This window comes from Podarcis raffonei, chromosome 1 (assembly GCF_027172205.1).
Source record: "Podarcis raffonei isolate rPodRaf1 chromosome 1, rPodRaf1.pri, whole genome shotgun sequence".
Lineage (NCBI taxonomy): Eukaryota > Metazoa > Chordata > Lepidosauria > Squamata > Lacertidae > Podarcis > Podarcis raffonei.
In genome coordinates this window covers 5,474,229-5,739,044 of record NC_070602.1, presented here as the reverse complement: position 1 = coordinate 5,739,044, position 264,816 = coordinate 5,474,229, and the positions used below count along the sequence as shown (strand labels likewise).

The 264,816-nt window shown below is 47.4% G+C and overlaps 5 protein-coding genes across 14 annotated transcripts; 2 read left to right on the top strand and 3 right to left on the bottom strand.

Moving 5' to 3' along the window:
- Window positions 1–32,672: 32,672 nt before the first annotated feature.
- SAMD4A (sterile alpha motif domain containing 4A) lies at window positions 32,673–162,248 on the bottom strand. 3 transcript variants are annotated; one of them, XM_053388293.1, is made up of 13 exons: window positions 162,124–162,248; window positions 159,542–160,328; window positions 87,731–88,252; window positions 69,752–70,015; window positions 61,491–61,600; window positions 59,910–59,996; window positions 55,358–55,652; window positions 52,519–52,604; window positions 48,705–48,823; window positions 45,657–45,858; window positions 41,112–41,238; window positions 39,685–39,768; window positions 32,673–34,687 (listed from the first exon to the last, which is right to left on the bottom strand). In XM_053388293.1, the coding sequence occupies exons 2-13, from the start codon at window positions 159,735–159,737 to the stop codon at window positions 34,659–34,661; spliced, it is 2,121 nt and encodes a 706-aa protein (XP_053244268.1). In that variant the 5' UTR covers window positions 159,738–160,328; window positions 162,124–162,248; the 3' UTR covers window positions 32,673–34,658. The 3 variants fall into 3 exon arrangements, with proteins under 3 accessions (XP_053244268.1, XP_053244348.1, XP_053244426.1); XM_053388373.1 differs by lacking the exon at window positions 69,752–70,015; XM_053388451.1 differs by lacking the exons at window positions 159,542–160,328; window positions 162,124–162,248 and adding an exon at window positions 155,332–155,380.
- Window positions 162,249–174,369: 12,121 nt separating this feature from the next.
- CGRRF1 (cell growth regulator with ring finger domain 1) lies at window positions 174,370–185,830 on the bottom strand. Its single transcript, XM_053388567.1, has 6 exons — window positions 185,585–185,830; window positions 183,887–184,026; window positions 182,311–182,488; window positions 179,855–180,002; window positions 178,674–178,781; window positions 174,370–175,796 (listed from the first exon to the last, which is right to left on the bottom strand). The coding sequence occupies exons 1-6, from the start codon at window positions 185,686–185,688 to the stop codon at window positions 175,503–175,505; spliced, it is 972 nt and encodes a 323-aa protein (XP_053244542.1). The 5' UTR covers window positions 185,689–185,830; the 3' UTR covers window positions 174,370–175,502.
- A 3,452-nt stretch (window positions 185,831–189,282) lies between these two features.
- On the top strand, window positions 189,283–212,861 carry GMFB (glia maturation factor beta). 2 transcript variants are annotated; one of them, XM_053389485.1, is made up of 7 exons: window positions 189,283–189,486; window positions 195,798–195,894; window positions 199,668–199,717; window positions 202,731–202,780; window positions 204,559–204,641; window positions 206,116–206,189; window positions 211,997–212,861. In XM_053389485.1, the coding sequence occupies exons 1-7, from the start codon at window positions 189,484–189,486 to the stop codon at window positions 212,066–212,068; spliced, it is 429 nt and encodes a 142-aa protein (XP_053245460.1). In that variant the 5' UTR covers window positions 189,283–189,483; the 3' UTR covers window positions 212,069–212,861. The 2 variants fall into 2 exon arrangements, with proteins under 2 accessions (XP_053245460.1, XP_053245548.1); XM_053389573.1 differs by having other exon boundaries at window positions 189,483–189,563.
- Window positions 212,862–220,885: 8,024 nt separating this feature from the next.
- On the top strand, window positions 220,886–231,512 carry CNIH1 (cornichon family AMPA receptor auxiliary protein 1). Of its 2 annotated transcripts, XM_053389269.1 has the most exons (6): window positions 220,886–221,085; window positions 223,534–223,602; window positions 223,845–223,892; window positions 227,154–227,266; window positions 229,243–229,386; window positions 230,569–231,512. In XM_053389269.1, exons 1-6 carry the CDS (start codon window positions 221,005–221,007, stop codon window positions 230,594–230,596), a joined length of 483 nt encoding a protein of 160 aa, XP_053245244.1. In that variant the 5' UTR covers window positions 220,886–221,004; the 3' UTR covers window positions 230,597–231,512. The 2 variants fall into 2 exon arrangements, with proteins under 2 accessions (XP_053245244.1, XP_053245329.1); XM_053389354.1 differs by lacking the exon at window positions 223,845–223,892 and having other exon boundaries at window positions 220,891–221,085.
- Window positions 231,513–234,320: 2,808 nt separating this feature from the next.
- On the bottom strand, window positions 234,321–250,811 carry CDKN3 (cyclin dependent kinase inhibitor 3). Of its 6 annotated transcripts, none has more exons than XM_053389126.1 (8): window positions 250,691–250,811; window positions 247,460–247,507; window positions 240,269–240,321; window positions 239,979–240,023; window positions 239,042–239,264; window positions 237,347–237,378; window positions 235,990–236,093; window positions 234,321–234,741 (listed from the first exon to the last, which is right to left on the bottom strand). In XM_053389126.1, exons 2-8 carry the CDS (start codon window positions 247,483–247,485, stop codon window positions 234,655–234,657), a joined length of 570 nt encoding a protein of 189 aa, XP_053245101.1. In that variant the 5' UTR covers window positions 247,486–247,507; window positions 250,691–250,811; the 3' UTR covers window positions 234,321–234,654. The 6 variants fall into 6 exon arrangements, with proteins under 6 accessions (XP_053245101.1, XP_053244847.1, XP_053244666.1 ...); XM_053388872.1 differs by having other exon boundaries at window positions 247,440–247,507; window positions 250,691–250,776; XM_053388691.1 differs by lacking the exon at window positions 250,691–250,811 and adding an exon at window positions 247,611–247,779 and having other exon boundaries at window positions 247,440–247,507.
- Window positions 250,812–264,816: the final 14,005 nt, after the last annotated feature.

Genomic DNA, 264,816 nt, shown 5'->3' with positions numbered 1-264,816 from the left:
GCCAACCGCCCAAGGGGCCGCACGCCAGCTGTGATCCCTGCATTGCCAGGGGTTGGACTAGATGACCCCTGGGGTCCCTTTCAATAATTCTGCGATCCTATGAAGGCCTTCTCCCCAGACTGAGAACTCCTCCCTGGTTTCCAACACATGGCCAGCCACGGTCCTTTCATGGGAACGTTTTTCCGTGCATGTCAAAGAGTCCCGCCCCCTTCCTCTTAGGTAACCAAAATGCCACCATCGTCAGAAGTGGCTTGCTGCAGTCTACACGGAAAATTTATGGAAGGGATGTTTTGTAAACCCTCTTTTAATTAAGGAAAGATGGTGCAGTAACTGGAAGCAAGTGTTGAGCAGACTCTAAGCCTCCCCTTCCCTAAGCCTGTCTGATCCACTTACTCAAATCTATCATTTGCCAGAGCTTGGATCGGTAAGTCAGCAAACCGAGGACCCCTGGGCCTCTAGAAGTCATTGGGCTCCAACTCCAACAGCATTTGCGTGTCGAGGTCCCCAAGCCACCCCCTCAAATAACTCACAACTCACACGTAATTTTTGTTTGGGTTTTTTGGCATAATTTTGGCCACAACTTTTACAAATTTTATGAGTGGTTGCTTAGGCATTGGTTAAGATTATCTGTCCCCCCCCCCCCCGTCTGGGGACAGAACTGACATCCAAACTCCATCGGATGCCAGGGAAGGGAAAATATTGGGGAGCAATGGAGCTGAGTCACAGGCCCTCAGCGCTCACCCGCATGCTCCCCAGGGCTTGCCGGCCCTAGCCCCTCTCCAGGGATTTGGACGAAATCGTGGCAAGCCCCTGGATTCCTTTAACAGAATTCCCTTCCGCAGCAGCATTGGAGGGGCAGGCACAGCCAGTCCTTACCCCTCCTCCAACCAATTGATAACCAATGCCTAACCACCAACCTTACAAGTTGTGACGATTTGCTATGTAGGCAAAACCCAAATGGCACCAGCCAATCAGCCAGGTGGACAAAATTCCTACCAGGCCCCTGCCCCAACGGCAGATGACCCCATGACAAGCATAGGAAGGTCAAGTAAAACCTTCCAAACTCAGGGCGGGTGGGCGGCTGATTCGGCTCACGCAGCGAAAGAGAAAGCCTCAAGCTGCGTGCTCTGAATTTAAACAGTTCGGTCCCTCCCACCAAATTTGTAAATTCCCCCAGCAACACAGCCATCCAATTAAATGCCAGGGTAATATTTATAACCCTACCTGGCAACAGAGGGGTGACTCAGTGGACCCCACCGCAACACGTGCTCTCATTTAGGGAGAACAAGCTTTGGGACTAAACTGAAAAAGCGAGTGAGGCGTAGTTAACTATGGAACTCATTGCCACAAGAGACAGCGTTTGAAAAAGGATTAGACAAATTTGTGGAGGAGAGGGCTGTGGGCGGACGCTCGCCATGGTGGCTTTTCTTTGCTCATGACTGTTGGAGGAGAGGGGAGAGAGCAGAAAGCCCGTCTGGATTTTCAACAGACGCTCCCTTTTAAGGAAGTGTGCGAAGCCAAAATGGCAACCTGGCCTTTTCCAACCTGTTGTTGCCCTTGGAAATCCCATCAGCGCCAGCCAGTACACCCAGTGGTCAGGGCCGATGGGCCTTGGCGGTCCAACAAGATCTGAGATAAGGTTACCAGATTATTTTCAATGAATCTGGGGACACTTTTCAACTTCAATGGATTCTGCCTGGGGACTGATTTGTAAATCTGGGGACTGTCCCCGGGAAACAGGGACGTCTGGTAACCTTAATCTGGGGAGCCCTGGGATGAGGAAACTGGTGACACTCAGCCTTGTGCAATGAGGGAAGAGACAGGACCAGAGCGGCCTCACTTTTCCCTTGGGGACAGAGCCGGCGTCGTCCCTGTCCAAACTCTGCTTTTTCGTTTCGCCACAGAGTGCTTCCAACATACCTCTTAACTGGACTTTTGGAAAACTTCTCTGCTGTCTCCATAAAGGCGAACCGGTGCAAGGGAGCGATTTATTCCTTCTCCCCCCGTACCATGAGCAAAAGGAAGTGGCTCGCACCCTTTGTGGCCTTAGAATTTGTTGACCTTACAGCTTGGCGAATTTGTTATTTATGGGAAACTTTGCTCCCCTTGGCCTCATCCAGATGTTTGGGACTACAGTCTGGGGCGGATGGGAGTCGTAGTCCCTAAACAGCTGGATGACGGCAGGGCGAAGAGGAAGGCTTGCTTATGCCTCTTATTTGTGGGGGGAAAGTGACCCTTAGCCAGCGTTTTCCGTGCCCAGTCTGTACATAAATAAACGTAAGCCATGCGCAGTCCGTCGTTGTGTTTCCCCCTTCTGTCAAGCTCTATTCTATTTAAAAATATTAAAAGAGAAATACAGCCTTGGTCATTTTTGGGAGACTCTCCGCTGTGTGATTTGTGAGTTCAGCACTGGCAGCCTGCAACTTCACACACTGCAACCCAGGGGTTAGACTGCTTGAGAATTGCATGCATATCTGTGATTGGTACCTGTGCTTTTGGGAGACATGGGCCAGGGTGCTGCCGCTACCATGTGCATCTGTGGCAGAGCTTTCCAAACTGTGTGTTGCGGCATGTTAGTGTGTTGATTGCAGAGTGTTGGTGTGTTGTGCGAACACTGGAAAAGGGGTCAGTTTAACCTTTGCTAGTGAAACTGAATGACTGTGTTACGAAATTATGCAGGCAGGTCTGAAAAGTGGGTCACCAGCACGAATAGTCAGGGAAGCTCTGGTCTTTGGGGTAGAAAGTTGTGTAGCAGCCTCCAGGTGTGAGATGAAGTGGGTGCGCCATCTCAATATGGACTTGGAGAAGGTTCACAAAAGGGGATGGAGCGACTCAAAGGTTGTAGCATTTGGATCTTTTCTCTGAGAAAAGGCCCTGAAGAGGCATCAGGTGAGGAGTCGATAGAACTGGCTGGCAAAGTGGCTAGAGAAAAGCTTTTCTGCTGATAACAGGGCATCCCAGGAAACTGAATGTTGGAAGTTTCAGGACAGATTTGATAATAATAATAATAATAATAATAATAATAATAATAATAATAATAATACGAGAGCCAGTGTGGTGTAGTGATTAAGAGCGGTGGACTCGTAATCTGGTGAACCGGGTTCGCTTCCTCGCTCCTCCACATGCAGCTGCTGGGTGACCTTGGGCCAGTCACACTTCTCTGAAGTCTCTCAGCCCCACTCACCTCACAGAGTGTTTGTTGTGGGGAGGAAGGGAAAGGAGAATGTTAGCTGCTTTGAGACTCCTTAAGGGGAATGAAAGGCGGGATATCAAATCCAAACTCCTCCTCCTCCTCCTCCTCCTCCTCCTCCTCTTCTCCTTCTTCTTCTTCTTCTTCTTCTTCTTCTTCTTCTTCTTCTTCTTCTTCTTCTGTGAAGTGAGTGAGGCTGAGAGACTTCAGAGAAGTGTGACTGGCCCAAGGTCACCCAGCAGCTGCAGGTGGAGGAGCGGAGATGCGAACCCGGTTCACCAGATTACGAGTCTACAGCTCTTAATCACTACACCACACTGGCTCTCGTATTATTATTACTATTACTATTTATTTATTTATTTATTTATTTATTTATTTATTCATACCCCACCCATCTGGCTGGGTTCCCCCACTCACTCTGGGCGGCTTCCAACAGAATATTAAAATACAATAGTCCTTCAGGTATTTATTAAAAGCTTCCCTAAACAGGGCTGCCTTCAGATGTCTACTAAAAATCTGGTAGTTGTTTATCTCTTTGACATCTGATGGGAGGACGTTCCACAGGGCGGGGGTCACCACCGAGAAGGCCCTCTGCCTGGTTCCCTGTAACTGCTTCTCGGAGGGAGGGAACCGCCAGAAGGCCCTCGGCGCTGGACCTCAGCGTCTGGGCTGAACGATGGAGGTGGAGACGCTCCTTCAGGTATACTGGACCGAGGCCGTTTAGGGCTTTCAAGGTCAGCACCAACACTCTGAATTGTGCTTGGAAATGTACTGGGAGCCAACGTAGGTCTTTCAAGACTGGTGTTATGTGGTCTCGGCGGCCGCTCCCAGTCACCCGTGTAGCTTGTTCACACGGTACATGGTTGAACTATGGAACTCCCTGCCACAGGAAGTGGTGACAGCTGACCAATTAGATGGCTTAAAAGGGGGTTAGATAAATTAATGGAGGGGAGGGCTATTGATGGCTACTAGCCAGGATGGCTGTGGTCTTTCTCCACAGCTGGAGGCAGCGATGGCTCCTGAATACCATTTTCTGGAAGCCACAGGAGGGGAGAATGGCTCTTGTGCTTGGATCCTGCTTGTAGGTTTCCCAAGGGCATCTGGGTGGCCTCTGAGATGTTGTAAACAAAATCTGCCCTTTTCCAAGAGCCCGTATAGAGTCCTTCCATAGGTTCCCTATTGGTAAGAGAAAATAACAGAGGCCAACCAGAGAATATTGAGAATCAAAGCAGCTAGTAAGCCTGATCTTTATTGATCTGTTGCAACAGGGTGCTCCCCTCACCCGCAGGAAAGGAGGAGGAAGCCAGAACAATGGCGCGCAAGGCCTTATATAGACATTTTAAATTCCCTGCCCTGGAGCTCAAGACAACCCCTCCATACATCACACATACATCACAGAAGGGGTGTAGCTCAAGACCACCCCCAACAAACATTATACTTACATCACAGAAAAGGTGGTCTACAACAGAAATCTGAGTGACTTGTTTATCTCGTCTGACAGGTTACCTGTTTAATGGTCACTTGATTGGATTGCCTGCTTACTTGATTGGATACCCTGGGGTGCCAGGCCAATCTTTTGTAATGATAAATACTTCTTGTTGTTTAGTCGTGTCCGACTCTTCGTGACCCCCTGGACCAGAGCACGCCAGGCACTCCTGTCTTCCACTGCCTCCCGCAGTTTGGTCAAACTCATGCTGGTAGCTTCGAGAACACTGCCCCACCATCTCGTCCTCTGTCGTCCACTTCTCCTTGTGCCCTCCATCTTTCCCAATATCAGGGTCTTTTCCAGGGAGTCTTCTCTTCTCATGAGGTGGCCAAAGTATTGGAGCCTCAGCTTCAGGCTCTGTCCTTCCAGTGAGCACTCAGGGCTGATTTCCTTCAGAGTGGAGAGGTTTGGTCTTCTTGCAGTCCATGGGACTCTCCAGAGTCTCCTCCAGCACCAGATAAATACTTAGTAATGATAAATACTTAGTTCCTGAGTCAGGTCACACGCTCACCCTATTCAAATGCAGACATACCCTTAAGACAAGATTTGTGAAGGAAAAGACAATGGGAGGCTTTTCCATTTTCCTTTGACCTTGCAAAGAAAACATTTGCTCAGTCTGGGAATCAAAATGGTTTCAGGTCGGTCTTCCTGTGCTGATCTATGTACGTGCTTGGTTGGTACACTTACGAACATTTAACATATATCTAAGACCTCAAAATTCCTATCACAGAGAACAGGATGCTGGGCGAGATGGGCGACTGGTCTGATCCGGCAAGCTCTTATGTTCTTAAAGGACAGACTTGATGCATAGGCCAGGATATGACCTGATGTTTATCCCCAGCCTTTTGACTTTTGTAGGAGAGCCCGCTGCCGTTTCTGAAGACTTCTTAATATCTATTTCTTGAGTGCATGTAAACCTGCCCCAGAAAGCATGCTCATTTTCTCCCCACCCCCAACACTATACACTTCTTCCAGTTCATTGGGTTATTTTCTCTCTGTTTGAATCTTTTCCCAAAACCAGACCACCATCTTTTTAATTTCGTTTGAAGCGAAGAAGCACCCCCAGAGGCAGGAAATGGTTCGTTTTGTTCATCCAGGAAGAACGGACACAACTGCTTCAGAAAGCCGCAAAGTAACAGAGGTTTAAAAACATAAAAAGCAGTGTCAACATTAGGTTACTCAAACACCGCTGTTTGGCCTAGCCGAGGCATCTAATACTCTTGAAATTAACCTCTACCTCCTTGCTTTTGTTCTTTGTTCAGATTTCTTGAATCCACAAATGCTGACCTTTAATCCCCTGAAGAGCCTGGATTTTGTAGCAGGTGTTTCTCGTGAGCAAAGGAAAAGCAAAACTTTACACTCCCACCCCCTGACACACACACATGCATCTTGCCTTTCAGTCCACAATTTGCCCATATTTACTGTGGGTGGCGCTGTGGGTTAACCACTGAGCGTAGGACTTGCCGATCAGAAGGTCGGCGGTTCGAATCCCCGTGACGGGCTGAGCTCCCGTTGCTCGGTCCCTGCTCCTGCCAACCTAGCAGTTCGAAAGCACACCTGTGCAAGTAGATAAATAGGTACCGCTCCGGCGGGAAGGTAAACGGCATTTCCGTGCGCTGCTCTGGTTCGCCAGAAGCAGCTTAGTCATGCTGGCCACATGACCCGGAAGCTGTACGCCGGCTCCCTCGGCCAATAAAGCAAGATGAGCGCCGCAACCGCAGAGTTGGTCACGATTGGACCTAATGGTCAGGGGTCCCTTTACCTTCACACCAACCCTGCAAGGAAGGCTAGGAGGAGGGGCATTTGGTGCTCCAGATGTGGCGAAACTCTAGTTCCCCAATGTCATAGAATCAAGGAGTTGGAAGGGACCCCCAAACCTCTGCATTGCCAGAATCTCAACTAAAGCACCCACGACAGCAGTCCCAGGGAAGATTGGAGCTGTACTCCAACACCATCTATAGGTTTCCCCATCCCTTGTATACGATGGAAGAGCGATGGACCCAATTTTACTTCCTGGCTGGGTTCTGACCCCAGGTGTCTCTCTGGTCCAAACTTAGCATGTCAAAGGATTTATGGATCATTTCAGGCACAGCCCAAGGCCATTCAATGCAGTTAAATGCTGGGACATTGCAAGACTGAAGAAAGGAAGTACAGTGGTACCTCGGGTTAAGAACTTAATTCATTCTGGAGGTCCGTTCTTAACCTGAAACCATTCTTAACCTGAGGTACCACTTTAGCTAATGGGGCCTCCTGCTGCCGCCGCGTGATATCTGTTCTCATCCTGAAGCAAAGTTCTTAACCCGAGGTACTATTTCTGGGTTAGCGGAGTCTGTAACCTGAAGCGTCTGTAACCCGAGGTACCACTGTACAGTTTGCTCTCAGAAGAGGTAGTGATGCCCTTCAGTTTAAAAGAAGACCAGGAAAATTAATGGCGGACAGGGATGCTGAAGGCTGCCAGCCATGATTGCTATACTCTGCCTCCACAATTAGAAGCAGCAATGCTTCTGGATCCCAGTTTCTGGAAACCACAGACAGCGAGAGATGCTCTTGTGTTCGAATCCTGCTTGTGGGTTTCCCCCATAGGCATCTGGTCAGCCACTGAGAGAACAGGATGCTGGACTCAGTGGCGTAGCTGTGTGTTCCGGCACCCGGAGTGGCAGACATGCTGTGCACCTGGGGGCGGGGACGATCCGCCCACGGGGCCAATCTGCACGGCTGTGGGGCCCTCCCCGGGGGCCGATCTCGGCGCAGGGGGGCGGGCGCTGAATGTCACCCCCTTCAGGATGACACTCGCACCCCGCTTCCCGCACCCCCCTTCCTACCAGGCAGAGGGCCTTCTTGGTGTTGGCGCCCGCCCTGTGGAACACCCTCCCACCAGATGTCAAAGAGAAAAACAACTACCAGATTTTTAGAAGACATCTGAAGGCAGCCCTGTTTAGGGAAGCTTTTAATGTTTAACAGACTACTGTATTTTAATACTTTGTTGGAAGCCGCCCAGAGTGGCTGGGGAAACCCAGCCAGATGGGCTGGGCATAAATAATGAATTCTATTCTATTCTATTCCTACGCCCCCGGCTCGGCTAGATGGGCCATTGGCTTGATCCAGGAAACTCTTCTTATGATCTTATTGGCTATCACCCGTTAACCCTCAAAGCAACCCCACTGCAAGGGAACGCAGTAATTTTTTATCCACATATTACAGATTTGGGGAACGGGAGAGGAATAGCAGCTTCCCGAAGGCCACCCAGTGAGTAAATGGCTGAAGCTCAGACATGTCACGGCATCACTGACACCGGCCAGGAATCAAGCCGCTGTGCATTGTTTTGCGATTTCTTGGCTGCTGGGAGACGTGCAGGAAGTGACATGTTTTCAGTGCTGTTATTAGCATCAGACATGAGAGACCGTTCCTCCGGCAGCCTCTTACACCTGGGGTAGCTATGCCAGTGGCCCCATCAGGGCAGGACTTCAAGGCAGAAAGGCCCTACCTTGGAAAGTAGGACTCGAACCCACGGCTTCAAGTTACAAGGAGATTCTGACTCAACATCAGGAAAAACCTTCTGACAGTAAAGAGCTGTTTGACAGTGGAACAGTCTCCCTCGGGAGCTGGCGGACTCTCCTTCTTTGGAGGCTTTTAAGCAGAGCTTGGATGGCCATCTGTCATGGATGCTTTAGCTGAGATTCCTGGATTGCAGAGGGTTGGTCTGGATGACCCCATGGGGTCCCATTCCAGCTCTACAAGTCTATGATTCAAACTGTGCAGGAGGGCTCTCAATCCCAGCATGGCTGGTTTGTTTAACTTGCAGGATTTATGCTGGTTGTCGAATCCAGCTTTCCCGGGTGCTGAAACGATTAAGAAAAACAAATTTTGGTCCAAAATAGAGCCTTCAAAGGACAGGTGTGTGTGTATGTGTTTTCCTTTTTCGCTTCTCAAACCCTAGCGCTGTCCTGGTAGGTAAAGGTAAAAGGACCCCTGACCATTTAGGTCCAGTCGTGGCCGACTCTGGAGTTGCGGCGCTCATCTCGCTTTACTGGCCGAGGGAGCCGGCGTACAGCTTCCGGGTCACGTGGCCAGCAGGACTAAGCCGCTTCTGGCGAAACAGAGCAGCGCATGGAAACGCCCTTTACCTTCCCGCTGGAGTGGTACCTATTGATCTACTTGCACTTTGACGTGCTTTTGAACTGCTAGGTTGGCAGGAGCAGGGACCGAGCAACGGGAGCTCACCCCGTCACGGGGATTTGAACCGCCGACCTTCTGATCGGCAAGCCCTAGGCTCCGTGGTTTAACCCACAGCGCCACCCGCGTCCCACTAAGAAAAACAAATCATGGTCCAAAATAGAGCCTTCCAGAGGTGTGTGTGTGTTTTTCATTTTCGCTTCTCAAACCCTAGCGCTGCCCTGGTACGAAGCAGTTAATTATTATCAGTAAAGCTATTGATGAGCTGTTGTTCTTCTGGACAATGATGTAACTCTGGAAAGATGTACTTTCAGCCGGCAGCACAGGAGGCAGAAAGAGGGTCAATTTTTTGTCACTGGCTCTGTCATTCGTTGGGTGGGCTGGTTCAGCCCCTTGCTCTGCATATTTGCTACTGGGCTGTGCGACTCCCCCCCCATCCATTTGCCCTTTTGCGAAAGCTTTTGACGTTATGAGGACATAGCGAGGAGCTATTTCGAAAGCTTCGTGCCCTTATTCAAACACTAGGAACTTTCTGCCCTCACCAGTTAAAACTGCTTGTAAGTTTCCACTGAGTGCAAACCGAAAGGATGGCACAGCCATTTGCATGTAGTGGTTTGCTTGGGAAGACCTGGGTAACATAGTGCAATCAGCTTATTAAATTTATTAATCACATCTCACAAGAAACAGGTCCCAAAGCAATTCGTTTAGGCTGTTGCACAATTTGCTACCCTTCTTCCTTCTCCATGTGTGTAATCAAGTTAAACAGGTTAATTAGGGTTGTCATATTCCCAAAAGTGAAAATCCGGACAAAATTATTGGGGTTTTTTTTGGATTTGTAAAGCATTTTTTTTTAATCGCCCTACTTGCTCTATGTCTGGGTTTTCCTGGACATTTTGCTGATTCAGCGAAAATCAACCCGGAAGCCGTTTTGACAGCCCGATTCCCAGACGTATGGCAGTCCCTTGGTTAATGCGGCAGCTAGACTGGTGACTGGGAGCGGCTGCCAAGACCACATATCACCGGTCCTGAGAGATCTGCACTGGCTCCCAGTACGTTTCTGAGCACAATTCAAAGTGTTGGTGCTAACCTTTAAAGCTCTAAACGGCCTTGGCCCAGTATACCTGAAGGAGCATCTCCACCCCCATCATTCAGCCCGGACACTGAGGTCCAGCGCCGAGGGCCTTCTGGTGGTTCCCTCGCTGCGAGAAGCAAAGCTACAGGGAATCAGGCAGAGGGCCTTCTTGGTAGTGGCACCCACCTTGTGGAACGCCCTCCCATCAGATGTCAAAGAGATAAACAACTACCAGATTTTAAGAAGACATCTGAAGGCAGCCCTGTTTAGGGAAGTTTTTAATATTTAATGCTGTATTGTTTTTAACACTCGATTGGGAGCTGCCCAGAGTGGCTGGGGAAACTCAGCCAGATGGGCGGGGTATGTATAAACAAACAAACAAACAAACAAACAAATAAATAAATTTTCCCAAGTCCGTTTGGATGCCATGTAGATGACTGCATACAAAACTCAACATCTGCACACACATTTGTCCTGGAAGACAACCTATCACCAAAAAAATGACAAAGCAGGACCCGGATGTGCATAAACATTGCTTATGTTTGTTTTGTGGTGGTGGTTGTTGTTAACAAGAAGAGGAGGAAGAAAATTTATATACTGCCCTTCACCATAACCTCTCAGGGCAGTTCACAGACTAAAATACAGGATAAAAACAAGTAGATAATTGAAACAAAACAGGAAAAGAATAAACCCCTCCTTCCTGCAGACACATATAAAAGGCCATAGAATATTAATCGGCCAAAGGCCTGTTGCCTAAAATATATATAATGAAGGTGCCATGTGAACCTCCCTGGGCAGAGCATTCCACAAACGGGGAGCCACTACAGAGAAAGCCCCGTTCTCATGTTGCCATCCTCTGGACCTCACATGGGGGAGGCACATGAAGAAGGGCCTCAAATGACTATTGCAGGGTCCCTTAGGGCAGTGTTACCCAACCTTGGGCCTCCAGCTGTTTTTGGACTACAATTCCCATCATCCTTGACCACTGGTCTTGCTAGCGAGGGATGATGGGAGTTGTAGTCAAAAAACAGCTGGAGGCCCAAGGTTGGGGAACACTGCCTTAGAGAACTAGTTCCCAGGATTCTTTGGGGGGAACCCAGAACTGTTTAAAGTGACGTGATACTGCTTTAAATGCACAGTGCAGATGGGGCCCAAGACAGACGACTGGTCAGTACTGTCAAATCCTGTAACAGAATCATAGCATTGAAGGGGAACCAAAGTGTCCTCTTGTCTACTTGGACTACTGCAACGTGCTCTCCATGGGGCTACCTTTGAAGGTGACTTGGAAACTGCAACTAATCCAGAATGTGGCAGCTAGACGGGAGACTGGGAGTAGCCGCCGGGGCCACATAACACCGGTCTTGAAAGACCTACACTGGCTCCCAGTACATTTCCGAGCACAATTCAAAGTGTTGGTGCTAACCTTTAAAGCCCTAAACGGCCTTGGTCCTGTATACCTGAAGGAGCGTCTCCACCTCCATCGTTCAGCCCAGACACTGAGATCCAGCGCCGAGGGCCTTCTGGCAGTTCCCTCACTGCGAGAAGCCAAGTTACAGGGAGAGGCAGAGGGCCTTCTCGGTAGTGGCACCCGCCCTGTGGAACGCCCTCCCATCAGATATCAAAGAGAAAAATGACTACCAAACTTTTAGAAGACATCTGAAGGCAGCCCTGTTTAGGGAAGCTTTTAATGTTTAATAGACTATTGTATTTTAATATTTTGTTGGAAGCCACCCAGAGTGGGTGGGGAAACCCAGCCAGATGGACGGGGTATAAATAATAAATTATTATTATATTATTATTTCAGTTCAATCCCCTACAATCAGATCTGAGTGACCCATGTGCAACATAAAATCCCTAAGCCTGAATGTTGGAAGACTCAGGACCGACAAAGGAAAGGACTGCCTCACTTTGGAACTCCCTGCCACAGAAGCCTGTGTTGGTCATCAACTTAGTTGGCTTTTTTTACAAAAAGGGTTAGACAAATTCATGGATGAGAAGGCTACATATTTTTGCTAGCCACAATGGCTATAATCTCCCTCCACTGTTGGAGCCAGTAAATTAGGGTTACCAGACATCCCCGGTTCCCGGGGACAGCCCCCAGATTTGCAAATCTGTCCCGGGACAAATTCCGTCTCCAGAATGTCCCCAGATTTGCAAATCTGTCCCGGGAAACGTGGCAGCGGCAGCCTCGGCAGCCCGGAGCCAGCCTGGTAGCACAGTTGGCTCTGGCTGGCTTCATTTTTTTTTTAAAAAAAAAATATATTTATTAAAGTTTTCAATTTTTTATACAAACAAAAAACAAACAAAAAGATTTTTAAAAAACCATATAGTTCATAAACCATACTTTTCAATAACAAATTTCTCAGACCTCCTCGTACTTCTCCTCCTCGTATTCCAATTAAAATATTTGTTCAGCAAATCCTTCACTTAAAGCATTACAGCTTATAATATTACCTTATTTTCCAGACCCTTTCCCCCCCATCTATGTTCCTTTATATCATTACAGCTAGAAACCACTTAGTTTCAATCCAACACCATTTAACTTTCCTTAATTTTACAATATTTCTGTAAATAGTCCTTAAATTTTTTCCAATCTTCTTCTGCCGACTCTTCTCCCTGGTCACGGATCCTGCTCGTCATTTCTGCCAATCCCATACAGTCAATCAGTTTCATCTGCCATTCTTCCAGAGTGGGTAGATCTTGCGTCTTCCAATACTTTGTGATTAGTATTCTTGCTGCTGTTGTAGCATAGGCTCTGGCTGGCTTCAGGAGCTGCTCGCTGCCGCGGCGCCCCCCATTTATCCTCGCCGGACGTCCCCATATGATGTGTTTTCTGCGTGTAGGATGTGTATTGTGCAATCTCCTGCCCCTTTCCCTCTTTGTTTTGACTGATCGGGGGAGGCTTGGGAGTCGTGGGCAGGTGGCCATTGCCCAGTTTTTAAAAAACTCTGTGCATTTGTGCTTCACAGGGTGTGAAAGAAGGGCTTTGCACCTTTATACAATATGCATGTGTTCTTGGGCCCAGGGTCTTTTGCCTCACCATCCCCACTACCGACTCCCTGTTGCTACTCAGCAAAAAAAAAAAGTGTCCCCAGATTCATTGAATACATCTGGTAACCATATAGTAAACGCCTCTGAATACCAGTTGCTGGAAACAGCAGGAGCAGCGAGTGCTGCCGTCCTTCGGCTGAGCTGTCATAAATGAGTCTGCATCGCCATCTGCAGGCGGAAGCACCATCGTCAGCAAAGGGAGGCGTTATTTTTCCAGCGACAAATGCCCCAAAGTCTCCTGTGAGGCCACACCACCATAGCTGTCAACTTACAGATTTGAAAATAAGGGACCAGCAGCCTTGAAAATAAGGGACCAGCAGCCAAAATAAGGGACCAGCAGCCTCACCTCTTCCAGGCACTCCAGTCTTCCTGTCCTCCTGCAGTCTGGTCAAACTCATGCTGGTAGCTTCAAGAACACTGTCCAACCAACTTTGTAACCAGAGGTTCAACTGACTAGAATCTGAATCACATGCACCACAAGGCCTATGCAGCCTCAACTTAAGATGGCTCCCTGGCCTGGCTTTGCACTGCAAAGTTTGCAGCAGCACGTGCAACAAAATGGCGTCCAGCATTCAAAAACCCCCTCAGCTTGCATTAACTAGCCACACACAAGGCATGCAAGCTCCACCCCCCAGTCGTTATTAGACTTCTTATTGGGTGAGCAACACAGCCAAGCAACACAGTTGGAGCCTCCCTCCTCCCTGGCCGGCAGGGAGGGAGGGAGAGGAGCTGCTTCCTTTGAAATTTAAGGGACATCATTTAAGGGACATCCATCAATAAGGGACAGCAGTGGGACATGGCGCTGGAATAAGGGACTGTCCCTTCAAATAAGGGACACTTGACAGCTATGCACGCCACCTTCTGACAACCCTCTGGGTTGTGGCTAATGATTTATTATATGCATTCTGAACCAGGCCATTAGTGGGCATGGTTCTCTACAAAGGAGGTGAACAGGTCCCTGCCCTGAGGAGGTTGGCACAAATCCTGCTCTCCTGAAACGATGAGAATACAGGCCTGGCTTTCTCTCCAAATGTGACTGCAGCTATAAAAGCACAGTCTCTCTAAGAGCATCAGACAATAGGGCCTCCTGTCTTGCCTCAGCGGTCTGATATGGGGAAAGCGAGGCAGTCCCAGGGGGCAGCTATCGTTTGCAATATTCATTATCGTGATGAAGGGTGCTTGTTCTGTTCCCGCCTCCCTCCCACCCACAGTGTGCATCAAGGCTCCCGTTTGTAGCAGACATGCTTGCCCAGCCTCGAAGGCTGATAAGTCCTGCGATAAGGATCCTGCTTCCGGGAGAGACAGAGGAGATTTTAATAAAGATTTCGCTCGGTCCGGGAGAAGCTCGGCTGTTGTGTGTCATGTTGAGCTGTGATTTGATGGCGGGCGGGGGGAACGGGTTGCAGTTTGGCCACAAATAAGGCCCCAAAGGGAAGGGAAGAGCAGGGCCGGCTCTACTGTTAGGCAGAGGGAGACGCCCAGCTCAGGCGGATGATGCAGTCGGTGGGTGGGTGGGCAGGTGCCACACGGCCTGCCCAGCATCCTTTAAGATGGCTGGCCACGCTCAGGTATGGTGGAGGGAGCTGTTTGAACATGGGTGTGGAAATGAGATTCAGCTGCCCAGTCCTGCCTGCCATCTTAAAGGACATGGAAGGGTGTATGGGGAACCTGCCAAAAGAAAATCGGACATTATTTATGTATGCTACCCCTTCATGGATCACTGCCTTGCCGTGGCAAAGGGGCTTGAATAACTCAGAGAAGCTATGAGCTATGCCGTGCAGGGCCACCCAAGATGAACAGGTCATAGTGGAGAGTTTTGACCAAACGTGATCCACCTGGAGGAGGAACCGGCAAGCCACTCCAGTATCCCTGCCAAGAAAACTCCATGGACAAAGACAACAGGCATATAAAAGTTATGATGCTGGAAGACGAGCCCCTCAGGTCGGAAGGCGTCCAACATGCTACTGAGGAAGAGCAGGGGACAAGTACAAGTAGATCCAGAGCTGATGAAGCGGCTGGGCCAAAGCCGAAAGGTCGCTTAGTTGCGGATATGCCTGGAAGTGAAAGGAAAGTCCAATGCTGTAAAGAAAAATATTGCAGAGGAACCTGGAATGTAAGAACCATGAACCTGGGTAAGCTGGACCTGGTCAAAAATGAGATGGCAAGAATAAGGGGACGACAGAGGACAAGATGGTTGGACAGTGTTCTCGAAGCTACCAGCATGAGTTTGACAAACTGCGGGAGGCAATGGAAGACAGGAGTGCCTGGCGTGCTCTGGTCCAGGGGGTCACGAAGAGTCGGACACGACTAAAGAACAACAGCAGCAGCAGCAGCAGCAAGAATTTTAATAGCACAAACTTGGAAGACCGGAGAAATACCATCAAAAGAACAATGGCAAGAAAAGCTGATGAACTATGCAGAGTTAGCAAAGTTAATGGATAAACTGCGTGAAAAGGACAATAGTGACTTCGAAAAATAATGGGATCCTTTCGCAACTTATTTGCAGAAATAAAACAAAAAAACATGGACTCGTTTGCAGGATTTAAATAAACATTTACAAATTTATTTACAGAGAACAAGAAATGTAACAGGTGATAACGCAGTAGTATGTAAAAACAGCAGAATGTAACATTTGATGTAATAAACCAGAAATGGAAGTTGGGGGAAGTCAACAGGAAGGGGGGAAATTGGAAAATGAATGTTAAGTAATGATATTGGATATTTATTATGAGAAAAGAAAATAAATAAAAATAAAAAAGAAAAGAAAAAGAAGGGTGGGGGAACCCAACCCATCTTGTCCTTTGCTTCAGGCAGCAACAAGATTTGGGTCGGCCCTGGGAAAAAGCAGCCCTGCTAGAAGGGATGCAACTGAGCACATCTGATGGTCTTTCTGCTCAGAGAGGCCTTTGAAAACTAAGATGTAGGCAATGCTGGCTGCTGGGCCGCTCTCAGGACAAACTGGATTTTAAACTGTCAGTTTTAAAGGTGTCCAGATGTATTTTAATTATTGTTTTCATTGGGCTTTTTAAAAGAATGTTGTAAGCCGCCTTGAATCCGAGCGGGAGAAGGCAGAATAGGATTACATCAAGTAAACGAATAAGAACATCCTATCAGGGTCTGGCAGAGGCACTCTTGAGATCTTCCGCAAAATCTCTTGAGTCCCCACACCCTCAACTCATTGCCCACTTGGTCACAAAGTGATAAGGCTAGTTACCCTTTCCTCTCCTAAAATGTGCAGAGAGCTGGAGGAAATAGGATTACTCTCTTTCCAACTTCCCCTGTCATCTTGATGAGGTTCCCAAGGCTCAGATTGGATCTTTTACCCGAATCCCTTACAAATGTGAAGTGTGTGCGTGCGTGTGTGTGTTCTCTCGTTCTCTCTGGAGAGGAGGGCTGATTTGTGAGATGGCGAGGAGAGAAGAATGACCCGATGTTTGGTGAACACAGCAGTCCTTTCAAAATCCAAATGTGCTCACAGACCTAAAGGTAAGCAGTATTCCAGAAGACTCTCTGAAACAAGCAGGTGCCCAAAATCAAACAAAAGGTCTCCTCTGCCCGGGAACCGTAGTCCTCCTGTGTGGGAGGCTAGTTATCTCTCAACAGAGATGTATTGGCACCCTTGTCAAACTACACCTCCCACTTGGGGGAAGCTCAATAGTTATCCTGGCCTAAAACAGGCACAAACTCATAAGTCTTTATACATACAGTGGACGCTCGGGTCGCGAACGTGATCCGTGCAGGTGGCATGTTCGCAACTCGCAGCGGCACGTCTGCACACATACGGGTTGCGATTCGGCGCTTCTGCGCATGTGCGAGCACCAAAACCCAGAAGTAACCTGTTCCGGTACTTCCGGGTTTCGGCGCATCCGTAACCCGAAAACGCGCAACCTGAAGCGTCTGTAACCCGAGGTATGACTGTATTTCATCTTCCACTGCTCCTTTGTCAACATCTGAAGGGTCACATTGAATTTTTAATCTGAATTTTTATTGAAGTGTCACATTTACTGAATGTTCTGTTATTAGTCATTTGCAACTATTGTTCAAACTGGGCTTAAAAACTGATGTTTTTTAATGGCACATGTTCTTCCTAAATAGCCACTGCACAGCCAGGGGAGAAGTACTCTTACAACACCATTGATATGGAGGGATTTTTCTTTTCTTTTCTTTTTACTGCTGTTGAACAAGCACGCTGCAGTTTCTCATATATATATATATATATATATATACACACACACTATTTTTTTTATTAGTTTTTCCTAAAAAAATATACACACGGAAAAGAAAAAAACAGAAAGGAAAAAAATGTTCTTTCGAGCCTTTCAACTTCCCTCCATTCCTCCATTTCTAAAATTTGTTCCTGTATTTTTTACTGTAATCTATCTGTTATATTGGGACGCGGGTGGCGCTGTGGGTAAAACCTCAGCGCCTAGGACTTGCCGATCGCATGGTTGGCGGTTTGAATCCCCGTGGCGGGGTGAGCTCCCGTCGTGGTCCCAGCTCCTGCCCACCTAGCAGTTCGAAAGCACGTCAAGTGCAAGTAGATAAATAGGTACCGCTTTATAGTGGGAAGGTAAAGGCGTTTCCGTGTGCTGCTCTGGTGCCGGTTCGCCGGAGCAGCTTCGTCACGCTGGCCACGTGACCCGGAAGTGTCTCCGGACAGCGCTGGCTCCCGGCCTCTAGAGTGAGATGAGCGCACAACCCTAAAGTCTGTCAAGACTGGCCCGTACGGGCAGGGGTACCTTTACCTTTTTATCTGTTATATTGGGACGCGGGTGGCGATATGGGTTAAACCACAGAGCCTAGGACTTGCCGATCAGAAGGCCGGCGGTTCGAATCCCCGCAACGGGGTGAGCTCCCGTTGCTCAGTCCCTGCTCCTGCCAACCTAGCAGTTCAAAAGCACATCAAAGTGCAAGTAAATCAATAGGTACCACTCTGGTGGGAAGGTAAACGGCATTTCCGTGTGCTGCTCTGGTTCGCCAGAAGCGGCTTAGTCATGCTGACCACATGACTGTACGCCGGCTCCCTCGGCCAATAAAGCAAGATGAGCGTCGCAACCCCAGAGTTGGTCACGACTAGACCTAATGGTCAGGGGTCCCTTTACCTTTATCTGTTATACATCCATAGTGTCCAAAGTTCGTGTTACTTTACAAGTCTCGTCGTATTCCTGCCAATAAGCACACTGCAGTTTCCAGCATTAGCTCTGAGCGTGCATGTTTAGGGCCAGGCTTGCCTGGTTAATGGGAGATGCAGACATTTAGAAAAATACAGTACTTCCACTCCATTCTTAACTTTTGATTTGATTGGTATCTTATAATTGAAGTCAATTTTGCCAATTCTATCTACTCACTTTAATTTACAAAGTATTTTGGAGGAACTTCCGGGTTAGCGCCATCGGCTAATGGCGGATTCCCTCCGAGCTCCGGAGGGAATCGGCTCCACAGGATTAGGGTCTTACCGCTGCGGCGACCCTTAAAAATCACAGGCGGTGAAGCCTGTGAACCTGGTGACTCGGCGGGCACCATTTGCGCCCCCGCGACCTGTGAAGGAGCCTTTTTAAAGGCTTCGGAACGGGGGACGGGGTGAGCGGCGCGGTGCTGAGAGTCGACTGCTTCTCCTGCGGAGTGAAGCCGCGCTGCCATGGCCGGAGAGCGCTGACTTCTTCTTGTGATTTGGACTTTAAAATAACAACCTGTGAGTACTACGGAAATTGGATTTCTAAGGAAATTTTTCTTTTGTGAATTAGGCACGATCGGGGAAGGCGTAAACAGGAAGTCCGTCTCCCCGTCTTGTAAACAATCTAAAGCAAGGACCTGCTAACTAAGGTCGAGGGAATTCTTTCTTTTATTATTGGGTAAAAGACATTAATTTCACGATTTGGCACTAGAAGAAATTTTACTGGAGGATAAGAGCTAATTTTGGGAGCTGAAGTGCCACCCCCCCCCGGACCCGGGAGTGATCCGCGAGAGAGCCTGTTGAAAAGACATTGAAGAGTTTGACAGCTGTCAAATTAGCTGTCAAGACGGAAAAAGAGAACTTTGTTTCTGCTGCTTCTGCTGGCTATATTTGTTATAATTTGACTATACTTTGTTGAAAATAAGGAAGAACTGATACAAACTAATTTGACTTTCGGATTTGAACTGGAAGGAATACTAAGTAACCAAAATCCCTCTAGAGGGGATTTTGGGACATTACAAGAATGGCTAAAGGAGGGGAAATTCAGGCTGAATTGGACAGAGTGTTTCTTCTCTTGGGAAAGTTACAAGGCCAAATTGATGTTTTGGCTACAAATGTTGCAACTCTGGACTTAACAGTAAACAAATCCATTGAATTTGATAAGGAATTGACTCAGGAAGCCCATGCAGCTGGACAAGAAGAGAAACTTGAGAGTTCTGAGAGTGTGAAGAAAGAGATATATGTTGTTCCTGAGGAAAAGGAAGGAGGAGATGTAATGTTACAGAAAATAAAGGAGGGCCAAAGGCCTGACATGATGGTTACAAAGGAAAATAAGAACTTGATGGTGAAAATTTGGTCTGAATTGGAGACTGAAGAATGGAGAGATCTCCTTATGTGGAGATCGGAAGACCCAAGGATTACAAATTTGATTAAGGTGGAAGTTGGAGCTTTGGGGACATTTGGACTTGAAAGGAGTAAGAAACAAGATTCAGGCTCCACTTTTAAGTATGGAGGTCTGGCTGGAAGAAACATGGACCCTATTGGACTAGTGCTTCTCCGAGATTTGGTGCTTAATACCAAGGACTATCAAAAAAACCGGCAGAGAGGAACTGAGAGAGAATTAAGATCCTCGGACGTGAGATCTCCAGGCTGATAGTAGATTGATTGATGGACGTTTGTTGGGGATTGAAACCGGGAAAGGGGGGGTGGAGTTTAGGAATCCAAAGGGTGTATAATTATAATCTGTTTTGTTTTTACTTTTGTTATCTGTCTGAGAATTGAGGAAATCGTGGAAGGGAATTTAGGCCGACTTTAGAAAAAGGTTTTAAGAATAAGCACTGATGTATTAAAATGAACTAAATATAAAAAGGTTAAAAATTAGGGATAAGAACTTGTTGAACCAACAATTTGAATTGGAATACAAGAGGGGGAGGTGTGGGGAAGTCAGGGAAATATGTTATTGAAAATAAGGATTGTGAATTCTATGTGCTTTTAAACTTTTTTGTTTTTTGATTTTTTAATGTATTACAACGGAAAATTTTAATAAATATCTTTTTAAAAAAAATTTACAAAGTATTTTGAAGATTATATGTCAAAATATTGTTCTAAAAGTGACATGCTAAGAGGCTTGGAATAAGCAATAACAAAACCAAAAAAGAAAGAAGGAAAAATCAGAATTTAACAAAAATAATTTATTATAGAATGAAAGGGGGGGAAAGGTAGAAAGAAATATGAAGAAGTCGAATTGCTGTGGAGGGAAGAAGAGGGTGGGTGGTGGGTTTTATAATTAAGTGTATAATTATGCAGCTGCTGTAATTTAGATTTTATATTTTATGTGAGGGAATCACTGGGAATTTTGGTTATTATGTATATATGTTAAGTTTCAATAAGCATCTTTGGGGGGGGGGACAAAAAAAAAAGAAAAGAAAAAGAAAAATACAGTGACACAAAGGGTTGCTTGAAGAACAGGAAGTTACCTAATCACTCACATTAATCTATCCAATGTTTGCGGGGTTCTAGTTGTGGTTGGTGACATGGAAACACACTCCCCCTTCACAAGGGCCTCCATGTGCCATTTGGCGCATGCTTCCCCCAAATCTGGAACGCTTTACTCCAGTTTTCCACCAAGGTGGCATCAAAAAGGCATTTGAAATCCAAAGCGCAGGCCCACGTCCATGGAAAATCCCGACGTGCTGGAAGGGGCATTTTCTCCAGCTTTTGGAAGGCTGGTTGCATAGCGACTCTTGAAGCAAATGACCAACAGCGAATATTTACCTGCAGCAGCTGTCTCCAAGCTGGCGCCCTCCTGGTGTTTTTGACTACCGTTACAGGGCAGCTGGCATCAGGTTGGCAAAGGCAGCTCCAGAAGCTGAACCAACCTGGGAGTTTTGAGGTCCAAATCCAGCTGGCTTAGCTACTTGTACATGGTGGTGTAGCATGTGTGTGTGTGTGGGGGCACAGGGTGGTTGCCCCGGATGCAATATTTGTTAGGGGCGCAAGATATCAACACCCGGTGCTGCCTCAATACAGCAGTGTGCTTTTGTTGCTGGGCTCCATTGAAAACAGCTTCTCCATGCGAGCCAGGAAATAATAATAATAATAATAATAATAATAATAATAATAATAATAATAATAATAATAATTTATTATTTGTACCCCGCCCATCTGGCTGGGTTTCCCCAGCCACTCTGGGCGGCTTCCAACAAAGATGAAAGATACACTAAAATGTCACATATTAAAAACTTCCCTGAACAGGGCTGCCTTCAGATGTCTTCTGAATGTCAGGTAGTTGTTTATCGCTTTGACATCTGCTGGAAGGGCGTTCCACAGGGTGGGCGCCACTACCGAGAAGGCCCTCTGCCTGGTTCCCTGTAACTTGGCCTCTCGCAGCGAGGGAACCGCCAGAAGGCCCTCGGAGCTGGACCTCAGTGTCCGGGCAGAACGATGGGGGAGGAGACGCTCCTTCAGATATACTGGACCGAGGCCGTTTAGGGCTTTAAAGGGCAGCACCAACACTTTGAATTGTGCTCGGAAACGTACTGGGAGCCAATGTAGGTCTTTCAAGACCGGTGTTATATGGTCTCGGCGGCCGCTCCCAGTCACCAGTCTAGCTGCCGCATTCTGGATTAGTTGTAGTTTCCGGGTCACCTTCAAAGGTAGCCCCACGTAGAGCGCATTGCAGTAGTCCAAGCGGGAGATAACCAGAGCATGTACCACTCTGGCGAGACAGTCCGCAGGCAGGTAGGGTCTCAGCCTACGTACCAGATGGAGCTGGTAAACAGCTGCCCTGGATACAGATTTGACCTGTGCCTCCATGGACAGCTGTGAGTCCAAAACGACTCCCAGGCTGCGCACCTGGTCCTTCAGGGGCACAGTTACCCCATTCAGGACCAGGGAATCCTCCACACCTGCTCGCCTCCTGTCCCCCAAAAACAGTACTTCTGTCTTGTCAGGATTCAACCTCAATCTGTTAGCCGCCATCCATCCTCCAACCGCTTCCAGACACTCACACAGGACCTTCACCGCCTTCACTGGTTCTGATTTAAAAGAGAGGTAGAGCTGGGTATCATCCGCATACTGATCTGCATACAGAAGACTCATCTTATCTCTACGGCTGCGATCGCTTGGGTGACGTGGATGCCGTCAGGCAGCTGTTTGTGCATGCATACTCTGTCCATTTCCCTCCCGCACAGCCCCGGGCTCTGGCAACCCACGCTATGTCACTGCTTGGACAACCCAAGGGGCTGCTAAGGAAAAGCTGAGGGCACGCTTAGACTTTATGGGGTCTGTTGATACTGCTGGGCTGCTTTGCTTCCCTACCTATCCCCCAGTGGTTTCTAGTGAAGGTATGTGTGGCACAATAGGATGTGCCGAATTTTTCAAATTCCCCAAATGAGGGGTGCTAAAAAGTTGTTGCATGACTTAGGAATTCAAAAGCTATTCTGGTTCAATTGATATAATTCTGTTTGGCTTGGAAGGTAAAGTGTGAAGATTGCGTAGAAATACCGTATTTTTCGCTCCATAAGACGCACTTTTCCCCTCCTAAAAAGTAAGGGGAAATGTGTGTGCGTCTTATGGAGCGAATGCAGGTGAGAGGCTCTACTCAGCGCTCCCTTTAAAGAATATTTTTTTTCTTGCATTCCCCCTCTAAAAACTAGGTGCGTCTTATGGTCGGGTGCGTCTTACGGGGCGAAAAATACGGTAATTAAAAATCATTGCCAAATACTTTCAGTTAGATTATTCTGCTCACTTCCAGAGGGTTTGTGCAGGGGAAATGTACCAGCAGATAACGACGAGAAAGGATAATTTTCCTCCCCACTCTAAATCACAGCAAAACCAAGCGCCCACATAAACAGCCGACACTCGCCAGTGTTACAAAATCTTGTATTAATCATCTCCCTTCACTTCCAATATAACGTTGATATGAAACAAAGGCATGATTCCTAGTTACATGGGAGGAGGACGAATAATAAATATATATCGTAGCAAGTTGAAACCACGAGGGTGTTTCACCAGTAATAACAACAAATTGAAAACTGTACACTTGCAAAGAAATTACAGCATCCCCAAACGTTTATAGTGTGTTTTGTTTCCGCCCCCCTCTTCTTTTTCTTCTTCTTCTGTATAATCCGGAAGCTGAAACGTGTAAACAAACATGCTATTTCCATATATGACAAATTTCCTTTCTTAAAAAATATGCATTGCTGGGCAACATTAACTAGGCAAAAATATTTCTTTGTGCACTAATTTTATACAGGGGAAATACATCCTTCCCCACACCAAAGAAAATGAAAAGAAAAGGGCAAGACTAAAATGCATGCAAAACAACAGAAGGTGTGTTTCAGTGCCAAAAGCAGGCATGCAGCAGAACAGAAACCCAAGCTTTTTTCGTTTTCGTTTTCATTTGCTTACAGGAGGCATAAATACATAAGAGTTATATATTAATAAGGGAGGAAGTATTTTGCCTTTTTTTTCTTCTTCTTCTTCAACATTTATTAACATTCCCGTTTTCTTGCAATTCCTCCCAGAGGAATACACATTCACCATTTATTTTTATTTTTTTAAGTAAAGATTAAAGGAATACAAAAAATAAAACTCACTTTGCAAACTCTTGATGACTTGTATAAAATCAACTTTAGTGTTATCATAGCTGTGTGCAAATTATACTTTCTACAAGGTCTACTCTTTCCTTCCTGCTTCAAATCAGGCACATCCAGAAAAACTTCGAAAGACCGGGGAGTTTGGGGGCGGGAAGGGCAAAACGGGGGACGGCAAGAGGGCTTTGCGGACAGGCTTCGCCAGATGTTATGGGACATGGAGTTGCAGCTGTTCTGGGCGTATCTTCGCCCCCCCCTTCCCGCGAAGGTCCCTGCCAGTCTTTGCCAACCTGTTGCTTTCTGGCCGGCTGTGCCAGCTGGCGCTGATGGAAGCTAGAGACCAAAAGCAAGTGGGAAGGGCCAGGTTGGCAGAGACTGATCTGGGGGAAATACCACATGCCACACACTGCTTGCCTTCGGTGCAGAAAGAGAAGGGAGAAAGTAATACCCAGGTCAGCCCTGAGAAACCCAGAGAGAGAGAGGATGCTGATGAGGCGAAATAGCCACGTTCTGCCTTTAAACGTGGGAGGCTGGCGCCATACGCAGAGTGCCAATTCTGCAGCAATCTGAACTGCCTGCAGGTCTCTACATCTATCTTCATAAGCACTGGTTCGGGGAGCAGGCCTGTGAAACTCCCCTCTTCCCTCTGCGATCTTAGGACAACCAGGGGAAGATGCCTAGACTGCGTCGGAGGAAGCTGAACGAGAAGGGAGCATCGAATGACGCCTCAAAAGAAAGGCTGGGTTTCCTCAGCGTCATTCGTCCTTGGCCCCACCCGGGAAAAATAAAGGGGGGGGAGAGAAAAAAAGGCACTGCCGTGGCCCAGAATTTGGGGAGTCTAAGGAGGCTGCGGCGTGTGTGTCTCTCACTGCGGTAAAAGCAAACTGCTTGACAACAGCTGCGCAGGTGGTCATTCCGGACATCCAGGTGGAGTTGCAAGCGATTGCAAGACTTGTATTCAACAGACAAGCTTGCCATGGGGCAAGGGAAAGATGTATTTCTGAGCCCTGTTTTGCCAGGCACAGAGCGCTGGCCCAAACCTCGCTGAATCCAGGCCCCAAATCCAGGTAGGCCCCAAATCCTGGTAGGTAGGTTTGTTCTTCATGCAGCAAAGACCACCTTGTTTGGTGCCCATCCTTGGCTGAGGAACACGGCTCAAGGTCTGATGGGAGACTCCCCTTTCGCAAGTCTCCTGGGAACCAACGGAGACCTTGATGCGCAAGGTCACAGAGGCAACCCCGAACCGCTGCAAGCTTTGCGTCCCCTCGCAGCCGGGCTGTTTCCCTTCCAGATGATGGGCCTACGGAATGGGGCAGAGACCTGCGTCACCCGGCGGCCTGCACAGTTTGTTTCCGCAGCGCGGAACACAGCCAAGGGCACTTGGAGGTATACTAGGGTTGCTTCACGTTGCAGTATAGACGGTATCACAGTGCAGGAAGTAAAAGCGACGGCGCTCCCCCCCCCAAAAAAACGCCCCCGGTGCTTCGTTCTTCTTGGTTCCAACCCCTGCCAGCTACTGCCCACCAAATGAATTCTGCGGCAGGTGGGGGGACGGACCAGAAGCCCCTTCCCAGAAACCCCCGTGGCCGCAATCTGGATATGTGAAATCTCATTTGCATTTCCCTGTCCAACGATTAAGCCGCAAACCGCTAAAAGGAAAAGCAGCAATATAAATTTCATAGGTGATAAAATCACATAGTAACAAGTTGTCTCTGGCAGCTTAATACACTCTTGTAATGAGAGCAAGGAGAAGCGGGAGGACAAAATAATAATAATAATAATAATAATAATAACAATAACAGAACTCCACACATTTCTACATAGTGAAATATTTCGCAATTTCTGACGCTATCCTATAATTGCTTATTATAAAACGGTTGCATTTGGTGATAAATGAGTAAATAGAAAAATGAAAGGCACTGCCACTTTTTTTTGTTTTGTTTTAAAATACTAAACATCTGACTTCCATGGCCTTTTGCATGCAACTTCTCCACTTTTTTTATAAATAGATTTAATTTTTAGTTTAGATACTTATGGGGTGTCCCCACATCCCACCCCCTTTTTCCTGCAGTCAATACAGGAACTAAGAGGGAACCTGGGGGGGGGGCGCTTCTTGAAATGTATCTAAAGCCTCTTTTGATTAAACAAGAAACACACAAACACACACACACACACAAAACCTAAGACAATGTCTCAACACACTGCGAATGGAAAAGAAGCTCTCTTATTCCAAGCGAAAGAAAGAAAGAAAGAAAGAAAGAAAGAAAGAAAGAAAGAGCAAGCATATGGTTATTCTCAGAATTTCTATCATGGTTACCAGCCATAGCGAGTTATAATTCATATATTTATCCAAAATAATATCTCTTAATAATCAGATAACCTCTGTTTTCCTATATTCAGCAAATGAATAAATAAAAGGGTCCCCCCCCCAGATTTCTAAATACTTTTCAGGAACTTCTTCCTTTTCTACCCAACCCCCCATTTCCCTGCACAAGCAACGCCACTCAAGTTTTGTAGGACACCCCCCCAAAAAAACCCCTCTCTCCACACTCAGAACAGTCATTCTGTCCCCCTTTGGTGTCCAATCTGCTTCCCCCACTCTCTTCTGCGCCCCCTTCTTATCCCTCGCCCCTCGCAATTGATAACCTGAGCAAAACTGGTCAGGCCGCCCTCCAGAGAAACTCGCCCCCCGCGAGGGAGTGGACCCCACTTCCTGGGTGCCTTGAAACAAACCACTTTCCAAAACCTTCCCCTCCAGGACTGCGTTCCTTCTTTGCTGCGATCAAAACACAACACCCCCACACTGCCCTTCAGCATCACGTGTTCCCGCTAGAAACACAGAAACGAAAACTGTATTTTGGCACCTTTTGTTTTAAGGAGGAGGAAAACGAAAAACAACAACGCACGCCTTCAAAATATGGCATATCGAATGCATTTACATAGATCTCTCTGCCCGAAGGCTGAGGCACAGCTCTGCCCCTTCCTCTCCCCTCCGCTGACTGGAAAAGAAAGTCGCAGCAAGTGTTTGGCACTAAGTTAAACCTCCATCAGGTGGAGAAAGAAAACCGTTCTACCCGAATAGAACTGGGCCATGAGAGACTCTCTGGGCAAAAGGCAATTGACTCACACAGGATAGATGTGTCGGGATAGGGGCTTCCTGTAGCGCTTCTTGGGCTCAACTACATGCCAACCTTGAAACAAAATAAAAAAAAATCCTTCCAGCAGCACCTTAGAGACCAACTAAGTTTGTTATTGGTATGAGCTTTCATGTGCAAGGTATCTGAAGAAGTGTGCATGCACACGAAAGATGATAGCAAGAACTTAGTTGGTCTCTAAGGTGCCACTGGAAGGATTTTTTTTTATTTTTTTTTGACTACGGCAGACCAACACGGCTACCTACCTGTAACATGCCAACCTGTTTCATATTGGTGTAAACCAGGAGTAGGGAAACTCTGGCCCGCCAGATGTTGCTGAACTTCCACCTCCATCAGCTGCAGAAAGCAATGCCAGGGGCCAGGGATAATGAGAGTTTTAAGTTCAGCAACATCTGGAGGGCCAAAGGCAGTGCACACCTGGCTTAAACGAGGATGGCTTCCACCTGGGGGCCCTGCCAGCTGCAGTTCTGTGATGGAGCTGAGGATACGCAGCAGAGGACGCCCAGGATGTCCCCACAAGTCCAGAAAGGGGGGTTTAAGGGGGCCCCATCCACTTAAAACTGGTCTCAAGCCCATATAAACCTGCAGGATATACTCCATCGCAATGATTCCTGAGAGCACCCTCTCAAAACCACATTTCCCAAGGTGAGCTGGTAGGGCATTCCCTACATTGCAGGGGGTTGGAATGGATGACCACCTGGGTTCCCTTTCCAATCTGCAGTTCTAGGATTCTACGGTGGTTCTTCCAAGGGGAGCCGGGACGATGAAACTGGTTTCAAATCAATTTATGATTCGCAGTGTGGAGATGCCCGTTGCTTGGCACTGTGGCACACATCTGAGAACGAAAGAAGCGTCCTGGGGGGGGGGGAGAAGGGGCAGGGGTGTTTCCTCCCCCTGCCCTACTGAAGCCAGCGTGGCAGGAACAGGAGCGAGGAGGTGCAGAAACTGCACTCCTGCCGCCGCTGCTGCCAGCCCTGAGGGGTCGGCTAGTGCCAGCGTGGCTGAACAGGCTGCGCTCCTGCCCTGCTGCGCCCAGAAATGCTGAAATGATGCACCAATCTGCACTGTGCACAGACCCCCCCAAAGCAAGCGCTGACTTGGTGAGCCCTTAGAATCAGGTATTACGGAATATGCTGGTATGATGTGATGCACCAAAACGTGACGTATATTTCAGCTGCGAACACTTATTTATTTTTAAAGCTGTGTCTTCCTGCAGGTGGCAACAGCACGCCATTGCAAAGACAAGGGAGCAAGGATTGGGCGTTGGGGAGTCTACAAGTCACACTCCTTCTCCAGCAGCCAAGTTTTCTGGGGAGGAGGATGGCATGGAGAGGAACTCCGTGCTGCCCTTTTTCTGGGCCACAAGAAACGGGCAAATCACACTTGCAGACGGTGCGGCTCTTGTTTAGACAGAGCAAACCGTACCGATGCCACGCAAACCAAGTTTCCGAGGTGACCTCACATCTCTCGCAGGTTTGCACAGAGGCTGCCTTCAAAGGCTTCCTAGACCTGCTTGGATGAAATCTGGCCAGGTCTGAGATGGGCGCGTCAGTGGAAAAAGTGGGCGCATGAGCCTACTTGTTTGGAAAGCAGCACTCGGCCAGAGCTGTTTTCTTTTGAAGCCTTGTTTCCCCCTCGACCCATCCATGCACTGACCTCGCCTGCCTGTGCTCACGAGGGGAGACAGGCCTTGCCCTGCTTCCTTCCCCTCCTGGCCTGGCGCACGGATCCCCGTTTGCCAGGCTCGGAGAAAGGCGTCAGTGTCTGCCTTCCAGCACAAACACGCCGGGGAACAGATGCCCCATTTAGACGGGGAGACTGCTGCCTCCAGCCGCTCTGTTTACCCTTCCCTCCTGCGCAGATCTTCGGCACAGGAAAGGCACGTTCTCCTGAGAAGACACCTCGGCACCCTCTCCTCCGATTACCACACCGGCCGGGAAAAGAAAGTGGGATTGAATGAGCAGCACACCAGCCCCCAGACACGTCGGTGTGGACGTCAGGCCCTGCTGGTATTTCCAAGGGTCTTCGAAGGGTACCCAGATTGGAAGCAGGCTTACTTGGAAGTCAGGGCTACCTTCTAAAGTTATGTCAGGGGCAGGCAGGAACTCTGACGCCATGTGGGAGGCTGCCTATGCCATCCTTTGACAATCTGGGGTTCCCCAGATGTTTTGGGGGCCCCAACTCCTGCCAGCAGGGCAGTGCTGGCTGGGGCTGACAGGAACTGCCAGCCAAAACATCTGGGTTGGCAAAGGGCTACACCAACCGCTCCCTGCCACCAATGGAGGCTAGTCCATTTGGTGTCAAGGGGGCACTGCCTTGCCAGCCTCAGTCAGCCACCAGCTGCCTGCCTTCTTGCGTACAACCTATCCAGGGGGTGACATTGGCTGCCAACTCCCCCCCTTAGTGGAGAACTCTGCAGGGAGTAGATGGGGACATCTCAATCTCAGAATCACAGAATCACAGAATCATAGAGTTGGAAGAGACCACAAGGGCCATCGAGTCCAACCCCCTGCCAAGCAGGAAACACCATCAGAGCACTCCTGACATATGGTTGTCAAGCCTCTGCTTAAAGACCTCCAAAGAAGGAGACTCCACCACACTCCTTGGCAGCAAATTCCACTGTCGAACAGCTCTTACTGTCAGGAAGTTCTTCCTAATGTTTAGGTGGAATCTTCTTTCTTGTAGTTTGGATCCATTGCTCCGTGTCCGCTTCTCTGGAGCAGCAGAAAACAACCTTTCTCCCTCCTCTATGTGACATCCTTTTATATATTTGAACATGGCTATCATATCACCCCTTAACCTCCTCTTCTCCAGGCTAAACATGCCCAGCTCCCTTAGCCGTTCCTCATAAGGCATCGTTTCCAGGCCTTTGACCATTTTGGTTGCCCTCCTCTGGACACGTTCCAGTTTGTCAATGTCCTTCTTGAACTGTGGTGCCCAGAACTGGACACAGTACTCCAGGTGAGGTCTGACCAGAGCAGAATACAGTGGCACTATTACTTCCCTTGATCTAGATGCTATACTCCTATTGATGCAGCCCAGAATTGCATTGGCTTTTTTAGCTGCCGCGTCACACTGTTGGCTCATGTCAAGTTTGTGGTCAACCAAGACTCCTAGATCCTTTTCACATGTAGTGCTCTCAAGCCAGGTGTCACCCATCTTGTATTTGTGCCTCTCATTTTTTTTGCCCAAGTGCAATACTTTACATTTCTCCCTGTTAAAATTCATCTTGTTTGTTTTGGACCAGTTCTCTAATCTGTCAAGGTCGTTTTGAAGTGTGATCCTGTCCTCTGGGGTGTTAGCCACCCCTCCCAGTTTGGTGTCATCTGCAAATTTGATCAGGATGCCCTTAAGTCCATCATCCAAGTCGTTGATAAAGATGTTGAATAAGACCGGGCCCAAGACAGAACCCTGTGGCACCCCACTAGTCACTCTTCTCCAGGATGAAGAGGTACCATTGATGAGCACCCTTTGGGTTCGGTCAGTCAGCCAGTTACAAATCCACTGAGTGGTAGCATAGTCAAGACCGCATTTTACCAGCTTCTTTACAAGAATATCATGGGGCACCTTGTCAAATGCCTTGCTGAAATCAAGGTAGGCTACATCCACTGCGTTCCCTTCATCTACCAGGCTTGTAATTCTGTCAAAAAACGAGATCAGGTTAGTCTGACATGACTTATTTTTCAGAAATCCATGCTGACTATTGGTGATCACAGCATTCCTTTCTAGGTGCTCACAGACTGTTTGCTTAATGATCTGCTCCAGAATCTTCCCTGGTATTGATGTCAGACTGACTGGGCGGTAATTATTTGGGTCCTCTCTTTCCCCCTTTTTGAAAATAGGGACAACATTTGCCCTCCTCCAGTCTGCCGGGACTTCGCCTGTTCTCCAGGAATTCTCAAAGATGACTGCCAGTGGTTCTGAAATCACATCTGCCAGTTCTTTTAATACTCTTGGATGCAGTTCATCTGGCCCTGGAGACTTGAATACATCTAGACTAGCCAAGTATTCTTGTACTATCTCCTTAGTTATTCTGGGCTGTGTTTCCTCTGCTGAATCATTTGCTCCAAATTCTTCAGGTCGGGCATTGTTTTCTTTATCGGAGAAGACTGAGGCAAAGAAGGCATTGAGGAGTTCAGCCCTTTCTGTGTCCCCTGTTTGCATTTCACCATCTTCTCCTCTGAGTGACCCCACTGTTTCTTTGTTCTTCCTTTTGCTACGAACATACCCATAAAAGCCTTTTTTGTTGCTTTTAACCTCTCTAGCAAGCCTGAGTTCATTCTGTGCTTTAGCTTTTCTGACTTTGTGTCTACACGTGCTGGCTATTTGTTTGAATTCCTCTTTGGTGGTTTCCCCCCTTTTCCATTTTTTGTACACATCCTTTTTTAATCTTAACTCAGTTAAAAGTTCTTTAGATAGCCACCCTGGCTTCTTGAGGCACCTTCCATGTTTCCGTCTCATTGGTATTGTCTGAAGTTGTGCTTTTACTATCTCCCTCTTAACAAACTCCCAGCCATCATGAACTCCCTTTCCTTTTAGTATTACTGTCCATGGGATCTCACCAAGCACTTCCCTAAGTTTTATGAAGTCGGCTTTCTTAAAGTCGAGAAATTGAGTCCTAGTATGCTTGGCTGCTCCTTTCCGCTGTATAGTAAACTTCAGAAGAGCATGATCACTCGCGCCTAATGATCCTTCCACTTCTACCCCACTAACCAGGTCATCAACATTGGTTAGGACCAGATCTAAAATGGCTGTTCCTCTTGTTGCTTCTCCCACTTTCTGGACAATGAAGTTGTCTGCAAGGCCAGTGAGGAATCTGTTTGACCTTATGCTCTTGGCTGAGTTTGACATCCAACAAATATCCGGGTAATTGAAGTCCCCCATTACTACTATCTCCCTTCCTTTTGCATGCTTGGCCATCTGTTCCAGGAAGGCATCATCTATGTCCTCCGTTTGGCTTGGGGATCTATAGTAAACTCCCACAATGAGGTCACTGTTATTCTTCTCTCCCTTGATTTTGACCCAAATGCTCTCACTTTGGCTTTGAGGTTCTAAATCTTGGATCTCTTCACAGGTATACACATCCCTGACATATAACGCCACTCCTCCTCCTTTCTTGTCTGGTCTGTTTCTCTGAAATAGATTGTATCCCTCCATTATTACATTCCAATCGTGGGACTTATCCCACCAGGTTTCAGTGATTCCTATTATGTCATATTTAGTTTGCTGTACCAAGAGCTCAAGCTCATCTTGTTTATTTCCCATACTTTGCGCATTAGTGTACAGACATTGAAGTCCATTAATCATTCCCCCGTGTCTCTTATTTAAGGATTTTTTCCTCCCACCACTAGGTCTGCGTGCTGTTTGCTCCATTCGGTCTATGACATTTGGATGATCATCTTCATCAATTGATACGACTCCTACCTTCTGGAGCACTGTCTCCCTCCCCCACATTAGTCAGTTTAAAGCCCTCCTGATGAGGTTTCTGAGATTTTTTGCAAAAACATTCCTCCCAACCGTTGTGAGGTGCAGCCCATCGCTTGCCAGAAGTCCATCTTCAAGAAACTGCATTCCGTGATCTAAGAATCCAAACCGTTCCTGTTTACACCATTTGCGAAGCCAGTTGTTCACTTCCACTATTTTTCCCTCTCTCCCTGGGCCACGTCGTTCAACTGGGAGGACAGATGAGATGACAATTTGTGCATTTAATTGCTTCAGTTTCCTGCCCAGAGCCTCGTAATCTCTTTTGATCTTCTGGAGGCTCTTTTGATCTCTCACTGGCTCTGGCGCCACCTGCTGTTGGGCTCCATGATGCCCACCCTGTCATTCCCAACGGGCACCAGTCGCTAACGCAACAATGCAGGATTTGACCCAGGTCTCGGTAGGTCTTGCAGCTTGTTATATGGCTTCCTTGGGGAGAAATCTGATGTACTAGTGATTTCATGCATGGTATCCCCAACCTTTGGCCCTCCAGATATTTTGGACTACAATTCCCATCATCCCTGACCGCTGGTCCTGTTAGCTAGGGATCACGGGAGTTGTAGGCCAAAACATCTGGAGGGCCACAGGTTGGGGATGCCTGGTTTAGGCAACCTGACCCTTTCCCACCCCAACACTTCTGGTTCCCAACTGGACCCATCCACTTGAGTGGCAAGCAATGCCAAGCAGACAGGGCTTGGGCCCTAGAAATAGGGTGGTCCAAATGGACTCCTGGCTGCTGCCACCCAACCAGCAGCTTTCAGTCTGACACAAGACTGAAAAGACACAAGACTGCCTGTGTTGCTCAATGAGCCGAGTCCCATTGCCACCCTACACTTCAGGTACCAAGCCAAAAGCAAGATGAGTCTCTGAGTGGACGTGGTTCTCTCATTCTCCCAGAGAAACATCTCTGAGATGTTCTCTTCCTCCTAGGACGTGAGCTCACGAGTCCATATGCAACATCTTTTCTATTTTCTCTCTCTCACACATACATACAAATATATGCACACAGACGCAATCTAAGGAGCGGAGGCTTCTCTGCGGCACCTCCAGACACAGCTCCTCCTGCCTGCCCTGCGAGAAATCTCATTCCTTCCTTTGGCGCCCTGCTCCGCCCCCGGCTTGGAAAGTCAAGAAAAAAGCCCCGCAAGTGCCTCCCGCGGCCCCCTCTAGAGAAGCAATAGCTTGGCAGTTATTTTCAAAGGCAAACCTGCTGCTATAAGACACACACACACAAACACACACACGCGCACACAAAAATGCCATGCAAAAGATCCTTTACGTCAGCGAGACGAGTCCTTGCAGGCGGCGGCAAAATTATTCTGGCAAGACCAAAGGGCCTTGTTCTGCTCCCCTCTCTCGCTGTGCCTGCGGTTTCCCTGGTGGAAGCACCCTTGATCCTGGGGAGAACGTGGCAGGCGAGATTGGGGTGCTGGCAAGGGAGTCTGGGCCACGCGATACGTGCCCCCCCAAGTGGCAGGCCAGGGGGCTGGGACTGGCCCACCCCGCCGGCTCATCAACTTAACACTGCGAGAGGAGGAGGAAGAGGCGTTCGTGGGGGCGCGCTCTGCACACCTGCTGCGCTCTTTTCCGCCCGCCTTCGTGTAAACAATGCGCAGAACCCAAAGCCGCTCTTTCAGACGCCAACGGAGGGAAATTAGTTTGGCCTTTTTAATTTCCTTTCCGCCGCTGCTGCCGCCCCCCGGACAACAACTGCAGCTCACAACAGTGAATGTCGGTGAAACACAGCTCCTATTTACAGATGGCCGACGCGTCACTCTCTGCGTCGTCGTCTTCATGCTTCGGTGACGTTATTTCAGAAAGTCTCTTTCTTCGCGAGGAGCGGTTCCGTCTGCCACCCCCGCTGCCCGTTCCCAACGGATGCTCCGAGCGTATTATTTGGCTGCTAAGAGGCTTGCCCTTAGCCACGGTTGGGGAGGCCTGCTCCTCTGAGGAAGCCCTCCGACATCTTTCGCTCCCCACCCAATGTTATTTCTCTGTTTTGTGCATAATCATAAACCTGGCGGATCCCAGTCCTGTTTCTTGACGATGCATAACAGCAATATAAGTGACCCTTTTACAAAATGTAAACAGAGATGGAGAGAGGAGGAGACAAGAGACAGACAGACAGAGAGACAGAGAGAGAGGAAAATGGCAACGGAAAGGTTGCAAATTATCTCCAGGGATCCTTGACACGTCCGGGGACTCGCTGCCAACTTTGCCGCTGGTCCAGCAGCCCAATTTGCCGACGGCCAGCGTTCTCACTGCAGACACCTCCGTCTTCTAGATCGTCGAGGTTCTGTCGACACCATCTGAAAGGGTGAAGTTCACCGTTAAGAGGCTGCCAGACCAAGGGCTGCAGGCTGGCCGAGATGGAAAGCTTTTTCTATACAGGAGGATTTTCTTTATATATATATATATATATATATATATATATATATATATATATATATATATATGTCTGTGGTCTGTGTGTGTGTGTTAACATACCATTTTCAACAGTAATTAAACATACTTTAACATCTTATTCAGTTTTTTGACTTCCATCAGTCCTGCCTGAAAATTCCTATTACATTTAAAACTCATAAACAATATCTCTATTCTTTATCTACTTTGTAACACTTCATGTGGGATGCGGGTGGCGCTGTGGGTTAAACCACGGAGCCTAGGACTTGCTGAAGGTTGGCGGTTCGAATCCCCACGACGGGGTGAGCTCCCGTTGCTCGGTCCCTGCTCCTGCCAACCTAGCAGTTCGAAAGCATGCCAGTGCAAGTAGATAAATAGGTACCACTCTGGCGGGAAGGTAAACGGTGTTTCCATGCGCTGCTCTGGTTCGCCAGAAGCGGCTTAGTCATGCTGGCCACATACCCAGAAGCTGTACGCCGGCTCCCTTGGCCAATAAAGCGAGATGAGCGCCGCAACCCCAGAGTCGGTCACGACTGGACCTAATGGTCAGGGGTCCCTTTACCTTTTAACACTTCATATATTTCTCCTTACAAAACTTCTTGCAGTTCTACTAGCGTAATTTGTTGGTTACAATTGCTTTTCAAATAGTTCGTATACTTCTTCCAGTCTTCTGTAAATCTCTGGTCCCGCAGGTTTCAACTCCTTCCTGTCATTATATCCAATTCTGCATCTTATTCAGGAGGAATTTCAGTGGCAGGCGAGTGAAGGCAAACGATTCCTCTCCTCTCCCGCCCCAAGGAAACTGAGCAATTTAAGAGCACAAGACCCCTTTCCCCTCCTCTGCCAGGGCTGGTCCAGCAGCAGTTCAGCACAGAAACTCAGAGATGAGCAGTAAGCTTGATTTATTTTACATGTAGAGACAAATGAGAACTAAATGGGCAGGACTAGCCCCAGTGAGAGCTGAGGGTCTGAGCTCCCCACTTCCTCCTAAGGCTCCTCCTCGGCTGGCTGCCTTCCCAACGGTCACAAACACCTCCTCTGTGGGGCTCTCTATGTATACGTAATGCCCTCCTTGGGGACAGAGGAGGACAGGAGAAGGAAACAGGGGAGCTGGCAGGTAGCTGGGGATCTGTTGCAGCCTCAGACTGCTCCTCCTCCTCCTCCTCCTCTACTTCCGTCTCGCCTAAACCTGCTGCTTGCTCAGCCTCCAACCTGCCTGCAACCCCTTCATCCTCTGGTCTGCCTCCTGCATCCACCATCATTCTCCTGGCTCGGGGCTTTCCCCCTCTGATGCTGCGCATTCCTCCTCGTCTAGCCAGACCCTGACCTCCTGCGGTTGCCAGAGCACAGACATCATGTGCCATGCATATAATAATAATAATAATAATAATAATAATAATAATAATAGTACCCCGTCCATCTGACTGGGTTGCCCCAGCCACTCTGGGCAGCTTGCAAAATATACAAAAACATAACAATACAGCAAACAATAAAAACTCCCCTATACAGTACGTTTCAGAGCACAATTCAAAGTGTTGGCGCTGACCTTTAAAGCCCTAAGCGGCCTCGGTCCAGTATACCTGAAGGAGTGCCTCCACCCCCATTGTTCAGCCCGGACACAGAGGTCCAGCTCTGAAGGCCTTCTGGTGGTTCCCTCATTCCGAGAAGTGAGGTTACAGGGAACCAGGCAGAGGGCCTTCTTGGTGGTGGCGCCCGCCCTGTGGAACGCCCTCCCACCAGATGTCAAGGAAATACAGTGGTGCCTCGCAAGACGAATGCCTCGCAAGACGGAAAACTCGCAAGACGAACGGGTTTTTGGTTTTTTGATTTGCTTCGCAAGACGAATTTCCCTATGGGCTTGCTTCGCAAGACGGAAACGTCTTGCAAGTTTGTTTCCTTTTTCTTAAAACCGTTAATACACTTGCGAATTGACTTCGAGGAGCAACTCATAGCACGCGGTGTGGTAGCCTTTTTTGAGGTTTTTGAAGACTTTGGTGATTTTTGAAGCTTTTCCAAAACTTTTCTGAAACCGTGCTTCGCAAGACGAAAAAATCGCAAGACGAAAAAACTCGCGGAACTAATTAATTTCGTCTTGCGAGGCACCACTGTAAGCAACTTTTAGAAGACATCTGAAGGTGGCCCTGTTTAGGGAAGTTTTTAATGTTTGATGTTTTATTGTGCTTTTAATATTCTGTTGGGAGCAGCCCAGAGTGGATCTAAATAAATTATTATTATTACTTATTTTTATTACTTTTTATAATATTTTTATTATTATTACTTAATTATTATTACTTACACGACATGCTCAGTTTTTAATGTTTGATGTTTTATCGCTTTTTCGTTATTATTAAAATTCTGCTGGGAGCCGCCCAGAGTGGCTGGGGAAATAATAGTAGTCGTAGTCATAGTCGTAGTAGTAGTAGTAGTAGTAGTAGTAGTAGTAATAATAATAATAATAATAATAATAATAATAATAATAATAATATGTAGGTGTGTCTTCGGATGTCTTCTAAAGGTTGCAGAGTTACTTATCTCCTTGGCATCTGATGGGGGGGCGTGCCACAGGGCAGGCGCCACCACCGAGAAGGCCCTCTGCCTGGTTATACACTTCTGCCGCATCTCCTCTTACTTGATGTTTTCTCAGCTAAGACGTCTCACACAGGAGTTGCCGCATCCCTTCGGCTGCTTGGGTCGCCCTTTTGCGAACCTTTCGCAGCTCTGCAGTCTCCCTCTGCAAACGAGGCAAACCAGGAGGTAGGGCACAGGGAGATGGGGGGGGGAGGAAGGGCGAAGAGTCTGTCCTTTCAAACTTCAGCCCCCAAAGATGCTCTCCATTTAGCGCATGAGCCAGACGGAGGAAATGCTTCTTGGGACGGGGGCTGCGGCTTCAAAGTTACACGGGGGCACAGATGGGGGAAAGGAGGGAAACACATACACACACAGGCATGTTTTGTTCAGCGGCAACTCAGCCTACGGTCTACAGCCAACTATTGCAGCTCTCCCCGCTAAATAATTGTGGAAACTGCCCCAATGCTCAGATTCATCCCCCTGGGGGCTTTTCAGACTTATGGGGGGAGAAAGGAAAAAGATGAAAGAAGGGAGCTTGCTCAGGTCTCCTTTCAGAAAAGCAAACAAACAGCAAAACCACCTGAGCTCAAAACTCAACGACCCCTTTCTTTAAAACGTTATTTATAGCGCTGCTCGGAGGGCCGTCCTTGGTCTAGCATTGCTGAATGAAAACAACCAGCGAGGAACAAGATCCTGCCTTGGAATGTCTCGGCAAGATTCCTTTCAAAGCAGCTGCAGGAAAAAATAGGAATTCCTCCCCCCCCCCGCCTGCCCCCGTCCCTTACTAACGTAGCTGATCCACTTTCAGTACCCAGGAAGATCTCAGGCTTAAGTTGGTGAGTAATGAAAGTGGAAAACATGGCCTTTCCCCTTCCTCTTTCCCCTCTCAGCCAGAATTTTTATTTTATCCCAAGACCTGTGGGTATAGGATTGTAGACAAGCAAGCCAGTTTTTAAATTATTTTAGCAACTGCTGCATTCCACGACTAACAGTGCAATTGGTTTGTGGCAGGGGTTGGGAACTTCGGGGGCCGAAACCCAGCCAGGTGGGAGGGGTACAAATAAATAATAATAATAATAATAATGAGAATACTATGTGGCGTCTCTCATCTTCAGCCACAAACCCACAGATACACTACAGACCATGTGAATGAAGATTGTGAATCGGCGGTGGTCCATGGGCTACAGCTTGGGAACTCCAGAGTTGTTTATTAACACCAGAATTGTGTTATTCCGATTTTGCAGCTGAGCATCTACAGCTCATGGGATGCTGGTGGCACTGTGGGTTAAACCACAGAGCCTAGGACTTGCCGATCAGAAGGTCGGCAGTTCGAATCCCCGCGACGGGGTGAGCTCCCGTTGCTCGGTCCCTGCTCCTGCCATCCTAGCAGTTCGGAAGCACGTGCAAGTAGATAAATAGGTACCACTCCGGCGGGAAGGTAAACAGCGTTTCTGTGCGCTGCTCTGGCTCACCAGAAGCGGCTTAGTCATGCTGGCCACATGACCCGGAAGCTGTACGCCGGCTCCCTCAGCCAGTAAAGCGAGATGAGCACCACAACCCCAGAGTCGGCCACGACTGGACCTAATGGTCAGGGGTCCCTTTACCTTTACTTTATCTACAGCTCATAGCAGGGGTAGCCAGGATGGTGGGCCCCAGGTGTTCTTGGTGCACAACTCCAGTGGGGTCAAAGGTCAGGGAGTGATGGGAGATGTAGTCTAAGAGCATCTAGAGGGTCCCACTTTGGCTGGCTATTCTTGGTCCATCCTGACAAACCAAACTGACTCGTAATAATTCCCCCTGAACCAAGACGTAGGAACGGCCAAGAGGGAGACAACAGAGATGAAATTTAGCAAGACAACACATTTATCTTACAAGAGTTCCTAGAATCATACAAACTTCAGATATCTGAAGATGGCTATTCTATCGCTTCCCAGTCTTCTCTTGTCCAGGCTAAGCATACCCAACTCCTTCAACCGTTCCTCATAAGGCTTGGTTGACTTTCCCGACACAATTCATTATGGTAACTTCAATGGGTAGCAAAATGGTTTTAGCAGAAACCGAACTGTAGCTGAATGGAAACACTGTGCATTGCAATAAAAGCAGGACAGGACAGAAATTGCTTTCTCCTTGTATCCCAAGCTCTGACCCTTCCCCAAAGGGCTTCTGTCTCTCTCTGTGTGCCTTTCTCCCCCCCCAAAAAAAATCTCAATCCCTTAAACTGCAGCTTGAAATGGCTCAGTCCGTAATTCTACCGTCTTCTTGTGTGTCATGAGTGGATGGGATCTCAGGACATTCGTGACACAGATAAGAGGTTGGAGACAAGAAAAGCGCTTACCTCCAAGTGCATGTTCTGTCATACTGAGGCACAACGACTCCAGCCTATTATTGATGTCAGGTTCTGTCACTGGTACCTGGAACTCTGCAGAAAAAAACCAGAAAGTGTGTTTCCATGTGAATAGGAAATATCTGCAGCGTAGCTGGAGCCACTTCCTGCATGCGGAAGAAAATCCAGGCTGCAAATCTAGTTAAGACAAAAGTTTTTCCTTCTGGAGAATTATTATTATTATTATTATTCTCCATTCTGGGCCGAGTGGGGAACTAGCCCACCTCTTTTCGTCTGGGAGATTGCAGTCAAAGACAACTAGTTAGTACATGAAGGGGTAAAGGACCAGAGAGCTGTATTGCTAGATAGTCTCAGCCAGGCTACGCCATAGTCTACTCTGCAAAGGAAGTCAAGCCTTTCTACTTCCTTTCTCTCTCTCTGCAACCAAGGAGGACGTGTGTAAGTTTGCTCCTGAGCTCCCGAGCTTACAGCACATATTTGGAACTACATTCTGTATTCTCTACCCAATAGTATTGTGCCTGTATTATCCTTGCTGCTGCACGCAGCAATGCATGACTCAGACCTTGAATCTGTAAGTAAAGCATTTTAAACTTACTTAACAGTGTGTGGTCTGCTCATTTCAAGAGCGGTAGAAAGAGGTCACCTGCTGTGTGCAGCTGAAGGGATATAAAGGTTTAAGAACCTATATTCCTAACGCTTTACTGTTGCTTAACTTTTGCGAGTTTAATCTCTGCTACTGGGGCTCTCTCCGTACAGGAGCATGACGTTTTGAAACCAGGCACGCAGCTGTTTTCTTTCACTGCTCACCCACACACCTGGGTCCACAGGGATCCATATATTTAATCCCCCTCCTAACCTGACGGTTTAAAAGCACCACCTAAAAATAGTCTTAAAAGACTTTGGAGTGTGGTGGCACTGGTGAAGGGAGATTGCAAGCTTGCCAAATGTCCACTGTATCGCTTAGGCGGGCTGTGAGGATGCTCCCAAGGAAATGGGGGCAATTTGGCAGGCCCCAGCTAGCTCCAGCCCACCGGCTGGTAGCCGAGCAAGCTCCGGGCCTTGGCTCAGCATGAAACAGCAAGCGGCAGCTTCAGAAGCTGGAGCACGCTCTAATCAGCAGAGTTAATAACACGCAACAGAAGTGGCAGGAGACGGCTGTGAGAGCATATTTACAGGCAGTTTATTCGGCATACATCAGGACAAAGGAAAAACATGTCTTCTCCCTTTTGTGTCCAAGAGCAAGAAGCAAAAGCAAAAGCTATACACACAAACGGAAGTTCCCAGCAAGCTGTGCTGGAGTGTAAACAGACATGCGACATACAACTATCCACACATCTCTTTTAAGGTGGAACGGAATATTCTAACAGAGATAAGAAGAGGGTGAGGACTGGCAAAGGAGCAAGACGTCTTTGGCCTACCTGGCTGCTGAAACATAAGCATGGTTTGCGGAGAGGTGTGCACTGGCAGCGAGCGCGTCCTCTGCACAGAGCTGTGAGTCCGGCTGGGCATGCTGTTGCTCCCTCCAGGGTTTGCAAACCAAAGGTTCTGTAAGGGAGAAGAACATGCACCGTCAAGCTGCAAATGGAGAGGCCAATGGGAGACGAAGCTACAAGATGCCCTACCCACGTTGGCTGTCTACACTCTAGGACCTACAGGGATGCAGGTGGCGCTGTGGTCTAAATCACTGAGCCTCTTGAGCTTGCCGATCAGAAGGCTGGCAGTTCGAATCTCCGCAATGGAGTAATCTCCCGTTGCTCTGTCCCAACTCCTACCAACCTAGCAGTTCGAAAGCATGCCACTGCAAGTAGATAAATAGGTACTGCTCTGGTGGGAAGGTAAAAGGCGTTTCCATGCGCTATGGCTTCTGTCACAGTGTCCCGTTGCGCCAGAAGCGGTTTAGTCCTGCTGGCCACATGACCCGGAAAACTGTCCGTGGACAATCGCCTGCTCCCTTGGCCTGAAAGCGAGATGAGCGCCGCAACCCCATAGTCGCCTTTGACTGGACGTAACCATCCAGGGGTCCTTTACCTTTTACCTTACACCATGTGTAGGCAAACTAAGGCCCGGGAGCTGGATCCGGCCCAATCGCCTTCTAAATCCGGCCTACAGATGGTCCGGGAATCAGTGTGTTTTTACATGAGTAGAATGTGTGCTTTTATTTAAAATGCATCTCTGGGTTATTTGTGGGGCACAGGAATTCATTCATTTCCCACCCCACCCCCCAAAAAATATAGTCCGGCCCCCCACAAGGTCTGAAGGACAGTGGACCGGCCCCCTGCTGAAAAAGTTTGCTGACCCCTGCTTTCCACTCTAGGACCTATCGTGCTGCAGAAGCAGGAAGGCACAAGGGAAATGATCGCCACGGCCCGGCACACTGGGCAACGCTGGGAAGATTTTGAATGTGTTGCATACATTAGGTAAAGGTAAAGGGACCCCTGACCATTAGGTCCAGTCGTGGACGACTCTGGGGTTGCGGCGCTCATCTCGCTTTATTGGCCGAGAGAGTCGGCGTACAGCTTCCGGGTCATGTGGCAAGCATGACTAAGCCACTTCTGGTGAGCCAGAGCAGCGCATGGAAACGCTGTTTACCTTCCCGCCGGAGCGGTACCTATTTATCTACTTGCACTTTGACGTGCTTACGAACTGCTAGGTTGGCAGGAGCAGGGACCGAGCAACGGGAGCTCACCCCGTCGCGGGGATTCGAACCGCCAACCTTCTGATCGGCAAGTCCTAGGCTCTGTGGTTTAACCCAAGCAGCAAATCCAACTCCCGAGCCCTCGAGTTTTGTTAAATGGCCAGTCTCTCTCCAAAGCTGGCCTCATCGTGCAGAGCTGCCCACCAGATTCTTTTTGTAGCTGACTCACATGGTCTTGATCAAGTGGTGTAGGAGCGGATTAAGAACGTAAGAATAGCCGGCTGGATCAGGCCCATGGCCCATGACCCATCCAGTCCAGCACCCTGTTATCACAGAGGCCAGCCCTATGGGAAACCAGCACGCAGGATCCGAGCACAAGAGCCCTCTCCCCGGTCCTGCCGTTTCCAGCAACTGGTATTCCAGAAGCATTAGTCCAATTCTCTTTCAAAGCCACCCATCCCTGCCTCATGTGGCAATGAGTTCCGCAGTTTAACTACGCACCACGTGAAGAAAATATCTTTCCCCTCCCCTCTATCCTGACTCTCCCAGCATTCAGCCTCACTGGATCTGCAGGAGTTCTGGGGTTACAAGCGAGGGAGAAGAACTTCTCCCCGCCATGCTCAATTGCATAAATTTCTATCATGTTGCCCTCTCTCTCTCTCTCTCTCTCTCTCTCTCTCTCCTCTTCTCTAACCTAAACGGCTCCAGACCCTGCTCACAATCCCCTCTCACATCGCTGCTTACATCTTGTGCAAGGTTTTATTTAACTTTCTAAATGCCGCACTTGTTTTTATTTTAAGAAGGCGGCGTATACATGCGCCTGAATATGCAACTCCACCCCCCCAGTCCTTTCCTCAAAGCATTCCCTCCCTCCCCCCGCCTGATCTCCTCTTCCTCCCCCTTACAGAACCTCTTTTTGCAGCAAGGAAGAGAGTGGAAACAGGAAATGCCTACAGATCATTGTGGCTCCCTTTCTTTTCAATCAAAGACCTGGTTTCAGTCCAACGAAGGAAACTAGTGACAAAGCAACCTTTGGCAACTGAACAACTTGACTTCTCCTCCTGGTTTGGGGAGTGGACTATTGGGCTCGGAGAAGATATCTTTCCGGGTTAGGAATGCCACAACTGGCTTTTTGTGTGTTTGCGGGGAAGGGGAGACACCCTCCCCACCTCACCCCACCCCTCCAATTCCAGTTTAAATACTTGTTCGCAATAGCCCCTTTTCTCCCCATGGGCTTGTTAAAAATTTGTTTGTACGGATTGCCTTGTTGGTTCAGTTCATGGGTAGGCAAACGAAGGCCCAGGGGCCGGATCTGGCCCAGTCACCTTCTAAATCCGGTCTGCGGACGGTCCGGGAATCAGCATGTTTTTACATGAGTAGAATGTGTCCTTTTATGTAAAATGCATCTCTGGGTTATTTGTAGGGTCTGCCTGGTGTTTTCACATGAGTAGAATATGTGCTTTGATTTAAAATGCATCTCTGGGTTATTTGTGGGGCATAGGAATTCGTTCATTCCCACCCCCAATATAGTCCGCCCCCCCACAAGGTCTGAGGGACAGTGGACCGGCCCCCTGCTGAAAAAGCTTGCTGACCCCTGGTTCAGATCAAGACCCATCTGGTTTTTCAGCAACAGCCAGCAAGATGCTCCTGTGAGGCCATTTCTGCTGTCTGCGGGACAGCTTCTCCTGCAAATATCAAATTTCTCTGCTCTGCAGTACCTCAGACCAGGGCTTTTAGTGTGGCAGCTTCTGCCCTGTGGAATAGCATCCCTGTCGAGATGCGACAGGTGCCTGCTACCTGCACTTTCCGGAAACAGCTGAAGACGGTTTCATTCCTAGAGGTTTCTCTCAGCTGGCAAAAGGGGGTCTTTACCAAAGAGCGTCCACTCGTTAGGGTATCGGTCTTCTTTAAATGTATTTGTCGTTTCCGGGTTCTTAACTGCTTTTAATTATCTTTGGTATAAATCGCCTTGCGACATTGGTTTAGGAGGCAACTCATCCATCAAAGACGATCATGATAATAATAATAATAAACAATTTAAATGGTTCCTTCCTTATTTATTTATAACAGCTATCTCAGATAGTGTTTCAGTACTGTATTGTATCTTGGGCTCGTCCACCCGGGAGAAGGAAGGGATGAGGAGTAAACCCAATTCTGGAGTGGCGTCTCTGGGGTGGTTGGATGACGCCAGATGGGTGGGGTATGTATGTATAAATAAATAAATAACAACAACAACAACAACAATAATAATAATAATAATTGTACGCCTCCTTTCAACAACTCCTGTAGCCATGCTGAAGGAATGGGTTTCCCAAATCTGAAAACCTGACTGTGTAGTCAGTCTGGAACGGGCCCCAAAATCCGCATTTTTCCTTCTCCAAGGGAACATTTCTAAAATGCTTTAACTTGAGCTCTTGAGCCAAAACCCAGCTATATAAACAAGTGCTCAAAGCGCTCTCCTTTATCAGTCCGTGATGGCAATGGATGGCCTTGGCTGTTCCAGTAGAGCAGGGATGGCACGTCTGAGTCTTATCTTACATCCTGACCACACTCTGACACACAGACCTAGTCCGGGAACAGCGCCAGGAGAGTTGGTGACCTTCTTACCCCAAGATAAGAGTGCTGGAACAGGAATACCCTTATATGGTCAAGAGTACAGGAAGAGGAACACCCTTTTATGGTTAAGAGTACCGGAGCAGGAACATCTGTGTTGTCAACCTGCGTGTATAAGCTGACGTGGCTGGATTCCTGGGGAAGGGGGGAGAGGGTGCCTGGAGGATATATATACTGCATGAAATTTCTTTTTCTTTGGACTTGCTGTGGACTGACCACACAAGTTCCTTCTGCTATCCAGAGAGCAGAATAAACTCTTTCTTTGAATCAATCTTGGTGTCATTTGACTTCCTTCCTCCTGTCCGGGAGCAACGCAGACCCCACCAATTTAGACTGGTAAAGTCTAAGAAAGGCTACAATGCTACTGCCAAATGCATCATTCTGCTTACCAATGGACCACTCTCGACGCCAACAACCCACCCCGGGACCTCAATCATAACCATAATAGCAGAAATTGAGGGTTATTCCCTGCTGTTTGCTTGTGGAGCTCACGAGATAGACTGCCCTTGGGCGTGGAGGCTCCACTGAGCTAAGAAGCCACGGACAGGTTTCTGGTCCTTGTTCTGTTTGCACCTTTCTCTTCCGAAGACATCGAAACTGGTGGCTGTCCTTGGCATCAGGGTAATGCTGTTAGTTATCTAGATGGGACCTCGCCTGATCCAACAGGGTCCCCTTATGTTCTGAAGGAGCTGGCTGCCATGGGGCAGGTACCCACCTGTCTCCCTTGCTTCAGGATGGTGGGGTTGGTGGCTGTGCTGCGCTGGCTGGCTCCCAGAAGGCCGCTGGAGCCGAGGAGGCCCAGCCGCGTGGTAGGCAGGTTCCGGGAGGGGATCTGGAACTGGCGCGGGTTCCGGCGGCCCATTCCTGCACCTACAGATCCAGCTGTTGGCAGGGAGTTCGACTGGCCAAAACCTCGGCTGGAAAAGAACAAACACACCGGCTTACCTCTGCTACCCCAGGGGCGTTATTTGGAACCAAAGATTCAGCCGCCCGGTGCCGCTGCTTAAAACGAAGGATCATGCAAGCACCCCTTAATTCCAAATATAAATCGCAGTGGTTTTTTGGGTTAACGGCTTTACGTTTGCACTTTCTGTTCCTCATCAGACGGTGGTGTTTCCACCTGCCTTGCCCCACCTTGCCTTCCCCAGACTATGATTTGTATGTTTTGTGGTATTTATGGTTTTCCCAGTAGTGATGTATGGAAGTGAGAGCTGGACCGTAAAGAAGGCTGAAGAATTGATGCTTTTGAATTATGGTGCTGGAGGAGACTCTGGGGAGGCTCCAAGACTTTGGCCACCTCATGAGAAGAGAAGACTCCCTGGAAAAGACCCTGATGTTGGGAAAGATGGAGGGCACAAGGAGAAGGGGACGACAGAGGACAAGATGGTGGGACAGTGTTCTTGAAGCTAACAGCATGAGTTTGACCAAACTGCGGGAGGCAGTGGAAGACAGGAGTGCTCTGGTCCAGGGGGTCACGAAGAGTCGGACACGACTAAACAACAAGAAGTATTCATCATTACAAAAGATTGGCCTGGCACCCCAGGGTATCCAATCAAGTAAGCAGGCAATCCAATCAAGTGACCATTAAACAGGTAACCTGTCAGAGTGCCTGGCGTGCTCTGGTCCAGGGGGTCACCAAGAGTCGGACACGACAAAATGACTAAACAACAACAATGCATTGTGATTTGCTGTTACTTTTATTGATTATAGGTTGGTCATTCTTTATTGTGGCCAGTGATGGAGGAAGCCTCTCAGGCACCTGGGACGGCGTGCCCAGGGGCAGGGCAAATCACCCATGGGGCAGGGCACGGCCTGTCCCTATGAGCGCCGCGCCCCCTACCCCTATGGGTGCACAGCGCCCATTGCCGCGTGGGGAGCTCGGTGCCCATAGGGATAGGACGCACCGTGGAACCTCAGCCACCCTACAGCTGGGGGAGGCACTGGGAGGACAGCAAGGAGCCTGCGGGCGCCTAGATGCATGGTTCGTGTGCGCTGTAGGCCCCGTGGCGATTGCTTTCCGCCATTTTGTCACCCGCGTCAGGATGGCCCCTGGGGCAGATCGCACCCCCGCACCCCCTTCCTACACCCCGGATTGTGGTTGATCTGTTTAATTATTATTTGCTGGTGTTTTAATTTTACTGTTTACTATTAGATTCTGATGAATTGTTGAACGTTGCTTTGTTTGATATAAGTTGTGCATTTTAAAGTTACAATGGTACCTCTGGTTGCGAACAGGATCCGTTCCGGAGGCCCGTTATCAACATGAAAAGAGCGCAACCCACAGCGGCACATCAGCACACGGGCAGGTTGTGCTTCGCCGCTTCTGCGTATGTGTGTGACGTCCTTTTGCACGTCTCTGCATGTGCAAGCAGCAAAACCTGGAAGTAACCCTTTCCGGTTACTTCCTGGTTGAAAGAACGTAACATGAAGTGGACGTAACCAGAGGTACCACTGTATTGTGACTTTTACCGTATTTTTCGCTCTATAAGATGCACCAGACCACAACACGCACCTAGTTTTTGGAGGAGGAAAACAAGAAAAAAAATATTCTGAATCTCAGAAGCCAGAACAGCAAGAGGGATCGCTGCGCAGTGAAAGCAGCAATCCCTCTTGCTGTTCTGGCTTCTGGGATAGCTGCGCAGCCTGCATTCGCTCCATAAGACGCACACACATTTCCCCTTACTTTTTAGGAGGGAAAAAGTGAGAGCAAAAAATACGGTATATTGGATCAAAGTGTTACTATTAATGTTTGGTGTTTTATTATGTTTTTATGTCTTGGAAACTGCCCAGAGTGGCTTGGGCAACCCAGCTAGATGGGCGGGGTATAAATGAATTATTGTTGTTGTTGTTGTTATTCATTATTATTATTAATTATTATTATTATTATTAATATTAATGAGTGATGAAATAATTGCTAATTAAAAACCCATTTATGAATTGGCAAGCATTTGCATCGATATCAACTATGGCAGTGATGGCCAAACTCGGCCCTCCAGCAGTTTTGGGACTACAATTCCCACCATCCCTGACCACTGGTCCTGTTAGTTAGGGATGATGGGAGTTGTAGTCCCAAAACAGCTGGAGGGCCAAGCTTGGCCGTCACTGAACTATGGGGAAGGGGCGCAGCTCAGAGGCAGGGCATCTGCTTGGAATGCAGAACGTCCCAGGTTCTTCTTCTTTGGTGATCCCTCGTAGCCGAGTAAGATTGTCTCCCATAAACGCGGTTTTAACAGGTTCAATCCCCAGGGGGCTGGGAATGTCAAACGTTTTGGCTCCTGAACGCCGCAAACCCGGAAGTGAGTAGTGTTCCGGTTTGTGAATGTTCTTTGGAACCTGACCGTCCAACACGGATTCTGCGGCTTCTGATTGGCTGCAGCCAATCGGAAGCAGCGGCTTGGTTTCCGAACATTTTGGAAGTCGAACTTATTTGTTTGCATGGGCATTCCAAGGGTTTTGGTCTCGACTGCTCAACCTGCTCTGGGGAAGGATCGTTTCCCTGATATTTTTAATTGCTGCTGTATTCCCTGACCCCCCAAGGTGACTCCGCTCATTGGCTTCCCCCGAACCTAGTGGCCCCCTAAAGACTTCTGGGTCAGGCTGGCCTGGACTTTTTGCAGGGCGACACTCAAGCCTTGACCTCCTGCCCACATGCAGCGGTATCAAAACATCGGTGTGGCTCCCTGCGCCACAGAAGGGACATTGCCACGCACCCCAGCCACTCTCCCAGGCCCCGTATTAGGAAGAGAAAAGGCCCCAAACCTACGTTCTCTGCTGCCGGTACCCCGAGAGATCGAGGATGGATTTCCGAGGGAAAGCCCTGAAGAGTTTTTGCACCTGCTGTTTCCATGACAACAACCTTTTCTTCTGCGTCTCTGTGAACGCCTGCCCAAAAGAAAGGGGGGGGGGAGAAGAGAGGAGGCAACATCAGAAATCATCATCATCATCATCATAGGATGCACCCGAGTTGTTAATAAAAAAACGTCTTCGCAAATACGGAATTCTAAAATGGGAGAACCTTTGCCTGGGACCTGTTGGGGAAGGGCCGGTAATAAAAATATATAGTAATGAAGGGGGATCTTTACAATTTTAATACCTAATAGGCTTGACGCAACCTTTGGAGAAAGAGGGTTTGAGGCCTGGGCGCTTTGCTGAATGTGAGTTGTTTGGAGGGGACAACACAGAACAAAGTTTTTGAACAATATCCACTCTGAGCGTCTCCACCTCCATCGTTCTGCCCAGACACTGAGGTCCAGCGCCAAGGGCCTCCTGGCGGTTCCCTCGCTGCGAGAAGCCAAGTTACAGGGAACCAGGCAGAGGGCCTTCTTGGTAGTGGCACCCGCCCTGTGGAACGCCCTCCCACCAGATGTCAAAGAGAACAACAACTACCAGACTTTTAGAAGACATCTGAAGGCAGCCCTGTTTAGGGAAGCTTTTAATGTTGAATAGACTATTGTATTTTAATATTCTATTGGAAGCCGCCCAGAGTGGCTGGGGAAACCCAGCCAGATGGGTGGGGTATAAATAATAAATTATAATAATTATTATTATTAATAATACCTATGTACCGATGGGACTGCCACTCCTACTATGCCCTGCGGAGGACCTTAAGGTCCGCAAATGACAACATTTTGGAGGTCCCAGGTCGCAAGGTGGTTAGATTGGTCTCAACTAGGGCCAGGGCCTTTTCAGTACTGGCCCCGACTTGGTGGAACACTCTGTCCCAAGAGACCAGGGCCCTGCGGGACTTAACATCTTTCCGCAGGGCCTGCAAGACAGAGCTGTTCCGCCTGGCCTTTGGTTTGGACTCAGTCTGACCCTTATGTTTTCCCTCCCCTTATGGTTTTGATCTATGGGCTAGTTTTAAAACGAGGCTGCATTTTAAATTGCGGGGTATAAATAAATGATGATGATATTGTGGCCCTGATGACACTCTCTTGGGGGGTGTTGGGTCGAAGCAGCCTTCCCGGAGATCCTGAACCAATGACCGCTCCTTCAACATTCAACTGGCTAGGCAGCAGCAGTCTTCCCTGCTCCTCTTGCGGAGAAGAATGTAAATTTCATGGCGAGTGGTAAAACTTGTCAACATCCAATGGTCTTCCAATGAACATGTGTGGGATTGACATGGGAGGACAGTGCCCAGTTCGGTGGGGAAGTCCGACGAGGGGCTCTAACCATGTCCATTTGAATGTAGAATCATAGAATCATAGAATCATAGAGTTGGAAGAGACCACAAGGGCCATCGAGTCCAACCCCCTGCCAAGCAGGAAACACCATCAGAGCACTCCTGACATATGGTTGTCAAGCCTCTGCTTAAAGACCTCCAAAGAAGGAGACTCCACCACACTCCTTGGCAGCAAATTCCACTGTCAAACAGCTCTTACTGTCAGGAAGTTCTTCCTAATGTTTAGGTGGAATCTTCTTTCTTGTAGTTTGGATCCATTGCTCCGTGTCCGCTTCTCTGGAGCAGCAGAAAACAACCTTTCTCCCTCCTCTATGTGACATCCTTTTATATATTTGAACATGGCTATCATATCACCCCTTAGCCTCCTCTTCTCCAGGCTAAACATGCCCAGCTCCCTTAGCCGTTCCTCATAAGGCATCGTTTCCAGGCCTTTGACCATTTTGGTTGCCCTCCTCTGGACACGTTCCAGTTTGTCAGTGTCCTTCTTGAACTGTGGTGCACAGAACTGGACACAGTACTCCAGGTGAGGTCTGACCAGAGCAGAATACAGTGGCACTATTACTTCCCTTGATCTAGATGCTATACTCCTATTGATGCAGCCCAGAATTGCATTGGCTTTTTTAGCTGCCGCGTCACACTGTTGGCTCATGTCTTCATGTGGGAAGAATAATCTCCACAATCAGGAACCGTGTGAAATCTGTATTTGTTTATTTAGAGTATTTGTACCTGCCCCCCTTTGGTCGGAAAGGCTTACACGAAATCAAAAAACAAGGCATTCCCTACACACGGGCTTACATTCTAATGAAGAAATGAATAAAAATACAACAGTAAGGGCCAAGGACAGAAGAGATAAATAAAACACAGACACCAACCTGCACCAATCAGAAGCTGCGCCTTGGTTTTTGAACATTTCGGAAGTCAAACAGACTTCCGGAACGGACTAAATTTGGCGCTTTGTTTTTTGCTATTTATTTTGCGTTTTTGCTTTTGAGGCTTTTTCAGTTAATTTGTTTTTGTGACTATGTGGAACCCAGTTCAGCTACTGACTGATTGATTGTACAACTGCAGAAATGGATAAAAGCCCCCCATCCAAACAATGATTATCTTCAGTGCAGGTAAGAAAATGGTTTCATTTTAATTTTTATCATCTACAATACTATCTTATTTATTTTATAGTACGGTACATTGATTATCGCTTTCATTTTACGGATCAATGGTCTCGTCAGATAGCAAAAATTCGTGTTAAGATTGCTGTTTTGGGGGTTGTTTTTAAAAGTCTGGAACGGATGAATCCGTTTTGCATTCCTTTCTATGGGAAAACACGCCTTGGTTTTGGAACGGACTTCTGGAACGGATTAAGTTTGAAAAGCAAGGTACCACTGTACTGGATAGCCACTCAAAGGAGTAAACTTCTAGGGGCTGACGTCCCTTCAGTCTTCCCCCCTCTAAAATATTTGAGGGACAGGGTGCTCCTCAAAGTTGATGGACACAGTCATTCAAATGGTGGCTGTGCATCAAGCCATGTGATTGATTACAGTGGTACCTCTGGATGCGAACGGGATCCGTTCCGGAGCCCTGTTTGCATCCTGAAGCGAACGTAAGATGCGTCTGCGCCTGTGCGGGTTGTGTTTTGCCGCTTCCGCGCATGACATCATTTTGAGCGTCTGCGCATGCGCGAGTGGCGAAACCCGGAAGTAACGCGCTTCGTTACTTCCGGGTCGCCATGGAGCGCAACCTGAAAATATTCATCCCGAAGCTACTTCAACCCAAGGTATGACTGTATACGCGCGCCCCCCTATTTTATTCTAGTTGGCACCCATGTGACTGACTTCTGCTCATAGCTGTCAACTTACAGATTTGAAAATAAGGGACCAGCAGGGGTCAGCAGCCAAATAAGGGATCAACAATTACTTTGATAAAATACATATTTTGTTGCTTGCAAATGGCTTTAGATACCTGTTAGGTCCATAAATTACCATATAGCATATATTCAACACAAAAAAACAGCAACAATTTGTTGTTGACAAAGGACAGCTGGACATAGAAAGCGCCCCATTACTTTCAGTAGCTTATTTAAGGGACATCATCAATAAGGGACAGCAGTGGGACATGGCGCTGGGATAAGGGACTGTCCCGCCAAATAAGGGACGCTTGACAGCTATGCTTCTGCTCCTGCCATGAGCAGCATGAGGCCCCTGGGATATTCCCCATAGGACAGCGGAATCCCCTCGGGAAGAAAATGATTCCCCACCTCTGAAATACCAGGCGTCCTGGCCTACAACTCCCAGCAGCCCCAGGGAGTTGTAGTCCAAGACGCCTGAGCTGGTATTCAGCTGAATACCAGTTTTTCCCGTGTCCCTAGAGAAGAACAAAAGCTAAGAAGAGACCCACTCACCTCGTGAATTAGGCATTTGTCGATCAGCTGGAGATAGGAGCTGATATTCTCCTCATCCGGCCTGGAGACAAGGAGCTGGGTGCATACTGCAAAGCGATAAATATATATATATATTAATAATAATTATAATGTTAAAAAATTATTTATACCCCGCCCTTCCCGGTTCAGAAAACCAGGCTCAGGGCAGCTAACAACAAATTTAAAACACTTAATTGATGCAACAACAAAAAACAGCATAAAATACAGTATAAAACGTGAATAACAATAAATTCAGAATTCAAAAATCAAATTAGGGGGGAAATCCGTCCAATAAACGTTAGATGATCACCAGGGCTAGCTGGCTAAATTAGTCCTATTTGAGCCAGCGAGGAGACCAGGGGAGAATTAGCTGTGGGATCCCAGAGCGGGTAATCTTCATAAAAAGGGGAGGGGGAGGGAAGGAAGGGGAATAAAAGATCAGGCTAAGTTCAAATTGAAAGCCAGGCAGAATAGCTCTGTCTTACAGGCCTGATGGAAGGAAGTTAAATCCTGCAGGACCCTGGTCTCCTGGGACAGAGCATTCTACCAGGTCGGAGCCATCACTGAGAAGGCCCTGGCCCTGGTGGAAGGGAGGGAGAGAAGCGTGGGAAGAAGTCTATCCTTCGCTTGAGGAAGTTTGCACCTGCTTTAGACTTGTTTTCATGTTAAGGAAGGATTCGAACCAGCCTTGTTGCAGCGACCTGTGCGGAAGAGCAAAGAGCCCTCCACGAAGAATGTTCACACACACACAAGCCAGATTCCATTAATGCCTTTCTCCCTTTAGCTCCTTATTTTGCTCCTCGTTACTATGGCGTCAATCTGCAATTACTCCATTTAAGTCTATTTATAAAAAGGGAGAAGCAGCTGGGGTCCTCTGCCGGAATGGACAGGTCAGATGCAGAGCCTTCGAGGAGAAAAAGCTCTCACTAGCCACAAGGGGGCACAAACGGACATTCGGCAACGCAGGTGGATGTTTCTGAGTCGCTTTCGCAGCTCTGCACTCCCAGGTCCCCTCTAGACAGTTTGTGTTTAATGAGCAATCGCCCCAATTTGCTTGCACAAAGCTGGCGCAGGGGTTAGACGCTGGCTGTGTCCAGATGTCAGGGGTTGTTGTTAATTCTGCCGGTTATAATATTAGTGCTTCTGTTCTGATTTCTAACGCTTCTTTCAAACTGCAGCACCTGGTGCGTGGCTTTGGGGCCGATATACAGCCGTGGCACGCTAAATTTCAAACGGCAGAAAAGAACTGGATACCTCCCCAAATCTTGTCACCTGAAAGGGCAACGCAAAACTCTCATTTCTGAGTCAATGAGGTTGCACAAATAGGATGCTTTCTGGAAACAATTAGCACAGAATTGAGCGCTAAACTTTCACACGTTTCCAGAATAATAATAATAATAATAATAATAATAATAATAATAGTAATAATAATAATAATATAATATTTCTGAACTGTGCCTTCAGGTAAAGGTGGATAGAGGGATGTTCAGTTTTTCGCTTCCCTGCTGTCATTATTTTATTTTATTTTTAAATTAATATTTAATAATATTAATAATATTTAATAAAAAACATGGCCAGAGAGAACTGAGGAGGAAGAGAAACAGCAAAGCACAAATCTAAAAAGACACATAGACATGGGCACATGGAATATGCCTGAACGTTATACACAAGACAACCTTTTTCTTGAAAGTGGAGACATAAGATGTACTCCCCCCCCCCATTTATCTGTTTGTTTCATAGGACAAGAAAATCTCTAATAAAAACTAATTTTTAAAAAGGGTCCCACATTTCAGATTGCAGTGGAAGGTGCTGTCTGCACGTGAAAAGCCCTGGAGCCTAATTCTATTTTATTCTTGCCACCCATTTGTCCCCCGGACAAACGCTAACGCAAGCATAGGCAAACTCCAGCCCGCCAGATGTTTGGGACTACAGTTCCCATCATCCCTAGCTAACAGGACCAGTGGTCAGGGATGATGGGAACTGTAGTCCCAAACATCTGGAGGGCCGGAATTTGCCTGTGCCTGAGCTAACGGATCACTCTTTGTCCAGGTTAGACTGACTGACACACAGTGCTAACGACAACAACAACAGCAACAACAACAACATCGAGGCACTTTTACAACACCAGACGAGGCTGGAGAGCAACAACAAAGGAATGCAAACAGTTTTGTTGCCATGGGTCGTTTTCTATGCCACTTAAGGAGCCAAAGAGGTGAGCAGAACATTAATACAAAAGCGAAAGCACGATACAAGTGCAATCAATGAATGTAAAGGTAAAGGGACCCCTGACCATAAGGTCCAGTCATGGCTGACTCTGGGGTTGCAGCGCTCATCTCGCTTTATTGGCCGAGGGAACCGGCGTACAGCTTCCGGGTCATGTGGCCAGCAGGACTAAGCCACTTCTGGTGAACCAGAGCAGCGCACGGAAACGCCGTTTACCTTCCCGCCGGAGTGGTACCTATTGATCTACTTGCACTTTGATGTGCTTTCAAACTGCTAGGTTGGCAGGAGCAGGGACCGAGCAACGGGAGCTCACCCGGTCACGGGGATTCGAACCGCCGACCTTCTGATCGGGAAGTCCTAGGCTCTGTGGTTTAGCCCACAGCACCTCCCGTGTCCCTCCAATTAATGAATGAGAGCCACGTAAAATTGCACAATGGAGAAACCACATCCGTCCCACTGCTTCCGTGCAGTCACAGGGTCCCCAGCATCCCAGCCCTTACCTGGGAGCCAGGTGAGCTCCCGCCCCACCCCATCAGGGCCACCACCTGCTCCCATCTCTCCCTTGGGAGCAAGACCTTCCCCAATCACGGCTCCTTACCTTTGCCCATCACCTTAGTAAACTGCCCTGGGATGTCCCCTTCGGGCAAAGGAGCCCCTCCAGATTCCCCCTCGCAGCCTGGCAGGTGGTGGTGGGGTATCCCCCCTGCGGCGGAGTCCTTGCAGTCGGGCCCCTGGCCGTCGGAGCCAATCAGGGAAGCCGTGCGATGGGGCTCAGGATCCCGGCTGCGGTCGTCCGCCGTCAGGTTCCGAGAAGAGTAAGCTTTGATGGGGGTGAGGATCATTTGGTGAAGCTCCTGCAGGGGCACCCGCAGGTTGCCCCCTTCAAGGATGTCCTGTGGAAAACAACATCCCCTGGCCATTAATGCCTCGGCTTCTTAGCCTCACCTAAGCACCTGTGCTTAACCTATTGCTTTGGTTTAGCCAGACAGAATCGCAGAATTGGAAGGGACCACAAAATAAAAAAACACAGGAATCTCAACTAAGCATCCCTGAGAGATGGCCATCTAACCGCTGCTTAAAAACCTGCAAGGAAAGAGAGTTCACCACTTCCTGTGGGAGTCTGTTCCACGGTCAAATGGCTCTTAACTTCAGAAAGTTATTCCTAAGGCTCAGTCGCAATCTCCTTTCTTGCAACTTGAAGCCATGAGTTCGAGTCCTACCCCCCACCCCCCCAGAGCAGCAGAAAAGAAGCTTTCTCCATCTTCCATGTGACAGCCCTTGAGATATCTGAAGATGGCTATTCTATCTCCTCTCAGTCTCCTCTTTTCCATGCTAAACATACCCAGCTCCTTCAACCATTCCTCATAAGGCTCATTTTCCAGACCCCTGATCAATTTGGTCGCCCTTCTCTGCACACCTTCCAGCTTGTCAAACTCTGTCCTAAATTGTGGTGTCCAGAATTGGACACAGTATTCCAGGTGTGGTCTGACCAAGGCAGAATAGGGTGGCACTATGACTTCCTATGATGGGAACAAAATTTTAAAAATTCCTTTCAGTAGCACCTTAGAGACCAACTAAGTTAGTTATTGGTATGAGCTTTCGTGTGCATGCACACTTCTTCAGATACACTGAAACAGAAGTCACCAGACCCTTATATATAGTGAGAGGGTGGGGAGGGGTATTACTCAGAAGGGTGGTGGGAATGGGTGATTGGCTGATAGGTGTGGTAAACCTGTTGACGACTGTTAACGACTGCAATTGGTCTTACAGGGAAAAGCAAGAATCCAATGTCTCTATTCAGACCAGGTCTCTCCATGGTTTTAAGTTTGGTAAAGGTAAAGGGACCCCTGACCGTGACCAAGAGGGGGGGCGAAGAAAACGGAAGAACGAGAACGCTCATCTCGATACGCCAAGGCCAGGACTCTCTGCAGTCAGGAGGCTTCAAAGGCTGTAGCATTTTGTAGCTGCTGATTCTTATCTGGTTTCTGGATGAAAGAGAAATCGGCTTTCCCCGCAGCAAATGCACACATTCTGCGAATTAATTTCATGGCAGATTTCTCTACCAATAGCCTTGGTGTGTGCCCTAAAACTGGCTTTCTCTTTGTTCTCAAACACCAAAAACCCAGAAGTAAGTGTTCCTGTTTTCGAACAATTTTCAGAAGCCGAACGCCCGATACTGCTGTCGGCTATTGTTTCCAGAGCTCCTGCACTAATCAGAAGCTACGCCTTAGTTTTGGAACATTTTGGAAGTCAAACGGACTTCCGGAATGGACTAAATTTGGCACTTTGGTTTCTGCTATTTGTTTTTAAGGCTTTTTCGGTTAATTTGTTTTTTTGACTGTGTGGAACCCAGTTCAGCTACTGCTTGATTGTGTGACTGCACAAATGGATAAAAGCCCCCCAGCCAAACAATGACTATCATCAGTGCAGGTAAGAAAGAAAAAAAGCAATTTTAATTTTTATCATCTACAATGCCATCTTATTTATTTTATAGTACAGTACATTGATTATTGCTTTCGTTTTATGGATCAATGGTCTCGTTAGATAGTAAAATTCATGTCAAATTGCTGTTTTAGGGGTTGTTTTTAAAAGTCTGGAACGGATTAATCCATTTTGCAACACTTTCTATGGGAAAGCATGCCTTGGTTTTGGAACGCTTTGGTTTTGGAACGGACTTCCAGAACGGATTAAGTTTGAGAACCAAGGTACTACTGTAAAAGCAACTTGTTAACGGGCTATTCCCATCCTACTCTGAAAGTCTGCTTGCTCATGCCGCTTCCAGATGACCCTGTTTCTTGCTTTTTTTCGCGGGTAGTGGTTTGTTAGATGATACTGCATCAAGGGAGTGTTAACTTAAACTTTCCAGTTGATTTTCCTGTTGCTTTCCTTATCACCAAAAAGTCCTAAATTTCCCAGGTGGCATATGATTGAATCCCACTCAAAAGAGCAACAACGCCCTTACAATTGCAGGATCGACCCAATGCTTGTTTACCTATGACTCTCATTATGTTCCTTGGAGCTTGCCCACTAGTAAATACATTTCAGGATTGCAGCCTCAGTGGAAAAACGCCAACAACTACGCTTTGATTCATCGCCTTCTGTTTTACAGAGAACGTAGCAGCGAGACTGTGGTTGCGTTTGCGTATTCATGACAGCCAAATCAATATATCAATATTTCAGACTCAACAGGGGCAGGGAAGCAGCGGGGGGAAGAGACCATGAAACTGCTCAGAAATCACACATGAATCATGCATGCTTTCCCCCCCTCTCCTTGGCCTTTAAGAGCCAGTATTAACTGGGAGAGGGATCTATTACGGCTTCATTATCTTCTGCAGGAGTCCTAAATAAGTCGTGTACTATAAATGAGGGGAGCAGAGGCGTGAGCTAACCCAACGCAGACAGACACCCTGCCGAGCTAGTGAAAAGGCCCAAAGAGAGGTGTGTGGTGAGCTACCTATAGACCTATCAAACTCTTCAATATAATTTACTAGCAGCCTTGCTCCCGGCACTCCTAAGGAATTTCGAGAAACCAAACTATTAGTGCAGTTTTGAAACCAGTAGTTATAATCAAAGCAGTTTTGAAAGATATGGTCCGCCATCTTGATTCAAAATGGCACCCAAGTGTATCAAAACAGACAAAAGCCTTGATCGTGCAAAATTAGGTTACGGTATCTTAAGAGGTTGTTGATATTTCTTCCAGCAATCTTAACCTCAGATATGCAGATGACACAACCTTGATGGCAGAAAGTGAGGAGGAATGAAAGAACCTTTTAACGAGGGTGAAAGAGAAGAGTGGAAAATATGGTCTGAAACTCAACACCAAAAAAACGAAGATCATGGCCGCTGGTCCCATCACCTCCTGGCAAATAGGAGGGGAAGAAATGGAGGCAGTGAGAGATTTTACTTTCTTGGGCTCCACTGCAGATGGTGACAGCAGCCACGAAATTAAAAGACGACTGCTTCTTGGGAGAAAAGCAATGACAAACCTAGACAACATCTTAAAAAGCAGAGACATCACCTTGCCAACAAAGGTCCATATAGTTAAAGCCATGGTTTTCCCAGTAGTGACGTATGGAAGTGAGAACTGGACCATAAAGAAGGCTGATTGCCGAAGAATTGATGCTTTTGAATTATGGTGCTGGAGGAGACTCTTGAGAGTCCCATGGACTGCAAGAAGATCAAACCTATCCATTCTGAAGGAAATCAGCCCTGAGTGCTCACTGGAAGAACAGATGCTGAAGCTGAGACTCCAATACTTTGGCCACCTCATGAGAAGAGAAGACTCCCTGGAAAAGACCCCGATGTTGGGAAAGATGGAGGGCACAAGGAGAAGGGGACGACGGAGGACGAGATGGTTGGACAGTGTTCTCGAAGCTACAAACACGAGTTTGACCAAACTGAGGGAGGCAGTGGAAGACAGGAGTGCCTGGCGTGCTCTGGTCCAGGGGGTCACGAAGAGTCGGACACGACTAAACAACAACAACATCTTAAGAGGTGTCTGAATGCATAGTAAACAGGCAAGCTGAAAGCTTTACAAAATATATAACGAGATGGGATGCTTAATAAGACTTCTTAGAAAGACTTGCATTGCAATAATCTCTCCAATATTCTTTTTCATTTTCTGCTTCTTCCTTTACTCATGAGAACCATTCTCCCTTCTAGTCCTTGTTTACAGACACTGTTCTGTAGAGCATCCTTTGCTAGCCTGGTGCCCTCCACAACTTTTGGACTACAAGTCCCATCATGTGGCCTGAGGCTGCTGGGAGTCCCAAATTGGCAGAGTCCCAAATTGGCAAAACCCACAGCATCAGACCTCTTCCTCTTTCCTTCCTTGCCCAACCCCTCAGTTCTCAACTCTTCATTTTCTACTTGACTTCTGGCCCATCTCTCCGTATGTCCCCTTCTTCCCTGTGGAATTAGAACATACTGTGACATCAGAGCAGCTTAGCCAATTGCAACGCAGGTGGGCGGAGAGGAAGCAAAAATGCTTCAAGGCAGCTCATACAGGAAATTATTGTCACACAGGCCAGAGAGGAGACATATGTAGGAGCAAAAAACAAGAAGATTGAGAACCTTCATTACTGACACACTTAATTGATGTTAACGGCCGAAACCTCAGCAGTTTTGAGGGATAAACTGAGTCAACTCACCCTTTCCAGCGACTTGAGAAGGTTCTGCCTCTCTTTTAGCTTTTGGATGCTGATCACAATCTTGTGCCTTGCACCTTTGGTAACGTTCTGCAACAACAATGTAGATCTCTGTGTTAGTATATGCACACACATGGGGGCCACCAACTGCAGACAGGGGGCTACAACATATACCGTATTTTTTGCTCTATAAGACTCACTTTTTCCCTACTAAAAAGTAAGGGAAAATGTGTGTGCGTCTTATGGAGCAAATGCAGGCTGCGCAGCTATCCCAGAAGCCAGAACAGCAAGAGGGATCGCTGCTTTCACTGCGCAGCGATCCCTCTTGCTTTTCTGGCTTCTGAGATTCAGAATATTTTTTTTCTTGTTTTCCTCCTCCAAAAACTAGGTGCGTCTTGTGGTCTGGTGCGTCTTATAGAGTGAAAAAAAATACGGTAATTCAGGACGGTGCTCAGCAACATGCAGGAGTCCCCGAGAGAACTTGAAACCTTCAGTCCATTAATCAGATCAGTGGTTCCCCAGGTTTTTGGGGATACCGTTCCCTCAGTTCCGTAAAACTCATCCCCAGTAGCCCCCTACCCTATAAAAAAGCATTATTCCAAATAGCAGTTTGCACAACCCAGTAAGGAAGATATAAAAACTGAATAAAATTTGAAACAGTAACTATTGATTGTCTTCGTAATACAATTGAAACTATTTAATTTTAATTGTATGTTTCCGAACACAATTCAAAGTGTTGGTGCTGACCTTTAAAGCCCTAAACGGCCTCGGCCCAGTATACCTGAAAGAGCGTCTCCACCCCCATCGTTCAGCCCGGACACTGAGATCCAGCGCCGAGGGCCTTCTGGTGGTTCCCTCACTGTAGGAAGTGAGGTCACAGGGAACCAGGCAGAGGGCCTTCTCGGTGGTGGCGCCCACCCTGTGGAACGCCCTCCCATCAGATGTCAAGGAAATAAACAACTATTTGATTTTAGAAGACATCTGAAGGCGGCCCTGTTTAGGTAAGTTTTCAATGTTTGATGTTTTAGCTCATCATCATCATCATTATTAATAATAATATTCTGTTGGGAGCCGCCCAGAGTGGCTGGGGAAACCCAACCAGATGGGTGGGGTATGTATGTACAGTCATACCTCGGCTTACAGACGTTTCAGGTTGCGTTTTTTGGGTTACGGACCGCCGAAACCCAGAAGTACCGGAACGGGTTACTTCCAGGTTTCGGCGGTCGCACATGCGCAGAAGCGCTAAATCGCGCTTTGCACATGCGCAGATGTGCCAAATTGCAACCTGCACGTGCGTGCATCCCGCATACAGTGGTATCTTGGTTGAAGAACAGCTTAGTTTATGAACAACTTGGATTAAGAATGCTGCAGGTGCTTTGGTTTGTGAACTTTGCCTTGGAACAAGAACATGTTCTGCTTCTTGTTGAGTGTGTTCCATTTGTAAATTGAGTCCCCCGCTGCTATGGGAAAGCACGGCTTGTTTTAAGATCGCTTTGGTTTAAGAACAGACTTCCGGAACGGATTAAGTTTGTAAACCAAGGCTGTAAAACAGTTTTCATGAATTTGCTGGGTGACCTCACATACTTGTGCCTCCAGCTGACACTCGGTCAGTGACATCATGTCGTCATACGTCATCTGGGAGAAAAGGGCAGCGTACTTGTGGAGGCGGAGACTCTTCAGCCAGGCAGGAACATCTGCAAGTTGGAGACAGAGACCAATGCACATGTTAGATCTTATGGGGTTGCACAACAGAGCACCGAAAGCGGCAGTACAGAGGACTACATGTTCGAGACGTTACTTTTACCATATAAAGCCCTTAACAACTTTAATCTGGGGAAACCCAGCCAGTTGGGTAGGGCGGGGTATAAATAAATTATTATTATTCTGCGGGACTAGTTGCCTTGTAAGATTGTATGCCCTTCTCTACCACATTGGTCTGTGGAACTAGCACTGCTACGAGTGCCAAATCATAATACACGTTCTGCGGTTGTACGAAACCGGTCTTTTTAGTAATCTTTGGAACTCCCTGCCTATGGACGGCACTTCACTGCACGCTTTTCGGTGTCTGATAAAAGCATTTTTGGTGTTGTTGTTCAGACAAAATTCAGACATGTAGAATGTTGGTGTGCTTTCTGTTTTCAATTTATCGCTGATTTTAATCTTTTGACGGTTTCAGATAGTTGCTTTCAATGATAAATTCGTTGTTTTATTCTTTTCGTAAACCGTTTTGAGGGTGTTTTTTTAAAAAACAGTCAAGCAGTGTACAGTCATACCTTGGGTTGAATATGCTTCATGTTGAGCGCATTTGAGTTGCGCTCCGCGTCAACCCGTAAGTAACGGAGCGCGGTGTTTCCGGGTTTCGCCGCTCACGCATGCGCTCAAAATCACGTCACACGCATGCACAGAAGTGGCGAAAAGCGACGCATGCGTGTGCAGACGTGCCGTTACTAGGTACGTTTGCTTCTGGATGTGAATGGGGCTCTGGGACGGATCCCGTTCGCATCCCGAGGTACCACTGTATTCTGTAAGAACTCGATTACTTCGTGTGGCGGTAACACTTTGGAACTCCCCGCTTATTGAAATCAGACAGGCGCCTTCACTGCAACTCTTTTCGGCGTCTGCTGAAGACATTCTTATTTAGACAAGTCTACCCAGATGTTTAGAAGTTTGTATGAGTTTTAATTAGCTTTGGTCTATTCTGTTGTGGTTTTAACGTTCTGCACGTTTTAAGTTAGGGTTGCGAATTTTTCAGCGGTAATTTTTTCTTTCTGTAAACAGCTCGGAGAGTTTTCTTTTCTACAATTCAGTGGTGCTCAAAGTTTATACAAATAAAGAAAGAAATACAAATATTACGAAATGAATGAATAACTAAATGATCACAAAATGAATAAATATGACTGTTAGGAAACAAATGAATGAACAGAATGTTTTAGCTGATTTAAGTTCTGGATTTCGGATTGTTTTCAACCCATCCTGGGATCTGTGGGAGGGTGGGTGGATAATAAATTTAATACTGTTCCTATTGCTGCTACTTAGCATTGCTTGTTGAACACCCAGTGTGCAGGCGGAGGCTTTCTGTCCTCATCCAATCGGAACCCAAATACAATTTTTCCTTGGACGCCAAACGGAATCCGTTCCGGAAGTCCATTCAACTTCCAAAACGTTCAGAAACCAAAGCATGGCTTCTGATTGGTTGCAGGAAGCTCCTGTAGCCAATCGGAAGCTGCGGAAGCCCCGTCAGATGTTCAGCTTCCAAAGAACGTTCGCAAACCAGAACACTCACTTCCGGGTTTGTGGCGTTCAGGAGCCAAAATGTCCAAGTACAAAGGCGTTTGGGACAGCCACTTCCGCCCTTCAGAGGAGGTGGGGTTGTGGGCTTCACGGCCCCACTACGCGCGCGGGGGCTGGAGCCCAGGCCCCGCACGATTGGGGGGCTTCCCAGTCGCGTCACCCCCTGGCGAGCCAATCGGCTGCCTCTGGGGGTGTGGCCTGCCCTATTTAAATCAGGAAGTGGCTGGGGATCTCCCTCTTTGCCACTCCTCAGCTGTTTGGTTTTCCCACTCTCCCGCCCTGTAAGGTTTTGCCTTTGACCTTGCTATGGACCTTGGTTGGTCGCCATTGAGGGGCCTGGTAGGATTTTTTCCACTTGGCAAATTGGCAAAAGCCACTTGGTTTTCGCCTAAAGTAAAGGTAAAGGGACCCCTGACCATTAGGTCCAGTCGTGGCCGATTCTGGGGTTGCGGTGCTCATCTCGCTTTATTAGCCGAGGGAGCCGGCGTACAGCTTCCAGGTCATGTGGCCAGCATGACGAAGCCGCTTCTGGCGAACCAGAGCAGCGCACAGAAACGCCGTTTACCTTCCTGCCGGAGTGGTACCTATTTATCTACTTGCACTTTGACGTGCTTTCAAACTGCTAGGTTGGCAGGAGCAGGGACCGAGGAATGGGAGCTCACCCTGTCGCAGGGATTCGAACCGCCGACCTTCTGATCGGCAAGTCCTAGGCTCTGTGGTTTAACCCACAGTGCCACCTGCATCCTGGTTTTCACCTACCTCATAGCAAATCGTCACAACTTTCTGGGTTCTGGCGGTTAGGCAATGGTATATTTCTGTAGTTGGAAGAGGGGAGATAACGCCATCACCTACCCCAGATATTGAAGGATCCTGGGGGGCGTTGCCCTGTCCAAAACCTATGGAGGTGTGGGCCTAAGGCACGCCCCCTATCGGTGACCCCGGGGGAGTTCCTAGTTGATGTGCATCAGCAGGACTCCCCCTACTGGTGGTTAACCCTTCCCGGACTTCCAGCGGACGGGATGAAGTCGGACATAGTGGGTTAGGACCAATGCCTAAGCCAATACCGCTCATCACCTGTAACCAATAAAGTTGTGGCCTTTTTCAGCCCATTAACCTTAATAATTGTGTCATGTGTCTTTATTTCCACTGGGGGGGTGGGAACTCGCCACGCAACCAAGGTATGTCTGTATGGGCAGAGGTCAGCCACCAGGGGACAGCAAGGAAGAAGAACCTAGGGGGGAAGAATAATAGATCTGTAGAGTTGGAAGGGAACCCAGGGGTCATCTAGTCCGACCTCCTGCAATGCAGGAATCTCAACTAAAGCATCCATGTCAGATGGGCATCCAAACACTGCTTAAAAACCTCCAAGCCGCAACCTCCTGAGAAAGACCGTTCCACTGTTGAACAGCTCTTGCTGTCAGAAAGTTCTTTCTGGTGTTTAGTCAGAATCTCCTTCTGGTAACTTGAAGTCATGAGTTCGAGTCCTACCCTCCAGAGCAGGAGCAAACAAGCTTTCTCCATCTTCCATGTGACAGCCCTTGAGATATCTGAAGATGGCTCTCATCTCTCCTCTCACTCTCCTCTTTTCCAGGCTAAACATTGGCAGCTCCCTCGACCGTTCCTCATAAGGCTTGGTTTCTAGACCCTTCATCATCTTGGTCACCTTCCACTTCCCACCTTCCACCTTGTCAATATCCTTCTTAATTGTAGTGCCCAGATCTGGACACAGAACTCCAAGTGGGGTTCTCACACCAAAGGAGAATAGTATGGGACTTTTACGTTCCTTGATCTGGACACTATACTTCTCTTGATGCAGCCTAGAATAACATTAGATATTTTTGCTGCTGTGTCACACTGTGGCCTCATGTTCAGATTGCATTCCCCCAAGATCCATATAAGCCAGGTGTCCCCCATCTTATATGGGTGCAGCTGGTTCTCCCTGCCTAAGTGCAGAACCTTACATTTGTCACTACTGAAATTCATTTTGTTAGTCCTGATTCTGCGGCGTTAGCTCCCCCTCCCAGTTTGGTGTCGTCTGCAAATTTGATGAGCATCCCCTCAATTCATCCATCCAAGTCACTTATAAAGATGCTGAACAAAAATGGGCCCAGAACCAGTGGGGCACCCCACTTGTCACTTTTTTCCAGGATGCTGTAAAGGTAAAGGGACCCCTGACCATTAGGTCCAGTTGTGGCCGACTCTGGGGTTGCGGCACTCATCTCGCTTTACTGGCCGAGGGAGCTAGCGTACTGCTTCCGGGTCATGTGGCCAGCATGACTAAGCCGCTTCTGGCAAACCAGAGCAGCACACGGAAACGCCGTTTACCTTCCCGCCGGAGTGGTACCTATTTATCTACTTGCACTTTGACATGCTTTCGAACTGCTAGGTTGGCAGGAGCAGGGACCGAGCAACGGGAGCTCACCCTGTCGCGGGGATTCAAACCGCTGACCTTCTGATTGGCAAGTCCTAGGCTCTGTGGTTTAACCCACAACTGTTAATTAGTCTTTGGGTTCAGTCAGTCAACCAGCTGCACATCCAACTAACGGTTACCTTGTTCAGCCCGGATCTTACCAGCTTCTTCGCAAGAATATCACGAGGGACTTTGTCAAAAGCCTTATTGAAATCAAGATACACTATGTCCACTGCATTCCCCTGATCCACCAAGAGGGTTTCATTGCACCTGGTGATATCTAGGCACTGCAGGACCCAGGACAGCTCCCAGGAACAACAGGAGATGCTATGGAGCAGCCTTTCTCAACCTGTGAGTCCCCAGATGTTGTTGAACTACAACTCCCATCACCCCTAGCTAGCAAGACCAGAGCTCAGGGATGATGGGAGTTGTAGTCCAACATCTGGGGACCCACAGGTTGAGAACCGCTGCACCAAAGGGCTCCAGAAGAGCATTTGTACTGTGTTGACCTTCCTACTGCCTCTGGTCTCTCCCTGCTGGTAAACAGCAGCGACCCAGATGTTGGGAGAGCAGTTGAGCACTGCCATCACCACCGTTGGCAACCAGACTCTTTGAGCTACTCTCAAAACATGGATACCGTATTTTTCGCTCTATAAGGCGCACCAGACCACAAGACGCACCTAGTTTTTGGGGGAAGAAAACAAGAAAAAAAAATTCTGAATCTCAGAAGCCAGAACAGCAAGGGGGATCACTGCGCAGTGAAAGCAGCAATCCCTCTTGCTGTTCTGGCTTCTGTGATAGCTGCGCAGCCTGCATTTGCTCCATAAGACGCACACACATTCCCCCTTACTTTTTAGGAGGGAAAAAGTGAGTCTTATAGAGCAAAAAATACGGTAATTAAAATGTAAAGGTAGCAGTGTGACTGACTGACTGACAGACAGGAAGAAGGCAGAAAGGTTCGAGAGAAGCTAAAGATGTCTGCTTTGTGCTGTAAGAACCACTGCTTGAATTTGTGAGAATTTGACCCCAAACTACGGGAAAGACACACTCTGGGTGAGATGAATTCCAGCTCAGCCACAATGCTAACTACATGCCCCAGAGCCAGTCACTCTCGCAGCAGCCTAGCTCCCCTCATATGGTTTCCAGGAAGATTAAAGGGTGGGGTAAATAAAATAAAATAAATGAATGAATGAATAAATAAAACAATTTAACTAGTTAATAACAGTTGGCCCTGCTCCTTCTTAGTCGCTGTAGGGACCCTCATGGGCACACGGCATCCTGAGATACAGCCCACAAACACTTACTCGGTGGCATCAACTTTGCTAATTATAACATGCAAATGAGCAGCTGTCCACTGATTGGTTTATGAGGCCTGCTGTGTCATCTTCGGTACTGAACATCGCCTTTCTGGTGCCTTTCTCGAAAAGAATCTCTGGTCCACGCTGGCATTGCTTAGTTGATATTAAAAAGAGAATAGCCACACGCAGCTAGCTTCCTAGGGGAATTAATTTAATCCACTTTTAAACGACGCCAGGAGGAAAAAAGCGCAAGTCCAAAAAAGGCCGCTTCTCTCGTGAAAACACAAAACAACAAAAGGGAGAGTGTCCGTTTCAAGCTAGGCTGGTGACAAGAGGCAGCAGATGGTTAAAACATCCACGGAGCGTGCCATTGAGGCAGCACAGATTGATGAACACATGGAAGGCCGTTAAGAAAGCCTGTAAGTATTTGTAACAGAGGGTGGCCTATTCATATGCATATGCCAAGAGGGAAAAAAATCTGCACCCTTGCAAGTTATGCAGACAAATCACATGAGGGAGGCTTGCTGGACCAGACCAAAGGTCCAGATGTTCATCATCCTGTCGCGGCCAATCAGATGCCTTCATGAAACCTAGAAGCAGGGGAAGGAGGCAACATCGGTCCTGAAAGACCTACATTGGCTCCCGGTACGTTTCCGAGTACAATTGAAACTGTTGGTGCTGACCTTTAAAGCCCTAATCGGCCTCTGTCCAGTATACCTGAAGGAGTGTCTCCATCCCCATTGTTCTGCCTGGACACGGAGGTCCAGCCTTGAGGGCCTTCTGGCGGTTCCCTCCCTGCGAGAAGGGAGGTTACAGGGAACCAGGCAGAGGGCCTTCTCGGTGGTGGCGCCCTCCCATCAGATGTCAAGGAAATAAACAACTATCTGATGTTTAGAAGACAGCCCTGTTCAGGGAAGTTTTTGATGGTTGATACTTTATTGTGTTTTTAATATTCTATTGGAAGCTACCCAGAGTGGCTGGGGAAACCCAGCCGGATGGGCAGGATATGTATGTATGCAATAATAATAATAATAATAATAATAATAATTATTATTATTATTATTATTATTATTATTATTATTATTATTAACATTCTCCATACTGGGATTTCTCAAACTGGGGTCCCCAGCTATTTCTGGACTACAATACCCATCATCTGGCTGTTAGGCAACCCTAACATAAAGAAAGATTAACTTGCAAACCACCCTGTCTATAGAAAAGCAGCATGCAAATTAAAAGCGAAACGAAGTGAAACCGGAGTTTTAAAACTCTCAGCTCTCCTGCTGACTTTCTTTTTTGGTGATTCCACTTTAACGAAATTTTGTTGTCGAAGGCTATGCATGGCCACAAGCCTTGATGGCCGTGCCCTGCCTCCACCGTTGGTGGAAGCAAATGACTGTCATAATTTTTATTATTTATACCCAGCCCACCTGGCTGTGTTCTGAATACCAGTTTCTGGAAACCGCAGGAGGGGAGAGCAAGAGAGCGCTGGAGTCCTGGTCCATGGGCCTCTGGCCTCTGGCCTGATCCAGGACGCTCTGCTTTATGTTGTTATACAATATACGATATCTTTATTGTCATTGTCCCATGCAGAACAATGAAATTGAAAAACTACATAAAACCCCCTAAAAACTCTGAAACCTCATTTTAAAATACACTATACAATAGAGACCCCTTATGCTGCGTTTAGAACCAAAATCGCATTTGGGTAGAAACTGTTTCTCAGGCGGCTAGTCCTAGTCTTTATAAACCTGTACCTTCTTCCAGAAGGCAGAAGCTGAAAGAGATCATTTCCGGGGTGCGTACTATCCTGCGCTATCTCTGCTGCTTTCTTATGGCACCTGACAGCATAGATTTGGTCTAAGGTGGGAAGAGTGCACCCAATTATTCTCTCTGCAGTCTTTACAACCCTGGACAGCATTGTTGTTTCCCTGACCGTGCAGCTCCCAAACCACACACACAGAGCATAAGTTAATACGCTCTCCACAGTGCAACGTTAAAATGCCATCAACAGGTCCTTTGAGAGATTGTTTTTCTGGAGGATTCTCAGAAAATATAACCTCTGCTGTGCTCTCTTCATCAGGTCTCTGTTGTTTTCTCCCCAGGTTAGGTCGTCTCTCAACTCCATTCCCAGAAATTGAAACACCGAGACCTGTTCCACCATAGCTGTCAAGTGTCCCTTATTTGAAGGGACAGTCCCTTATTCCAGCGCCATGTCCCGCTGCTGTCCTTTTATTGATAGATGTCCCTTAAATGATGTCCCTTAAATTTCAAAGGAAGCAGCTCCTCTCCCTCCCTCCCTGCCGGCCAGGGAGGAGGGAGGCTCCAACTGTGTTGCTTGGCTGTGTTGCTCACCCAATAAGAAGGCTAAGAACGACTGGGGGGTGGAGCTTGCATGCTTTGTCTGTGGCTAGTTAATGCAAGCTGAGGAGGTTTTTGAATGCTGGACGTCATTTTGTTGCACGTGCTGCTGCAAATTTTGCAGTGCAAAGCCAGGCCGGGGAGCCATCTTAAGTTGAGGCTGCATAGGCCTTGTGGTGCAAGTGATTCAGATTCTATTCAGCTGAACCTCTGGTTACAAAGTTGGTTGGACAGTGTTCTCGCAGCTACCCAGCATGAGTTTGACCAGACTGCAGGAGGACAGGAAGACTGGAGTGCCTGGAAGAGGTGAGGCTGCAGGTCCCTTATTTTGGCTGCTGATCCCTTATTTTCAAGGCTGCTGGTCCCTTATTTTCAAATCTGTAACATGACAGCTATGTGTTCCACGCACTTCCCTTCAATAATAAGTGGCTGAATATTACGCGAACGGGAGGAGGACGGGGGAACCTGGTTTTCTCGCCACTCACCTTTCATACCACTCCCTTCTTCCTGGAATGTGTTACGCGCAGAGTTCTGATCTTCTAAGTGTTCGCTCCCACCACTTCCCGAAGAGGCTACACTGCTTTGAGGAGACAGGGGGGCGTGATCGGAAGGGATGCCTTGCGGTCCTCTAGCTCGCAAGTCCTCATGTGACAGCCACCCGTGTCCTAGGGGCTGGTTGGGGACGGTCATGGGCGGGGTAAGGGACACAGACCGTTTCAAAGGGCTGTGGTGGGTCTGGCTCGAGAGAACTGAAACAAACAAAAAGCAGGGAACAGAAAATTAAAACAAGGTATTTGCTCACCACAGCCACCCCCTCCGCCCCAGATGGTCGCTCTGCCAGACCCAGAGGCGCAAGATGGAGCAACGGGTGGACCGCTGCGGCTTCGCCCAATGAATTCTGGGAATTGTAGTTTGAGGTGTTAGGAGACGCCCGCTGGAGCTACAATTCCCAGAGCGGTTCAGAATAAGGGCCACTAACTGACGGCTGATTCAGGAATTTACGATATACGATATGCGATATCTTTATTGTCATTGTCCCATGCAGAACAATGAAATTGAAACACTACATAAAACATTCAAAACCCCCTAAAAACTCTGAAACCCCATTTTTAAAATACACTATACTATAGGGACCCCTTATGCTGCGTATAGAACGAGAATTGCATTTGTGTAGAAACTGTTTCTCAGGCGGCTAGTCCTGGCCTTTATAACCCTATACCATCTTCCAGAAGGCAGAAGCTGAAAGAGATCATTTCCGGGGTGCGTACTATCAAATTGTGCTCTAATCTCAAATTTCCTTTTCTGCGTATACCGTAATGTTTTACTGTTGCTATAGCCATTGGCTAATGCGAATAAAGTTTTATCTTATCCCAGAGTGGTTTAACAACCAGCGCCTCTTCCAAGGGAACTGCAGCTCTCTGAGGGGAACAGGGGTCTCCTAGCAACTCTCCGCAACCTTAAGGGACTCCTATTCCTTTGCCCTCACAGACTTACGATGCCCAAAGTGGTCTAACAAGCAACCCCTTTTCCCAGGGAACTCTGGGAATTGTAGCTTTCTCCTAACGAGTCTTGGCACCTTCAGCAAACCACAGTTGCCAGGATTCTTGTGCGGGTGGGAGAAGAGCCATTGCCGTTGAAAACAGAATTAATAGGGCTTTCGGTGTCTGGTGTGGAATTTGTCTCTGGACTAAAAGGAAAAATGGGCCCTAAAATTTGCTTACTCAATTCCTCTTGGTGCTCCAAATACTAATTTTGTCTGAGGAGTTCCGTTAAACTCAAAAGCTTGCTGCACTGATAGGCAATTTGAAGAGGAGATAGAAATATAACCTGTAGATGAGCAGGTGACTGAGTGGGCCCACTCCGCTCCCCTTGCCCTTGTCCCTGGTTTCCTCCACCACCTGCTTTCTTGGGGTCTTCGCCTCAGTCCCCGACCCCATCTTGCCTCGGCCCATCCCTGTCTGTAAGAACCTCGCGCAATCCTTATGAGGAATGGTTGAAGGAGACGACGAAAGAGAAGACTGAGAGGCGATATGAGAGTCATCTTCAAGTATCTAAAGCAGGCACCCCCAAACTCGGCCCTCCAGATGTTTTGAGACTACAATTCCCATCATCCTTGACCACTGCTCCTGTTAGCTAGGGATCATGGGAGTTGTAGTCCCAAAACATCTGGGGGACCGGGTTTGCCTATGCCTGATCTAAAGGGCTGGGAGATGGAGCAAACTGCTACAGAGTCCAGGACCCGAAACGATGGATTCAAATTACAAGGAAGGAGATTCCGACTCAACATCAGGAAGAACTTTCTGGCGGTAAGAGCTGTTCCGGCAGTGCAACTCTTTCCACGGAAGACGTAAAGCTCCCAGAGTACAGACAGATGGCCAGTGCCACAGCAGTTGCTAAAATAAAACGACGGGGAATAATAGAAAAGAGCAATCATGCGGATGCAAAAATCTGCCACTCGTTAAGTTTCCCCTGCAACTGAGATCAACAAGGCCTAGTGGTAAGGTTCTTGTGTACTGAGGACAGGGATGGGGACCCTCTGGTTCAGGGGTCCAATGTGGCCCTCGAAGCCTCTCTCTATGGCCCTGGGGTCTCTGCCCACGCCATGCCCTTGTCCTGGCCACCCAACTCTGCCTGGCCCCAATCCACATTTTCCTCAAGTGCTTTTCCCTGCCCGGAACATGTCTTTGGGTTGCGAGAATGCCTCTTGCTTTTGGCTGGAACACCGCCTACAGTGCAAAAGTCAGGATTATCTTTGGGGAAGCATGGAAGCGCCTCTCAGGCTATTTAAGGGAATGTTATAGTATGGTGAAGTCGCAAGCAGGATTCGAAATATGAGCAACAGAAGGAATTAGAGAATACAGTCTTGATGTGGTGGCATAAAAGGGTTGAAATATACTCGGAGTCGAGAGTGGATTTCATGCTCTTTATTCAGCTCATAGTGGTGAGGAGGAATGGAAGTTCCCCCAAAGTATCTGCTTTATATACATTATTTACACAATGGGCTGTACATGATTGGCTAATTCCGGGATTTTCCTGTAGGCCAATCAGGTTGCGGATTCCCTTCCACCTGGAACTGGACTGGGTGGCTCCTGTGGACCAATCATATTGCTGCATTGTTCTAGGACCAATCAGACTGCTGCATTCTGAATCCTATTGTTCTAGGACCAATCAGACTGCTGCATTTTGGAAGTCTTTAGGAGGCCACTAGGTACGGGGGGGGGGGAGCAGCCAATGAGCGGAGTCACCTTGGAGGAGGCAGGGAGTACAGCAGCAATTAAAAATATCAGGCAAATAATAATAATACTAATAATATTTTATTATTTATACCCCGCCCATCTGGCTGGGCTTCCCCAGCCACTCTGGGCGGCTTCCAAAAAAATATTAAAATACTGTAATACATCAAACATTAAAAGCTTCCCTAAACAGGGCTGCCTTCAGATGTCTTCTAAAAGTCTGGTAGCTGTTCTCTTTGACATATGGTGGGTGGGTGTTCCACAGGGAGGTCACCACCACCGAAAAGGCCCTCTGCCTGGTTCCCTGTAACTTAGCTTCTCACAGTGAGGGAACTGCCAGAAGGCCCTCAGTGCTGGACCTCAGTGTCCGGGTAGAACGATGGGGGTGGAGACGCTCCTTCAGGTATACTGGACCGAGGGCCGTTTAGGGCTTTAAAGGTCAGCACCAACACTTTGAATTGTGCTCGGAAACGTACTGGGAGCCAATGTAGGTCTTTCAAGACCGGTGTTATATGGTCTTGGCAGCCGCTCCCAGTCACCAGTCTAGCTGCCACATCCTGGATTAGTTGTAGTTTCCGGGTCACCTTCAAAGGTAGCCCCACATAGAGCGCATTGCAGTAGTCCGAGCGAGAGATAACTCTGGCGAGACAGTCTGCGGGCAGGGAGTGTCTCAGCCTGCGTACCAGATGGAGCTGATAAACAGCTGCCCTGGACACAGAATTGACCTGTGCCTCCGTGGACAGCTGCAAGTCCGAAATGACTCCCAGGCTGCACATCTGGTTCTTCAGAGGCACAGAAACCCCATTCAGGACCAGGGAGTCCTCCACACTCGCCTGTCTCTTGTCCCCCCAAAACAGTACTTCTGTCTTGTCAGGATTCAACCTCAATTTATTAGCCGCCATCCATCCTCCAACCGCCTCCAGGCACTCACACAGGACCTTCACTGGTTCTGATTTAAAAGAGAGGTAGAGCTGGGTATCATCCGCATACTGATGAACACCCAGCCCAAACCCCCTGATGATCTCTCCCAGTGGCTGCATGTAGAGGTTGAAAAGCATGGGGGAGAGGACAGAACCCTGAGGCACCCCACAAGTGAGAGCCCAGGGGTGTGAACACTCATCCCCCACCACCACTTTCTGAACACGGCCCAGGAGGAAGGAGCGGAACCACTGTATGACAGTGCCCCCAGCTCCCAGCCCCTCTACACAGTCCAGAAGGATGTTATGGTCGATGGTGTCAAAGCTGCTGAGAGATCCAGCAGAACTAGGAAACAGCTCTCACCTTTGTCCCTAGCTTGCCGGAGATCATCGACCAGTGCGACCAAGGCAGTTTCAGTCCCATGGTGAGGCCTGAATCCCGACTGGAAGGGATCCAAAAGGTCTGCTTCTTCCAGGTGTGCCTGGAGTTGTTCAGCAACCACTCACTCAATCACCTTGCCCAAGAATGGAAGATTTGAGACTGGGCGATAGTTGGCCATCGTGGCCGCATCTAAAGATGGTTTTTTAAGAAGCGGTTTGATAACTGCCTCTTTCAGCGGGTCTGGGAAGGCTCCCTCATGGAGGGAAGCATTCACCACCTCACAAAACTGGGAAACTGGGGTGTGTGAGTGTGCACAACACTGGCTCTGCGGCAGCCCCTCTGAACAAGCCCCCCGACCACACGCAAGTGGGGCTCACCTGTCCCTCCCTGTTGGCAACCTTGAAACTACCAGGCTGGCAAACCTCTTGTCTCTTCCTGTCCTGCTCTTTAAACCCCTTTAAACCCCTGTTTTGGCTGATACATTATTCCAGCAGAATCAAATATGCAAATTCCAACCTCTCCAAAATATACATGCCAACTGTACGAAATGTATGAATGTGTGTGTATTTGGGGGGTGGGGGGGGAGCGGTTCCTCAGTTAAAATTATCATTCTGCAGCTGTGTACTCTAAAAAGGGAAAACAAATAAAACCAAAAGGACAATATTGCTTTTGAACTGAGTAATTGGGGAGGAAATGCCGGTTGCCAAGAAAACGCAGCAGGCAATTTTAGAAACCGATGTTTTAATACACAACGGGTTTTATGCATGGATTTGTTGTGATGCCGCCAGTTACGGTGGAGGTACGGCAGTAGGTTTCACAAACCACAGGTTGTCCTACAAACTGCGACTTGTGTTTTCCAGTTGCTCTTGCCTTTGTAGCCTGCCGAGCATCTAGGTTGGGGTGGCCAAACAAACCATAGTTTTAAGGAAGGCGGCTAGGTTCCCACGGAACGCCAAGCCATAGTTGAAACAAACCAAGGTTTGTAAGCAAACAACGTATCGTAGGTTCACACATAACCCTAAGCCATGCTTTAATAAACCATGGTTTGTCGATATGTGCAAACCAGGCAGTGAGAATCCGCTGCCAGATTTGGATTTCTGAGTACCTGTGGCCTGATTCTGGTCCTTGCTGCTATCTAGGTATCTGAAAAAAATCTTCAAAAGGCTGCAGTATTTTGGGGTGGGGCTTCTGGCCGTGCCATTCATTCCCCTGTAATCTGAAGCCACCCTTCCAGGTGGAGAAGGCACGCTGAAATCAGTGCTAATTTCTGGTGAGATCTTGCTGAAATCTTGTGAAATCTCACCAGACGCTGTGGCAAAGCGAGACGCACCATTTCTGCATATTTGACTACCACCCATTGCCTACCAAGACTTATCTCCCCTGACCATCACATCATTCCCGAAAGGGAAATTGGTTAGTGGTGTGTTGCAGAAAATATAGCTAACTCTTCAGGAGTAATTGGCTTACTGTAGCAGGAGCTGTTGTGAGAACCAGACCACTTTCAGAAGTCATAGAGCACCGTTGCTTTGGGTGCAGAAAGCTGAGGTTTCTGGGGGGAAATTTGGCTCATTTGCCAGAAATCCCAGGTCATCTGCAATTTAATTTTTTAAAAAAATAATAGTAGCTCAGCCTTTCTCAAACCTCCAGCATTCCCACCTACAATGGGTTTCCCAATTGTGGGGGAGCCTTAAAAAATGATTCTCTCTCAACAGGAAGTTGGTGTGCATATTAGCGTTGCAAGAAATAAATCTGGGTGGTTGTTGTTAGATTTTATATACCGCCCTATACTCGGAGGTCTTAAAGATCACAGCAGAACCTAGAGATGAAGTTTAACCAATTTGGAAATGTTCTTACTGCCATGGCTTATTCCTGCAAAACAAGAGAGTTGTAGTTTTGAATATTGCATGCTAGAGCTGCCTTTTAGATGTTTTAGACTACAACTCCCATGAGCACCAGCCAGCCAGCATCCCTTGCCCCTCACAGAGCTAAAATTCCCAGAGTTCCCTGGGAAGAGGGATCAGTTGTTAACCCATTCTGGGAACTGTAGCTCCATGAGGGGAACAGGAGTCTGTTAAGATTGCTGAGAGCTAGCTGTTAGGAGATGCCTATTGCCCCCAGAGAACTACAATTCCCAGAATTCCCAGGGAAGAGCGATTAGCTGTTAATCAAATCCGGGAACTCTAGCTCTGGGAGGGGAATGGAGGATCTCTTCAGCGCCTGTAACAAACTACAGTTCCCAGAATCCTTCGGGGGGAAGCCCTGACTGTCAAAATGATGTGATAGTGCTTTAAACGCATGGTGCGAATGTGGCCTTGGTTTCATCACCAACCTCTCCGTAGCACAAAATAAGAGAATGACGTTTCCGCAAAACGCTCTCCAACTGCTGGCTAGCCATTGTGTTTGCTTGCGAACGAACGACTGAAGCATCTGACAGAACTAGGCAAAGGAAAAACAACAGCAGTCCCGTAACCCAGCCCAAATGCTCCCTTCACTGCGATCGTAACGGCATCGCCGCTGCCAATTTCTGAATGCTCAGTTACTGCTCCATATGCATACCCAACAGCTCTCTCTCTCCTTTGGACACGATTTGAGAACAGCAGCTTACAGCATGTGAGGAAAAAGGCTGCTTTCATGGCAATCTGCTTATCGCTCTCCGCAGGAGATAAATGGATATCAGAATCGGGTTGGCAAGGCGGCTTCCTGTGGGACTGGTAAAATCTTAAATGGAAAGGGCAAAACGCTAGGAAACCCAAGAAATTCCTTTTGAAAGCCAGGTGGGCTGGAAGTTGGCAGGAGGGCGCCGAATCTTCAGCTAGGGTAGGAAACAGCAAGCTGATGATTCTCGTTTTAATTACTCTGATTGCTTTGTCAATGCAATTATTATGTACACAGCTCCAAGAGCTCGTTGATGAAGTGGTTCACAAATGGTTCTAAATTGACAATTTCCAAGGCTGCTCTTCTGCCATTCTTAAAATTATAATGCTGCTCTTACGCCATTCTTAACTCGTTCTATTTTCCAAGTGCTACATTATACAGCATCTCAGGGACTGTCTCTCCCCATATGAACCGGCCCAGACCCTGTGATCATTATTCCAGCTCTGGGAGGTGGCAACACAAGAACAGGCCTTTTCTGCAGTGGCACCCCACTTGTGAAATGTGCTCCCTGGTGTGACTCGCCTGGCACCACTGTTACATATCTTTAGGTTCCCAGCAAAACATGCAGGAGCTGAGCATAATTGTGCCTCTTCCTATTTTGGATTCCCAGTTCCAGCATTTACTGCCTACAACAGTAAAGAGGTAGAAAACAGCTAAAGTCACACCTCAGGTTACAGACGCTTCAGGTTGCATTTTTTCAGGTTACCGGAATGGGTTACTTCCGGGTTTCGGCAGTCGTACATGCGCAGAAGTGCTAAATCGTGCTTTGCGCATGCGCAGAAGTGCCAAATCGCAACCCACGAGTGAGCAGATGTGGGTTGCGAATGCTGCGGGTTGCGGACATGCATCCTGCACGGATCACGTCCGCAACCTGAGCGTCGACTGTATTGTGGCTAGTAGCCTTATCCTGCAAGAACTTACCTAATGCGAGAGACGTATTTATGAAAATCAAGGAATCCAAAGTTACCGTATTTTTTGCTCTATAAGACTCACTTTCTCCCTCCTAAAAAGTAAGGGGAAGTGTGTGTGCGTCTTATGGAGCGAATGCAGGCTGCAAAGCTATCCCAGAAGACAGAACAGCAAGAGGGATTGCTGTTCTGGCTTCTGAGATTCAGAATATTTTTTTTCTTGTTTTCCTCCTCCAAAAACTAGGTGCGTCTTGTGGTCTGGTGCGTCTTATAGAGCGAAAAATACGGTGCATTTTTGCTCCAGTGCAAACAGGCTTAACGGAGAGGTTCCCTGCTGTTTGCTATTCCTTTTAAATGGGGCTTTCATAACCAACTCTGCCTTTCAGCCAAGCTCAATCCAGCGAGATGTACAATAAGGAAACAACCTTTTGGCTTGCCTGACCTCTTTAAGTTTCCTTTTTATTAATGCCTACTCCGAGCGGACAGGAGCGGGCAGCTCGACTTGGAAGGCGGATGGGAACCCTCGCTGAGAAAGGGGTGCACTCAGAAGTCTCAGTCTGGTCTGAGATTCCTGGGGGATTCGTTTTAAGTTGAGCTTTTTGACAAGATGCCAGCTCTGATTTTACAAGATCCCTGGAGAAGAACCACACCTTCCAGCGAGGAGCTGATTGTTACTACATCTTCACTTGACAACTGAAGATGTAGTAATGATCCCAGGAGCAACAAGATATATTTCGAAGAGAACCATTTATATATGGAACGGAGGAGACTGAGAGAGAGAGAGAGAATATGAATATATAATAAACTGGTGGTCTGAAATGTTTTGCTTCCTTCTCTCCTCTGCTGTGCGGCAGATCACAACAGGAAGTGCCAAAGATTTATGCTGGCTTTATTGCAATTCAGTTTCAAAAATACTCTCTCTCTCTCATCCCACTGCCTCGCGCTAGGCGAAATACTGAAATGATGTATTAATAGCTTCGAAAGAAACTGTGTTCCTGCAGGCAGAGAGAGAGAGAAGAGGTGGCCTTTGTGAAAGTAGGAAGCCACAGTCAAAACATACTAAATATGTCTGGTTCTAAGCTGGAGCACGTCAGGGATACTTCCTGTGAAAGGCTTTTCTGTGTGCTGCTCTGGGGACAAGTTGGCAAATCCTGCGTTTTGCCACCAGGTTTCCACCACTAAGTTAACCCAGTGAAGTTGAATGTTGGGAGATTCAGGCCAGATATATACACATAAAAGTACATATTCACCAGCCTAAGGTAAAGGTAAAGGACCCCTGACAGTTAAGTCCAATCGCAGATGACACAGGGGCTGCGGCGCTCATCTCGCTTTACAGGCCGAGGGAGATGGCATTTGTCCACAGACAGCTTCCGGGTCACGTGGCGAGCATGGCTAAGCCGCATCTGGCGCAACAGAACATCGACACCAGAGCAACGTGCGGAAACGCTGTTTACCTTCCTGCCGGAGCGGTACCTATTTATCTACTTGAACTGGTGTGCTTTCGAACTGCTAGGTGGGCTGGAGCTGGGACTGAACAATGGGAGCTCATCCCATTGTGCGGATTCGAACCGCCAACCTTCTGATCGGCAAGCCCAAGAAGCTCAGTGGTTTCGACCACAGCACCAACCACGTCCCTAGCCACCAACCTAGGTGGCGTCAAATGAGAACGAGACACGTCCATAGAGGAGATGGCTATCAATGTCTACTAGCTATGCTGACTATCTTCTGCCTTTCCTTCTTGGAGACAGTCTCTCTGTAAATGTTCCTTTATAACCAGGCCTTTGGCCGATTAAACATTCTATACATACGCTTCACGTTACAGACGCTTGAGGTTACACACTCTGCTAACCCAGAAATAGTACCTCGGGTTAAGAACTTTGCTTCAGGATGAGAACAGAAATCATGCTCTGGTGGCGCGGCAGCAGCGGGAGGCCCCATTAGCTAAAGTGGTGCTTCAGGTTAAGAACAGTTTCAGGTTAAGAACGGAACTCCAGAACAAATTAAGTTCTTAACCCGAGGTACCACTCTACTAATACTAATACAGGCAACTCCTGTTTCAGGTGTGATCGCACACAGGTATGCAGCACTGAACTCGAAAATGACTCGGAAATGTCATAAAGATGTCACTGAAAGGTCACTTAAAGGGCAGAACGGGGTGTTTGCAGGCTTTTTTGATTGGTGTCTGACTTCATGCGATTTCAAGCTAGTGCACCAGGACCTGGAACAACACAGCCCCCATGAAAACCGGGAGTTGCTTGCTTGCTTCTGAACACCCTTGAGGGAATCGCAGGCAGGTGGGGCGAGCGCTGCTCCCCTCAGTTCCTGCTTGAAACAGACCCCATGGCCATCTGTTTGGCATCTGCGAGAACAGAGCGCTGGACTAGTTGGGTCTTTGGGTCCGATCCGGCAGAGCTCTTCTGGTGCTCCCCTTGGCGCCGCTTGCACGTTTCCATCACTTGGAAGTAAACAAAAGCTCATGATTCTAAAATTTTGTCTAAAATGTATAAATTGCTGCTTGAATGGCATTTGAAGGACGAGGAGGTTAAGTTGGTTATGATTCACTGGGCCAAAGATTTTGGGTATAATATACAGCTGAGTGATTGGGTAAAATTATGGAAAGAAGGTTTAAAATTTACTGCATGCAATGCCCTAAAAGAAAATGTAATGAAAATGATGTATAGATGGTATATTACACCTGTCAAGTTAGCGAAAATGTATAAAGTCAGTAATAAATGTTGGAAATGTAAAGAAAAAGAGGGAACATTCTATCACATGTGGTGGGAATGTAAAAAGATGAAATGCTTCTGGGAGATGATATATAATGAGATGAAAAAAATGTTGAAATATACATTTATAAAGGAATATAAGCTCTTTTTATATGCAATAACGGCAGCAAGAATATTACTGGCCCAAAAATGGAAGCAAGAAGAACTACCGACGATTGAAGAAGGGAGGATGAAGTTAATGGACTAGACAAACTAACAGGAAGGATTCGAAACCGGCGGGACCAGAAATTCATGGAAGACTGGAGTAAATTTACGGACTATTTGAAAAGTATTTGTGAAGATCAGACGACATTTGTAGGGTTGCAAGAAGTTTTGTGAGGAATATTATTGGAAGTATTGCAAAAATGGAGAAGGGGGAGGATGATTTGTTAAGAGATATAAAGGCAATATAAAGTTAAGAAATGCATAAGAAGTGGTTAAAACGGGGGATCATCAGAGGTGCTGATGGAAGTCTAAAAAGATTGTATAAGTGATAAGTTTTGTGGTACATTTTATAATTTATACGTTAAAATCAATAAAAATTATATATATATATATATATAAATAAAAGTAAAGGTAAAGGTACCCCTGACCATTAGGTCCAGTCGTGACCGACTTTGGGGTTGCGGCGCTCATCTCGCTTTACTGGCCGAGGGAGCCGGCGTACAGCTTCCGGGTCATGTGGCCAGCATGACTAAGCCTCTTCTGGCGAACCAGAGCAGCGCACAGAAACGCTGTTTACCTTCCCGCTGAAGCGGTACCTATTTATCTACTTGCACTTTGACCTGCTTTCGAAGTGCTAGGTTGGCAGGAGCTGGGACTGAGAAACAGGAGCTCACCCTGTCACAGGGATTCGAACCGCCGACCTTCTGATCAGCAAGTCCTAGGCTCTGTGGTTTAACCCACAGCGCCACCTGCGTCCATATATATATATATATACCGTATTTTTTGCACCATAACACTCACTTTTTTCCTCCTAGAAAGTAAGGGGAAATGTCTGTGCGTGTTATGGAGCGAATGCCTGCGGGTGGCGGGGGGATATGCTGCAGTCGTGAGCAGAGGATCCATGGTTCCCCTTCCTTCCCTCCTCTGTGGTTACAAAGCATGGATCCACATGGATCCTCAGGATTTTTGCATTGGGCTACTCCAAACTCACTGTCAGATCACATGTCTGTGGCCACAGCATGAACCACAAAAATTATATATCCACTATTTCGTTTAGAATATTTTTTTTCTTGTTTTCCTCCTCTAAAAACTACGTGCGTGTTATGGTCTGGTGCGTGTTATAGAGCGAAAAATACGGTATATATATATATATATATATATATATATATATATGAAAAAGGAAGTAAACAAAAGCTCAGTAAGATCCAGCGAAGGAGCCTTGCCTTGTGTAAGGCACGAGCCAAGAGTGCAGAAAAACTCCCTTTTCCGGAGCGGCTTCCTTAACCACACGCTTCGTGCCACAAAACCCTGCTCAGAAAGAGGGAGACTCTGCAAACCCCTCGGTGGAACTGAGAGCTGCATGCTGGCCCGAGTGAACCGGGCCAGGAGCAGAACGCCCTCATTGTACGGAGCCAGGAAGTGCCTTGGGGCTGGGATAAGGGCTGTTTGTGCAGGGGAGGCAGCCTAGGGAGAACACGGAGCGAAAGAGGAAAGCCTCACACAGCAAGCTCCTTTGGTGGGAAAGGCTGCCCCGTGCCAGGAGAGAGGCGAAACAGAAGGACGTCTGTGCAGAGGGGGCGGGGGGGCGGGAGGCAGGCTCAGATGGAGCAGGGGGCACCCGAAAGGAACCCGGATGATAATGGTGAACTTTATGACCTGCCCTTTGCCAGCAGGTCCCAGGGCGGACTGTGAACGTTTGAATTTCGGAACAAAAAAACTGTCCAGAACATCTTTAAACAGCCATGGCTTCCCCCATAGAATCCAGTTTGCAAAGGGTACTAAGAGATGTAAAACTCCTGAGAGTTTTAGGTTGCTAATATTGTAAGAATGTGTAAATATATAATATGAAAATCAATAAAAATAATTGCAAAAAAAGTGGATAGGCCAGTTTGAAACAAAAAAAGTTGTTGATATTATTATTATTATTATTATTGAATTTATATATCACCCTATACCCAGAGGTCTCAGGGTGGTTCACAGAAAAGATCACAATATATAAAATAAAAACAATAACACTCCCCCCAAAAGGAGCCACATTCTAAAAGGGCATAGGATGTTGATCAGGCCAAGCAAAGGGCTGGTTAAAAAGGAATGTTTTTGCCTGGTGCCTAAAGGTGTATAATGAAGGCACCTGTGGAACTTCCCTGGAGAGAGCACCCCACAGATGGGGAGCCACTGCAGAAAAGGCCCCGTTCTCATGTTGCCACCCTCCGGACCTCTCGAAGAGGGGGCACGCGAAGAAGGGCCTCAGAAGATGATCTCAGGGTCCGGGTAGGTTTATATGGAAAGAGGTGGTCCTTGAGGTTTTGGGGCCCTCTCGAAGAGGGGGCACACGAAGAAGGGCCTCAGAAGATGATCTCAGGGTCCAGGTAGGTTTATATGGAAAGAGGTGGTCCTTGAGGTCCATTTAAGGCTTCATAGGTCAAAACCAGCACTTTGAATTGGGCCTGGAAACAAATTGGTAGCCAGTGCAGTCGAACCAGGATCGGTGTAACCATCTTGCTCTGGTGAGCAACCTGACCACTGAATTCGACAGACAGTGCCTCTCCCCAGGGATTCTGGGAACTGTAGCTGCGTCAGGGGTGCAGATGGCACCCTAGGGTTCCCACAACACCTCCCTTCGCCCTGACAGATCCACCTGGCAGAAAACACGCCTGATTTTCCAAGCGCCTCTGCTGCACTTCTCCTGAAGTCGGCCAAGCTAAGGACAGGGTTTTTTCTAATTCATGTGCCCTTTAAAATTTCAGTCGTCTGTGGAGCAGCTTGGGTGCGGTGCCCTAGGATTTTAATTCAAAATAAAAACCCAGAAGGGAATTCGAACCCTGGTCCGACTTGGGAATTTGGGTCAATGCACTACATGAGCACTTTGAACCCATTACAGCTTCAAAGGTACTCTTAAAGAGCCCCTTTAAAAAGATATTGGCACCCACACTTGATCACTACCCCAGGCCAGATTGGAGACAGGTTGCTTTGGGGGGGGGAGGGGAAAGAGAAAATCCAGATTGGAAAATAGCTTTAGATAGAAGGGGAAGAAATAGAGGCAGTGAGAGATTTTACTTTCTTGGGCTCCATGGTCACTGCAGATGGTGACAGCAGCCACGAAATTAAAAGACGCCTGCTCCTTGGGAGAAAGGCGATGGCAAACATAGACAGCATCTTAAAAAGCAGAGACACCACCTTGCCAACAAAGGTCCATATAGTTAAAGCCATGGTTTTCCCAGTAGTGATGTATGGAAGTGAGAGCTGGACCATAAAGAAGGCTGATCGCTGAAGAATTGATGCTTTTGAATTATGGTGCTGGAGGAGACTCTTGAGAGTCCCATGGACTGCAAGAAGATCAAAGCGATCCATTCTGAAGGAAATCAGCCCTGAGTGCTCACTGGAAGGACAGATCCTGAAGCTGAGGCTCCAATACCTTTTCCACCTCATGTGAAGAGAAGACTTCCTGGAAAAGACCCTGATGCTGGGAAAGATTGAGGGCACAAGGAGAAGGGGACGACAGAGGATGAGATGGTGGGACAGTGTTCTGGAAGCTACAAACATGAGTCTGACCAAACTGCGGGAGGCAGTGGAAGACAGGAGTGCCTGGCGTGCTCTGGTCCAGGGGGTCACGAAGAGTCGGACACGACTAAACGACTAAACAACAACAAGTTTTCAGGTCCCCTCGACCCAAAGCACCATCTCAACTTCCTACTCACTTTAATTGCCAGCAATATTAATTATCGTTATTGTTAATTACTGTCATGAAGCGGGTGGTAGTTCTCGTAAGTGTCTGTCCTTATCAATTAGCTCGTCTTTAAGGTGTGCCACGACTCTTTTTTTTTCTTTTTCTTTTTGCAAAACAGGCTAAGGATGGGATCTTAAGCCCAATTACCTAGGAGTAAGCTCCATTTAATTCAATGGGAATTACTTCTTTTTTAAAAAAGATTTTTCATAATACATTGCAATAAAAGAACGAACTAATCTAAACAAAAAAAAAGAACCAAGAGAGAAGGGGGCGGGGAATATATAAAGTCTTCCTTCACTGGTAGATCTTAGCTTGCCCTACACACACACACACACACACACACACACACAGAGAGATGAACCCTACCAGCTCTCATTTGGCGGTTTTCCTTTCTTCTCCCACCCTGGGAGATCTAACGGGAATTACTTCTGAGTAGACATGGTTCTCTACCCAACCCCTGCCTACTTTGAGTATGGACTCAGCTATACAGCCTCAAATAAAACGTTTTAAATGTGTTGTAAAGTGCAACATACAAATGGGACACTAGATGGCGACAGTGAGCTATGCAAAAGTCAATGTATTTTTCAAAACTTTTTTTTAAAAAGAGCATTTTCACAGCGTTTTTTATATGTGTGTAGATTCCACCTGTGACTAAGGCGGATATCACCAAACAGCAAACCACCCAAGACTGCTTGGATCTTTTAAAAAAAGGAATTTAAAGTCTTCTGGGAGGTGGGATGCTCAAGCTTACCCAAAGGAGCACACCTTAAGGAAGCTTTGGAATGCGGGAGAAGGCAGAGAATGCTCTTCGCAAAATCACCGCAGGAGAAAATTCAGGAGTATAAGGGAACATGGGAGGGCTCAGAAGCCGGAAGCCGCTGCCAAGAGCAACTGCAATGTTCTCACGCCGTTTAACTGTGCGTTTCCCACATGTTGATATGGTGTGTGTGTGTGTCTCAGAGAGGGTCTCACCGCAAGGAAGGTTCCCCTCTGGCTTCGATGTGCTGCAGACGGTTGTAACTGCTGCACCTCCCTTTCTCCACGCATGAAATGGGCTCCCTTCTCTCCTCCCTCAATATGCGCCTTTTGCAACAGCCAAAGATGAAAACAAGCAGTGCAGGTACAGAGGTGAGTTTGTTTTAACAGGGAACACCCGTCGTGTGTGTGTTTTTGAGCTCTTTGCCGCGGGAAAACGCAGGGACATTGGATAAGCATTCTATCTTTGAATACATAATAGTGGGAAACCTGTTGGGGGTGCAAGAGTCATAGTAACTAACATCTGCAGGTGTTACAAGCTAGAGAAGGGGGGACAGGATTGTGCAGTCACCTGCATTGCACTGAGAGGGGTGGGTTGGGAATAGATGATCGCCAGGGGTCCCCTCAAACGAAAATCCTAAGATTCTAGATGAATGGTGACAGAAGGTAATGGAATATGCAGAAATAGCCAAACTAACAGGGAAAATTCGACAACATGGTGAGGAAACATTTCAGAAAGAATGGGAAAATTTTATGTCGTATATTGGAAAGATAAGAATAGTGAAACCAGTAGAATTGGAAATAAACCTCATAGCGGGAAAGATTAAGAAAAGTGATGGATAATGAAAATTATAAGAAGCAAAATGTATAAGGAAACTAATATAACTAAAAGTAGTTGTAAATGAATACAGACAGACAACAAGAATTGTATAAACATGAGGACTTATTTGTTTATGGATATACTAGGGACCAATATGGGAAATGAATAACAATATACAAAATGGAAGAAAATAATGTGATAAAATTATATGTGATATAAAAAGAACCAGAAGAAGGAAGGAGGGAAGTTCAGCTCTGAAGAGCAAGTATAAACGTAAAATGTAATACAATATGTGTGTGTGGAGTATCTAACTGAAAAACTAATAAAGATTATTTGGGGGGGAAAGAAATCCTACGATTCTATGAAATTTATTCATTCATTGTATGGTTTGATGGACATCTGTCATGGATGCTTTGGCTGAGATTCCTGCATGGCAGGGGCTTGGACTAGATGACCCTCGGGTCCCTTCCAACTCTATGATTCTATGATTATGCCATGCAAACAACAAAACAAAAAGCCACTGGATTGGAAATATACACTGCAATGAACTAGTGAAGCTACAATATTCCTTTGTTTTTGTTGCAGTCGCCAGACATGGCGACTCCTCTGGAAGCAGCACAAACAGTGCCAATTTAAATCAGGAGTGGGGCAGCTGTGGGTCTCTGATTATTGTCCAATACCAGCTCCCATGCCTAACCATTGGGTAGGTAAAAGGTAAAGGTAAAGGGCGGTTAAGTCAAGTCAAAGGCGACAATGGGGTTGCGGTGCTCATCTCGCTTTTCAGGCCGAGGGAGCCAGCGTTTGTCCACAGACTGCTTTCCGGGTCATGTGGCCAGCAGGACTAAGCCGCTTCTGGTGCAACAGAACACAGTGACAGAAGCCAGAGCGCACGGAAAGGCCGTTTATCTTCCCGCCGCAGTGGTACCTATTTATCTACTTGCGCTGGTGTGCTTTCGAACTGCTACATTGGCAGGAGATGGGACAGGGCAACGGCAGCTCACTCCACCATGGGGATTCGAACTGCCGACTTTCTGATAGGCAAGAAGCACAGCTTTCAACTTTTCCCTTTTTTTGAGAAGGAATCCTATTCGGAATAAGGGAATTTCCCTTTAAAAAAGGGAAACGTTGACAGCTATGGCAAGAAGCACTCTGAACACTCTAAAGTGTTATAGGTAAAGGTAAAGGGAACCCTGACCGTTAGGTCCAGTTAAACGCGACTATGGGGTGCAGCGCTCATCTCGCTTTCAGGCCAAGGGAGCCGGCGTTTGTCCACAGACAGCTTTCCAGGTCATGTGGCCAGCAGGACTAAACCGCTTCTGGCATAACGGGACACAGTGACGGAAACCAGAGCACACGGAAACGTTGTTTACCTTCCCGCCACCGCAGTACCTATTTATCTACTTGTACTGGAATGCTTTCAAACTGCTAGGTTGACAAGAGCTGGGCCAAAGCAACGGGGGATTTGAACTGCTGACCTTCTGATCGGCAAGCCCCAGAGACTCAGTGGTTTAGACCACACCGCCACCCGCATCCCCACTGAAATGAACGAGCACCCTGGAGTCCTCAGACAATTCTCACGTATTTCAACTAGGCTTCTCCTGGAGAAGTCGCAGCTGCGCTTAGATCTTTGCAGCAACTTGGTGCAACACAGGAGACCTACACAATTCCACTCCCTCCTTCCTTACTTGGAACCCTAATGGATGTCTGTTACCATGGCTGTCGCCACGTTCTGAAAACCTTCGAATAACAATATTTATTTAGGAATAGGAAGTGGGACGGGACATGCAAACCTGCCGGAAGGGCCACAGCAGGGATCATTCAGTTTGTAACTTAAAGGGTTAATACAACGCTAGGTAAGCCCACTTAGCCAAGGGATGGTGGTGGAGGGGTTGCTTGGCAACCAGGGATGCTTGACAGAGGCAACACGTGCTCTGATTGGCTGCGTAGCTGTGACATTCACCCGGCTGCCTAACTGAACCTGACCCTGTTCTCCACCAGCCCAGACCCTAATTTAGGCACGGCTTCTTTCCCCTCGAGTTATACGCTGTTTTGTTCAAGTTTGCTCAGTGCGGTGCTACTGGGGGGAAAGGAAAGAGCCCTCCCGCACGCCCCCCAAGACCGCCCCCCGCGACTTACTTGTGCCCGTGCCCGTTCCGATGGTGTTGATTGTCGCGGGGACGGAAGAGGAGGAATAGAGAGGGAGGTGGCCGTTCTCGCAGCCTAGGTTCTTATCCTGCCAGCTGGAGGCGCTGACGCAGATGCCAGAGTCCCGCGAACTCTGCCACCCGTTGAGCTTATCGTCCGAGTTCTGTCTTTGGTGATAGTAGTGCGACGGCCCGTAATCGACCGAGTCGGACCGGCCTCTGCCCTGGCTCCCGTAGGTGCCCAGCGATGTGCGGTCCTCCAGGTGGTTCAGCCACATGGCCAGGGCGCTCCTGTCCTCCAGGGACGTGGCAGGGTGGATCAGGGCGTAAGACAGGAGCTGCCTGCTCTCCTCTATGTGCTGGTTGTGTTCGATGGAGTGAGCCAGGATCTTGGGAAGGAGCTTCATGTACTCCACTTTCGCCTCGATGTTCCCCGGCTTCAGCAGAGGCAGGTGGGTCAGCAGGAGCGAAATCACCTTGTCCTTTGATTCCTGCTGCCACTGGTTAATGATTCCTGTTGCGCCAGGGAAGGAAAGGGGCAGGAGAAAGAGAGTTGTGAAATCAGCAAACCGCCCGAGTGAGAAAATAAGGAGATTCAGACGCACCGAGGCGGCTTTGCAAGGCCGATTCCCGCAGAACAAGCAGCGACGCAGTCTAGTTCTTTTTCCCTCCTCCCAGAAAGCGGAAGAAGAAAAGGGAGTGCAAAACCAAACCAAAGAGGTGACTTGATCTCTCTGCTGGGAGTGTGCAGACTTCTGAGTCACACAGAACGCCCAGGCGGGGAAAAGACGACATGCGCCGATTTTCTCAGCCTATTATTGCAATCAGGAAGATTAAAGAAATTTAATCGATGACATAAATTTTTAATAAATAGAGTAATGTGTTGGGGGAGGGGGGATTACAGTCATACCTCGGGTTACAGACGCTTCGGTTTGTGCACTGCGCCGAACTTGGAAGTACCAGAACAGGTTACTTCTGGGTTTGGGCACTTGCGCATGCGCAGAAGCACTGAATCATGCTTTGTGCAGAAGTGCCGAATTGTGACCTACGCATGCGCAGATGCAGCGCTGCGGGTTGCGAACATGCTTCCCGCACGGATCACGTTTGCAACCCAAGCGTCCACTGTATTGGATTGTTTTTGGTTTTTATTATGTATTCTGCATTTTTTATATTGCAGTTTTGTGTTGCGAACTGCCCTGAGATCTACGGGCATAGGACAGTATACAAAATTAATAAGTAAAAGAAGAATAACGAATAAAATAAAGAAATCACACCTGTGTCAGCTGCACTTTTGCCCCTGGCACAAGATACAGTCAGAAAAGATATGTGAGGGTCACTGATCCACACAGACCTGTACTGATCATTTGTGGACCAGGAGATGAAAATAACTACTTACCTGTTACACACCCTGATTATTTTATATTTGGGTTTTTTTTATGGTGGATATAACAAATTCAGAATTAACAAAGAATAGCAGTACTTTCCACACAGACCCAGTTCACATGCAACACAAACCCAAAATATATCTTACCATGAATTTCCAGAGAAGAGAGAGCAGTGACTGTAGCCAAGCATTTATCTGTGGCTTATTCATATTTATTTATTAGATTTACTACCCGTCATCAAAATAATAATAATAATAATATTATTATTATTATTCTGGGAGGCTCCCAATCGAATATTAAAAACACAATACAGCATTAAACATTAAAAACTTCCCTAAACAGGGCTGCCTTCAGATGTCTTTTAAAAGTAGAATAGTTGCTTATTTCAAAAGATCTCAGGGCCGTTCACAAGATAAAGATTCAAGATGAAAGCACAAATAAATAGTCAAAACAGAATCAATGAAACAGTATCACACTTGGTTTGCCTGGAGAAGGCAGACAAACTTCTTTTTGAATTCTGCTAGGCAAAATTTCCTACTGTCATTCACTGTTTTAATGGGCAAGGTTGCAATCCAATGTTTACTTACACAGGCACTAAGTCCCACTGAAATCAGAGGGCCTTGAGTAAACATATTTAGGATTGTACTGGTGTAACTTATTCACTTTGTTTAGAAAATATCTGAGGTAGAAACAGGAAGCTTGCGTTTAACGCAGTGATGATCTCTTTTGGTGACTTAAGCAAATCCAATTTTTTATTTATTATTTAATTAATCATTTTTTCGATACAAACATCAACTGCAAAAGACACATACAACAAAAACCATAATGACAATAATAACACAATTTGACAATTCAGATTTGAATACACTGATATACCTATGACCATACCTTTTTAAACAATATTTCCCCACCTCACTCTCCTCCCCCTACTTCCCCCTACTATCCGCCTTATCATTAAGTGAATCCATTCTGACATAAGCAAGGCTTCCTGTGCAACTTCCCCAGGTAAAGGTAAAGGGATCCCTGACCATTAGGTCCAATCGTGACCGACTCTGGGGTTGCGGCACTCATCTCGCTTTATTGGCCGAGGGAGCCGGCGTACAGCTTCCGGGTCATGTGGCCAGCATGACTAAGCCACTTCTGGCGAACCAGAGCAGCACATGGAAATGCTATTTATCTTCCCGCCGGAGTGGTACCTATTTATCTACTTGCACTTTGACGTGCTTTTGAACTGCTAGGTTGGCAGGAGCAGGGACCGAGCAACGGGAGCTCACCCCGTCGCGGGGATTCGAACCGCTGACCTGATCGGCAAGCCCTAGGCTCTGTGGTTTAACCCACAGCGCCACCCACGTCCCCAGAACCATTCATAATTCTCGTTGCCATTCTGGGTTGTCCAGGTTTACACCCACCATCGCTGCCCTTCTCCTAACATTGTGCAAATTCCACTTGGAAAGCCGACAGAGAGCCAAATGTCTCTGCATGGGGGTTATGGCAGGTTCACAGATAAAAGTGGGGGCAGAAAGGCAAGGAGCTGCTGCAGAAGGAAGGAAGGAAGCGGAAAGATGTGTAGGAGAAAAAGAATGGCAAGCATCTTGGTCCAGAGGCACATTTGTGCTTAAATCGCCCAAACCCACACAGCCCTATGGCGGTCATGCAACCGCCTCCAGCATCACACGAATGCCCCAGATACAAGGAGCTCTCTCCTCGTCTTTCTTGGCTGACAATGTATCCCACCCCTGGGCACAAAACACCGCCAGCTGAAAATCCAACTGGCCAGATCAGGGTAGCTTCTAATCAGATCTAAAACACACACAAACACACAGAGCCTTCAAGAAGTCTTTCAGACAGTGGTTCCTGAATTTCTTTCGGGGCACCGCTCCCTTGGTTCCGTAAACTCACACCAGTGCCCACCCCCCCTACAAAAAGCATTATTCATAAAGACAGTGGTACCTCGGGTTACATACGCTTCAGGTTACACACGCTTCAGGTTACAGACTCCGCTAACCCAGAAATAGTGCTTCAGGTTAAGAACTTTGCGTCAGGATGAGAACAGAAATTGTGCTCTGGCGGTGCAGCGGCAGCAGGAGGTCCCATTAGCTAAAGTGGTGCTTCAGGTTAAGAACAGTTTCAGGTTAAGTACAGACCTCCGGAACGAATTAAGTACTTAACCTGAGATACCACTGTAGCTGTTTGCACGGTCCACCCAGGAAGATATTAGCACAATTAACAGCAATGGTGTGCTTATTCAAAATCCAATTACCGTATTTTTCGCTCTATAAGACACACTTTTTCCCTCCTAAAAAGTAAGGGGAAATGTGTGTGCGTCTTATGGAGCGAATACAGGCTGCGCAGCTATCCCAGAAGCCAGAACAGCGAGAGGGGTCGCTGCGTAGCTCTCCCTCTCGCTGTTCTAGCTTCTGGCTTAGCCGCACTCTGTCCTTTCCCCCACCTCCCAGAAAAGCGCCCATGAGCCGCACTCCCTTTAAAGAGCCACGTGGAGCGTATGTGAGGCTCTTGGGGGCTTTTCCCCGAGGAGGGAGAAGGGCAACCCATCAGTGATGGGCTGTCCTTCTCCCTCCTCGGGGAAAAGCCCGCAAGCGCCGCACACACGCTCCTCGCAGCTCGTGAAAGGGGGAGCTGAGCAGAGCCTGGGATGCATAAAGGCTCTGCTCAGCGCTCCCTTTAAATAATTTTTTTTCTTGCATTCCCCCTCTAAAAACCAGGTGCGTCTTATGGAGCTAAAAATACGGCAAGGCTATGTAGTTTAATTAATTCAACAAAACTGATGAACTTGATGATCCAGTGGTACCAGCTTTTCAAGGTCTAATAGTCCTTTGCACCTCTTCCTGGAGCCTCCTTGCCTCTTAGCACCCCCCCAGGTGATCCCACTGCCCCCCAGGGGGTGGTACTGGTCACTTTGAGAAACACTGCTTTAGGACTTCCTTGATTTTTGAGACTCGAGCATAGTGCTTTCTAGATTGAAACTGGAGGCACACTTCAAAATGCAATGTTACCTGCATCCTCATCTCGAAGCAGCTGCGAGAGACCTTGGGGGTGCCAGCGCCTACCTTGGTCTCAGTATAGGGTGAGATCACTGGAGGCTGTGGTGCCTTTATGATATGCAGTTGTATTTACATTTATACATACAAGGAGATGCGGGTGGCGCTGTGGGTTAAACCACAGAGCCTAGGACTTGCCAATCAGAAGGTTGGCGATTTGAATCCCCGCGACGGGGTGAGCTCCCGTTGCTCGGTCCCTGCTCCTGCCAACCTAGCAGTTCAAAAGCACGTCAAAGTGCAAGTAGATCAATAGGTACCACTCCGGCGGGAAGGTAAACGGCGTTTCCGTGCGCTGCTCTGGTTCGCCAGAAGCGGCTTAGTCATGCTGGCCACATGACCCGGAAGCTGCACGCCGGCTCCCTCGGCCAATAAAGCGAGATGAGCGCCGCAACCCCAGAGTCGGCCACGACTGGACCCAATGGTCAGGGGTCCCTTTACCTTTACCTAAGGCTGGCTGCGCAGGTGCAGACTTTTGATGCGCCAGAGCCTCCCGCCAGTCTGTTGTTCCTACTCGGGAGTAAGCCGCCTTGAGTTCAGCAAGGTTAGACAAATTATCAGCATGCGCACAACAGCAAAAATCACATGAATTGTTCAAAAGCATGCCAAATGCAAGCTTTTGCCTTTCAATAAAAAGTTGTTTGCGTCGTTGAAAGCCCTGTTATTGTGTTTTTCTTTTAAGGCAGAAGATCTTAATGGACGAGTTGTTTTTTCTAAGCTAAAACCTCAGTATTCAGGTTAAATTGCTGCGTTGGCACTCTGCAATAAATAAGTGGGTTTTGGGTTGCAGTTTGGGCACTCGGTCTCTAAAAGGTTCGCCATCACTGCCCTAAGATGAGTGGCATCCAGCCAGCTATGGGAGAGGGAGGCTTTCCGCCTCCTTCAGAAGGCAATACAGTGGTACCTCGGGTTACATACGCTTCAGGTTACATACGCTTCAGTTTACACACTCCACTAACCCAGAAATAGTGCTTCAGGTTAAGAACTTTGCTTCAGGATAAGAACAGAAATCACGCTCCGGCAGTGTGGCAGCAGCAGGAGGCCCCATTAGCTAAAGTGGTGCTTCAGGTTAAGAACAGTTTCACGTTAAGTACGGACCTCCGGAACGAATTAAGTACTTAACCCGAGGTACCACTGTATTATTGAGTTGTTTCTAAGGCAACATGTCTGTACTTGACCAACCCTTTAAACATGTAAAAAGGATGCTTAACAAGTTTGTCTTGGGCAGGGGTCAGCAAACTTTTGCAGCCTTGGGCTGGTCTACCGTCCCTCAGACCTTGTGGGGGGCCGGACTATATATTTTTTTTGGGGGGGGGGAATGAACAAATTCCTATGCCCCACAAATAACCCATAGATATATTTTAAATAAAAGCACACATTCTACTCATGTAAAAACATGCTGATTCCCAGACCGTCCGCGGGCAGGATTGAGAAGGCGATTGGGCCAAATCTGGCCCCCGGGCCTCAGTTTGCCTATCCATGGTCTAGGGTCATTAAAGAAATTGCCTTGACCACTCCAGAAGTTCCTTCAACTGCATATAAAATGACAGGCTTGGATGTCACACAAAGACATCATCCACACCAAGCACCTCTTACAGTAATATATTCACTCATTTCTCAACACCTTTCTCTCACTTTGTCAAGGCTCAGGGATAGATCTTGGCTTTCAGGCCAATGGCAGCACTTCTGAAATTCCTCTCCACCAATCAGCTGCATCTCAGAAGCCTCAAATGTCCATTGATACTAACTTGAACTTTACCATTCATTGTAATCTTTCCCAACCAGGTGCCCAGCAGATGCTGATGGAGTCCAACTCCTGTCTCACCTAACCTTTGACCTTGCTTGGTGCAGGTGATAAACCTGAACGGCAGCAGGTTGGTCATTGTGCTTTTGGCAGTTTTGGTAGAAGCCCAGCAGAAATTTCCTCTCAATATAAAGGCAGTTCCTGTCAGCTGTGTATAATCGACACCTTTGGCTTTAACGTCTAAGCATCTCAACATGGTCAGCAAAATTCCAGAACTTAAGTGATCTACACAAATCACTTATAGGCAGGTTGGGTGCAGGTTATGGCAGAAGCTGATCGTTGTTTTCTGTAAGCATGGCTAGGAGTGTGTTCACAACCAGACACATTCACACTCAGGTGCAAAACACAAGCTGAAGCCCCCTGACCAAGGGAACCACAGTATAAAGTCACAACATCAGCTTGCTCCCTGACTAAGGCCGCATTCATACCACACATGAAACCACTTTAAACAGTCATGGCTTCTTTCCCCCAAGGTATTCTGGGAGCTGTAGTTTGCTAAGGGTGCAGAGAGCTGTTAGGACATCCCTGTTTCCCGTCACAGAGCTGTAACTCTCAGAGTTCCCGGTGAACTGGGACTGATTGTTGAACCACTGTGTGAAAGAGTAGCTTAGCAATATTATCTATCTATATCTATCTCTCTCTATATAAATTATTATTATTATTTAATTTATTAGTGTCAGAGGCTCAGGAGCAGAAGAGCAGGGGAGAGAGCAAATAGAGAGCGGAGGAGAGGAATCAGAGGGGAGCGTAGGGGAATATGTCAGTGACCCGAGAGATTCCATGAGCTTCTCCAGCGAATCAGAAGATTCCCAGAAGGGGGCGCCTATGGTAAGGGCAAGGGGGGTCCCAGGGAGGACGCTCCATAAACAAGGGACCAGAGGGGACTCCCAAGGGAGCAGCGGAGGATCAGGACCAGTTTCCCCACCAGAGCACAGTGGGGGGGAAGAGTCACATGAGTCAGGACCAGCCTCTCCTCCAGCGGGGAGAGAAGATGAGTCAGGGGTAACCACGCCCCCGTCGGGAAGTGGGGAAACGGAGGGACGGCCAGGTCCAGCTAGCCTCCCCGAAAGAGGGAGCAGTGACACAAGTGTAACGGTCAGAAGGAAAGTGGGAGGCTGCGCGCGCGCGCCAAGTTCAAATGCGGAGGAGCGCGGGACAGCAGAAAACCCGGATTCGGAGCCAGGTCCTAAAGCCCGAAGGAGGGAGGGAGAAGAGTCAGGGGACTCAGCGTCAGAGGAGTCTAGGAGGGCTGAGACTCCGACTAGCAGGAGGACCCAGAGAAGGAAGGAACAGAGGAAGAGGTGGAGTAAGGCTAGAATCTTAAACTGGTGTCAGGGGGGAGGAGATTCAGATGGAGTTTCGACGGTCTAAGGCATAGACGTAGCGTTGCGTGCTGCGCGTCTGGAAGTGAAACTGAACTTCAATAAAGACTTTTATACTAGAGAAAGAAGCAGCGTTGGTCTTGTGTGAGCTGGGACCTTGGGCAGTGCTGACAATTAGTTTTTAATTTATTTTTTTATTTTAATTTATTAGTTTTTTAGTTTTTTTAACATATCATTTCCAACAATCACATAACATAACTTCTTATCTTATACATTGTTTTAGACTTCTGTCAACACCTTTGATGATTTTCCGTCTTTTATCACTTATTCTGCATTTCTTAATACATCTACCACTCTTAATTGTCATCAACTAATAATTCTCCTCATAGTCTTTCTTGTAATATTTCATATAATTCTCCTTACAAAACTTATTGCAGTTCTACTAGCGTAATCTGTTCATTTCTATTCCTTTTCAAATAGTTCGTATGTTTACTCCAGTCTTCTAAGAATCTCTGATCCTGCATGTTTCGAATCCTTCCAGTTAATTTATCCAATTCTGCATAGTGGCTCAGCAATATTATCAGGCTCCCTCTCTCTTTGAATGCAGAACTAAAATCCAGGAAAGCGGATGTGCTCCAGGTACGGAACATTTGGGGAACACTGATCAAAAGACACCCCATACCGGTGCGACGATCTCTTGCGAGTCAGGTGCTCCAAAATAACCAAAACGCCGCCACCACTGCTTTGAGAGTTGGAAATTTCACAGGAAGGAGGCTGCCCTCAATAGACTTTTAGCTTTCGTAAGAATGTGAATGAGCAACTCAAAGAAATGTGGAAGGTGGGAGAATCAATGAGCGCGCACACAGAAATCCCCCCCAGTGATTTCTTCTTCTTTTTTTACCATTTGTAAACAAGACAGCAATTTATAACAAGGAGCCAGGAGTATAATTAAAGACCACGAGGATTATTTTGGTAAAAAAGAAGGAGGAAAACACAGTGCTAGGAATCCAAGAATAACACAGAAGCGGCAAATGAGGTCTTATTCCTACGCACCGTTACCAAGGCGCATCTAAGAGCTCTGCTTGTTCGCAGACAGGCCTTAAAATTGCTGTTTTACTATGCTCTTGTTTTCAGTTTCAGAGGTGTGGTCCCAACACATCTGGAAGGGCACGCTGTTGGGGAAGGCTGGAAGGTGATGGAAGTCGAAGAAGAGGCAGTTTAAGGGAGAAAAAGGAAAAATAACACACATACACTTTCTGGAAAACATAGCCCCAGCAAACTAAACCATCTTGGTTGCTCATCTTCAAATCCTGTTAAGAGAAGTCAACAAGATTGAAGAGGGAGTCAGACCGATGGTCCGTCTAGAAATAAATTGGCAGCATCGCTCCAGGATGCCTTTTTTAGCCGTCCTAACCTGAGGGTAGATTATGCAACATCTCAGGGCTAGTGGAGGGGATGCGAAGGCACCATCCTTGCTTTCCAGGGCACACAGAGAAGTTTTTATACTGAAGCTAAGAAAAATCTTGTAGACTTTTGACACAGCTCAATCTGAACGGGGTAACAGATAACAGCAGAGGGTTCTTATCGGCTTGTGCCTGTAATCACCATCACACAGTCAGGGAGGAAAGGGCGATTGGCAGATACTAGCCATGATGAGCAGATTTTGTGGGAGGAAAATAGGAATCCCTGTGACCCATGTGTGCATGTGTGTGGGGTAAATAACGAAGGAATTGGCTGGTTGCCTGGATTCAAAATGCGGGGCTTTGCACACTTTACAGCAGGAGAAAGCTCCCAAAACAGCAGTATAGCATTAGGAATTCTTGGGAGAAAAGCAATGACAAACCTAGACAGCATCTTAAAAAGCAGAGACATCACCTTGCCAACAAAGGTCCGTATAGTTAAAGCTATGGTTTTCCCAGTAGTGATGTATGGAAGTGAGAGCTGGACCATGAAGAAGGCTGATTGCAGAAGAATCAATGCTTTTGAATTATGGTGCTGGAGGAGACTCTTGAGAGTCCCATGGACTGCAAGAAGATCAAACGTATCCATTCTGAAGGAAATCAGCCCTGAGTGCTTAATGGAAGGACAGATCCTGAAGCTGAGGCTCCAAGACTTTGGCCACCTCAGGAGAAGAGAAGACTCCCTGGAAAAGACCCTGATGCTGGGAAAGATGGAGGGCACAAGGAGAAGGGGACGACGGAGGACGAGATGGTGGGACAGTGTTCTCGAAGCGACCAGCATGAGTCTGACCAAACTGCGGGAGGCAGTGGAAGACAGGAGTGCCTGGCGTGCTCTGGTCCATGAGGTCACGAAGAGTCGAACATGACTAAACGACTAAACAACAAGAACACTAGCACCAACAATCAGCTGGCAGTTGACACCCGGGGGGTGTGAGGTGCCGAAAGGAAGGAAACACTAAAGCAATGCATTGGTTTCGCTTTTTTGTCAAAGTAGGGCGCACAAACTATTTTAGTGCTCTCGACCAAACTGAAAACAAAACAGATTGTTCCTTGCGCAAGCCTCCTCTTCATGTGACACTGTCATGTGACCGCTGGTCTTCTCTCTCTCCCCCGCCCTTCCCCCAATTTTATTTTTGCAGCTTCCGCGTGTGACCGGCCACTCGGCTTGAGCTCCAAGCTGGCTCTCTTGTGACCTGTAATAACACCGGTCTAAAATTAGAGCGCACACGGTTCCACTCGGTTCCTGCCAAGCAGAACGAGAGTTTTCTGTCCCATGCTTGTCTATGCTGCAGGTGGCGCTCTGGACCAATGGCTTCCCAATACAGTGGTACCTTGGTTCTCAAACTTAATCCGTTCCGGAAGTCCGTTCCAAAACCAAAGCGTTCCAAAACCAAGGCGTGCTTTCCCATAGAAAGTAATGCAAAACGGACTAATCCGTTCCAGACTTTTAAATATATCCCCTAAAAGCAGTGGTGTCCAAACTTTTTTCAAAGAGGGCCAGATTTGATGAAGTGAAGGGCCGTGTGGGTCAACCAAAGTTGTTGAGCCTCTTTCAGGATTGAAGTTTTTAAGCTTTTTAAAGGATTTTACCCCAGGAAATAAACTGCCACAGGGGCCGGATTAAACCGACTGGCGGGTCGGATTTGGACATGCCTGCCCTAAAACAGGAATTTAACAGGAATTTTACTATCTAACGAGACCACTGATCTGTAAAATGAAAGCAATAAACAATGTACTGCAGTCACACAATCAATCAATCAACAGCTGAACTGGGTTCCACACAGTCACAAAAACAAAAAAGAGCCAGAAAAATACAAAAAAACAACAACCAAAAACAGACAGACCTCGGCGTAACACTCAAACGGAAGTGTGGCACTCAAATCGGAAGCGTAACACTCAAAAAGGAGCACGATCGGCTTCCGAAAAAAGTTCGCAAACCGGAACACTTACTTCCAGGTTTGCAGTGTTTGGGTTCCAAGTTGTTTGAGTACCAAGGTGTTTGAGAACCAAGGTACCACTGTGGTCAACTTTCAGAGTTTTCCATAGAAGCATCTGGGTGGCCACTGTGAGAACAGTTTGCTAGACTAGATGCACCAATGGCCTGATCCAGGAGACTTTTCTCATGTTCTTATGATTTAGCAATGACTGGAGATACACTCTGTTATTTCAGGTCCATCCAGCAAATTAGGGGGAGAAAAGCTGTCCTGATAGAATTCGCTTTGCAGATCTATTTATTTATTTGGTCTAGTTCCGATTCCAGGCAGAATTGGGTATTTTAACCCTCGAGCTTCTCTGTTTACTGAGCATTCACCCTGATTTGCTTGCAGAAAGTGGATGCGGAGGTTAGGTTGCATCAGGTCTTTATATTTAGCATTTGTTCTGATCTATTTAACGGTGGTGCTAATTTTATTATTTTCACCCTGCCCATCTGATTGGGTTGCCCCACTCTGGGCAGCTTGGAACAGATATAAAAACATAGTAAGCCACCAATAATTAAAAACCTTCCCTAAACAGGGCTGCCTTCAGATGTCTTCTAAAACTTATATAGTTATTTATCTCTGATGGGAGTGAGTTCCACAGGGCACAACAATGTACATTGTCCAGCATTCATCCTGATCTGCTTGTGGGGAGTTAATACGTCTTCCCGTTAAATCATTCATTCGTCCGTCAGAGGTTTCCAGAGTGGCACACAATTAACACCGATAAAAACTTAAAACAAAATAAACTGAACAGCATCTTACAAGATAAATAACTATCACAAATAAAACAGGCCGTAGAAGCTAAAATAAGGTGTCACCAAAGATTTCACCCCCCCCAAAAAAAAACCTGGGCAGAGGGGCTGCATCTGTACCTGAATGAAAACATTGTCACCTGAATGTATCACCTGGGGGCGGGGAGACTGTCAAAGCTTCCTGGATACCCTCCCCAACACACACACACCTCAAATATGGGTTTGTGTGAAGATGGTCCAACAATAAAAGTGCCTCTCCAATTAAAAGGATGGAAATGTAATTGATGGTGTGTGTGTGAAACTTTTAATCCTAATTAGGAAGATTTGAGGATTCCATTCTATCCACATTTTTCAGCAAACTGGCTTCATTTACCCTTTTCTTGGGCTAATGCACAGGTCACAGCGAGCCTTCTGCTTCACGCTGAATTTCGCCAGAGTTTTCAAACCCAAAAAGTGTACTTATATATATATGAGTATGTAAAATACAGTGGTACCTCGGGTTACATACGCTTCAGGTTACATACGCTTCAGGTTACACACTCCGCTAACCCAGAAATAGTGCTTCAGGTTAAGAACTTTGCTTCAGGATGAGAACAGAAATCACGCTCCGGCAGCGTGGCGGCAGCAGGAGGCCCCATTAGCTAAAGTGGTGCTTCAGGTTAAGAACAGTTTCAGGTTAAGAACGGACCTCCAGAATGAATTAAGTACTTAACCCGAGGTACCACTGTACGTAAAATGGTTTTTGACTGTGAAAAATATAAAGCAAATTTCCGTTTGTAAAATAAGTAAATAAATCACAGCGACTTGTGGGAATGGGACAAAACATACAAGCCTTCAGCAAGCTGGAATCCTCCAGATGTTTTGAACTATAACTCTTATACAGCCACGGCTGGCTCCCTGCGGACGTTTTGAACTACAACTCCCCTGCAGCCAAGGCTGGCACCCTCCAGGTGTTTTGAACTACAATTCCCCTACAGCCATGGCAACAGATTTATGAATGAACACATAAGGAACTGGCTCAGACCGGAAACAGTTTGATTCTCCCCATCCCTAACCCTAACCTGGATTTGCCTTTGGTCTCGGTTTTTTTCTCGGGACCAGAAGAGGAGAAGGACAGAAACCACACTAAGAGATAAACGGGCAAAGCAAAGAAGCATCATTGACACACACGAAAAAGTGGGGGGGAGAGAGAGAATAAAGCCAGAAGAAACAGAGCAGAGGTGGAAACGATCAAACACAAATTCCAAGCGAGTGACAGGGAAGCTGGACAAGCAACAATGACTCATGCAGGCCAATAAAAATGAGCCTGGATTCCCTGCCATATGACGCAAAGCGACGATGACTTCCACATTTAAGGAAGGGGTGAGGGGTGGGAGAAGAGGGTGAAATCATTGCAGCGCAAGAGCCAGACTGGAAAGGCGGCCAGCCAAATGGAACGCCACCGGCTGCGATCGCCATGGCCAACTGGAAATTTAAAAAGGAAAGGAAGGAGAGAGAGAGAGAGAGAGAGAGAGAGAGAGATGGACTCTTGGAAGGGAACACGGAAGCAAGGCTTCCTCTCGGCCTCTCCCCTGGGCTGCATCTCTCTCTGCCCCATTTTGAAGAGCCAGAAGTCTTCCTCGGCAGAAGGATGAAGGGCTTGCAGCATGCCAGAGATCAGCGCTGGCGTTTCCAGGTTGCTTGTTCAGGTGGGGAGCCAGTGTGGCGTTGTGGTTAGAGCAGAGCTAAGCATCCCATTGATGCTTTTGAATTCTGGTGCTGGAGGAGACTCTGGAGAGTCCCATGGACTGCAAGAAGATCAAACCTCTCCATTCTGAAGGAAATCAGCCCTGAGTGCTCACTGGAAGGACAGATCCTGAAGCTGAGGCTCCAAGACTCCAAGACAGCCACGAATCAGTAGCACATGCTAGAACAGCAAGTGCATTAACTCCCCATGCCTTCCCTGCTGCCCCACTGGTTCTGCTGCAAACAAGATTTGCAGCTCCAGAGGAAGAGAACTGAATGACTGGGCTTATTCTTTCCCTGCAGTCAAGAGAGAGAGAGAGAGAGAGAGATTTTGCCCACCAAAAGCCCTGTTTATTAAGAGTAGAAAACAAACAATTCAATAGGCCATTGCAACATTTGCATCTTAATTACTGTAGGCAAATATCATGACAATGTCCGGTGCCGGATTTACGTATACGCTAAACAAGCTATAGATTAGGGTCCCACTCTATTGTGCTGGAGTGTGTGTTCCCTGCCCTCCTGCACTGCATCCTCCCCTTTCCCAATTAACCTCCGTCTCCAAGGCCCAGCCTTGTAACATCACTAGGGGCTGCCCCAAGGTCTAAGGTTTGGGCCTTGACCTGGCAGCTCTGGTGGAGATCCCTTGGTGGCATAGTGGTTAGCAGTATTTACGTATAAGCAAAACAAGCTATAGCTTAGGTCCCCACTCTATTGGGGGCACCAAAAAAATTTAAAGGAATAACCGTGGAAGTACATTTCCAAAATATAAGATAAAAAGCAAATAAAATAAAACCTACATACAGCAAGTGTTTTGTGTTGTGTAGGCTCCTATGATGTAAGGCCTGCTAGCCTGCTCCCTAAAATATCACTGGTTTGCTCCTTTCTATATATAGGGTGCCTACATTCTGCATAGGGATGCGTGTGGCGTGTGGGTTAAGCCACAGAGCTTAGGACTTGCCAATCAGAAGGTCGGCGGTTCGAATCCCCGTGATGGGGTGAGCTCCCGTTGCTCAGTCCCTGCTCCTGCCAACCTAGCAGTTCGAAAGCACGTCAAAAGTGCAAGTAGATAAATAGGTGGGAAGGTAAACGGCGTTTCTGTGCGCTGCTCTGGTTCGCCAGAAGCGGCTTAGTCATGCTGGCCACATGACTTGGAAGCTGTACGCCGGCTCCCTCGGCCAATAAAGCGAGATGAGCGTCGCAACCCCAGAGTCGGCCACGACTGGACCTAATGGTCAGGGGTCCCTTTACCTTTACCTTACATTCTGAATGGACTGGTTGCATGGGCAAATGGCTTAAGATACCTATTAGGTCCATAAATGACCATATAGCATATATTCAACACAAAAAACAGCGACAATTTGTTGTTGACAAAGGACAGCTGGACATATCAAGGGCCCCATTACCTTCAGTAGCTTAGGGCCTCATCAAACCTAAATCCGGCCCTGACAATGTCTGAAGGCTCTGCTTGTGACAATAGCCCCAATCTTCAGCTGGCATTGGATGCAAATGCTCTCTTTCGCATGACTGTAGCTGATTCACACCAGCAGAAAGAGATGCTTTCAAAAGCCAAAATAAATGTTCTCCCTGTAGGGTGGAGACGGACGGGGTGTGAGTGGAGCGTCCCTCGTGACATTTGATCCCAATGTACTTTTTCACCTCTAGAATGAGCTCTGACAAAACCAGGTCTGCAACTCTGAAGGAAAAGCCATCTGTGGATGAGACCAATTGGCTAGTGCCTGGAACGCCGTCAAGAGACTCCTCCCTCTCCAATCCTTCGAGCAGATGTGCAAGACCTAAAATTGTGTTCACACTCCTTTTTTAAGAAGGCAAAGCATGAACAGAGAATGCAAATGTTTATATCCGGTGCTTTTCTTATTTAAAAAAGTGGGTGTTCAGACTACCGGACCTGCAGGGGAAGGGACAACACTCACATGCACAAGCGATGGCAAGGGTCCCTCTGCATTGCAGGCCAAGTTCCAAGAAACAACAGAGGTCTGGCTGTTTTAAAGAGCAGAGTGAAGCGATGGTGCAACTTGACAAAGCCACCAATCCAAAGGCAAGTGTAGGTTTCGAGCCTCTAATGCAGCCTTTCTCAACCTGCGGGTCCCCAGATGTTGTTGAACTACAACTCCCATCACCCCTAGCTAGCAAGGCCAGAGCTCAGGGATGATGGGAGTTGTAGACAAACAACATCTGGGAACCCACAGGTTGAGAACAACTGCTCTAATGCATCTATAGTTCCATATAGTTAAAGCTATGGTTTTCCCAGGAGTGATGTATGGAAGTGAGAGCTGGACCATAAAGAAGGCTGATAGCCAAAGAATTGATGCTTTTGAATTATGGTGCTGGAGGAGACTCTTGAGAGTCCCATGGACTGCAAGAAGAACAAACATCCATTCTGAAGGAAATCAGCCCTGAGGGCTCACTGGAAGGACAGATCCTGAAGCTGAGGCTCCAAGACTTTGGCCACCTCATGAGAAGAGAAGACTCCCTGGAAAAGACCCTGATGTTGGGAAAGATGGAGGGCACAAGGAGAAGGGGACGGCAGAGGACGAGATGGTGGGACAGTGTTCTCGAAGCTACCAGCATGAGTCTGACCAAACTGTGGGAGGCAGTGGAAGACAGGAGTGCCTGGCGTGCTCTGGTCCAGGGGGTCACGAAGAGTCGGACACGAGTAAACAACAATGCAGCTACAGTTTACATGCAAAGAAGATGAGTGAAGGCTGGCATCTGAGCTGCTTTTAGGTCACCTGGCCTGGATTTCTGGAAAGAGCTTTTCAAAACTCTGGGTCAAAAAGCGCAGGTGACCTACACAAGGCACAGTGCCTGAGCTATAACTGTTGCTCGCATAGCAATCGCCCAAAATGAGTAAGGTCATCCTGCAGGAGTACTCTTCTAGAGTAAACTCTGGGGGAAATGAATTCTTGCAGCCCTTGGCCGTTAATATGTGTTCTTATAGAATCAGAGAATTGTAGAGTTGTAAGGGAGACCCTGAAGATCATCTAGTCCAGGGGTAAGCAACCTAAGGCCTGTGGGCCAGATGCGGCCCAATTGCCTTCTAAATCCGGGTTGTGGACGGTCTGGGAATCAGCGTGTTTTTACATGAGTAGAATGTGTCCTTTTATTTAAAATGCATCTCTGGGTTATTTGTGAGGCATAGGAATTTGTTCACACCCCCAAAATATTATAATAATAATAATAATAATAATAATAATAATAATAATAATAATAATAATATATTATTTATACCCCGCCCAACTGGCTGAGTTTCCCCAGCCACTCTGGGCGGCTCCCAATCGAGTGTTTAAAACAATACAGCATTAAATATTTAAAACTTCCCTAAACAGGGCTGCCTTCAGATGTCTTTTAAAGATAAGATAGCTGCTTATTTCCCTCACATCTGATGGGAGGGCGTTCCACAGGGCGGGTGCCACCACCGAGAAGGCCCTCTGCCTGGTTCCCTACAACCTCACTTCTTGCAGCGAGGGAACCACCAGAAGACCCTCGGTGCTGGACCACAGTGTCCGGGCAGAATGATAGGGGTGGAGACGCTCCTTCAGGTATACAGGACCGAGGCCGTTTAGGGCTTTAAAGGTCAGCACCAACACTTTGAATTGTGCTCGGAAACGTACTAACCAGCTGAGTTAGCCAGGCACGTGTGGAATAGATATTACAGCGGTACCTCGGGTTACAGTTGCTTCAGGTTACAGATGCTTCAGGATACAGACTCTGCAAATCCAGAAATATTGCTTCAGGTTAAGAACTTTGCTTCAGGATGAGAACAGAAATCGTGCAGCGGTGGCGCAGCAGCAGCGGAGGCCCCATTAGCTAAAGTAGTGCTTCAGGTTAAGAACAGTTTCAGATTAAGAACGGACCTCCGGAACGAGTTAAGTATTTAACCCGAGGTACCGCTGTATGTGTATTATGTGGCACCTGTATTTTGGGAAAACGAGAAAGTGAGAAAAACTGAACTTAGTTCCTAGCTCGGATCTTCCCCAAACATACTAAGAGTACCCCTCTCACCTACTGATAATGCATCTGATACCATATGCGACTATCTCGCTTAAGCACCGCTAGGTGTGCATCTATGCTTCTGTGAACACATGGCAGGTTGACAGACAGTGAAATCTTAGCTCCCTGTCTGAGTTGGCTTTCGAAGCTGCAGCTCCTGCTTCTGGCAGTTTTAACAGCCTTCCTTTTCACACCATTTGCCATTTCAGAAGAGAGACTCAGCACTGCCTCCGCCACCAAACGGTCGCTTTTCGTTTCACGGCGGTGCCACCTGGCACGACGTCTAAAACGGCGCAGCAGACGGGCTAAACCCGGCAGTGACTCTTTGAACCCGAGGCGTTAGGAGTTGAATATAAAAATAGCCGCATGATGCATGCAGAAGCTCTAAGCTGCCAATCACATCGTGGAACGTCCAGGACTCCTTTGCAATTCCCAGGCTAATACAGTTGCCCCTCTGAGTTAACTTAAATACTCTGCATATAAGTCGAGGGTGGGATGGGCAAGTTCAAAGGAGGTGCAAAGGGATGTTTGGCTGTATATTTGCTTTTTCTCCACAGGGTATCCACTTCGTTTCCTACAAGGAGATCAGGGGCAGTTTACGGGGGGAGGGGGGAGGTTTGCCCCATTATTCACAACAATCCGGGAGAATCCGCAACCAGAAAGAAGAGGAGCACCGAGAAGACTGGAAGAAATTTAAAGACTATTTGAATAAATATTGTAATATTAAAGATATGTAACCACTTGAAAGAAACAATTAGGCCTAGGATTAAAATGGAATTAAATTTATAAATAAGAAAATGTACGATAAGGAAAGTTATGTAATATGATCAGGCCTGTGATATGGTTTTTTGAAACTTTGATATTGGAAACTGCTACATAGAATTACTAAGAAATTCGGATGGAAGAGATTTGAGGAAGTCAAATACTATGTTTATGAAGATGGATAGTACTTAATTTTAATTAATTACCGTATTTTTCGCCCTATAGGACGCACCGGCTCATAGGACGCACCTAGATTGGGGGGGGGGGAATAAAGGGGAAAAAAATTATTCCCCCCCAACAGGCGCGCGGCTGGGGAGGGGGAAGCCCGAGCTTCCCCAATCCCCAGCCCCCAGAACGGGTCGCAGAGCGATCCCGAAGCTGTGCGCAACCTCACCATCGCTTCCGGAGCTTGCCGGGCTGAGGGGATAGCTTCCTGAAGCCTGGAGAGCGAGAGGGGTTGGTGCGCACCGACCCCTCTCGCTCTCCAGGCTTCAGCGAAAGCCTGCATTCGCCCCATAGGACGCACACAGATTTCCCCTTCATTTTTGGAGGGGAAAAAGTGCGTCCTATAGGGCAAAAAATACGGTAAGTGGTAATACGTTGTATGTATCTTTTTTCTCCTATTCTTTGTTTGTCTTTATTATTGTTAATATTTTCTCCTTTTACTATGTTTATCTACTGAAAATAATATTATTTGAAAAATAAAAATAAAAAAATTCATTATTCACAACAATCCTGCAGTCACATGAGGGAGCCTGGTTGGACCAGACCAAAGGTCCAGCTGTCCATCATTGTGTAGCAGCCAATCAGATGCCTTCACGAAACCTAGAAGCAATGCAAGGAGCCCACCTTCTCTAACCCAGGGTTTCCCGAACAGGGGTCTCCAGCTGTTTTGGGACTACAATACCCATCATCCCTAACCACCGGTCCTGCTAGCTTGGGATGATGGGAGTTGTAGTCCAAAAACAGCTGGAGACCCAAGTTTAGGAAACACTGTTTCGGGGGAATGGTTATTTGCTTGTGCAATAGAGCAATAGATGTAGGTCTGGAAAACCCCCGTTTCTGAAGGAATAATGGCTAGCTAGCTGGACAAATTTTGGAGTTAATCAGCGGCACACAGTTCATGGGGCTAAAAGAACAAAACATGACTTTTGCTGCCTCAGCGTGATATTCCCAAGAAATAGATGCCTCTCCCCTGCCCCCACTTAAAAGCAGCCGGTAGAAATACAGTATAATTTAGAAACACTGCCCTTAAGAAGATGTAGCAAGACTTTTATTTTATTCTGCGCCTTATTCCCGGGCAAACGTTACAGAGCCATCTATCTGACGAGGGCATCTAGAGACTCCTGCGTAAGGCAGCTGTTTTTGGAATATGAGTTATTCTCAGGTGATTAATGAATGATTTTCCATCAGTGGGTGTGCAGCTACAATCTGTTTTATGGCTACACTTATTGACATGTTCTGCTTTGCAAGAGCCGACTGCTTTTCTGCAAAGGCTCTGTTCTCTGAAGGGAATGCAGCAGCCTTTGGGTTTTTAAATGGTTACCAGCCTCTCTCTTGCAAGATTTGTATGTGTGTGTGTTTTACCACTTATGAGGAGGAAAACTCCTCTCTCTCTCTCTCTCTCTCTCCAGTTAATCTTGTTCTGTTGAGCTTTTTTTGCTTTGTTTTTCACCCACGGAAACACGGAGGGGAGCTGGGAATTCTGCATCCGGTGGGAGACGGCGCAAGACAGAGAGCAAGGCAAGATGCAATATGAGTGGAAATGGCAAGGGCCAGATTCTCTTCCGGGCAACATTCCAGGGGCCACATGACCCTGACAAGCAGGGCCAGAGGCAAAGTGGACAAAGCAGTGAATGCGAATTTGACCTTTTGTACTATCCCTAGCCAGAATTAAGATTGCCGGAAGAAATATCAACAACCCCAGATATGCAGATGACACAACCTTGATGGCAGAAAGTGAGGAGGAATTAAAGAACCTTTTAATGAGGGTGAAAGAGGAGAGTGCAAAATATGGTCTGAAGCTCAACATCAAAAAAACGAAGATCATGGCCACTGGTCCCATCACCTCCTGGCAAATAGAAGGGGAAGAAATGGAGGCAGTGAGAGATTTTACTTTCTTGGGCTCCATGATCACTGCAGATGGTGACAGCAGTCACGAAATTAAAAGATGCCTGCTTCTTGGGAGAAAATCAATGACAAACCTAGACAGCATCTTAAAAAGCAGAGACATCACCTTGCCAACAAAGGTCCGTATAGTTAAAGCTATGGTTTTCCCAGTAGCAATGTATGGAAGTAAGAGCTGGACCATAAAGAAGGCTGATGGCTGAAGAATTGATGCTTTTGAATTATGGTGCTGGAGGAGACTCTTGAGAGTCCTATGGACTACAAGAAGATCAAACCGATCCATTCTGAAGGAAATCAGCCCTGAGTGCTCACTGGAAGGACAGATCCTGAATCTGAGGCTCCAATACTTTGGCCACCTCATGAGAAGAGAAGACTCCCTGGAAAAGACCCTGATGTTGGGAAAGATGGAGGGCACAAGGAGAAGGGGACAACAGAGGACAAGATGGTGGGACAGTGTTCTCCAAGCTACGAACATGAGTTTGACCAAACTGTGGGAGGCAGTGGAAGACAGGAGGGCCTGGTGTGCTCTGGTCTATGGGGTCACGAAGAGTCGGACAAGACTAAACGACTAAACAACAACAACAGTAGGCACACACTCACACCAAGTGTTAGAAATTCGCCAGGCGCATTTTGCGTTTGGAGCGACCACTTGGAGATCTCCCGAGGCCAGGTTGGCTACAGACGTCTCCATACGGCTGGCCTCTCCAGCTTTCTTAAGCAGAATAGCCTATTTAGTATCTCCCACCTTTTCCTCAGTTAATATCTACAACGACCCTGTGAGGTGGGCTAAGAGGTTGTGACTGACTCCAAGGTCACCCAAGAGCTTCAGGGATTCGAACCCTGATCTCCCAGTCACTAGTCCGGCTCTCTAACCACTACACCCCAGTGGCTTCTTAAGAGGGCTTCTGCTATGGGGCAGCCCTATGAATTATGTTGGTGAATAAATATAGGGAAAGCAAAATGTCACTTAGAAAAGGATCTGAGATATTTTCCTTGAAGCCTGAACCTGTTTTCTTCTGGTCTGTTTTATTTGATGTTTTCATGCATTTTAAACTGTTTTGAGATTCCCCCACCCCTTAAAATACAGTGGTACCTCGGGATGCGAACGGGGTCCGTTCCGGAGCCCCGTTCGCATCCCGAACAGAACATAAGACGCGACAGTGCGTCTGCTCGTGCACAGATCACGTTTTGCCGCTTCCGCGCGTCTTTTTGACCCTCTGTGCATGCGTGAGTGGTGAAACCTGGAAGTAATGTGCTCCGTTACTTCTGGGTCGTCGCGGAGTGCAACCTGAAAGCGCTCAACCTGAAGCATATTTATCTCGGGGTATGACTGTATAAAGCAGCGTAGAAATTAAATGAAAGCAGCAGCAGCAAAAAAATCACACCGGGGGGAAATGGTGTCTAGATGTTCCATTGTGGCGACCGCAGGGCCGTCTTTGCCTGGGGGTGCTATTGGTGCGGGACGCCCAATGTATTCTGGTAGGCGCCAAATGTGTACCTACCAGTCCCTCTCGATCGGCGGCAGTGAAAAGCAATGCAGCGAAAGTCCTCGTCCCCCCCCCTCACTCTCTTACTCCGTAGCATCAAATATTCCTGACGAGTCAGGAAACAAAAGCAGTTATTTCCACTGCATCGTTGTTACAGGTGAGCAAGTTTCCTTCCCAACAACTTTGAGTTCGCCCCCCCCCCATAAAATTTTGGGGCAGCTAAACTAAATTTGGGGGAGCTGGACAGATCTTTGCACCCCAGTGGCTCATATGCTAAAGACGGCCCTGGGCGACCGTAACCTTGGTTTAAGGTGCCATTTGGCGATTATAGCTTATATATCTGAGTTTCTAACACAGCTAATGCCCTTCCCTCTTTTCCACCCATACAAGCATCCATTGTAGCCAGGAAAAAACACTCGGGTGTGTGTTTGTGTGCATGCACAAAGCTTCTTCTTCTTCTTTGGAGATCACTTGTGGAGATCACTTTGGAGAGCCAGTGGTGTAGTGGTTAAGAGCAGTAGTCTTGTAATCTGGGGAACCGGGTTCAATTCCCCGCTCCTCCACCTGCAGCTGCTGGGTGACCTTGGGCCAGTCACACTTCTCTGAAGTCTCTCAGCCCCACTCACCTCACAGAGTGTTTGTTGTGGGGGAGGAAGGGAAAGGAGATTGTTAGCCGCTTTGAGACTCCTTAAAGGGAGTGAAAGGCGGGATATCAAATCCAAACTCTTCTTGTAGCCAAGTAAGATTGTCTTCCATGAACACGGTTTTAACAGTGAGTCCGTAAGTGACTGTGGAGGCCAGTTCTGGATCCAAACGTCCTTCCACGCTGGGAGGGGTGTGGGTTGGGAGGAGATAGGGAGGTGGACCTGAGATTCACCGTCCCTGGGTTAGATAGTGGAAAAGCCACTTCTATATTGGAGATTCTTAACTGGGTGGCTGGGGAAACCCAGCCAGATGGGCGGGGCATAAATAATAAAACGATGATGGCGATGGTGATGATGATTAACTAGAGGCTGGTCACCTTTCATTACGCAAGAGGTCATGTTGTTCAGATACCTGATTATCGTCTTCCAAAGCAACTACAGTGGTACCTTGGGATGCGAAAGGGATCCGTTCCAGAGCCCTGTTCGCATCCCGAATGGAACGAAAGACGCGACAGCGCATCTGCGCGTGCACAGGTCGTGTTTCGCCGCTTCCACGCATGTGTGTGATGTCATTTTGACCGTCTGCGCATGCGCGAGCAGCGAAACCTGGAAGTAATGCGCTCTGTTACTTCCGGGTTGCCATGGAGCGCAACCCGAAAGTGCTCAACCCGAAGCATATTTATCCCGAGGTATGACTGTACTCTATTCCAAACTTAAAAATGGAAAGCATAATGCTGGTGGTCAAAAAAAGCTGTTGAAAGACTCTCTCAAGGCAAATCTAAAAAAATGTAGTACAGTGGTGCCCCGCAAGACGAACGCCTCGCAAAACGAAAAACTCGCAAGACGAAAGAGTTTTCCGTTTTGGAGGTGCTTCGCAAAACGAATTTCCCTATGGGCTTGCTTCGCAAGAAGAAAGCCCATAGGGAAATCTCCGCCGGCCTTCAGAAGAGGTCCTGGACCTCTTCTGAAGGCTGGCGGGGGGCAAAAGTCTTTGCTCCCCCCCGCCTGCCTTCCCGGGATAGCGGAGAAGCGCAGCACGTTTCTCCGCTATCCCGATGGCTTTTGAAGGCAGGCGGGGGGGAGCAAAGACTTTGGCCCACCGCCGGCCTTCAGAAGAGGTCCTGGACCTCTTCTTTGCTCCCCCCGCCTGCGATCTGAAAATGCTGGCGGGCGGCAGTGAAGGCTGCGCTGCCGCCCGCCAGCATTTTAAAAGCCCCCGGACAGCGGAGACTTCTCCGCTGTCCCGGGGCGATCTGAAAATGCTGGCCGGATCGAAGCGTTCGCTGCCGCCCGCCAGCATTTTCAGATCGCCCCGGGACAGCGGAGAAGTCCTTGCCCCCCCCCCAGCCTTCAGAAGAGGTCGGGGGACAGACTGTCCCCGGACCTGGTCTGAAGGCGGTTTCCATAGGAACGCATTGATTGATTTTCAATGCATTCCTATGGGAAACCGTGCTTCGCAAGACGAAAAACTCGCAAGAAGAAAAAACTTGCGGAACGAATTAATTTCGTCTTGCGAGGCACCACTGTATAAACACCAACAACTGGGAAACACTGGCCTGCGAGTGCTCCAGTTGGAGAGCAGCCTTCACCAAAGGTGTCATGGGCTTTGAAGACACTTGAACTCAGGATGCAAGGGAGAAACATGCGAAGAGGAAGGCACGCTTGGCAAATCCACACCAGGATCATCCAGATGCCTCCAAGACCCTCCCCAACTCTTTGCAATGCCATAATTCAGTGCTGCATTCTGCGCCCAGGGCTCTGACTAATATCAAAGGGCTCTGTTCAGCAATGTACGAGCACAGTTCTACTCATGCAACAAGGCTTCCTCCCTGCAAATCTGCTCTGGGGTGTCCCCCAGCCCCTCTTGATCAAGAATGTGAAGGGGGGTCCAGGAAAGAGGAGGGGGAAGTTTCACTGAGCACGCAGAAGACTTTTACAAGAGCTGAAGAGCAGCGCAGGATACAACCCAATGTCTGAAAGTCAAGGCATCAATAGAACATCCTAGGTTTGGGGACTCCAAATGGATTCTGCAACCTGTAGTGGTTGCAGAATAGTTTACGAACAACCGGAAGGAAAACAACATCTTCTCCAGCTTTACAAGACATTTCAGTATATTGCGACCAGAAGGAAATTCCAATAGACGGTACCTTTGGTCAAAGGATGAGGACTTTGCACCTAATGAACATACAATTCTGGCCTCTGGGTGTGTTTGTGGACGGCCCTCCCAATAATGAGATTCACCTTTCTTTCTCAATATTACATTTCAGAAGGAATTTAAAATCAGCCATCAATGGCTGAAAGATACTGGTCCATGCAACCTTGAAATTATTAGCAGCGAGGTTATATAACAAGTTTTTAATGTTCTTAATGATGTAAAATGTTTTCAAATCATTGCACTTGCTTTCTTAAAGTTTATTTTTAATGGCATTGCCCTGGTGTTTCAGCCTTTGGTTCCCTGGGAGGGTTTGGGAAGAAGGGTGGGATAGAAATTCAAATCATAATCGTAGCAGCACTGTGTTAAATATTAACCGCAAGTGATGCGGCCGTTGCTGTTTTTAGCAGTTGGACGGTTCATCTTTTTTAATTGGCTCATTGAAGAAAACAGGGATGTCATATCCCTTTATGGGGCAGCCTCCAAGAACTGACGTTTTAAATACATTAGCAAAACGATCCGTAAGAACGGCTATCTAGTAAAGGAGGCCACAACCCTCTGGAGTAGATGGGGAGAAAAAGTACAGACACGCCAGATATAGCAAACATATGACTGCGTTTCTAAAAATACACTTGCGGTCTCACCAAGAGCCAGGAATAAACCGGGGCACACCGACTCCTTTGTAACAGGGCTGCTCTGTTCCTACCATTTAATATTTCACTAGTGCTTACCGGTGGCGTAGCGTGGGGGGTGCAGGGGGGGCCGGCCGCACCGGGCGCAACATCTAGGGGTTAGGGTTAGGGGGCGCAAATCCATGGGTTAGGGGGCGCAAATCCACGGGTTAGGGGACGCAAATTACTTGCCTTGCCCCGGGTGCTGACAACCCACGCTACGCCACTGGTGCTTACGATTCTCAGAAAGAAAGCTTACAACAACTGCACTGCTTGTGGCAGTAGAGCCCCTGGAAAAAACAGCCCAAACTGGGAGGGTGGCACAGAACATTCACAAACCTCCCACACTGGGAAGCGCAGCTGTCAGAATGTTTGCAGGCCAGATTCTGTGAGAGACAGGGAAATTGTCAGTTTGGCAGGGGGTGAAGCCTTTGCAGAAGACAACTCAAAACCTTTGTTTTGGGGAACCTGAAGGAGGAAGGCACCGTATTTTGTTTTAATTTTTGCTGGAGGCATATGAACCAGTTGCCAACCTGGTGTTCTCCTATTGGACTACAACTCAGTAGCGCCTCTCCTGGTATGTCCCACAGAGGAACTTACGGTCTTCAAACAAAAACATCCTGAAGGTCCCAGGCCACAGAGAGGTTAGGCTGGCCTCAATCAGAGCCAGGGCTTTTTTGGCTGTGGCCCCGATCTGGTGGAACGCTCTGCCACAAGAGACTAGGTAGCTGGGAACCTGCTTCCTGTCAAACACGAGTCTCTGATGGAGGCAAGCCCAAAGTCTTCCACGTTTACTGAAAGCTAACAGAAATAAATAATATAAATAATTTGGCAAGTGCCATCCAAAAGTTCTGTTAAAGGAAGCCTTCTACAGTCTTGATATTAGATACCTGCCACCGAAGACTAAATGAGCTGGAACCAGGAAACAGAAATGAACCACTGGGCATTTGCATAGGGCATTTGGGGTCTTGGCACGAGATCATAGCTGTCAACTTAGAGATTTGGAAATAAGGGACCAGCAGCCTCGAAAATAAGGGATCAGCATCCAAAATAAGGGATTTCAGTCAACCAGCTGAAATATGAAGTTAAAAGGGACCAGATAATTTTGGAGAGCAGCGTCGGTTTTTAGCCCTTCGTTTCCGGAGGTTGCTGCTCAAGACACCAGCCGATGAAACGCTGCAATTAAATAACTACAAGCAGCAACCACTTTTCGTGCAAAACGAAGTCCAAGCTATGAAGATGCTGCTGCAGTTCTGTATCTTTTCTCTTGTGCTCCATCTGCAGCTCTCAGTTCCATCAGGTGGGGCGGGAGGAGGGGGGGGGAAATAGCACCCGAAGTAAACCCACAGATCAGACCATCTATGCTAGTCTACCACTACAAATCTATGGGAGAAGCGCTTGCGGTCCTTCCCTTGTAGCCCTTGGAACACCTGCCTGCGCCTGCGCCTCCTCTCTCTGAACTGCTTTCTCTATGGTTGCCCTCGCTCTCCTCTCAAGGCTCCTCAGCAATTCATAGGGTGCGCCAGGCTGCCCATCTCATCCGGGTCCTTTGGTGGCGCAGCCACAGTACAGCCTAGCAGGAGCGGCGGCGGGCAGAGGGGAGGCCCCAGAGACGCTCAGTTCGGCGGCAGCGAGGAGGATGGAGGCAGAAGGGCCCGAGGCTCCTGTCAGTCCGGGCGGGGATGGGCTCCCGGGGGCCGAGGCTGGTGAGAGGAGGCCGGAGGGGGGCGGGCCGGGCAGCCAAGCAACACACTAGGAGCCTCCCTCCTCCCTGGCCGGCAGGGAGGGAGGGAGAGGAGCTGCTTCCTTTGAAACCTGGGAAATTTAAGGGACATCATCAATAAGGGACAGCAGCGGGACACGGTGCTGGGATAAGGAACTTTCCCACCAAATAAGGGACGGTTGACAGCTATGCACGAGATATGAACCGAAGATCTGAGAGCTCCTAGTAGGGCTACATTTGTCGGCATGCAGATGATAACAACAATTGTTTGAGCTTTGGGGGGGGGAGGGGGGTTATTTGCAGGTTTATAAATCACTTTACAACCAAAAGTTATTGGTGCAGTGTGCAGGTTAAAAATCTAAAAAAGTGAGGAAGAGAAATTCAAGCGTTCATGGGGTCTAGTGTGGGTCCTTAGGGACTAAGATAATGCTTTATAGGCCGATGATGCAATACTGTCCGTATCGCATCCTGAGAAATCTTATAAATTAGTTATAGGATTGTTATCTGGTTACGGCGAATTATTGAGCGACAAAAACAAATTACGATAAATCAGAATGGCTTGCTGTTAACGACATGGACAAAATGAAAAAAGATATTGTGCAGATTAACAGAAATAGCGTAGAGAAAATAACAAAGAATAAAGGTACTTAGGAATACGGGCTACAAGTAATATAGAGGTCATAATGAAGGTTAAAAAACACCTAGAGTAGTTCCTAAAACTGTGCAAATAACGAAAAACAAAAACAGGAAGTGGGGGGTGAGAGTTCTAAACAGAAAAGGGTATTACAGAATCAATGAATTGTAGCAACCTTTTTCAGCAGGGGGCCGGTCCACCGTCCCTCAGACCTTGTGGGGGGCCGGACTATATTTTTTGGGGGGAATGAATGAATTCCTATGCCCCACAAATAACCCAGAGATGCATTTTAAATAAAAGGACACATTCTACTCATGTAAAAACACGCTGATTCCCAGACTGTCCGCGGGCCGGATTGAGAAGGTGATTGGGCCAGATCTGGCCCCTGGGCCTTAGGTTGCCAACCCCTGGGTTAGATGGCCGCCAGGGATCCTTTAAGCTGCGAATCCTGCATTGCAAGGAGTGATCAACTCAATGACCTTGAGGATCCCCTCCCAGCGCTAAAATTCTACGGTTTTAAGGAGAGCAGCGGACAGGGAATCGATTCTGAGGGGGTGAGTGGAGAACCTAAACCCCACCAGGAGAAGAGAAGAGAGCTTGCTGCTGCTCTTTTTCTTCCTTATAAAGTCTAAAAATAAAGAGTGTCCCGGGAGCAAGGTTTTGAAGAGGGAGGGGGGAGAAAGAGGTCAGCAAGATAACGTTCTCCTCTAAAAATTAAAACAGGAGAATCTCCGCCTTCGTAAGGAGCTAAAAATGGTTCTGAAACTCTCTTGTGGAGAAAGAACAGAATTTAGAGGGTTTTCTTTTCCTTTTTAACTTAAAAAAACGAGGAAGAATCACATTCCCTCCCTCCGCCCCAGCGTGTCCAGATCCCATCGGCCACTTATTCCCTTCCACCTCACAGGAGTGGAATGTGCTGGCACACCACAAGCGAGCGCAAAGAATGTGGCGTTTCCGTAGCGCAGAGCTTCAGAGGATCCCAAATGACAGCAGTTAGCTGCATTCTTTTGCCCCGAGATCACTGATCCCCATTTAGAAAAGCACGACAGTGGAAACAAGGGATGGAGGAGGAGGGAGCGGAGGAAGAAGGATCTCAACATCTCCTGCCTTGAAAAGCCACACGGCAAGAAGAAGAAGAAGAGGAGGAGGAGGAGGAGGAGGAGGAGGAAGAAGAAGAAGAAGAAGAGGAGGAAGAAGAAGAAGAGGAAAAGGAGGAAGAAGAAGAAGAGGAAGAAGAGGAAGAAGAAGAGGAGGAGGAGGAAGAAGAAGAGGAAGAAGAAGAGGAGGAGGAAGAAGAGGAGGAAGAAGAAAAGGAAGAAGAAGAGGAGGAAGAGGAAGAAGAAGAAGGGGAAGAAGAAGAGGAAGAGGAAGAAGAAGAGGAAGAGGAAGAAGAAGAGGAGGAGGAAGAGGAAGAAAAAGAGGAGGAAGAAGAAGAGGAAGAGGAAGAAGAGGAGGAGGAGGAAGAAGAAAAGGAAGAAGAAGAAGAAGAAGGGGAAGAAGAAGAAGGGGAAGAAGAAGAGGAGGAGGAAGAAGAGGAAGATGAAGAGGAGGAGGAAGAAGAGGAAGAAGAAGGAGGAGGAAGAAGAGGAAGAAGAAGAAGAAGAGGAAGAAGAGGAGGAGGAGGGAAAAGGAAAGCAAGAAGAGGTGCAGCTGGGCAGGAAGGTGTGCAGAGGAGGAAGACCAAGATGATCCAGGCTCTGGAGACCAAGCCTGATGAAGAACGGTTGAAGGAGCTGGGGATGCTTAGCCTGGGAAAGAGGAGACTGAGAGGAGATAGGAGAGCCATCTTCAAATATCTCAAGGGCTGCCACATGGAAGAGGGAGAAAACTTGTTTTCTGGAGGGTAGGACTTGAACAAACGGCTTCAAATTACAAGAAAGATCTCGGAAAAACTTCCCGGCAGTAGGAGCTGTTCAACAGTGGAAGGGTCTCCCTCGGGAGCTGGCGGACTCTCCTTCCTTGCAGGTTTTTAAGCAGAGTTTGGATGGCCATCTGTCATGGATGCTTCAGCTGAGATTGCTGCATTGCAGGGGGTTGGACTAGATGACCCTTGGGGGTTCCTTCTAACTCTACGATTCTATGAAAGTGTAGGGCATATTATCCTCCCCATCGGACATTAATAATAATAAATTTTTATTCATACCCCGCCCTTCCTGGTTCAAAAACCGGGCTCAGGGCAGCTAACAACAAATTTAAAACACTTTAAAACACTTAATTATAAAATACAGTATAAAAACATGAATAAAAATCAAAAATCAAAAATCAATTAGATTATCCCCAGGGCTAGCTGGCTGAATTGGTCCTACTTGGGCCAGTGAGGAGCCCAGGGGAGAATTAACTGTGGGATCCCAGAGCGGGGAATCTTCATAAAAGTGGGAGGGGGAGGGGAGGGAAATAAAAAATCAGGCGGAATTCAGATTAAAGGCCAGGCGGAATAACTCTGTCTTACAGGCCTGATGGAAGGAGGTTAAATCCTGAAAGGCCCCGGTGGTTTCTATACCACCAGGTCAGAGCCATCACTGAGAAGGCCCTGGTGAAGGATGGTCTGACTTCCTTAGGGCCCAGGACCTCTAAACTATAGTTCTTCATGAACCTTAAGGTCCTCTGCAGGGCAGACCAGGAGAGGCGGTCCCGTAGGACAAATGCTAAAATATAATGCAATACAATAAAGAATAATAAAACGCAGGTGGTGGAAACCAGGTTGTTTGGGCCTGGACTGTGCAAACCAGCCTTCTTCTGGTGTACAAGCCCCTCTGCTGGTTGGGGCTGACAGGTAGCTCAAACAACTGGAGGGCACCACGTTGGGGAAGGCTGGTTTATACAGTCACCCCAAACATTTGCTTACGTGGGATTACAAAACTCAGCAAGGTGGTGCAGTGGTTAGAGTACTGGACTAGGACCTGGAGGAGACCGGGGTTCAAATCCTCACTCGGCCATGAAGCTCACTGGGGGACGTTGGGCCAGTCAGAGCCTCTCGGTCTTACCAAGAGTGGTGCATGCTCTAGTTATCTGCCGCTTGGACTACTGCAACGCGCTCTATGTGGGGCTACCTTTGAAGGTGACCCGGAAACTACAACTAATCCAGAATGTGGCAGCTAGACTGGTGACTGGGAGCGGCCGCCGGGACCACATAACACCGGTTCTGAGAGATCTGCATTGGCTCCCAGTACGTTTCCAAGCACAATTCAAAGTGTTGGTGCTGACCTTTAAAGCCCTAAACGGCCTCGGCCCAGTATACCTGAAGGAGCGTCTCCACCCCCATCGTTCAGCCCAGACACTGAGATCCAGCGCCGAGGGCCTTCTGGCAGTTCCCTCATTGTGAGAAGTGAGGTTACAGGGAACCAGGCAGAGGGCCTTCTCGGTGGTGGCACCCGCCCTGTGGAACGCCCTCCCTTCAGATGTGAAGGAAATAAGCAGCTATCCTATCTTTAAAAGACATCTGAAGGCAGCCCTGTTCAGGGAAGTTTTTAATATTTAACGCTGTACTGTTTTTAACACTTGATTGGAAGCCGCCCAGAGTGGCTGGGGAGACTCAGCCAGATGGGCGGGGTATAAATAATAATAATAATGTCCTTCCAGCAGATGTCAAAGAGATAAACAACTACCTGACATTCAGAAGACATCTTAAGGCAGCCCTGTTCAGGGAAGTTTTTAACGTGTGATATTTTACTGTATTTTTGGTTTTTATGGAAGCCGCCCAGAGTGGCTGGGGAGGCCCAGCCAGATGGGCGGGGTATAAATAATAAATAATAATAATAATAATAATAATAATAATAATAATAATACCTCACAGGGTTGTTGTAAGGATAAAAACAGAGGGGAGGAGAACCATGTATGCCCTCTTGAGCTCCTCAGAGGAAAGGCAGCATACAGATATAGCTCTACTCTTTTCAGCGCCTGCTAAAACCATTCTTGCTTAAGTAAGTCTACCCAGATGCTTAGAGAGTTGATGAGAGTTTTAATGTTTTTTAAATCTTTTTTCGTAAACCGCTTTGAGGCTGTTTTTGTTTTTGCAGTCATGTGGTGCACAAATTTTATGAAATAAAAATGAATAAATAGAATTAAGAAGGAGGGTTGACTCTTAAATGGCTCACCAGTCTCTCTCTCTCTCCTTCCTTTATGTCGATTTGCAACAGAAGCATGTCGACAGCAAACATATAAACTGGGCCCCAGTCTGATTAAATGCTTTTAAGAGAAGGACATTTTCAGTGCTCTGTGCTAAGGAATGCAAAAAAGGGAGGAAAGAAAGATCTCAAACCATACTGCATTTATTTATTTTTTAGAACGAAATTGAGCTGCACCCGTCATTCTAAAGGAACACACAGCTAGGATGCGCCACGGATGCTTTTGGAAGGAGCCCACAATGGAACCACAGAGTGGGGAATTAGAAAGGACTTCCTTCCTTTTATCATCTCTGCGTACAGATGTTACCATTTTCTGCTCTGGCAGCTGAAACCAAAACAGAGATGTCTCAACCAGCCCCATCCCAAACAACTCGTTGGAGAAGAAAGCCCATGGCAATCGTAGATGCCTTTTCTGGCAGCCTTGGCCACAAAGCCTAAGGGGGGGGGGGAATTGTGAAGCATTCCCTCCCCTCCCAAAAGAGGGTGCTATTTCTACAGCCAGTTCAGGCACTGGGAGGTGGAATTATCCAAGGTCCATATAGCAAAAGCTATGGTTTTCCCAGTAGTGGTGTATGGAAGTGAGAGCTGGACCATCAAGAAGGCTTATTGCCGAAGAATGGATGCTTTTGAATTCTGGTGCTGGAGGAGACTCTGGAGAGTCCCATGGACTGCAAGAAGATCAAACTTATCCATTCTGAAGGAAATCAGCCCTGAGTGCTCACTGGAAGGACAGATCCTGAAGCTGAGGCTCCAAGACTTTGGCCACCTCATGAGAAGAGAAGACTCCCTGGAAAAGACCCTGATGCTGGGAAAGATGGAGGGCACAAGGAGAAGGGGACGACGGAGGACGAGATGGTTGGACAGTGTTTTCGAAGGTATGAACATGAGTTTGACCAAACTGCGGGAGGCAGTGGAAGACAGGAGTGCCTGGCGTGCTCTGGTCCAGGGGGTCACGAAGAGTCGGACACGACTAAACAACAACATATTTAATGGGTGCGATTCGCCACTGCCACAAACCTGGCGACACACCAATGGAGTTGGTTGGTGGAGACTGATCTCCATTGTCAGGAAAAATGGGAATCGCCTTGCTCAATCACACCAAAAGGTCGGTCTTGTCCCAAACTTTTGGGGATCACTGCCCAGCGTTCGGAATTAGTCAGGCACCAAAATGCAACTGGCAACTGGCCTTTTGCGGCTGGATAGAGCTGTCCAGTTGTCTTCCTTGATGCCTAACATCTCCACCTGCCTGGCTGCAGTCAGCTGGCCTGCCGGGCACCGCGACAGCAAAAGGTGTGAGTCTTTTGCTGTCCCGCTGCCCCGCAAAACAACTGATTTGCCTGGCAGCGCAGCAGCAGAAGACATTGTGCTGGTCCCGAGGGTTAACCGTGCGGCGAGGTCCGAGTCCAGTCCAAGGTCGAGGGTGCGGTATGGAGGCTGTCCATCAAAGCTGTAGCTGGGTCCAAGGCAGGGAGTCGGGTGAGGTCAGGAACTCTGGCAGAAGAGCAGGACAGGGTGCCATCAGGAACAGGCTACCAACAATGTTTCTCTCGCAACCTAGGACTGGGGCTGGCTGGCTTTTATCTGCCCTGAGGCATAGGGCGGCCCCGATCCTCTGGTGACTCGCCTCTCCTGGCCTGGAGGCGAGCACTCCTCCTGCGGGAACGGAGTTCCCTCTGTCTCTCTGCCCTGAGCCTCTGCAGCTCAGGAGAGGCTGGAGGGTTACCGGACCCAGAGGCAACCTCAGCTTCCTCTGACGGGGCTGAGAGTGGCGCACCTGCAGGCAATGGGTCCTCCATCACCTCAGGAGCCAGAGCAGACTCAGCTGGTGCCTGCACCTGAGGATCCAGCACAGGTGAGGACCCTTCAGGCTCATGCCAGGCGGGGACTCCTGTGCAGGCTGGGATTCCTCGGGTTCAGCCTCCGAGTCTGAATCCCAGGCCATCACAGACATGTTTTTTTCTTTTTTTTTCTTTTGCTGCTGCTGCTGCTGTGCTGCCGGGTGAATCAGGTGTTCTGCGTGATAGCAAAAGACGTGTCTTTTGCTGCCGCACTCCCCTGCAGATCCCAATTCACCCAGCAGGAATGTTGTTGTTGTGTTCGGAGATTGCACCTAAAGCCAAAATACCATATAGTCAAAACACTTTGGGTTCAGTGGCGGGTGGGATGGCCAGTCTTTTTCCCCAGACAGAAACTTTTCGCCCCCTATTTAATTCTTTTAGGTTTTTCTGCCAAAAGTATAAAGCTGAAGGCATACAAGTTAAATGTGCGCAAACTGCGGGCTTGCCGTCCAACTGTTTAGTTTAGTAAATTCAACAAAACTGATGAACTTGATTCAGTGATGCCAGCTTTTCCATTTCTGATAGTAATTTACACCTCCAGTGCCCCTCACCGCCACCCCTTGCTTCTTAGTGCCCCCCTAGGTAATCCCTAGGGACGCGGGTGGCGCTGTGGTCTAAACCACTGAGCCTCTTGGGCTTGCCGGTCAGAAGGTCGGCGGTTTGAATCCCCGCGACAGGGTGAGCTCCCGTTGCTCGGTCCCAGCTCCTGCCAACCTAGCAGTTCAAAAGCACGCCAAAAAGTGCCAAATAGGTATCGCTCTGGTGGGAAGGTAAATGGCGTTTCCATGCGCTGCTCTGGTTTCAGTGTTCCATTGTGCCAGAAGCGGCTTAGTCCTGCTGGCCACATGACCCGGAAAAACGGTCTGTGGACAACGCTGACTCCCTTGGCCTGTAAAGCGAGGCGAGCGCTTGGAGGTTTTTAAGCAGAGGTTGGGTGGCCATCTGTCATGGATGCTTTAGCTGAGATTCCTGCACTGCTGGGGTTGGACTAGATGACCCTTAGGAATCCCTTAAAACTCTACGATTTTATGAAAACCTCCGGAGGATACCAGCCCAGGAAAAGCTGGTCTACTCTGACTGGCAGGAGAGCCTTAGATGTGTGTGTAGAAGATCTCTCTCCCTCTCTCCTTCCTTCCTTCCTTCCTCAGAAGAGCTCCTTCACTGAGACTTTGTCCTTTAATCACCCTACTGAAAGCTGGCCAAAGGTGAGAAAATATTGTAATTCCCTCCTCCCTCGGATTAGAAAACCCTCCCAATTCTATGATTCCACAAAAAAAGCAGGAATCCCTTAAAAGGCTTTAAAATTTATATCACTGCATGTTAACTACTGGAGCATTGTCACGGCTAACAACCTGTGGCTGAAACGGTTGTATCTGGAAAATATGACTCAGAAGCAGCATAAAACGTGAACTTTTCCGTCCTGCCGTATAAACAGTGGCTGTGTGTGGTGTTTCAAGGCCTTTGAGAGGGGTGGTCGGGGGGGGTAGGAAGAGAATTAGCTCTCGGAGCAACAGAAGCAACAGCAAAACCCAAAAACCTTGGCAAGCAAAATGAGTTTCCATTATTTAAATAGTGGGGGGTGATTTAAGCGTGGAAAACAGTAAGCGGAGCTAAGATGCAGCTGGAGATATTGTTGCCGCCACGACATTCAACCCCGTCCACCTTTGCCAAGTCGATGCCCTCCAGGGTTTTTGGACTACAATCCCATCAGCCTCAGCTGCCACTATCCCTGCACTCGCTAAGGCTTATGGGAGTTGTAGTCCAGAAGTCCTAGAGGGCACCAGGTTGGGGGAAAGCTGGATTGGACGGCGCGGTGCCATGGCCACAGGAATTGCATGCATAGGCTGGGGTCACCCGTGCACAGCTGTCGCTCGGTGGCGCACGACTGGCATGTGGCAAATGTGGCTCTGGTAGGCAATTCTATGAATGGGACTCCCGCATTCCACTATGAACACAGAACTTTCCCGTGGAGATCCATTCACATGTCAGCTGCGCATCATCTGGGGATGAGGGGAGAGACTCCATCAGGCAAGGCTTCCTTCCACCTGCCTTGCCCCACCCTCAAGTCTCTGCTTCTCAATGTGTATTGTATTGTTTTATGTACTGTGGCTTGCCGCTGTTTTATTGATTATGGTTTAGATATTATTGTAACTGTTGAGAGGATTTCTGTTTAACTTTTATATGTTGATATTATTTTATACTATTCTAATGATTGTTGAATGTTACTTTTTTGATGGAGGTTGCCTATTTTAAAGTCATGTTATATTATCACATTTTTGTATTGCACTGGATTGTTATAAGGTGTGCCGTATTTTTTGCTCTATAAGATGCACCAGACCACAAGATGCACCTAGTTTTTGGAGGAGGAAAACAAGAAAAAAAAACATTCTGAATCTCAGAAGCCAGAACAGCAGGAGGGATCGCTGCGCAGTGAAAGCAGCAATCCCTCTTGCTGTTCTGGCTTCTGGGACAGCTGCACAGCCATAAGACGCACACACATTTCCCCTTACTTTTTAGGAGGGAAAAAGTGAGTCGTATAGAGCAAACAATACGGTACCTTTTTTGTTTCTTCAGCTTGTAAACCGCCTTGAGTATTGTAAGAGAGAAAGGTGGTATACAAATTAAAGTGGTGGTGATGATGATCATCCAGAGATGAGCCACATGTTTGTGTCTTCAAAGAGCTAAGATTCACCTAAACCTGAAACATGCACCTAGGGCAGGGCAGACTCTTAAGGCACCCCCCCCCCGGGACCACAATGCCTGTTTAACTCACCTGCCCAACAGCTCACCTGGATGCCAGTGGCTGAGAAGTCACCCGCCATGTTAAAACATCTCACAGGGCCCATAAGCACTTGACGGAGCATTGGAGAACCCTTAATAAAATTTATTTTTTAAAAAAAGACAAACTACACTACCCAGAATTCTTTGAGGGATAGAATGCGCTTTAAAGGTGGCCCAGAAATGGAAGCAAGAAGAAATACCAACGAAAGAAGAACGGCAGACGAAATTAATGGACTACGCAGAATTGGATAAAATGACAGGAAGGATTCGAAACCTGCGGGACAAGAGATTCACAGAAGATTGGAGGAAATTTACAAATTATTTGAAGAGCAACTGTAATCAACAAATTACGTTAGTAGGACTACAAGAAGTTTTGTAAGGAGGAATATATGAAATATTGCAAAGAAGAGAAAGAAGAGAGCACACACATTTCAGGCCTTACATGCTGAAGGCAAATGCCCGAACTTCTGGAATACTGTGTACAGTTCTGGTAAAATATTGCAGAGTTGGAAAAGGTTCAGAAAACAGCAGGGGAAACCATAAAGGAGCTGCTAAACCTACCCAGTTCCTTCAACCGTTCCTCATAAAGCTTGGTTTCCAGAGCCTTGATCATCTTGGTTGCCCCCATGTTCCGGCTGGTCAATATCCTTCTTAAATTGTGGCACCCAGAGCTGGACACAAGACTCCAGGTGTGGTCTGACCAAGGCAGAAGAGAGTGGAGTATAAAGCAGGGTACCCTGATGCCAAGGTAAGAGGCAGGATGATTTGGAGGGGAGAGTTCTACTGTGTTCATGGGCTTTCTCCTGATTTAAGCGCAGAGTGTTTGAGGACCAGGACATTTGCCAGGAAACCAAAATGCTTGTTTACAAAGCTATTGCACTAACAACCTTACTGTATGCTTGTGAAACATGGACCACTTATAAACACTGTTATGTACTGAAGTTCTCACCCTGGGCCAGCAGGGGGATACTGTAGTTATGCAAATGAAGGATCGAAAGTGACGTTCAATGATTGGATAGTTTGTATGCAAATGAAGGCTAGAAAGTGACGTTCAGTGATTGGATAGTTTTAGAAAGTTGTTACAGTAACAAGGTACTGAAGCTCTATATAAGCAGGTTGACTGAACCCTTCAGTTCAGTTCTGTTCTGGCCTCTGAATAAAGAGCTGTTTGAAGAATTGCTGTGTCGTCTGATATGTTCACCCACAGCTTAACAAACGCCATCTCCAGCTCCTTGAAAGATATATCAACGGTGCCTCTGAAAAATGTTACACATCGCTTGGGAAGAAAGGCGAACTAATATCAGTGTACTGGCAGAAGCAAAGATCACCAGTGTTGAAGCAATGGTTCTTCAACATCAACTTCGTTGGACTGGTCATGTTGTGCGGATGCCTGATGATCATCTTCCAAAGCAACTACTCTACTCCGAACTTAAGAATGGAAAGTGTAATGTCGGTGGTCAACAAAAGAGGTTTAAAGACTATCTCAAGGCAAATCTTTAAAAATGTAGTATAGACACTGACAACTGGAAAACACTGGCCTGTGAGCGCTCCAATTGGAGAACAGCCTTGACCAAAGGTGTCATGGGCTTTGAAGACACTCAAACTCAGGACGCAAGGGAGAAACGTGCTAAGAGGAAGGCACGCTTGGAAAATCCACACCATGATCAACTCCCGCCCGGAAACTAATCTCCCCACTGTGGAAGGACGTGTGGATCCAGAATTGGCCTCCACAGTCACTTACAGACTCATTGTTAAAACCGTGTTTATGGAAGACAATCTTACTCGGCTATGAGTGATCGCCAAAAAAGAAGAAGCTCATGGGCTTTGGCCTGATCCTGCAGGGCTCGTCTTGAGTCCTTAAATGTTTTTTTAAGAATGCATCAGCCACACTGGGCCAACTACTTTGTCCCTCGCCAGCTGGACCACTGGAACGAATAGAGGGGAAGATTACAACATTCAAATCGGCTCCAAGCATCAAGCGAGCGAACACCCCCTCACACCGACATCATCGCTTTTTCCAACAATGTCCGACAAGCTGCTTCATTCTTTTGTTGGAACTCATTCCAGTTGCCTTGTTGGTTTTTAAAAAGATGCGCCTTGCACCAAGTCCCTCTTCTGACTCCCCTCAACATTAAAAAGGGTTTGATTCTCCACCAGAGAATCAGAGGGGGGAACATTCCTTCGGAACCGTGAGCCCTCGCTTTTGAAAGGGACGGTTTTGTCCCTGCCCAAAACACGCAAAGTGAAAAAGAGCAGAGACCCCCGGGAGGTTCAGGGGTGGCTATGGAAAGGAAGACAAACCCAGATCCATTATTATCTTTGGATGGGGAGAGAAGCGAGTGAGCGAGAAATAAGAGGCGCTTCACGCCTGCCAAGGCAAGCGATGCTTTTTCTTTGGGCCTCCAAACGGAGAAATTGAAACAGAAAACAGCACTTGAAACTCTGCATGGGGCTTTTTTAAAAATTCAAAGAGGCTGGGCTGGATTTATTATTGGCTCTCAGGAGCCAGCGCAGAGGTGTCCACCCTGCGATTATCTAGCTCAAGTGTTGCTATTTAAAAATCCAAACAGGAAATGTAAGAGCTGGAAAGCATGGGACTTCTTTGCCTGGAGGTCGCAGTGCCTTCAAAATAAGTCTCAACTGTCAAATATTCTCTGGACTCAAAAGACTCCCTCCCATTCTCCTTTTGCAATCTGGTTCTAGAGTCAAACCAAAGCAGAATGCTCACCAAGCACTGGCAGAAACAGGGAGAAAGGAGGGAACGGTGGTCTCTGAGGTCAATAATAATAATAATAATATGCTGCCCATCTGGCCTGGTTACCCCCAATGGCTGGCCTGGGAGCGTGTGCAGACATTAGGACTTATCAGCTGTTAACTGGTTTGTATATTGATGTATATTTGTACAGCTGAATACTGCTACAACAATATAAAAAGGTAAAGGACTCCTGGCAGTTAAGTCCAGTTGTGAACGACTCTGGGGTTGCGGCGCTCATCTTGCTTTACTGGCCAAGGGAGCCAACGTTTGTCTGCAGACAGTTTTTCCGGGTCATATGGCCAGCATGACTAAGCCACTTCTGGCAAAACCAGAGCAGCGCACGGAAACGCCGTTTGCCTTCCCGCCGGAGCGGCACCTATTTATCTACAGTCATACCTCATGTTACGTTTGCTTCAGGTTGAGCATTTTCAGGTTGCGTCCCGCAGTGACACGGAAGTAACGGAATGGGTTACTTCTGGGTTTCGCCGCTCGCGCATGCGCAGACGCACAAAATGACATCACATGCATGCGCAAAAGTGGCGAATCGCAACCCACGCACACGCAGACGCGGGTTGTGTTCTGTTCAAGTTGCGAACGGGCCTCCGGAACGGATCCCGTTCGCAACCAGAGGTACCGCTGTACTTGCACTTTGACGTGCTTTCGAACTGCTAGGTTGGCAGGAGCAGGGACCGAGCAACAGGAGCTCACCCCGAACCGCCGACCTTCTGATTGGCACACCCAAGAGGCTCAGTGGTTTAGACCACAGCGCCACCCGCGTCCCTACAACAATATAATATGCATTAAAAATACACAGGTAAAAGTGTCACGATTATCAACTATGTAAAACCATTCCAAATGGATCAGGACAGTAAAAATTCTGGAAGCTTTACCTTGTACATTTCTATGGAATTTCTGGCTGGTGGAGCAAGCTTGCCTCCTGAGCTCTACCCAGGGGCTTCTAGATGCAAAAAAAATTGCACCTGGAGAGTCAAAGTCATGAACTTTCTGGATCTCTGTGACCTTTGGTTCGTCCAGCTCTAAGAGACTCGGTTCCTTGGGCAGACAGAAGGTCGTAAGCATTTACTTGCACCTGTGATGGAAATCTGGGAGGCGGTTGCCGATAGAGCTCAGCCCTAACTAGAGGCAAGGTAATTGCTAAGGTCAAAAGATGGACATTCCGATTCTGTTCCAGAGCAAGGCCAGATAAGAGACAGCGGAGTGAGCTGCCTGCTGAATTCAAAACAGCTGAGACGCAGAAGCTTTGAAGCAGATGCCAGCAATCTCAACTTTAAACAAATGCCGGTGGAAGGAGTGGCTGAATCAAAACTCTTTCTCTTGTTTCTTTTCACAGCGGGGCGCAGGAAACACAGATGCAGAGCGACATTTGGACTACAGCTCCCATCAGGCCAAGCGCTTCCGACTGTGTTGGGCGGGGCTGATGGGAATTGTAGTCCAAAACATCTGGAGGGCACCTGGTTGGCTGAGCATAATGGAATCCACATGGCCTGTCACGCTTCCACCTACGGCACCTTTTTATCGCAGTACGGGGAAGGACACTCAGACGTTAAGAGAGTGTTATTGCTAAATAACTGCTTAGGAAGTGGTCGTGGGGCACTACCCAATGGCAGCAAAGTAAGATGGAAATGAGAGACAGGCCGCTGGCCCATTGCTTGCCTTCCACACAGGTGGTCCTAGTTCAAATCCTTGGCACCTGCACCTTAAGAAAAGGCGACGGTGTGATAGGAATTTTATGGTCTTAGATATATGGTAATGTCCATAAGTGTACCAACCAAGCACATACATAGATCAGCACAGGAAGGCTAACCTGGAGCCATTTTGATTCCTAAACTGAGCAAATGTTTTCTCTGCAAGGTCAAAGTGGAAAAGCCTCCCCATTGTCTTTTCCTTCACAAATCCTGTCTTAAGGGTATGTCTGTGTTTGAATAGGGTGTGAGCCTGTGACATGGCCCAGGAACTAAGTATTTATCATTACAAAAGACTGGCCAGGCTCCCCAGGCAATCCAGTCAAGTAACCTGCCAGACAGGAGATAAACAACAACAGGAGAAAAACAATATTCAAATTTCTGTTTTAGACCGCCTTTTCTGTGATGTAGGTGTGATGTATCTGAGGGGTGGTCTTAGGTTACACCCCTTCTGTGATGTATGTATGATGTTTCTGGGGGTGGTCTTAATCTACAGGGTGGCAATTTCAAAAGTCTTTATAAGGCCTTGCACGCCATTTTTCTGGGTCCCTCCTCTCTCCTGCGGGTGAGGGGAGCACCCTGTTGCAACAGATCAATAAAGGCCAAGCCTACAGGCTGCTGTTTTGCTCCAAGTTATCCAGGTTGGTGTCTTTGTTTTTGTCCAAGGGAGCCCTCGGATTTTTCCATTAACAGATGGGAACCACTCTTCTCTGCCTGAAACCTTGTGAGCGCCACTGCCAGTCAGTGTAGGCAACACCGGTCTAGATCAGGGATGCACATTTTCTTCTAAGGTAGCCTTTTGAGGGCCACTTTTGGTGGCGTGGCCAAAGGCAAAAGTGGGTGGAGCAACCTATTTAAATGATACCCTATTTAAATGATAGCTGGTTCAGAAAAGGGCAACCCAAGGTTGAAGCCATTGGGGAGTGTTTGGCCTAGAAAAGGAGAGTAAGAGGAGAAACGATAAAGGTGTATAAAATTATACATAGCAAAATTATACAGTGGTACCTCGGGTGGCGCTGTGGGTTAAACCACAGAGCCTAGGACTTGCCAATCAGAAGGTTGCAATTCGAATCCCCACGATAGTGAGCTTATGTTGCTCGGTCCCTGCTCCTGCCAACCTAGCAGTTCGAAAGCACGTCAAGTGCAAGTAGATAAATAGGAACCATTCCGGTGGGAAGGTAAACGGCTTTCCGTGCGCTGCTCTGGTTCGCCAGAAGCGGCTCACTCATGCTGGCCACATGACCCGGAAGCTGTACGCCGGCTCTCTTGGCCAATAAAGCGAGATGAGCGCCGCAACCTCAGAGTCGGCCACGACTGGACCTAATGGTCAGGGGTCCCTTTACCTTTAACTACCTTGGGTTAAGAACTTAATTTGTTCTGGAGGTCCGTACTTAACCTGAAGCTGTTCTTAACCTGAAGCACCACTTTAGCTAATGGGGCCTCCCGTTGCAGTCGGAGCACGATTTCTGTTCTCATCCAGAAGCAAAGTTCTTAACCCGAGGTACTATTTCTTGGTTAGCGTAGTCCGTACCTGAAGCGTCTGTAACCTGAAGTGTCTGTAACCCGAGGTACCACTGTACATCCCTTTTTCCTAACACTAGAACTTGTAGACACCAGGAAATGAAGCTGAATTTTAGAATGGCTTTGCTCTGCCTTCCCAGTTGGGACTGCAATGCTTCTGAGTCGAAGTTGCTGGAAAACACAGGAGGGGAGAGGGTCCCTGTGCTCGGATCCTGCTTCCAGGTTTCCCGCAGGCATCCGACCGGGCCCTGGGAGAAGAGGATGGTGGGCGGCTGCCCTGACCCAGCAGAGTCTCTTCTCATGGTCACGGCAGGACAGAAAGGACTGTGCTGGGACAGCTCTCCTGGTACCCATTGCCTGCTTTCACCCGCCAGCTTCCCACTGTCGTGACCTTTCTGCGAAGGGCAGGAGGGAAGGCAGGGAAACCCCAGCTGGGAGGCAGAGAAGCAGGATCAGAGACGGAGGGAGGAAACCTCCGCAGTTTGCCAGCCAATTACAGAAGGCTAAATGCGGAGCAGCGGCTTTCAGCTGCAGTTTGTGCACCATCTGAACGCTTCCAAGGAACTGCACGCTTTTAAAAGCAGCTTGAATGGGGTAACTGTGCCCCTGAAGGACCAGGTGCGCAGCCTGGGAGTCATTTTGGACTCACAGCTGTCCATGGAGGCGCAGGTCAATTCTGTATCCAGGGCAGCTGTCTACCAACTCCACCTGGTACGCAGGCTGAGACCCTTCCTGCCTGCAGACTGTCTCGCCAGAGTGGTGCATGCTCTGGTTATCTCCCGCTTGGACTACTGCAATGCGCTCTACGTGGGGCTACCTTTGAAGGTGACTCGGAAACTACAACTAATCCAGAATGCGGCAGCTAGACTGGTGACTGGGGGCGGCCGCCGAGACCACATAACACCGGTCTTGAAAGACCTACATTGGCTCCCAGTACGTTTCCGAGCACAATTCAAAGTGTTGGTGCTGAAGTTTAAAGCCTTAAACGGCCTCGGTCCTGTATACCTGAAGGAGCGTCTCCACCCCCATCGTTCTGCCCGGACACTTAGGTCCAGCGCCGAGGGCCTTCTGGCGGTTCCCTCATTGCGAGAAGCAAAGCTACAGGGAACCAGGCAGAGGGCCTTCTCGGTAGTGGCGCCTGCCCTGTGGAACGCCCTCCCATCAGATGTCAAAGCGATAAATAACTACCTGACATTCAGAAGACATCTTAAGGCAGCCCTGTTCAGGGAAGTTTTTAATCTGTGATATTTTAGTGTATTTTTGGTTTCTATGGAAGCCGGCCAGAGTGGCTGGGGAAACCCAGCCAGATGGGCGGGGTACAAATAATAAATAATAATAATAATAATAATAATAATAATAATAATTATTATTATTATTATTATTATTATTATTATCATTATTATTAATGCTTAAGCAACAAGTGTGCCTGCAGAGTTGCAGCTGCTGGAGCAGGCAGAGGTAACCTTCCGGTTTTCAAGTCTCCTCGTTTTGTTGGTTTGTCCGTCCCTCTGAAGGCAGACGGCATCCAGCAAACAGGGGCAAGTGTGGAATTGTTTCCATGGGGCCTGCATGCCTTCATCCAAAGGGAGAAGCCTCCACTGAAATAAAGGAGGGTTCAAAAATTTGTGGAAAAGTGGGATAGATATTGTGATAGGAATTTTGAGGTCTTAGATATATGGAAATGTACATAACCGCACGTACATAGAAAAGGAGGAGAAAGGAGTACATGGGAAAGGAGTACGGCAAGGCTGTATATTGTCTCCCTGCTTATTTAACTTATATGCAGAATTCATCATGCGAAAGGCTGGGCTGGATGAATCCCAAGCCGCAATTAAGATTGCCGGAAGAAATATCAACAACCTCAGATATGCAGATGACACAACCTTGATGGCAGAAAGTGAGGAGGAATTAAAGAACCTTTTAATGAGGGTGAAAGAGGAGAGCGCAAAATATGGTCTGAAGCTCAACATCAAAAAAACGAATTTCATGGCCACTGGTCCCATCACCTCCTGGCAAATAGAAGGGGAAGAAATGGAGGCAGTGAGAGATTTTACTTTCTTGGGCTCCATGATCACTGCAGATGGTGACAGCAGTCACGAAATTAAAAGACGCCTGCTCCTTGGGAGAAAGGCGATGGCAAACCTAGACAGCATCTTAAAAAGCAGAGACATCACCTTGCCAACAAAGATCTGTATAGTTAAAGCCATGGTTTTCCCCGCAGTGATGTATGGAAGTGAGAGCTGGACCATAAAGAAGGCTGATAGCCAAAGAATTGATGCTTTTGAATTATGGTGCTGGAGGAGACTCTTGAGAGTCCCATGGACTGCAAGAAGATCAAACGTATCCATTCTGAAGGAAATCAGCCCTGAGGGCTCACTGGAAGGACAGATTGTGAAGCTGAGGCTCCAGTACTTTGGCCACCTCATGAGAAGAGAAGACTCCCTGGAAAAGACCCTGATGTTGGGAATGATGGAGGGCACAAGGAGAAGGGGACGACAGAGGATGAGATGGTTGGATGGTGTTCTTGAAGCTACCAGCATGAGTTTGATCAAACTGCGGGAGGCAGTGGAGGACAGAAGTGCCTGGCGTGCTCTGGTCCAGGGGGTCACGAAGAGTCGGACACGACTAAACAACTAAACAACAACAACATAGATCAGCACAGGAAGACCGACCTGAAGCCATTTTTATTCCTAAACTGAGCAAATGTTTTCTCTGCATGGTCAAACTAGAAAAGCCTCCCCTTTGTCTTTTCCTTCACAAATCCTGTCTTAAGGGTATGTCTGTGTTTGAATAGGGTGTGAGCCTGTGACATGGCCCAGGAACTAAGTACTTATCATTACGAAAGACTGGCCAGGCTCCCCAGGCAATCCAGTCAAGTAACCTGCCAGACAGGAGATAAACAACAACAGGAGAAAAACAATATTCAAATTTCTGTTTTAGACCGCCTTTTCTGTGATGTAGGTGTGATGTATCTGAGGGGTGGTCTTAGGTTACACCCCTTCTGTGATGTATGTATGATGTTTCTGGGGGTGGTCTTAATCTACAGGGTGGCAATTTCAAAAGTCTTTATAAGGCCTTGCACGCCATTTTTCTGGGTCCCTCCTCTCTCCTGCGGGTGAGGGGAGCACCCTGTTGCAACAGATCAATAAAGGCCAAGCCTACCGGCTGCTGTTTTGCTGTTTTGCTCCAAATTATCCCGGTTGGTGTCTTTGTTTTTGTCCAAGGGAGCCCTCAGATTTCCCCCCCGTAAACAATATAAAACATATGTTCAAAAATACAGTAAAGGTTCACTATCTATGCTAGCATTTGATTGAGGTTGGAGTAAGACTGAGTTGAGAAAGAAGACTAAGAGCACATATTGATATAGGAATGTATTAGATAATATGTAAAGAAATATGCAATAAAAAGAGTACATTCATTTGTTAAAAAGGAATATACAGTGGGAAAGAGAGGCAGTCTAGTGTGTTGGTATGTATATGATTTGGGGGGGTGTAAATTTGTTTTTGTTCTTTATCTTTATTCCTTTTGTTTGTTTGTTTCATTTTCTTTCTAGGTATATAAAATTTGTATATAATTTTTGTTTACATGTTGGAAATTATATTATAGTAAGTCCTGTGATGTAATATGACAACGTTTACCAATGTAATATAAGAATGTTAACAAATAAATAAAATGCAAATTCAAAAAAAAGAAATAAATAAAGGAGGCTCCCCCTTTGGTGGTTTGGTTTGGGGCATTCTCCTTGGAGATACACTTGGTCAATGGCTCTCAGGTTTCACCTTATCTTGGCAAGCAGTGTTTGAACACAAAAGCGCTCTCCCCTTCTCGGTGCAAAATCTGGGTTACCCTGAAATATATTAGTATATAGGAGCATGGGTTTGGTGGGAGAAGATATTAAGAAGACAGACCAAAGATTATACCTGTATGCAACAACAGCAGCTAGAGTTTTGATAGCCCAAAAGTTACAGGAGATTCGACTGTAAGGGAATGGCAGATAAAGCTGGTTGAATACGCTGAAATGGCAAAATTGACTCGCAGAATTCGCAATCAGGAGGAGACGAAGTACCAAAAAGAATGGAGTAAATTGATGGTTTATATAAGTGAGAACCCCCTTCATGGATCATGGCCACTGGTCCCATCACCTCCTGGCAAATAGAAGGGGAAGAAATGGAGGCAGTGAGAGATTTTACTTTCTTGGGCTCCATGATCACTGCAGATGGTGACAGCAGTCACGAAATTAAAAGACGCCTGCTTCTTGGGAGAAGGGCAATGACAGGCCTAGACAGCATCTTGAGAAGTAGAGACATCACCTTGCCAACAAAGGTTCGTATAGTTAAAGCTATGGTTTTCCCAGTAGTGATGTATGGAAGTGAGAGCTGGACCATAAAGAAGGCTGATCGCTGAAGAATTGATGCTTTTGAATTCTGGTGCTGGAGGAGACTCTTGAGAGTCCCATGGGCTGCAAGAAGATCAAACCTCTCCATTCTGAAGGAAATCAGCCCTGAGTGCTCACTGGAAGGACAGATCCTGAAGCTGAGGCTCCAGTACTTTGGCCACCTCATGAGAAGAGAAGACTCCCTGGAGAAGACCCTGATGTTGGGAAAGATGGAGGGCACAAGGAGAAGGGGGCGACAGAGGACGAGATGGTTGGATAGTGTTTTCGAGGTTACCAGCATGAGTTTGACCAAACTGCGGGAGGCAGTGGAGGACAGAGGTGCCTGGCGTTCTCTGGTCCATGGGGTCACGAAGAGTTGGACACGACTAAACGACTAAACAACAACAACAACAACAATAAGTGAGAACTGTAGAAATATGAAAACGTTGGCAGGATTGAATTAAATCTTATGTCACGGTGTAATTCTTAAACAATGAAACTGTGAATTATAGATTGGAATAAGAAAACTTGCGGAAGGGAAGGATGGAAGTCAATGGCTCTATGGAGCATTAAGAAGGATATATGTATTTGATGTTTTTGTTGGTTGGTGTTGGTATTCTTAAATCTCAATAAAAAGCATTTGGGGGGGGGAGTATATAGGAGCATGGGCACAAACAGCTATAAACAAATGCAAAGAACCTTCAGCGGAATGTGCATATGTCACCTTAAGGTCAGAAAGGGTAAGTGCCACAGCTTGAGAAATAATCAAGTGTAGCCCTGCACGCTTGCATAGCGCAAGAGCCGCTGAACCATCACGTCTCATCAAAGTTTACAACCAGGAATATTTTCCAAGCACAGCTTTGGGCTTGTTTGTACTCTATAGATCAGGCATCCCGAACCTGTGGCCCTCCAGATGTTTTGGCCTACAACTCCCATGATCCCTAGCTAACAGGACCAGTGGTCAGGGATGATGGGAATTGTAGTCCAAAACATCTGGAGGGCCAAAGGTTGGGGATGCCTGCTCTAGATGTTCGCTTTATCAACCCTTCCTCCCTATACTCAATGTTTCTGTGCGTTTATAGCTCAGTCCGTAGAGTACGAGACTCTTAATCTTAGGGTTGTGGGTTTGAAACCCACACTGGCCAAAGATTTCTGCATCGCAGGAGGGTTGGACTAGATGACTCTCGCGGTCCCTTCCAACTCTACGATTCTGTGACTCTAAATACCGAATATTTTTGCTCTGTAAGACTCACTTTTTCCCTCCTAAAAAGTAACGGGAAATGTGTGTGCGTCTTATGGAGCGAATGCAGGCTGCGCAGCAATCCCAGAAGCCAGAACAGGAAGAGGGGTCGCTGCTTTCGCTGTGCAGCAATCCCTCTTGCTGTTCTGGCTTCTGAGATTCAGAATATATTTTTTTTCTTATTTTCCTCCTTCCTTATGGTCTGATGCATCTTATAGAGCGAAAAATACGGTACTTTTGGCTTTTGTTGTGCGGCAAGGGAGGAGGAGAGACCCCTTGGGGATTCAGGTATCAATCAATTGAAAGCCCCGAGGGGGAGGAATTTTCCAGACAGCCCACAGCCATGCACATCCACCTCTCGCTTCCTTTCCTCCGCGAGGAGAAAGTTCGTCATGGAGGTTTTCCTTGTTTCGTGGGTCTGCTCCCTCCTTGCTGTGCCGTCCTCCCAGCCCTACCTATTGCCAAGAGAGGAAAGCGAAGGAATGCACACATTCTTTTGGAGAGGCCCTGACTAGCCGCTGGAAAAGGAATTTTCCCCTCCAACGTCTCGCCCTATTGTTCATGGACATAAATAGATCTGTTTGCGGTACATGCCAGAATCTTTCTGTGTAACCGAGCGAAGGCACCCCCCAGCTCCCCCTCGGCCAGGAAAAGGGAAATTTTGCCTGCTCAAAATTAACCAGCTGACAAACCTAGGGTGGCACAGCCATTGCCATCTCTGAGAGGGGAAGGGGCAAGAAACATTCACCACCACTAAGGTAAAGGTAAAGGGACCCCTGACCATTAGGTCCAGTCGTGACCGACTCTGGGGTTGCGGCCCTCATCTCGCTTTATTGGCCGAGGGAGCCGGCATACAGATTCCGGGTCATGTGGCCAGCATGACTAAGCCGCTTCTGGCGAACCAGAGCAGCGCACGGAAACACCGTTTCCCGCCGGAGCGGTACCTACTTATCTACTTGCACTTTGACGTGCTTTTGAACTGCTAGGTGGGCAGGAGCAGGGACCGAGCAATGGGAGCTCACCCCGTCGCAGGGATTCAAACCGCCGACCTTCTGATCGGCAAGCCGTAGGCTCAGTGGTTTAACCCACAGCGCCACCCACTAGGGCTGCCATATTTAAAAAAGCAGGGATGCAGGTGGCGCTGTGGTCTAAACCATTGAGCCTCTTGGGCTTGCCAATCAGAAGGTCAGTAGTTCGAATCCCTGCGATGGAGTGAGCTCCCGTTGCACTGTTCCAGCTTCTGCCAACCTAGCAGTTTGAAAGCACACCAGTGCAAGTAGATATATAGGTACCACTGAGGTGGGAAGGTAAACGGTGTTTCCGTGCGCTCTGGTTTCCGTCACACAGTGTCCCGTTGCGCCAGAAGAGTTTTAGTCCTGCTGGCCACATGACCCGGAAAGCTGTCTGCGGACAAACTCCAGCTCCTTTGACCTAAAAGCGAGATGGTGGGACAAGCAGAAAACCGCTCGGACCCCTGGTTTGGGGAGCAAGTGGGGAAGGGGGATGAGCCCTTCTTGAGCCCCAAGGCAGGCCATCAGGGGAATCACTCAACATCCCTGGTTTTAGCAGGAGATCAGCGACCCTGCCAAGCACAGGGAGGACCCCGCCAAGTTAGGGGGAGGAAATGGATTTTGCTTGTATTTAAGGGCAAACACACCAACCCACACTTTTCGAAAACAGTACACGAATCGAAACGCCGGGATCCTCTGAAGACCATGGTTCTCTGAATTTCACAGCGCGGTTCTGCAGCCAAGTTAATGGATACAAAAGAGGCATTAAAATGTGAATAAAAATGCAAGTATTCGTAAGCACAACATACAAATAATGCATTGTATTACGGAAAGCTATTTGCAAAAAGAGGCATATATTAGACTGCATACATATCCATGTTGGAATGGTGTCACAGTCCGCAATCTGGGCTGGAACAATTTCTAACTGTTTCTATGTGTGGAATTGTTTTTAAATGTTTTGTTTTTGCTTTTATATAGGGAACTATTTTGGTTGGTCTGTATTTGGAATGGTTTTCCATTGTTTTTGCCCTTTTCTTTTTCAGTTGTAACAGATTCGTTTTGTCATTGTATACATCATTGTTGCAACCTGTCCTGGGATTTTACAGAAAAGGGGAATGCGGGGCTTGTGTATAAGAAAACTAACTATGTACATTGGGGGTGGGTTTGCATCAAAATGCTTAGTTTTCTTTTTTTGTTTGTTTTCATTTTGGGGTGTGTGTGTTATTGGGTTATTGTTTTAATTTTGATTTTATATTGCGATCTTTTCTGTGAACCGCCCAGAGACTTCTGGGTATAGGGCAGTATATACTGTAGTTTTCCGTGTAGAAGACGATGCTTTTTTAATTATAAAATAATGTTAAAAAATGTGGGTCTACTTATACCAGGATAGTGCAGAGGGGGGACGGGCGATTGGTTGCAGGTGCGAGCAGATTGTCAGCGGCGATTGGTGGCTGCGGCAAAGGCTGCTGTCGATTGGCTGCCACTGCGGCCATTGGTGGCTTCAGCGACACGTGTGATTGCCAGCATTGGTCAGGCGGGTGGGCGAATTTGGGAAATCTCCCCCCAAAAAAGCTTAACAACTCTGGGTGATCTCCCCCCATTTTCTTAATTTGGAGTCCCCCAAAATAGGGTCCGTCTTATACGGGTGGGGTGGGGCGTGTTATACCCGGAAAAATACAGTAAATTCAATAAATAAATAATAATAATAATGATTTTGTTTTTAAGGGAAATTCTCAAACTGATACAGAAATGCTGAGAACTGAACAAATAATAATAATAATAATAATAATAATAATAATAATAATAATAATAATTTCTTATTTATACCCCACCCATCTGGCTGGGTTTCCCCAGCCACTCTGGGCGGCTTCCACAGAGACCAAAAATACACTAAAATGTCACACATTAAAAACTTCCCTGAACAGGGCTGACTTAAGATGTCTTCTGAATGTCAGGTAGTTGTTTATCTCTTTGACATCTGGTGGGAGGGCGAAACCTTGGCAGGTTTTAACTGAGGGGCTGTACACTCTGCCGGTTTCTCCTATTGCCACAAGAGACCCCCTTCCAGTTGCCAACTGGGGCCATATAACTAGGCTTGGTGGTTTATTTTGGCCCGGGAATGAAGGGTTACCATCATGTCAGTAATTCAACCCCCCCCCCCCATGTAAGTAACTCAAAGGTAGATTTGTATGCAAGTCACCATACTGCTGTGGTTAGGATTTCACTGTCTTCTTAAAAACAGAACCTATAAATTACGCCTCTTTGCAGATGACCTAGTGGTCACAACACCAGACCCCAAAAACACAGCAAATCTCTAATCAAAGAACTCAACACATTTGCAATGGTGTTGGGCCTACAGGTAAATTTTGCAAAGTCGGAAGCGATGTGCTTCAACACGTTCTGTCCCCCCCCCCCCAAAAGAATTCGCTAACGTCACCAAGATAAAACTTTGCCGCACCAAGGTCAGATACCTAGGGGTACAAACAACCAGAAACCTCAACAAATTATACCTCCACAACTACAACCCCTTGTGGAGACAAATCAACAAAGACCTAAAGAGATGGAACAAGACAAAATTTCACTCTGTCGGACAAAATAGCCATGATCAAAATGATCGCCCTCCCAAAACTAACCTACCTATTCGAAACCCTCCCAATCTGGATTCCCCTAGCCCAACTCCGCAAATGGCAGAAAAAAAGCTACACTTATTTATCTTCTCACACAAAAAAACCAAAACCAAGAAAAATCTGCACCTCCCCTCCTCCGAGGGAGGATGGGGAATCCCCAACATAGAAGAATATTACATCGCCAACCAAGTACGCCACATAATCCCATATACAGTAGGTAAAGGTAAAGGAACCGCTCACCATTAGGTCCAGTCGCGGACAACTCTGGGGTTGTGCGCTCATCTCACTATAGGCCGAGGGAGCCGGTGTTTGTCCACAGACAGCTTCCGGGTCATGTGGCCAGCATGACTAAGCCGCTTCTGGCGAACCAGAGCAGCACACGGAAACGGCGTTTACCTTCCCGCCGGAGCGATACCTATTTATCTACTTGCACTTTGACGTGATTTTGAACTGCTAGGTTGGCAGGAGCTGGGACTGAGCAATGGGAGCTCACCCAATCGCGGGGATTCGAACTGCCAACCTCCCGATCAGCAAGCCCTAGGCTCTGTGATTTAGACCACACCGCCACCCGTGTCCCTATATATAGTAGAAGATGTGACAAAACAATTGGTACACCTGAAGAGGGACACAATTGAAATTACTGCACCACAGCATACCCATTCCGCCCAAGCAAACTAAGGAAAATTCCCACAATACTAAACAGGTACACACAGACCATGCTTAAAGCATGGAAAGCAGAAATAGGCAAACTGTCCCCAACCCCATCCCCACTAATTCCACTGGCACATCACCCATTATTCCTTCTGCACAAAACCTCCAGATAAACACCTGGCAAACCAAAGGCTTATATCGCCTAACAGACTTCTACAAATATAACAAACCCTTATCGATACAAGAAAAACATCAAGCTGATGTTGCATCAAGAAGAGCAAGTGACAGGTTCTTCTTCTCCTGATAGCTGGGCGCCTCTCTCCAGCTTTTGGAATGCGATACCCACCTGTGCTTGGAGAAGGAGAAGTGCCTTCAGCCAAGAGGACGAGAGAAACAGCTGTTGGGATTTTGAGCAGGGTGGCAGAGACGCAGCTGCGAGGTGGCTGACGTTTCCTGCGGGACGCAGTTGTTCGCTTTGGGGAACCGACGCTGGGTCAGTAGTTTGGCTCTCTGCTTGCGGGAGCGCATTGGCCTCTGCTATGCTCTGCTAGCACATTTGGCGAGGCAGGCGCAAGAAAAGACGCCGCGAATCCCTGGGTCAAAGGAGCTGCAAGCGTCACCCCCTACAACTTCCCACCACTGGCAACAATGGAACAAGTTTGCTTTTCAAGTTCTGAGGACTTCTGGAGTGGCTTTTGCCATTTAGCGCTTTTAAGAAGTTTATAAATATTCTTTTCAGCAGCTGGGGGCCTATTGAGAAAAATGGAGAAAGCACCATGCAGCTTAAGTAGCAATTAATTTTTCCATGGTGAAACTTGAGGTTTATTAAGCACTGCAGTATTGGAAAGCAAAAAATAACTTGTTGGATGCTATAAATAATAATAATAATAATAATAATAATAATAATAATAATAATAATATTAATAATATAAATAATATAAATAATAATGATGCAGTAAAACAGGCACACAGCCCTTGCAAACCACTGCCAGGAACCCTGAATCATCAGTTTTGAAATTCTGTATATTAGGATGCTCATTCATGCCCAATTTACACATGCTGTTCACTGCCTGCTGAGTTTAATGTGCTCTTTTAGGAAGTGGGAAGTAGCCGTGCTGTTTCCCCACAGAAAGAAACTACAGGTCCAGGTTTTTTGTATCCAGCAGACCAATCCCCTTAAATCCTCCATGACGGGGATGGGTTTTAATTCTTGCATTCGACATCCATGCAAGGAACTCGAACATCAGTTTCTTACAACGCAGAGTAGACACAGGTCTACTCTGAAGCAATCCCCATTGAGGGGATTGAGTTTAGGAATACAGAGGAGCAGCAACACGAGGTCCCTTTTCCAGATGTCCTTTTGGGCTGTGCATTCAGCATGATTTGTGCTCAAGATGCTATCAGGGAGGTTATATGAAATGTTAACAATATCATGCGAACCGGGCCACTGTAACCATGGTTATGGTTAAGCACCACGGCTTGGTAAACCATGGTTAAGCCTGGGGAAAGAAAGCAAGGATAGCAAGAAGGAGCTTCCACCAGACTACATCCCGTACTGCAATTATATCCAGAACATTTTACTTCTTCATAAATGTGCAATATTTACAAAAGAGCCGGTAATTAGCAGGAAGGTGCGTTGTCCCTCTACATTTATGGCGAAGATTTCATTCACTTCTCCCTCTCTATGTTTAATTTCAGATGCAGCAGAGAAAAGGTTAATCCAGTTCTCAAACCAAGCGCACAGCAGAGCGGAACAATGGCCCCTCTGTGATAAAATTCCATCGAGAAAGCCGGTTCCTTCAGCTGCTGTGCACTAGCCTCCCGCGGGAGACCACTAGGGATTTCTGTTGCCCCTCACCACACACAACACGGTCCTCCCGCGTGCTCCTCACTCCTTGGGGAAACCGGGGATAACCCGGTTGGAAGAGACAGGGGAAGGGAAGAAAGCAGCCTTTTAAAAGCACCAGGATCAGGCATTGTTTTCTTTCCGATTCCTCGCCTCCAAATGCTGCGTTGAAGCCTTCCGGGGAACAGCGCCCTGCCTCTTCCCCCTGGCCACCTGTTCCCGGGGCACAGAGCGGACTTTGAGAAGCTCCCGGACAGAGCAGCTCTTTAAGCTACCCTGCGCCCGTCCTCTGCGCAACCTACAACTGGCGAACTTGGTTAAGCCTCCCTGGCCGAGGGACGGATCCTTCACCACCCTCTCGCGGAATGAGGAGGCAACAAAGGGCGGCCTTTTAAAGTGCGACAGCTGCACGGCGCAGTTGGACCAGGGAACCAGCAGCAGATTTTTTTGTGGGGATGGAGAATTGTTTCCGTGCTTGGATGTGGTGTTAAAGCACATAATTATTTTTTTACAAGTACTTTTAGTTCTGGTTATATTAAGGTTTTTTTGTTTTTAACACACGCACAAGTGAAAACACAGGATGCAATTCCAGGGAAATCCACTATTCTGCTTCTTGAAGGTTGATTGGGTTAAAGGTAAAGGTAAAGGGACCCCTGACCATTAGGTCCAGTCATGGCAGACTCTGGGGTTGCGGCGCTCATCTCGCTTTATTGGCCGAGGGAGCCGGAGTACAGCTTCCGGGTCATGTGGCCAGCATGACTAAGCCGCTTCTGGAGAACCAGAGCAGCGCACGGAAACGTCATTTATCTTTCCACCGGAGCGGTACCTATTTATCTACTTGCACTTTGACGTGCTTTCGAACTGCTAGGTTGGCAGGAGCAGGGACCGAGCAACGGGAGCTCACCCCATCAAGGGGATTCGAACCGCCGACCTTCTGATCGGCAAGTCCTTCGCGGTTTAACCCACAGCGCCACCCGCGTCCCTTTTTATTGGGTTGTTTTTGTTTATATTTCATTATGTATTCTGTGTTTTTATATTGTGATTTTATGTTGTAACTGCCCTGAGACCTGAGGGTACAGGGCTGTGTACAGATTTCAACAACAACAACAAGAAGAACTAGAAAGCGCAAGACTCCTAAGGTATCTTACTTTCAAATAAAAAGGCAGAGAATCAGAGGAGGAGAACCAGGGTGCTGGACTAAATGAGCCAATGGCCAGATCCAGCCTGCTGATCATACGATCTTAAAGTGCAATCCTCAAGCTCATATAACGCACAGTAATTCTGAGAAGCCAAGCTCTTGTGACCTGCAATAATATACTGAGAACTCATTTCAGCCCACTAGGGTTATTTCTCAGGGGTCAACATACGAATCTTAATGGTGCCACCAAAGGTGAATCGTCTGATTGATCTGTGTGGATAACACTAACCGACCTCTCTTATCCATGGAATTCTTGTGCACATAGAAGTCTGGAGATATATAAGTGTCCGTGACTTGGCCATGTCCCCAAAATGGAAGATGGCTGGATCCCCAAGGACGTGCTCTGCAGGCAGCAACCCCGCCATGTGGGAATCCCTTGCAGGGGACCGCAGTTCCTGGAGACAGACAATCAGGTTGTGCATCCATAGCAATGACCAGAGAAAGAATGACCACTGGGAGGAGAGCAGAGAGACAAAACGCCATGGTGCATCTGCAGCAGCCCAACAGGACGCCTTCCTCTGCCCCAGCTGCATCAAAACATGTCTCTGCCGTATCGGTCTCTACAGCCACAGCAGGCGCCGTAATTCTCCAGCGATTTAACTTCACCTCCGAAGGCGCACTCCTCCATTGTCTCCCAAGACAGATGGATGCCAAGAACAGCAGCTTGTGTACATTTCTATAGAATTTCTGGTTGGTGGGGCAAGCTTGTTTCCTGAGCTCTACCCAGGGGCTTCTAGGTGCAAAAAATTGCACCTGGAGAGTCAAAGTCATGAACTTTCTGGATCTCTGTGACCTTTGGTTCGTCCAGCTTTCAGAGACTCGGTTCCTTGAGCAGTCGGAAGGCCACCTTACTCTGCCCCGGCTGCAACAAAACATGTCTCTCCTGCAGGAGAGAGCCACAGCAGGCGCCGCAATTCTCCAATGGTTTGAGCTTAACTTCACTCCTCCATTGTCTCCCAAGACAAACAGATGTGCCAACAACAATATAGGTGGGACAGGAAGGTTGTGTCTCTCTAGCACCTTTCTAGAGCTTTCTCCAGGTTCCCCGTTATCAAAGGCCAACCTTCCAACATTCAGCATGACTGGACCATCTCACTGGCTTGACTGCCTCAATCACGGTTTGCAAACTCACTTCAAAAATCTAGGAAAAACCCCTGATTAGCACCTTCACATGTGTAGCCAAAACCTCAGGAAGTCAACCCAGGCTGGTAAATTTGGGAACTTGTAACATTCTGCAGACAGCCTTCACCTATTGCCACATCATGGGCCCAGTTCTAATTAAAAGAATCGTGGAAGAAATTAAAAAGCCAAAAGACTTCAGCTCCGAAACATTTGGGCTCGCAACCACAAGAGTTTATATAAGTGTCCAGCGAATGCCTCCTCTCTTAAGAGTTCGCCATGTCAGAGCTCTGGAATTTGGCATCGGGGATATTCGGTGATCTAATCAATTATTACATAAAAAGGAAGCAGACGCAACTGCAGCTTCTTACTCCCCGTGAACCAGAAGATGCTTTTCTAGGTACTCTGACAAGATGAGGCTTGGAAATTGCCATTCTGTTGGGAGTCAGGGCAGGAAGGGTCAGAGAAAACCAAGTCAAAGGCCCTAATAAATGAATTGTGTTTAGTAGGACAGCAAATTTACATGAGTGGGGTTTTTGCCTCGAAAGGTACAGAGGGATCTCCTGGTAATCAAGCAACACTTTTTTAAAAGAAGTACGTTAACAGAATTACTTATTAAAAACTGCGGATGTCAGGCACCGTCAAAGCAATCTCCTGCCACTCACACAAATGCCTCTTCCGTAACACGGTCTGCTGCAACCCCTGCCTGCACTACCTAAAAATAAAAAGAGATTGCTATTTTTAACTTCGCTTTTTTTCACTCCTATGCAAATTCATGCAGAGATTTAATGTTATTAAAATCTAAGTTGATTAATCAAATCAATTTCAGTCTGGTGACAGTTCTAATATTTTGCTGTTTTTTTCACAGAGAGGGAGAGAGAGAACTATTCCCCAGTTTTCAAAGTGCTGTTGCAGATGGGGCACTGAGACGATGGTTATTATTAAGCTTAGTTTATATCGGTAGCTCCCAATTTTTTTCAGGCAACCTCCCCCTCGCTTCCATAAATTCCTCCCCTTTAGTGCCCCCTACCCCTATCCTATCCTGTTCTGTAGAAAGCATCCCTGCGACGGGGTGAGCTCCCGTTGCTCGGTCCCTGCTCCTGCCAACCTAGCTGTTCAAAAGCACATCAAAGTGCAAGTAGATAAATAGGTACCTCTCCGGCGGGAAGGTAAACGGCGTTTCCATGCGCTGCTCTGGTTGGCCAGAAGCAGCTTAGTCATGCTGGCCACATGACCCAGAAGCTGTCCGCCGGCTCCCTCGGCCAATAAAGCGAGATGAGCGCCGCAACCCCAGAGTCAGCCACGACTGGACCTAATGGTCAGGGGTCCCTTTACCTTTTAAGTAATTCCACCATCCACCCACTTTGGGAACCAAAGACTTATACTATGGCCTGCATTCAGTCTTCTCGGGCCAATAATAGTAATAGTAATAGTAATAAACAACAACAACAACAACAACAACAATTTATTCTTTATACCCCGCCCATCTGGCTGAGTTCCCCCAGCCACTCTGGGCGGCTCCCAATTGAGTTTTTAAAACAATACAGCATTAAATATTAAAAACTTCCCTAAACAGGGCTGCCTTCAGATGTCTTTTAAAGACAAGATAGCTGCTTATTTCCTTCACATCTGATGGGAGTGCGTTCCACAGGGTGGGTGCCACTACCGAGAAGGCCCTCTGGTTCTTGGTAACCTCACTTCTTGCAATGAGGGAACCGCCAGAAGGCTCTTGGCGCTGGACCTCAGTGTCTGGGCAGAACGATGGCGGTGGAGACACTCCTTCAGGTATACTGGACCAAGGCCGTTTAGGGCTTTCAAGGTCAGCACCAACACTTTGAATTGTACTTGGAAACATACTGGGAGCCAATGTAGGTCTTTCAGGACCGGTGTTATGTGATCTCGGTGGCCTCTCCCAGTCACCAGTCTAGCTGCCGCATTCTGGATTAATTGCAGTTTCCGGGTCACCTTCAAAGGTAGCCCCACGTAGAGCGCATTGCAGTAGTCCAAGCGGGAGATAACCAGAGCATGCACCACTCTGGCGAGACAGTCTGCGGGCAGGGAGGGTCTCAGCCTGCGTACCAGGTGGAGCTGGAAGACAGCTGCCCTGGACACAGATTTGACCTGCGCCTCCACGGACAGCTGTGAGTCCAAAATGACTCCCAGGCTACACACCAGGTCCTTCAGGGGCACAGATACCCCATTCAGGATCAGGGAGTCACTCACACCTGCCCACCCCTGTCCCCCAAAAACAGTACTTCTGTCTTGTCAGAATTCAACCTCAATCTCTAGGGCAAGAGCTGCTGTAAAGGTGAGAATAATGGCCACTCTGGAGCAGGAGAAAACAACTTGTTCCCTCTTCCATATGACAGCCCTTGAGATATCTGAAGATGGCTCTCCTATCTCCTCTCAGTCTCTTCTTTTCCAGGCTAAACCTACCCAGCTCCTTCAACCGTTCCTCATCAGGCTTGGTCTCCAGACCCTTGATCATCTTGGTCTCCCTCCTCTGCCCACGTTCCATTTGGTCAATATCCTGACCTCTCCTTGCCTTACCTTCATCCCACTTTAAGAACCCTGGGCTTGCTGATACCCTTGCTTGGGGCCACCACATTCCCTTGGTGATGAGCATGAACCAGGATACCTTCCCAGCTAGCCAACCCAGAAGGATATAATATACTGAAAGGTGCTCAGAAGCACAGGAGAATCATGTAGGTCACCTGCCAGCACAACCAAGAAAATCTTGGTCCCAAACTCAGTTCAGATGCGAGCCTTGAAGACATCTATACCAGTAGTTTCCCTCATGCCTTGGACCATCAGTGGATGATTCTATTGGCAGAGCAGGAGTCTCTTAATCTCAAAAGTCATGGGTTCGATTCCCACGTTGGGCAAAAGATTCTTGTATTGCAAGGGGTTGGACTATGTGACGCGCATGTCCCCTTCCAACTCTATGGTTTTCTTTGCCTGTTGCAGCAACTGCAATTCCGCAGAATTCAAACGCAGCACGAGGAATAAAAGCAGCAATAAAAACACAATTAAAAACTAGTACGGATATTCGGTGTGATGGAAGTGCCAGCTCCTTCCATCTTCAAATCCAGAGACAACCTGTGAGCCACATGAAAGCAAAAATGGCAAACCATGCAGGGATTTCAGAACCGCTGATCTACGCAATCGCTTTCGTCCAGGGGTTCTTGTAAGCAGCTTACGTTCAAGAGGTGTACAAATTTTGCTAAGGATATAAATAAAATAAATGCATCCAATGTGATCTGGAGTCAGCTTGTCAACAAGCAGTCAAAACACCTTGCCTCTTAACATGTAACATTTATGCAACTCACCGAACACCCGCTCCCCAAAGAGCGATCTCATGGCAGCCTCCTTTGTGAGCTGAATCCTCTTTCCTTAATGCAGCGGTTGTATTCTGCAAGACCCCCATCCCTTTGCCCCGATTTAAGGAGCCGGACGGGCCAAGACGCAAACGCAGGGAAGGATCTCACCCCTGCAGATATCTTGCCCGCATCCTCGGGTCACAAAACCTGGTGCATCCGTAAAACAACCGCAACCGACGACTGTAGCAGCCACCCAGGGCCGGTGCTTAAGGAACTACAGTGTCTGAATCAAAACAGGTAGCGGCTACAAGGTGAGATTGTGGCCCAGGTGAGACGTGAATTGGGGGATGCTCCGATTGCTGTGCAGGGCGATAAATGCCACCCCTTCGGAACAGAAGCGTTTCAGCTGGCAAGTGCGATTCGGGAGAAGCAAAAGCGCTGACTAACGTGGCCTAAAAATAGAGCAAAGCATTCAGACTAATTATTATTTCAGTTACTCAGGCTGATTGCAAGACGCAGTGCAATTCCTGGCGGGAAGCAAATGTCAAATTCACCTTGGAGGACCACGAAAGATAGCGGGGAGGGAGGTTGTGGAAGGCAGCAATAAATTTGGGTGTGGGATTAAGGCAGAGTTTGTAACCGGGAGGCAGGAAACGCAGTAGAAGTCCCAGCCAGTGGTCCAGCTAGTCCAAAACAGCCCACCTGGTCCAGAAACCCACAAACAGAACCTGAGCACAAGAGTCCACTGTGGTTTCCAGCAAAGAGCATTCAGATGCATTGTTGCCTCCAGCTGTGAAGGCACAGCATAGCCATTGGGGCTTGTAGCCAGGGTTAGAAACTCAGATATATAAGCCAGCCGCCAATGGCTCCTCAAACCAGCGTTACAGTGGCCAAAACACAACGCCTGCTTGCCATCTTTGGGCCAGGCGGCTCAGAAGTCATCTTTTTTTTCAATGCGACCTTTCGGTTCCTGAAATTCGCTCCAATTGCGCAGATAAAACATCGCAGGCAGAATTCCACATGGCATGTCGCTAGGACCCACGTACCTACGGGACCGCCTCTCCTGGTATGCCCCGCGGACGACCTTAAGGTCCACAAATGACAACATTTTGGAGGTCCCAAGTCGCAAGGTGGTTAGATTGCTTTCAACTAGGGCCAGGGCCTTTTCAGTACTGGCCCCGACTTGGTGGAACGCTCTGTGCCAAGAGACTAGGGTCCTGCAGGACTTGACATCTTTCCGCAGGGCCTGCAAAGCTGCTCCGCCTGGCCTTTGGTTTGGACTCAGTCTGACCCTTATGTTTCCCTCCCCTTATGGTCTTGATTTATCGGCTACTTTAAAATGAGGCTGAATTTTAAATTGCATTTTAACCTGTATTTTAAATTGGTTCCCCCCCTCTTTCCCCCCATTATGTTTTTACTGTGATTTCATTGGTGTTAGCCAATGGCCGGGGAGGGCGGGGTATAAATAAAATTTATTATTAAAGGTAAAGGGACCCCTGACTCTGGGGTTGCGGCGTTCATCTCGCTATACTGGCCGAGGGAGCCGGTGTACAGCATCCGGGTCATGTGGCCAGCATGACTAAGCCGCTTCTGGCGAACCAGAGCAGTGCACGGAAACGTTGTTTACCTTCCTGCCAGAGCGGTACCTATTTATCTACTTGCACTTTGACGTGCATTCGAACTGCTAGGTTGGCAGGAGCAGGGACCAAGCAACGGGAGCTCACCCCGTCGCAGGGATTCGTACTGCCATCCTTCTGATCGGCAAGTCCTAGGCTCTGTGGTTTAACCCACAGCGCCACCTGCGTCCCTAAAAACTGTCAAGATCCAAGGATCCCCAGGCATACAACTCCAGATGGTGGAGACGTCAGGAGCCAAGACTTGGGCATCTCCACTTGGTCGCAAGTGGCGGACAGCCAGGTGCAAAATGCGCCCGGCGCCTGGCTAATTTCGAACACAGCTAGTTGCCACTGATGGCTTTTAAAGTCATCCCATAGCTAGGTTCCAACCAGTGTTTAACTCCTGTTTAATTATTGATGTTTTTATTCTCTATGTTTTTAGCTGTTCCTATTCTATCTGTAAGCTGTCTGCCTGGGGGAAAGGCCAGGATACGGATGAATTTAATAATAAAGTAAGCATGCTAGCTTGCTGGTCATCACTGACGTCTGTGCACTTCATATAAAGAAGTTCTTCCTTCTATGTGTCCTGAATTTTCCAACAGCAGGTTCAAGCTGGGACAGAATACATCACTCCAGGGACCCTGGCTGGATGGCAGCTTTCTTCTGAAGGACATGTCAGCTCCCAGAGGGCGTAACTCAGAGCAAAACCAGGAAAGAGGAAACTTCACCAAGGAAAACTGCAGCATAGCCTTACACTTCAAAAGACAAGCAATTAATTGCAATGGAAGCTCTTGTGACCCAAAGCCCAAAATGAATGTGTTGGTGGATTTTTAAAGATATACATTCACCAGGCATCCCCAAACTTGGCCCTCCAGATTTTTTTGGGACTCCAACTCCCATCATCCCTAGCTAACAGGACCAGTGGTCAGGGATGATGAGAATTGTAGTCCAAAACATCTGGAGGGCCGAGTTTGGGGGTGTCTGATATTCACGATACACATGAATAGACAGACATAGTGAGGCTCAGCAAGGCAAGAGTAAATGACGCAAACCATTGCACTGCAGGTGAGGAATCTTTGGTCCTCCAGATGCTGCTGAACTACAACTCCCATCAGCCCCAGCAAGCAGGGCCAGTGGTGATGATGTAGTCCAACAACCATCAAGAGGCCTGGAAAGATTACCCACACTTGCATTGGCGTCTGGCACAGACATGGTCTGAGAAAATGCCACGGGAGCCAAGCCCAGAGTGCGCAATCCATCCCCAATATGGGACAGAACGGACAAATAAACAGGAAGATTGTGCACCTACACACAGACGAATGCTTTCCCCACAAAGCAAGCAAGTGCAATGCTATACAGTGCTACCTTGGGTTACAGACGCTTCAGGTTACAGACTCCGCTAACCCAGAAGTAGTACCTCGGGTTAAGAACTTTGCTTCAGGATGAGAACAGAAATCGTGCGGCGGCAGTGGGAGGCCCCATTAGCTAAAGTGGTGCTTCAGGTTAAGAACAGTTTCAGGTTAAGAAAAGACCTCCAGAATGAATTAAGCTCTTAACCAGAGGTACCACTGTCCAGTCGTACCTCGGCTCCTGAACACCTTGGGTGTTGAACGTTCCGGCTCCCAAACAACCAAAAACCGGAAGCGAGTGTTCCGGTTTTCGAATGTTCTTTTGGAAGCCAAATGTCCGATAGGGCTTCCGATTGGCTGCAGGAGCTTTGGAAGTCGAACGTTTCGGAATTCCAACAGACTTCCGGAACAGATTCTGTTTGACTTCAGAGGTATGACTGTACCTGCAAGTCTACCTCAGCAAAATGGGACTCACTCTCAGGCAGGCGCAAACTGGGTCACAGCCTCAGCCGGGACTCTACTGTCCAGGGCATGCCAGCAGCGGTCAGATGTTCAATTGATTGACAGGATATATATTCAACCCTTTGGAGTGAAGGAGCCCAGGGAGGCAAAGATGGCAAACAATTTATTTTGTTTTCTCTTTAAGAAAAAAGGCATTTTGAAATCAGTTAATAAGCATTATTTCATCCAGCGATCTCGGGGTTGCCAGGGTTGGGATTCTTCAGCCAAATGGGGAGATTTGCCCATGAGAAGACAGCCAACGGTCCCATGTGCCCAAACTCTTACCTGTGGTTAAAGATAGCTACCAGCTTTATTTGTGAAACAGCTAAGGCCACACCCACCCTATTAATTCAAACATATACTGAAAGCACATGGCTTTCCAAAACAAACAAGATGAACTTTAACAGGGAGAAATGTAAAGTATTGCACTTGGGCAAAAAAAATGAGAGGCACAAATACAAGATGGGGGACACCTGGCTTGAGAGCAGTACATGTGAAAAGGATCTAGGAGTCTTGAGCCAACAGTGTGACGCGGCAGCTAAAAAAGCCAATGCAATTCTGGGCTGCATCAATAGGAGTATAGCATCTAGATCAAGGGAAGTAATAGTGCCACTGTATTCTGCTCTGGTCAGACCTCACCTGGAGTACTGTGTCCAGTTCTGGGCGCCACAGTTCAAGAAGGACACTGACAAACTGGAACGTGTCCAGAGGAGGGCAACCAAAATGGTCAAAGGCCTGGAAACGATGCCTTATGAGGAACGGCTAAGGGAGCTGGGCATGTTTAGCCTGGAGAAGAGGAGGTTAAGGGGTGATATGATAGCCATGTTCAAATAAATATATAAAAGGATGTCATATAGAGGAGGGAGAAAGGTTGTTTTCTGCTGCTCCAGAGAAGCGGACACGGAGCAATGGATCCAAACTACAAGAAAGAAGATTCCACCTAAACATTAGGAAGAACTTCCTGACAGTAAGAGCTGTTTGACAGTGGAATTTGCTGCCAAGGAGTGTGGTGGAGTCTCCTTCTTTGGAGGTCTTTAAGCAGAGGCTTGACAACCATATGTCAGGAGTGCTCTGATGGTGTTTCCTGCTTGGCAGGGGGTTGGACTCGATGGCCCTTGTGGTCTCTTCCAACTCTATGATTCTATTCTATGATTCTCCCAGGGAATCCTGGGAAGTGTAGTTTACTCCCAGAGAGCTACAATTCCCAGCATCCTCAAACTACAGTTCTCAGGGTGATTTGGCGGCGGCGGGGAGAGAGACCATGTGCTTTAAATGTGCATGCAGTGTGCTTCATGACATGGCAAGAGGAGGCTTGCCTGGTGCTTGCAACCTGGGACGGGAGCCCATTCTGGAGAAGGGAAACTCTGGTCCTAAACCTTCACTGCCTTGCAAGACATCTTTGAGAGAACTAAAGGCTCAGGAGTAAACCCTACGCAGATCTGGAGCGGAGTCCCTAAGGCGGTTTGGTGGTGTCTTGTACGCCTCCTTCCGGCAACTCCTGCAGCCAAACTGGTGCCAAACATCTTGCTCTGCTTTCCTTTGGACCCCATCAGCGAGACTGAGAGGGCAGACCAGGACCTCCAGACACACTGCCCAGGCTTGCACCCTGAGGAGGTCACTTTGACGCAGTGGTTTGACTTCACTGCCTCTCAAGACCATGGGTCGGCAAACTAAGGCCCAGGGGCCAGATCTGGCCCAATTGCCTTCTGGATCTGGCCTGCGGACAGTCCGGGAATCACCGCGTGGATCGGTGTGGGGATTCTGATCGTTCAGGCTGTGCCATTTCCCGCCCCCCCCCTCACACATACACTGTGGCAGCGCCTCCTTCCTCCCTCCCTCCTCCTGGCTTCTCCCTGCCCTGCCTAGAGGAGGAAGGGGGCTGAGCTGGCTGAGTGCCAATTTAAGCAGCCCCTCTCCAGAGCCAGCCCTTTCGTGCCGCTCATCATCCCTCCACTGCCACTCGCAAGGCACAGGTAAGCAGCCACCAGGGCTTGTTCGGTGCTGTGGAGAAGGGAAGGGAGAGTCTGGGGGGGGGGATTTCACCCTCCCAAAAAATAGACTGTATTTTTCGCTCTATAAGACGCACCAGACCACAAGATGCAGCTAGTTTTTGGAGGAGGAAAACAAGAAAAAAAATATTCTGAATCTCAGAAGCCAGAACAGCAAGAGGGATCGCTGCGCAGTGAAAGCAGCAATCCCTCTTGCTGTTGTGGCTTCTGGGATAGCTGCGCAGCCTGCATTCACTCCATAAGACGCACACACATTTCCCCTTACTTTTTAGGAGGGAAAAAGTGAGTCTTATAGAGCCAAAAATACGGTAGTTCTGCCCCCCACAAGATCTGAAGGACAGTGGACTGACCCCCTGCGGAAAAAGTTTGCTGACTCCTGCTCAAGACAGACAGATGCCTGCCCCCCCCCCCGCCAAAAGGAAATGTACCCAGCCCCAGCCCCCCCCCACTGCTTCTCTGGGGTGGCCCACCAGATAGGTTTCGGAGACACAAACTTCAGCACAGCCTCTGAGCAGCCAACCGGCTGGAAGCTGCTCTCGGAGGGCAGGAGGGAACAGCTGCCAAAGGAACTTCGCAAGCTCCGTGTTCCAACGGGAACTGAAAGGACACGCCGAGTTCTTCCCTCTGAGTAAACACTGGGGGCTCTGTTCAGGATCCTGCTGCAGCTGGGCCTCCTGCGAAAGGACAGAAAGCAAGAGGCCTCCCCCAAAACGGGGACCGGCCCATGCATTTCCGCCCCCCAGCCACCCCCCCACGACAAGCAACGTGCAAACCGCAGGGTGCAAACATTTCATCCTCAGCCAGCATCAGTTCGGCTCCTTCTCCTTCAACAAACAGCAAAGGTAGGAAAAGAGCTGGGAAGAGAGGGTTCCCTTTCCTCCTGCAAAAAAGCCGAAACAGTTTGCAACCTCCCGTTGACAAGGAATTGTCCCAGGTGCAGGGGGCGACCCTCCTTCCAGAGAGTATTTTAAGCATAAACACATACCAGAAACAAAGCCCACCTCATTCATACGCCAGGGTTGGCATGCTGGCCAGCTGCCTGTCTATTGTTTGACTGCATTAAAATATTCTAAGAATACCACAGCATTGATGACGGCTTTAAAAAATAAACACCCCAATAGCGTCACCTGTGTGAACAAGGGCGGGAACGAGATTAGATTGCGCCACTCACCTGGCAGCAGTCAGGAGGGAACCAAGAAGCAGAGCTAAGTTTGCTCCCCTCAATACCTGCAAGAAATCTCCAAAGAGGAACAGGCAGCGGGTGCAACCCCCCAACCAGGCGCCCTCTAGATGTTTAGGACTACAACTCCCATCAGCCTCACGCAGCTGATAGAAACTGCAATGGTCTTTGACGGAACATCCATTTGTATTAGGGCTGTGCCTGAAAAGGCAGCCAGAATCCTGCAATATGAGTGCCTCTGAGTACATGCAGAGAGCCCTTGCCTCCAGTGCAAATAAACAGCCACACACTTAGAATTAATTCAGGGAGGAGAGCTGCCAGCCAGGCTCAAATCCTGACACTTCCCTGACCAAGTGGGCCCTGCAGTAAAATGTTGTTGTACTGTATAAAGGTAAAGGGACCCCTGACCATTAGGTCCAGTTGTGGCCGACTCTGGGTTGCGGCGCTCATCTCGCTTTACTGACCGAGGGAGCCGGCGTATAGCTTCCGGGTCATGTGGCCAGCATGACTAAGCCGCTTCTGGCGAACCAGAGCAGCGCACGGAGACGCCGTTTACCTTCCCGCCGGAGCGGTACCTATTTATCTACTTGCACTTTGACGTGCTTTCAAACTGCTAGGTTGGCAGGAGCAGGGACCAAGCAACGGGAGCTCACCCCGTCGCGGGGATTCGAACCACCGACCTTCTGATCGGCAAGTCCTAGGCTCTGTGGTTTAACTCACAGCACCACCTGTGTCCCATGTTGTACTGTATACAGTGCTTCTATTCAGTGGTCTTGCCAGCCAGCCTCTGGGACACTCTATTCCACCACCACTCCAATCCTCCCCTGATTTTCCATCCCCCGCACTCCGCTAAACAAATATTCGGCATTCTGCAGTCTCTGAGCATGGTCAGTCCTCCTTTGAGCTGTTTTCCACTTCTGCAAGCAGCTTCAGCCATCACCATGTACAGTAAGGCAGTATCACCACCCCGATGTTGCAGTGCATGACCATGTCATGATGTGAGCTGCATGCCACTTAGGGCCGAGCCAGCAAGTTTGTGGCGCAGATGTTTTGCAAACTGGGCACTTCCCAGTTTAATGTCGTGCACTGGCTCTTACTTCTGCACTAACCTCTGAGCATACGTGGAACGTCCTTACCTCGCAGGTCAGGAATTTGAAAGCAAGGATCAAATACACAAAGTTTGGTCGTTTTTAATCACCTGGCTCTTATATTGCGAGTGTTTTTTCCCTTTTTTAAAAAATAAAACACGCAGCAGCTTCTGACTGTAACTGCAGAATTTAAAAAAGGAATAGAAAATTGCTTATATATTGGACCGTTTGATGATCTATGTTCAAGGCAACTAAGATCAAAGCATTTCTTCCCCCATCCCTCAAGACATTTAATTTGCAACACAAGAATCTGAAGATGAACACACGCAAACACACACTCCAAAGCTGGATAGAGTTCAACCTAAGTACAGATCAATGAACAAAGAGCCTCTGAGCAGAAGCAGAGAGCGCCTTTCCCCAACAGCTCCACGCTTCTAATATTAGAAGGAAAACTTAGCAAGTGACATATACAAGAGCATCTCCAGCAAGACAGCTTGTCACTCATTTTCACCATTTGCTTCCAACTGACTGCTAGCCATGACTCCTTATATCTGGGAGAGGAGTTAAATCAACTGTGTGGATAGCTCAGTTGGTCAAGAGGACGGGAGTGGTAACACCAAGGTTGTGGGTTTGATCCCTACTTGGGACACCTACATATTCCTGCATTGCGGGGGGTTGGACTTAAGAGAGTCCTCAGAGTCTTTTACAACTCTACAATTCTGTGATTTGGCTCCAAAACCAAGACCAAGCATGCACAACAAGGGGTCCCTAGAAAAGCCAGAATGAATATCAATTCAAAATACATCTTTTTTCATAGACCTTTGGGGGTGGCTTAACTCAGGGGTCAGCAGCCTTTTTCATTCATGGGCCAGTCCACTGTCCCTCAGACCATGTGGGGGGCCAGACTATATTTTGAAGAGGGGGAAAAAAAGAATGAATTCTTATGCCCCACAAATAACCCAGAGATGCATTTTAAATAAAAGGACACGTTCTGCTCATGTAAAAACACCAGGCAGGCCCCACAAATAACCCAGAGGTGCATTTTAAATAAATGGACACATTCCACTCATGGAAAAACACCAGGCAGACCCCACAAATAACCCAGAGGTGCATTTTAAATAAAAGCACTCATTCTACTCATGTAAAAACACACTGATTCCCGGACTGTCCGGGGGCCGGATTGAGAAGGCGATTGGGCCGCATCCGGCCCCCGGGCCTTAGTTTGTCTACCCCTGGTTTAACTGGATGGAGATGTATGCAACCTGCCCTGAGATTGCAATGTGAAGGGTGGGCTATAAATGCCTATAAACAAACAAGCAAGCAAACAGAACAGTAAGTGGACCTGGGCTTGCATTTGCAAAACCAGCGCAGCGCCAAAGCAGAGAGCACAAGCCCACAAGCCCTTCTCCCCACTCAGAGACTCCTTTGCCTTTTGCATTCCTGTGACGTGACTACTCATGAGCAGCTGTTACGCACCATGTTCGGCTGCATTTTTTTTAAAGGGCTACTATGAGACATTCTTAAAACCAGCAGCTGCTGGTCCAAAGACGTGCTCTTTTCTAGTGGCTAATACCACTGAGCATTTATATAGAACGCTTTCCAGTGTTCAAAGCACCTTGCATACGCTATCTCCATACATTACAACAACCCAGTAAGGTAGGCCACTAGGCTGAGACTGGCTTGTCTAAGGTCATCTGATGAGTTCATGGCAGATACAGCATTTGAAGCAGACTGTTATTATGTTGATTATTTTACTACAGTGGTACCTTGGTTCTCAAACGCCTTGGTACTCAAACAACTTGGAACCCAAACACTGCAAACCCGGAAGTAAGTGTTCCAGTTTGCGAACTTTTATTGGAAGCCAAACATGCTCCATTTTGAGCACCACACTTCTGTTTTGAGTGTTGTGTTGAGGTCTGTCTGTATTTGCTATTCATTTTGTGTTTCTGTGGCTCTTTTTGTTTTGTTTTTGTGACTGTGTGGAACCCAGTTCAGCTCCTGATTGATTAATTGTGTGACTGCAGTACATTGTTTATTTCTTTCATTTTATGGATCAATCGTCTCGTTAGATAGTAAAATTCCTGCTAAATTCCTGTTTTAGGGGTTGTTTTTAAAAGTCTGGAACACATTAATCCGTTTTGCATTACTTTCTGTGGGTAAGCACACCTTGGTTTTGGAACGCTTTGGTTTTGGAACAGACTTCCGGAACAGATTAAGTTTGAGAACCAAGGTACCACTGTATTAAGCTGTCTGTCAGAATGCTTTCTACTATGTTTTTATCATTGATGTTTTGTAATGTGTTTCTAATGTTGTACACCGCTCTGAGATCTTTTGATAAAGGACAGTATAAATCATCATCACCATCTTTACTTTCTTGGGCTCCATGATCACTGCAGATGGTGACAGCAGTCACGAAATTAAAAGACGCCTGCTTCGTGGGAGAAAAGCAATGACAAACTTAGACAGCATCTTAAAAAGCAGAGACACCACCTTGCCAACAAAGGTCCATATAGTTAAAGCTACGGTTTTCCCAGTAGTGATGTATGGAAGTGAGAGCTGGACCATAAAGAAGGCTGATCGCCGAAGAATGGATGCTTTTGAATTCTGGTGCTGGAGGAGACTCTTGAGAGTCCCATGGACTGCAAGAAGATCAAACCTCTCCATTCTGAAGGAAATCAGCCCTGAGTGCTCACGGGAAGGACAGATCCTGAAGCTGAGGCTCCAAGACTTTGGCCACCTCATGAGAAGAGAAGACTCCCTGGAAAAGACCCTGATGTTGGGGAAGATGGAGGGCACAAGGAGAAGGGGACGACAGAGGACGAGATGGCTGGACAGTGTTCTTGAAGCTACCAGCATGAGTTTGACCAAACTGCGGGAGGCAGTGGAAGACAGGAGTACCTGGCGTGCTCTGGTCCAGGGGGTCACGAAGAGTTGGACACGACTAAATGACTAAACAACAACAATGTTGTTGTTACCGTGCAATCTGATGCCCTCTCAAAAGCTAGCCTTGCAACATCCGAAATTGTAACAAACACTGAGCATTTGTTAACTGCACTATCTTTTTTTCCACCAGAAGCATGTTGATCTTCAAACGAGAAACATGCAAAAAAGTCTCTATCTGCCAGCAGCAAACTCTCTGGCACCTGGCAGACCAGGTGTCTGGAATTTATCTTGCTCTAACCCAAGCAATGAGAAATATTTGCACTCATTTCCTTCATGCCACTGTCAGTTTACCACCAACACTGAGAGAGTTGCTACTATGCAGCACACAAGGGAGAATACAGTGGTACCTCGGGTTACATATGCTTCAGGTTACAGACTCTGCTAACCCAGAAATAGTGCCTCGGGTTAAGAACTTTGCTTCAGGATGAGAACAGAAATAGTGCAGCAGAGGGAGGCCCCATTAGCTAAAGTGGTACCTCGGGTTAAGAACAGTTTCAGGTTAAGAATGGACCTCTGGAACGAATTAAGTTCTTAACCTGATGTACCACTGTCCCAAAATTAAAACCAAGCCTGCCCATTTAACCACGCATCTAATTTTATGAAGCAAAACACAGCACTTTCCAACGAAATAACATATTTCCTCTCACTTTCTTGCGAAGTGGCACGAACTGCTAAAATTGACCTATATTAGGAATACTGCATATATGAAAACAGCAATTGCCATTAACACACACACACACACACACACACACACACACACACACACACATGAAATTAAGATATCTCTCACTGGCTCCCGGATCCTCCAAAATTGGAAGTGGGTGGGTGGGTTGGAGAATTATCTAGCAACCTGCACAAGGCCACCCTCGACTGCTTCTGCTTCTTCATGCTGCTGAAGAGGCAGAGCAAAGAAGCAACATTGCCCAAAAGGAGCCTAGGAAATCCAGACTCTACGTGACCTGAGTTACTTATGTGACAGGAAGTTCTGTGCGAGGGAGGGAGGAGGAGTATCAATCATTCATGCTACCGGAGTTACACCAAAGCTTTTTCTGCTTGCAGCAGAAGAGAGGATAGGAGGGGGGGGGGATAGAAAATCCCAGCAGTGCTTAAGTTTTTGCTGCCGCGCCTTGTGTGGAACCAGGGTGATTTCTACGGGGTGCCCTCCACAACTCCCTCCAAGCGTTGTGCACCAGCCTGTTCTGGCCGTCACTCAAGAGAACAATGTGGCATTCAAGACGGATTGGATGCACCAAGCGGCGAAGGGGAGGGCGGAGAGGGAGGGAGGGACAGAGAAAGAGAGAGAGAAGGATCTTACCAGGATTGTTGGCCTCGTTCTCAAGGATGTGGAGTTCGGTGCAGTCGGCCAGGGAATGCTCAAGGCAGAGCTGCAGGAAACGGGCTTGACTCCGGCTCACCCTCTTCAGCAGGGAGAGCAACGCAACAGTTTGCTCGCACTCGTTCCAGCCCTTGAACCAGCCTGCCAACACTCCGACCTGGTCTCGAAACATCATGGTTGGCGTGTTTGTGTGTGTGTGTGTGAATGCGCTTGTGTGCGTGGGGAAGGGGAAAATGTGTGCATATACAGGGGCGGAAAAACTGCAGGAAGAAAATCCTCCTTAGGAGTCTTTTCTGCTTCTTCTCTGCCCCCCACCCCCACCGAAGTCTACTTTACGATGGTGTTCTTATTGCAGAAATAAGACAGATGTTTGCGGACGGATCTTGACGTGCAATTGCTTTCCTGGTGCTCCCAGGCTCCCTCTTTCTCTCTCTCTCTCGCTCTCTCTTTCCAGGCCGAGATGCCGGTGGCTGCCTCTTAATTCTTCCCAAGACGACGACATGCAGCGCAGAAAGCCAAGGGGACTTCTATAGCTCTACTTCTCAACAAGGCACAGCAATGTGTGGAGATCATGCAGGTCCCTGCGTCGTACAGCCGCCACCCGTCACTCTCCCTTTCCCAGTCTGGTTATTTTAGCCCAGTCGTCGCTGGCTCCTGGCTCCTTCCACGGGAAAGCTTTCTGGACCATCCACAGCCGCAGCATTCCTTGCCGAGGAGGGGTAAAAAAAGAAAAAAGAAAAAAGAGGAGGAGGAGAAGCATTCACAACTGTTGGAGAGAGAGGGAGGGAGGGAGAGAAAGAAGAATTTTGCTGTGATGGTAACGATGACACACTTTGCAAGGCAGTGCTATGATTCAGCATGACAGAACCCTCGGCTCACTTCCTAATATGACAGAGGGAAAATTTGGGATCTGCGATAACCAGGAGGGAGGGGGAGCTCGCTCCTTCTTCGTTTTACGAGGGGAAGCGGCAGTGTGATGTTTTGCAAGGTTTTTTATTATTATTTTGAAAAAAAATCCTTCCCCTCCAAAAAAATAACAGGTCAGGCAATTGAGGGTGCAGGGAGAGACAGCAGACACTAAATATGGAGCCCACACACAGCGGCAGGTGTGGGTTTTGCATCCTCCAGAGGTTTAGAAGGAACCTCCCTCCCACACAGTGCGGAGGAGGCGGAGGAGAAAGGAGGGAGCTCCCCCTGTTGCTTCTATAGCCCATGAGCAGATTCTCCCAAGGTAGGAATGTTACCTGGATTGGGCCAGAGGGGGGAGAGGAGCAAGGGACTGCAATCCCATCACTCAAGGCAGGGAGGACAGAAGGACAGAAGAGGGGAAAGTGGAAAGGGGGGCGGGGAGGAAAGCACACACACTTTAACACTGCGGCTACAGAGAGCTGGTGCAAACCAGCCCCAAGCCCTGGTCCTCTGCTCTCCTCGCTCCTGGACCAGGAAGCAGTGGAAGAAGCACTGCAGTTCTCCCTACAAGATCCTAGCATCTCCTAAGCAGCTAGCCAGCCAGCCAGACCCTCCCCACTCCTGGATTTAGGCCCCACTGGCAGCTCCAGCAGGCAGGCAGGAGACAAAAATAAACTCTGCCAGTCAGTGTGCGCCCCCCTCCCCTTTCCCAAGACCACAGGCGCACACAGTTCAACAGAGGAGGAGGAGGCGCTCTGCCTGGATCCCTTTCCAGGCTGCTAAAATAAAATCCGAAAAAAAGCAGGCTCCAGTCGCCGTGCCGCCCCCCCTTTCCTTCTCCGATCAGCTGTTCGAGCCCACAGGGGGCCCCCCCTGCGTGTGCGTGCACAAGCGCAACTCGCACTTCGCACAAACTAAGGCGCGCACGCGAATATTGGGGGGTCCGCCTGCCCAAGCTCTCTCTCTCTCGCGGAAGCGTTCACAAGAAAACGAAACAGCCCACTTTGATTTTAGACGGGGGGGGGAGCCTTTAATTATCCAAGCAGCGTTTGTGGGTGCTGGGAAAGGGGAGAAAAAGTTTCCCAAAGGCAGGTGGGATTCCTGAACTGAACTCGGGATTAGGAAGGGGGCGAAGGGAGGGGAGAAGGGTTTTCTGTCCGGGGTTGGGCTCCCGACCCCCCAACCCCGTCGGAGAAACCGCAGCGGCGCGACGGGCTGCGCCCACCCGCCCCTCTGCGGCCAGGCGGTTGCTTGGGTGGGGGGCGCCTGGGAACCTGAGATGGGGATCCCAGCATAGGAGCCAGTTCCTAGGGGGCTGAGGACCTTTTGGGGGCCCCAGTAAAATATTTGAGGGCCCCCAAGTTGATGGGCAATGGCACTGAAATGGTGTCCCCCCCCACCCAAAAAAAAAATTCAAGTTGGCACCCTTGAATCCCACGAGGAGTCCCCCCTCCACTAGTTCCCACAACCCCCGCGCCCTCGGAAGGGTCCCGAGTCAGGGCTTGGACCCCCCAAAAAAGTCTCCCCACTTCAAGAGACCCTCTCCAAAGGAACTCCAGGGAAGCCGTCGGGCTACACTCTCAGGACACCCTCCGACGCCGCCCGCCCGCCCGTCGGAAGCGCCCGCGCCCCTCGCAGCACGGGATGCCCACCTGGCTGCCATCCGCTCTTGGCTCCCGCTGGACGGGAGGGGGCGCCGCTGCTGGTGGCGTCGGCGGCGCCTGGCGATGCCCGGGCTGGGCCATGGCGTGCAGCCCGCGCAGCGCCCCCGGCAGCGCCCCCCAGCCCACCCTCCCCGGCTCCGGCTCCGGCTGCTGCGCTGCGTCCCCTCGTGGCGCCCGCTTCGCCTCCTCGGCGCGACTGAGCCGCGCGCCCCGCGGAGCCCCCGATCCCCACCGGAGGGTCATTTGCATAGGCCATGACGTCATGGCCGCCGAGAGGCGCAACGCCCCCTCCCCCGAGGAGCGGCCGGGGGGGCGGCGCCTCCTGCTCGCCCTCCCCCTCGCATTCCTCCGCCGCTGACTCAGCCACAAGCGAGGCGCACGGCGCACGGGGCGCGCTGCAAAGATGCCTGCTTGCATGCATGCACTGGGTGGTTTTGGGGGGGGGGCTGGTGCAAAAATACAATAAAATAAGCCAGCAAGGCGGCCCCTTTGCAACGTCTCCAAAGGCATCTCCTCCCTGCCTGCGTGCCTACAGGTTGAGGGGTGTCAGAGCTGGGAACGGGTGGTGTGTTCCTTATTTTTTGGCAACCGACCTGGCCTTGCAAGCAGGCGCGACCTGGCGGCCGGAGTTTGCTGCGCGTCCGCGGAAATGCGCTGGAGGAGCCTTGCACGCGCGCACACACTCCCCGCCGCCCGTTTAACGCTGCTGCATTGCAGATCGAGGCTTCTCCTCGGCGGCGGCGGGTAGGTGGGAAGAATGGCGTTGCAACCGAGGCCCCCCAACCTACGCGCCCGGGAGAGCAAACGCCGTCCAGGTTTTTGGCACGGCGCGCCAGGGAAATGCCTGCGGCGGAGAGGCTCCCGCGGAGGGTCGTTCCCCACTTCTCCGAGCAAGGGGAACTTCGTGAGCAGCGGTAGGAGGGGAGGGAACGCCTCCCCTTTCTGTTGTTTAGTTGTGTCCGACTCTTCGTGACCCCCTGGACCAGGGCACGCCAGGCACTACTGTCTTCTACTGCCTCCCACTGTTTGGTCAAACTCATGCTGGTAGCTTCGAGAACACTGTCCAACCATCTCGTCCTCTGTCATCCCCTTCTCCTTGTGCCCTCCATCTTTCCCAACATCAGGGTCTTTTCCAGGGAGTCTTCTCTTCTCATGAGGGGGCCAAAGTCTTGGAGCCTCAGCTTCAGGATCTGTCCTTCCAGTGAGCACTCAGGGCTGATTTCCTTCAGAATGGAGAGGTTTGATCTTCTTGCAGTCCATGGGACTCTCCAGAGTCTCCTCCAGCACCATAATTCAAAAGCATCAATTCTTTGGCGATCAGCCTTCTTTATGGTCCGGCTCTCACTTCCATACATCACTACTCTCCCCTTTCTAACAGCTGTGAAAACCCAGATGGCTGCATCGTATGGCTCTACAGCACCCCAGGGTGCTTCCCCCTTCAGCCTAGCTTCTCAGGGTCTCTCCAAGTCCCCAGATGCAGACTCCCTGCAAACTTTTCCCTTTTTGCCCCTCCTACTAGCTTTGATGGGGGTCGCATTCCAAAGGCTGAGAGAGAGAGATTCCAGGCCATTAAGGGATGTTCTTTGCTCCAGCCATGGTGACCTCCAGATGTGGTTGGATGGCAACCATCAGCGTCAGCCTAGCCAGTGGTGAGGGACGGTGGGGGTTGGAATCCATCAACATCTGGAGGGCCACAGGGTTCTTCACCTCCTCTGATAGATGCCTTCAAATATCTGAAGGGCTGCCCATGGAAGATGGAGCAAGCTTGTTTTCTGCCTCTCCAGAGAGCAGGACCTGAACGAATGGACAATGGCGGACCTATGCAACACCCAAATTTGTTTGTTTCCTCCTCCCCAAAGATCTTTATTGAAACTTAACATATATACATAAGAACCAAAATTCCCAATATAAATAAATTCTCATATAAAATATAATATCTAAATTACAACAGCTGCATAATTATACACCTAATTATAAAACCCACCCACCCTTCTACTTCCTTCCACAGCAATTTGACTTCTTTATATTTCTTTCTACCTTTTCCCCCTTGCATCCTATAATAATTTTTTTTGTTAAATTCTGATTTTTCCTTCTTTCTTTACTGGTTTTGTTATTGCTTACTTTTTTTTATTCTAAGCCTATTAGCACGTCATTTTTAGAACAATATTTTGACATATAATCTTCGAAATACTTCCACTCCATTCTTAACTTTTGATTTGATTGATATCTTACAATTGAAGTTAATTTTGCCAATTCTATACACTCACTTAATTTACAAATCCACTCTTCCTTTGTTGGTTGTGTCCTGAGATTTCCCTTTAGTGGCAGTCACTGCCCTGGCAGCTATTGTTTATGCGATGCCAAAATTTGGTGCCACCCGCCTCTCGCCTTCCATTCATAGTTGCAGTGCCCCTGAGGCTCTTACCCAGTGCGACCAAACAGCTCATGCCCCTCTAAATCCGTATCTGCATTGGATTTAAATGACAAGAAATGAGATTCTGACCAAACACCAGGAAGAACTTTCTGACAGTAAGAGCTGTTCAGCAGTGGAATGGACTTCTTCCAAGACAACAAGGCCCATTTACACCACAAAGAACTCATAACCCACCTGCTCTCAGCAACCAGAAACACCATAACCAGACACTGGAGAGACCTGTCAGGAGTAAGCATGGACCAATGGTACCAAATAGTATGGGAAACAGCCCTACTAGAAAAATTAACCAATAAACTGAAACTGACACGGGGACAAATAGAAGAAGACGCCTTCACCCCGGTATGGCTCCCCTTTATCACATACACAGCCCAACAAGACAACGACAATAATCCACCAACAGCATACAATCAATATGGCTAACCTGATCCAAAACACCCACCGCACTCACACGTGAAAACAGCCACACGTGAAATCACCACAGCCAACCACAAATGAATAACCTCACCCTAGGCCAACCCCAACCTCTCTCACTACCAAAGGAACACGAGTGAACAGCAGAGAACCTGCACAAGTGACGCTGATGCCAAACCCTACATACATTAAGCAAAATAGAAACATCGCCACCCGACCCCACCCCCACCCCACCCATCTTCCCCCCCTCCACCCCTATGTCTCAACAAATGAAACTGATTTGTAAAAATGTTACATGGAAAAAATATGAGAGACATTACACATACTTCTGTAAAACAAGAAAATCTTTAATAATAATAATAAAACCTATACAATCAGAATTCAATTAAAACAAACAAACAAAAAAACCACAGTGGAACAGACTCCCTTGGAAGCTGGTGGGCTCTCCTTCCTTGGAGATTTCTAAGCAGAGCTTCTATGCCCGTTTACCAGGGATTATTTATCTGTGATTCCTACACTGTGAGAATAGTAGAGTTGGAAGGGACCTGAGGGTCATCTAGTCCAACCCTCTGCAATGCAGGAATCTTTTTGCCCATCGTGGGCTCAAACCCACGAACCTGAGATTAAGAGTCTCATGCTCTACCTACTGAGCCGTTGTTAACAATTAGCCTTTGGTTTTCTAATTTTTATCTTTCATTCCAAACTGTATTACAAAAGTGATATGGATTACAATTTAAATATATACATCAATTACTCCCTCCCCCATGAATTCAGAATGCCTTTCTTTAAAACACAATCTATTCTACAAGTAGGATTAAGAAACTTCTATTTAACCCAATATTTGATCTTCTATCATTTCCCACACCCCATTTATTTCCTTTACGGTTCCCATTGTTTTATATAACCGAACCAAAGTAGTAGTAAGAGTCCCACTCCATTCTGCCTTGGTTAGACCGCACTTGGAATACTGTGTCCAGTTCTGGGTGCCACAATTTAAGAAGGATGTTGACAAGCTGGAAGGTGTGCAGGCGAGGGTGACCAATAATAATAATAATAATAATAATAATAATAATAATAATAATAATTTATTATTTATACCCCGCCCATCTGGCTGGGTCCCCCAAGCCACTCTGGGCGGCTTCCAACAAAACACTAAAATACAATAATCTATTAAACATTAAAAGCTTCCCTAATCAGGGCTGCCTTTAGATGTCTTCTAAAAGTTTGGTAGTTATTTTTCTCTTTGACATCTGCTGGGAGGGCGTTCCACAGGGCGGGTGCCACTACCGAGAAGGCCCTCTGCCTGGTTCCCTGTAACTTGGCTTCTCGCAGGGAGGGAACTGCCAGAAGGCCCTCGGCGCTGGACCTCAGTGTCAGGGCAGAACGATGGAGGTGGAGACGCTCCTTCAGGTATACGGGACCAAGATGATCAAGGGTCTGGAAACCAAGCCTTATGAGGAGCGCATGAAGAAGCTGGGTGTGTTTAGCCTGGAAAAGAGGAGACTGAGAGGAGAGATGATAGCCATCTTCAAATATCTCAAGGGCTGTCACATGGAAGACGGAGAAAGCTTGTTTTCTCCTGCTCTGGAGGGTCAGACCCAAAACAATGGCCTCAAGTTACAAGAAAGGAGACTCCGACTAAACACCAGGAAGAACTTTCTGACAGCAAGACCTGTTTGACAGTGGAATGGTCTCCCCCAGGAGCTGGTGGACTCTCCTTCCTTGGAGGTTTTCAAGCAGAGGTTGGATGGCCACCTGCCATGGATGCTTGAGCTGAGTTTCCTGCATTGCAGGGGTTGGACTAGATGACCCCTGGGTCCCTTCCGACTCTATGATTCTGTGATTCCATGACTCCATTGATTTGCATGCTGAAGGCCCCAGGTTCAATTCACAGAATTTCCAGGGAGAGCTGGGAATGTCTCCCTTTGCCAGAAACCCTGGAGAGCTGCTGCCAGTCAGTGCAGACAGCGCTGAGCCAGATGGACCAATGGTTTGCATCCCTATGCAGCCTTCAGTTCCTTGAATGAGAGCTGCTGTTAAGTGTGACCCGATTGTAGCAGTTGCAGCAAAGCTGATTCTTCAAAAGCAGGCATCCTGCATGCTCAGTTCCAATGTCCAATACCAAGATGAAGGTCTACCAGGCTTGCACATTGAGAACGCTGCTTTATGGAAGTGACAGGTAGGTAGCTGTGTTGGTCTGTCATAGTCAAAACAAAATAAAAAATCCTTCCACTAGCACCTTAGAGACCAACTGAGTTTGTTATTGGTATAAGCTTTCGTGTGCATGTACACTTCTTCAGATACCACGCACACGAAAGCTCATACCAATAACTAACTTACTTGGTATCTAAGGTGCTACTGGAAGGATGTTTTTTATGGAAGTGAGTCGTGGTTTAGGGACGCGGGTGGTGCTGTGGGTTAAACCACAGAGCCTAGGACTTGCCGATCAGAAGGTTGGCGGTTCGAATCCCCGCGACGGGGTGAGCTCCCATTGCTCGGTCCCTGCTCCTGCCAACCTAGCAGTTCAAAAGCACGTCAAAGTGCAAGTAGATAAATAGGTACCGCTCTGGTGGGAAGGTAAATGGCGTTTCCGTGTGCTGCTCTGGTTCGCCAGAAGCGGCTTAGTCATGCTGGCCACACGACCCGGAAGCTGTACGCCGGCTCCCTCGGCCAATAAAGCGAGATGAGCGCCGCAACCCCAGAGTCGGCCACGACTGGACCTAATGGTCAGGGGGTCCCTTTACCTTTACTAAGGTGCTACTAGAAGGATTTTTTTTATGGAAGTGAGTTGTGGGCAACTCACAGCTGCCAGGTGCGACGCCTCAAGGCCTTCCATATGTTCTGCGTCAGGACAATTTGGGGCATCACATGGTGGGAGAGTCTCAAAAGATGTGCTCTTCGAAGCCCACATTCCCAGTTAGTTAGCACTTTTGTCTCAGTGATATCTGGATTGGTCGTGTCCACGGAATGGTAGATGGAAGATGGCAGGATTCCCAAGGATGTGCTCTGCAAGGAGCTGGCTTCAGGCACCAGGCCCACTGGCAGACCAACTTTAATAATAATAATAATAATAATAATAATGTTATTTTTATTTGTATCCTGCCCTCCCCGGCCAAAGCCAGGCTCAGAGCGGCTAACAGCAGGTAAAAGTAGCACAGTGTACATAAAATTGCACAGCCAATTAATTAAAATACATTCTAGAATCAATTCTCTAACTTAGTTACAAAGATGTCTGCAAACTTGACATGAACCCCACTGTGCTGGAATCCCTTGCAGATGACCGCAGTGCCTGGAGATGGACAGTCAGACCAGGGGAGGAATGACCGCTGGGAGGAGAGCACAGAGAATAAACTCCATAGTGCATCTGCAGCAGCCCAACAAGACGCCTTCATCTGCCCCGGCTGCAACAAAGCATGTCTCTCCCACACTGGTTTCTGCAGCCACAGCAGGCGCTGTAACTCTCCAACAGTTCGACTTCACCCCTAAAGGCTTCACCCTCCATCGTCTCCCGAGACAGGGGGATGCCAGCAACTAAATGGGGTTGTCTTAAATTGGGAGGTGGCTGCAAGACAGGGGAAAGCCTAGAGGAACCTCACAAGGCTAAGCAGACAGATCGAGCTCTTTTGAAACTTTGTGCCCTTTTGTTTGCAGATGTCAAGTGCAGCAGTAGATGAGCACCATTTGAAAAAAAAGTGCACATTTGAAACTATGGCCGCTCTCCTAAGAGGAAAGTGCCATCTAGTGGGCAACTATCAGAATCACAGTGCCGTATTTGAGAATTCCTGCAGGATACCTTAGGCTGCCAAATTCTATGGCCAAGTTGGGATTTGAACATGGGTCACTCTCTCTAATTTTATAAATATTTTTTTGACAAAACATCCATCTTACATATAATATACAAAGACATCTTGGCCCGAGCCTTCCCTCCTCCTCAACTAATGGTTTTCCCAATTATGCTCTGATATTGCATTTTGTTGTTATTATTATTATTACCCTTAAATCCAAATCTTAAATACAACATTTAAACATCATATTGATAATAACTGATATTTCCAACCTTAAAAAACTTCTTGTAGCCCTACTAACGATGTCAATTGTTGACAGTTGTCTCTCAAATGCAACGTAAATTTATTCCAGTCTTTCAAAATCCCGCTGGTTCCGAATTTTCCCGGTTAGTTTCGCCAAATTGGCATAATCCATTAACTTCAGCCGCCACTCTTCTTTTGCTGGGATATCTTCCCGTTTCCATTATTGGGCCAATAATATTCTTGCTGCAGTTGTTGCATACAAAAACAATGTTTTAACTTGCTTATGTATTTCTCTACCTGCAATACCCACAAGGAAGACTTCTGGTTTCTTGGACCTGGGTCACTCTTGGCCCTTGGCAGTTGAGATGGCAACTGGCTCAGTGGTAGCGCACATGGTTCCATCTCTGATATCTCCTGATAGGGCTGGGGTATCCCTAGTCTGTTTTTTTATATATATAAAATTTTTATTAGTTTTTCAACATATATTATAAGACATTACAAACAAACAATACACAAACAAACACATAAACATGTATAATTTCATAATTTTTTCTTATACCCAGTTTCAACGACTTCCCCATGCCTCCCTTTTCTGCATCCCTATTTTAAATTTTTTCAGCAACCCCTGATCTAAATTACTTATAATTCCCTTTCTTTAACCTTTTTTTTCACTTATCCAATCATTTATCGCTGCAAATCTGCTATGCTTTACCCATAACATTTTAACACTCACTAATTTTACAACAATTTTTAAGATAAAATTTAAATTTCTTCCAGTCTTCTTCCACCGTCTCTTTCCCTTGGTCACGGATTCTGCCCGTCATCTCCGCCAGTCCCATGTAGTCGATCACCTTCGTCTGCCACTCTTCCAGCGTGGGTAGTTCTTGTGTCTTCCAATACTTTGCTAAAAGAACTCTTGCTGCTGTTGGGGTATCCCTAGTCTGAAATCCTGGAGAGTGTAGACGGTAATGAGGTAACTGGACCAATTTCACGGTCCTGTCCCATTACCAGTTGCTGACCTGACTAAGGCCTTCGACACTGTAAATCACACTGCCCTCTGGACTGTCCTTCTGAAAATGGGCTGCCCAGATCCATTTGTGAACATCCTTCGGCTCCTCCATGATAATATGACAGCAACAATCGCAGAAAACAATGGCTCTCAAAGTGAACCATTCACACCGGGATCAGGTGTTAAACAGGGACGTGTTATCACCCCAACTCTATTATTTTCATCGCCATGATCCTACACTTTGTCGATGGGAAGCTCCCCACCGGAGTAGAAATCATATATCGAACAAATGGAAAGCTCTTTAATCAGTGTAAGTTGAAAGCAAAGAGTAAGGTTACTGTAAATGCTATCATAGAGCTTCAATATGCTGATGACAACGTAGTGTGCGCACACTCAGAGGATGACCTCCAAACCATCCTAAATATCTTTGCAGAAGCTTACAAAAATTCAACTCAATGGAGTAGCACTGGAAAGTGTTGATCACTTCTCCTACCTGGGCATTTATCTTGCCACAATGGGCGACATTGATGCTGAAATCCAGCATTGCCTGAGCTCTGTGAGTGCAGCTTTCTCCCGATTGAAGTGCTGAGTGTTTGAGGCCCATGAGATTTGCAGGGAAACAAAAATGCTTGTTTACAAAGCTATATTACTACCAACCTTACTGTATGCTTGTGAAACATGCACCACTTACAAACGCCATCTCCAACTCCTTGAAAGATTCCATCCATGGTGCCTCAAAAAAATGTTACATATCACTTGGGAAGACAGGTTTCTTGGGAGAAAAGCAATGACAAACCTAGACAGCATCTTAAAAAGCAGAGACATCACCTTGCCAACAAAGGTCCGTATAGTTAAAGCTATGGTTTTCCCAGTAGTGATGTATGGAAGCGAGAACTGGACCATAAAGACAACTGATCGCTGGAGAATTGATGCTTTTGAATTATGGTGCTGGAGGAGACTCTTGAGAGTCCCATGGACTGCAAGAAGATCAAACGTATCCATTCTTAAGGAAATCAGCCCTGAGTGCTCACTGGAAGGACAGATCCTGAAGCTGAGGCTCCAAGACATTGGCCACCTCATGAGAAGAGAAGACTCCCTGGAAAATACCCTGATGTTGGGAAAAATGGAGGGCATAAGGAGAAGGGGATGATAGAGGACGAGATAGTGGGACAGTGTTCTCGAAGCTACAGCATGAGTTTGACCAAACTGCAGGAGGCAGTGGAAGACAGGAGTGCCTGGCGTGCTCTGGTCAGGGGGTCATGAAGAGTCAGACATGACTAAACCACAAGAAGCGAGCTTTGGTGGCATATCCCAGAAAAAGAACTCCCCTGTGAATGCCTCCCTCTCTTAGAATGGCAATGGCGCCCACCTGAGAGGTGCTGGCAGTAGCTATCTAGGCATTCTTGCAGAAGTCTTCTGCTTCAACCTTTTAACTGGAGATCCGACAGTATACTGCACCTGGAAAGCATGTGCTCTGCTACTGAGCCATGTCCCCAAGTGCTGTCTTATTCCGAGGGGACGGCAAGGTGTCACTGGAACATCCTGAAGGTCCCAGGCCACAGAGGGGTTAGGCTGGCCTCAACTAGAGCCAGGGCTTTTTCGGCTGTGGCTCCAATCTGGTGGAGCGCTCTGTCACAAGAGACTAGGGCCCAGTGGGACTTGACATCTTTCCGCAGGGCCTTCAAGACAGAGCTGTTCCGCCAGGCCTTTGGTCAGGGCACAGCCTGACTCCTTCCTTTGGCAATCTTCACAGAACTTTAGCCTAATGGTTGCCATCAATTTGAATTGAATTAATTTTATAATGAACTGATTTTAGAATGTTGTACTATTTTATTGTTGTTAGCCGCCCTGAGCCCTGCTTCGGCTGGGGAGGGCGGGATATAAAGAAAAATTATTATTTATTATTATTGGAAGCCTATCATATAAACCTCCATGATGGGAGCGCGACTGACAACTTCTTGCCACCTTATTTCTTGAAGGCAGCCCTGTTTAGGGAAGTTTTTAATGACTGGTGTTTTAATGTATTTTTAATCTTTTGTTGGAAGCCGTCCAGAGTGGCTGGGGAAACCCAGCCAGATGGGCGGGGAATGAATGAATAAATAAATAATAATAATAATAATAATTCTTAGCCCTGTTGACATTTGTTTCAAGAGGAACTGGAAAGAAGCCGCATCTCCCCCAAACAAGTTTGCCTCTTAACTCCAAGAACCATGTGAAGGTCTCTTGCATGCAAACAGGCCTTCCCTTTCAATATGACATGCCACTAATTACGCAAACATGAAACCTTGCCTTGCCAACATGACGGGAGCCATCTGTTGGAGAAGCTGCAGATCATTCTCTCATGCCATGCTGCAAGCAAGGAGCCGTTTCCTGAGCCTAGACGTCGACAGCTCAGGTGCAGCCCCAAGAGGCTGCCGAAACAGCAGACGGATAGGGCTGTATCAGCAGCTGGCGACACCCGACATGTGGACATGCTACCAGGGGCAAGGAACTACAAGCCAAACACACACACAATGATGATGATTTCCACCTCACTGAGGAATCATAATAGCAGTTTTGCACGCCTTGCAGTCTTACGCAGTTCCTGTCCAATATGGTGATTGTCTCCCAATTCAGTCCCTGCTTTTGTCTTTAAAGCAGGTGTGGAGAGCCTTTTCTGCCAGATTTCCTCGTGGGCAATCTTCCAGCTACCACATACTGGGGAGGTGGGCAGTGGCACAATGCAAATAAATAAAAATAAAATTTTATTATTTATACCCTGCCCATCTGGCTGGGTTTCCCCAGCCACTCCGGGCAGCTCCCAAGCGAATGTTAAAAACACAATACAGCATTAAACATTAAAAACTTCCCTAAACAGGGCTGCCTTCAGATGCCTTTCAGAAGTAAGATAGTTGTTTATCTCCTTAACATCTGATGGGAGGGCGTTCCACAGGGTGGGTGCCACCACTGAGATGGCCCTCTGCCTGGTTCCCTGTAACCTCACATCTCACAGTGAGGGAACCGCCAGAAGGCCAACTCCTGACGCCAAGCTGGTGCCAAACGTCTTGCTCTGCTTTCCTTTGGACCACTTCAGCAAGGCCAGGAGGGGGATCTCGTTGTCTGGGCACCCCAGGACTTCCAGACCCACTGCCCAGGCTTGTGCCCCAAGGAGGTCACTTCAGTGCTACCACAGCTGTTTGACTTCACTCCCAGAGATACATTCCACCGTCTCTCGAGGCAGAAGAAGAGGAGGAGTTTGGATTTGATATCCCGCCTTTCACTCCCTTTAAGGAGTCTCAAAGCGGCTAACATTCTCCTTTCCCTTCCTCCCCCACAACAAATGAGGTGAGTGAGGCTGAGAGACTTCAAAGAAGTGTGACTGGCCCAAGGTCACCCAGCAGCTGCATGTGGAGGAGCGGAGACGCGAACCCAGTTCCCCAGATAACGAGACTACCGCTCTTAACCACTACACCATACTGGCTCTCAGTATGTGGGCAGACGGATGCCCACAACAGCATGGCTTAAAGTAGAAATAGAAGTCTTGGGTAAAGTGTAGAGCAAGGAGCCCTGGACTGAAGGTTACAAAAAGCCCCCGGAAGCACATCGTTTTAAGTCCTAAGGGATCTGGCAGTACGGTTAAAGGATGTTTTATAGGGTACTGATTTTATTACTTGAAAACAGAGGTGAAGAATTGCAAGCACGGGGAGTAAATGCGCCCCTATTTAGCCTTTGGGACTAAGGTCCCAGGGCAGCTTACAGCATTTTGAAATGCAACATAAAAAATGGTGGGCAGCCAAACTGCAAAAATGACGCTTGCAAGGAAGATGGAAAGGGGACACATGTTGGAAACTGCCATCTTCTTCATGGTTAGACCATAACCCACTATATACAAAGGCTGGAGTCACATCCATGGGGTTCTGCACATACTGGCATTGTGCCACTGCCCCCACCCCCAGTACGTGGTATCAAGAATATGGCCAACAAGGAAATATGGCCCTTTTGGGAAAGAAGTCTTCCACACCTACTTTAAAGACCTATGCAGGGACTGTGACTTGGGAAACAATAATCATATTGGATAGGAACTCCTAAGATCTTTAATCTTTAAAGCAGAACTGATCTGCAGTTGTCCAGGCAACCTAATGTTCCGTGCTCAAAAACAAACAAAAACGGGATCCCATCTTCAACCAATGTCATCTTTGTGTAATTACTGCCCTTTGGAGACTTTCGTTCACATTTGGCACTACGCATGCATTAACAAATCTCAGCACATGAAGTCTTGCGTGCTCCCAAGCATTTTGCAATTCCTGCCAGTGACTCCCGAGTCTTGACTGCCCAGCTTATGCCAGACGCAAGGAGATACAATACACAAAATATATGTGGACCTACTGAAGAGTTGCAAGGAAAACTCTTTCTATATTTTATTTCTTTGCTTCTGTCCCGTCCCCCCCACTTGCTGCAACTGAAAAGAGCAACATTACTATCAAGTAGAAAACCAGGCTGAGAGCAATTTAAAAAACACACACAAGAACATAAATACAAATTAAGTGTTCCCGGGGGATATTTCCTCTTTCTCCACATCAGTCTGTCGAGAGAAACTTCTTGGTGAAAAGTTCCATGAAAATACCCAATAAATTTATATGCACATACAAGGAGATATCCTTTAGACAGAGTTCAAAGCACTGTTTCTGCCTGTAATGCGCAGAGGCACTACACTGTTTGCACTGTTGCGGGAGGCAGAGGCAGCAGTGCAACCCAAGCCTTAGCATCACCGTTGCTTCCAAATCAAATCCACTGCAAAGGGAAGGTGCCTGAGGAGATTTCACCCCTCCCATATCCAAGAATCTGCTGATATTCTCTGCTGTTTCTCCAGAGAGGAGGGGGCGGTTTCTGCTCTCTACTTATTCCACTCCAGCCACACATCAAAGAGAGAGAGACTGAGTGTTAGAGAGAGGTTGTGTGTATAGATAAGGTTGCTGCTAAGAGCAGCTGCAGACACTCAGTGCAGTTCAGCATTTTCGTTTAGACCTCATTTAGCTCTGTACATAGTTGTGTATTATAGTTGTTGATAGAATAAAAGAAGATATTCTACAGAGCTGCTCTCCGAGTCGTTTATGCTCTGCTATACTCTGCTATACTCTGCTGTGCGACGACTGTCTTCTTGTGGGAGTGAATCTGGTGCTCACAACACTAAGCTGTGAGTCCACACCACTTTGACCTGTTCCTGTGCAGAAGGTGGTCTCTGGAAGTGCTACCCAGCTCGCCTAGCCCAGTCGGGGCTGAAGTGTGTGAGTCCAGTTGGTGGCACTGGCTCAAGGGCGATGCTGACAGTGCCAACCTTGCTTTAGAGCTGGCCAGACAACCAGCCACCAAAGTTCAAGTGGAAGGGAAGGTCTTCGGTACTATTCCAGAAGGTCCAAACTCATCTTTTCAACTCTTTACATGAATTTCTCCTCTCTTTCGGCCTGGATAAAAGTGCACACCGCTCTGTCCTTTCGCCCCCAGTTCTTCACTCTTTTCGGCCGCACAGGGGAAAGGACTCCCCAACAAACTGCCGGCACATTGGGCACTGCTTGAAATATTTCACGCATTCGTCGCACAGGCAGGTGTGCCGGCAAGGGAGGAGCACCCAGTTGACAGCCCTGTTCTGGCAGACGATGCAGTCCTTGCTGTTTTCATCTGGCAGGTCCGCCTCGTCTTCAGCCAGCCCGGCTTTCTCCAGGAGGACGCGGTCCTCTGTCCTGTCACCCGAGGGAGGGCTGCTTAGAGATGAGGCGTTGCTGTTGGCAGACATGAACAGTTGCTAGGGGTTGGGAACGGGAAGAGGCAGGGAGAAAAGAGAAATAACGTTTAGGCATAATACAGTGGTACCTTGGGTTACAGATGCTTCAGGTTACAGATGCTTCAGGCTACAGACTCCACTAACACAGAAATAGTACCTCGGCTTAAGAACTTTGCTTCAGGATGAGAACAGAAATTGTGTGGCAGCGGGAGGCCCCATTAGCTAAGGTGGTGCTTCAGGTTAAGAACGGACCTCCAGAACGAATTAAGTTCTTCACCCAATATACCACTGTACGGGGTCAGCAAACTTTTTCAGCAGAGGGCTGGTCCACAGTCCCTCAGACCTTGGGGGAGACCAGACTATTTTATGGGGGGGGGGGAATGAACGAATTCCTATGCCCCACAAATAACCCAGAGATGCATTTTAATTAAAGGACACATTCTACTCATGTAAAAACACGCTGATTCCAGGACTGTCCGCAGGCCGGATTTAGAAGGCGATTGGGCTGGATCTGGCCCCCGGGCCTTAGTTTGCCTACCCATGGGCTAGGCTTACTGAGTGTGCGCAGAAAAACTTCACTGGGAGAAAGCAGGAACTGTTGAAAAGGTTTTCAGCATGTCCAGGAAAACTTGTTTTAGTTTAGATTTTTTTTAAATAAGATGGAAAAAGGTGTGTTCTTTGTAGTTTTGCAAAACAGACTCATTAACCGTATGATACTTCATGCTATGCCTACTAAGTCCAAGCCATTTTGCAGCATTTGGGTTCCGTTAATATTAGAGAGAATCTCCTTTTGTTTCACTGTGGTGGCTTGGTCAAATGGGGGTGGGGTTTTTCAGCTGAACCCCCAAAGCAAAATGAGAGGTGAAGAGTGAAGCAATTGGGGGGGCAGTGAGAAATTCAGTATGTTAAGAGTAGAAGAGTTTGGATTTGATATCCCGCCTTTCACTCCCCTTCAGGAGTCTCAAAGCGGCTCACATTCTCTTTTCCCTTCCTCCCCCACAACAAACACTCTGTGAGGTGAGTGGGGCTGAGAGACTTCAGAGAAGTGTGACTGGCCCAAGGTCACCCAGCAGCTGCAGGAGGAGGAGCGGGGAAGCGAACCCGGTTCACCAGATTACAAGTCCACTGCTCTGAACCACTGCACCACACTGAAAGCACACACACACATGCACACAAACACAGAGTGTGTTTCAGTGCCCAGGTGTCAGGGGGTGGTCTGAAGACAAGGACTGGGGAATGTATTCTATGGCAGACCAGCTTCTCTCTGATGGAGAGCTGGAAGGGGAACAGTCGCCGCCACCCCCACCCCCGTCCACAGCATGATCAGAAGCAGAGAGAGAGACAGAAGCTGAACGGCTTAGGAAGGAGTTACCCACTTATGAGATAATGACAACAGAACCGGAAGGGAGGGGGCAGCTAGTTGAGACGTCCCTTGAGTGTGGGGATCCCCCCCCCCACCACAGACTCAGAGGTCCGAACGTATCATCTTAAGGCAGCCCTGTTCAGGGAAGTTTTTAATATGTAACGCTGTACTGTTTTTAACACTGATTGGGAGCCGCCCAGAGTGGCTGGGGAAACTCAGCCAGATGGGCGGGGTATAAATAATAAATTATTATTATTATTATTATTATTATCAGAGAGCAAAGGAGTCAGAGGGAGGGAGGGAGGAACTTCCCATTGGTGCCTAAAATGCTGCGGAAGTCAGATTAGACTAGCCAACTGTCCTCCTTGCGGAGAGCTGTGTGCTTGTGCTTGCAACATGACGCTGTAATAAAAGGACTATAAATCTATCAACTGCTCGTTAATTCCTATCTGTGATGTTACCAAAGAGAGGGGAGGACTCTCCATGCCTGACACCAGGTCTTCCCTGTTTTGCAGCCCATGGGCATTTTCAAAATATGCCATGGGGAGACTCTGCTATGAAACTAATAAAACTTAAGCTTCAGGGCCCGTAACCTAGAGAGGTCCCAGAAGAGGATTTAGTTCACACTGCTTACAAAATTGTGCTTTAAAAAACTGCATCATCCATGTATATAACATTTCCCAAATTTTCTTGGGTCTCTGTAGCAAGAGAAACGTAACTTGGCCTCCATGCACAGTAGGATTAGGTAACAGAAAGAGCCTGCACCACTTCAGATTGCATGTAGGCAATACTATTTTTTAGGTGTTCCCCTATGCGGAAAGGATCGTGCAAGTGGAAAACTACAAACAGGGAGCAAGGGAGACCAAGGCTAAAATCTTCCTAATGAGATTATAATTTTATTTTATTAATAATAAAACAGCCTCCCATCAGATGTCAAGGAGACAGAGAACTACACAACTTTCAGAAGACAACTGAAGGCAGTCCTGTACCGGGAAGTTTTAAATGTTCGACGTTTTATTGTGATTTTCTATTTTACTGGAAGCCTCCCAGAGTGGCTGAGGAAACCCAGTCAGATGGGCGGGGTATAAATAATAAAATTATTATGATTATTTTATATTTTTAACTTGCAGGTAGTGTTTTACAAAGGGGGAGAATTCAAAAATGTGACGGGTCACCTACAGTTCATTATCTCATCTCGTTCTGCTGCATACCTGGGTTGCAACCAACTGCATTTGCAAAAATGCGTTTTGATCACTCTACAGTTGCGGAATTGGCATTTCTGGGTTGCAGAAGTAAACTAGAGGAAAATGCACAGATCGGTGACCCAGGGGCACCCTGCTCTACACCCAAGCATCTCCAAGTTAGAAGAACGGTGTTAGCGGTCCTAGGAAATGATCTGCCTAAGTCTCTGGAGAGTTGCTGCTACTCAATAGTGTTAATATTGGACAGGATGGGCAACTGGCCTGATGCAAACCGAGGCAGTTATTTCCAGCCACTTTTGAGATGTAAAACAAACCACATATCCCAAAGCTTACCTTTAGATCATGAAATTGGCCCTGGGCCATGAGGAGATACTGATACAGTATTCGACAGGAAAGCCTGTAACTGTCATCAGCAACGTGAATTATAGATACCATAGAAACCTATGAAAAGAAAAGCATTTGAATTCTATGCTGCTTATTGTTCAAACAACATCCAACCCAACTGTGAAGAACTTAAAAACAAGGCATTGTAGATGGTAAAATAACTGAACAGTCCTTAATCGTCATTTTCAAGGAGCTAATACCCATATCTTGTTTAGAATTGCCTTGATCATTTTGGGTTCAAATTCCAGTATTCTTCCTGCCACACAGCCATCGATTTTTACTAATATATTACACAGCACATACATACCCACCCCGAAACAGAGCAGTGAAATTTATACGCGGTCTTTCATATTACATCATTTTAAGCGGAGGGGCAAAATTCCTTCCTCAATTTTAATGGCTGGCCTTAACTATTGATTTTATTTGCTGCTACACGTCTTTGTTTAGGTTGCCTGTTTTTATGGACTAGTGATAAATCTCAAAAGGTTTATTAACCACTAGTAAGATTTTAGCATAAAGTCCCAGAAATGGTTGAAATGATATACGATAGTTACAGAAACGAATAAAATCATTACAATTATAAAAGCGTTCCAAATAGAATACAACTGTATCTAAAGGTTTGTTTTGTTTTTAAAGCACCTCAGAGTGGATGCTTTTAAAAGTGAACTATGAAACCTTCATTTTATTTCTTCATATAGAAATCATTGCAGTCATCAGGTTTCCTCTCTGAGTCTGATGGTAGTAATTCTGCCTTATACTAAGGCCAATTAAGTAAATCAGTTCAACTTCATTAATCGCCTGCCCAAATTTCAGGTCCACCCAGGTAAAACTTATGCATGTGAAGCGATGGGTAATGAACTTTCTGACTATTTCCAGCAGACTGAAACAGACCTGGCTTCTCAATCTGTGGAATGTGGCAAGCTCTCTAATAACTATTTTTTCCCCTTATCTAATCCAAGGATCCAGGAGGAGATGTCATTTTAAAGAAGGAATAATATTAGCACACACCAACAGCTATGACAAAAAGCAAAAGCAAGTCCCCTGCCAACTCTGTTCGACGGCAATTTCTCACAGACAGTTCAAAGCAAACTCCTGTCCCAGTTCTTTTTCTCAAGAAAGAGGTTACCTACAATGTCATATATTTCTCTGTTGCCTTCATCCTCCAGCGTCAGCAGTGCAACTAGCGGGTACCGAGATCTGGGCACGGGGCCAAAGTCAATGATTTGTGCCTCTTCGGGTACCTGGCAGTGCTTCCCCGCTTTGTCAGATGTCTTGATGCTTTGTTTGTGTCAAGGAACAGAACCGCAAATAAAGACAAATGCAATGTTTGTGCCACAGATGTTCTTGGACGTGGCGCACAGGCCGAGGCTCAAGATGCACTCATGTATCTAGTATCAAACTTGGCTTTGACCGGCACAGACGAACTGTGTTGCATTCCATCTGTTACAAGCACGGAATTTAGCATTTGTTACAAAGTTCGGCCTCTGTCAGGGCAATCCTACACATGTACAGTGGTACCTCGGGTTAAGCACTTAATTCGTTCCGGAGGTCCGTTCTTAACCTGAAGCACCACTTTAGCTAATGGGGCCCCCCACTGCTGCTGCCACGCAGTCGGAGCACGATTTCTGTTCTTATCCTGAAGCAAAGTTCTTAACCTGAAGCACTATTTATGGGTTAGCAGAGTCTGTAACCTGAAGCGTATGTAACCTGAGGTACCACTGTATATTCCAAAGTCTCACTGACTTCAGAGGAACTTGCTGCATGGAGAGTAGGGATCAGATTATACCTGATTAATCTCAAGGGTTTGGGTTCCCCCACCACACTTTTTAAGATTTCCAGTAGCGATGGGGAGGTGGCCTCAGTGTTCTGCATGACTGCTACTCCCTGTGGTTAGTATGGAGAGAATAAATTATGCAAAAACCAAGAATGAATTATGGAAGATTAGCAAATGCAGGCAAATCTGCTTTATTTACAAAACTGGGCCCAATCACAATTTGCCTTTTCTTAGTGCAAGATCTAAGTTACTATGGACTAGAATTGATATTTGTTATGGCAAAGGTAAAGAACCCCGGGACTGTTAAGTCCAGTCAAAGGCGACTATGGGGTTGCGGCGCTCATCTCGCTTTCAGGCCGAGGGAGCCGGCGTTTGTCCACAGCTAGCTTTCCAGGTCATGTGGCCAGCAGGACTAAACTGCTTCTGGCACAATGGAACACTGTGACGAGTGCCAGAGCGCACAGAAACACCGTTTACCTTCCCGCTGCAGCGGTACCTATTTATCTACTTGTACTTGCGTGCTTTCGAACTGCTAGGTTGGTAGGAGCTGGGACAGAGCAATGGGAGCTCACTCCGTCGCAGGGATTCGAACCACCAACCTTCTGATCGGCAAGCCCAAGAGGCTCAGTGGTTTAGACCTCCTTTGTTATGGCAGACAACCATCAGCACCCAAGGGCTGACAAAAGACTGAGGAGTTATCGATTTCCTGCTCCTTTGATTGTGCAACTGCTACAAAGGAAGCTGTCTTGCATCGAACCAAACCATTGGTCCATCTAGTCCCATACTGTTGACAATGATTGGCAGCTGCCATGGATTGAACCTGGGACTTTTTGCATGCAAAGCAGACCCTCTACCACTGAGCTGTTATCTCCCCCAAAGCAGACCAAGAGAATACAATAGTTAAACATGTCCATTGGCTTTCCATGATAGTGAAGGAGTGCATGTAGTAGCAGGGCAAATGGCTAAAGGGGCTGCTTTACGTTCTGCTGATCAGCTGTTTAGTGGCAGCCAAGAAGTGAGTTAAGAGGAAAGAGAGCTATGGCAGACTGCTGCCAAAGAATTAAGTACCTAGAGCCAAAAGGTATTCTGCGTTCAAGTTAATTCTCCAATTTACACATTCATTTCTATGTGCGGCGAAAGGGAAGACTTCCAAACTGCAGCCCACTCTTGTGCTCACCCTGTACAGAGGTGAAAGGGGAAAGGAACCTCAAAACCTTTCAAAAATGAGGTTTATATTCTAAATAATAAGGGTGGGTTAAACCACAGAGCCCAGGACTTGCCGATCAGAAGGTCAGCGGTTCGAATCCCCACGACGGGGTGAGCTCCCGTTGCTCGGTCCCTGCTCCTGCCAACCTAGCAGTTCGAAAGCACACCAGTGCAAGTAGATAAATAGGTACCACTCCAGTGGGAAGGTAAATATGTTTCCGTGCGCTGCTCTGGTTCGCCAGAAGCGGCTTAGTCATGCTGGCCGCATGACCCGGAAGCTGTACGCCGGCTCCCTCGGCCAATAAAGCGAGATGAGCGCCGCAACCCCAGAGTCGGCCACGGCTGGACCTAATAGTCAGTGGTCCTTTTACCTTTATTCTAAATAATGAGGCTGTTGGTTTTAAATAGACTAAGTACAAGGAAGACTGATGGGCAGTAAGGGCACTAGACACCCCTTTTCTGGAATCTCCTCTCCTGGCTTTCTCAACTTTTTGCTAGATCCATTGGGGCTAGAAACTTGCTTTAGATGATTTGCTTAGAAGCAGAGCTGTTCAAGATCCTGCAACTCTACAAAAGCAAAGATACGCGACTCTGATCAAAGGATACCAATACTGCTGGCGGTAGAGGTACTCGTCATATACGGCATCCTCAAAGGCCTGTGGAGTTTTTATTCGAAAGCAGTAAGCATGCTTCTGCAGAGCTTCGTGGATCTTCTGCACGCTGCAGCCCCAGTAGCACGTAAGGAGGCAGTCTTCCAGGCAATCAGGCACCAGCGTTATGCCATCTTATGGGGAGAAAGAAAAGAACATGGAGTCACAAACAGGAGTTTTGGAAACTGAAAGGACCAAAGGTTGGGGGGAAACCCATTATGTCAATTCCAAATACTGTAACTATGTAGCAGGGAAAGCATCGTTTTTGATGAAAATCACCAAGTCCCTAAATCTTTCATGCTTGACAGCTCTTCTTCAGGCGATGAAAGGGCTTTTCCAGACAACAGATGAATTTGCCACCAGGTTTTTGAAATGTAACACACAAGTCATCGCCAATGGATTAATTTTTTTTAATTTTTTTTACTGGATTTCCCCCGTAAACAGTAAATCCAGATTAGATGGGGGAAATAAACTGTCTGCCATTTGGATGCCAGTGACTTGGTGAGGCCACCAGAGAAAACTTGCATGTGTGAGGAGCACCCAAAATCTTATTTCATAGAAACGAACGTCATAAAGGGGGACGCGGGTGGCGCTGTGATCTACACAACAGCGCCTAGGTCAGCGGTTTGAATCCCCGCGACAGGGTGAGCTCCCGTTGTTCGGTCCTAGCTTCTGCCCACCTAGCAGTTCGAAAGCACGTCAAAGTGCAAGTAGATAAATAGGTACCGCTCCAGCGGGAGGGTAAACGGTGTTTCCGTGCGCTGCTCTGGTTCGCCAGAAGCGGCTTAGTCCTGCTGGCCACATGACCTGGAAAGCTGCAGACAAACGCCGGCTCCCCCGGTCAGTAAAGCAAGATAAGTGCGCAACCCCAGAGTCGTTCGCGACTGGACCTAATGGTCAGGGGTACCTTTACCTTTTTAACTTCAGAAAACATGCAACTTCTTTGGGCGAGACTAAGTTCGAAGCACATTTAGATTGTTTGTCTCCTGGAGAAGAACGATCAAGCCCAAAATGCATTGCTATTGTCACTTGGTGGCAGCTATCTAACAATTCACTAGGGAAGCTCCTCTGCACAGCTGTGACACTCAGACCCTGGCTGGTCACTGAGAAAATAGGATGCTGGAGTAAATGGGCCTTTGTTCTGATCCAGCAGGGCTGCTCCTATGGTTCCCTGTTAATGTGTTTGCATCCTGTCATCCCTCTGGCACAGAGCACAGGTATCCATGAGATTAGTGGTGTTTTCATGCTGCCACGTTCATACTGACAGTGTAAAACCTACATTAGCAAGGATGCCAGTTCACAGTACATGGTGTATCTCCTCTGCATGACCATATGCTAGAAGAAATAAATATAGTCAAGCAGATCAAGGAAGCTATAATCTCTTTGCAGGGGCCAGCTTAAACTGGGTCAGCTCATTTCTGTTAAAAGGGTCTAACAGGGAGTTGCTACGGGCAAATCGATAGCCAGCGCTTGGCACAGCGGGGGAGGGGGGAGAAAATTTGAACAGCAACCAAAACACACAATCTACTGACTTGCAACTGAAGCCGCTTCCAGGTTTTTTATTTCCAAGCTGAATGGGTTTTTCACCTGCCGCATCTGTTTCTGGGACACTTTCACCGTCGATTCAGCTTCGTCTGAATTTCTCAGAATCACGGGAACATCCCACCCAAACCTAAGCAGCACGAAATAAAATCAACAGAAACGCTTAATATTAACAACAGTCAAATCTGGTGAAGGTACAGCCAAAAAGCAACAACTGTTTTAAACAAAATAACTCAATCTTCAACCCCTGTTGTATTTGCTCCTTGATGAAACTGACCCTCTGGATGTGGATTTTACCACAGGGCTGGGCTGCCACTTGCTCTCTCCTGTTAAAAATGCTATCCACTCACCCCCCGCAATGAAAAAAAAATTGTGCACCTCCATGTTCTGCGCACAGCCCTTCCACTTACCGGTACCCCCAGCCTCCTTGCTTTGAGCAGTTCCTATCCCTCCTAAACTCTACTCCCCTAAAACCCATTTAGAGGGCTCTTCCTCACCCAACCCTGCAGACAGCTATGTGGGTCTCAAAATTATCCTACTCACAAGATTGTTAAGTTTGACTGGCATAGCATATTGTAGGCTAGGGTCAAGGTCCCTGGACACTTCAGGTGGGGCTCATGTTAAATGTTATAGTATGTCCCTCCATCTGCACTAAATGTATGGCTTTCATAGATTTATAGATATTTGTGTCAGTGTGTAGATATATTGCATCATTTTAAAATTGCTTTTAAATTATTGTTTCGCTTCTCATGTTTTCAGTTGTTCTTACTTTTACTTCTAAGCTGCCTGGCATGTGGAAAGTCCCTGTCATGGGGAAAGGCAGGGTATAAATATGTATTTTTTGTGTTTTTATATTGTAAACCACCCCGTGATCCTCAGCTAAGGAGAGAAATAATAATAATAATAATTGTATACTTGAAGGAGCATCTTCACCCCCATTTTCCAGCCCAGACACTGAGGTCCAGCCCTGAGGGCCTTCTGGTGGTTCCCTCCCTGCGAGAAGCCAAGTTACAGGGAACCAGGCAGAGGGCCTTCTCGGTGGTGGCACCCGCCCTGTGGAACGCCCTCCCACCAGATGTCAAAGAGAAAAACAGCTACCTGATGTTTAGAAGAGATCTGAAGGCAGTGCTGTATAGAGAAGTTTTTAATGACTGATGGTTTAATGTATTTTTAATCTTTTGTTGGAAGCCACCCAGTCTGGGGAAGTCTGGGGAAACCCAGCCAGATGGCCGGGCTATAAATAATAAATTACTAAATTTATTATTAATATAATAATCTAAATAATTTATTATTATTATTATTATTATTATTATTATTATTATTATAGCAGCACCCTCCCCCCCCTTTCCCAGATGCAGCACCCCCTCACCCCCTTAGAGCTTTATTATGTCTCTAATGACTATCTTTCTATACGTTTTATGGCTTTCCCCATTATATCTGTGTTTGTTTTCAGTTTGTGAAAGCCGCCTTGAGTCTCTGTCTGGGAGGAGAGAAATAATAATAATAATGATGATGATGATGATGATGATGTAATAATAACATGCCTCCCTCCCTCCACAGCTCCCCATCACTTACCCCCCTCCATTCACTGGAATAAATCCCCCCCAGCCAAGCCCCCTCCCCTCCCTGGACCCCCCTCCTCCTTCCTCCCCCCTCCCCCCGTGACCTCTGACCCCCCCCCCACTGACCAGCCCATGACCAGGCCGCTGGTGACCAGGAAGCAGATGAAGACGACGGAGATGTAGAAGAGGGGCGAGTATTCGTACAGCGCGACAAGAAACGCGGCAGCCATCGGGGAGAAAGAGGCGCCGCCGCCGCCGCCGCCGCCTCAGTCCCTCTTTGTTGTCGGCCCACAGCGCCTGCGCGAGCGAACCCCGCGCATGCCCGCCAGCGCCCAACGAAGCCTCCGCAGCTGCCCTTTCTTCCCTTCCTCTTTGCCCTTCGTTCTCCGCCTGCCCGTCAAACGCTGCGCGGTACGTGGGGGGCGGAGCCTCAGCCCCTTCACAAACTACAGCTCCCAGAATTCCAAGGGGGGAAGCCGGGGCATCGTATAGCGCTTGAAATGCATAGCGCAGGTGGGATGTGCGTGGCCAAATCTGGACACATCAAAGAAGCGTTTCACTTTAAGGCGCTGTAAATTTGAACAGGGGAAAGAGGTAGAGAAAAACCCGGGACTCCACGTCGCCATCTGGTGGCAATAATAATAATAATACTAATAATAATTATTATTTATAGCCTGCCCATCTGGCTGGGTTTCCCCATCTACTCTGGGCGGCTTACAACAGAATATTAAAACACAATAGTCTATTAAGCAATAAAAGCTTCCCTAAACAGGGCTGCCTTCAGATGTCTTCTAAAAGTCTGATAGTTGTTGGCACAATGTTATATCGCATATACAAGGCATATACGTAAATCGCTTTTTCTTTAGCAGTCTAGCTGAGTCCTGTGTATGAGAGAGAAAGAGAGAGAGAGAGAGAGAGAGAAAGAAAGAAAGAAAGAAAGAAAGAAAGAGAAGCATAGAAGAATAGAATTGTAGAGTTGGAAGGGACCCTGAACATCATCCAATTAGACCAATTAAACTTTTTATTGCACTAGCCATAGACCTTGGCATCATTCAGAAGGAGAACCGAGCATCATCCAGTCCATCCCTCTGCCATGCAGGAATATGCAGCTGTCCCATGTGGGGATCGAACCTGCAACCTTGGAATTACCAGTACCAGCCTCTAACATAATGGGTATTATCAACTGACTTTTTTTGGGGGGGGTGTCGGGAAGAGGAGTGATGTAAATATAATGGTAATTATTGTTACTGTGGGACGCGGGTGGCGCTGTGGGTAAAACCTCAGCGCCTAGGACTTGCCGATCGTATGGTCGGCAGTTTGAATCCCCGTGGCGGGGTGCGCTCCCGTTGCTCGGTTCCAGCGCCTGCCAACCTAGCAGTTCGAAAGCACCCCCGGGTGCAAGTAGATAAATAGGGACCGCTTACTAGCGGGAAGGTAAACGGCGTTCCGTGTGCTGCACTGGCATGCCAGCTGCAGCTTGTCATGCTGGCCACTTGACCCGGAAGTGTCTGCGGACAGCGCTGGCCCCTGGCCTCTTAAGCGAGATGGGCGTGCAACCCCAGAGTCGGACACGACTGGCCCGTACGGGCAGGGGTACCTTTACCTATTGTTACTGTATTAGCTTCTTCTTCTTTGGCCATCATTCGTAGCCAAGTAAGATTGTCTTCCATAAACACGGTTTTAAATGTGAGTCTGTAAGTGACTATGGAGGCCAATTCTGGATCCACACGTCCTTCCACAGTGGGGACATTGGTTTCTGTGTAGGGTTTGCCAGGCGTGCCTTCCTCTTAGCACATTTCTCCCTTGCATCCTGAGTTTGAGTGTCTTCAAAGCCCATGACACCTTTGGTAAAGGCTGTTCTCCAACTGAAGACCTCGCAGGCCAGTTAGCGGTGTTTATACTACATTTTTTTAGATTTGCCTTGAGAGAGTCTTTAAACCTCTTTCGTTGACCAACAGCATTACGCTTTCCATTTTTAAGTTCGAAATAGAGTAGTTGCTTTGAAAGATGATCATCTGGCATCTGCACAACATGACCAGTCCAACGAAGTTGATGTTGAAGAATTGTTGCTTCAACATGGGCGACTGTTATGTACTGAGTTGCTTTGCTTCTTCCAGTACACTGGCATTAGTTCACCTGTTTTCCCAAGTGATGTATAAAATTAACACGTGTGCTTGTGGGAGATGAGCGCCACACCCCATAGTCTCCTTTGACTGAACTTCACCTTCCAGGGGTTCTTTGACCTTTCACCTGGGGGAGGTGTGTTGTAGGTTTATTTTATTATTGTTTTTATTATGTGTTTCAGGTTTCCAGCTTGCATTTTTATGCTGCAAACCGCCCTGAGATTTATGGGTGAAGGGCGGTATGTATGTACAGTATGTAAGACTGTATGTATAAATAAAATAAAATAAAATAAAAAGTGCAAACTATGGTCTGAAGCTCAACATCAAAAAAACCGAAAATCATGGCCACTGGTCCCATCAGCTCCTGGCAAATATAAGGGGAAGAAATGGAGACAGTGAGATATTTTACTTTCTTGGGCTCCATGATCACTGCAGATGGTGACAGCAGCCACGAAATTAAAAGACGCCTGCTTCTTGGGAGAAGGGCAATGACAGGCCTAGACAGCATCTTGAGAAGTAGAGACATTACCTTGCCAACAAAGGTCCGTATAGTTAAAGCCATGGTTTTCCCAGTAGTGATGTATGGAAGTGAGAGCTGGAAAGCTAGTGGGAGGGGCAAAAGGGGGGAGGTCGCCATGGCTGGAGCAAAGAACATCCCTTAATGGCCTGGAATCTCTCTCTCTCCGCCTTTGGAATGCGACCCCCATCAAAGCTAGTAGGAGGGGCAAAAAGGGAAAAGTTTGCAGGGAGTCTGCATCTGGGGGCTTGGAGAGACCCTGAGAAGCTAGGCTGAAGGGGGAAGCACCCTGGGGTGCTGTAGAGCCATACGATGCAGCCATCTGGGTTTTGACAGCTGTTAGAAAGGGGAGAGTAGTGATGTATGGAAGTGAGAGCCGGACCATCAAGAAGGCTGATCGCCAAAGAATGGATGCTTTTGGATTATGGTGCTGGAGGAGACTCTGGAGAGTCCCATGGACTGCAAGAAGATCCAACCTCTCCATTCTGAAGGAAATCAGCCCTGAGTGCTCACTGGAAGGACAGATCCTGAAGCTGAGGCTCCAAGACTTTGGCCACCTCATGAGAAGAGAAGACTCCCTGGAAAAGACCCTGATGTTGGGAAAGATGGAGGGCACAAGGAGAAGGGGACGACAGAGGACGAGATGGTGGGACAGTGTTCTCGAAGAGACCAGCATGAGTTTGACCCAACTGCGGGAGGCAGTGGAAGACAGGAGGGCCTGGCGTGCTCTGGTCCAGGGGGTCACGAAGAGGCGGACACGACTAAACGACTAAACAACAACAAATGTATGTACAGTATGTATGAATGTACGTATAAATAAAATAAAATAATATTTGTTTGTTCGATTTCAGCAAACCTGTTGCCAATAAACACGCGGCTGTCGCTTTTCAATTTCTCGTGCCTTTTATTATTTGTCAGCCACTTGGGCGTTTTAAATTTATCCACATCTCTCCTCTCCCCTCTGGTTGCCACGGCAACGCCGCTTCCTGGCGGGCAAGGCGGGAGGGGGCAGGAAGTAGAATCCCCGCCCCCGGGCTAGCGAGAGAGGCCGGGGACGCCGCGGGGGCGCCTTCAGTCTCGGGCCTCTCTAGGCGTGGGCGGCTGGACGGATGCCCGCCTTGGAGGAGGATAATCACATGAGAGAGGGGAGGGGGGAGAGAAAAGGAAAACGCTAACAAGGACTGGCACTTTCCGCTCGCCGTAGCTCAGGCGGCGCCTCCGAACCCTGCCCAGCTGCTCCTCTGATTGGCTCGGGGGCCGAGACGGACATGCGCGCTGAGCGGTTCTGAGGCCAGATTGAAAGTGAGCCGGGGAGGGCACTCGGTTGCTCTTAAAGGGGCCGCGCTGCTGAAGGGACTTGAGGGAAAGGCTGTTGCGGGAGCAAGATGGTGAGTGCGGGGGGATCGCCTGGGCGGCGAGGGGAGGCCCCGGCTGGCTCCTTCGCCGCTTCCACATTCCCGGGAAGGTTTGTGCCCTTAAGAGTCCGAGGTGGGGTGTCTAAAAACCCCTCCCATGTCCCTGTCGGGGGTCTCCGTCGTCGGGGGGGGGGGAAGGGAGAGGACGATATGGCATTTTGAGCAATAAATGTGACTTTTGACCCCAAAAAATAGATGTCGCGATGGCCTCCCGCTGCAGGGATGCTTTGGTATTTGTTTAAACCGTGTTCCTGTTCGTATATTTGGGGGGGGGGTGTTGTTGTTGTTACAGGTTTGTTTTGTTTTTCTTCTCATTATGTATCTTTATTTTGTGGTTTTTTTTATGCTGCGAACTGCCCTGAGATCTTTGGAGGAAGGGCGGTGTGCAAATTTAATAAATAAAACAAACGCACAATAACTTAAAACTTGAAACAATACATTTCCCCAGACTTCTGGGAAGGCTAGAAAAGACTCCTGTCCCTCAAAGGAAAAAACAAAACTGTGATGCTTCGTTGCAAAGAAAGGGGCAGATTTCAATGTTTTAATGTTGTATTTTAATCTTGTTTTTAAGTTGTATTCATTTAACTTGTTTTTATTGTTATTTGTTAGCCGCCCTGAGCCTGGCCTTGGCTGGCGAGGGCGGGGTATAAATAAAATTTATTATTATTATTATTTTGCACAGTTTGCATTTAGTGGGACTGTGCTTGGAAAAGGCGCTGGCCAGGCTGCCTCCCTGCCCCACACCCTCTTTTTTGTCTTATTTTTACTGCCCCACCCTGATCCACTTGCCCTCTGGAAATGGCAGGATCGGGGGTGGATTCCAAAGACTGATCTGGGTTTTTCTCTTTGCCACACTTAAGTGCCATGCACAAGTGTGTTTTCCTGTACTCCCTAATCCAGGACAAGGATACTTTATGTCTGTAATCACACCAGGAATGTGGATTAAATTTCCCCTCGTCACTCACTGCAAGCATGAATGGAGAGCGTGTGGAGATGAGTGGCCAAAAAATGTTTCACTGGGGATAAATCCACATTCTGCGATGTGGAAAGTGCAGCCCTGTGTGTGCCTACTTGGAAGTAAGCCCTACTGAACTCTCTCCCACATAGGTCTGTTCAGGATTGCAGCCTGAGTCCTTGTTCTTGTGATGGGAGTGGTTGATGGTAGGACTCTTTCCCCTTAATACAGTGGTATCTCGGGTTACATATGCTTCAAGTTACAGACACTTCAGGTTACAGACTTCGCTAACCCAGAAATATTACCTCGGGTTAAGAATTTTGCTTCAGGATGAGAAAAGAAATCGTGCTCCGGCGGCACGACAGCAGCAGGAGGCCCCATTAGATAAAGTGGTTCTTCAGGTTAAGAACAGTTTCAGGTTAAGAATGGACCTCCGGAACGAATTAAGTACTTAAACCGAGGTACCAGTGTAAATGTTTATTCCTAAAGTGGAGCATGTAATCTGCATTGTCCCAGAATTCTTCAACCCTGTTCCCACTAATGGACTCACAGCTGTCCATGGAGGCGCAAGTCAATTCTGTGTCCAGGGTAGCTGTCTACCAGCTCCATCTGGTACGCAGGATGAGACCCTACCTGCCCGCGGACTGTCTTGCCAGAGTGGTGCATGCTCTGGTTATCTCCCACTTGGACTACTGCAATGCGCTCTGTGTGGGGCTACCTTTGAAGGTGACCCGGAAACTTCAATTAATCCAGAATGCGGCAGCCAGACTGGTGACTGGGAGCGGCCGCCGAGACCACATAACACTGGTCCCAAAAGACCTACATTGGCTCCCAGTTACAGGGAACCAGGCAGAGGGCCTTCTCGGTAGTGGCGCCTGCCCTGTGGAACGCCCTCCCACCAGATGTCAAAGTAATAAACAACTATCGGACTTTTAGAAGACATCTGAAGGCAGCCCTGTTTAGGGAAGCTTTTAATATTTGATGAATCATTGTATTTTAATATTCTGCTGGAAGCCACCCAGAGTGGCTGGGGAAGCCCAGCCAGATGGGTGGGGTATAAATAATAAAAATTATTATTATTATTATTATTAATAATAATAATAATAATAATAATAATAATTAATTATTATTATTTATTATTATTATTATGGATACTTGGAAGCTAATTCTCTTGCCGTCAATGGGACTCCTTCATTTTAAGTACGATCTGGATCAACACCAATTGTGATTTTTGCCTGTGTGTCATTATGCACTTTAGCTATCCTGGAAAATAATAACATAAAGAGCTGTGAGAGGATGGAATTTTCACTTGGTATCTCTTCCAAGGCACACCCTTGCCTAGTCATTCTAATCTGCTTCCGTTAATGGTACATTTGGAACAGGGCTGGCTGTTGTGTTTGGCTAATCTGGTGTAAAAGCTGGTAGTGTGTATGCATACATCTTAAGTTCCCCTTTGGCTCCTTCTGTCCTTCTAATTGATCTCTTGGAGAAAGCTAAAGTCGAACAGTTGCACTTTTCCAAAATGGGATGCCTTCGCTTTGGGAAATCATTGAGGTGCCCACCCCACCACGACTGCCTTCTCTCCCCTCTTCCCCAAAACCCTCTCATGGAGCCCAGAAAGGGCTGAATCTGCTATCTGCCTCTAGTCTCTTGGGTCCAGTTTATACTCTTGGTGTCCAGTTTATACTGGACACCAGTATAAACACCCTCTTGTTCCTTTTCTGCCCACCCACCACTGCTGCTTATGTTTAACTCTCTGTTCACCCTCCAACCATCATCACGTCTTTGTTACTGTTCTTATGAATTTTGTGTTTTTATTTTGTACAGTGGTACTTCGGGTTAAGTACTTAATTCGTTCCGGAGGTCTGTACTTAACCTGAAACTGTTCTTAACCTGAAGCACCACTTTAGCTAATGGGGCCTCCTGCTGCTGCCAGAGCACGATTTCTGTTCTTACCCTAAAGCAAAGTTCTTAACCCGAGGTACTATTTCTGGGTTAGCGGAGTCTGTAACCTGAAGCGTCTGTAACCTGAAGCGTCTGTAACCCAATGTACCACTGTATTTTTATGGCGTGAACTGCCCTGAGATCTATGGACGAAGAAGGGCAGTATGCACATTTAAAATAATAATGATGATGATGACCATTCTTTGCAAGCAACCAGTGTCAGCTGGTGGGAGGGGGCTGATCCTTGTGCAGGGAGGACAGTTCGGTTAGATGGCCTTGGGTCTTGGTCTTGGCACTTTGGAAGCAAAGGAATCTGCTTTCTCCTGTGTCAAGCCATTGGTCCATCCAGCTCAGCATTGTCTACCCTGACTGGCAGCTGCTCTCCAGGGTTTCAGGCAGGGGTCTCTCCCAGCTACACCTGGATGTGCTGGGGATTGAACCTGGACCTTTCTGTGTGCAAAGCAGATTCTCTGCCAGCTGAGCCATGGCCACATCCCCTTTGTAAGTTTTTCGCTCGCCCTGCCCAACCTCTCTTAAATTCTTAACTCCTTGCGATGCTCAAAAGGCTAGTTCTCAAGGAAATTGGCTTGTGTGCTGAAAGCCTCTTTCAACAGGCTTCGGTTAGACTTTAGAGGCCTTGAGCTGTTTTGTTTGTGAGAGCTCTTAGCCTTAAGTCTGGCTGTGAGTAAAAAAAAAAGAAGAAGAGAAAAGTAGGGCATGTCTGTCTTGCAAAACCTAATCCAGTTTTACTGTCAAGATTTCTGCCTCCTCCCCACCCCAGGAATTAGGTGCTTTGTGGGCTTGCACAGGAGCTGAACCTCCCCTACTAGATTCCTCACTCCTCTGAATAAAAATTATTTTTAGTTCCAGCAAAAGAAACAATGAGATGGTCCCTGCCCCAAGCAGCTTACAATTGAAACAGCAGGGGCAGAAGTGGAGTCCCTCTGCTCCCCACCCCAAAAAACCCTCTGGCATTTAAACAGGTTTAAACCATTGCACAGAAGTCATTCCAGATCTCCACACGGCAGGGAGGTGTAAGCTAGAGACTCGCAAATGCCTTTCCTTCTCTTTTCCTTGGCAACAGGGCTGCAGTAAGCTGTTCTGGTGCTTACGGGTGCCTTGCTGGCTCAGGGCCTCCTATGATGAGCAAATGATTTCTGGGTGGTGCAGGTACCTGAAGGCAGCCTATTCAGGGAACTGGGCTGTGCCTCCGCCTGACACAATCGCTGAGCTGCATTTATTTGTGAGTGTAACCGCCAGGAATGCATTTTCACAAAGCTACTTGTAGGAGCAGAGAAGCTCAGGCTGGAACAATGAAGGACGTCTTTTGCAGCGACGCTTTGCCTCTTCCCTCCCATTTCTGCTCTTTGTGGTCCTTCCACTTGCATCAGCTTGGCCTTTCCATGCTGGGAATGACTATCTGAGATGCATTTCACTGCAGAGAGCAAAGGAATTTGCAGGATGGGTTGTTTGGTCTTAGCTGTATAGTGTAAGATGAACATTGAGGCAGTGGTGTATATCCAGAAACTGTGGTGTGGTCTTAAGTCCTGGTGGGGGGGATGACTTCATCTTGTCCCTTTATTTGCTTATTTTTATATCCCAACTTTCATCCATGGAGGCATACACGATTCTCCCCTTCTCATTTTATCCTTTTAGAAACCCTGTGAGTTGCGGTTCAGCAACACCTTTGTTGTTATTGTTGTTGTTGTTTAGTCGTTTAGTCGTGTCCGACTCTTCGTGACCCCCTGGACCAGAGCACGCCAGGCACCTCTGTCCTCCACTGCCTCCCGCAGTTTGGTCAAACTCATGCTGGTAACCTCGAAAACACTATCCCACCATCTCATCCTCTGTCGTCCCCTTCTCCTTGTGCCCTCAATCTTTCCCAACATCAGGGTCTTTTCCAGGGAGTCTTCTCTTCTCATGAGGTGGCCAAAGTCTTGGAGCCTCAGCTTCAGGATCTGTCCTTCCAGTGAGCACTCAGGGCTGATTTCCTTCAGAATGGAGAGGTTGCATCTTCTTGCAGTCCATGGGATTTCCATCACAGGCGCAAGTAAATGCTTACATCCTTCTGTCTTCTCAAGGAGCTGAGTCTCTTAAAGCTGGACGAACCAAAGGTCACGGAGATCCAGAAAGTTCATGAATTTGACTCTCCAGGTGCAAATTTCCTTCAGAATGGAGAGGTTTGTTCTTCTTGCAGTCCATGGGACTCTCCAGAGTCTCCTCCAGCACAATAATTCAAAAGCATCAATTCTTCAGCGATCAGCCTTCTTTATGGTTCAGCTCTCACTTCCATACATCACTACTGGGAAAACCATAGCTTTAACTATACGAACCTTTATTGGCAAGGTGATGTCTCTGCTATCTCATCCAGCATCAGTGGTCAACCAGATCACCTCTATTTCTGGACTTTCCCAGTGGCATGAGCAGAAAAGTCCTTTTCCTCAAGTTCTCCGCTTGCAGCAGGAATAGGGAGGTGTGCCTGGACTCCCACCAGCCAGCAGGACCAATGGTTAGGGGAAAAGGGAGCTGCAGCCAGCCTGGCAATATCTAGAGGGGGCACAGGTTCCCAGTCCCTGGTCTGCAGTAACCTTCCTCATATTGGGGCTACCACTCCCATCAGCCCCCGTCCAACGTTGGGGAAGGCTGGTGTTGGCAATACAGCGGTACCTCTGGTTGCGAACGGGATGCGTTCTGGAGGTGCGTTCGCAACCTGAAAAGAAAGCAACCCGCGTCTGCGGATCGCCGCTTCTGCGCATGTGCGTGATATCATTTTGCGTGTCTGCGAGACCTGCAAAACCCGGAAGTAACCCGTTCCGTTACTTCCAGGTCGCTGCGGGACGCAACCTGAAAACGCGCAACCTGAAGCAAATGTAACATGAGGTATGACTGCGCAGAGCAGACAGACCGATGTTTGGACTTAGTGCAAGCCTGCTTCCTCTGTTCCCACTGCAGGATCACAGAGCTATGTCCCCACAAAGCATTTCAAAATACAGTGGTACCTCGGGTTAAGAACTTAATTCGTTCTGGAGGTCTGTTCTTAACCTGAAACTGTTCTTAACCCGAGGTACCACTTTAGCTAATGGGGCCTCCCGCTGCCGCCGTGCCACCACCATGCGATTTCTGTTCTCATCCTGAAGCAAAGTTCTTAACCTGAGGTACAATTTCTGGGTTAGCGGAGTCTGCAACCTGAAGCGTCTGTAACCTGAAGCGTCTGTAACTTGAGGTACCACCATAGTTACTTGTTTCCTCTTATTAGTTTCTGGGGCTTTGCGCCAGACCTTCCAGCAGCTGGGGATCAGAGAGCTGTGGCTGACTTAAATGTCTTAATAAGAATGTCTTATTCATCTCCCTCCTCGTCTCTCCTTCCCTGCCCCCCCCCCCGCAGAGTGAATCCCTCGTGGTTTGTGACGTGGCCGAAGACCTTGTGGAGAAGCTGAGAAAATTCCGTTTCCGCAAAGAGACGAACAATGCTGCGATTATCAGTAAGACGTCTGCCCACCAGGGTTTCAAGGCCTGGCGCTGGCTTGGGGTGGAGAAGGATCTGCTGAGTAAGAGAGCAGAGGGCATTGCGGACTCTGCATTCGCCTGAGGCCTCCTTGCACTTTGCTTTCTGAGAGCAGAGTTGAAAGAACTTTTGCATTTGGATGTCAGCAAAAAAACCCCAAACAAAAAACCCCCTGTCCTAGGCAATTTGGAGAGCTGGTTGAGTGGCAACCTTTGTGTCTGCCCCAGGTTACCAGTTGCTGGAAACCGCCAGATGGGAGAGAACTCTTGTGCTCGAATCCTGCTCGCTGGTTTCCCGCAGGCCACTGTGAGAACAGGGCGATGGACTAGAGGGGACCATTGGCTTGATCCAGTAGAGCTCTCCTTGTGGATTTGTGAGTCCGCTGAGTGGCCGGAGGCAAGATGCAGGCACTCAGTCGCAACTTTGTATATTGGGAGAAATGTTGTTGGAAGGTAGTGAGCAGTGTTAGAAACTCAGATATATAAGCTAGGCGGTAAATGGCTTCTTAAACCAAGGTTACGATTGCCAAAGCGGAATGCCTAGATGCCATTTTGGGGCCAGGCGGCTCGAAATTGGTCCCTGAAATTCATTCTGGTTGTGCAGATAAAATACAAAATTCTACAGGACGTGGTATTAGTGTGTGAAAACAGCCAAGATTCAAGGATCTCCAGGCAGGTGCTTTCAGGTGGTGGAGAGATCAGGCGCTATATTGGCGCCTGGTCATCTTCACTTGGTCGGAAGTGGCCGATAGCCGGGTGTAAAATGCGCCCGGCGCCTGCCTAATTTTGAATGCTGGCAGTGAGAAGTATTGAGGTAGGAAAGGTGGGGGGGAACGAGCCAGTAGTGGGCGGGGCTAGAGGCAGAAGTGGGCGGAGCAATGGCCATTGCTATTGCCTTTGTTAAGTCGTCCAGGTTCTAGCCGTTCAAAGATAAGGGGGCTTTCTCACATTTTGTCTGCACACAAACACACATTGTGTATACAGTGGTACCTCTGGATGCGAACGGGATCCATTCCGGAGCCGGGTTCGCATCCTGAACAGAACGTAAGACGCGTCTGCACATGCGCGGATTACGATTCACCGCTTCTGCGCATGCACATGACGTCATTTTGAGCGTCTGCGCATGCATGGGCGGCGAAACCGAGAAGTAACCCGTTCTGTTACTTCCGGGTCGCCGCGGCACGCAACCTGAAAATGCTCAACCTGAAGCATATTTAACCCGAGGTATGACTGTATATAAGCCTCATTCCATGCAAGCAAAAGGTATTCTTGGTTGGAGGACACAAGCCAGCCAAATAGGTTTGGAGACAGGGGGAGGGGCTTGAGGAGAGGGGGTGTGGCTTCGAGGGAGGCCTGAGGGTTGCCTCTGGCCCTGGGGTTCCCCACTTCTGGTGTAGCAAAGCAGTAGGGTATTAAATGGCCAGCAGAGTCTTGGAGGCAGTTTCTCCAGGTTGTCCCAAATTATGTCAACACCATAATTTAGCTTTGGGTCTGTTGGTTCAGAGCTGACCTTGTTGGCTTCAGTGACTCCTCCGTGGAGCCTCTTTTATCATCCTGAGGATCCCTTTGCAAAGAAGAAATTGAAAGAGATTACTGCCCTCATGGTTACAAAGATAAGTGGATTTATCGCGGCTTATGTTCTTTTCCAAGTGTTCCTTCTTTCTCCTGTTTCTCCTTCCCTGCCCTGGTTGAGCAAACGTCTCTTAACTACAAGAAACTGCCGTCGTGGCATTTGCTATGGGTGGTTTGGTGACGTTGGGCAGTATTTATTTGTGTGTACATGTGGATGAACTATTTATATCCCACCATAATAAAACACAAGTTAAAAGCTAGCTAGCAAAAAAGAAAAGGGGGAAAAAATTGCTCAACAGCCACCAGGCAAAAACACATCTAAAAGCACCGTTTTCATCTGGTTCCAAACAGCAAGAATATCTTCCTGGAAAAAAAGCAAGTTCTGTAACTTGGGGGTGCTGTGGCTGAGAAGGCCCTGTCCCTGCTGAGGTGTCCCCCATCTTAAATTTATGTACCTGGTTCTTCCTGCCTAAGTGCAGAACCTTACATTTGTCCCTATTGAAATTCATTTTGTTACCTTGGGCCCAGTTCTCCTATCCGTTAAGGTCACATTGAATCCCGATTCTATCTTCTGTGGCATTAGCTCCCCCTCCCAGTTTGGTGACATCTGCAAATTTTATGAGCATCCCCTCTTTTCCTTCGTCCAAGTCATTTATAAAGACGTTGAACCACAACGGGCTCAGGACAGAACCCTGTGGCACCCCACTTGCCACCTTTTTTCCAGGATGATGAGAAACCTTCCCATGTGGTAAAACGACAGCAAAATCTTCATAAAAGCTTTTATTTTTATTTTTTTTAAAGCATGTTGTTAATAGCAACCCATGTTGCTAATAGCACACAGTGAGTGCAGGTGGGTCGCCAGTGAGGAGTCAGTGTTACCTGGTAATCACCCTCTGCCATAAAGACACTTCTTTTTTCAGTGTCTTTGTGGCAGAGGGTGATGCTCAGCAGCAGGAGTGGGAAACCTCAGACCCGGGGGCCACATTCAACCCTCTAGACCTCTCTCTCTGGCCCTTGGAACTCTTCCCTGGGCCTCATCCCTCGTCAGCCTTGCTTTGCACCCTCCTTGAGTGTTTTTGCCTGGCTGGGATTTGCCCTTGAACTTTGACAATTTCCCTTGCTTGTCTGCATGGAGGACAGAGAAGGGTTTCCAAATGGGTGTGGAAAATAGCCTCTTGCACAAAGGAAAACATACGCACCTGTCGCTCCTCCTCCTTTTGCCTCTGGCCCTGCCAACGTCTAGCATTCAGCCCTTGGAACAGTGTCCTATTGGTGGGTCAGTTGAGAGTTGCTCCCAACGCTGGCCTGTTAATTGTGCTACTGTTAATTGAATGAATGTATTATTTCGGTCACAGACCAGTTCCAGCTCACATACAAAATCAGGGAAGTCACGAAACACAATAGGGTTACATTTAAATTTGCAGTTCGGTATAACAGGGACAGTAAAGATATAAAGGTAAAGGGACCCCTGACCATTAGGTCCAGTCGTGGCTGACTCTGGGGTTGCGGTGCTCTTCTCGCTTTACTGGCCGAGGGAGCCGGCGTACAGCTTCCAGGTCATGTGGCCAGCATGACTAAGCCGCTTCTGGCAAACCAGAGCAGCGCACGGAAACGCCGTTTACCTTCCCGCCGGAGTGGTACCTATTTATCTACTTGCACTTCAACGTGCTTTCAAACTGCTAGGTTGGCAGGAGCAAGGACCGAGCAACGGGAGCTCACCCCGTCGCGGGGATTCGATCCGCCGACCTTCTGATCGGCAAGCCCAAGAGGCTCAGTGGTTTAGACCACAGTGCCACCCACGTCCCTAAGTACAGATATAGCAGCAACTAAAATATATAAATTAGATCTTACTCACTAAAATATAACCTGAAGTTGTCATTTAAAACCTTAATCATGATGGTATCACAGCTTGTTCCCTAAGTTTTATGGCAATCGCACAGAATTTGGCCACCTTTAACCTGATCTCTGGATCTTTGTCCTCTACCAGAGATTTTAAACATTGGAGTTTGGACCCATTTCGAGATTTTTACTGTTAATTGGCTGCAGCCAGGGAGTGAGGCCGGGCGAGCAGCCCTGTAAAAAAGGAAGCAGTAGAACCATTGACATCAGTGGTCCTAGCTGAGTCGTGTTCATTAATTTCAGTGGGTTCATTTCAATTTCTTTCTCCCTTTTATTATAGTGAAGATCGACAAGGATAAGCAGCTGGTGGTTCTGGATGAAGAACATGAGGTTTGTGGATGGTCTTTTTATATGGTGTGGATTTTGTGTCTTCGCCTCCAGCTACAAACTGCTTCCAAGCTGGGGCTGCAACTTCTCACAGCAAATATTTTCTTATTGCTGGATTTCGAAAGTGAACCACTGTGCCATTTGGAAAATCGTTTCTTTGTCTGTTTTCCACGCCACACCGTCTCTGCCCTTTGCAGTGCTGGTTCTTGCAGGATGCTCTGAAACCACGCCTGGGTGGTCTTGGCAGAAGTAGCAACGTCGCGCTTGGCATGTCTGCTCAGAACAAACCCCACTGAGTTTGTTGTTTAGTCGTGTCCGACTCTTCGTGACCCCCTAGACCAGAGCACGCCAGGCCCTCCTGTCTTCCACTGCCTCCCACAGTTTGGTCAAACTCATGCTGGTAGCTTCGAGAACACTATCCAACCATCTCGTCCTCTGTCGTCCCCTTCTCCTTGTGCTCTCCATCTTTCCCAACATCAGGGTCTTTTCCAGGGAGTCTTCTCTTCTCATGAGGTGGCCAAAGTCTTGGAGCCTCAGCTTCAGGATCTGTCCTTCCAGTGAGCACTCAGGGCTGATTTCCTTCAGAATGGATACGTTTGGTCTTCTTTCAGTCCATGGGACTCTCAAGACTCTCCTCCAGCACCATAATTCAAAAGCATCCATTCTTCGGCGATCAGCCTTCTTTATGGTCCAGCTCTCATGGGCTTTATTTCCTAGCTTTTGCGAAGCTGGTGCTGTCCAGATGTTTTGGACTACAACTCCCATCAGCCACAGTATGATTCATCCCTGCTGGGTGGACCTGCTGGGTGGAGCTGATGGGAGTTGTAGTCCGAAATATCTGAACAGCACCAGGTGGTGGTGGTGGTGATGATTTATTAGATACCAGCCTTCATCATAAGATATCAGAGTGGTTCACAGAATAAAATGGGCAAAGGCTCTTTAAGCTCCTTCCGTCGGGCCTGCAAGACAGAGCTATTCCGCCTGGCCTTTAATTTGAATTCAGCCTGATCTTTTATTTCCCTTCCCTTCCCTCCCCTTTTATGAAGATCACCCGCTCTGAGACCCCACAGCTAATTCTCCCCTGGCCTCCTTGCTGGCCCAAGTAGGACCAATTCAGCCAGCTAGCCCTGGGAATTATCTGATTGATTTTTGATTTTTGAATTTATTGTTATTCATGTTTTTATACCGTATTTATGCTGCTTTTATAATTAAGTGTTTTATAGTGTTTTAAATTTGTTGTTAGCCGCCCTGAGCCCGGTTTTTGAACTGGGAAGGGCGGGGTATAAATAAAAAATTATTATTATTATTATTATTTAAGGGAACATGCTTCATATCTCAACCCATGTTGAGTGGTGGGAACAGAATGGTTATAGGTAGGTTCTCCCCACTAGGAATAGTCTGCATGGCTGTTCCGGAGCAGAAGGAGCAGGTTTTCCTCTTCTGTCTGGTAACAGGCAGGTGCCATTTTGGATCGGGGGGGGGGGCAGGCTGAACCTTTCAAAGCTGCACTGATTTTAACCACTTGTTTCAAAGCTGCACAGATTTCTTTGGCTTAGTTGCTTAGAGTTACTGAGCAACACTTGTTTCGAGGCTGCTAGTGCTTTATATGTGGCTTCTCAAAGGATGGAGAGACTTCAGGTCTTTACCCCAGAAGGCTTAAATCTAGAAAGTGGCAGAACCAGCCGCAAATAGAGTAAGGGGAGGCAAATGGAGGGAATGATGGGAGTTGTAGTCCAAAAACATCCGGTGGGCACCATGTTCTCAAAAGCAGCTCTGTGCAGTATGCAGCATTACAGAATAGAATTTAAAAGCCTGTATAGGAAGACAACAGCCTAATACTAAACTTAGGAATCATTAACAGTATTGTAATGACCTCTAAACCTGGCATCCAGAATCTTAAAGATGGGCCCAGTCGACAGTGGTGTGCTTTGTTATTATTAAATAAAATTTATATACCACCCTTCATCATAAGATCTCAAGGCAGTTCACAGAATAAAACTCAGCAAATAAAATCAAGTAAATAACAATAACAATAATAACCATAATATTATAATAATAATTATACCCCACCCATCTGGCTGGGTTTCCCCAGCCACTCTGGGCGGCTTCCATTAGAATATCAAAATGTGTTGTTTAGTCGTTTAGTCGTGTCCGACTCTTCGTGACCCCCTGGACCAGAGCACGCCAGGCCCTCCTGTCTTCCACTGCCTCCCGCAGTTTGGTCAAACTCATGCTGGTAGCTTGGAGAACACTGTCCCACCATCTCGTCCTCTGTCGTCCCCTTCTCCTTGTGCCCTCCATCTTTCCCAACATCAGGGTCTTTTCCAGGAAGTCTTCTCTTCTCATAAGGTGGCCAAAGTACTGGAGCCTCAGCTTCAGGATCTGTCCTTCCAGTGAGCACTCAGGGCTGATTTCCTTCAGAATGGATACGTTTGATCTTCTTGCAGTCCATGGGACTCTCCAGAGTCTCCTCCAGCACCATAATTCAAAAGCATCAATTCTTCGGCGATCAGCCTTCTTTATGGTCCAGCTTTCACTTCCATACATCACTACTGGGAAAACCAAAATACAGTAGTCTATTAAACATTAAAAGCTTCCCTAAACAGGGCTGCCTTCAGATGTCTTCTAAAAGTCTGGTAGTTGTTTTTCTCTTTGACATCTGGTGGGAGGGCGTTCCACAGGGCGGGCGCCACTACCGAGAAGGCCCTCTGCCTGGTTCCCTGTAACTTGGCTTCTCGCAGTGAGGGAACTGCCAGAAGGCCCTCAGAGCTGGATCTCAGTACCTGGGCTGAACGATGGGGGTGGAGACGCTCCTTCAGGTTATCTGGACTGAGGCCATTTAGGACTTTAAAGGTCAGCACCAACACTTTGAATTGTGCTCGGAAATGTACTGGGAGCCAGTGTAGCTTAGTTAACTTAGTTACTGTTATGTATACCATTTTATACAGCTGTTGGACATGTCTGTGGATTCCTGTGTTCACAACCCTGTCTCTTGTTTTATTTTTAATTCTACCAGGGCATTTCTCCAGATGAGCTAAAAGATGAGTTGCCCGAGAGGCAACCTCGATATCCTTTTTTTGGCGGCGGCAATATTTTGCTTTAGAAGAACCCATTTCTGGTCTGCATATTGGTGCTTGCAAAAGCCTCAAGCCATCACGTGCTTGGGCACGTGGGTTGGGCCACGAAACAGGTGTACAAAACGATGGGTCAGTGGTGGCGATTCCAGGTTCAATCCCCACATGGGAACAGCCCCTGCCTGAAACCTTGGAGAGTGGTCTGCAGCATGTCTGTAAAAGTGCAATTAAAAACCCTACAGCATCTAGCATGGCACATTAGGTAAAGGACCCCTGGATGGTTAAGTCCAGTCAAAGGCATCTATGGGGTTGTGGTGCTCATATCACTTCCAGGCTGAGGGAGCCGGCGTTTGTCCACAGACAGCTTTCCAGGTCATGTGGCCAGCAGGACTAAACTTCTTCTGGTGCAACGGGACACCATGACAGAAACCAGAGTGCACGGAAACACCGTTTACCTTCCCGCTGCAGCAGTACCTATTTATCTACTAGCACTGGTGTGCTTTCGGACTGCTAGGTTGGCAGGAGCTGGGACAGAGCAACGGCTGATCTTCTGATCTGCAAGGCCAAGAGGCTCAGTGGTTTAGACCACAGCGCCCCCTGCGCCCCCATGGCGTATTACAATTGCTACACTAGGCAGAAAAACAGTTGAGTGGTCTGCCAAGAACCTCAGAGATTTTGTAGTGGTCCATGGTGTGGATAGTTTGGGAGCCACTGGCGTAGACATTTTTAAGATAGGTGAGCCATTGGTCTGGCTTGGTACAGGGCCCCCTTTTACAATTCTTGTCCACTAGGGGTGAGAGGTTCTCTTTATGGAGTCCATTATAAGCTAGGCAAGAGCTGAGGCCTCAATGGAGAAGCAGGATTCGGATGGAAATTGTTGGTGACAAAGGCCAATGGTCAGGATTCGGGGCGCTGTTGGTTAAACCACAGAGCCTAGGACTTGCCAATCAGAAGGTCGGCGGTTCGAATCCCCGCGACGGGGTGAGCTCCCGTTGCTCGGTCCCTGCTCCTGCCAACCTAGCAGTTCGAAAGCACGTCAAAAGTGCAAGTAGATCAGCAGGTACCACTCCAGCGGGAAGGTAAATGGCTTTTCCGTGTGCTGCTCTGGTTCACCATAAGCGGCTTAGTCCTGTTGGCCACCTGACCCGGAAGCTGTACGCCGGCTCCCTCGGCCAATAAAGCGAGATGAGTGCCACAACCCCAGAGTCGGTCACGAGTGGACCTAATGGTCAGGGGTCCCTTTACCTTTACCTTTATTAGGTTAAGTTTTAGGTTAACTACCGTAACAATCATGTAATGTTTATAGTTTTTTGTTTTTTTACACGGGTGTTATTTTCTTTTATTTTCACATTTTCTTTTACCTGGTGCACTTAAAATTTTGTACTTCTTATTTTTCCGTAAAGAATATAACAAACAAAACTGCATTTCCCAGCGTTCTTTAGGGAGAAGATGTGACTGTTTTAAAGTGGGGTGATTCTGCTTTAAATGCATAGTGCGGATGGGACCTCAGGGTGGAAAGCGGTGGGTGTGTGTGTAAGTGCTCATTCCAAATAAGGGCCCCTAGGAAGTGCTTTCAACAGTCTGGTACGATCATGGCCGCCTTTAGTCCATTTTAGCATTTCATTGATCCGAACGTAGCAGCCCCAGGCCCTCCTCTCCTGTAAACTCTGCTTAAAAACTCAGCTATACTGAGCACTTTGCAATGGGCAGGTTTCAGGATCCTTTCTTGCTCACCCCTCCTGCTTCCATTTTCCTTAACTCTGAGAAAACGTTCATCGTCTACAGCTACAAGTACCAGCATGACGACGGGAGAGTCTCTTACCCGCTCTGCTTCATCTTCTCCAGCCCCGTCGGTAAGTCAAGCTCCGGCTGGATGATGGGGGCAGTTTCTCCTGTACAAATTCCTGCTCTGCAGGGGGTTGGACTGGATGACCTTTTGAGGGCCCTTCCAGCTCTCAAAACGCAGCCGCCTGCTGGGCTTTAAGATGGAAACGGCTGATTGCCATAAGGACAGCCAGTTTCGCTGGGAGCCATGTTTTGATTGGACGGGACACAAACACGTCTTAGGATAGCCCTAAGAACAGCCCACACGGGGGCGAGATGGTGTTGGTGAAGCTTGTGAATTGCCCTTTTCAGGACTCCCAGGTTCTCAATTTTAAGTGTTTACACCCACCTTCGTTGGCCCGGCGCCCTCCAGAAATTGTTGTTGGACTACAACTCCCATCGTGCACTGGCAGGGGCTGATGGGAGTTGTAATCCAACACCCTCTGGAGGGAGCCAGGCCGACAAAGTCTGGCTTGGATTTTGGAGCCCATGAAGTGCAACACTTAAGGGTGTCATTCTAGAGCTTACATAGCCACTCTCCCCTAGTGGGTAACTGATTCTCTTTCCAGTACTTAGTGGCTATGTAAGCTCTCAGAATACTTAGACTTAGCCAAATTGACAGACATAATAAGACAAAAACCAAAAAGTGAAGTAAAAAAAGAATGGGAGTGCCTAAAGGAATACCTCAAAAGTCAAGGTTCGAGGGCAGAAATCTGGCTGAGTCTCGAATAACCTTGTGAAGTGAAAGGATATGAAAGAAGGATTTATATCTAGATGTTAGGATAGAGATGATAAAGAAAACAGGAAGACAAAATGAGAGATAAAGGAGGTGCTGTGGGATTGGTGGAAGTCAATGTCTTGTTGTTTTAGTGTTTATAATATTAACTTGTAAAATATGGATTTTTTTGTTTTTTAGTTTTCAAATGTTGATTTTTGTGTGTTGTGTATTATTTTTTGATGTTTTTCGTGTTGTTGTGTGGAAAATTATTATATATTTTTTTTAAAAAAGAGTGTCATTCTAGGACCTGGGTTCAAATCCCCACTGGGCCACAAAGCTCATTGGGTGTGATGTTAGGCCAGTCCTTGCCTTTTCTCAGCCCAGCCTACCTCACAGTCTTGTCGTGGGGATTAAATTGGGGGGCGGAAATGGCGTACACCACCTTGAGCTCCTTAGAGGAAATGGTGGGATATAAATGCAATCAATTAATAAATGGAAAGGGGCGACTTGCAAGGGACGAGACTCTAGTAGAGCAGCTTTTGCCAACCAGGTGCCCTCCAGAACTACAGTTCCCATCAGCCCAATGGGAGTTGCAGTCCAGAGCATCTGACAGGTGACAGGCTTAGCAGAGCAAGGAGCTGGTAGCAAGTGGGGATAGAAAAGCAGGCAGGCAGTAAAATGGCTGGCCTATTCCATCTGTACCCCTGCCCCGTTCCTCCTGAACAGACTGCCTTAACGCTGGTCTTGCTTTGCTCCTGATCCCGATTTCCTCCCGATAATTGCAGGGTGCAAGCCTGAGCAACAGATGATGTACGCCGGCAGCAAAAATAAGCTCGTACAGACGGCGGAACTCACAAAGGTAAGAGTGGAACGCTCCCAGAATTTGCTGGGTATGAACTTATTGCATTTTGGGGAAAGGTAGTGGCTTAATGGGGGTGGGGAAGGCCTGACTGACTCCAGCTGCAAAAGCTGAGGCTGCTGAGCAGAATCTTGAGCTGGGGTGTTGTTTTGGATTGTTCCTTGGGTGCGGGTCCTGTTGTTGCTTTGTAACATTTTCAATCCTGTTGTGATATATATACACAAATATATATACACAATATATATGTGTATATATATATGGCCACTGGTCCCATCACCTCCTGGCAAATAGAAGGGGAAGAAATGGAGGCAGTGAGAGATTTTACTTTCTTGGGCTCCGTGATCACTGCAGATGGTGACAGCAGCCACGAAATTAAAAGACGCCTGCTTCTTGGGAGAAGGGCAATGACAGGCCTAGACAGCATCTTGAGAAGTAGAGACGTCACCTTGCCAACAAAGGTCCGTATAGTTAAAGCCATGGTTTTCCCAGTAGTGATGTATGGAAGTGAGAGCTGGACCATAAAGAAGGCTGATCGCCGAAGAATTGATGCTTTTGAATTATGGTGCTGGAGGAGACTCTTGAGAGTCCCATGGACTGCAAGAAGATCAAACGCATCCATTCTGAATGAAATCAGCCCTGAGTGCTCACTGGAAGGACAGATCCTGAAGCTGAGGCTCCAAGACTTTGGCCACCTCATGAGAAGAGAAGACTCCCTGGAAAAGACACTGATGCTGGGAAAGATGGAGGGCACAAGGAGAAGGGGGCGACAGAGGATGAGATGGTTGGATAGTGTTTTCGAGGTTACCAGCATGAGTTTGACCAAACTGCGGGAGGTAGTGGAGGACAGAGGTGCCTGGCGTGCTCTGGTCCATGGGGTCACGAAGAGTCGGACACGACTAAACGACTAAACAACAACAACAACATATACACAAATTGCTCCTTTTGCTTGCATACTTTAAATGATTGATTTATTGTTCACGGCTACTTTTGTTAGTTTGCAGTGACATGTTTTTTTCCATGTTGTAAGCTGCTGCCTTGAGCATGGTTTGAACTGTGGAAAGGTGGCGTACAAATGAAATTATGTATGTGTTGAAGAGCATCTGCCTTGCAAGCAGAGGGGTCCTTGGTTAGATTCCCGAGTCCGGAGAGCTGCTGCCGGTTGGTGTAGCCAGCACTGAGCTAGATGGACCAATGGTCTGATTCGTCATAAGGCAGCTTCCTATGCTAACTTGATGCTTTCCCCATTGCCTAAACTCTTCTGTCAGTTTTAAATACCGTATTTTTCGCTCTATAGGACACACCCGACCATAGGACGCACCTTGTTTTAGAGGGGGAGAACAAGGGAAAAAAATTCTCCCCCTCTCTCCCTTCCATTTCTCCTGCCACTTTGCTGAAGGGGCGTTGCACAGAGAGGGGGAGATATATTTTTTTTGTTCTCCCCCTCTAAAACAAGTTGTGTTCAGTGCGTTCAAGGTGCGTTCATTCACCTTCAGTGAAGGCAACCCAAAGCCTCCAGAGCTCCTGCTGCGCTCTGGAGGCTTCAGGCAGCTACCTTGGAAGCCTGGAGAGTGAGAGGGGTCAGTGCGCACTGACCCCTCTCGTTCTCCAGGCTTCAGTGAAGGCAACCCGAAGCCTCCGGAGCGTGGCAGGAGTTCCCGCTGCACTCCGGAGGCTTCGGGTTCTTTCGACCTGCTCTTTGGGGCTGGTGGTGGGGGAAGCCCATCTTTCCCCCACCGCCATCCCCAAAGAGCAGGTCAAGGAGCAGCGGAAAGGCTGCGCACAGCCTTCCCGCTGCTCCCCGAGCTTGTGGGGCTGGCGGGGAAAGCCCGGGTCCCCCCCCCAGCCCCAGGGATCACCCATTCGCTCCATAAGACGCACAGACATTTCCCCTTAGATTTTAAGAGGAAAAAAGTGCGTCTTATGGAGCGAAAAATACGGTGCTTCTATTATCAGGGCGTGTGTGTGTGTGTGTTTGTGTGTAATGTGGTGCCCATAAAATTCTGTGCTAAGGGGGAAACTGAGCTTTGTAGCCTGTGCGCAGCATACAGATCTGCCCCTATAAATTAGACAAAATTACTTTACTCTGCTAGTTGTTCAGAGAGACAGAGAACTGGCACTGAGTCACTGTCTCTTTTTGTGCAAGAGATCCTCTGGCATGTGGGGGGAAAGGCGTCCTGTGGCTAGCTTCAGACTTCACTGGGCTTCCATTTCCTTTATTTAATGTTATTGGAGTTTATAAAGAAAAATACAAAGATTATTGTCAAATATCTCCTTTTTTTTGTCCAAACTAAACCATGGATCCCCCGGCAAAAAAGAGATGGAGAAGAGAGGTGGGGGAACTAGAGAGAAAGAAAGAGAGAAGGAGGGAGGGAGGAATAGAAAAGGAATTAAAAGACAAAGTGGAAGGAGAAGAAAGAGAGAAAAAAGTTAAGAAGTTGGGTTTCCATTTCGAGTTTCATAAGGGCTGGTCACTGAGCTAACATGCGCATGAATGCACAGGTGTGTCGGGATGCTGTGTGCTTTGTGGTTTGAAGGATGGGGACACCCAGGCATGCACACGGACAGCCCTGGCCGATGGCACCCTTTCACCTCTGGATAACCCTTGTAAGTTTCAGATGGGTTGGGAAGGCGGGCAAGAGAGGGGCGCCCGCTCTCGCCTGCCTTCATGCCTATTCAGGGCGGACAGGGACCAGCGCAAGCCGTCTGGCTCACAGTCTTGCAGAGCAAATTTGGTGTGGAGAACTGGATTTCTAGCTGTGTGCTCCAGCTTCCAAGGGAGACAAGAATTAGATCAGCCTTCTCTAACCTGGTGCCATCCACATGGTTTGGACCACAGCTCCCCTCTGCCCCAGGCATCTAGGGCAGGGCGAACTAGACTTCCAGCTTATTATACCCTTCAGCTTCCTACTGTGCCCTTAATCCTCTGAGCTGGCCTGTCTCAGGCAGGGTTGTGTTCTGCTGCCTGGTCCTTCCATCGCTCCCCTGAGGAGGCTCTTCCTTCCACCCCACCATGTTTTCCATAATCGTCCTACTGTGGTTTTGAGTGCAGTAACTAATCTGTACTGTGTGATGGAGCTTCGCTCCCCCCCATCTTTCCGTTTTACATCAATGCATGAATCAATAGCGGTCTGAGCTGACATCTCTGCCTACGTTCAGAGGAAGCATTAAATAACACCGCAGTCGCTAATGCACCCCTCTTCTGCTCCCCTCTTCCTCAGGCCATTTCTAGGGCAGGGCAGCAGCTGCAGCTCTTCTTTTTCTGCCCCTCTGAGAGATCCTGCAGAGCAGCGGTGGGTGACTCTCAGGCCAGCGGGCCAGTCTTGACCCACCCACAGGGTCCAAGTTGGCCTGGGAGGCTGTATCCCCCAAACCACACTGCTCAACAGCAGACGTCTCTGGATTAAGTATCAGGGATGTGCCCGGTGTTTGTCGTTGGCCTCCCTCTGTCTCGAGAGACAATGGAGTGTGCCTCCGAGGGTGAAGTCGAACCTCTGTGTTAGCAGCACCAAAGTGATGGCCCTGGGGAACAAGCCTGGGCAGGGTATATGGAGGCCCTGGGCTGACCAGATAAAGAGAAGAAGAAGAGTTTGGATTTGATATCCCGCTTTATCACTACCCTAAGGAGTTTAGGGAAGATAAAGGATTCCGCTCAAGGCCTGATACCGCCAAAGTTGTGATGTTTTGCTACGGGAAAGGCAAACCTGCCAATGCAGAGGGATTCCTTTCCGGCCCTTTGACAGCGACCTTGACGTAGCAGCGCCTGTGTACCTGTGGAGAAAAGGTTAACCTGCAAAAGAAATCTTAACTGAGGGTGGGTAGGGTGGGAGCCAACTGACGATTCCCAGGTAAGATCCTCCCCTATTGTGTGGCCAGGTAGTCCCTCCCCCTACCTGGCCTGATCACCTTGGCAACGCCTCCCATGGCAGGATTGGGCAACTGGCTGAGGTAGGCGGAGACCTCCAGATATCCCACCTGGGGAAGGCGAAGCCAAGCCTGTGCTAATGGTGCCGCATAGGGTCCAGGGGGCTGCGCACAACCATACAAAAGGTGCCCCCCCATTTAAAGTGGGGAGCGGTCACTACATAAACAAGACACGAAGAAGAAGAGGAGTTTGGATTTGATATCCCGCTTTATCACTACCCGAAGGAGTCTCAAAGCAGCTAACATTCTCCTTTCCCTTCCTCCCCCACAACAAACACTCTGTGAGGTGAGTGAGGCTAAGAGACTTCAAGAAGTGTGACTGGCCCAAGGTCACCCAGCAGCTGCATGTGGAGGAGCGGGGAAGCGAACTCAGTTCACCAGATTACGAGACTACTGCTCTTAACCACTACACCACACTGGCTCTCACTGATGGGGTCCAAAGGAAAGCAGTGCAAGACATTTGGCACCAGCTTGGCTGCAGGAGTTGATAGGAGGAGACACTCTACTCCAGATTTACTCCTGAGCCTTTTTATTCTCTTGAAGCGAAGCCAGGTTTAGGATCAGTGTTTTCCTTCTCTTATATGGGCTGCTTTCCCAGGTTAATGAACCCCACCTGTCCCTCACTTCCCGCTGCAGCATGTGCAGGAATTGCCTTCTTGACCGTTCAACCCACTCTTGGTCTCGTCCGCTCAATCCTCCGGAATCCCAAGTCACTGAGGGTTTGAGACCCATCGGCTTCCCTCACCCGGTTTAGCTGCCCAGTCAAATCTGTTCCTGGGGTATGTCGTCACATTCTGACAGCTTACCAAAGCGTTCTGCCCGTGCAAAGGTTTCACTGTTAGGAAAACATTATTTAAGACACAGATAAAAGTTCCTAGAAGCTTTAAAGAGGGTTCCAGATTTTTTTCTTTAGTGTGTAGGAGTGCCACTCTAGGCTTGATTGGTGTCAGCTGGAGGTGCAAATAAAGGGAGGAAGTTGCAGGCTGCAATTTCCACACGAGGAAAGCACACACACACACACACACACACACACACACACACACACACACACTGTCAGCACACACGCTGACAACAAGGTTGGAAGTAAGACAATGTGTGCTGCTGATACTGTGAGTTCTGCTGTGTCGGGATTGTTAATTACTGGACTGAGATTATACTGTGCTGGAGAGAGAAAGAGGGTATGTGCCGTATTTTTTGTTCTATAAGACGCACTTTTTCCCTTCTAAAAAGTAAGGGAAAATGTGTGTGCGTCTTATGGAGCGAATGCAGGCTGTGCGGCTAAAGAAGTCAGAACAGGGAGAGAGAGCGCAGCGCAGCGCTCCGTCTCGCTGTTCTAGCTTTGGGGTTAGCTGCGCAAAGCCTCCGGAAGGCAGCAGGATGAAAGCTCCCCCTGCCCTGCAGAGGCTTCGCGCAAAGCTAGACCAGCTATCCCAGCGGCTATCCCAGAAGCCAGAACAGCAAGAGGCTATCCCAGAAGCCAGATCCCTCTTGCTGTTCTGGCTTCTGGGATTCAGAAATTTCCCCCCCTTATTTCCTCCCCCGCAAACTAGGTGCGTCCTATCATCTGTTGCGTCCTATAGAGCGAAAAATACGGTAAATAGCCTGTATATTATAGTAACAGAAATGCCTGTGCCACCAGTCAAGCAATAAAGAAGCTCTTGACTGTGAATTTGAGTATGACTCCTGATCTTGCCCTCTGCCTCTGGGGAAAACTCTGCTACAAACAGTAAGAAGTGGTTTTAGCAAGGTGCCACCAAGCAAGCAGAAAAGCGCAGCAGAAGTGTGTGGGCGGTAACCTCTAATATTCTCTTATGTTGTATTGGCCAAGATCATAGTTTCTAACACAATACTTTTTCTTTTTCTCCCCCCCTTTTTTTTAACTAAAGGTATTTGAAATCAGGAATACAGAAGACCTCACTGAGGAGTGGCTGCATGAGAAGCTTGGCTTCTTCCACTGAAAGACTCTTTAAGCATTCCAGCCTGGTGTGAACTGGAACCAGACACGGCGACTCCTCCTCCTCCTCTTCCTCCATTTTAGACCCACAAAGGATGCACTGTATTTATAGTCGTTTCCTGCAGTGTGTGTATGTATGTACATATATATTTTTGTGCGTGCAAAGTTTATACAAGCGTGGGGAGAAGTGGCAGTTCCTGCGTAACCAAACTTTGCTCAAGGGGTCGTTTTCCCTTCCCTCTCTTTATTAACTGTTTTAAAAGGGAACAGCTCTCCCGCAGGGACAATTCCACCTCCCCTCCCTCTTGTGACTAATATTTCTATATGGCTTAATCTGGAACTCGTAACTGTGACAGGTAATGTGGCACAGTCTCCCTCCAAGGAACACTTCCTGCGCAAGCCCCACTTAAGATGAACGGGACCCTCTGTATCGCTCTGGCTTCTGTCCGTGGGATCTATTTGCAGGATGTTCCCAGTCAAATGTGTAGCCTTTTCTTCCCCCTTCGCCTGAGCTGCAGAGGCATCCTTGTTGGAAAGAAACTGGACACTTAATGGCTTGTATGTGAAAACAGCATTTTCTTAAGTGACTTGAATCTTCTAGACATAAAAGGGTTTAGAACCAATCTCAAATGCAATTTTTCTGAAGTATTAATCACACCCTCGCTTCGTCAGTTTTTCAGAATTCTTTTCCTCTTTAAAATTCCCAACGATATTCTCAGTTGATCTTGCGTCAACATATTTCCATTTCGGGTCAAAAGTTTGACCCGTCTATTTTTCTTCTCTCTGTGTGTAGTAGATAGTCCCTCTTTTTTCTTTTTTCTTTTAGTAGTCCAAAGGGAATTAGATTTCTTTAAAAAAAAAAATCCGTAAGGGCTCAGTAACACTCTGGTGAACATCCATTCTTTAAGTCTTTATACGCAGTTGTTATTAACTGTTCTCTTGTCTTTTTTATACAAGCACTTTTCTGTGTGCCTTTCTTTTCTTTTTTTACATTTCTTTATCTCTCCATTGATTGTAAGAGACTCTTATGCTGCCAGTTTTTAAACAACTAGACTTGATACACACAGGCCGACTCTGCCTAAAAGAAGAGGCCACGCGGTGTCTGATCAATTTCATCTGCAGGGGCAGATTCTGTGGCTGCTATTGCCACGATTTAAAGCGGGGTGCTTTGCCTGGTGAAAACCGAAAAAGATCCACGAAAACAAACCCTGCTCCTTAGTATTTGAATGTCCAGCACATCTCTGCTCTGGGCTCCGTGACCCACGGACAGGACTGTGTACATGCTGCGATTCTGCAGGTAGCACACATTCAGAATTCCGCTTGCAGAATTCCTGACCTGTTCCTCTTTCAAGCTAGTCTCACTCCTATTGCTCCCCTTAAGCCTAAAACCGGCTAGCTCGGCGGTCAGGGATGATGGGAGTGGCAGTCCCAACAGCACTTGGAGGGCGCCACGTTGGGGAAGGAATGCCCCAAGCTCCTTGCAGCTTCAAAGGCGAGCATGTCGGAAGCGTGTGGGGCAGTGCTGGCTTGCCTCTTTGAGAACAGCGAGGGAGAGGCAGGGTATTGGTTCCCTGCACATTTCCTTCCTTTCCTCCTAGGGTTGAGTCAATTGTGTGCAGGTCACAGCAGCCCACCTTGAATTGCACAACTTGAATTGCCTGGGTGCAGGACTCAGCACTTGAACTTTTAATCGCCCTGCCTGCAGGAGGGGTTGGCAACAAAGAACACCGGACTGGCCTGTCGGGGCATTTTCCCTGTCTGTGCTGTATGGCCTTGACCTGCTCTTCTTAAGCTCTGGGATGAGCAACCATTCTCAGGCCACTGACTGGAGGTATCTTAGTATACTTTGCTGCATGGGCTCAGCTCCCTCCCAGCTGATCCAGCTTCTATACCTGGGGGCAGGTGTTGCTGAACGCAAATCAGCGCTTGCTTTAAGGCTGTCCCCGCTACCCTGTCTGCGCTTGGGGACTAGCTGAAAGTGCTTCCCTTTGCAGCAAGCAATGGGTGGGTAGGAGGGAAAGAATCTACATTGTACAGGTTCCTTTAAGCTTTTTTACTCTTGCTCGCTTGAAGGAGAAGGCCCTGCCCATCAGCTGACATCACCAGCTATGTCATCGGATGGGGAAATTGGGCACTGTTTGGGGAAAATGAGCTCATCAGCCAGGGTCACCCTGCCGGCTGGAGGTTCCCCACCCCTCGACTACAATTCCCATCATCCCCTGCTCATTGGCCACATTGGCTGGGGCCGAGTCCTGGCAACACCTGCAGGGCCACAGGTTTGCCATCTCTGTTCCACTCGGTGCATGTGCTTCGCATCATTTCTGGAGCAACCTTCTCCTGCATGGCAAAGGGCATCTATAGATCTCTCTTGGTGACACAAAAATGTGAAATCTCTTGTTGACTTCTGGGAGCAAACTGGCTTTTCACCTTTGGATTGAGACGGCAGGAAACTCTTTTGCCTAGCGTTGCTTAAAACCAGGCAGGGCCACAAGTAGATGGATCTGGGTCGGGGGTTGCCAGGCAGCAATCTCCCCTGTTTCCTGGGGCAGCAGGAAACTCAGTCGTCCTGGATTTAGCCCACGGGCATTAAAACTGCTTCCCCCTGCCTTGGAGAATGGAGGAGCTATCCTTCTCCTGCACCTTCCTGGAACCTTGCCCAGCTTGGCAAGATAATCAGGCAGTTAAGTTGCTGTTGGGTTTGAGCCCCTTCTGGGCTGCCTGATCCTAGAAGTTTTTGAGCCTGGGCAGCAGCTGATGATACATCTGGCCTGTTAAAACACTTAAGAGAGCAGTTGACACTGGTGATAAAAACGAAGTGTGGTATTTTCCTTTCCCTTAACGTTTAGGAGACCTTATTGTCCTTTTTCTAAGTGGCATTATTCTAAAGTGTTGTTGTTGAGCATCTTTCTTCCCTTCTTCTTTTTTTTACTTTTAGACTAAATGACAATCGTCTAACTTTGTTCAATTTGGAATATTCATTCCAGCCTTGGGTTTTTAGTTTTTGCATACCTATTATCAACCGTGTTAAGAAAGACCAACACACAAACACACAACTGGGGCGGGGCGGGGAAAACAGTCGACATTCCCATAAGAAAACTATAATTTTTCTAACGGAGTAAATAAATTAACCTTTCTATTGACAGCGTGCCCTTTTTAATACGGTAGTAGTTTAGGATTCCTCTTTGCTAGAGATTAACCGAGTCTGCAAAAATTACACTTTTTAATAGTATTTCGATTTATAACTTGGAAAAGATTTATTGAGGAAGCATTGCCTAAAGCTGCCCTGAGTTCCCCTGGTGGAAGAGCATGGTATAAATGCAAATAAATAATAAAGAGAAGTTTCCATGGGAAAAAACCAAAATGTGCCGTGGAAGTTCTCATTCTCAAATTGAAAAGAAGGCTGTAAATACCTGAAATAAATCTTGTATGCTCTGAAGGAGTGAAATGCTGGTCTTCTTTATTTGATGACGTGAAGCGAACACAAAGGATGGATAAGCTTGTATTTGCAGAATGCAAAAGCCCTCTGCAAAATTATTGGTGGGGCCCTCGTGTGGGTCTTCCGCTTGAGGGAATTTGCAAAAGAGGTGTCCCCAGCAAACCGAGGTTGGGGGCTTCACACAAGCACATTTAGGACCAGAAACTTGGAGCTACAGTGGCCATTTCCAAGAGGATTTTGCTTTTTGGCCTCGTGAGGCAGCCGGCCTCTGATCGTCTTGGGTCTCCACAATCCATGTCCTAACTGCTCATTTATCTTAAAAAGCAGAGACATCACCTTGCCAACAAAGGTCCGTATAGTTAAAGCTATGGTTTTCCCAGTAGTGATGTATGGAAGGGAGAGCTGGACCATAAAGAAGACTGATCGCCGAAGAATTGATGCTTTTGAATTCTGGTGCTGGAGGAGACTCTTGAGAGTCCCATGGACTGCAAGAAGATCAAACTTCTCCATTCTGAAGGAAATCAGCCCTGAGTGCTCACTGGAAGGACAGATCCTGAAGCTGAGGCTCCAAGACTTTGGCCACCTCATGAGAAGAGAAGACTCCCTGGAAAAGACCCTGATGTTGGGAAAGATGGAGGGCACAAGGAGAAGGGGACGGCAGAGGACGAGATGGTTGGACAGTGTTCTCGAAGCTACCAGCATGAGTTTGACCAAACTGCGGGAGGCAGTGGAAGACAGGAGTGCCTGGCGTGCTCTGGTCCAGGGGGTCACAAAGAGTCGGACACGACTAAACAACAACAAACTGCTCATTTTAGTCTACCATTTAGATTTCCTGCCTTGGACTGGACATCTCTCAGGAGTCCTCTGTGCAAGAAAGGCTGGGCATTTGTCCTTTGCTTAACTGGAGAATCCATTCTCTGATAATCCTTCGTCATATTCCTTCCACACACACCCCTTTGGTTTTTTTGCTAGGTAGCAAGAAGTACCATATTTTTCCGTGTATAAGACTATATTTTTTTCAAGTTTAAAATTGGGGGTCATCTTACACACGGATAGTGCATATGGGGGATTTCTTTATTTGGAGCCCCACAAAATAGGGGTCGTGTTATACACGGGGTCGTGTTATACATAGAAAATACGGTACGTCTTGTTACTGGTACCAAATCTTGGGTTTACCGGTAGTTTGCAGTGACTTTTTCACGGGGCAACAACCCCAGTTCTTCCTTAAACCGTGGGCTGTTTTCTGAAATTCAAAGCTGAAGAGCGTCTGTAAAAAGAAATGAAAAAAAATAACCTTCCAGTGACCTGAGAAAGGTTCAAGAGGTGTGTGTTGTGCTGCTGAGAGCTCCTTGGATCTGCATTTTTTGTGGAATGGGGTTGTTTTGGGAAGTAACTGAGAGATGCTGTAGACTTTATCTTGACCCCGTTCAGGAGTAATGTGGAGGATTGCAGCCTCCTCCTGCCCACTTTTTATTTCCGTTAAATTAATTTCTTTCCATCCATTCCCAGTGCAACCTTAACAATTGTTTGAAAGGTGTGAGGGTTCCCCACCCATGATAATAAATCATAGAATCATAGACTTGTTGTGGGAGTCATAAAGCCATGGCAGAGGCTTGTAATACTGCAGGGTGCCCCCTGACCTCGGCTGACCAGCACTCTGTGCCTTACAATGTATTGACCTTATATGGAGTTGTGTTTCCTCTGGGCAGTGATTACCTTATATGGTGATGGGTGTAGTAAAAGCCATGACCGGATGATGTAACGTGAGACATTGGCAGACCGGCCATGAGGCAGAGGGGAACAAAGGAGAATAAAATCGGAGGAGAGCGGTCGAAGGAGCTGCTCATCCCATCCTGAGAATATTGCTGGTTCTCTGTGTCTTTTTTCTATGCTGTGCACCATTTAATCACGGCTGGACTTGTAGAGTTGGAAGGGATCCCAAGGGTCATCTAGTCCAACCCCCCTGAGATGCAGGAATCTCAACTAGATACATGGGGCTACCTTTGAAGGTGACCTGGAAACTACAACTAATCCAGAATGCGGCAGCTAGACTGGTGACTGGGGGCGGCCGCCGAGACCGCATAACATTGGTCTTGAAAGACCTACATTGGCTCCCAGCACGTTTCCGAGCACAATTCAAAGTGTTGGTGCTGACCTTGAAAGCCCTAAACGGCCCTCGGTCCAGTATACCTGAAGGAGCGTCTCCACCCCCATCATTCAGCCCTGACACTGAGGTCCAGCGCCGAGGGCCTTCTGGCGGTTCTCTTCCTGCAAGAAGTGAGGTTACAGGGAACCAGGCAGAGGGCCTTCTCGGTAGTGGCACCCGCCCGGTGGAATGCCCTTCCACCAGATGTCAAAGAGAACAACAACTACCAGACTTTTAGAAGACATCTGAAGGCGGCCCTGTTTAGGGAAGCTTTTAATGTTTGATGCATTACTGTATTTTAATATTTTGTTGAAAGCCATCCAGAGTGGCTGGGGAAGCCCAGCCAGATGGGCGGGGTATAAATAATAAATTATTATTACTATTATTATTATTATTATTATTATTATTATTATTAGATCATCCCTGACAGGTGGCCATCCAACTTTTGCCTACAAAACCTCCAAGGATGCAGAGTCTGCCACCCCAGACTGTCAAGCAGCTCTTACCACCAGAAAGTTCTTCCTGATGTTTAGTTGGAATCTCCTTGTAACTTGAAGCCATTGGTTCGAGTCCTGCCCTCCAGAGCCTAGCTAAGGCTAAGTGGAATTCTCAACCTGGATTTGAATCTGTGGAATCCTACTTAAAATGGCTGTTTTCCATTGCTTCCCCCGCCTCCCGTTCGCTGATCCCCAGTTTGCCTTGTTTCCCACCCTCCTCAGAAAACGTTTCGACCTAGAAACATTAAAGTTGGCTCTCGCATGTGATGCAGATCAATAGACAGCATCGAACTACTGGCATGTTGCAAACGAAGTGCGGTGTGCAAACTGGCTACTTGCAATGCGGTTGTGCTAGTTTCCGAAAGTCTGTTTAGGGCAGGCTTTTGAGCTCATATACTAGGGATATTGCATAGCATATTTTTTTAGGGTTTGTACATAAAAGGGGCGGGGATCGTCTCCCAAAGGAGTTATTCAATTTATACATTGCTCCCCTCTTTAAAAAAAGAAGTCCCAAAGTGATTTACAACCAACATGAAACAAAGTCAATAAAAATACACATGATTGTTATTAAAAATAAAATTTAACCATATCATATCATTGGTGCATATCATTGGTGCCCGTCAGGTCTCCTTGGGGAGAACATTCCTTAAATGGGCTATTGCAGAGGAGGCCATAGCTCTGTGGCAGAGGGTCTGACTCTGTATACGGCAGCATCCTGTGGCTCATTCTCTCATCACCATCTTCTGGATCTGCGGAAGAAGCAGGTGGTTTGGGGCCTCGAGTGATGGTATGGTATGGTATGGGGAAGAGACTGTATAGTCCAACCCCCTGAGATGCAGGAATCTCAACTAGATACGTGAAGGTGACCTGGAAACTACAACTAATCCAGAATGTGGAAGCTAGACTGGTGACTGGGAGCGGCTGCCGAGACCATATAACATCGGTCTTGAAAGACCTACACTGGCTCCCAGTACGTTTCTGGGCACAATTCAAAGTGTTGGTGCTGACCTTGAAAGCCCTAAACGGCCCTCGGTCCAGTATACCTGAAGGAGCGTCTCCACCCCCATCATTCTGCCCGGAGGTCCAGCTCCGAGGGCCTTCTGGCGGTTCCCTCGCTGTGAGAAGCCAAGTTACGGGGAACCAGGCAGAGGGCCTTTTCGGTAGTGGCACCCACCCTGTGGAACGCCCTCCCACCAGATGTCAAAGGGAAAAATAACTACCAGACTTTTAGAAGACATCTGAAGGCAGCCCTCTTTAGGGAAGCTTTTAATGTTTAATAGACTATTGTATTTTAATATTCTGTTATAGATTATTGTATTTTAGTGTTTTGTTGGAAGCCACCCAGAGTGGCTGTGGAAACCCAGCCAGATAGGCGGGGTATTATTTATTTACTTACTTACTTACTTACTTACTTACTTACTTACTTACTTACAAGACCTAGACTTTTGAGATTCCAGGATGAGGCCATCTCTGCTGTGACTCAGGCTGGCATCTGATTTCTCCCCTGGCATTTGCAAGTCCTTTGATCCAGGGCTCAATTTGACACAGCGGCCTGTGCCAGCAGTCAAGACTTTGGGTCCTTTCTTTAGAGAAATTCTAGGTGAAATCCAAATTGGCTGTCACTTTCCCAGGAAAGAAAGCTTGGGAGTCACACTGGGAAGGGGGAAGTCGTCCCTGTGTGCTGGGGGAGTGAAAAAGGCAGAACAGGATGCTGGACCCAGAACTGGATTTAGGTTTGAGGAGGACGTGAGTGGCGCTGTGGGTTCAACCACAGAGCCTAGGACTTGCCAATCAGAAGGTCGGCGGTTCAAATCCCCGCAACGGGGTGAGCTCCCGTTGCTCAGTCCCTGCTCCTGCCAACCTAGCAGTTCGAAAGCATGTCAAAGTGCAAGTAGATAAATAGGTACCACTCCGGCGGGAAGGTAAACGGTGTTTCTGTGTGCTGCTCTGGTTCACCAGAAGCGGCTTAGTCATGCTGGCCACATGACCCGGAAGCTGTACGCCGGCTCCCTCGGCCAATAAAGCGAGATGAGCGCCGCAACCCGAGTCGGCCACGACTGGACCTAGTGGTCAGGGGTCCCTTTACCTTTTAAGCTACTGAAGGTAATGAGGCCCTTGATATGTCCAGCTGTCCTATGTCAACAACAACATCAAATTGTTGCTGTTTTTTGTATTGAATATATGCAATATGGTAAAACCTAATAGGTATCTCAAGCCATTTGCCCATGTTGCCATGTGATGGGGGAAAAAACCCCTGGATGTACATTTCTTAAATAAAAGATTAAAAAAAATGAAATCTACATATAGTAACAGTGTTTTGTGTTGTGCAGGCTCCTATGATGTAAGTCATGGGCCCTGCCTGCTAGCCTGCTCCCTCAAAGATCACTGGTTTGATCCTTTCTATATATAGGGTGCCTACATTCTGCATGTGCAAATGGCTTGAGATACCTATTAGGTCCATCAGTTACCATATAGCATATATTCAACACAGAAGACAGCGACAATTTGTTGTTGAGAAAGGACAGCTGGACATAAAAAGGGCCCCATTACTTTCAGTAGCTTAGGGCCGCATTGAACCTAAGTCTGGCCCTGGTCGTGAGAAACGGGGACAGCAGAACAAAAGCGTGTCCGGGCGGCGCTGCAGTTCCGTCGCCGGCCGCGAGGGGCCGCTGCGGGGCGCCTTCGAGGGAGGGGCGGGGAGGTGCCCGCCGCCGCTGTCCCCGTCTCCCGCGCGTGCGCAGTGGCGCTCCCCTCTCGGCCTCGCCGTCGCTGCCTGGGCTCCTGGCGGCCGCCCTGAATGATCCGGCCCGGCATCCCCCGCGCGCCGCTCGGCCGGGGCCTCGTCTTCCGCCGCCGCCGCCATGGCCTTCACGTTCGCCGCCTTCTGCTACATGCTGGCGCTGCTCCTCACCGCCGCGCTCATCTTCTTCGCCATCTGGCATGTGAGTGGACGGGGGGGGGGCAGTGGGGAGAGAGAGGGGGGCTCCTCGTGAGGGGGCTTTGTGAGGGGGCAGCCATGGGGGAAAGGGGAGCTGGGGGTGTTTGGATGAGAGGGGGTCCATGGGTCGAGGGGGCTCATGAGGGGAGGGAGAGGGCTGTATTAGGGGGCAGCCATGGGGAATGGGGGGCTGGGGTGGTTGCATAGGGGCCCTATGGGTCGAGGGGGGCAGGGAAATGGGGCTGTGAAGGTTAGGGGGGTCCGTGGGGGGAGAGGGGGGCTGTGTTAGGGGGCAGCCATGGGGGAAAGGGGAGCTGGGGGTGTTTGGATGAGAGGGGGTCCATGGGTCAAGGGGGCTCATGAGGGGAGGGAGAGGGCTGTGTTAGGGGGCAACCATGGGGAATGGGGGGCTGGGGTGGTTGCATGGGGGCTCTATGGATCGAGAGGGGCAGGGAAATGGGGCTGTGGAGGTTAGGGAAGTTGGGGGAGGGGTCTGTGGGGAGAGAGAGGGGGGCTCCTCATGAGGGGGCTGTGTGAGGGGGCAGCCATGGGGGTGTTTACATGAGGGGGTCTGTGGGTCGAGGGGAGCAGGGAAATGGGGCTGTGGAGGTCCGTGGGGAGAGAGGGGGGCTGTGTTAGGGGGCAGCCATGGGGGGCTGGGGTGGTTGCATGGGGGCTCTATGGGTCGAGAGGGGCAGGGAAATGGGGCTGTGGAGGTTAGGGAAGTTGGGGAGGGGTCCCTGGGGAGAGAGCGGGGCTCCTCATGAGGGGAGAGAGGGGGCTGTGTTAGGTGGCAGCCATGGGGGTGTTTGCATGGGGGGGTCTATGGGTTGAGGGGGCAGGGAAATGGGGCTGTGAAGGTTAGGGGGTCTGTGGGGGGGGAGAGAGGGAGTCTCCTCATGAGGGGAGGGAGGGGCTGTGTTAGGGGGCAGCCAGGGGGGTGTTTGCATGGGGAGGTCTATGGGTCGAGGGGGACAGGGAAATGGGGCTGTGGAGGTTAGGGAAGTTGGGTAGGGGTCTGTGGGGAGAGAGAGGGGGGCTCCTCATGAGGGGGCTGTGTTAGGGGGCAGCCATGGGGGGAAAGGGGGCTGGGGTTTTTTGCATGAGGGGTCCATGGGGTGAGGGGGACTCCTCATGCAGGCAGGGAAATGGGGCTGTGAAGGTTAGGGACAGAGCTTGGTGTGTGTTGGGGAGAAGTAAACGGGTCTATGATCCATGGGGTGAGGGAGACATGGAGGGGGCGCAGCTTGGGTTTGGGGGTGAAGTGGGAAGGAGGATCTTTGCATTAGTGGTTCCGGATCTTTGCATTAGTGGTTGGCCCATGGCATTGCATAGGCAATCCGTGGGGCTTAGCAGGGGAGAGCTCTCTCTGTGGGTGGGTGTTTTTGGGGAAAATAGGTGCTCCTCCCGGGGAGGGAGAAGGCAAGTGCACTTATAAGTGGTATGTATTTGGGGTGAGGAGATAAGAGTGGGGAAAGTGGGGTGCGTGGGTGATTGCATGAACTTACGAAGTGATTTCAGGGGGGTTCTGGGTGGGGAGAGAGTCCCAGAGATGGATGCATATTTGTGGTGGGAGATGGGGGGGAATAGGACATGTTCGCAGGTGGTAAAAGGAAGGAGTTGTTGTGGGGCACTGAAGTGGTGGGTTCGAGATATTTGGGTCAACCAGGAGTTGCCAAACCAGAATCTTGCGGCAACTTGCTGTTTTATTTCTCTCCTAATACTCCAGCCCTGGGGTGAATTAATGTGACTTTGCCCAGGTATTAGCAAAAGGGAGATGGCGAGCATTTTTGTTGCCCATCAGAAGTGAGCTCGCTCGGGGGGTTGGAGCCTGATAGAACAAAGGGCACTTTCCTCCCAGACCTCCCCCCCCCTCTTCCAGTTACTACCAATTTCTTAACTTGACACGACTGCAAAATCTGCTTCCCTTCAGCAAATGTTTGGCTGGGGTTACACTGTGCAGAACTGGGAAGCGTTAACTAAGTAGCATCAGGATAAAATGTGTCCATGTGGCTGGGTCATGAGAGTGCTACGAAATAGCCGTACTGTTTTTAGCAATCTTTTGCCTATAGAAATGATGTAGTTATCGTATTTCACTGGACTAGCTAATTGTGTCAAGGAGCGTTGCCTGCTTCCACGTTAAAGGAGAGCTCCTTTAGCCCCAGAAACCGGATGAAGAAACCTGTCAAATGAGCTGTCTTCCGCAGGTCAGGGAGTGTTTTTGTGGCGACAGGAAATGTCTTTTGAGTTCTTTAACATTGTGTCCAGACACTGCCTAGCTGTTCCATACATTTTAAGAGACTAGCTGGCTGGGATCTAACCCTTGGGAGGGTTTCCTCTGAGCTTGAAACTAGGATTTTGTCTCTCCAGGGCGTGGTGCTTTTGAACAGGGCTACACATTCCATTTGAGCTGTTCTCACCCTACTGTCCAACTGTTCCAATTTTATTTTAGATTATAGCTTTTGATGAGCTGAAGACTGACTACAAGAATCCCATAGACCAGTGTAATACACTCAACCCTGTAAGTTTACGTGAGAGAGATCTCTTTGCATTCATTCTTAGCCAGGTTTTTCGTAATTAATATTGACTTACGATGCTTTAGTAAAATGTTACTTGATAATATGTAATAGATCTAAGATTTCTTGGCAGATTTCTTTCTCTTTTCCTCTAAGCTTGAAGTTCTGACTTGCTTGTCTGCTGGTGATCTTGTCAGCTGTCATACTAACATTCTTTCAATCTGCTTTTTACATTTTCGGTACAAAGACAGTTGAAAAGGTTAAAAAGATTAAGAGAGTCAAAATTGCATTAAAGGTGTGTACTGCTTTTTAGTTTAATGTTTTAATGCCACTCTCTACTTTTCATTTTGTTAGGAACATCTGTATTATTTCTGTTGACTTCTTTTTGTTCGGTGTGCTTGCTCATTTGCCTGTCTTTTTGTCTATTCAGGGGTTGTAATAACTTCATGGACTTTGTGCGTTGTGAGTTGGCTTGCTTAATAAGAGATGGGGAAAACTGTTACATGCTTAAATTCTTCTATAACTAAGCCAGGCTGGCAAGAATCCAAGAGATTTGACACTTGTTGTTTAACGAGGAAAATGCCAGGTTTCCTCTCAACCAGAGTTTGCAAATCTAGTTCAAAACATGGCTTCAAACTCTGTTTCTGATGTGAACCCTCTTTAGTGTTGGTGCAGATCACAAAACCATAATCATGGGAATTCATGTTGGGGAGTCGGGGGACTGGGATACAGGAATGTGCTATTCCAAGTCTGGCCCCTTGATATATATTTTTTTATACATGGGGTTGTGTCCAGTGCCAGTCCTCCTCAGAGTAATCCCACAGAAATTAAGACAAGACTAATTTATGTCCATTAAGCTCAGTGGGTGTCCTCTAAGTTGGGCTTGCATCGGATACAGCCCAGGGTTTGTAGGTAGCTGCTATTACATTTGCACAAGACTTTAGTGAGAGGCGTAGTCCAGGTTCTTTAAAAGATTTTCAGTTTATACCAGAGCTGGATAACCTGCAGTCTGTGGACTCCTAATTTGAGGTGGCCCTTCCTGGTGGGGGATTTAATCCCTACATTTTGTGATTTAGGAGAAATTGTTGCCACAGCCTCAGGAGATGTTACTGACACTGCTGTTAGCTGTTGAAACAGGTTGCACTGTTTAAATAGAGAGTCAAAGATAGCAGACACTCGTTTTATATATGTAGCATTTCAACTGTACATGTACTTGCTTAGCAGAGCTAAAATAACTGAAACAACTTCTCAGGTGTTAACCTCTGCCTTCACTCAAAGTGTTTCCCTTTTGCCTTCAGCTACTCCATTAATCAGGAGTGCTTGAGAAAGTTGGGGGGAAACAAAATTCAGCGAGAGCAGGAATGGAGAACCTCTGGTCCTCCAGATGTGTTTGGGCTCCATCTCCTATCAGCCCCAGTCAGAATGGCCATTGGGCAGGGATCCTGATGTGAGCCGAAGCCAAGCAGCACCTGGGGGGCAATGGGGTTTACACCTCCAGCTAGATGATTTTCCAGTATTGCCCTGCTAACTTTGAGCCAGTGGGTGTCAGTGCTGAATGTAAACCGATCAGCTAGAAGCAGGTTATGGGCTGTATGGGTACAACTGCTAGAAGCTGCTTCCACAAAGCAGATACGGTGGAATTGAGAGAATGTAGTGGTTGCGCATGGAACAGTTTACCCTTCTCGGTCATCTCTCATTTGATTTGGGAGGGTGAGAAAATGTTCACTACATGTATGCATTCCCTTATCACAGACTTTTAATCAAAAAGATTCTACCATATGCATGTTGGACAACTATGTTTTAAATATACAGGTGAGAGTCTACAGACTTTCTTGTGACTAAAGAGCGTACTTATAAATGCTTTCCTCCCAATAGGGGTGCAATAGGTTTAAAAGAAGTGCAGAACTCTTAAAAGCAGGATTAACGTGCAAGATTAGGAAATGGCCAGCAAGTTGACAATAATTTTAGCCAACAGCTGGTCTAGTTTTTAATGCTTTGTGGCTGAATGCTGGTAATAACTTTCTTGTTTAGGTCTCCTATTGCTTAGCAGACACACAGCTGGAATCTCAACCTGTATTTGGGGACATGCAGATTTGAATAGTCTGTGTTAACTGCAGTGCTTCCTCCTTTCATACTGGATACAACAATGACAGCAAATTCAGCCAGAGTGAGGAATATCAGATCAACAGCAGTTTTTGTTACCATCTGTGGTTGATAGTTTCCAGTTTTTGTTGGCTACAAACTGCTGTCTATGATAACAGGCTCCCATATAAACAGGGTACAATGTCTTCGTAGGTTTTCACTGGAAAGCATGATGGTTAAGAAGTGAATATATTAGAAATGTAAATTGCTTTTCGTAGGACGTAAGAAATGGGCTCCTGTTAAGTTGATTCTAGGCACTGTTTGTTCCCTTCTGCACAGCAGGATTTGTGCTGTTTATATTTGTGTACATTGTTTATGTTAGAGTATTGGTCCTATCTCTGCACAATTATTTGTAAAGGAAAAGAATGCTTTTTAAAGAAAACATTTGGTTTATAACATACACAGCATTTTAGAGTTCCAGGATTTAGACAACCAGTAGTACACAGCTTCACCTGAATAGTTTGGGACATCCAAAATTTGTAGAAATGGAGCAATAGAAGGTTAGCAAGGAATTGTGCAGTTGTTGAGTCTTGGTTTGAATACAGAAATTCTCAGGATTTTATGTAAGTTTCTAGTCCTGATGATTTGTAGATGTAACTGAGTGAACCTGAAAGTGAAATTTTCTAAAACCACAAAGTACAGAAAGTAAACTGAGTTCAGCATTACTTTTAAATCTGCTAAATTGATTTTGAAGGGAGAAGTTCATTGACGAATTTCAAGGAAATAAAACTTAGTTGAGTGAGTGTCCACCTTACTTGATTAAACAATGCAGTGGGCAAGACTTGAGATCTCTGTGTCCACCGCAAATAACATATAAAAGAAATACTAAACATCCTACTTTTTTGCTGTATGTGTAGACTTGCACAGTTTCCACCATTCCCAACAATTGGGTTGATGGGAGTTATCTCAAACAGTTGGAGGGCACCTGGTTAGGTAGCTGAAATCCCACCTGTAAATTGTGGTTTGGATGTAGCTCACTAGAGGTAAGCAGAAATCATTTGGAGGGTTGCTGTAAGGCCATCTGCCAGTCTAATATGAAGACAGATGGGCATTGCATGTGGAAAATCTAACTTTCCCTGGGATTGTAAAATGGAAGATATATACGAGTCCTCAGTTTGAGTGATGACCCTCTCCAAAATGTGCAAACTTGCCTTTTTTATTCTCACACCGCAGATTGTATAAATGGTATTCAATGTGAGCAGTGACCAGTTTTATGCAAATTGTCTGCACGTTTTACACACTCATGACACAGTACGTTGAAACTATTATGTTGGCTTCTCTTGTCTAATGCTGGCTTTGCTTATCGCCCCTTACTTTTTCTTTTGACGCAGTACACCCCCTGTCACTGTAATGCAAGTAAAATACACTAAATGTGGAAGCAGAACTGCCTTGACTTGTGTGTCTTCCTTTGCAGCTTGTGCTTCCGGAGTACCTCATCCACGCGTTCTTCTGTGTTATGTTTCTGTGTGCAACAGAATGGCTCACGCTGGGTCTCAATATGCCGTTGTTGGCTTACCATATTTGGAGGTAATGCTGGGCATGGTTCAGTCTCAATTTATTCATGGAAACGCACTTCTTACTGTACGGTTTGATGTAGACTTCCTGTGGAAATTAAGCCTGCAGAGGAATTGGGTTAACGATGCAGCTGAAGCCTTTTTCACGTACGATTGTCGAAGAATGAATAATACAACAGCCAAAGCTGTTCAGTGTGTATGTTGCACATCGATTGGCCTCTGGAAGTCTGGGCCTTAATCTAAAGCAAAACAAGTTTCCACTTCTTATTGTTGGGAGAGAGGAAATCAGAAAAGGAGGCAAGCTTGGATCTGAATTAAATCTTCAGTGTCCTACATGGTTCTCTGCCATTTCCATGACTTCCGTTTGCAAAGTAGAGGGAGATTCCTTTTTCTGATACTTAAAGCACATGGGTAAGGCCTTAACTTAAGAAGATAAACTCCGTAGTTCTGCCTTGAGCCTGCTTTCGCCTATATAAATGTGTAAAGAGCTGTCCAAGAGTTAATCTAGTCCAGTGCTCTGTCTGCAATGGTAGGCAGTTGGGTACAGAGTAGGATGGAGATAACCCATCTGCTGCTTGTCCCTACTATCTAGTAACCATAGGTACAGTGGTGCCCCGCAAGACGAACGCCTCGCAAGACGGAAAACCCGCTAGACGAAAGGGTTTTCCGTTTTGGAGGCGCTTTGCAAAACGAATTTCCCTATGGGCTTCCTTCGCAAGACGAAAGCCCATAGGGAAATCTCCGGGACAGCGGGGAAGCGCAGCGCGTCTTCCCCACTGTCCTCGGACCTCCTCCGAAGGCTGGCGGTGGGGCGGAGAGACCTCCTCCCGCCGCCAGGCTTCGGATGGCTGTCCTGAAGACTTGCGGTGGGAGGAGGGTTTTCCTTCCCACCGCCAACATTCAGAATGCTGTTCTGAATGTTGGCGGTGGGGAGGAAAAACCCTCCTCCCACCGCAAGCCCCGGGAACAGAGGAGAAGCGCTGCGCGCCTTCCCCTCTGTTCCCGTACCTGTCCTGAAGGCTTGCGGTGGGGAGAAAAGCCCTTCTCCGCACCGCCAGCCAGGCAAGCGGTTTCCATAGGAACGCATTAATTGATTTTCAATGCATTCCTATGGGAAACCGTGCTTCGCAAGACGAAAAACTCGCAAGAAGAAAAAACTTGCGGAACGAATTAATTTCGTCTTGCGAGGCACCACTGTATGTTGTACTGAGCTGTTGCAGATGAATGCAGTGTACAGTCATACCTCGGGTTGAATATGCTTCATGTTGAGCGCGTTCGAGTTGCGCTCCGTGGCAACCTGGAAGTAACAGAGCGCGTTACTTCCGGGTTTCGCCGCTCGCCCATGCGCAGATGCTCAAAATGACGTCATGCGCAGAAGTGGCGAAAACCAGCGCGCGCATGCGCAAACGTGCAGTCGCTAGTTACGTTTGCTTCTGGATGCGAACGGGTCTCCGGAACGGATCCCGTTCGCATCCCGAGGTACCACTGTATATACTGTTAGTATCCTGCTTTTTTTGGCCCCAAACACCTTGCTTCTTGAAATCATTGCAAGGGACATTTTATTTTTCACTGTGAAACCAATAACAAAAACAAGATCAGAGGAATCAGGTCAGTAGCTAGTTGTTGACGCTGAAATGTCTGGCACCACCTCCTTTAGTGCGATCTAGATATGTCAGCGTTGCAGTGGATCACAGGGAATGTTTTGGTTAGGCTGGATTTTGTCATGCACTTCACTAAACTGGTGCAATTCCTTTAGGCTTAGGCTTCTTATAGGCTGCCTTGGGCTCCATACTGGAGGAAAGGTGGAATGCAAGTCTAATAAATCAATACATTTTGATAAGTCGGAAACCTTGAAAGGTTGAAGGCGGTGAAGAGAGATCTTCCAGTTCCATTAATGCAACTGCATTTTTATTTCTTCTCATTGCTGAATGTCTGAATACCAAAATTTCTTTCCTTGTACCTTTTAAAAATGCAAATTCGTTTTTCCAGGTATATGAGCCGGCCTGTAATGAGCGGCCCAGGACTCTATGATCCTACAACCATCATGAACGCAGATATTTTAGCATATTGCCAGAAGGAAGGATGGTGCAAACTAGCATTTTACCTTCTATCTTTTTTTTACTACCTATATGGGTAAGTCACAAATTTCATTTTTATTTGTTTTCATACTGTCTTTCCAGCAACTCAAGGCGGTTGACGATTTAGGAAAGTAAGATAAGCATTATACAGAATTTCTTATTAAGTATCAATAGTTGGGTTTTTAAAAATTACTAAAAGCCCAGGCATCTCATACGTGTCTCAAGGTTATCCAGAATTCATCTCATGACCTGCCTCCTTTTCAGCAGGGGGCGGGTGGAGTTCCGTAATTGGATTAGTGTGACTGAGAAGGCCTTGCCCAGAGTCTGCATGAGAGATGCCTCTTGATAAGCTGCATCCTGGAACAGGGCCTTGCCACTAGATCCTAAAAGGCAAAGCAGCTCTTAACTAGAAAGCAAATCCCTACCATTTAGATGCATTTTCTGAAGTTGCTATCTGACGTGGAATTTGAGTTGTACAAAACTTCTTTCTTTAAAAAAAGTGCCATGCTCTTCAGATAGTTTGTTGCTTTAAAATGTAAGCAAAGTAAAGTTGTGCACAACTGTTGCTTGAATTGCCAGGAAAGCATGTTTTTGCTACTGCCACTTGAGTTTGTTTATTAGAACTGTGCTAGGCCTTGCCAACCTAGCAGTTCTAAAGCACGTCAAAGTGCAAGTAGATAAATAGGTACCACTCTGGCGGGAAGGTAAACGGCGTTTCCGTGTGCTGCTCTGGTTTGCCAGAAGCGGCTTAGTCATGCTGGCCACATGACCCGGAAGCTGTACGCCGGCTCCCTCGGCCAATAAAGTGAGATGAGCGCCGCAACCCCAGAGTCGGCCACGACTGGACCTAATGGTCAGGGGTCCCTTTACCTTTACTTTAGGCCTTGGCAAAAGAGACAGGTTTGCCAACCAGAGGCGCCAGGTTGTGAACTTCTGTGGTGCTTTTGCTGGGGGATATGCATGTTTTTGTGTTGAGGGCACCAGGCAATAAATAACCACTGCAAGCACTCGGTTTATAATAAGAGTGAGTGCCAGCAGCAGTAACAACTGTGTGCAGATATCTACTTCCCTTGTGGTTGCACCAGTGAGTATCTGGCTCTGGCTTATGGTGGTACATAATGAGCTCAGTGGTAAAGGCTGAACACAGAAGGTACTCCTAGTATGCAACAAAGCAGAAATATTTCTGCTAAATTTAATAGATATGTATATATTATTCTGTTTATCCTTCTTCCAACAGCATGATTTATGTCTTGGTGAGCTCTTAAAAGATGGCATCCAGCAGACTTGGTTCCAGCGAAGTGCATGCAGAAAAGCCACAAGACGAAAGGATTGTTTTCAAAGAAGAATCTGGTATCAAGATTTAGCAGTGGAATCTGACGATCACAGTTGCAACTGGTGGGGGGAAAGATGACTCCTACATCTTCTTCTCCTGCCCCTTTAAATTGTGCCCATACTTTAATACTCATGGAAAGATGGTTTCATTTTCTAAATTTTACTGGGATGTTTAAAGTGATGAAAATCACATATAAATTAATGTAAAGCGGTTACCTCTGGCTTTGGACAGTTTTGACCCTGCACTCCATAAGGAACAGCCCATTCCCTCAATTATAATAGTATTAATTGCTGTCCTTAGTATAATAGAATTTTGTTTTTGTTCAATTGACTTCGTAGTGGATCATTTGGGTTGTGGACTGCCATCTAGCTGTCACCTGTAGGTACCAAGTGCTCCTGAAAGACTGAATGCTTTTCTGTATGTTATCTCTTAGGTAACCTCTGTGTGTCTTATAGATGAATACATGACAACAACTGCAGGAAGAATTGTAGTTCTATTTTTTACCGTTTGGATATTACCTCCCTATAATGTGCATGGCTCAAACTTCCCATATTTACGGCAAACACTGAATGCCCCTTGCTTTAATTTTCTACACTAAGTGGATATGGTAGGGGAACAGGGAATTACTGGTGAAGAGTACATATTAAAACCACCCTATAAATAAAAAATACCTTGTGTAGCGGTCTCAAATTACCATACAACCTGGGTCAAGCGTGGTAATAAAAATAGTTTGTGAGTCTGCAGGTAGAATTGCATACAATTTGAGACACTTGTTCAACGAGTTTGGGTGAATATCCCTGCTGTTCCTTAGTGCAATACAATAAAAACTTCAAAGACGGATAAAACTTTATTTTCTTCTACTGCTTTGGCTTTTTCAAAGTGCTTTGGAACTGCTGACTTTAGCCAGCCGCTACTAGGTAATACTGTTCCAGTTTTAAAGGTAAAGCAATAGCTTGAAAAAGGACACCTTCTGCTAAACAGCAGGTCTGCCTTTAGAGCAAAGGTGATTAGAAGCTAGACCAATGTCCTTCAAGGGGCAGCAGGTCAGTTTCAAATGGATTCTTGCAAAGCCAGACTTCTGGCCTGATCCTGGAAAATACTGCGTCTGTTCTTAGGCAGGAGCAAGGACAAGCTAGGCTTTCACGCTATAAGAGATTCCAAGTATGGAGTCTTGGTTTGTAAATCAAAACACTTTGGATCTTTAGAGGGGAAGTCAATCACACCAAACTGAAACTGGTCACTCCTTCTGTTGTGCATCTTATGCCCATCGCTGGTGGAAGTCAACTCTGCCTCAAGTGCTGCTGAGAGGTTCATGCTCCTTGGAACAAAGGACTTCAAGAGCACAACGGAGCTGCTTTTTATTCACAAACAGCCCGGTTTGATACATATTATAGGTCCAAGGAAGACAGCCATGAGCATTGCTGACCTAAGTCCATAGGGGTGGATGAAATATGAATGGAAATAAAGAAATTTCAGCCAGTCCTTACCTCATATTCCAAGTTTTCAAGAGCCTGTAAAACATTTTCTGATTGTGTTGTACAGCTATGAAACTTGATTTTAAAATGAATTCAGTGCATCAGGATACCAAAAAGCTGCAAGTTCTTATACTGACAGCTGTGCAGTTTTAAAAATAGGTATTCATCTCATTTGGCATATTCAAAACCATCATTATCTATTGGCGACGAGTGTCACATGCTTGGGTAGATTATGTTCACTTGATCCTGCATCGCTCGCTTTAGTATTTGCTGAAGGATCTGAAATTGTGCCTGTCATAGCTTTAATGGCATGCAGTGTCCATAGCAGTATGTTCACGTAAAAAAGATTACCTATTACTTTCTGTGTTGTGACTGATATTTTACATGATCTTTATACAGCTGGTAGCCATATTAGCTCCTTTTACTACATGTGCTTTTAAGACAGTAAACGAGGTTTTTGCCCATGATGTGTGGGTAGCATTTGTTTTCCACAACTTCCTCTAGGAGAGGAACATTAAATTTGTGTATAAGATACTGGTGCTGTCACCAAACTGCCTCTGCCTCTCTTAAAATATGTCAGCTTTAATCCAAAGCTTGCTTTGTGGTCCTTTTTTTTTTTACATACAATGGTACCTCGGGTTAAGTACTTAATTTGTTCTGGAGGTCCGTACTTAACCTGAAACTGTTCTTAACCTGAAGCACCACTTTAGCTAAGGGGGCCTCCTGCTGCTGCCGCGCCACCGGAGCACGATTTCTGTTCCCATCTTGAAGCAAAGTTCTTAACCCGAGGTACTATTTCTGGGTTAGCGGAGTCTGTAACCTGAAGCGTATGTAACCCGAGGTACTACTGTATAAGGTACTAGGCTGTGAGTGTAGGAGAAACTGCAGAGAGGTGTGAATCTCTTTATAATATACAGGTATCCCATAAACAATATAGGTATCCCATAAACAAGGGATGCGGGTGGCACTGTGGGTTAAACCACAGAGCCTAGGGCTTGCCGATCAGAAGGTCGGCGGTTCGAATCCCCGCGACGGGGTGAGCTCCCGTTGCTCAGTCCCTGCTCCTGCCAACCTAGCAGTTCGAAAGCACATCAAAGTGCAAGTAGATCAATAGGTACTGATCCAGCGGGAAGGGAAACAGCGTTTCCGTGCGCTGCTCTGGTTCACCAGAAGCGGCTTAGTCATGCTGGCCACATGACCCAGAAACTGTACGCTGGCTCCCTCGGCCAATAAAGCGAAATGAGCGTCGCAACCCCAGAGTCGGTCATGACTGGACCTAATGGTCAGGGGTCCCTTTACCTTTACCTATTCCATAAACATGGGATAGAGATAACGGCTCCTCAGCTCTGATATCTCCTGGGTTTTTTTTTATTGGGTTGGCTTTTTTTTTTGTTTTTTTTTTGAAGGTCAGGTAGCAGTTTATGGGAAAGAACTCTTGAGACCCTCGAGATCGACTGCCAGTCAGAGCAGACAGCAATGGACCAGATGGATATATAGTATGACCTGCATATGTAGGTATTTCTGAGGCTGAAACAAAAAAAAGCACTTCCACTTCTACAGAGCCTTCCAAAGGCGCTAAACAAGCAGCCCATCCAAGCTAACATCAACTAGGGTTGCTGCCTAAGCTTACCTTAGATACGGCTGGCTACATCAAATAGATCAATATTGCCCTTGATGATTTCAGACAGGGAAATTCAAATGGAACAGGAGGTACTTCTGGTTTGACAGGTACCAGCTGGTTTTTAAAAAGCCTCCATAGTAGTAAATTGTTTCAGGATAGGAGATCACTGGGGGGCAAGTCAGATTAGGCAATCATGCAAGCTTGGAGCACAATCACTTTAATACACACTGTTTCCTAGCAGTTACGGGAACAGCCCATAGGTTTCTAGAGAAGTGAACAGGAAAGCAAGGTGCAAGCTTGCAGGGGCAGTATTTTGTGCAATATTTGTTCAAACCTCATTTGGAAAGGCAGCCCATGTTAAAGACATTATCCAGAATGCCAGCTGTTGCGGGTGTGTCCTAGGACATAGCAGGAAACCTTTCGACGCACCCTAAAGTTTAAAAATGCCAGATTCTGTTTTCTTCTGTAGGGCTTCCCACAAACCAGGGAGATGCAAGAACAGAGAACAAACATGTCCCACTAAGGCACAGAAAACAAGACGTGGGATGGAGAGTTAAAAATATGAACAGAAGGTTTGAAACTAATATTTATTGTGAATTCAACGACATATTGAGAATGTTACGTTTCAGGAATCCATTGACAAATGTACCCTTTAAAACGTGAATTTATGCTGTGAAAACATTACAGTATTGCTCTTGCTCACAGAGAACCCTCACAGCTTACATTTGTTGTATTTTGCATCAGGCAGCTTGCCAGGGAGATAGTGCCAGGATAACTTGACTAATTAAGTTCCAATGAGACGTTGGAGACAGGTGCATTTTCACCTGCATGCACCAAGCAAAGGCAATTGCAGCATGGTCATGTAAAGAAGCAGCTCAGTTCCACTGCTGCTGTTTATCGTGATACTGATCTTGCTGTTGCACCTTCTGTTGCTAGATGGACAGCCAGAGTCTCTTGGAAATCATGCAGGTAGTTGTATTGCTGCAAGGGAAAGCAGGGTGGATAAGCTGCAGCACCTGTTCTCTAATCGCAGATGCTAAAATGAGTAGAGGACAGTTGTGAAAGGTGGTTGTGGGAATAGATTTCTGAAAGCCCAAAGGAAGTACTCCGGACTCCCTACCAATCCACTTTTTAGCTGTCAAGCAGATCCCCTTCCTTTCTCAGGTTCTTCAAAGTATTGTCTGTTGGGAGTGCAGGTTCCTAGAGTCTGTTTCAATTTCTCCTCCCTCCCAGCTAAACTTGCTTAGAGAGACCAGGCCCAGGATCCTCCAAATCTGCTCACATGTCCTTGATTTTTTGCAGTCCATTAAATGGCAAGCTCCCTTAATAAGAGGCATAGCTGTCAAGGATCCCTTATTTGGCGGGACAGTCCCTTATCCCAGCACCATGTCCCGCTGCTGTCCCTTATTGATGATGTCCCTTAAATAAGCTACTGAAGGTAATGGGGCCCTTTCTATGTCCAGCTGTCCTTTGTGAACAACAAATTGTTGCTGTTTTTTTGTATTGTATATATGCTATATGGTAATTTATGGACCTAATAGGTATCTAAAGCCATTTGCATGCAACAAAATATGTATCTCATCAAAGTAATTGTTGATCCCTTATTTTGGCTGCTGATCCCTTATTTTCGAGGCTGCTGGTCCCTTATTTTCAAATCTGTAAGTTGACAGCTATATGATAAGAGGACAATGAAAGAAGCTGGTTAGGATTCACTAAACCACCATCCACAGAAGCCTGGTGCAAGGACTTCCACTTGTGCAACAGGGATTTCCTGCCCTCTCCTCATCTTGAAATTGGCTTCAAGGGGGTCCAGTGAACAACCCACAGAACAGCACATGGGGGAGGATAGGAAAGGGGGGGGTGTTGTTCCACCTGGGAAGCTGCAAGGCTTGCACAGATGGAATGACTGGAAGAGCACAGTGTTGAATTCCACCCAATAATAATAATAATGCTCTGTAAATATTCAGGGCTTAGCCACACTTTCGCTTTTCTCGTGTCTAGAAAGCCTGTTTTCTGTAAGGGCAATGCAGGATTCTGGTATGGCCTTGTGGTCAAGAGCAGAAATGGTGAATTATGGATACTGTCACCAGCAGCACTGATATCCTTCTTTAACTCTTAGAAAGCCAGGAAAGATTTTCAGTGCCAAACGAAACACCGCCTTTAGTCAGCTGTTGCCCTTTAACTTGTCCTCCCACTACCAAGCCGGCCCATCATGGCCTTCCCTCATACCTTTATGGTTTGTATAGCTCCTGAACCTCTCAAGTCTCGCAGGCTGTCTATGGCCTGCTGTGGGCCTATTGTGTCAGATATCTGAAGCAGGAGACAAGCTGCTACTGTAAAAAAAGAAAAAGAAAAACCCCAAGAGGTTTTCTGCTTAAGGAAACCAGTTGTATTTAGTGAGGAGGCAGAACCTGCTTGAAAGCCTGAGTGAATAATAATAATAATAATAAGAGTAATAGTAACAGTGATGATGATGATGATGATGTTATAATTTGTACCCTGCCCATCTGCCAGGGTTGCCCCAGCCACTCTGGGCAGCATCCAAAATATAAAAACACAGTGAGACATCAAACATTTTAAACTTCCTTATACAGGGCTGCCTTCAGATGTCTTCTAATAGTCATGTAGTTGTTTATCTCCTTTTCATCTGATGGGAGGGCATTCCTCAGGACAGGCGTCCTCTGCCTGGTTCCACGGAACTTCACATTAATATGTTTTAAGATTGCAAATCCTATATGCATTTACCTGGGAGTAAGTCCAACTGAACTCAGGGGAGATTACTTCCGATTATATATGCCAGGGATTATGCTTCATGTGAAGGATGAGCAACATCTGGCTGTCCAGATGTGGCCAATTGTGAGGAATGAAGGGAGTTGTAGTCCCAACATCTGGAGAGCTGCCAGTTCTCCATTCCTGCTGTACATGCTCAGAGCACATTTTCTTGTGAAGCATTCATTACACTTGTTGAGGCTGAAGCTAAGAGAGTGACTTGCTTAAGGAACCCCAGGGAAGTCACAGCTGAGCTACAGGGCAGCACAGAAATATCATATTATGCCTTCTGCATTTCATGACCTTTGTCACCAATGGGTATATAACCTGCGAGTTGAGAATAACTGGTTATGAAAGCTTCTGCTATAATACATCTGTGAGTATTTCAGGTGCCACAACAATCTTTGAGCTTTAAAGCAAGGACTTCTAGCTCCAATCTCATACTGTTCACCATGACACAGGTCTTGCAAGGAAGTTCCACTTCCCTCTTTTTATTGCCCATCTTGGCTCTTCATGGGCACCTCAGTAATAAAAATAGAAGATTAACAGTTCTCGCAACTTGCAGGAAAAAAATTGCACTCTGCCAGTGATGCTCTTCTTCCAGAGTTGTTGTTTATACCTAGGGAGTAGAAGGCATGGAGAATTCCTCCAACTCAGCTGTGAAAGAGCCTTTTACATCTGCAAAGATGAGTCTGAGACTACTGGTGGAGAAAATTGTGTAACATACTAGAGGACATAGGTTCACGATCAGATGGATTTATGCAGGAAAATGCCAATATTAAACTAATTAATGCTTTTAGAAAAAGTATTTACTTACTGAGACAGGATCTTCCAAGCCCTCCATAACAGCTGAAAGGGGAAAAAAAAGGATTGGGCATTTCCCCCCCAAAAAACAGAACAAGTACAGTGGTACCTCGGGTTACATACGCTTCAGGATACATACGCTTCAGGTTACAGACTCCACTAAACCAGAAATAGTCCTTCAGGTTAAGAACTTTGCTTCAGGATGAGAACAGAAATTGTGCTCTGGCAGCATGGTGGCAGCAGGAGGCCCCATTAGCTAAAGTGGTGCTTCAGGTTAAGAAAAGTTTCAGGTTAAGAACGGACCTCCGGAATGAATTAAGTACTTAACCCGAGGTACCACTGTACATTGTGATAGTATCAAGAGTCACAACGTTCCAGAAAAAGGTTTCCAATCTGATATTGAGAGGCAATATCCTTAACACAGCCACCCCAAACCTGGTACAATTCAGATGTTTGGGCATTTGACTTTCATCCGTGTCAGGTTGGGGAAAGCTGCCCTGACATAGGCTTGTTCAGGGCTCCGGGTAGCTCTGTGTTTCTTGAGCTCCCCTTCAAAAACCCAGTCCTAGCCTACAATGACAGTGTATAAGGGCTCTCCAGTTTTCTTATAATGAACCCTTATTGTTGCATAGGACAGAAGCTTCTCTGTGGCACCATTTTTTTAAGCTAAGCGAATCTGGGTGCCACATGGGAGAGTGCTGGAAATCTTTTGAATGCTGCCTTTAAGCTTCTTACACTCTGCACTTCAATCGGGAGAAAGCTGCACTCGCAGAGCTCAGGCGATGCTGGATTTCGCCAAAGAAGACAAAGAAGAAGCAGCAGCTTCTTAGAGCAAAGGCAGGATAAAATATAATTACTAAGAGTCTAAAATCAAATCTTGGGAATGGCTCACATCTTCCTTCTCATCCTGACTTCACAAGCTCACTGATAATAATAATAATAATAATACCTTTATTGTCAATGTACAACCTGTGTACAATGAAATTAACTGAGCCTCCCTCCCCCCACTCAATCTCATTGCACTCTGTGTGCTTGTTGCACAACACACCAACCCCGAAAGTCAGTTGCACTATATTATTTTCCGTTCAGCAGCCTAACAGTCCACGGATAGAAACTTTAGCCTGTTGGTACGACTGATTATACTTCTATATCTCCTGCCTGAGGGTAGAAGATCAAAGAGGTGCTGGCCAGGGTGTGAATCATCCTTGAGAATTCTTCTTGCACTTTTCCCTAAAGCAGGGGTTAGCAAACTGTACCTCAGACCTTGTGGGGGGCCAGACTATATTTTTTTTTTTGGGGGGGGAATGAACGAATTCCTATACCCCACAACTAACCCAGAGATGTATTTTAAATGAAAGCACACATTCTACTCATATAAAAACACACTGATTCCTGGACTGTCTGTGGGCCGGATTTAGAAGGCGATTGGGCCGGATCCAGCCCCTGGGCCTTAGTTTGCCTACCTATGGCCTAAAGCATTCAGTTGTAGGATTTTCTTGATTTAGGAAGATTCTCTAGGATGCGGCACATCTGCATTTTATTTTGTCCCACCTACACAGGAATGGTGGCAACATTCAAGGGGGTGGCAGAAGCTGGGAGGCAAATTTCTGAACTGTGGTGTTAGCAGGAAACTAAGGTGGATGTATGCAGGTTGTGACCATCTTTACTTGTGGAGAGAGGACAAAAGACCTGGCACACTGGAACTCACTGTATTAAGGTTTTCCGGTCGCCTTCGAGGCAGCTCCTCAGTTCCTTTAGAATCAGGCAGCATTTGGCTATGTCTGGAGTGTCTCCATCAGATATAGGGTGATGGTGCACAGCAATCCCTTGGCTCTGATATGCCTCTAGGAGGTGTGGGACACGGTACTTTGAAAGCTCTCCTCTGGTACAGAGGACAAAGACATCCTGCACCCCATAGCTCTTCAGTTCATCTGCAAAGGAACGAAGCTGTTCGCCTTGTTAAAATGCTACATGAAACCACAAAAGCCTTGCGAATCCTAACTCAGAAAGCAATTCAAATTGTCTTTACAACAAGGAATTTGTGTGTTCCATGACCTGATTATTAGGCAAACCACGGTTGCTTGCCTAATAAAGCTCACCTAATTTTAGCAACTGAAATTGCAGCACTGCCCTGAAATTTGATACTCTGGCAGGGTGGAATTAGTGCTCGGCTCAGGATACAAGGAAAATAAATGTTCCAAGGAGAGCAACATTTAATAATTTATTGATTAACTAATTTTTTTTAAAAAGGATTAATAAAAAGGTGTCCCCCAATTAGACACTAAATTCTTAAAATGCTTAAATCATTTTTTTAATGGTAATTTTTAAAAATTAAAATGTAAAAACAATTCATTTAAAATAAAAATCTTAAAGCATTCTTAAAGCAATAACGTTATACAAACTGCAGGTGGCAAATGCCTTCTTAAGAGCTATTCTCTCAAGTGAGAGGGAAGAGGAAATGTCTCTTCTGGAACCCTTTATCAGGAAAGATGTTACACAAAGAAGGGAATAAGGAAAAATAAGAACACCAAAAATGCTTATCCCAGAATCCTATGCCAGTTGCAAGGCATAAGAAATGTGAAACTTGGAGCAATCAGGCATTGAAGGAAGGCTGAAAGATCCCCAGGGCACTGATATATAATTACCTATATCTTTCTGAAGGCTTCTTCTAATACTTTTGAATCGGCAACCTAAAATGATGCAGTGTGGATGCATGAAAGAACATATCAAGTACTGCTAGAAATATAACAAGTATTTGTTAAATACAAGACATCTATGTCTATTTACCACCAACAGACCACCTTATTCAGTTATGTTTCATTTTACCTCACATGTAGTGACATAGGCAGATTAATGTGGGGTGGGGTAAGTTAAGATTCCCCCCCCTATCAAATGAATGAGCTTTTAAATAAGTTTTTTAGCTGTTATTGCATACCTGGTAGTGAGCAAATTCCAAGAAATTGGGAATAGGTTGGTGATAGGGCTAACCTACAGAAAGAAAGAAAGTTAAAAACCTTTACAATGGCATTTAAATTTGCAATCAGCAAGCTCTCTTTACAACTACAGGTCTGCTACATCGTCAGCAGGAGAAGAGTTTAAAATCTAGCTCACAAGTTCCCTAGATGTCCTTTTCATTGCACATGCATAGTTTGTGCTCATGATGCTATCGGGGTGGTTACATGTGACCCCATTTTCAACACTGTCTGAGCCTGCAACAGTAGTGGGGACGGTCACACTGCTTCATTTCCAGCCTGCTGAAAACCTGTAACGTTTTATATCCCAGAAGTTTTAGCTGATCTTTGTCGCGGTATTGTTGTGCAATAATGTGGAAGGATTGGGGAAGCCAGGCTGACAAGAGGAGGAATGACTGCAGGGAGTAATGCTGTGAGAAAAAACGCCATGGTGCATCTGCAGCAGTGCAATCGGATGCCTTTCTCTGCCCCAGCTGCAACAAAACATGTCTCTCCCGCATCAGTCTCTACAGCCACAGCAAGTGCTGTAACTCTCCAACCATTTGACTTCACCCTCAAAGGCGCACTCCTCCATTGTCTCCCGAGAAAGATGAATGCCAGCAACAAACTGAGGAAGCACCACAGAACAAACTAATAACACACACACCCCATGCTTTATTATTGTGCAAAGTACATGTTGCAGAACACACCCACAATATAAAAAGACTAGTCTGGAAAGGCCCTCAGAGATTCTTCAGATGAAAGGATTTATGATCCTGACCTGTGGAGGGACATTCAAGTTGCAAAACATAGGGGTATATAAGAAGATATGTTTAACACAATCTGGAAATTACAAGGTTGTGGCTGATCAGTTAGTGTGAAATAATTTTGGAAGTGGGAGAACCTTGTGCAGCCACCCAGGTGAACTGTGGGTAACCTCTGGGGTACTGCCTATGCTACTGAATAGCTTAAAAGAAGGGAAGCTCCTCTTAAGATCCAAGGGCATAAGCGATTTCCAGTAAACCAATTGATGACGTACTACTTCAGTTTTCTTGATTTTCTTTTCTGTTATAAATAATCTCTGCAGCCCAAAGGAGAAATGTTTGCATGGTTATAAACACAGGGTACCTGCATTCAATGCAAAATGGTAAAGCTGCTACGACATGGGTCGGCAAACTAAGGCCCGCGGGCCGGATCAGGCCCAATTGCCTTCCATATCCAGCCCGCGGACGGTCCGGGAATTGCCACGTGGATCGCCAGCACATGGCTCACCAGTTCGCGCATTCTTTCTCCCTCCCTCTCTGTCACACGTCGGCGCTTTTCTCCTCAGGGACGGAGCAATCTTGTCCCATGCCAGGTGCCGTCGACGGTGGGAGTTGGCTCGCCTGCCTCAGCAGGGCGGCGCTGTGAAGGGGGCGTGTGACACCGGCTGCATTTTCCTTCTGCTCCTCCTCCCTCTCCCTCAGTCTGCCCTTCCTTCTTTCCTTCTCCGCGCCCCTTCTCCTCGCCGCTTCCTCGCGTGCTTTCTGGCCCCCCTGCTGAAAAAGTTTGCTGACGCCTGTGCTATGACTTAGCAACTTGTTTGGCAGAATGTGCTGAAAGCTGCCCATATTATACCCATCACAAGGTAGGTTATCCCTGCCCCTTGACAAGGAAGGTTCAGAGTGTAGGGGTTTCATCTAGATTCAGCGCTATCAGAAAAGCAGAAGTGACCTCTGTAGCACAGAATGCCTTTTATCAGCTATGACCAGTTCAACACCTGTGGCTACTTTTGGACAAAAATAGTCAAGTTGCAGTCCATCTACGCTCATACAATGTTCTGATTGTATTACTGCAATGTGTTATTGTGGAACTGCCATTGAAGACAGCTCAGAAGTTTCAAATAGTACAAACTTGGTTGTTGTTGGCATCTGTCTGTCTCAAGAGACAATGGTGTGTGGCTCGGGGTGAATTAATTAGCAGCACTGAAGCGTCCTCTCAGAGGTGCAGGCCTGGGCAATGTGTATAATAATAATAATTTAATATAATAATAATAATTTATTATTTATACCCCGCCCATCTGGCTGAGTTTCCTCAGCTACTCTGGGTGGCTCCCAATCGAGTGTTAAAAAGAATACAGTGGTGCCCCGCAAGACGAATGCCTCGCAAGACAGAAAACCCGCTAAACAAAAGGGTTTTCCGTTTTGGAGGTGCTTCGCAAGACGAATTTCCGTATGGGCTTGCTTACTCTTGCGAGTCTTGCCATTTCCCCCCCGCTTCCCTGTTGGCTGTTTGCAGTATGGTAACGCTGCAGAGAGCTTGCTGGGGAGACCATGCATTAAAAAGAAAGGACTCAAAAATAACTTAAACAAGGTTTTAATAAGAAAAACAAAAACTCCTTTTACACTAAATACATTAACAACCAAACCAGACCCAACCACCAACCCATCCCCCAGGGTAATGGGAGAGCTAGGTGCTGCTCCTTATATACTACACCCAAATGCTGACACACCTTAATCAAATACAACTCAGCAGCACCTGCTACATTTCACAGCTGTAAAGCTGTGTCTCGTTATCTTACTCTGGCCCTTGCTCTGGCCCCTTAAAGACATACACATCGGGTGGAACAATGATGAACCTTTACATTTAAAGAAACCATTCAACATTTCCCCTGCGGTTCATCATTGTGGAACAAAAACATAAAGCATACTTTGTACATGTCTTTCAAAACAGAATGTCCATGTTGTGATGCATCTTTTAACAAAAGCTTAACTGTTTCATATTTTACGCTTGGTGAATAACACAAATCATAATCTTCACCTGGAATTTGTTGAAAACCCCTAGCAACTAGTCTTGCTTTGTACCTTACAACTTCATTTTTGTCATTCATTTTAACTCTATAAACCCATTTTGAATCAATAAGTCTCATATCTGGGGTTTGTGGTACAAGAGACCAAGTGTTGTGCTCTTTTAAAGAAGCTATCTCAGAGTTCATAGCTTTATACCAATTTGCAGCTTGTTGCTTAGGTAATTTCTGAACATCATTGTAGCTTTCTGGCTCAAAAACTGCCTTATTGGCATACACAGTATTAAAATGTTCATCTGCAAAACGTTGTGGCTTCTGTCTCTTTCTATCTGAACGTCTCAGTCCGGAAGGAGAGTCAGACTCCTCAGACTTAATGGGACTAAGTGAACCACTAGTTTCAGGTTGTAAATCATTGTCAGATTGAAGAGATGCCTGTAGGCTAAGCTCACGATCAGAAAACTCGAGAGAATCTAACCTCCCCTCGGGTGCCTTTGACTTTAAATCATCAAACAAATCAGATTCAACAGACTTTTTGTCTTTTTCCATTAATTCAGAAGCACCATTTCCTGCTGCTGCTGCTGCTTCTTCCTCTTCTTCCTCAGTATTATCTATACCATCAGTATCTTGGAAGACAGCAACTCCATTCCAATTTACAGTTTGTATCATGCTTCTGGTAATATGAAATTTGCCAGTTGCTGGTATGTAAATTCTGTACGCCCCCTGCTGGTAGCCCATTAATTTTCCCTGGACACTACGTTCACCCAATTTCTGTTTAGTGGGATAATGCATAATTACATCTGAACCCCAAATGCGTAGGTATTTCAGATTAGGGCGTTTTTTAAACAGCTTCTCATAGGGGGTGACATCTAAACCAGAATGATAACTGCGATTTCTAACATAACAAAACGCATTAAGCGCTTCAGCCCAAAAGTCTTTGGGCAGATTAGCATCGTGCAGATACGTTTTAACCCCTGCCTGTAGGTCATGCTGCACAACTTCAACAAGCCCATTTTGCCAGGGACTTCGGGGGCAAGATAACTCATGAGTAGTCCCCTGCGCTTCCAGGAATTTCTCAAAATCCTCAGAAACAAATTCCCCGCCCCGGTCAGAAAACAGGTTCTTAATAGGTTTGTTAAAGTGCGTTTTTACCCAGTTGCAAAAAACTTTGTACTTCTCAAACGCTTGGGACTTCTCAGCTATTGCATAAGTCCAACAATATCTACTATACTGGTCTATCAGAGTAAGCCAGTACTTAGAACCTCCTAATGATGGTGGGAGTGGCCCAACTAAATCACAGTGTACACGCTCAAATGGCTCAGTTACTTTCCTATCTGAGCATCTACCCTTGCATGCAACCTTAATCTTATTCTTGCAACAGGATAGACATTGCATAAATAATTTACATGGTTTTAAGTTGAGGCCATTAACAATATTCTTTGTCTTAATTACATCAGCAAAATTCAGGTGTCCTAGAATTCTGTGCGCCTCATGGACACACCCGGAATGTGGCCTTACATTCCTCAACCCCTGGCTTGACTGTGCTGCTCTGCAATTTATAGGCGATTGGGAGTAGGTACGAAAATACAGTCTATATAAACCATCAGATTCCTGGGCATATAATAGACGTTTGTTCCCATCAAAAAACTCACACATTGACTTTAAGAAACGCACAGTTATGCCTTGACGAGCAAAGCACCTTACTGACAATAAATTGTCCACTGACGGGCAGTAAATGCAGTTCGCTATTGTAATGTTTAAAGAGTCAAGTTTAACAGTACCCCTGCCAAGCGACTGCAAGACTTGTGAATTGGCTAAATGTACATTACCAATTTCCTCTTCGAAAGAAATAAACAAGCTTCGATCGTTGCAAATATGCTGAGATGCTCCTGAGTCCACAACAAAAGACTTCCACTTGGCACGTTTAAGTCTTTTACGATCTGTTGTCCTAGCATGGAAAACTCGTGGCTCGTTTCTGTCTCTACTATACGATGTCGGCTGCTGGGCTGACGACCGTGACTGACGAACAGAAACAGGCTTGGGAGTACTTTGCTTTCTTTTGGATCTGCAGTCCTTTGCAAAATGTCCTTGTTTATTGCAGAACCAACAATGCTTTGCAGCTTTAAATGCAGTTGTATCACCACAGGTTTGCATATGGCGTTCCTCATTACTTCTGGAAATAAGAGTGCTTATGGCACAAGCCTCCCTTCTGTCCAACTCGCCCATTAATCTTGCCGTTACCCCTTCCACAGTTAATTGTGCTGGTGGAACAGCAGATATCTGGCTAGCTATACCATCAAAGTCCTCATTAAGGGAACATAGAATGATAAAAACATACTGAATATCAGGTATCTCCATGTCCCTTCGAATTAATTCGCCGCGTATTGCCTCCAGACGTCTCAAGTGTGCTGCCAAATCACCACCAGGCTGCAACTTCGTCTGGTACAACTGCTTGAAAAACGTCAATGCAGATGCTGACTCTTTTCTAACATGCACTGCTGCAAGACTGTCCCACATTTCTTTGGCAGTTTTCTTATTTCTTATATAGACTACTTGCTGGTCACTGACTGCCAAATTAATTATCGCCCTGGCTTTTGCATCTCCTTTCGACCAAGCATTAGTCACAGGGTCAGGAGGGTCATCAGTTACATAGGTCCATACTTCTCTAGAGGTCAAAAGCGCCTCCACCCGAAAAGACCATAAACTATAGTTCTCATCTGTTAGCTGTGGGAAGACCAGAGCCTTCTCAGCTTCAGGAACCCGGTCAACCATTCTGGAACTCTTCCAGACCCACAGAACTACGCTAACAGGAGAAGGAGTTTTCAAACCTTTCTCAGAGTCCAAAAATATGCAGTCATCCACTCAGCAGCTGGGCCCATAACCAAAGATGTTGGCTGTTTGCAGTATGGTAACGCTGCAGAGAGCTTGCTGGGGAGACCATGCATTAAAAAGAAAGGACTCAAAAATAACTTAAACAAGGTTTTAATAAGAAAAACAAAAACTCCTTTTACACTAAATACATTAACAACCAAACCAGACCCAACCACCAACCCATCCCCCAGGGTAATGGGAGAGCTAGGTGCTGCTCCTTATATACTACACCCAAATGCTGACACACCTTAATCAAATACAACTCAGCAGCACCCGCTACATTTCACAGCTGTAAAGCTGGGTCTCGTTATCTTACTCTGGCCCTTGCTCTGGCCCCTTAAAGACATACACATCGGGTGGAACAATGATGAACCTTTACATTTAAAGAAACCATTCAACATTCCCCCCTTTTTCTAAGCCGCTAAGCCGCTAATAGCCTTTTAGCAGCTCAGCCGCTAAGCCTTTAATAGCCGCTAAGCCGCTAATAGCGCTAATCCGCTTAGCCGCTAATGGGGTTGCTTCGCAAGACGAAAAAACCACTAGACGAAGAGAATCGCGGAACGGATTCTTTTCGTCTTGCGAGGCACCACTGTACAGCATTAAATATTAAAAACTTCCCTAAACAGGGCTGCCTTCAGATGTCTTTTAAAGATAAGATAGCTGCTTATTTCCTTCTCATCTGAAGGGAGGGCGTTCCACAGGGTGGGCGCCACTACCGAGAAGGCCCTCTGCCTGGTTCCCTGTAACCTCACTTCTCGCAATGAGGGAACCGCCAGAAGACCCTCGGCGCTGGATCTCAGTGTCCAGGCTGAACGATGGGGGTGGAGACGCTCCTTCAGGTATGTATGGAGGTCCTGAGCTGCCCAGACGACAAGTCACACACCCAGACTCACTGATGTGGTTCAAAGGAAAACAGAGCAAAATGTTTAGCACCAGCTTGGCTGCAGGTGTTGTTGAAAGGAGGCGTACAAGGTTTCCTGGGGACTCCATTCTGGGTTTGTGTAGGGTTTACTCCTTAGCCTTTTCTTCTCCCAAAGATATCCCATAAGGCAGCAGAGGTTTAGGATGAGTGTTTTCCTTATCTTATATGGGCTACTTTCACAGATTAATGAACCCCACCTGCCCCTCACTTCCCTCTGCAGCATTTGCAGAAGCCCACTCCTGGTCTCGTCCGCTCAATCTGCCAGAGCCTGTCTTTGCATGCAGGGGAAGTCCCTAACTCACTGTGGGTTTGAGACCCATTGGCTACCATCACCTAGTTTAGCTGGCCAGTCGAAGCTGTTCCTGGTGTGTGGCCGCTGCCAGTTTCCAGGAGCCACAGGCGAGAGCTGTGTGCAGGGGACCAAAGGTGGACAGACTGCCCCAGAATGAACACAACTGCCCCTTCCCTAACACCCCATATGAAGAAAATTAAGCAAGCTATGAAACGTGGCTAGTGGCCAGAATGCTAAGCTGCTCCAAAGGAATTCAGGAAGGGATCCCCTGAGGAAATTTGGACCTACCAGGATACTTGAAAAGGTACCTGTTCTTCCTCCGAGGATTCTTCATCCGATGAGTCAAACTCGTTTGCCTGCATTGCAAGATTTTACAACATCAGCCCACTTACTGCACACACGACACCTCGGGGTACAAATCAACTTCTCCTTCCCGCACGTCTAATAAATTGTCGATACCTGTATAGCTGCTTCATGACTATTGTTCATTTTGGCTGGCCAGGAAATGTGTCATGAAAGGCTACAGATAACTGGCTGCCATCCGCTAAAATTAGGATTGTGACCTGTCCAGCTGTTGGTGTTTCTAAATGCCTTGACCAGAATTGTGGTGGTGTTGTTTTTTTGACATATCTACATATCTACCTTTATTGTGACATTTAGATTGTGACATGCCCTCCAGCATTTAAGCTGAAAATAAGGACCCAGTGTCATCACAGGGTGATGGATGAGGCAGGTCCAGGCCCCCTGAGCAGCAGGGAGAAATGAGTAGAGTCGTTTCAGGGAGCAGAAGATCTTCAGGCGTCAGAGGTTGATGGAGCAAAGATTTAGGGTGGCCATGGGGTCTACTGTAAAGAGGACTGTCCTATATATTGGTTTTAATGTATCTATGTGGGGTTTATTGCCTGCTTGGTTGTAAGTCACTTTGGGTTGCTCTGGGCTAAAGCAATTAAGAAATTTAATAAATAATAATAATAATTATGGGCTGGATGAATCCCTAGCTGGAATTAAGATTGCCGGAAGAAATATCAACAACCTCAGATATGCAGATGACACAACCTTGATGGCAGAAAGTGAGGAGGAATTAAAGAACCTTTTAATGAGGGTGAAAGAGGAGAGCGCAAAATATGGTCTGAAGCTCAACATCAAAAAAATGAAGATCATGGCCACTGGTCCCATCACCTCCTGGCAAATAGAAGGGGAAGAAATGGAGGCAGTGAGAGATTTTACTTTCTTGGGCTCCATGATCACCGCAGATGGTGACAGCAGCCACGAAATTAAAAGACGCCTGCTTCTTGGGAGAAAAGCAATGATGAACCTAGACAGCATCTTAAAAAGCAGAGACATCACCTTGCCAACAAAAGTCCGTATAGTAAAAGCTATGGTTTTCCCAGTAGTGATGTATAGAAGTGAGGGCTGGACCATAAAGAAGGCTGATCGCCAAAGAATGGATGCTTTTGGATTATGGTGCTGGAGGAGACTCTTGAGAGTCCCATGGACTGCAAGAAGATCAAACGTATCCATTCTTAAGGAGATCAGCCCTGAGTGCTCACTGGAAGAACAGATCCTGAAGCTGAGACTCCAATACTTTGGCCACCTTGTGAGAAGAGAAGACTCCCTGGAAAAGACCCTGATGTTGGGAAAGATGGAGGGCACAAGGAGAAGGGGACAACAGAGGACAAGATGTTTGGATAGTGTTCTCGAAGCTACCAGCATGAGTCTGACCAAACTGCGGGAGGAAGTGGAAGACAGAAGTGCCTGGCGTGCTCTGGTCCAGGGGGTCACGAAGAGTCAGACACGACTAAACAACTAAACAACAACAAAAAATGTTTGTTATATGAGGCTGGATATATCCCAGCCCTTCGTGGCGCCAAAGTATTGGAGCCTCAGCTTCAGGATCTGTCCTTCCAGTGAGCACTCAGGGCTGATTTCCTTCAGAATGGATAGGTTTGATCTTCTTGCAGTCCATGGGACTCTCAAGAGTCTCCTCCAGCACCATAACTCAAAAGCATCAGTTCTTCAGTGATCAGCCTTCTTGATGGTCCAGCTCTCCATACATCACTACTGGGAAAACCATAGCTTGAACTATATGGACCTTTGTTGGCAATGTCTCTGCTTTTTAAGATGCTGTCTAGGTTTGTCATGGCTTTTCTGCCAAAAAGCAGGCGTCTTTTAATTTCGTGACTGCTGTCACCATCTGCAGTGATCATGGAGCTGAAGAAAGTAAAATCTCTCACTGCCTCCATTTCTTCCCCTTCTATTTGCCAGGAGGTGATGGGACCAGTGGCCCTGATCTTCGTTTTTTGGATGTTGAGCTTCACGCTTAAGGCTAATTAATGGATGATGGGATTAAGACCATGGAATAAGCTATCCTGCCAACCTTCGCTAGATCACTTCCCCTCACCTTGAAAGTAATAAAGCTCTTGGGTCTCCCACTTTCCACCTTTGTATGCTTTATTATTATTATTATTATTATTATTATTATTATTATTACGGATTGAGTATTTCCCCTGATTATTCCTCCTGCACGAGCCATAAATCTGTGTAGAAGGCATGGAGTGGATTGTGCTAATGATATATAAAACTGAGCACCTGCATACTGTATCATGCATTTCTTATAACTACCCCAACCCTGACTTTAATATTAAACGCTTTGTTTTTTGTGGGTTTGCTCTTTTACATGTAAACCTCCCTGGAGAAATCTACACAAAAGCACAATAGAAAATGCTGCAATAATAACAATTAATAATACAGTAATAGCAGTTCCCGCAGAAATGGTTAAAGCAGAAATAAATCCCTTTACCAAAGGGTTTTTGTTTTGTTTTTTTGGCCACCATCCTCCTGGAGGTCATGCCTTGGGCACCCCTTTAGTTTCTGCTTTCCCAGAAGCGCCAATAATTTGTGGGTCTTGAGAGTTACAATCTTATAAATTGGGTAGGGTGCTTTTAATGCACCCCCAACTTGGTTTTTAGGTTCCTTACGTGGGTTTTTGTTTATCTGTTTACGTGCAAATCACTCTGGGTCGCCTTCGACAATATAAAGCAACCGACAAATGTAATAAATAAATTATATATATATATATATGTGTGTGTGTATTATATATATATATATATATATATATATATATATATATATATATAATTTATAATAATATTACACACACATTATTTATTTATTACATATAAATATAGGTCCCACAAGCCTGTGAGGGGCGCATTAACACTGAACAATTTTTGCCTTCTATCTCCTTTCCCTCCCTATCCCCCTTAATTTCCAATGTGCCGGGTAACGCTGAGGTAAATTCACTCTGCGCGTGCTCAGAGGCACCCTTAAAGCGGACGGAGTGGAAAAAAACGAGATTGGTACGGGGAGGCGGGGAGAGGCTGAGAAGAAAGGGATCCCATTCGCCCCGCGCTCAGTCCGTCACAGGAGAACGAGGTGGGGGCAAAGCCCCTTTTTCCCGCCCAAAATACAGAAAACGGCGCAGGATTGGCAGTTCCCCTCCCGCTCTCCTGCGTTGCTAGGATACAGCCTCCCCTCACCTCAGCTGCGCGGACTCGCGCCATCCTCTCTGCGGAAAAAACAAACAAACCGCCGCCGGCCGCCAACGGTTTCGAAAGAGAGAGTTCGCGCCGCAGCCGAGAACGCGGATTGGCCCTTTTTTCTACCGCCCCTTTGCCGGCGGCCTATCAGCCGGCGGGGAATAAACAAAGCTCCCGCCTTGCTAAGGCTTCTTGGAAGGACGCTTCTTATTGGACAGTGGCCTTGAAGACCCCGCCCCCGCATGCTCTTGACTCAAAGCGGTTTACAAGTATAAAACAACCAAAAACGAAAAGATAACAGCACATAATTAAAATCCACAATGAATTTCGGTTTTTCACATTAAGTATCAGTGAATTTTTTTTGTTTAAAAGGTAGTCACAGCATCACATTAAAATGCCATCAAAATTAAAAAGATACATTTCATTATTATTTCATATTTGTCTATGATCTCTCAATTCAGTTGCTGAATCAGTTGCTGTTGTGAAATGCACATGATTTTAAGAGACAGTTTCAGGTCCCTTGCTAGCACAGAGGATCTAAAATATGAATAAGTCATTTTGTTAATTCCACGTTTTTATGAATAAGGGATTTATTCCTTGGAGTGCCCCCCTCCTTTCGTCAATGGACAACACAGCCCTATATGTGCCTACTCAGAAGTAAGTCTCGCTGAGTTCAGCAGAGCTTACTCCCTTGTAAGTGGGTACAGGCTGTGAGGGGGGAAAAGGGAGTTATAGTAAAACACGACTGCAGCAGTAGAGGGCACCCTTGCTTTATAAATGCAAAACGCTCTTTTAAAAATCTGCTTTGTAAAAATATGTTTGTTAGCATCACATTATGCACTTGCAAAATAATAATGTGATCGATAAAGCACCACTGACGGTGAGCCTTTTGCACATCATGTACTTGAACAGCAGGGTGTAAAAAATGAATGGTTTATACATACTAATAATTTATTTATACCCCGCTCATCTGGCTGAGTCTCCCCAGCCACTCTGGGGAGCCTGTTTGTTTCCTCCTTTGTTAAAAAAATGTTACTAGAATCATAGCATCTTAGAGTTTGAAGGGACCCCCAGCGGTCATCTAGCTCAACCCTCTGCCATGCAAGAAACTCAGCTAAAGCATCCAGTACAGATGGCCATCCAAAAACCTCTGCTTAAAAACCTCCAAGGAAGGAGAGTCCACTACCTCCTGAGGGAGACTGGCGAACAGCCTTTCCCCCTGTCAGAAAGCTTTTCCATGTTTAGTCTCCTTTCTTGCAACTTGAATAATAAATATAATAATAATAAATTTTATTTATACCCCGCCCTCCCTGGCTAGAGCCGGGCTCAGGGCGGCTAACACTGGTAAAATTACAGTAGAAACATAATAGGGGGGAGGAGAGGCCAATTTAAAACACAGGTTAAAATGCAATTTAAAATGCAGCCTCATTTTAAAAGTAGCCTATAGATCAAAACCATAAGGGGAGGGAAACATAAGGGTCAGACTGAATCCAAACCAAAGGCCAGGTGGAACAGCTCTGTCATGCAGGCCCTGCGGAAAGATGTCAAGTCCTGCAGGGCCCTGGTCTCTTGTGGCAGAGAGTTCCACCAAGTCGGGGCCAGTACTGAAAAGGCCCTGGCCCTAGTTGAGACCAATCGAACCTCCTTGCAACTTGGGAACTCCAAAATGTTGTCATTTGTGGACCTTAAGGTCCTCCGTGGGGCAGACCAGGAGAGGCGGTCCCGTAGGTACGTGGGTCCTAGGGCTTATATCACGACATTTAGCTGGTGATTTAGCACAATGTTGAAAACCAGATATCTCCCCGCCCTACACCACCTTAGCCCATATTCAAAGTCAGAACTGTTGCAATTATTTTAAAAAACTTGTAAAATCAGTTGAAGCCATTGGTTCGAGTCCTACCTTCCAGATCAGGAGAAAACAAGCTTGTTCCCTCCTCCATGGGACAGCCCTTGAGATATTGGAAGATGGATATTATATCTCCTCTCAGTCTATTTTCCCCCAGGTTAAACATACCCAGCTCCCTCAACTGTTCCTCATAGGGCTTGGTTTCCAGACCCTTGATCATCTTGACCAGGGGTCAGCAAACTTTTTTTTAGCAGTGTCCCTTACACCTTGTGGGGGGCCGGACTATATTTTGGAAAAAATAATGAATGAATTCCTATGCCCCACAAATAACTCAGAGATGCATTTTAAATAAAAGGACACATTCTACTCATGTAAAAACATGCTGATTCCTGGACCGCCCACAGGCCGGATTGAGAAGGCGATTGGGCCGGATCCGGCCCCCGGGCCTTAGTTTGCCTACCCATGATCTTGACTGTCTTCCTCTGCTCACACAGAATCGGCAAAATCTCACCCAAAATTGCTGCCGATGGAGGGATAATTTCTCTGTCATGGTGGATGGAGCAGGGTGGCACAGTGCGATGCAGCAGCAAAAAAGGCTAATGCTATTCTAGGCTGAAGTCAATGCCATCTTCTGAAACCAAGCACCCCAGTAAAGGTGGTTCAGAGGCTTCTAGCATTAGTGTATAAACACTTGATTGATTGATTGATTGATTGATTGATTGACTGGCTTTTCTTATAAGCTGTTTTCCCAGAACTAGTTGTGTCCAAAGCAGCTTACTGCAAACATTCAAAACATTCAAAGAGAGAACATTGAAAATGCAAATATACAAAATGCAGAGCATGTCAGTAAATTCAAAGTAACCAAAAAACAACACCACTTGCATGCAGTCTCTCTCTCTTCAAGTGTCTTTGGCGCCTGCGTCGCCAATGGAAATAGCTTGGGCTACCGAAATGGTTAACAATACCATAATCTCAAGTCAGCAAGCATAAAATCGACTTGAGCTGTGGGTGTGATTCCCCAGTTTGCAAGACTTTTCCGAAAGGAGTGAAAAAACCATCCATTCTGGCCACCCAAGGGAGGGAGGGAAGGCGAAAGAGAAACAAAAAAAGATAGGATGATCTGAAGTGTTTTTAAGGACACGTGCTTTAAGAATCTGTTTGGAAACAGTTGAGCTATAATGTGCTTAAAGCCAGGGCTGAAAATTGTGTGCAAAGTTATTTTCAGAGAAGAGACGAGTGAAGTATTTGGAAACAGAAAGGCTTTAAAATGATACCCTCCGCAAATATCAGAGAGATCACAAATAATGCACAAAAGACACGTTGTAAAGAAAGCGCATAGAAGGCACTGGCAGGTTCTGCTTTGTGGCTCATAAATCACAATCCTGTTCTCCATCCTTCTTGCCTCTGAGGTCAGTTTTGATTCCCAAGCCCCAAATCCCAAAGGATGGCCGATCCTTCTGTTGGCAAGCCTGCATCTTCATTGCCCCAGGCTAGGCTCTGCCAGTCCTGCTGTCACCATGACCCATTCTTATCTTAATCTCTTTTACTGCCTTTGGTTGCTTCTTCCTGGAGCCATAGGGAAATATAGAGCCAGGGCTGAGATGTTGGGGGGAGGGCAGGGGGTGCCCCAGAGAAGACAATTGCAAGCAGATTAATTCCCAGAGATGCTTATCAAGAAGGTCATCTGCAGTAATGGCTCTTCCACCTTCACAGGGACCCCACTGGCTTTGTGCATTCATCAGCAGGTGAGACATTAGACCCCTTTTCAAATACAAATTGTATGTTCCAAAATCTGTTTGTCTTTTTTTGTGGGTTGGTGGAATCATACAGCTTCCATTTGCACTATTGAAGAATACTCTCTTTCTTTCCTAAGCATGCTAGGCTATTATTATAATTTGTTTAATATAATTATTATTCATTAGATTTCTATACCACCCTTCCCCACAAGATTTCAGGGCGGTTCGCAGTATAAAACACAAGGTAAAAACACAAGTTAATAGTTAAAAACAGAAACAACAAATCAATACCCCCCTTTCCACAAATGCATTTAAAAGGTTGCAGAATATTCTTATATTTCTCCCTTCCCATCCCAAATAACCCCAGAATTTATTAATTTCTATGCTTATCCTAAGTCTACAACAATATTAATCAGCCGAAGGCCTGGTTAGAATCATAGAATCATAGAATCCTAGAGTTGGAAGAGACCACAAGGGCCATCGAGTCCAACCCCCTGCCAAGCAGGAAACACCATCAGAGCACTCCTGACATATGGTTGTCAAGCCTCTGCTTAAAGACCTCCAAAGAAGGAGACTCCACCACACTCCTTGGCAGCAAATTCCACTGTCAAACAGCTCTTACTGTCAGGAAGTTCTTCCTAATGTTTAGGTGGAATCTTCTTTCCTGCAGTTTGGATCCATTGCCTGGCACCTAATGATATATAACGAAGGCGCCAGGTGAGCCTTCCTGGGGGGAGCATTCCATGAACAGGGAGCCACTACCGAAAAGGCCCCGTTCTTGTGTTGCCACCCTCCAGACCTCTCATGGAGGCGGCACACAAAGAAGGGTCTCCGATGGTGAACACAGAGTCCAGGTAGATTCGTAAGGGGAAAGGGAGTCCTTGTGGTATTGTGGTCCTGAGTCATTTTTTCTTTTTAAAATAATTTTTAAATTAAATTTTCTGTTTAGCAATTTAAAATACTCATTTTAACACCCTTATAATTGTCGGATTCAAGCCAGCAGAGCCAGCGAGCTCTGAGGAATTTGGCCACCCTCCAGGTGCCCGGCTTGAATCCTTGCTGACCTCCCCTGCCAGCGACTCCCGGCAGGATCAAGGGAGGTCTCCCTCGGCGATTCTTCCCAACGTGAAAGAAGAACACACCATTCCTCCCCCTCCCATATCCGGGGGGGGGGGGAAGAGACAGACAGAAATATATTTACATGTCTTTATTCCTGTCTTTCAGCAGTACAGAGAAAACACGTCTGTACCCTCTGATTCACAACTGCAGAGTGAGAATAACTCCACCCATGTACTTCCAGTACAGGGTCATGTGCCACTCTGAGCTAACATCCGGTGCTCAGTGTACTGAATAGACCGTCCCTGGTTCCCACGGTAAATTCCAATAACATCCACATCCTGTTTACCATTCCAGCCATCTGGAGCTCGCTTCTGCATTGCTCCTTTTTCGTAACATCCTCCCCCAAAAGAATCAATGCGTGTTGCGGCAAGCAAAGCGTGATCCAGAGAAGAAAACAAACAGTTGTTATACACATAACACTCCCCTGTTGTTTCAGTTCCACCCTTGGAACTCCCCGTCACTGGTTTCCCCAGTGTACCTCTCTGGTTGTCTGGCTTCCAAGGAATGAGTGCATCTGCATTACCTTGGCTAGCAACTCTCTGTTGTGTCTTTGTCTCTGACTTAGACACAGCTGCAACCTGTCCTCGGTTCTGTACAACAGCAACACATGCAACAGCTAAGTTAGCAAACTCTTTTGAGTACCCCCTGGGTGGTTGACCCTTTGTAACTCTCTCAGACCTACGTATGAGGTGCTGATCCTCTCTGCTCACTGGTCCAGTCTCAGGACTCTTTGGAGAACCAGTTCCAATGGTAAACAGTGGTTCATCCTTCACCTGTGAAGGCCTATCCATTGTGTGAGACTTCCCCTCAATGACTGTGACAACTGAGCTCTCCGAGCTATCAGTGTCATCACTCTCAGTACCACTGTAATCTGTAAAATCATCATCATCTGAATCGTCCTCAGTGGGAAATGTGTGTACTATCACTCTCTCCTGTTCAGGAGCACTCTCTAGAAATTTTGTGAGAATCACCTGACCAGATTCAGACAAAATTACTCTGTAGAGACCCTTTTCATACCCCACAAAAATGCCTCTGGCATTCTTTACTCCACCTGGAGCTTCTGTCCTCACATGAGACCCAAAAACCTTGAAATGGGCAACAGAAGGTTTTCTGTGGAACAGTTTCTCAAAAGGAGAACTTCCCAACTCTTTTGAAACCTTTCTCATTTTCGTATAACAATACGATATCAGAGACTCGGCCCAGTACTCATGTGGCAGATGTGAACTAAGCAATTGCGCATTCATCCCCTTTTGCAATTCTCTGTTCACCCGTACACAGACACCCCTGTTCCACGCTTCCGCTGAAACAGCAATCTTGTGTCTTATCCCCTTCTTCTTCAGGAACCGCTGGAAATCCTGTAAAAGAAAAATCTGCTTCTCATCTGTGAATAGACAATCAATGTTAGCATCATGCATACTCTTAACCTTGTCACAAAACTCCTGAAACCTCTCCAAGGCTTCCTGTGGCTTTCTCAACATATAAATCCAGACAAAGTTAGAGAAATGATCCACACACACAAGATAATATCTTGCATTGCCTCTAGATGGTTCTAGAGGACCAATCACATCAGCATACACCCGCTGAAATGCTCTGTTGACTCCGGTCTTCTTCTTGCTCACACCTGCAAGAGAAACTAGGTTAGACACAGATGAATTACATTCCATGTAATCACTTTGTGCAAAAGTCAACAAATAAAGTCCATCCTTCTCCCTGGCCGAAAGAAATAACTCTCCATCTTTGTAGATCTTGCAGCTCTCAGCATCGTAGGACAATCTCAGTCCTTTCTTTGCAATCTGCGAAACACTCAGCAGATTGAACTTCAATTCAGGAACCAAGTAAACATTGTTTATTGTCAAGTTCAGACTCTTAAGATAGACAGTCCCTACGCCGGCCGCTTCCAGCTCCTGACCGTTGGCCTGTTTCACAGCGAAGCTTTGCTTCTTAAACGTTGAAAAGAGTTCTCTGTGTGGGGACATATGAACCGTCGCTCCAGTGTCAATAACAAACGAGTTCCCAACATCTGGCGTGGTTCCTTTCACCATCAAAGCCTTTCCAGGTTTCCAGGTATGACCTTTGCCTGACGCCTCAGGCTTTGCTGAGCGGCCCTTAGCTACTTTTGGCTGACGTGGCTTCTTACAGTTCCGCTGAAGATGCCCAGCCTGTCCACAATTGTAACATCGGACAGCGTTCAAAGCTACAGCATCCACTCCAGTAGCTTCATCGGTGGGGGAATTAGAACTCCGTTCCTCCCTCCCCCTGTGCTTTACTTCCAGTGCAGCATGCCGGCTGTGTTCACCCAGAACCACGGCACTCAGGGGAGGTGGACAAGGTAACGCTCCCCCCTTCTTGGAATCCATGCTGAACTCAAGTCTGTGCTTTCTCTCTCAAGCCTGCTTTCACTTTCAAGCCAGTAAAACCCAAAAGTCTCTCGGCTGTTTACTGCTTTTTATAGGCAGGCAAACTTTACGCTGTTTTCAAAGTCCTTGCAAAACTGCGTAGTCAAAACAATTCCTCTTCCCAGGCTCTTTGAGCCATTCAGTAACTTTACAAGTGCTGGCTGTCGTTGCCTAGCAACCTGCTCAGGACGGGATTCCTTATCTAACCACAAGAATCCCTGGTATGCAAGCCTTTCTTTCAGAGCTGTTTTTCTCAAACGCAGCTCTCTCATGAACAGAGAATCAAACCTTTCTGTTCACTCTCAATAGCCCGAAATGCAGCATACCTTTGAGCATACACTCCTCTCGGTGTCCAGCTGTCTGTTCTGTTCAGCTTCTGGCTGCAGGCAGACGCTTTCTTTATCTCCTTAGGTGCAGAGGATGGCAACGATTCATCGACCTCTCACCTCTCATGCAGATTCTGATAGATCTTAAATCCATCGGCTCTGCTACCAGATGTCGGATTCAAGCCAGCAGAGCCAGCGAGCTCTGAGGAATTTGGCCACCCTCCAGGTGCCCGGCTTGAATCCTTGCTGACCTCCCCTGCCAGCGACTCCCGGCAGGATCAAGGGAGGTCTCCCTCGGCGATTCTTCCCAACGTGAAAGAAGAACACACCATTCCTCCCCCTCCCATATCCAGGAGGGGGGAAAGAGACAGACAGAAATATATTTACATGTCTTTATTCCTGTCTTTCAGCAGTACAGAGAAAACACGTCTGTACCCTCTGATTCACAACTGCAGAGTGAGAATAACTCCACCCATGTACTTCCAGTACAGGGTCATGTGCCACTCTGAGCTAACATCCGGTGCTCAGTGCACTGAATAGACCGTCCCTGGTTCCCACGGTAAATTCCAATAACATCCACATCCTGTTTACCATTCCAGCCATCTGGAGCTCGCTTCTGCATTGCTCCTTTTTCGTAACAATAATATCAGTGTCTTCCATTCTTCTCTTTCCATGGTTCATTTTACAATAGATAAATCCCTGCATATTTTACAAAAACGAAACCGTTCAGTATTCAATTATTACTTCCATCTAAACTTATTTACACTGTTGAATTTATCTTAACGCTGCCAATGTTATCAGGTGCACACAATTTCCCCCCATATAGTCAATAAACATTTTCCAATCTTCTCTAAACGTATGTTCTTCCCGCTCCATATGTTTAGTCTGCAAGCTGCGCATATTCTGTCAACTTAAGTTGCCATTCTTCTTTAGTTGGGACCTCGCTCGTTTTCCATTTTGGGGCTAACAAAACACGGGCCGCAGTAGTGGCATACATAAATAGCTTTTTGTGACACCTAGGAATTTCAGTCTGCATTATCCCCAACAAAAAGGACTCTGGTTTTTTTGTGGGGTTTTTTTTGGAGAAGTACTTTAAAAGTGAGGCGTGGTGGTGGGGAAAGGAAATATATGTGGGATTGAGTGTGGGTATGTATGAGTATTTGTAAGGATTGTATGAAATGTTTGTTTGTACAGTGGTACCTCAGTTTAAGTACCGTATTTTTTGCTCTATAAGACTCACTTTTTCCCTCCTAAAAAGTAAGGGGAAATGTGTGTGCGTCTTATGGAGCGAATGCAGGCTGCGCAGCTATCCCAGAAGCCAGAACAGCAAGAGGGATTGCTGCTTTCGCTGCGCAGCGATCCCTCTTGCTGTTCTGGCTTCTGAGATTCAGAATATTTTTTTTCTTGTTTTCCTCCTCCAAAAACTAGGTGCGTCCTGTGGTCTGGTGCGTCTTATAGAGCGAAAAATACGGTACTTAATTCGTTCCGGAGGTCCGTTCTTAACTTGAAACTCTTCTTAACCTGAAGCACCACTTTAGCTAATGGGGCCTCCTGCTGCCGCCATGCCACTGGAGCAAGATTTCTGTTCTCATCCTGAAGCAAAGTCCTTAACCCAAGGTACTATTTCTGGGTTAGCGGAGTCTGTAACCTGAAGCGTATGTAACCTGAAGCGTATGTAACCTGAGGTACCACTGTATGTTTGTATATTTGTAATATGTATGTATTAATGTTGAATTATTTTAATAATAAAATATTTGTGTTGAACAAAATAAAAAATAAAACTAAAACATTTTTGTCAATTCATTGTGGAGTTCCCCCCAATACTCTTACCTTTTTTTTGGTCCTGAGTCATTTAAGACTTTACAGGTCAAAAACAGCACTAGGATACAACCCCTACCCCCTGCCACAAATAAAACCCAGGGGGCACTTAGCAAAACATCAGATTAAAAACATAAGACGAGCCTTCCGGATCAGGCTAATAGCCACTGGCAGAGGAAGGGGGGTGCGGTGCATGCGGTCCGCCCCAGGTGTCATCCCTGGGGTGTGTGTGTGTGTGTGTGTGTGTGTGTGTGACATGGCCCCACTGCCCCCCTGGGATGCTTGCCGCAGGTGGCACCCCCTGGGATGATCACTGCTTGCCACGGGCGGTGCCCCTGCGGGCAGCTAGCCTGGTCCCAGTGGCAGCTAGCTGCCCCCGGGTGCACAGCATGTGTGCCGCTCCAGGGGCCGGAACAGCTAGCTCCACCTCTGCCAATAATAATAATTTATTACTTATACCCCGCCCATCTGGCTGGGTCCCCCCAGCCACTCTGGGAGGCTTCCAACAAAACACTAAAATACAATAACCTATTAAACATTAAAAGCTTCCCTAACAGGGCTGCCTTCAGATGTCTTCTAAAAGTCAGATAATTGTTTATTTCCTTGACATCTGACGGGAGGGCGTTCCACAGGGCGGGCACCACCACCGAGAAGGCCCACTGCTTGGTTCCCTGTAACTTGGCTTCTCGCAGCGAGGGAACCGCAGAAGGCCCTCAGAGCTGGACCTCAGTGTCCTGGCAGAACGATGGATAGCCTATCTAGTTCAGCATCCTGTCCTCACAGTGGCTGAGCAGTCGCCTGTGGGAAACCAGCAAGCGGGATCTGAGCACAGGAGTCCCCAAACTAAGGCCCACGGGCCGGATAAGGCCTGAAGGACTCGTTTATCTGGACCGTGGCGACCCCCGCTGCCCGCTGCTGCCGCCTGCTCTTACTGACGCTGCGCTGCTGCCCACCTCCAGGTCGGAGGAGCACCAGAAATAGCTTGCGCGTTATTTCTGGTCATATCTGGGTCAGAGGAGGCCCATGCACATGCACACAAGCCATTTTCAGTGCTCCTCCGACCCGGAAGTGCGCCGGAAATAGGGCGTGTGCATGCGTATGGGCACGTGCTCCCCCGCCCTCCAGCCCGCTGCGCGATCGGCGCTGGAGACACCAGCCCGAGGCGCGGTAAGTGTGCAGACCCCTGCACTAGAGTAACTCACCCCTGCTGTGGTTTCCAGCAACTGATTTTCAGAAGCGTCGCTGTCTCCAGCTGTGGAGACAAAGCAAAGCCATCGTGGCTGATAGCCCTTGACTGAGCTAGTTGGAATAATAATAATAATAATAATAATAATAATAATAATAATAATAATAATTTATTTGTACCCCACCCATCTGGCTGGGTTTCCCCAGCCACTCTGGGCGGCTTCCACAGAGACCAAAAATACACTAAAATATCACACATTAAAAACTTCCCTGAACAGGGCTGCCTTAAGATGTCTTCTGAATGTCAGGTAGTTGTTTATTGCCTTGACAGCTGATGGGAGGGCGTTCCACAGGGCGGGTGCCACCACCGAGAAGGCCCTCTGTCTGGTTCCCTGTAACCTCACTTCTTGCAGGAAGAGAACCGCCAGAAGGCCCTTGGAGCTGGACCTCAGTGTCAGGGCTGAATGATGGGGGTGGAGACGCTCCTTCAGATATACTGGGCCAAGGCCGTTTAGGGCTTTAAAGGTCAGCACCAACACTTTGAATTGTGCTCGGAAACGTACTGGGAGCCAATGTAGGTCTTTCAAGACCAATGTTATGCGGTCTCGGCGGCCGCTCCCAGTCACCAGTCTAGCTGCCGCATTCTGGATTAATTGCAGTTTCCAGGTCACCTTCAAAGGTAGCCCCATGTATCTAGTTGAGATTCCTGCATCTCAGGGGGGTTGGACTAGATGACCCTTGGGATCCCTTCCAACTCTACAAGTTGACGGAAGTCCAGCCGTCATTAAATGGTGCACAGCATAGAAAAAAGACACAGAGAACCAGCAATATTCTCAGGATGGGATGAGCAGCTCCTTCGACCACTCTCCTCCGATTTTATTCTCCTTTGTTCCCCTCTGCCTCTTGGCCGGTCTGCCAATGTCTCACGTTACATCATCCGGTCATGGCTTTTACTACACCCATCACCATATAAGGTATCACACATTAAAAACTTCCCTAAACAGGGCTGCCTTCAGATATCTTCTAAAAGTCTGGTAGTTGTTGTTCTCTTTGACATCTGGTGGAAGGGCATTCCACCGGGCGGGTGCCACCACCGAGAAGGCCCTCTGCCTGGTTCCCTGTAGCTTTGCTTCTCGCAGTGAGGGAACCGCCAGAAGGCCCTCAGCGCTGGACCTCAGTGTCCGGGTAGAACGATGGGGGTGGAGACGCTCCTTCAGGTATACAGGACCGAGGGCTTTAGAGGTCACCACCAACACTTTGAATTGTGCTCAGAAACGTACTGGGAGCCAATGTAGGTCTTTCAAGACCAGTGTTATGTGGTCTCGGCGGCCGCTCCCAGTCACCAGTAATGGCTTGACCCAGAACAAAACAGTTCTCCTACGCCTGAAGAGCTTTACTGAAAAGCCTTGACCAAAAGGGTGTGCGCACACCCCGCTAGATGGTGCCCGACTCCATTCTCCGCAGCCTCATGCTGGAAGCGGGACGGATCTTCGTTTAACGTTATTGCAATTAAGCTTTTGCCACCATTTCCCCCCGGGTGCCGTGTCATTCAAACCACGCTCACATAGACTGCGCAGCCCCTTTTCACTCGACAGACACCAAACAGAAGAAGACAGGGACAGGGAGAGAGCGGCAAACAATAAGCCAGCCATGATAAAAGGCCTCCTTCCATTTACAGCTTTCTAAGAAGTGGGAAACGGCTTTATGTCACTTTCCTGGCAAAAGACCCAGGAAGCCTCTTCGTTAATGAGCGAAACGCCTCTTGTCCCTTGAAGCTTGGCTCTGGTTTTGCAATGACAGAAGACAGGCCCAGGGGAAACTCCCCAGGGAAATTCCACCATATTAATTCTTCTTCTTATTGCTGGTGTATTATGGGGAGTGTTCCGTCCCCCCAAAAATATATGGTAAAAGGACCCCTCACCATTAGGTCCAGTTGTGGCCGACTTTGGGGCTGCGGCGCTCATCTCGCTTTATTGGCCGAGGGAGCCGGCGTACAGCTTCCGGGTCATGTGGCCAGCATGACTAAGCCGCTTCTGGCGAACCAGAGCAGCACACGGAAATGCCATTTACCTTCCTGCTGGAGCAGTACCTATTTATCTACTTGCACTTTTGTGCTTTCGAACTGCTAGGTTGGCAGGAGCTGGGACCGAGCAACGGGAGCTCACCCCATCGCGGGGATTCGAACCGCCGACTTTCTGATCGGCAAGTCCTAGGCTCTGTGGTTTAACCCACAGCGCCACCCACGTCCCATATATACAGTGGTACCTCGGGTTAAGTACTTAATTCATTCTGGGGGTCTGTTCTTAACCTGAAACTGTTCTTAACCTGAAGCACCACTTTAGCTAATGGGGCCTCCTGCTGCTGCTGCGCCGCCAGAGCCGCCGGAGAACGATTTCTGTTCTCATCCTGAAGCAAAGTTCTTAACCTGAGGTACTCTTTCTGGGTTAGCGGAGTCTGTAACCTGAAGCGTCTGTAACCCGAGGTACCACTGTACAGTGGTGCCTCGCAAGACGAAATTAATTCGTTCCGCGAGTTTTTTCGTCATGCGAAGCACGGTTTCGGAAAAGTTTTGGAAAAGCTTCAAAAATCACCAAAGTCTTCAAAAACCTCAAAAAAGGCTACCACACCGCGTGCTATGAGTTGCTCCTCGAAGTCAAGTCGCAACTGTATTAACGGTGTTAAGAAAAAGGAAACAAACTTGCAAGACGTTTCCGTCTTGCGAAGCAAGCCCATAGGGAAAATCGTCTTGCGAAGCAGCTCAAAAAACCAAAAACTCTTTCGTCTTGCGAGTTTTTTGTCTTGCGAGGCATTCGTCTTGCGAGGTACCACTGTACTCTATTCCGAACTTAAAAATGGAACGCATAATGCTGGTGGTCAACAAAAGAGGTTTAAAGACTCTCTCAAGGCAAATCTAAAAAAATGTACTATAAACACCGACAATTGGGAAACACTGGCCTGCGAGTGATCCAGTTGGAGAACAGCCTTGACCAAAGGTGTCATGGGCTTTGAAGACACTCAAATTCCGGACGCAAGGGAGCAGCTAAGAGGAAGGCACACTTGGCAAATCCACACCGTGATCAACTCCCGCCCGGAAACCAATGTCCCCACTGTGGAAGGACGTGTGGATCCAGAATTGGCCTCCACAGTCACTTACGGTCTCACTGTTAAGACTGTGTTCATGGAAGACAATCTTACTCAGCTACGAGTGATCGCCAAAGAAGAAGTTGTCTATGTCTACTGCTTTGGATATCGAACGAGAATGAGTGGAAAGTGTGTGGCCTTGGGCAGAAAATGGGTCTGGCAGCCACATGTTCTTCCCTTCCTCGGATGTGATGATTAGGATGAAAGATGCCTGGAAACTGCAGTCGAGAGAGATACATGGACCGCATGCCGCATCTTTCAACAAAGAACATGGCTTCCAGCGTCGGCCAAGCCTTGAAACCCACCCCTTTGGAAAAAAGACATCTGCAGGCTCCCAAGGGGGTGGCGCTTCAAATCTCTCTTTACACAGCCATTCCATGCTGTCAAACCAATGGGTGCTTTCAAAAATGAAAAAAAAATTACATTTTAATGGGATGGGTGAGCCACAGCTGTTGGCTGTTCTGTTGTGGCTTAAAAGTCCGCACCCATCAAGCACTATAATTATCACAATTTTCCCCCGCTTATACCTGCCAGGGCCTCTTTGCACCTTACGCAAGGG

Coding starts and splice junctions, on each gene's coding strand:
- SAMD4A (XM_053388293.1), bottom strand. CDS start 159,737: ATGATGTTTCGAGACCAGGTCGGAGTGTTGGCAGGCTGGTTCAAGGGC. Junction 59,997..61,490: donor AGTGTCAGCTGGAGGCACAA/GTATGTGAGGTC, acceptor TTGTTGTTGCAG/AACGTTACCAAAGGTGCAAG. Junction 41,239..45,656: donor TCCTGAAGCAAGGGAGACAG/GTGGGTACCTGC, acceptor TCTCCCTTACAG/AACCTTTGGTTTGCAAACCC.
- CGRRF1 (XM_053388567.1), bottom strand. CDS start 185,688: ATGGCTGCCGCGTTTCTTGTCGCGCTGTACGAATACTCGCCCCTCTTC. Junction 184,027..185,584: donor AGCGGCCTGGTCATGGGCTG/GTCAGTGGGGGG, acceptor CGTGCTGCTTAG/GTTTGGGTGGGATGTTCCCG. Junction 182,489..183,886: donor GGAAGCGGCTTCAGTTGCAA/GTCAGTAGATTG, acceptor TCTCCCCATAAG/ATGGCATAACGCTGGTGCCT.
- GMFB (XM_053389485.1), top strand. Junction 202,781..204,558: donor TTGCCCGAGAGGCAACCTCG/ATATCCTTTTTT, acceptor CTCTGAGAAAAC/GTTCATCGTCTACAGCTACA. Junction 204,642..206,115: donor CATCTTCTCCAGCCCCGTCG/GTAAGTCAAGCT, acceptor CGATAATTGCAG/GGTGCAAGCCTGAGCAACAG.
- CNIH1 (XM_053389269.1), top strand. CDS start 221,005: ATGGCCTTCACGTTCGCCGCCTTCTGCTACATGCTGGCGCTGCTCCTC. Junction 223,893..227,153: donor GAGTCAAAATTGCATTAAAG/GTGTGTACTGCT, acceptor CTTCCTTTGCAG/CTTGTGCTTCCGGAGTACCT. Junction 227,267..229,242: donor TTGGCTTACCATATTTGGAG/GTAATGCTGGGC, acceptor TCGTTTTTCCAG/GTATATGAGCCGGCCTGTAA.
- CDKN3 (XM_053388691.1), bottom strand. CDS start 247,640: ATGAACAATAGTCATGAAGCAGCTATACAG. Junction 240,322..247,439: donor GTACCTTTTCAAGTATCCTG/GTAGGTCCAAAT, acceptor TTCTTTCTGTAG/GTTAGCCCTATCACCAACCT. Junction 236,094..237,346: donor GCTTGGAAGATCCTGTCTCA/GTAAGTAAATAC, acceptor CTTTTTTTACAG/TAGCAGCTTGTCTCCTGCTT.